This window comes from Lygodium microphyllum, chromosome 26, assembly GCF_053477565.2.
Source record: "Lygodium microphyllum isolate KBCC chromosome 26, Lygodium_microphyllum_v1.1.10, whole genome shotgun sequence".
NCBI lineage: Eukaryota > Viridiplantae > Streptophyta > Polypodiopsida > Schizaeales > Lygodiaceae > Lygodium > Lygodium microphyllum.
In genome coordinates this window covers 38,679,817-38,968,174 of record NC_141160.1, presented here as the reverse complement: position 1 = coordinate 38,968,174, position 288,358 = coordinate 38,679,817, and the positions used below count along the sequence as shown (strand labels likewise).

General features: G+C 43.7%; 1 protein-coding gene across 2 annotated transcripts; it reads right to left on the bottom strand.

The window, feature by feature from the left end:
• Nucleotides 1-65,647: 65,647 nt before the first annotated feature.
• LOC148013164 (uncharacterized) lies at nt 65,648-220,325 on the bottom strand. Of its 2 annotated transcripts, none has more exons than XM_087667761.1 (8): nt 220,154-220,325; nt 165,166-165,285; nt 110,904-110,970; nt 110,763-110,809; nt 78,511-78,598; nt 68,578-68,711; nt 66,197-66,299; nt 65,648-66,113 (listed from the first exon to the last, which is right to left on the bottom strand). In XM_087667761.1, the coding sequence occupies exons 1-8, from the start codon at nt 220,307-220,309 to the stop codon at nt 66,109-66,111; spliced, it is 720 nt and encodes a 239-aa protein (XP_087523887.1). In that variant the 5' UTR covers nt 220,310-220,325; the 3' UTR covers nt 65,648-66,108. The 2 variants fall into 2 exon arrangements, with proteins under 2 accessions (XP_087523887.1, XP_087523886.1); XM_087667760.1 differs by having other exon boundaries at nt 66,201-66,299; nt 220,154-220,324.
• Between the last annotated feature and the right edge of the window lie 68,033 nt (nt 220,326-288,358).

Sequence of the window (288,358 nt, the reverse complement as noted above, 5' to 3'; positions counted from 1 at the left end):
ATCAGTTTCTGCATAATGCATAGGCTGAACCCTCTTCTCTATCTGTGGAAAAACAGAAGCATTCTCAACCATAACCTCATCCTCATCCTCATCCATCTCCCCAATCAAAACTCCATGTGTATCAGTAATAGGCAGTGCATGTCTTTTCCTCTTCGAGACCTCTTAGAACTGATCTTGAAATTCTCTTTTCGAGATGCCCAAAACCTCAGAAATAGTAAAAGTCACCTCACTGCCAAGTATCTTATCATTAAAGATTTTCTTCATGTCTGTAGATGTCTCAATATCGGACATCAATCTAAACCCTGGCTGCTTTCTCTCTCTAGGCTCCTGCCTCTTTTCTTTCTTTTGAGCATCTTCCATCTGTCGTTCTGGCCCTAGTCTCAAAGACGGTCCTGCAGTAGGTGGAGTAACAAACTCACCCCCTCTAGTCTTTTTAGCTGCACTTGGATTTTCTTCATCCCTTCTTACGCTTCTCCTCAACAAGTACATCTGCTCCCTGAGACTTAGCCAAGTAGGCATAAATAGAGTACCTGTCAACAGGCGAATCCCAACCTGTCTCAGATCTGATGCTAGAGCCTGCACTAGTCAAAACAGTTTGCTGAATTTTTCCCTTGTTTGCCATCTCCATAGCATAAGTCCATAATACTAACTGATTCTCTGATCCTTTCTCAATCTGGACTCCATATGCAGAAGCATCTCCTCTAGTTGCCACATAAGAAGTACGCGCAGCCATGTCATCCACTAACTTCATTCTGTCTTTCCCAAAGTTGGTAGCAAGCGGAGCTCCTGTTTCAGTCAACCAAATCTTACCATCTTGTCCCCAAAATACCAAATTCTTCCTCCTTGCATCCTGAAAAGATTCACAATCCCTGCAATGCTGATGGTCCGTACTATCACACCAAATACATCTTCGATCTCTCCTAGGTGCACTAGGAGCACTCCTAGGTGCAGTAGGATCACTAGAAGAAATAGTAGGCGCAGTCGAAGCAAACTGCTCTTTCAATTTTCCCACCAATTCTGCTTTAACTGACTCTAGTGTCAAATCTGTTATACCTTTGATTATATCATCAAGAGAGGAAGGCACCGATGGAGCGGATGGTTTTGGAGCAGAAGGAGCCGGCATCGGTCTTGGAGCAGGAGGAATAGGAGGAGTAGAAAGAGTAGGCACTGGCATAGGCCAAGAAACTGGCTGAGGAAGAGAAGAAATAACAGGGATAGAAGTAGGCATAGGAGCAGAAGACGGTGTCGGTGTCATAGAACCATTCTGTAGGCGGGTTTTCCATATCCTCCTCTTCGTCAAAGTTGAGACTGCATCCTGGGCATCTTGCCAATCCATTTTAAGACCCATAGGCTTCGTGCGATCCTCAAGAAGCTCTCCTAATTCTTCTTGAAGCGCAGGATCTGCAGCTTGCAAGAAAAGCTCAACTTTCTCAACATCCAATGCTCTTTGTTCAATGGCATCCAGCTGACTATACCTCTCTTCAAATTCTCGTATCAACTCTGAAGCAGCTAGACCTTTGTTTGGCATGTAGACCCACTCTCAGAATGACCGCCGTGTAGCCATCCCAAAGACCTCAAGAAAATACTCTTCTTTCAGGGCCTTCTTAAAATCTTGCCAATGCGAATTTTGAATAAAAAGATCAGTCACTTTTGCCCTCAAGGCGGATGTGACAAGACGAAGGAAATACTTACTCATAAGTCCAGCTGGAACTCCAAAAAACCCCATCTTGATCTCATATGTCTTCAAATATGCTGAAACATTACGGACATCAAATAGCTTCTTCTCATTCTCAACTGCTTCAATCGCCTTAGTCGCGCTGATTGCATTTTCCTGCTCCGAATATAGTTGCCTTTGCTGAGACAACTATTGTTGATGCAATTGCTGCTGCTGCTGCATATACAATTGTGTCTGTTGATTTTGAAGCTACATATACATAGACATATTCTGCAAAATCTGCTTTACATCATCTGTTAAAGTACTTGAAGCAGCAGTCAATGATGGAGCTGCAGTAGAGGACGCAATAGCAATCGTAGAAGAGGCTGAAATAGATGCTGAAGTATCTCCCATCCTGAAATTTATGCGACACTTTCACGTCGGGTTCACCAAAGATGTCGAAGGGTTTTCGAAAGCAAAGTCGCGACCTCTGAGGTTCTTGAGAAATTCCAAGATAGAAGATCAATCAAGCAAATAAGTAAGATGAGAAAATGATGTCAAGTCTCTGTTTTTATTTCTGCCAATAATTGAAGACAAATAGAAAGCCAAATTAGCTTGTAGTGGCAACCTCCACAACACGTTCTCCACTCTCTAAAGTCCCCAGATTAAGCTGTACAATTGAACCTTGTATTGCATGAAATGGATCTACAGCCAAAGCTTAAGGCAAACTTTTCCTCAACAAAGCATCCAAGAGGATTAAATCTGACCTGCAAGCCCTGCTCAACCATTTGACCGACAGAAACCAGATTCTTGGTGATATTCGGGACATGAAATACATCGGACAGGTATTTCTTTTTCCCATCCTGCATAGACAAGGGAATTTTTCCAATCTGCACAATAGGATGTGCAGTATCATCACCAGTCTCCACAAATCCTGGTTTTTTCATTTTCCTTGCATCCTCCATCCATTCTGCATGACCTGTCATGTGGTTTGATGCACCTGAGTCAACATACCATACATCATTGCTTTCTTCTGCACTTGTCACAGAATTGTTCATGTGCTGTACCATGAACAAATGCTCATTTCTGTCATCACCCTGTCTGCTAGAAGATGCATAATTCCCTTGTTGCAGTTTTCCATTCATGATGTCATTCTGCTTTTTATAGCAGTCTTTAGCCATATGACCCATTTTACCACAGTAGTAGCATTCAACATTACTGTTTGCATTTTGACCTCTTTGCCATCCACCACGACCTCTTTGGCTCCCCCTGCCTCTAGAGTTACCACGTCCTCCTCCATAGGACTGGTTTTCTTGAGTTTGCTGCATATTCTGATTTCTACCACGGCCTCCAAATCGGCCTCCTCTACCTCTGCCTCTACCTCTTCCAGCATTTGAGTAGAAGACAGCTTCTTTTGAAGTTCCTCCTGAAGAAGATGCACCACCATTTCTCTGTTCCTCAGAAATTAGAAGAGCAATCAACTCCTCAAAATCAGGAAATCTTTCACGAACTGAAATGGATGTCCGAAACTGTGCATAATCCTTTCCTAGACTATTCAAGGTCACAGAAACTAAATCATCATCTTCCACTGGTGACCCAATGGAAGCAAGTGCATCTGCAATCTTCTTCACCTTCATATGGTAGTCGTTGATGCTCATATTTTCTCTTTGCACATTGTGCAACTCTTGCTTGAGCTGCATTTTCCTGGCTTGCGTATTTGTGCTATACATTTTTGACAAAGTATCCCATGCCTCCTTTGGCGTACTTGCATCCTGAATATGCACAATCATAGAGTCTGAAATGCTGATAGACAGCCAATACATAACTTTCCTGGCTCTCTCATGCCATGCTTTAAATGCCTGCATTTGCTGTTGATTGGGAACATCAGGAAGAACTGGTTCTTCTTCATTTCCTGCAACAAATTCCCAATATCCTTTTCCCATAAGGAAATTCGTCATTCTAAACTTCCATGCTTGGAAGTTGTTCTTGTCAAGCTTTTCAGTGACAATCTGTGAAAGAGAATCAGATGCTATTACAGAAGACTGCAAAAAATTCTATCACTGCAAAAACCACAGCTTCACCCTCACAAGGGAAAATCTGCAAAACTGGCGAAAGTGGTATTTGACCACACAGTCACTTCCTAGTGACGATCTTGCATCAACAGGCAACAGGGATGATTCTGTAACTCCCAATGTCTCTGCGCACAAGCATACAATGCAATTTTTACAGTAACTATTCACCGACCTGTAGAAAAGTGGCTGCACAGCATAAAACTGGGCCTTTTCCTGAGTGCGTGCAGAAAACTTCCGCCTTCAAAACAGGCCCCGAAATGGCCTCAAATCAAAAAAATAAGGTCGCCAAGGGCTAAAGCCTTCTCCCGCAGCATATATTGCCCTCTTGCTTCACCGCGAAGGGCATCTCAACCTGAGACAATGCACTCCTGTACTTTCCGGCTGTGCTACCTGCAGAGATCTGCTCCCAAAAACAGAAAATGAAAGCAACACTGCTCCTCTTACCAGAACACCGCGAGCTTGGCTTGCTTTCTTGAGCTCCTTACCACGAACAAGGCTCTGATACCATGTCAAGATTGTGGGAGAGAAGGAAGGAGTCTCACTTGTAGCTTTCTTGCTTGCACAATGGGGGAATACTCACAAGGGTGGAGGCTGAAAACAGTTTTCCTCTTCTTAGTTGTGGAAGCCAAAAGAACTCAAGTACAAGGAAAATAGAAGAACCCTAGATATGGGTCTCAAACCAAACTCAACTAACTAAGGTGGCATACTAACTGAGCCACGAACTAGAGTAGATAAGGATAGCTATCATGTAGCTATTATTCAGGGGCGGTGTACCAACCGCATCTGCAACTGACAAGTCGGTGACATAAATACACAACGGTCACCCTGGCGTATCACGAGTGGAGCTCGATATCTCAACAATAACCGGGCATCCACTTGGCAGCATTTCTACGAGGAGGGACTCATCACGGAGGAGCAATATAATTGTGCCATGAGGATTCCACAACCAGAACCCCATCATATACTATAACATCTCTTGGTTGGAAGGGGAAGACATGCTAAGCATTGAATGTGGAAGTTGTAGAAATGGATACTCAATCTAAATGATTGGAATGAGTTAAGGAGGAGCATCCTCTTTCTTGCTCACCCTCAATATCAATGGATTGAGGTGTTTTAATATCATAAGAATCAAGCTCATTCTCCCCCTTCTCAAACTCCATTTCTTGAGCTCAGACTAGTTGTTGTACTCTAAGTAGCTCCCTAAAATGAACGAATTTCTCTTTACCAAGTGATTTGGTAAAGATATCTGCTACCTGTTCTTCTGTCTTCACATGAAGTAGATCAATCTATCCTGCAAGTACCGTTTCCCTGATGAAATGGTAATGAATCTCTATATGTTTGGATCTAGCATAATAGGTGGGGTTGCTAGCCAACATCACATTACTGAGATTGTCACAATGCAATGTGACGTTTTTGTCCAACTGAATACCCAAATCATGTAGCAGTTTCACAAGCCAAACTGCTTCTCATGCCGCTATAAGACTGCACCCCTATATTCTGCCTCTGTATACTAGATAAGAATCATCTCTTTAGGGTCTCTTCTGGGCATATCTCAAGGACCTTAGGGTGTAGCCTCCTGTCATGAAAATCCCTAACATTGGTCACTCTGATGGTCAGCATTGAGGAAATTGTACCTTGATGTCTCAAGTTGATGCTAGGAGGCATATTCCACAGTGGATTCCGTGAGGTTTTTATTCCACGGTGGATTCCATAAAACTATATTTATTTGCCAGGGCTCGTACACAAGGTGGATTCCTTGTGTGAGAAGTTGACGAGATACCTGTCCTTTTTGGGCATCAGATTAATTTAATGTGCACATGGGTGATTCCACAGCCGCCGTTGATTCCGCAAAATACATATTTAAATTAATAAACGTTTATGATATTAGAGTGCACTCATATTAAATTAAGGTTAGGACAAAGTTTCAACCTATTTAATTATTTTGTAGGTGAAGACTGCTAGGTATTCACTTTTGTGGGTTTTATTTTATTATTTTCTAACAATTGTGAATGCTTCAGTTGATGTGTTGAGCAGGTAGCGATGCGTTGGGAAGCACCGAGTGATGGCGTGTATTCAGATTACTTAGAAAAAGTATTATTTTTTATGGACACGCGTCTTATCATTAAAGGTGTGGCATCAATATTGATTTAGGCATGCTTATTTATTAAAGCGCTTGACAAACATTTATTATTTTGTATGCGCATAGGCGCTTGGTTTAAACATTCCATTATTTGACATAAATCCTCAAAGTCACTTTACACCTCAAGTGTCGGGCCTTCGGCTTCTTCTGTGTTCGCCAGCGTCTGATTCGCCATCTCAAAATTTCTACATGACCGTCTTGCAGTTCTGAACTGCGTGGAACTCGTTCCACCATGATCTAACACCTAGAAAAATTATTAAAAAATATACAACCATTGTGAATTCTGTCGTTAGAAGTGATTTGAATTCCATCTTCCATGGCTGCTTAAAATTGTCAAATCCATGTCTGCCGCTTCCATCGAGCTTTAATTTTCCATCAAATTGACACAATTTGGCACATTTTTGGCATGCTTTGGGTCATAAAATCCGCTCTCATTGGTGACCGCAGGATAGAGTGACTCAACCCATTAAATCCACAAACTAATCTCAACATTAAGAAACCATAAAGAACATCAAGCTGCTACAAAGAGGAATACACAATGAAACACAAACATAGCTCTTACCCTACCCCTTGATAAAAGCAAGGCATGAAGATCCACAAGGGATAGGCAAACTATTATCTAACAGAGATCTAGAGCTAGTTGCTAACCAACTGCTCCAACATAGAGGCTGAAAAGAACTATCAAAGGAGCCATCCTAAGTGGTGGTTTGACCTACCTATTATACCTAGGACAACTGGACCAGGAACTTCTACTAGGCGAGGAATCCTCTAGCTTGGTCTTTTATTTTTAGATACTTTTGATTTAAATCTTTGTTATACTTCAAGACTTGATACTCAGGCATGTAAAAAGGAGGCAGATGAGCATATTGTGACCCAAGGAGAATAGGGCATAGGCCTCAAGTCTTGTCTTAGCACCCAAAAACCTACCAAGCTCTCGCAAAGGCGACATTAAATCCTTTTTCTTCTGCTCACTTTATTTTCACTCCAACCATCCTTATTTATTTTTTTGGCTAAATGTCATCCCCAGGAAGACAATGCATTAGTCTCGAATTTGTGGCCTTGCGTGACACATCCTTAGGAACCTACTAGGCCACCGCAAGGCAATGATCATCTGCTCCTAGAACTTTTCTTTATTTTTCTTATTTTAGGTGTTAGAACCCCTTCTTACACACCTCTGTATTTTACATAGGATTTTTCATATATATTAATTATTTTTTCTCTTTCTTTTACTTGGATAGGCTTTTCTATTTGCCTCACAACTAATAGAAACTCCTAGAAACAACTACCTAGTAGGCCAGCAAGATAGAGTCACTAAGGACTACTCTAAAAAACCACATCTTTTTAATGCTTGCCAATGCGTTTACAGGAGGTGGACAACAGACCTCCCCAGACACACATAACCTAAACTTTGGGACTTCATGCCTTGACTTGCCGGTCCCCAAAAGAAGAAAATTCCCCACAAACACATATACATATATAGCATAAAGTGAAAGAACTCATAAAGGAGGACATCACCTAGACTTGGCCACAAGAACCTCTTGCACAGTAAGAGGCTCGCTCGAGGTACTCCACCGAACTTGTTTAGTGCTGCACTAAGAGTACAAGAAACCATTAACTACACCTGCACCAAACAAATACATGGCCCACCTGGCCTTATGAAATTAACCAGTGTGTTGTAAAATGAATGGCCCTCTTGGCCTAATGAAAAGATAACTATAAAGCACAACATACAACATCTGATTGCTGAAAATAAAATTCTTGGTCCCCCATATAAATCATACTAAAATACAACACTAGACCAAGGGGTGGGCCGCTAAGGCCCTACCCTTAAATGCATCAAATTATTAGCTAAAACCCCCTGCATAAATAGCAAGGGGTGTCCCGGCAAATATGTCGTTGAACAATCCTATGCATCTATGAAAGAATAGGAAGATGGTCAATCACTACCTAGCTTATCACCCATACTAACCATCGGTGGCTATAACAAGACATGTTAATCAAGCAGTCCCCCATAGTAGTCGTGGGCTAATAAGATTAGGAAGTTCTCATAACCCCTGAGAACCATAGTTGAGAAATACATCCTCAACTAAGAACCAACTGACAAGTCACCGTCTCAAATATCTAAAGTATATCCAAAGGTGCACGATGATATATCTATAGAATGGAATCGCTCACACTATAAGTCCCATTCAATTGATTCTTCACTAAGTACGATTCTCCTTTCATCAATAAATGGAAGATACCATAACATCGGGCTATATTCACTCCCATGATTAAGACCTTATATTTTTCCATGTTATTAGTAAAAGTAGTGCCTAAATAAACTCATATTTTCATAACAACTCTATGCCACAGATACTTAATAACCATCCCAACACTCACATGCTTAGCAGGTCCTCAAGAAGCTCCATCAAAGTATAAAGTATAGACCCATGCTTCATTGATAGGCCACACCATATCGATCAGTCTACTCGTACATGTGGTAGGCAAAGTCAAGCTGAGAGAGAGTATGGACAACAGGTACAATCCTGCCTTCCTCACTAAACTTAATAGGGAAGCTAATAAGAACCCTATGATAATGGTGGCAGTAGAGCTTGATGTCCCAAGTAAAAGATTCCTCTTGCTACTCAATAGTAATATGATAACCCCTACTCCACTAGATTACTCAACCCTAGTGATAACACTGCTCTAAATATGGATGTTCAAGATAAGAAATGATTCTGCCCATCCAATTGCCTTGGCACCTACTGCAAGTTTAAGTCGAATCCTAGAATACCTGCATAGGTACCAAGTGTGACATCATCCCCTACACATAATAGGTCTCAACTTATTAAATTTTAATTTATTTTTAAACTCTGCCCCCTGCAAATCTACTAAAAGGGCTATAGAGCCATTCTTTCCTACGCGAACAATCTTATAAGGGCCATCCCATTTGGGTTCTAACTTGTCAAGAAATAACTCGCAATGGGCATCATAATATAAGACCAACTAACCCTTCACAATTTTATATTTTTTAGTACAAAGGTCATGAAATGCTTTCATCCTCTTCTTCCCTACCTCTTAATGTAACAAAACTTGCAATCGAATCTCATCAAGATGTGCCAAAGAGGTCAACCTTTCTTGCAATGATTCCTCTTCTCCTAGAGAATGATTCAATGCAAACCTCATAGTAGGTAACTCAATTTCCAAGGACAAGACACAATCTTCCCCATATACCAACTTAAATGGGGTATGTCATGTTGATCTCTTGAAAATAATATTATAAACCTGAATAGCCACATGAAGTTTCTTATCCCACTCGCGCTTACCCTCAGATACAGTTTTGGATAAAATCCCCACAAGATGCTTGTTGGTAATCTCTACTTGTCCATTCTCTTGCAGATTATATGGGATGGTTTTATTCTACTTAATTTTCAAAGCCTGAGTCAAGGATTCTATAACCTTATTCAGAAAACGTGTCCCATGGTCAAACAACAATTCCTTAGGTGGACCGAAATGGCAGATAACTTGTTCCATAATGAAACTAGTTATCTCCTTGGCGTTATCCTTCATTGTAGTTCAAGCTTCAAACCATTTTGTAAAAACATCCATCGCCACACTGATATAACGCTTCCACTTAGTAGATGAAGGATGCACAAGTCCAATGAAATTGATGCTCCACTTCTCACAGCACAAAGTGACAAGAATTAGATTAAGCAGTTGCTTACAATTTTCCTAGCATCGTGTCTCTAACAGTCATCACAATGCTTAGTATAAGCAAAAGCATCCTAAAAAACCGTTAGTCTCACCAATAGCCAGCACATAAAGCCCTCTGGGAAGTGATTCATCCAACAAAATGGCATCCACATGCTGAATCATGACATTCCTCTAGAGTAAAGGGTAGTTCATCAGGCACCACACAACGACAATAAATCTTATCCACACATTTCCTATATAAGACACCCACTATTATTGAAAAGTGAAGTGCTTGTTGTTTAATCTTCCTCTACTTTGATTTAGAAAGAGTTTTTGCCGTTGCCTCTATTGATATATAATGTGTGATAGATGCACACCATGATGGAATAGAGGCTGCATCAATTTTGCATAAGTCCTCACAGTACCTAATATCAACCCACTTTTCCTTAGGCTCACCAAAATCTACTAGACACTCTACGATACCCTGCAGCTTTGGTGGCTTCCTCCTAATCTCATAATAAAAATCCTACAAAGAGACCAACCACTTGGCTAGGCAATTAGGGGGCTGAAACTTGTTCATTAAAATAAGAACAATTCCTCTTCCTTGGTAAAGAACACCACTTTTCCATAAAGAATAATATGGTGTCTGAACTTTTTGGTAGTGAATACCATAGCCAAGCAAACCTTCTCCTAATAACTATAATGAAGCTTTGAAATCCCCAACTTCTAGTGCTTATAAATACAGTAGGATGATAAAGTTGTGCCTCCCAAATCTGGGATACACAAAGACTAATACTACACCTTGTCATCACTGTCAATGAGTAAATAGAAAACCTCACCCCATTTTGGAGCTTTTAACATAAGCGCTTTGCATAGTTCCATCCTAACATCTTTGAATGCCACTTTGCATGCTTCTATCCATTCAAAAACACGGCTATGAGATAGAAGATTCATCCAGGGTAAAAAAAGGTTCAACCAACACATTATAATGAATCAAGGATAGTATCCCACAGATGAAACAAAACTGTGAACTTTGCTTGGGCAAGTGGGTGGGCTTAGGGCTCTAATAATAACCACCTTTTTAGGGTCAGTGGAAATACTAGCCGCACTCACAACATGATCTAATAACAAACCATAAGACACCCCAAATACACACTTTCAAGAATTCAATGCTATGTAATACTCATGACATTTCTCAAAGCATGCATGTAGAATATTATTAGCCATTCTTTGCCAAGACCCACAAGCATTTCTGTGGGAGCTTTCGCTCAACCACCAAGACCCATGGACTGCTTATTGGTTCAAGCATTCCAAGCGAGCTCTCATGGCTATCTCCCACCTAGCCGGCGCATCGTCGATCCTCTTGGGGTGTAGTGAGCTTACCTTGATGCCAAAATGAGTTACCTCCTCCCTCACACAAGTCGATAGCTCCACGATCCTAGATGCTAGCTCAAGCATCCTCAAGCCTCCTCCATCTCCAAGCTCCATTCTCCATAGCCACATGCAAGGTAAGAGAAGGGAAGTGAAGAGAGAGGAAAAGAGAAGAGGAGATGGTGAAGAGCTTCACCCTCTTGATCCCTCACTTCCACACACTCACTCACTTCCTCACACTCTCACACTCCCTCCCTCAAGAGCACACACAAGCAAGAAGAAGAGAAGAAGAGAGGACTCTTGTTAGCCACACACCAAAGAATGAGCTTTCATTCACTTTTTGAACTTTATATATACAAACCCTAAAACCCCCATGGGTACCCATCCCTTGTTACATGACCGGCCATTGTGGCAAGGTCCCTTTTCCTAATTCCCTCTTCTTGCTTCATGCCCTAAGCCTATACCCATCTATTCTTTTACAAGTGGCACAGGAAGGAGCCTGGTGCTCTTGTACAAGAGTTTTTAGAGTTTTTGAGGCGCCTTTCCTTTAAATTTTCTCTTTTTGCCTTAGTTTAGTTTTTGAGGCCGCCTCTATGTCTTTGCTCTCTTTCTATTCTTTTTGCACTTTTTTCTTTATTTTTCCACCATTCCAATTTGAGGTTAACATTACTCCCCTCCAAGACGGGTGCCAGTCCCATGGCACATTGAGCTGTTTGTTGGGAAAGGGCACGCGGTTGGCAAGTTGTTGATCAGGCGATGGTAGGGCCATAGGTGGGTTGGGTTGCCGTGGGAGCATGGGCACTACTGTCAAGTGGGTGATGGGGCCTCCGAAGTTGATGGTTTAGCACATCTTGCAATGTCTGCGAGGAGAAAGTGCGGTGCTCTTACCTAAGGGGAGTTTCTTCTTTATTGTGGGGTGCCTTGTGCACGTGCTAGTGGAATGGGGAGCTGGGTCTAACCACAAGTAGGCCTAGGTGATGTCCCACACTTGAGGACCCCGTTCGTGCGATAGGGACGTGCGGTGACTATAGCGTAGGGTGACAAGTCTAACCATAGGCAAGTCTTACCTCCCTAGGTGTGTCTTGCCCTTGGTGTGCCCTAGGTGTGAAGTGGGGGCAAAAAAGGGCTAGGGGGTTAGGAGCGGGGCCCGGCGACCGCGGTCACCGGACGCGCCTAACTTAACGACCCCTAGGTGGAGGGATTGTGAGCGTTGTGCCGGGACCGGCGTGTGGATGGGGTTTTTTTTTTTGGATTGGGTTTAGTAGTAGGGACTTGTTAGTCCTCGTCCTCAGGGGGGTGGTGAAGGAGATTTAATGGAATGGCTCAAAAATCTTCGACTCTGCAGGAAATTCTTAAGGTTCAAACAAACCTGGAGGAGAGTGGTGGAGAGGAAAGAATGGCTGCAGTGAGTGAACCGGCTATCGCTCATGTCTTCAAGAATAGCGATGTAGAAAGAAGGGAGGAGGTTGGCCCGCATCATGAGACGAGTCATCGCGCAACTGTCGATTGCGTCAGGATAAAAAAAGAGCGGGGGAAGGTCACGTTCGGCCGGGGTGGGGTCTTGCCTAAGTAGGATTTTTAGGAGCCTAAGATAGTTACAAGTGGTGATGAAGGCGGGATCCGGGCAAGAGGAGAAATCGGTGATAAAGCATGTCATGGTGGCACCTAAGCTATCGGAGGTGAAGGTGAGGGCCTGAGCTAAAGTGGTGGTACATGGGTTGTATATTACAGGAAAGTTGTAACGGCGGTGGGCATTTGCATCAAAGTCTACTCCTATTCGTCGAGGGTATGCCATGTAGGCAGGGTCGTTCCTTTCTAAAGGGAGAGTGTTACAGAAGGCCATCCATGCGAAGGTGTTGTCGTCATAGATGCGCCTTTGCCAAAGTGGTTGGCACTCATATCCCGGCACGGATCGAGGCACTTCAAAAACTTTATTTTTCCAGTATTCCGCATCCTCGGTGCCCCAGAGGGTGGGATTCTTCTCTCTTTCCTGCAGCCACTATTGGCTCAGGCGGCTTCCGACGTTGATCACCTCATCCACTATTTTGGTGGGAAGAACTCTACGCAGGGCATTGGGGGTGAGGAAGGTGAAGGTGAAGGGTTTCTTCTCCTGTTCCTGTCTCTCCCAAAGTATGAGCGCCGCATGAAAACTGGGGGGCATGTCATTTGGGCATGGTAGGAGGGGTACAGAGGGCTGGGCCATAGGGTCAGCTCTTAATCTTTGTCTGGCTTCTTCCACTAGTTTCCTCCTCTTCTCTCTCAGGGTGGTTTTCCTGTCCGTGGATGCATATGTTGGCTATCCTTGCCCTTTGGGATGAGATGAAGGGGGTTGTGGAACCACTTCTTCTTCAAGTCTGCCTAGGTCGATGTGCAGTTCTGTCTCACTCCCTAGGCGCTCTTGCTATTGCATCCCTTCTACGAACCCTAAGGCATCAATTTCTTGGGGGTTTAGGCCATCCAATAGCAGATACCTACGGTGTTCCATTAAGCTTAGCCCCACTGCAATGGGTTGGGAGGGCATGTGTAGCCCTGCTCGTAGGGCTCTGCATGCTATGCTTAGTTCCTTTTTCACTACCTCCACGAATTCCCCTTCTTCCTCATGTGTGGCATCCATCAAGGTGTTTAGGAAGATTTGTTGCTGAGTGTGGAAGGTCACTTGGGTTGCCTCTACTCTCCCTTCTGCTAGGATTTTCTCTTTCTCCACCATAGCTAGGCAATGCGCCAAGGTCTTCACTCTTTGATCATTTAGGCCTGCCCACACCTCAGCCCTTTTCTTCATCTCTTCCATGCCTTCTCCCTGTCTTTGCACCAAGGCTGTGAGCCTCTGTTGTTGCTGATCTTCCAACTCTCTGCCCATTCACTCATGTTCTTCTTTTTCGAGGCTCAGCCTTTCAGTCATTGTTTCCATTTCTCGGTGGTGGTGCTCCTCTTCTTCTTTCCTCCCTTCCTCCCCTACAGTAAACTCCTTCATGCCCTACTCGATCCGCCCTATCTTCGCTGCTAGATCCTTGTATTGCATGATCAGTAGGTCATATTCTTTTGGTATCTTGATTTTCATCCATGAGCTGCCACCGCTAGCTTTGCTCATTTTCTTCTTTGGTCTTCAGTTTCCTCTTTAGGTTGAGAATTTCCTTTTGTTGCACAGAAATTTGCTTTTTTTTTTCGAGCTAGAAGGCCGCTATTGCTTCCCTTTTTGCCTCTAGCTCAGCCACCGTGATCCTCCTTTCCTCCCCTGCCCTTTCTAACTACGAGAGTGGTTCATCGATGTGTTCGTCATGATTTGCATGCAGCGTCATGTGGTGGGGATTGGGATGGTCGAGGCTTCCATTTTTAGGTGTTTTGGCTCTTGCGTGGATTTGGCATCCGTAGTTGGCCTTTTGTGCCCAGTGGTTGTGGCCTCCCCACTCCTTCCTTGTGCTAGTTCCTTATTGATAAAGTATTGCATCCACGCCACAAAGTTATTCATGTCGATGCTGGCCAGGATGCTAGGGATGGCAGTGGTGGCTTCGTTGTCGGGTACCAAGGAGGTCGGGATGAGTTGGAAGGGGGCCTTACCCTTGCCCTCGATGACCGTGGATGGCATGGCTTCAGGTACTTGTGTGCTTGTGGGTCTATCTTCCCTAGGCGGACTTAAGGTCCCTAGGCCATCAAGTTGGCTCTGTTGTTCTATCGACCGACGAATTGCTTCGGCCATGTCTTCTTCCTCTTGTCTTCTCAACTCTGCCTCCTCTTCCCTAGCTCTTCTTTCTCTCTCTTCTTCTATTTTCCTTGCCTCCTCGGCCAACCTTTTAGCTTCTTTCTTCTCCCTCTTTTTCCACTCTGTCGCCTCTCTCAGGGATTCCTTTTTTGCTCTTTCTAGATCTTCTTCTTCCTTTTTCCTGCCTGCCTTCTATTTCTTCTTCTGAGTTGCCTTCCTAGTGAAATCCTTTGTTTTTCTTCGTTCGGATTGAGCCTCGCGCTCCTCCTTCTCTATCTCAATTTCTGCCTGGTCACTCAATTGCTCCTTTTTTTGATGGGTCAACGACCTATTTGGGGTCTCATCTGCTCCTTTGCTTCCCTGTTAAGACTCTTTCACAGCCTCCTGGATGATGGCCGTCAGTATGCTTCCATACCCGATGAAGGAGGCTTTCGAGGAAGGTTTCTTCCTCTCCGTATTCTTAGACTAGGGGGATTCTCCACTTGGCCATTTGTTGCCCAAGGCTAGTGCTTTGGCCGCTTGGTCTACTGTTTTGTGCACATAGCCATTCCAATCTACCTGGTCCAAGGTGCGGGCTGCCACATTCTCCAGCACAAGTACACTGAACCGGTGCATCAGGGAATTGTAGCATTAGATGGAGAAAAGGGCATGCACCAACTTTGCATGTAGGTGAATCTCAACATCGGGGATGTCTTATAAGATGATGCCATCATTTGTCAAGATTTCTTCCCTATTCATCTTCAGCAGGGCATACACATCCCTTTTACGTTTTTTCTCCACCCTAGGTTCTAATCCCAATGCTTTCTCCGCCAAGGCTTGGGTTAGCGGTACCTTCACTTGCCGGGCATTGTCCCCCCTTCCGAGCATCACCATTGCACACTCTCGGTCAGGGTCGTACATTCTCAAGAACTCCACACACTTCATTGGTCAGGTTCTTGTGCAAACTTCTCTAGGTACTTGTGGAGGTGGCATTGTTCCACTATCCTCCTTGCGGCCTACTCGTTGGCTACCATCTTCTCAAGGTTGTGAATGCTGCGGAATTTTAGCTGACTGTAAGCTCGATTTTCCAAGCTGATGTCATACTACGCTCTCTCTTCTTCTATGAAGGGGAGTCGGTGGGCACGGTCCTGTTGCGACATCTCTTGTTCTTGTCATGAACCATACTTCCCATTAGTGCTATAATTAATATACATACAAGAATTTGCTGAAAAGAAAGATTTTATGTTTGTTGAATGACAGCATTAAACTCCATTTAATTTGATTCACCTTCACCTTATTCACCTTCACACTACCCTCGTACCCTCTCCCCTTCTAGATTGAGAAGAATCCTTCCTAGGATCGAAGGTTAGGAGATCCAGGGCATTCAACATTCGGGTATAAGGTTTACTTGTGCATGAGCCAAGTATAGAATTCTCGGTTGTATTCCAAATGAGCCTTGGGGTCCAGAGTGAAGGGTCGGGTACTTACATGTGTGATGTAAGTGAGGACATCGGTTAGGAAATCACCAAAATCGACGCGGCTAGCGATGTGGAGCTTTTCCTCGGTCAAGAGGCGATCAAGATATGGGTGTCCCTTGACGTGCTCTTCCATGGGTCGGCCACAAAGAGTGGTTAACACTCTATATGAGGTGGATGTAAGATACGTTGAGTCATACTCTGATGTCTTGATTATGCGGCGCTGCTCAACGTTGGTCACGATTTGGCATCCTTCGAGTTCCCACTGCAATCACAGAGTGTATCAAATTTGTAAAAATGGGGAGTCAGTATCAACTAACGCTTTCAGCTCCTTGACTTCTTTGTTAGTGATGGAGGAAGTTGCACGCTTATCGTAAGATGTAATGAGGCGTTGTTTGATGGCTTGGTCTCTTGATATCTCAGCGCGTAGCAACTCGGTGTGACTGAGTGGGGTGTTTTAACAAATGCGAATTCGAATGTTTCCCAGGAACAAGGCCTCATGCAAGCTTCCGTCACTAAGGGCTCTTGTAGCAGGCCTAAGTCCAAGCGGTCATAACCTAAAGCCAGTGACATGAATGTGGCATCCAAGCATCTAAGATAAGCAATAACATCATCCCCTATGTCTTTAGCTAGGTCTGCGGCTAGAGTTAAGAATGATTTCGGCTTGTAAGATGGTTTAAGGCCCGCGGGTGGCTAGGTTTTGATGGGGTTAGTAAGCGCGGCGGCAGATGGTGGTAGTTGCCCATGAAGTGGTGGTTGAGTCCTGTGGATAAGCGTCAAACGAGTGGCTACTACAGATGGGCTGCTACACTCGGATTGGGTTTGCCAAGTCTTATCATCATTAGCAGGGTTGAAGGGGGTAACGTTGTTTGGGGTTTGGACCGATAGTCTTGCTCAAGTCTTCGGAGCTCATGCTGGGTGAGCTCATAGGAGGCAAGCTCGGGAAACACTACAAATTCTGGTTTTGAGGTTCCATAGGGCTCGGGGTGATTAAACAAGAGGGTGGCATTTGAGTGATGCCGTGGGCGGCTCTAGCCTTAGGGATCCATAGCCAAGCATTCCCCTCATAGTATCCTTGAGCGTGCAAGAGGGTTTGATCATGCTTTGATTTCTGTAACTGCATCTCGGCCTCCTGGATTTAGAGTTTCTTGAGTTACGAAGACATGGGCGTCTACTCCTAGGTGGTGGTCGCAATTGTTTAGGCCTCCATTGAAACTCGGGTTGTTGGGCCTTAGCTTTTGCCTCTGTGAGGCAGCGGCCCGTGAGGCTTGGTGCATGGTGGTTGAGCCCTACCCCCCTCCGTAGACTTGGCTGCGAGTATTTCTATCAATGGCCTTGCGGACTTTAATGGGATCGCATAGCCCTTGCCGAAAGCTGTATCAATATGGACATTGCCTATGGCGAGGTGGATACACTACGACTCATAATCGACATTGCAGCGACTTTGCTTCTTGAAGGTTCACCCTAGAAGCGACTATGAGCCCGCATCTTTAGTGTTTGGCAAGACGTAAAAGATCGTTGGTACAGTCTCAGACTCAATAGCAATAGCGGTCCGACACTTGCCGAGGAGTGCATATGAGCGACCCCCATATGGGTTTAATTGGGCATTAGTGGGATGTAGTGGTGGTTTACCAAGTTGGGTCCAATGATCATGAGTTAAGACATTGAAGTCTGCTCCCTCGTCAATCAAGGCATTGAAAGTGCATGTTTGCTTGGTAGTGACCGTGATGTGGAGGTATGCAGATTCTATGGCTTCCTCATCCTCATCACCAATTTCTGTAATTGTGGCGACTCGTATCGTGACAGGGGGTTCCAACATTGGTGGCTCATGCAGTGGATGCGTGGGAGGGTAGTACTTCTTAATGCGACTACCATTAAAGAAGCCGATGGCTTTGTCGTCTAGAGTCTTGAGCTCAACCTTGAAAGGCCTAAGACCTCTAAACTTCATTTTTTTCTTGTGTCCTTTAATTGAGTACAGGAGCACTAAGTCGCCCTGTTTAAAGTCGCACTGTTTGACATGCTTGTAAAACCAGCTCTTGTGTCATGCTTTCTCACATATGAACGCATGAGTGACTAGAAGGCGTGTTTCTGAGAGGCGTTCAAGCTCAACCAGGCATTGCGTCCATGCTTCCTTCCCTTCCCACTGTTCTTAAAGTGTTATTCTTAGGCTAGGGACGAAGAACTCTACTGGTAGAATTGCCTCAATCCCATAGAAAGGGAGTCTGGTCGATAGCCGTTTTATAAGCTATACGATAAGCCCACAAGGCTTCCATCAGCTTGTTATCCCAATCGCTACGCGAAGCCGAGACTACGTTGGTTAGGATATTTACAAGGATCTTATTTGTGGATTCTGCCTGTCTGTTTGCCTGAGGGTAGTATGGAGAGGATTTTTTATGGATGATTAGAAAGGTGGATAGAAGATGCATTATCACTTCATTGATGAAGTGCGTGCCGTGGTCACTGACTAGTTCAATGGGGTAACCGAACCGTGAGATCACCTATTTCCATAAGAACTTGGCAGTCATTCTAGCGTCGTTTTTTTGTGTCGCTCTTGCTTCCACCCATTTCGTTAGGTAGTCCCCGGCCACAATGATATATTTGACCTACGAATACTGTGCTGCAAGACTAATGGGTCCTACAAAGTCGATTCCCTACTTTTCGAAGGGTTGTCATGCAATGATTGGGGTTAACTCCATTTTATCCTTGTGAATCAGTACCTTTGTTCGTTGACACTCATCACAATGCTTAACGAATCGTGTTGCGTCGCGAAAAAGTGTGGGCCACCACAGTTGATACTGCAGCACCTTGCAAGCTGTCGTGCCTCCGCTAAAGTTTCCTCCAACAATCCCGCTATGCGCCTCTGTGACCACATCGTGCATCTCATGCTCGCATATGTATCTACGCAGTAACCCGTTGTGCCCTAACCTTTATAGTTGGCCTGCTATCAACAACTGATAAGGTTGGTCGCCTAAGTCAGGCCTTTTCTATTGGCCACTCAAGTAGTCCGTGCTCCAGTACACTTGGACGATGTCATCTTCCCAGTATGGTGTTAGATCAGCCTTGAATAAATCTATTTCACTAGAAAGGTCAAACAGATGGGCATCTGGAAATTCATCGGCAATGCCTTGTCCAATAGCCTGTTGAGATTCAGCAATCACACTCACTAACAGCCTCTTTGTATGGAGCTTCAGGGCCAAGGACATGCAGGCTTACTTATCCCATATGCACAGTGGTGCCTGCTGCAGTTTCCTACTTTCCTATAAAGCATTGTACTTGCTTCCTTTTCTTAATGCAATGATAGTACTCTTTTCTTTTCAGTAAAGTGTCAATGTCATTGTCCACACACAAGATTTTGTTTATGAGTTCAAGTCTCAATCATGAAACCTAATTCACTTGTGTGACAGTCAGTGTCTGAGTCTATGTCTACATGAGTTTTCTTCCCATCTTTGAACCACCATAGCCATGCTCTAGATCCGTGTTTCTCAACATGGTATCAGAGCCCAGTCGGGCATGGCTCAGCTCGGCTTAGCTCTCCTCTGCTCTCTCTCAGCTCATATTAATCTCTGGTCATCTCAGTTTCATCCCATGACTTTATCTCCCAACTCTACCTTCACTTGAGCTTCCATGGCAGCCATAGCCAATAGCACCCTATCAGATTGAGTCGCTTATATCTCACTCCACAGGTCAAATCTCTTGGAGCTTCCTTCTAGAAAAGTGTTTTCAACTCACAAAGCTTCCCTGTATCACATCAATCCATGACAATTGGCTATCTGAAGCTCAGCATTGTGAAAATTCCCAGTCCACTGCCATAGTCTTCAACTGTGACCTGCAGGACATACCCTCCATGGAGCCTTCATATCTCTCTCTGTAGAGCATATCTTCATGAACTCTCTTCTAGAAATATCTTCCTCTACTTATGGCACTCCCTCCTGGCACAAAAATTGTCCAGATTGTTGATCAACCAGCACGGCATTGTCGAAATTCGTGGCTGCTGACGAAATCTGCACCTGATCTGTTCGTATGCTTTGCGTGCGCCGTACATGCTGCGATCTTGACGAGGAGGATAGGGCTTTTGAAGAGCTTGAAGTAAGCTTCATTTCTATAAAGCAAAATTTCAAAATGATCAACTACAGCTCCTGCAATCTACAAAAAACCATGCCCCTGTCTGAAACCCTAAACTGTCAGCCATAGCCAGTTTCATCAAAACTCAAAAATCTCATCATTTTCTCTCTCCTGCCACCTAGAACAACCCACTGCCACTCTGATCTACTGTCCCAACACCAAATCAAGGAGGGGAAGGACCTGAGAAGATTGAAGAAGGATCGACGACCCCGAGCAAGGAAGATTTAACCTCAACATCAAGTCTCTACATAGTGTGTTTTCACACTACCATTACTTGTGTCTCTTGACACATTGTAACTGCTCCTTCACCTGTAACATCTGAGAATCTTGGAGCTGATTTGCTGCTCCTTCAACCATCCAACATGGGAAAAGACTCTCCAAATGCTCGGTTCAAGGGAGTCGGGTTTCACACCTGGCAAACAAGCATCAAGCTCATTCTGATGAAGAAGGGTCTCTGGGCCATCACAAATGGCAAAGAGAAGAAACCTCGAGATGTGGACCTTGCAGTTACTTGGCAAAAGAATGATGACAAGGCACAAGCCATCATTAAACTGGAATTGGATGACAGATACATCCATCATGTGGATGCGTGTGACACGTCCCATGGCACTTGGGACAAATTGGATACCTTATTTGGTGCACAGTCAAAGTCTTCTAAGTATGGTCTATTAATTGAATTTTTCTGACTTGATATGAAGCCTCATACATCCCTGGCATCCCATCTGAACTACATGGAAAGCCTGCTTACTCAACTTGCAGGGATAAAGCTAAAAATGGATGAAGATGTTTGTATTGGTGTCTTGTTAAAAAGTCTGCCTCCTGCCTATGATAATGTATCAACCACTCTAACCAATATTCCTGATCCACAACTTGTTGATATTAAAGTCTCTCTGCTAGAGGAAGAAAAGAAACTTAAAAGCAAAGAAGAGCCTAGCACTTCAAAGGATGAACAAATGTTATATGTAAACAACAGATACAAATGTAAAAAGGAACCGCTCTTCTGTGACTTCTGCAAAAGGACCGGACACACTGAGAAGTTCTGTCATGCTAGAAAGAGGTCCCAAAAGGCCTATCTTGCAGCTGTGAAAGAAGAAGAATACCATGGAACAAAAGATGAAGATGAAGATGAAGATGAAGACCACCAGGAGGGATTGGAAGGACAAGTCTCATCAGTCCTTCTACACTCATTACTCTGATAGACTATTTTAAAAGCCTTGTATTTCCTTGCCCTAATGCTTCTTGTCATAAGCTTTGTAAACTCCTCATGTAACTTGGCATTACAGTCCCTGTACACTTTGTGAGACCTCTGTTACAGCCTCTAGATGTCCATCATGTTTTGGTGCCCACACTTAGCCTTTTCTGCGATAGCCTCTTGTGTCTACCATGTTTGTGGTGTGCCCACGCTTTGCAGGTGGTTCTCATTATAGCCTCTACACACTTTGTGCCTTTCTAGTTGTGATTGAGGAGGGGTGTTCAGATTCAGCAATCACACTCACTAACAGTCTCTTTGTATAGAGCTTCAGGGCCAAGGACATGCAGGCTTACTTATCCCATATGCACAGTGGTGCCTATTGTAGTTTCCTACTTTCCTATAAAGCATTGTACTTGCTTCCTTTTCTTAATGCAATGATAGTACTCTTTTCTTTTCAGTAAAGTGTCAATGTCATTGTCCACACACAAGATTGTGTTTATGAGTTCAAGTCTCAATCTTGAAACCTAATTCACTTGTGTGACAGTCAATGTCTGAGTTTATGTCTACATGAGTTTTCTTCTCGTCTTTGAACCACCATAGCCATGATCTAGATCCGTGTTTCTCAACACGGCCTCTCCCGTGGGAATGCGTGGCATGTGGTCAGCCATGTAGTGTTGTTTCCCTTTCGTACCACCATGGAGAAGTCGAATTCTAAAAGCAGAAGGAGCCATCGAGCTATGCGTCCTGTAGCACATGGTTTGTTCACTAAATATAGCAAGGGCCTGATGGTCCACGAAGAAAGTAAACGGCGTAGCCAAAAGATAATGCCGAAACTTTTTTATAGCAAATACCATGGCTAAGCCTTCTCTCTCAATCGTTGAATAGTTCATTTCAGTCTTAATGAGTTGTCTGCTTGCAAAGGTCACTGGATAGTCGAGGTTGTGTTCACCAGGTTGGCACATTACTGCCCCCATGGTGAATTTTGAAGCATCAATATGTACGTGAAAGGTAATGGTCCAATCTGGAGCTCGTAAGATTGGCGCAGTAATCAGAGCCTTTTTTAATTCCTCGTACGCTCATTGACATGCTTCAATCCATTCGAAAACGATCAATAGCTTGTACAAAGGTCTAGCAATCAATGCATAGTTCAACACAAACTGTTGATAGTACCCCGTATGGACTAAGAAGCATTGAACTCCCTTATAGTTGATTGGGGGCAGAAGATCAACAATGCCACTGACTTTCAAGAAGTCAGTAATGCCATTCTTTGACACCATGTGCCTCAGGATGCACCCATGTTTCACCTAGATTTGGCACTTTAAGGGGTTGAGGGAGAGACAATATAGGTGACACCGCTCAAAGACTACTCAAAGTTTGCCTAAGTGTTCTCGCCAAGTCGAGTGAACACACAAGTCATCCACGAAGACCTCCAATTCCTTGGGAAGCATGTCTTTGAACCCGCCACTCTTTCGAGCATGTGCTCGGTGTATGGCAATGGGTATTTGTCTCTCTTAATGGCAGCGTTCACCTTCTTATAATTGATGTACACTCTAATCTTTCCATTCTTCTTCATCACTATGACTATGGGCGACACCCATTCCGTGTGCTCGATTTTGTAAATGAATCCTACTTTCATCAGCTTGTAAATTTCCTCTTTGACTATATGAGCATGTTTTGGATTCATCGAGTATAGTTGTTGCTTGATCGGTGTTGCATCTGGTGTCATGGGTATGTTATGAGCCACTACACTCGGGTCCACCCCCTTAAGCTCCTCCAAGGACCAAGCGAACACATCTATATACTCTCGCAAGAGAGTAACAAGACTTGTCTCCTCTTCCTCAGTCAAGTCATTGGCAATTAAGACCGGTCGGGATGCCTCCCCTTTCTATGCTAGATTCACCTCCTTGACCTTGGCTGGTCCCTTGATGGGTTCACTCGTCTGCCCTTGGCGTTTGACACCCATCAGGATAACTACCCTATCACCCTTCTTGAACTTCGTAAATCTCCTCGGGAGATCCTGTGGCTTTCTTTGCTCCTCCATTTGTGCGTCCCTAGGATGTTTTGCCCTATCTTCCTTCAACCGTCTATGCCTCAGGTGGATGGGTAGGTCCCCCTTGGTGCGTCTAGTCTTGGATGGTGGAGGTATCTCCGCGTCGCTATCTGATCTCACTTCCGACTCAGAATCAAACTCATTATTTTCGCTAGAAGAGGTGGTTTCTTCTAGCAGTCGCAGCTCAGAGGCTGACTCTGTTCTAAGCACTTGTGTCGTATCGGGTTGGGTTAGGCCTACTCATTCAAAATATATGGCTCCTGTGTGTTCCAACCACGCACGGTCACATTCCATGCGCATGACCCCTCGTTCCATCCTAAAGACACCCTTTTTCTATGGCCGGGAGTCTGCTCATATCTGTTGTATTTCTCGTCCCTTAGTGTCGTATTCCATCGTGTCTATTTCACCCTTACTTTCACTGAAGGAATGACAGTCTTTGTACTTGTTCGTGGAATCATCTTCATCCGGCTGCTCATCATCCGCTAGGTTTTGGCACAAATCTTGTCTTTTGTCAGAGACTAGGCCCCAATTGTACATAAGGTTTAAATCATGCACCCTAGTCCATTGCCACCTAGGTTAATCTAGCAGATCTTGGAGTGGCTTGAAGTTTGCTGCTCAATTTCTAGCTAGCGTGCCAGTCAAATACTCCAGAATCTCTTGGAGTTCCTTCTTGTTAATTAGCACTTGGAATGTGACAGGCTTAGGTCGCCCACAAAGGGTTCCTGCCATCATGCAGACTGGTGTGGAGGGTGTGTCTGTTGCCCTACCAACTGTCTGAATGGCTTGTTTGTATTCCTCATGATCTGAGAATGGCATGTCGATCATAGCAAGGACATGCATCCAATCTTAATCATCCTCTGGGCATAGGATATACTTGGTCAAGGGCCCATAGGACTTCTTAACCTGAGTGTTACCCTTAAGCATCGCAGAGATAGCATTCAAGTTGGCTGGTGAGGTTTTTCGTGTGTCCATCTCTACCCTTACAGCTTCCGTTCTATTGCCCAAGAAGATTAAGTCGTTACCCCAATCCTCGATGACTCTGGCATTGCGCATCCAGGGTCAGTCTAATAGGATGTCATAGTCCACTCCCTTCATGACTATAAAGTCGACTGAGAACTGGACACCTCCGATCTTCACCAGCCAGTTTTTAAGCACCCTGAATGGTTTCACTTTCATATGAAAGGTGAGAAGGATCGAAGCTTGCACGCGAGCTATGGCGGGAGAGCAAGAGCAAGAAAGAGAGAGACAAGAAATGGGAACTCCAACAGTCACAATGTGTGACCGGGCCTTCCTTTATTCAAACTGTCACTAAAAGAATAAAGAATAAAGTGACGTGACGGGCGCCCGCCACCTGCAGTGTGCAGTGGCGGGTACTGTCAGTGTAGTAATACACGAGGCGGCATGGCGGAGGCGCCTTTACCCCCAACAACCTCCCACTTAAAGGCGAATCTGCCCTAGTGAGAGAGAAAAGAAAAAGAAAAGACAGTACAAATGTACATAGGTACAAGGGATGAGGAAAGGCGACATCTCATCCAACGCCCATCAACCTCCTGAGGAAGGCAAAGCGCTCAGTAGTGAGGCTCTTCATGAGCAGATCTGCAGGATTCTCGTCAGTGGAGATCTTGACAAGGTCAACAGACCTGTCCTCCACGACACCACGTATGAAGTGATACCTCACCTCAATGTGTTTCGTCTTTGCATGGAAGACCGGATTCTTAGCAAACTGAATGGCACTCATAGAATCTGAATGCAGTGTAGGTGTAGCATCAATCCCAAGGTCAGCAACTAGACGGCCTAACCATATGGCCTCCTTGCAAGCCTCAGTGGCTGCAACATACTCGGCCTCAGTGGTAGACAAAGCCATACACTTCTGAACCCTGGACATCCAAGAGACAGCCCCTCCAACATAGGTGAATACATAGCCAGAAGTGGACTTCCTACTATCTGCATGTCCTGCATAATCGGAGTCAGTGTACCCCACGACCCCTGTATTCTGGCTGCCATAGCAAATACACATATCTGCTGTGCCCTTCAGGTACCTCATGATACCCTTCACGGCATCCCAATGTCTGCTGCCAGGTGTAGCCATATAGCGTGCCACAACACCAACTGCATGCGCAATATCTGGACGAGTGGCTATCATGGCATACATCAAACTGCCCACGGCTGAAGCATAAGGGATCTTGGCCATCTCGGCCCTCTGCTCATCTGTCTGCGGACAATCGCCCTGTGATACCATCATGAGCTTTCCCTGCTATCAGCATATCATCAACATAGAGTACCAAGATAAGCAAACTGCCATCATGGGCTTTCTTCTTGTAAAGACACGGATCCATAGCACTCCTGCTGTAGCCCTGTGACTGCATAAAGGCATCAAACTTATGATACCATTCCCTAGGTGCCTGCTTCAAGCCATACAAGCTCTTCTTCAACTTGCACACTAAGTGCTCCCTGCCAGGTTCTGTAAAGCCCTTAGGCTGATCCATATAGATCTCATCATGCAAGTCCCCATGTAGAAAAGCCGTCTTGACATCCATCTGATATAGACCTAAGTCAAGCTGTGCAACCAAAGCCAAGACTAAGCGCAGGGTAGTCATCTTAACCACAGGAGAGAAGACCTCATCAAAGTCCACACCATGTTCCTGCTTAAAACCCTTTGCTACCAATCTAGCCTTGTATGCCGGCTTGGGGTGTCCAGGGGTACTTTTCAGCTTGTACACCCACTTGCATGGCAAAGCCTTCTTTCCCTTAGGCAAGGCAACCAAATCCCAAGTCTCATTCTTATGCAGGGAGTCTATCTCAGACTGCATAGCCCTCTCCCAGGAGTGACTGTCACCCCTGCGCATAGCCTCATCATAAGTGAAAGGCTCTCCTGCATCTGTAACCAAAACATAATGCATAGAGGGCTGAAATCTGTCAGGTGGACGTCTGTCTCTAGCAGACCGTCTCACCGCAGGATCTGCTGCTTGTCTAACTGCCTGTCCAACACCCTGGCCCTGTGGAGGAACTGCTGCAGGCTGTACTACTAGCTGTGCTAGAGCTCTAGGCTCCTCCTGAAAGATCACTTTGCGGATCTCAACCACCTTCTCAGGCTGCCTGTGCATCTTGTCTTCATGGAAGACGACATCATGGCTGCGTACTATTTTCCATGCCTGCGGATCCCATAGGTGATAGCCCATCTCTCCTGACTCACCATAGCCAAGGAATATGCATTTAATGCTCTTTGGATCCAATTTACTCCTCTTTTCCTTGGGCACATGGCAGAATGCCTCACATCCAAAGACACGAAGATGCGCATAAGAGGGTGGCTTACTAGCCCAAACTTCCTCTGCAACCTGGAAATCCAATCCACTGGAAGGCGATCGGTTTATGACATGCACTGCCGTACTAACTGCCTCAGCCCAAAAACTCTGGGGTAGGCCTGCATGGCTAAGCATAGAGCGCACACGCTCCTGAATAGTCCTGTTCATGCGCTCAGCCAAACCATTCTGGGGTGGGGTGTAAGGGGCGGTCAACTGACGCTTAATACCCCTGTCATCACAAAACTGCTCAAAAGCACGTGAGACATATTCTCCCCCATTGTCAATCCTAAGGCATTTCAGCCTATACCCAGTCTGGTTCTCAACAAGAGCAAGCAAACGCTGAAAGACTGCCAAGACATCGAACTTTTGCTTTATGGGATAAGCCCACACTTTCCTAGAAAAATCATCAATGAAGGTAACAAAGTACTTCGCGCCACCCATAGACATGCAAGGCATAGGCCCACAAACATCAGAATGCACCAATGCCAAGGGCTCACTCATGCGTGGCCTACCCGATTTCTTATGCGTAGACCTATTCTGCTTACCATAAAGACAATGATCACATGAGTCAAAACGTGCATAGTCCAAAGGCGGAAGATACTGCAAACCAGATAACATTTTCATTCCCTTCAAAGACATATGCCCCAAACGGGCATGCCAAAGTGATACATGTGGGATAGAGCCCACTGCCAAAACATGGTCTACAGAAGACCCAGATACAACAAGAGGATAGAGGCTGCCAGCCTTGGCATCTCTAGCAAGCACAAGTCTGCCTTTGGTAATTTTCCAGGCAGAATCCCCAAAACAGACATGAAACCCTGCATCATCCAACTGTCCTGCAGACATAAGACTGCGTGTAAGTGCAGGTACATGACGTACATCCCTGAGCAAAAAGGATCTGCCAGTGGAAAACTGCAAGTGAATATCTCCACAGCCCACAATATCAAGAGACCTGTCATCTCCAAGTCTGACTGATCCAGATACAGTACGGTAAGAGTGAAACCACTCACGGTAAGGCGTCACATGGAAGGACGCACCTGAATCCAATAACCAGCACTGTGCATACATACTAGATGTCTCAGTCAAGTGTGAAGCATCAGAAGAACTAGCTGCAAGTATAAACTCATCACCACCATCGGACTCCTCAGTCTGCGTGACATAAATTTCCTCAATCTTGACGCTGGACTTCGCAGGTACTATGCTGCGATCAGAGGACTTCTCCTGCACTTTATCTTTCCCCTTATCATTGCGCTTCTCATTGCGCAACTCATGACATTGTGGTCTAATATGGCCCTTTTTCCCACAATGATGACAAGTGACATTTGCATTGCGCCCACACGACTTACTACGCGACTTGCCACGAGATTTAGACCGACCCTTCTGCGAGTCACGGCCTCGGCCATTACCACGGTCATACCTGTCATTCGTGCCTCTAACTGTCAAAGCATGACTACCACGAGAGGCATCCAAGTTTTTGCGATTCACCTCCTCCTGAAGAAGAGCACTCTCAACATCTGCCAATTTTAGAGTAGCACTAGAGGCACATAGAGCAGTACGGAAAACATCCCATGACTCATTCAGAGTCCCAAGCAAGAAAAGAGGAGTTACTTCCTCTCCAAAGGTGATATCCTGTGAAGTCAGGTTCTTCAGTATAGCATGGAACTGGCTCAAGTGAGCAGACATAGTCGCATTATCCTTCATGCGCAGATCCATAAGCTGCTTCAACCAGTACATCTGACTCGCCGGACTTTTCTTATCATAAAGATTCTTGATCTTATTCCATAGATCCCATGCACTCTGTGCTTCCTCAAATACATTATAATGTACCTGTTTAGTGAGAGACAATACAATCGTGGACTTGCATAGCTCATCAAGTTCAAGCCAGTCGTCATTGTCCATAGTTTCAGGCTGCTCCCCACTCAACCGAAGTGGCTTAATCTGAGATTTTTACACCAAAACCTGCCATATTTGACTCTTTCAGTAAGAGTAGTTGGTACCATCCAACTTTGTAATGTTAAAGATGGCACTATCATGCGAAGATGACGCCATTATGCAGGCTGGAAATGCCCAAACAGTCCAAAAACTGCTTGCTGTTTTACTGCAGAAATTGCCCAAAAATGACCAAAACGGGGTCCAAAGGGCGAGCAGTGTGCCAAAAGTTGCTGTCCACTTAGTACTAGGTACGGTACACCAAATCAGGATATTTCAGCATGAAAAGTACACCTCAGTCCACCAATAACTGCTTGCTGTAATAAATTGCAGGTATGCAGTCTAGAGAGCAAACTGTCCCAAAATAGGATCCAATGTCAAGCAAACAATGCTAGGTCCAAAGTCGGCATGAAACGGACATAAGCAAGGCCAATGACAATGAAAAGAACATGAGCTCAACACCGAAGCATGTCAAAATAACATCTGCCAGTGAAAGGCACACCCCCAGACACTCTAGGCAAAGTGTTCCTGTAACTGCCAAAACCTGACACAAATAGGTGTCTGCTCAAAGAGAAAGATCCAAATATGAGACTCAGCTCATAAGCATCCTGTGAACCAAGAGTACATCAATGCATATCCATAAAGATCGGAGTATGATCCCAAAGTCTCAATGCGTATGTAGCTGCTCAAGACATAAACTGCTCCAAATACATGTAAGTGCTCCAATAGCATGCAACTGTCAAAGGTCAAGCAAGCATGTAAAATGCTCCCACTGGCACAAAAGGCGTACAAAGCGAGCTCAGAAGCTCAAACAACCCAAGAGAAAGCACCAGTGATAAGTGACCCTGTCAATGCATCAAGCGCATCCAAGAGAGCATGACATACATGAAGCACTGGTCGTATTAACCATGAAGCAATACATAAGCCCAAATAAGCTCTCGGTCAACTCAATGACATCCAAATAGCAACCAAGATCAGTGATCAAGTAAGCCGGGAATGCTCAAATACATCCAAATCCAAGCTCCAAATGTCGGTATGGCATACACGAACCAAATAGCATATGTCACGAACCAAAGCATGTAATGCAAAAGCCTAACTGTCAAGCAAAGACATGAGGCATAGGCGGTCCACGAGCATGCCAAGTCGGTCCAAATGCCAGTGAAGACGGAGCTAATGCGAAGCTCAAAAGCATCCCATAATCTCATACATATGCTGCAAGTCGTCCCCAAATGTCAGAGACATCATGCCAAAGCTCAAAGCATACATCCGGTATCGGTAGGTAAGTGCCAAAGCATGTAAAGTACCTTCAGCCCACTGTTATTCTAGCATGTATTTACTATTCTAAACAGTAGATTTCAGCCCCAAACTCAAGACAAAATCATGGTCAAACCAAATGCATACATCCCCAATACATCCGGGTAGGAAGTAGACCACATACGGGCATCAAATAGCTCCAATGGAATGAGGCATAAGCAACAAATGTCAGTGTTAGGGGTGCTACCCTGTTTCCAGCACTGTTATGCAGTGAATGATAGTTTCAAAACTGAGAATGATCAGCTCCCAACCTCAATGTCAAGCCAAAGCATCAAAATGACATCCAAAAATGGCTCAAATGCCCTCCAAATAGGCCAATGATGAGTGTTCCATGAGCAACAAAGCATTTAGCTGTAAAACGTGGAGGTTAAAGTCTGAAAACGGGCACCATATTCAGCGTGTTGAGGCCTGGAGTGCTGCTTTAATCACGTGGCTGAATGTTGAGTGTGGGGGGGGATCAATGATGGCCCAAGGTAGGCACGTACCAAGCCATGAAGGCCCAATGCAAAGGGGAGGGAAGATATGAGCTATGGAGCTCAAGAAGAGTGGCTGCCCTTTGTTCCTGCCCTGTTTCAAACTGAGAATACACTCAAATGCCTGCAAATGCTAAAGCAATACCTCAAGGGCAAGGCCCTGATGAAGCTCAAGAAGACCGGGATGGAGCTCGGGAAGCCGGGGAGAGTCGGGAGCTCAAGAGGTTGGCTATGGCTGCCGGGATGGAGACCCAATGCATGAAGCGAGTCGATGCGAAGGTCGGGAAGCACCGAGTCGAGCTCGAACAAGAGAATGCCAAGCTCTGATACCAGTTGAAAGGTGAGAAGGATCGAAGCTTGCACGTGAGCTATGGCGGGAGAGCAAGAGCAAGAAAGAGAGAGACAAGAAATGGGAACTCCAACAGTCACAATGTGTGACCGGGCCTTCCTTTATTCAAACTGTCACTAAAAGAATAAAGAATAAAGTGACGTGACGGGTGCCCGCCACCTGTAGTGTGCAGTGGCGGGTACTGTCAGTGTAGTAATGCATGAGGCGGCACGGCGGAGGCGCCTTTACCCCCAACATCATAATGTTTTCTAGTGTGACGTAGGGTGGAATGCTACCTAAGCAGGTCTCCTAGGCTCATTGTCATAGGGGTGGTCACCAGCATGGTAAGGAGGTCGTTGACTGCTTGTCTTTCTCCTATTCTGGCCGTGACTGATTTGCAGGCCTGTAGCGTCAAGGCTTTGCCTAGTTGCATCTCTTACTTTCGATCGAGGGGGTGAGACTGGCGTGCTTATGCTGGAGAGATCTTTGATCTCGTCCTCTAGGATGGGCTCCACATCTGTTAAGTGCTCTTGGGCCTCTCTTACTCATTCCTTCACTTTCTCGATAGCCTCTAGTTGGCGCTTAGGATGTGGGTACTCCCCTACCCTAGCACTTCCCTTTTCAGCCATCTTAGGGGCTAAGGTTTCTGCCTCCGCGTCAGTGACCTTCTTTCCAGCAGGCAGAGTGGTGACAGTTTCGGTTTTTAGCATGATCTTAGCTTCGGGTTTCTTCTTTCTCCGTTTATGTCTCTTCTTCCCGATCGAGGCTGCATGGAGGTTGCTTGGACCTGGCAACGATATGCCGGCTTGCTTTGTCTGTGCTCGAGTCATAACACGCAATGGGATAGGTGTGGCCTCCCCATCGAGATTCTCGACGCCGAATAGCCCCAATGGGACAAACGGCAAGTTGGTTGAACTTGAGGATGGTTTTTGCTTGGGACAATCAATGAAGAGGTGAGTGATTCCATACTCTGGGCACCTTAGGTTTGCCTTATCTCTATTTGGTTGTTCCCGTTCAGGGCAACGTGATGAGACGTGCCCTGGATGACCGCAAGTCCAACATATGATTGGATCCTATGTTTGCCCTCCTAGGCCTCTACCTCGGCCTCTTCCTAACACCATCACTGGCACTGGCCAATAGTCCATAAGGAGTGTGTTGCCCTCATCGTCGTGTGAGACGTATGGGTATACGTAAGTCTCTTCTTCATTTGGCTCCTCCACATAGTGAACTAGCGCGTCAGTTGGTGGATGAGTCACATAGGGACCAGGCAGTCTTAGTATACCTATAGGATTTATGTCCATTCTAGGAATAGCCGGTTTAACATCATTAGGCATGGGAAGGGCCAATGGGGCCCCCCTTCCAAAGAATTGTTGGGGTTTGCTTACTAGGTATGGCTAACTGTAGGGTTGTGAGTAAGGGAGTCTTCTTGATAATTTGCAATGCGCAACGTTGTGACCAAATCTACTGCAATTAGCGCAAGGTCGTGACCTAGGGTCTTGACACTCGACCGGCAAGTGGTTTCCGCCATAATACATGCATTATACGTGCGGCCGCGTAGGTCGTCTCAACATATCATGCAGTTTGGCTATCTCCATTTTCACCTCAGTCAAGTCTTGGTTTATCTCAAAGGCCTTCCCCTTGTCCTGGGCTATTGGACCTAATCGTTCACTAGAGGCTAATGCTCTCTCAGAACTTTGCGAGTTGGTTTCTTCTGAATTTGAGCTCCTGAAGCTCCACTCTTTTAGCTGGTCATCCACTCGAATGGCCTCTTCAAACACCCTAGCTATTGAGTCTCACTGCAAGCTCGAATTACCTGTGAAGGCCTTATACAGCTCCTCACTCCATATTCCACTAATAAATACTGTAGGCACTGCTCTCTTGGTAGGTCGTTCGCCCACGGGGATTCTCTTGAAGAGGCTCCTCACGTGGGTGACATAGTCGCGAATGTCCTCTTTCTCTTTCTGCTTGACATTCATCAGTCTCACTAGCAGATTGTCAGAGTATCCAGGCTCGGAGAATCTCTTGATGAAGAGGTTTTTGAGGCCATTAAAATCTGCTCGTTCTCCACCATCTAGACTCTTGTACCAAGTCCTACCCTTGTCGCCGGCTCCAGCTCGGCCATGGGCTAGGGCCTGGGGCTCCTTGGGTTGGGGCTGCTCTTGCAAAACTTTCTCAACAAGAATCTATGATTCACACCCTCTCTACAACCTTGTATTGAGAGGGTGGAATGCTTGATATGGCTCTATGTTGTGGCGCCCCCGATGGATAGGAGAGATCGCAAAAGGATGTCATGCATGTGAGGGTCATGGATGGGAGGAGGCTGTAGCAACTAATCATATCTATAGAAGAGCCTCATGTTAGTGTCAAAGTCTCTTGCTGATGGGACCTAAAATGCGTCGGCACTGGCTATAGCACTAGCCGGACCTCTAACATATACAAGACAACTCCACGGCCTTGCAGTCCTCAGGAGCGTCTACAGGACACATTGCCCTACCATCGTATGTACATTTTGCGTTTGTATCGTGTTTTGTAATCCAACCCTTAACCTTCTCAGACTCCTCAGAGAGGGACCCTATACATTTTGGTGAAATTCACCACGTAGAACAACATAGGAGGCACCCCTCGGCTGATTGCCACAGCCCCACTGTGACTCTCCTACACCTTGGGGATTGGCCCCTCAATACATCGCTAACACGTATAACACATAAAAAACAGACTCCGCTCTTGGTACCAATATTAGATTGTTCCAGGAATGTACCAGTCCTCACTTACTTGTCCCCTTGGACCCACCGTCTAGACCTATAGCTTGGGTGCCTTACTCTCTCCAGCGTGGGTCATTTGTAATACAACCAATTGCTATGCATGCCACGAATAGATACCATGTGTATGATTCATGCAATGGTGGATGCTTTATTGTGCATAAACAATTATGGTTTAAAATTAGCCTATGTGTCGTGCAAAAACAGCCCTTTTTAATGAATTTTCGCTAATATGCAATGCTTTGTTATAGAAACCTAGCACCAAGGCAAACCTCGTGCTGCTCCATTATTTTTAAAATAAATCGTATCCTAAATGTTATGCATAAAGAGAAAAATCAGAATTTTTATTATTTCAGTGCTTAAACTAATGTATAACATCATCCTCGCCCTCACTGTTTAAATTTTATTGTGGTGCATAGGTGTAGAGGGTTTTTATGTCATTTTTTTGCATGTAAAAGAAACAGATACACACTTTAACACAAAGAACAAGGGCCAAACTGAAGCTTAACCTCATGCTTCAGCCCCGTCAGACATTCACATACATAGATCTTATTTTTTAAACGTAAGAAACTCATTTTTTTTATTTTTCTCTATTTTTCCTATTTATTTATAATAGAAAATAGGTATTTTCTAGTTTTTTCTGACGACTGATCATTGAAACTAAATATCAGCATTTTTCCTTATTTCATTCCATGTCCACTCATTTTTTCCCACTCAAAATCAAAGAAACTATCAATTTCCATCAAAATTTGTGTTTTTTCGGGTTTTGAAAATTTATCATTGCTGTAAATCAATACAGGTTCTGTATAACAATGATTGCAGCCTTCAAACATAATGCAAGGAATATTCAAATAAAATTTCAGCCCATATGCACACCATTTAGGCCATGAACAATAAAAAACAATCAAAATTCTTTCATAAAATAGAGCATATCACCTTTTTGCGTGTTTCGAGTTTTTTGAATAATTAATTGGGACTATGTATCAACCCACCAGCCATGGATTTTAGCATAGATCTTCAGCCTTCAGCCTCCTCAACCTCTTGGAACAATCCGGTGCCTCCTGGACAAGCATCCATCACCCGATTCTCTTCTTGATTCTTGCCACATGAAGTGCCTCTTAAGGGGAGAGAGAGAGAGAGAGGAGAGAGAAAGACTAGTTTTTTATCTCCACAACCAAGCAGCCATTCCACGAGCAGAGATCGGCAATGAAGAGCACAGACAGAGTGTATCTTAGGCATAAGATTGGTTGGGGGGGTTTCTTTTAGCCCCCATAGCCCCTCCATCAAGCGTGAAGAAGAATGGTGCCTTCCTGATCATGGCATGAAAATAAATGCCTCCCTTCCCCCCACGATTTGATTTTTTTGGTTGGAGCCCAAAGGTCATGTCTTTTGGCTCCCTTGAAGTCCTTTCACACTTGGCCTTGGCCTTGGCCTCCCGGGCATCCCCATTTCATCATCCAATATGCGATTCACGGTTTGAAAAATCCTGGGTGTCCGTCTTGAAGTCCTCCACTACCAGGCATCTCCAAGGGTCTCATCTGATATGCTAAAAATTTATAAAATTTTACCAATTGTCATCGAGTGGGTCTTTTAAGCATTTTTGGGCATTGCCGCTTAAAATCGTACTAATTGCCATCGCCGCCTTTGATGAAGTCTATTTTTCCCCTTAAATTCAGAATTTTTGTCTATTTTTAAGCACTTCTCGGCATAAAAAATCATATGTCATTGGCGACCATGGGATAGGGCAACTCAACCCGTGGAATCCCACGAACAGATTTGCACATAAACACAACCACAAAGAGCATCAAGTTGATACAAAACAAATACACAACAAAACACATCGCAGCTCTCACCCTACCCCCTGTCAAAACCAAGGCATGAAATACACGAGAAGTAGGCCTAGCATAATCTGGCAGAAAACCCAAGCTAGTCGCTAACCAACTACTCCAACACAACCAAGCTAAAAAGAACTAGCAAAGAGGGCATCCTAAGTGGTCGTTTGAACTACCTACCTAACTAAGGACAACTCAACTAGGAGCTCCTACTAGGCGAGGACTTCTATAGCCTGATCAACAAATATTACCTTTTAGTACATTGATCCCTTAGCCTCTCATTTTCCATACTCGGGCGTGTAAAAAGGAGGGAGCTGAGCGTAGTGACCCAAGGAAAATAGGGCATCGGCCTCAGGTCCTATCTCGGTACCCAAGAACCTACCAAGCCCTCGCAAGGTGACACTGAATTCTTTTCTAACGCTCACTTTTATTTTCGCTCCAACATTCTTGTATTCTTTGTTGTTCAGCTAGATGCCACCCCTCGGAAGACAAGGCATCGGCCTTGGGTCTTGTCTTGTCCCCCCAGGAACCTACCATGCCTTCGCAAGGCAATAAACAACAGCTCAAGGATTTTTCTTTCTTTTCTTTTCTATTATAGGGGTTAGAACCCCTTTTTACACACCTCCATATATTCATATATTGTCATTCAGATATTTAGGGTTTTGCCTCTTTCCATCATTATTTTAGTAGGCTTCTCTAACTACCTCACAACTAACAAGAACTCCTAGAACGGCCACCTAGTAGGTCAGTAGAAGAGGGTCACTAGAATTGCCTTCTAAAATAGGTACTTGAATGCTTGACAATGCCTTTGTAGGAGGCAATGACTACTCAAACCTCTCCCAGACATACAGAGCCTAAACCAAAGGACTTCATGCCTCGAGTTCTGGTCCCCAACAAACAAAAGAAAGTAACCCTTACATGCACATATATCATTAATTGCTTAAGGGAAAAGACTTGGAAAGGGGACGAAACCACCTAGAATGGCCACAAGAAGCTCCATCGCGATTCACAGCAAAGGCTCCCTTCAGTGACTTCGTCAACCTGTATGATGCAATCACTACAACAAAAAACCATTAACTGTACCTGCACCAAACAGATATAGGGCCCTCTTGGCCTAAAGAAATAGCACATTTCACTGCAAACTAGCTGGCCCTCTTGGCCTAAAGAAACCAAACACGACACAACAAAACTAACTGTCCCTCTTGGCCTAAGGAAATAGATCATTAAAACCTTAAAACAACCGACCCTCTTGGCCTAAAGAAATCAAGCAAACTAGCTCATATAGATCCCTCCTTGGAAGAAGACAGATATACTAAAATATGCTCCATTCCAAGGGGAAAAATACGCTCCTTGGAAGAAGACAGATATACAAAAATACGCTCCATTCCAAGGGGAAAGATAGGGCTCTTAGCCCTAAACTAAATGCATCAAGTTGTGACACATACCTCCTGCATATATAGCAAGAGACATACGTATAACATGTCGTCTGATCAACCTATGGGTCTAGGATAATAGTGGTAGATGGGTCTCGGCCACTCTTCACATTACCCATATCAACCATCAAATGCCATATAACGTGTGGTCTGATAACATTCCCAATAAGCAACCAAGTCCCATCTTGTTATCAAGAGAGACATCCGGACTAGGACCACAGTTGAAGAAGAGGTCCTCTTCATAAGAAAAATTAGCTAAGGAATCCGCAAAATAATTCCAATAATGTGGAATGAGCTGAAGACATACGCTCTCAAATTCATCAAGTAGGGTTATAGTAGTGCAATGATACATACAAAGGATAGGATTCCGGAATGTATATGTCCCATTGAGTTGATTTAAGATCAGCTTGGAGTCCCCCTTTACCAACCACCGAATACCACCTTTCTTGGCAATATTCAATCCCATAATCAAGGCTTTATACTCTGCCATGTTGTTAGTGAATTCTACCCCAAGATAAACATCTAATTTCATTGCAACACTATGTCGGGGATCTCGGATAACTACTCCAACACTTCCTTTTTTATAAGGCCCTCAGGACGCTCCATCAATGCATAACGTGTACATCCATAATGGGTTTACACAGCCAGCCATCAAGAACTCCCATATTCGTAATTATGATAGTCAAAATTCAACATATTTAGAGGATAAACTGACGGCTCCATCCCACCTTCTTCATTAAACTCAACAAGGATGCTTGTCAAAATCTGTAAATAGTGATAGCAGAAAACTTTGATCTCCCACACAAAGGTACCATCCTCTTGCTCAATCACTTTGTATCCCTTGCTCCACTAGATAAGCTTCCCTTGATGATATCTTTGCTCAAGATATGGGTGCTCCAAATAAGGGATTAACCGCCCCATCAACTAGTTTGAGCTCTCTTGTAGGTCTCAAATCAACCCCAGCATAGACTAGCAATGCATTTAGCGCATTAGCATATTCAGAAATAATAAGGTTTAATCTTATTAAGATTGACCTTATTCTTAAATTCCACTCCCTATAGATCAGCTACCGTGAACTTATTTTTACCTAACCAAACTATCTTGCAAGGGCCATTCCATCTAGGTTCCAACTTTCCTAGAAATAGCTCCCTACGCGCATCGTAGTATAGAACTAACTGCCCTTTCTTAAGGGTATATTTCTTTGCTTTTAGATCATACAACCACTTCATCCGATGCTTAGCCACTTCCTGGTGCAACAGAATCTGGAATTTAAGTGCATCTAAGTGGGCTATAGTCGTAAACCACTCAAATAGGGCATCTTCATCACCCAAAAAATGATTGATTGTGAATCTTATGGTTGGCAACTCAATTTCTAAGAGCAAGACACACTCCTCCCCATAAACTAATTTGAATGGGGTGTGGCCAATGGCTTGCTTAAACATCATATTATACGCCCATACTGCCACATATAATTTTGTATCTCAGTCCCGCTTCTTTTCGGAGACTATTTTGGATAGGATACCCACAAGCTACTTGTTGGTACTTTCAACTTGTCCATTGGCTTGCGGATTATAGGGGGTCGTCTTCTTATGCTTAATTTTCAATGCTTCAGTCAGGCTTTTAATCACCTTGTTCAAAAAATGGGTTCCACGATCCAATACTATTTCCTTTGGTAGACCAAAACGGCACATGATATGCTCAAGTAGGAAACTAGCAGTCTCTTTTGCATTGTCCTACCTCGTCGCCCGTGCTTCTGACCACTTTGTAAAGTAATAAGTTGCTACTATAATGTATCTTTTCTAAGTAGTAGATGATGGGGTAATAGGACCCACAAAATCAATGCCCCACTTCTTAAATGTGGAAGGGTAGCCATAGTCGGCATAAGTGGACGCTTCCTATTCTCTCTACTACTGTCATGTCTTTGACATGTATCACATCTCTTGGAATAGTCAAATGAATCCTGGAAGATGGACAGCCACCAATACACATCTCTTAAATCCTTCTGTGCCGTTAAGCGCCCAGCAAAGTGCCCTCCACAAGCGGAGTCATGACACTCTTCCAATATAAATGGAACCTCTTCAGGCATTACACATTGGCAATAGATATCATCAACATCCTGCCGATATAGTGTTCCTAAGATCAAGGAAAATTTCAATCATGCTGTTTAATTTTCCTCTTCTCCGATTTTGATAAAGTATCTCTAGTCTCTCCCGTAAAAAGATAGTGCGTTATAACAGCATACTAGGAGGGAATAGACGTTGTATCAATGTTAAACAAAGTTTCCATATCACTTTCTTTAGCCAAGGCCTCTTTTGGCTCTCCAAAATCCACAAGACACTCTATAATGCCCTGAAGCTTCGGTGGCTTGCTCTTAATCTCGTAATCAAATTCCTGCAAAGTGATTAACCACTTTGCTAAATGTTCAAGCGGCTGTAACTTATTCAACAACAATCGAAGCCCTTCTGCCTTCGTATAAAAAACCATCTTCTCATAAAGAATGTAGTGCCTGAAATTTTTGGTCTCAAATACCATCGCAAGGCACAACTTCTCCATATAGATGTAGTTGATTTCTGATATACCCAACTTCCGACTAGCAAAAGCTATCGGATGGTACCACTTCTCCTCCAAATTTGGAATAAGCACCAGCTAATACTATACATGGTTGCTGCTGAAAATATATAGAACATTTCACCCCTTTTAGGTACTTTTAAAACAGGTGCTTTGGCAAGCTACTGCTTCACATCATCAAAAGATACTTTGCAAGCATCACTCCATGCAGACTGACAGTTAAAGGACAATAATTTTATCAATGGCAACGTTCTTTCTGCCGAGGCATTGATAAACCTCCGATAATACCCTACCAATGACAGAAAGCTTTGCACTTCCTTTGGAGTACGTGGCAGACTCATAGTGACTATGACCTTGATCTTTTCAGGGTCAATGGCAATCCCTACGGAATTGACCACATGGCCTAACAATAGCCCATAAGACACTCCAAAGACACACTTCCGCGGGTTGAGAGCTATGCAAAATTGTCTGCAACGCTCGAAACACTTCCGCAAAATGATCAATTGTCTATCCCTTACAGTGGCTGTCCCTAGATCATCAATGAATACTTTCAACTTCTCTTGGGAGATGTCACCAAAGGTCTTTTGTTGATTGTTCTTTGCCATGAACCAGGTACATTATATAAACCAAATTCCATCACATGGTACACAAAGGTACCGAAGATAGTGATAAATGTCATTTTCAGCTTGTATTGCTCAGCAATCACCATTTATTTATACCCTACAAAGCAATCCATGAAGAAATATATTTCCCTACCCGCCAATTGATTCAAATTTTGGTCAATAAATGGCAACAGGTAGTAATCTTCAACAATCTATTTATTTATCTCTCTAAAGTCTACACAAAGACGGATTTGATTCTTCTTCTTCTTCTAATCACAACTAGCGAACACCATTTAGTATGCTGAATTGGGAAGATCAAACCCGCGTTCCACAACTTCTGAAGCTCTTCAAATATCCCATCCCTTAGTTCAAAAGGCATACACCTTACTTTCTGATGTACAGGGCTGGTCCCTTCCTTTACAGGAATGGTAAGTTCGTCATAGCTCCAAGCAAAGATGTCACGGAACTCTTGAATCAGGGACACATAGTCCTCTCTCTCTTTCGAACTGAGCATGGAACCTAATTTGATTGGCCGCAAATCATTAGGCGTGTCAAGGTCCAACTCAATGACATCCGCATCTCTTATTCGATCTTGAGGCTCTATCGGCTCATTCAAGGTTATCTGATAAGTATCCTTTGTAGTGGACCCTTCTTTAGATCCATCGCTCCATGGCGTCTCACTACCAGATGGATCATCCACTATTTCTAGTTCAGTGGAGGATAATGCAGCTCTCTCACTCTGAGGAGACTCTAGGTAAGCATCCACTATTACACAATGGGCACCTTAACCTAGAATCACTCGACCAGCGGGTATATCGACTTAAGCAAAACTTGATAGCTAGGATGTCCTGCAAACCTTATCACCCTAAAGTCCAGGTAGCACTCCATGCTCGCAACTGTATTGTGGACTTTAGTGATGCAACCTTCCGATTGTCTTAGACTATCATCAGCCATCCTAAGAAGCGTGAAGCCATCTTTTTGGATATCTAGACCTAACCTCTCCATCAAATCTGAACTCATGATATTGACAGAGGATCCAATGTCCATGATAGCATGCTCCACTAATATTCTATCCACATACACTAGAACCCTAGGGCAATGCTTTTCAGCATGATCAAACTAATCTTCTCCCACTCTAGCTATGCCCAAAGGTTCTACAATATACCCTATACGCACGATTTTATTGAATTTCTTGTATACTATCGGAGAAAGTTTAATCAATTGTAGGAGATTTACGTCTGGTTTAACTTCGCAAAGAGAACTTGCTAAGTCAAAATCATGGTAGTTAGCCAAAGTTCTCTTCTCATGCCAAACCATTCTCTCCTTTGGTCTTTCAATCGGCTTTGGTGCCTCTTTTTTAGCCTTTACCTTCTTTCTTGGAAATCCTTTATCCTTCTTGGGATCAACTTTACTACCAATGGGTCTTAAAGGTCTACCTTCCATATCAGGATTTAGGACTCGCTTTTCCCTAGAATCTTGCTTAGGGCTTCCCTCGACAGGTTTTACAATTCCTTTGTCACCCTCTTTGATCTTTTGATCTCTTGTTACAGCTCATAGATTAGAAGTTTCAGCATCATTGACACATACGGCCTCAATAAGGCTGACGCCACTACCATGAGGCAACTCCTCTACATTAGCCTTTCCTCATTGCAGTATTTTTTTTCTTGGTCCCTCATCTTGCTGGAGATTATTCCCTTGTGCGCGATGGTTAACTAGACCTGGTGGTTTACTCCCTTATTGGAGAGAACTGATCTTATTCCAACAGGTAGCAGCTAAGTGGCCAAACTTTCCGCAAATATCACATTTGACATTCGAGAAATTCCTAGGGAAATGTTGGCCACCACACCACTTACAGTTGAATCTTGAGGGGCACCCTCTTCAGGGCGTTGACTCCTTATTAAATTCTATTGCTTCTTAAGAAAATTGACATACACAGCTATTTGTTTGTATTGTTTAGAAATCATATCGGTATAGTGCTTCATCATGTCCTTAACTTTGCCAAGGACTTTAGAGGCACTCAACTCACAGCCGCGATCATCTATATTTCGTCCCATCGGCCTAACTATTAGATTAGGAATTGGCTGTGCTGACCTACTGGGACAACATTAGGATTCATTGTTTGGCTTCCACCACTTAGTGGACCCGTCTGACTAGCCATAGCAATCATACTAGGAGGAGCGGGTAACATAGGTAAATTCAGCATGGTACTCCCTCTCCCATTCGCGTTTGACATGGGGTCCCCTTAATTCCCATTGGTCAAGGCCAAATTATTACCATTCCAATTAATCTTTGTTGTATAAGCCACTTGCAAGCCTCTACTCCTTGTGCTTGGGTAATACCAGTGTTAATGTCAGCCAAAGCGACTCTACTAAGTTGCACCTGGATATTAAAATCCAATCCATGTAGGAAATATTGCAATTGTGCAGTCGTCGCTGGAATGGGGATATAAGTATTAATTTTGGAAAGAACTTGCTTTAGTTTCTTGGCATATGCCTAGACATTCTCATTTAGTTCTTGACGTGTTACATTCAAGACACGCAACCAATACTGCCCACCCTTCTCAGGAGAAAACTCTCTACAAAAAACCATAAAGAATTGGACATTGCTAGTCATGATTCCATCTTCTAGACCGTGATACCACATTGCTGCCCTTCCTTTTAATGTCATGTTGAATAACATCATTAGGTGTCCTTCCTCTTAGATCCGATAGTTGAACATTAGTGTTTGAAACTCCTTAATATGGAGTTCTCCATCTTCTTCTGCTAGCCCATGAAAAATGGGCAATGATGCTCCTAATGCCGGTAAATCTGGTGTACCTACTAGAATTGTGATGGGTTGTGTCATGGCTACAATCGGATTGACAACAAGAGTTTGTGTAGGTACAACTACACCCCCACTTGAAGCGGATTGATTAACTGGAAGAAGGGAAGTACCAAGACTTCCACTTGAACTCAAGAGCTACTCGTAACACTTAGGTTACTAGAACCACTACCGTTTATGTGTAACGGGCTGCTCCTTTGAGGAGAGTAGCATCTTACAATCCCCAACTGCCGTCTAGCCCTTTCAACATGTTCTACTTTTTTTGTGTTTCGGCTTGACGGTACTTGTCAAAGGGCATAAACTGAATATTTGGTCCCTAAAAACCCTAGATTCAAGAACCACCACTTGTTGGTGTCTCCCGACACACGCACCACTAATGGGACCTATAATGGGCCAGCACTGGCTATAGTACTAGCTGGACCTCTAACATACACGAGACAACCCCACGGCCTAGTGGTTAGGAGTGTCTACAGGACACATTGCCCTACCATCATACATACATTTTGCGTTTGTATCGTGTTTTGTAGTCCAACCCTTAACCTTCTCAAACTCCTCAGAGGGAGACCCTACACATTTTGGTGTAATTCACCACGTAGAATAACATAGGAGGCACCCCTCGGCTGATTGCTACGGCTCCATTGCGACTCTCCTACACCTTGGGGATTGGCCCCTCGATGCATCACTAACATATATAACACATACGAAATAGACTCCGCTCTTGGTACCAATATTATATCATTCCAGGAATGTACCAGTCCTCACTTACTTGTCCCCTTGGACCCAATGTCTAGATCTACAGCTTGGGTGCCTTACTCTCTCCAGTGTGGGTCATTTGTAATACAACCAATTGATATGCATGCTAGGAATCGATACCATGTGTATGATTCATGCAATGGTGGATGCTTTATTGTGCACAAACAATTATGGTTTAAAATCATCCTATGTATCGTGCAAAAACAACCCTTTTTAATGAATTTTCGCTAATACGCAATGCTTCGTTGTAGGAACCTAGCACCAAGGCAAACCTTGTGCTGCTAGATCCATTATTTTTAAAATAAACCACATCCTAAATGCTATGCATAAAGCAAACAATCAAACTTTTTATTATTTCAGTGCTTAAACGTATAACATAATCCTCCCCCTCACTGTTTAAATTTTGTTGCAATGCATAGGTATAGAGGGTCTTTATGTCATTTTTTGTATGTAAAAAAAATAAATACACACTTTAACACAAAGGACAAGGACCAAACTGAAGCTTAACCTCATGCTTTAGCCCCGTCAAACATTCACATATATAGATCTTATTTTTTTATTTTTTTTAAATGCAAGAAATCTATTTTTTCTCATTTTTCTCTATTTTTCCTATTTATTTATAATAGAAAATAGGTAATTTTTGGTTTTTTTTTATGACTGATCATTGGAATTGAAACTCAGCATTTTCCCTTATTTTATCCCATGTCCACTCATTTTTTCCCACTCAAAATCAAAGAAACTATCAATTTCCATCAAAATTTGTGTTTTTTCGAGTTTTGAAAATTTATAATTGCTGTAAATCAATACGGGTTCTGTATAATAGTGATTGTAGCCCTCAAACATAATGCAAGGAACATTCAAATAAAATTTCAGCCCATATGCACACCATTTAGACCATGAACGATAAAAAACAAGCAAAATTCTTTCATAAAATAGAGCATACTGCCTTTTTTGCGTGTTTCAGGTTTCTTGAATAATTAATTGGGACTGTGTATCAATCCACCAGCCATGTATTTCAGCATAGATCTTCAGCCTTCAGTCTCCTTAGTCTCTTGGAACAATCCGGTGGACAAACATCCACACCCGATTCTCTTCTTGATTCTTGCCACATGAAGTGTCTCTTAAGGGGAGACAGAGGGAGGAGAGAGAAAGAATGGTTTTTGATCTCCACAACTAGGCAGCCATTCCAGGAGCGGAGACTGACAATGAAGAGTGAAGACAGAGTGTATCTCAGGCATAAGATCGGTTGGGGGGTTGCTTTTAGCCCCCATAGCCCCTCCATCAAGCGTAAAGAAGAATGGCGCCTTCCTGATCATGGCGTGAAAAAAAACGGTCCCCTCCCCCCCCCCCCACCCCACGATTTGATTTTTTTGGTTGGGGCTCTCAAAGGGAGTCCCCCAAAGGTCATGCCTTTTGGCTCCCTTAAAGTCCTTTCACACTTGGCCTTGGCCTTGGCCTCCCGAGCATCCCCATTTCATCGTCCAGTACCCGATTCACAGTCTAAAAAATCTTGGGCGTTCGTCTTGAAGTCCTCCACTACTAGGCATCTCCCAAGGTCTCGTCTAACATGCCAAAAAATTATGAAAATTCACCAACTGTCATCCAGTGGGTCTTTTAAGCATTTCCAGGCATTGTCGCTTAAAATCGTACTGATTGCCATCACTGCCTTCGACAAAGTCTATTTTTCCCCTGAAATTTGAAATTTTTGTCTATTTTTAAGCACTTCTCAGCATCAAAAATCATATGTCACTTGCCATCACAGTAACCTTGTGTGCATGTGTAGCAAGTGTGTAGGATTCCTCCATGAATTCAATCAAGAAATCTTCACAGATCTCTTGGAGGGAAAGGAGGAAAGAGGCGGTCCATCGCATCCCTATTCGATGACACTCGCAGATCTCTCTAACAACCCTTTGGAAAGGGAGTCTTGGGATTGCAGGCTGCATGTGGCGCGAAATGTGCCTAAGCTTGTCAAGAACTCTCCTATGCGCATTGTATCTTCATCTCTTGGACTGAACCTATCATCACCTTGGTCTACTAACACAAGGCTTTGTTGTGGTTGGCCTTTTCATTATGGCATTTGCAAGCATATGACAGTAAGTCCTTGGGCCTTCCATCAAACTAAGAAGGTTCTCGAGCCTTACATCAGACCGTGATGGCCCAAGAAGGGGAGGTTATCATGGGGCGAGGGGGGTGCAGTTGATGTATTGAGGGGCCTCTCTCGCACCATGATAGCCTAGGAGGGGAAGTCATCATGGGGCGAGGGGGGCGCGGTGGACGGATTGAGGGACCTCTCGCATTGTGATGGCCCAAGAAGGGAGGTCATCACGGGGTGAGGGGAGCATGGTCGACGGATTGAGGGGCCTCTCTCGCACCGTGATGGCCCAAGAAGGGAGGTCATCATGGGGCGAGGGGGATGTGGTCAATGGATTGAGGGGCCTCTCTCGCACCGTGATGGCCCAAGAGGGGAGGTCATCACGGGGCAGGGGATGCGGTTGACAGATTGAGGGGCCTCTCTCGCATTGTGATGGCCTAGGAGGGGAGGTCATCATGGACCAAGGGGGGCGTGGTCGATGGATTGAGGGGCCTCTCTCTCACAGTGATGGCCCAAGAAGGGAGGTCATCATGGGGCGAGGGGGGTGTGGTCGACGGATGGAGAGGCCTCTTTCACACCATGATGGACCAGGAAGGGAGGTCATCACGAGGCAAGGGGGCGAGGTCGACGGATTGAGGGGCCTCTCTGCACTGTGATGGCCCAAGAGGAGAGTAAGCAAGACAGAGAGTAATGGAACCCTACTGCAAAGAAGACAACCAGGCTTGGAAGATGAGAGACTTAACATACTTTGGTAGATGAGAAGCTTTGTGTTCTGATAGTGAGCTTAACAAACCTACTAAAAACAAAAAAAAAGTAATGAGTTGCCGCCTTCAACAAAAAAAAAACTTATGTAGCAATCTTGGTATAGACTCTGCCATCGCTAGGTTGAACCTCTGTGACATTAGGGTTCCTTGATTCTCTTTAGAAGGGGAAAGGGAAAGTTTGTTCATCATGACACATCCTCAGCTTCAAGCTGATTAGCAAATTCGGTGTCCATTTCTTGTGTTTTGTCTACAAACTCATCCTATTATGTGCTAGGTTCTGAGCCTATTATGTACATTCCATATCGGGTCTAATTTCTATTATGTGCTTGGTTCTGAGCCTACATGCATGGTTAGTATGTGTTGCTACTACTAAGAGTCTCGCCATGGACCTTCCTCATGGAACTTTGTAAATTCTTTTTTTCCTTTTAATCAAATTTTGTTTCTCTCTCAAAAAAAAAAGGAATGAGCTTCCATGAGGCCATGGCCCGTAACAAACTTAATGCGAGTCACTTCAAGTGGCATTAAATGCGAACAATACGAACACACTTCCCAGCAAATTAGTCTAGTGAGTCGTGTTCCTCCGTCCTCTCCACGTTGTCATCTGTGGTTGGCTTTGACGAACCTCGCATCTTCTTCCTGTGGTTGGCTTTGACGAACCTCGCGACTTCTCCCTGCTTTCTTTCCTCTTGCACCTCTTGTATTTTGCCTGCTTTCCTTTCCATCTCATACAAGGTATGCTTAACCTTCCCTTGCTGGTCACAACGGTGTACGACGATGGTCCATCTCACTACCTCTCATCTTCTCCTATCACAAACCAAAAGCAATACCTCTTGCACCTCTCATATTCTTCCCACTTTCCTCTGTCCATCTTTAGGTCATTTGGGGGATCTTTGCCTTTAGGTCAAAACATTTACATTGCTAGACTAGGAGAACTCTCTTGTGCAATAAGGGAACCAATTGGTAGTCCTTGGGCCTTGCGCTAGTTATTCCTTGGGCCTCACTCATGCCGTTCTGACCCATTGGCCTTCAACACACCCACCGTGATCAGCATGGGTACAATGATATGATAGAGGCCCCCGTAGGAAGGTCCTTGGGCCTCACTCATGCCAGTCTGGCCCATTGGCCTTCAATATGCCCATCGCAATTAGCATGGGTCACAACGGTGTGATAGGGGGCCCCCTAGGAAGGTCCTTGGGCCTCACTCGTGCCGTTCTAGCCCATTGGCCTTCAACACGCCTAGCGCAATTAGCATGGTTCACAATGGTGTGATAGAGACCCCCCTAGGAAGGTCCTTGGGCCTCACTCACATCGTTTTGGCCCATTGGCCTTTAACACACCCAACGCGATCAACATGGGTCACAATAGTGCAATAGAGGCCTCATACATAAAGGGCACCCCCAGCCAACTACTGTGGCCCCTACAATTCTCCTACACCCAATGGGATTGGCCCTAGGATGTGTTGTCCAAAACATATAAAAAATAGTAACATACTTCTCTCTTGATATTTATCATTCCAATAGACTTTTCATAACCTCACATAATCTTTTCCCCAAGAATAAATGCACTAACCTCTGACTAGGGATCCTCTTCCACTCCACGTGGGTCAACAAGCTTTTTTCCCAAGCAATTGCTACACATCTAGGAGATTTATTCTGATACCATGCTTTTATGCTTTTTCCATCCTAGGTGGAATGTTCTTAAGTGCATAAACAAAGGCAAAACAACGTCATGTTTCATGTGTACAATCATATATTTTCCTACTTTTTACTATACATGTTGCAACGATGTAAAAGATAGCACCAAGAAAACTCATACTACTATCTTTATTACATTAAAAATTTGACCTATATGCATATGAAAAATATAAAAAAATCAACACATTTAACCTTATTTTCCCCTTCTCATCACTCCTTATTGATAGATTTTGCACGCATTGTCATATTCTTAGGTATGTAGTAAAGTGAGAAAAATTATATATGAATGTACCTGAACACACAATATGAGGCCATGTTGAAGCAATCTCGATGTTATGAAATCCATAGAAACATTGCACAAATATATATTTATTATTCCACAACATCGAGATCTATCTAATCATTCAATCCCCCTCAAAACCCCATTTTTTGTAACATTTTACATATGAATGCCTTTTAAAAATTCAATTATTATTATAAAAAACATATTGATCAAGCATTTTGAAATATTTTTTCTTAGCAAGAATACTTTGTATGCACATCACCTAACAAAGTCTAGGGGACTGATTCCAATAGAAGCTTCTTCTTCTCATGGTTCGTGATACCAGGAGGATACTGTTTGGTTGCCAGGAGGTTGGCTATGTTTGCATACCATGGGGTAACAGTTTCAACTAGAAAAAAGGAAGCATTAGGAAGGTCTAGATCATCTTGCTCTTTGTCATTGTTCTAAGGGATCCATGACAGATGATCAACCATACATGAGAGCGACTAGGCTTGGTAACCACTTCAAAATCAAACTCCTGAAACAGAAGGATCCATCTCATCATTCTTTCCTTCACATCAACCTTATTCATTAGAGGAAGGACAGGGCTTCATGGTCCTTGTAGAATTTGAAGTGCATCAACAACAGATAGTGTCAAGGGAACTTCTCCAAGGAAAATACCATTGCTAGGCACTCAACCTTTGTCACTGTGTAGTTTCGCTCCCTGTTGCTTACTTTCTGGCTTGCATAATAGATAAGTTGATCTAACTTTGAGGGGACCTTTTGGCATAAGACTGCACCTAGGCCTTCAACTAATGCATCAATGTGCACATGGAACTCCTTTGCCCAATCAAGAGGCTGCAGAATGGGTGCTTCAATTAAACACTGCTTCAAGGTGTTGTGAACGCCTTGTCACAATCATTGGTCCATGTAAACTCTGCATCTTTTCTGAGGAGTTTATGCAAAGGCGATGCCTTTGTTGCAAAGTGCGCAATGAACCTTCTATAATAGGCCACATGGCCAAGGAATCCCCTCAAATTTTTAAGGTTAGTTGGGGCTGTTAAGGCAGAAATCTTCTCAATCTTGGCACAATCTGTTGCTATCCCTTGTGCAAAGACAATGTGGTCTAGAAGAACTCCTAACAAGATGCCAAAGACACATTTGTCGGGGTTGAGAGAAATCCCATACTCTCGACATCTGTCAAAAGCATTGCTCTAAGTGTCCCCAATGCTCACAGATTAGGCTATAGACACAGAAGTCATCGAGGTACACTTCAATGAGGTCATGCAAGCGGTTTTGAAATGTGGCCATCATCACTCATTGTAATGTAGTAGGGGCATTACAAAGCCCAAACGGCATCACTCTGTAAGCATAGGTTCCCCATTCTATTGTGAAAGTTATTTTGGATTAATTTTCTTTTGTAATTTAGACTTGGTTATATCCATTGAATCCATCCAAGAGGGAATAAAGCTCATGGCCTGCCACTGTGTCCCCAATAGTTGGTCTGTGAAAGGGATAGGGAAATAATATTTCTTGGTCTTAGAATTCAACTTTCGAAAGTCCACACATATTCGCAGCTTTCCATTCTTCTTGGGTACTACCACAATGGGTGAAACCCGTTCACTCTTGGCCACTGGATAGATGAACTCAGCTTCAAGGAGCTTCAATAATTCAACTTTCACTAGGCCAAAGTAATTCGGATTCATACGCCTCTGTCTCTGCCTCACATGTTTGGCATTAGGCTGTAGGTTGATGTGATGTTAGCATACTGTGGGATCAATCCCCTTCAGATCTTTGTGCGACCATGCAAACGCGTCCAAATTCTCCTTTAATAGGTTTTCCAGGACCAATAATTCTTTTTCACGAAGATTCATACCCACCTTCAGGTGACGTTCAATCCCTTCAGCATATTTAACAAATGTTCAATCCCTTCAGCATATTCAACAAACATTAGTTGCTTTTCAGGTGACGTTCAATCCCTTCAGCATATTCAACAAATGTATATATGTTTGATACCTTCTTCATCTCTTGATGTACCATCTATTACTTCATTGGAGGAGTCTGTTATAACTTTGATGGACATGTTCCATTGCCTTTTTCCAATCCATAAAACTTCAGTACCACCTTGTTGGGTCCTCTGCCTAGGGTTAGGGTTCCTTTGAACCAATTTATCATTGCTCTTGCTTCAAAGAGCCAAGGTCTTCCCAATAACAAAGGGTATGAGGTCCCGTAGGAATTTGGTTTGACCACCGGATATGTCAGCCAATAATATCTTCCTACAAGGGTTGTCTTTACATACAGGAGAATACCCAAAGGCTTGATTCTGCTTTGGTCCCCCAATCAGATAAGCCACTATGTAGGCTACATTCCTTGCAAGCCAAGATTCCTCATTGTCACATCCGTCATTATGTTTACTGATGAGGCACCATCAATCAATGTGTCTGCTATAAAGCATCATTAAATCCATATGCTAATCTCAAGGGTTCCAAGATCCAAGAAGGTGTTAACTACATCCACTTCTTTTATAGGCTTTGGGGCTTTATTAGACTTGGTTGCTGCGGAAGGAGCAATCTGTAAGCCTCATCTTCTTGTCAGTATACTTTTGAATTTCTTTCGACAATTAGAAGACATCATCAGCAACTATTGGAATGTTAGGTTAGGTTAGTGTTTAGGTCTTTGACCAAGTCATATTCTTTAATAGGATCCAGAAGCTTCTCCAATCGCCTAGGGAATGGGGACACGTCCACTTTTATCTTCTCTCTTTCTTCTAGGAGTGGCAACATCTATGCTTCTTCTCCTTCAGAAGGTACTTCAACATCCTCTATCTCCTAGACCTTTGGTCCTATCTTTGCAACTGTCTCTGTAGCTCTCTGTGCCTCTGTAGTGCTCTGTACTACATTGTGTTGTGCCTCTCTCCCACCTCCCACAGGAGTGGATATATTGGCAGTATTCACCTTCAACATCTGTAGCTGTTTTGTAATCACATCCATAAGCTCTTTCTTGATGCTTGCAATTGAATTGGATAAGTAGTCCTTCAAATTTCACCTCCTGGAATACTTGCAGTAGGGTTTTGGGAAGCTTCTATGATCATTGCATACACTGGTTGGGTTGATCTAGAGGGTCCTCTTTCTACTGGGGATATTATTTGAGGCCCCTGTTGTTGTGGTTGAACCATTATTTAAGGCACTATCGTCTGCCATTGTGGATTAGGTACATTATACTGCAGCATTGTTTGCATCTGGGAGTAGGGGTAGGGAACTGTCCTTGGGACTCCATTTGGTGGGTATGCCATTCCTAGCATGGGATGAGGTAGGACTCATCTTCCTGAGGTCATTGACAACCTTACTTCAACTTCATTATATAGTCTTGCACCTTCCACTACAGCTCGCAGATTGACTGGTCTTCTCAATTCCACAAACTTATGAGCTTCTAATTATAGGCCTCTAAGGAAAACTCCCTTCTGGATGCCTTTATCCAAATGATGGTTAGTCCATCTCTTCAATATGGATTTCCTTCGTGAAACACAGGCTTCTACTTGTTTTTCACCAGATGACTGACTTAGGTTCATGAACTCCTTTCGCATCCACTCTTCAAAACCTTCATGCTTGAATTTAGTGAGGAAGGCCAACTTCAAGTCGTCCCATGTGCCAAAAGTTACTATTGCTTGTCTCTCATGCTACTAAAATGCCACACCTTTGAAAGTGGTAGGGAATATTGCCAACCAATGCTCGAGGGTTTTGGCATTGTTAGCCACACATGCTACCATAAACTCTACTACATGAAGATCAAGGTCTTCATTGTACTCATCCTTAAAGATGGGCAATGAGACTACATTTGCTGGCATGTCATCAATATTTCTAGGACCGATCTGACTAGGAAGGGGACCTTGAATTGCCATGGGGACTTTTGTAAAGATTGTTGCTAGGGCATCAAAGGTGGCTTCCGTTTGCTAGCTTATTCTTGGCTTTGATTCTTGTCTTCTCTCTTCTCACATACCTCTCGAATCATTTTAGTGCTTGCCTCTTGATTGTGTCATTCATCAAGGAGTTAGCTCCACCCAATTGGTTTGTACTCAACTGAACAGAATTAGAGGGGGCTTCAGTCTCTAGAGGACTCTCTGGCCAAAATTTTTTCTACTTCCTTCTTTTATATATCTCTGAATTCAGCTTTCAGACCGTTATAGAGGGGGGGGTCTTCGGTTCTAAAGGTATCAAAACTCATTCTTCTGAGGATCATTGTGGTGCCATCATCATAGTAATGCCAACTTCTGATGGTTTCAATAGTGTATGTTGTGAAGAAAACTCTGTCTGCTAGCTTTCAATGGGTTGCTAATTGGACAAATAGGATATTATTAGTGCACCATGCATCCCACATGTCCTACTATTGAGAATACATGAACAAATTTCAACTCTTTTCTTTCTTTTTTTCGTGAACTTCCACTGACCACAACTCCTGAATCTTTTTCATGACCTCCCACTTGATGATGTCTACAATGAATACCAAATCTCCCATGGATGATCATTCTCTCTGTTTTTGCATTTCAGTTTGTTCCCAAATAGTTTGCTACCAAGAATGCAGGTCTCTGTTGCTTCAACAGGGAGAGGAAATAGTCCACCACATAGAGCCTGCATCATGATGGTAATATGTTTCCACCACTCTGGAATGAACTTCTTGTAGAAAGTGGCTTTGGCAATGGAAATCTCCAATCCTTCAGTGGTTGAAGGAACTTTGCAAGCTTCCATTGAATTCTTCTCTTCTTTTTCAGCCTCTTCTAATGCTTGTTGATGGCAGTTTTCCCTAGTTGCACACCAAAAACATGAATCCCCAAGAGAGACATCAAGAAAATGGGATTTCTACTGCAAGAAAATCTATCTTGTATCATCAACAACCATCTTTTTCATATTTTATGTGATCACAACAAGGAAAAGAATACCATGAACAAGAAATCTTTACATAACTTCATAAATCAATTCTCCCACGACTTTAACTTTAACAAAATCCATCATTCTCTTCATATTCTTTATAGAATTCTTAGATACACATTGAAAACAAAAAATAATACTCCACTTTGAATGGAAAAATATCGCATATGATTCATCTTCAAAGATTCCATAGCTTTCTCTCACAATCTCTCATATATAAATACATTGTTTAGCATAGAATTGGCTCTCTCTCTCTCTCTCTCTCTCTCTCTCTCTCTCTCTCTCTCTCTCTCTCTCTCTCTCTCTCTCTCTCTCTCTCTCTCTCTCTCTCTCTCTCTCTCTCTCTCTCTCTCTCTTTATAGTACATCATATCCTCACTAAAATACTTAATAATCACTCACAATAATCCTTCTTTGGTCATGGATACCCCTCCCAAGAGGTGTGTCTAATATGAAAGGTCACCAAAGCCACTACAACGACTCTTCATAGCTCATTACTGTCACCTCACTCCAATCTTTACTTGAGTATTGAGCAGCTACTTCTTTCACTTCCTTGAGCTCTTTTGAACTTGAATTTACCTCTTTACAAGGCTAGAAAAATTTTCCAAAGTCTCACATACATTCCACGGAACACTTACAAAGGCATACAGAACAGAACAGAATAGGAATAGAGGCTCTATAGAGGCTCAACAGAGGATTACAAAAGGTTAACAAAAAGCATCCAGCTCAACTTAAATCATTCATCAAAAACCATTCAATGAGCCCTCAAATTTCATCAGCCATTACTCATCCTTCCATAGAGAATAAAAAGAGAACAAAACAGAAGCTATGAGACCCAGACACTATTAGGACATCATCAGAACATAATAGAACATCATATCTCCACTATAAAACATCATGAGCTTCCAAAACATAACCAACCTCATCCAAAACACTCTCAAACACTTCTAAAATAACTAATCATCATTCAAAATCCATCAAGAATCAACCATTTAGGCCTCAAAAATAACAAAAATCAACCAAAAAATCAAGTCATTTCAGCATTCAACAGTTTTGAGATCCCTTAGGTAGCCTATTGATGCTCCACAAAACTACTAACAACCACCTTCACACTCATTCGCTCCATTGCTTGCATCATATTATAATCCAGCACCTATTTTCCCTCTTCCTCTTAGCCCGTATATGAACAGAGATTACGACAAAAGAGAAAAACGAGAGAGAGTCTCAAATCTAATATTTTGATAGAATATATCATTTTTCACAATTTCTGTGATGATTAAAGGCAAAGAATCGCAAAATCTCATAACCAAGAGTATTCCTTCTAAATTACACAGTAGAAAAACTAAATTTTTGTGCAATGAAAGGGTGTGCTGAAAAAATGCACCCCCTCCAAATCGTGAGTTTTTCTTATTTTTAAGCTCTCCTAAACTTAATTACAAAATATCCAATTTTGTCCTTTTGCATTTGCACTACCAACAAGTGGTTCAGCTAAAGTCAAAGGCCCAAACAAAATTGGATTCGAGATCTAAAAGCATAGCCACATTCTTAGCATTGTTTTCTACTAACTTGGCCACTTGGATACTATTTTCGGCTTTTGTATCAAGTAGCTATGCAAATTTATGCCTCTTTAAATGGATTGTCTAACAAACTTATGAACGGATGCTTGCAATGCATTCCAAGACACCTACTTTTGCTTCAAAAACTCCAACACCTCTTCATTTTTACTGCAAATGCATTATTTTTCACTTCAATTTTGATGCCTAGTTGCACCTCTCATTGGCAACCACAGGATAGGATGACTCAGGCCGTCAAACCCAAAGATTAATTTGCATATAAATAAGATATAGCAAGCATCAAGGTATTTCAAATAATACCCAACATAACACAGAACATAGCTCTTACCCTAGCCCTTGACAAAGATCAATGTATGAACTCCAGAAGGGATAGACCAAGCACTTACTATAGGTGACTCAATCACAAGGGGTAATACACACTCCTCTTCATATACTAACTTGAACAAGGTGTGGCCAGTAGCTCATTTAAAGATTGTATTGTATGCCCATATAGCACGTATAATTTCTTATCCCAATCTTATTTCTTTTCTAAAACAATCTTTGATAGGATTTTCACAAGTTGCTTATTGGTGCGTCAACTTGCTCATTTGCCTGTGGATTATAATGTGCCATTTTGTTATGCTTAATCTAATAGACCTCAATCAAGCTTTTGATAACCTTATTTAGGAAATAAGTTCTATGATCCAACACCAACTCTTTTGCCTAACCAAACCGACAGATTATCAGTTCAAGAAGGAAGCTAGCAGTCTCCTTTGCATCATCCTTCCTCGTGACTCGTGCTTCTAACCATTTCGTAAGATAGTCAGTCCTACTATGATATACCTCTTCTATGTAGAGGAAAAAGAGGTAATTGGACCTACAAAGTCAATGCTCCAATCATTAAATGGTAATAAATCCATAATAGGAGTCAGTGGTTGCTTCCGATTCTCTTTACTATCATGTCTTTGGCATATATCGCATCCCTATACATATGAAAATGCATCTTGAAATATGGAGGGCTACCAATATCCGACTTTTAAGGCCTTTTGCGTAGTCAACTGTTTAGCAAAGTGCCCTCCACAAGCGCAGTCATGACACTCTTCCAAGATGAATGAAACTTAATCATGCATAACACATTGACAATAAACATCATCTACCCCTTACCAATATAGGGTTCCTACAATTAAGGAAAACTTTAAGGCTTGCTATTTAATTTTTCTTTTCTCAACCTTAGACAAAGAGGGTCTAGTCTCTCCTATGGATAGATAATGTGTTATTAAAGCATACTAGGATGGAATGGAGGTTGTGTCTATTTAAAAGAGATCCTCAATCCTTAATTGTTTATTTATTGAGCTCTCTAAAATTAATGCAAAGTTGAATTTGATCATTCTTCTTCTTCATTATAACCACCGATAAACACCACTCTATGTGTTGCACAAAAATTATTATGCAAGCCTTACATAACTCTTCAAATAGCCCGTCCCTTAGCTTAAAAGGCATGCATCTCACTTTATACCGGGATAGAGCAACTTCCCTTTTTCAAGGGAATAGTATGCATTGCTAAATTGGGGGGAATACCCCTCAATTCATCAAAACTCGAGGCAAATATATGGAGGAATCTCTAGATTAAGGATATGTAGTTCTTCCTTTCTTCCATGCTAAGCATAAACCCTAACTTGATTGGTTGTGAATCATTCAACAAACCAAGGTCTATCTCTATCACATCCACATCTTTGATTCTAACTTGAGCTTCTATAGATTTGTTTAGAGTTACGTGGTAAATATCTTCTATAGTAGACTTCTCTCTCAATTCATCACTCTGATGAAGTCTCACTACTAGAAGGCCCTTTTAATTCATCGGATTCTATTGAGAGGATATGGGTGCTCTCTCACTTTGAGGTGATTCCGAGTAAGCATCAATTACAACTTGTGGGGCACCTCAATCAAAGATTAAACAACCAGTCGGTATGTCAATTTAATAGTCGGATTGCAAGATCCACAGCCTCCCTAATAGCACATGGTATCTTGACCACCCTGAAAAATTTATGACCCTAAAGTTCAAGATACATTTAACATTAGCAACGGTTACATGGTATTTAGTGATACAACCTTTCGATCACAAACTGTCATTATCCATCCTTAGAATTGTGGAGACATATTTTTGGATCTCTAATCCTAGCCTCTCCATCAATTCTGAGCTCATAAGGCTAATAGAGGATCCAGTATCCACAATGGCATGGTCCACCAATATACCATGGACATAAGCTAGCACACTTGGGTGATGTTTTTTGGCATGCTCAAACTAATCATCACAACAAGGGCCATACCCAAGGGTTTGACAATATATCCAGTGCAAAGGATCTCCTTGAACTCCTTATGCACTCCCCAGGATAGTCTAATTAGCTGCATTAGGTTAACATCAGGCTTATTTAACCCCACAAAGAGAGAACTTGCTTTAAAAAAACTCTTGAAAGTTTGCAATAGCTCTCTTCTTCCACCAAACCATCCACTCTCTTGGTCGCTTCATAGACTTAGGCACCTCTTTCTTGGCCTTCACTTTCTTCTTCATCTAGTATAAAGAGCCACCCCCACATTGGGTTTTACAATTTGTAAAGGAGTTGGTGGTTGCACAAACCCTTGGTTCATGGAGAAACCTTTCTTGTTGCTCATAAACATTGTGGGTCTTAGTTGGGCAACATTCGGCGGTCCTAAAGGTGCAAGTAATTGAGGCAACCATTAATTTAAAGTCCCTCAACTTTGACCCATAATATTATTGGGTGGTGTAGGTATTGAGTTATATCCTGTTAGTACCGCATTTGGCACCATCCATGTCATTTAGAGGGCTTGCCCTCTTGCTGCATAGGTATCTTGAATTCTTGGCTCGACTCCCTTTGATGTTGTATAGTTGCATCTAGATCATTTAGTGTAGTGTTACTCAAATGCAATTGGATCGTGAAATCCAACCCTCTTAAGAAGAATTGCAATTGAGCGGCAAGGGGTAATTGAATAGTATTACCCAAACATCAGAAGACTTTATGTAGCTTTTCAGCATATGCTTTTACACTCTCATTGAATTCCTATCGAGTCTCATTTAGGATATGTAGTCAATATTAGCTCCCATTTTTAGGGGAAAACTCCCTACGAAACATAGTGGCATCTTTATTTGACATCCACTAAAGATAGGTAATGGATACCCTAAAGTAGGTAGAGTTACCATACTCACTTAGATTTGTATTGCTTGAGGGGATATTAAGGGTGGTTATGCCATCCTGATAGATATAGAAATGGGCTCAGGAAGGGACAACTATAGTGGTACTATCAGCACCACTAGATGGTGGTGTTGATCCATCACTTTGGCTCATCCAAGAAGAAATCAACCACCCAACATTAGGTTTCAAGGATAAATTATCATTTTTGCATGTACTTGAACTGTTCTTACTGCGAGGGGTTGTAAGACCCCTAGCTTTAAAGAATAGTAGACTAGTATGATCCAAGAGTATTTGTGAAAAAGTTATTGTTTGGTTTCTTAGCCATTCTTCACGTTGCTCTTATTGAATTTGAGAGATCTCTAGTTTGTGCTCATGTTCTTTCCTTGATAGCTCTTTCTCTATCTTTGAGAGAAGAGTTATACACTCAAGATCAGAGTCTTAGGCCCTTACATGAACCCTAAAGACTCCCAACAAATGCACAACCTAAGACCTAAAATGGACTCGACATTGGCTCTAATGGCTCTATCTGGGCTCCAAGACACACCAAACAACCCCACACGGCCTCATGGCTAGGAGCATATGGATAGTATAAATGATTCTTCTAATTGTTACATTTGTAGATGCAATTTTGGATTGTATTCCAACTAATTACCCCTCTCGACCCCAATCAAAGGATTTTTCCACACGTAGATGGCTATATCATCTCACATCACATACATAAAGGGCATCCCCCAATGAATTTTGTGGCCACTATAGCTCTCCTACACCCTAGGAATTGGCCCGAGGATGCGTTGTCTGAAACATGCAAAACATCCTAACATACTCCTCTCTTGATATTTATCATTCTAGGAAGCTTTTTATAATCTCACATAATCTTTTCCCCAAGAATAAACACACTAACTTATGGCTATGGATCCTCTTCCACTTCACATGGATCAACGCGTTTTTTTTCCAATAAATTTCTATGCATCTATGAGATTTATTCCAATGTCAGAGGGGTTTTAGTCGAAAGGCCATATCCACTGAAGATCAGAGAGAGAAGGAAGTAGAGAATAGGAGATAGAAGAGAAGAAAAAGAATAGGCAGGAGATTCAAATGAATCCCAAGAATGCTCGAAATTCAATTCTCTTTAAGACATTTCCATACATCATGAATCAATCATAAAACCTTCTGCCAAGTCTGCAAAGCCTTTACACAATATAAAGACAAAGCTCAATGATTCAGACTCTTCATGTATTACATGTAAACTTTGTTGTACATCTAAGACAAAGAGTGTAAGCAATCCAACTGTCAATAGATTTAGATGATTTCTTGGTAAAAGAAGCCCAAGTACTTCTCTTAGAGGAGCACTATGTATTGATAGAACCTAAAAAGGTAAATACAATCCTTATATGGGACTCCAAAGACACTTAAGCCATGTGTAGTCATGGTTATTATAGTAGTCATAAGCTGATCATTTGATGGCTAAAATCCAAGTTAAATGGTTCTTGGATTATCTAGACAATGTATACTACTACTTGAAAGCAATCTCCAAGCATTAGATCTTATCGAGCTCTCTGTTATACCCAGAAACACACACCAAACACACTAGCTTCTACTCTACTACTCAAAAAAATACTAGCTTCTACTCTAATACTCAAACAGTAAATTTAATGGTTCCTTGCTCTGAAAGGGGGTAAAACCCTAGGACACCTAGTCAAAATTCTCTCAAATAGCTCCTTCTCCCCATCTAAAGTGTTCTTTGTTGCTTGAAAACTGCGATTGCGTGCCATGTAAATTCAGGATCCCTTCTTTTTCTTTGAGATTCCAAAATAGATTGAAAAGGCACTTGATTTCTACATATTATCCTACTCTAGAAGGTTTCTACACCTTCTTAGGATATTTACAAAAAATAATATCCAAAAATATCAAAAATAGGCTAAAATTATCCAAATATCATGTATTCTTGAACCATCCATACTATGGACACTAACACTAATGAGTAATATGATATTGACTCTCTAGATTATTAACAAAGCTAGATGATGACACACTCCAAGGTTTTTTACATTGTGTGCGCGTAGTGGCACAATATCCACCCCCTCTAAACCTACACATCCTTCAGTATGTGCCAAAGTCCTAGTTATCACCAGGTTCAAAGTCCTCCTCATCCTCTGCAACCATATCCTTTGCTTCTTCATCTTCCATATCTTCCTGGTGGCTAGCCCTTATATCATGGCCATTATTTTTATCCAATGCTAGTAATAGGTAGTAGATTCCCGTCTGTTGAATAATTTGATTATTTTCCCTACTATCGGAATTCTTATGGTTGTCCCATCGAGCTCATTTAATGAATAAGCAATATTATCAAACACATATCTTACCACATAGGGTCCAAACCATTGTTTGGATACTTTATAGCACTATGTTGGTTTTCCAAACTATTGTCATAAGCTAGCACCCAATCCCCATCTTGTATGGTTCTTGGCCTCAATTTGTCTTTTGTCAAACCGTTTCTTGTTATGTATCCTTACTACCCTTAATTTTGGAACTGCTACCTCTATGTCTTTTGACTTCCTTTCCAACTATCTGATATGTAAGGCCAATAACTCCTCTCGATTTAGCTCCTCTTTCCAAGGTAGCACACTCCATGTGACTGTTATCTTTTCTATCAACATGAACCTTTGATCATATATCAATTCAGGAGGCAAAAGAAACCCTTTGCACCAACTTCCAATTCATGTAATGTTTTAGTTGTGAACCGATGACCTATATCTTTAGGATCCCATAAGCATGGCTACCTTGATACTTTCTCATATAGATTCTCACTGTCTGGTGGAAGCGGAAAAACAATTGGTTTTACCTTTTTATGAACCATCTTATATTTTGTCTCCACAATTGCTTTAGCCCATTGTTATTATCCTTTATGCTGAGCAAACAATTCTATAGCATTATACATGTCTAAAGAACATACTAACAACACTCTATTTTCAGTCTTTTTTGCATATATGGTTGCTAACATTTTAGCCATGGTGTCAATAATATTTAGTCAAGAGGCTTGAAATGCCTTCATTTTTAGCTAATAACCCTGATGCTCTTAGTTCATTAACAGTCTGTTTCATAGATATGAGTGCAACCTTGCACATAGCTTCCATAGGCTTTAAACCAACATGAACTATTTGCTGTAAGCTGAGAATAACCAGCTATAAACACATACTTCATTCCATCAAGAGGCAAGTACATCCTTCGAATAGTACTACTATAGCTCCGCATTACAGTAGTGCTCAGTGGAAATCCGATTCTTTGAATTCCCTTGCATTTGGAGGCAAAGGAGACTCTCAAAGTGTATCCCTATTCTTAGGTTGATTAACACAAACGATAAGAAATTGGATTGATTTCCTCCCATCCTTGCTTTTGACTCTTGCATAAGCAGAACCATCATCAAGTACCTTTGTTTCCATATGTACTCCTATAATATAAGGTTATCTCAAAATCAATGCATATGAGGGACTATCTTGTATAAAGAAGTACTGCTCTTCTTGTACATCACCAATCATCCCTTTTACATTAGGACATGCAACATAGAGCTCTCTCAAAACATTATTTACAGCCCTTATACGCTAACCATGATCAATGTCCACATGCCATACACCATTCTTATACAATCCACACTCAATGACATTAATCTCGGACCTATGGTCAAGCAAAGCAACACAAGGAGTTTCAAGCTCCCCTATTTTCACTACCATTTTAGTGGTAACCCTTGCCAAGTGATTTCTCGTGTAATGACTCCGAGGAATAAATCCCGGAGTCTCTTTTCCATATTGTTGCATCTGCCTTACTCCACCATGCATATTGCTGCAAGACAATGCATTTTTAACCACTTTATTCTCTTTTCCACATGCTACCCACTGATTAGCAGTATCCTCCATTGATAAACCAACACTTACATCATGCTCATATTCAGCTTGAATGCCCAACAAACCAGTTTCCTCTTCAAATTATAGTAATGCACTAGTGGTATCACCAAGAAACTAATTCTTCCTCTTAATTATGTCAATGATTTCGTCATGAAATTCTCACTTAGTGATGCCAAACACCTGTTCCAAGGTGAATTCCACTAGATAGTTTAAAATCCATTCTTCAAGAATCTTCTTGAGATCCATGGTTGTCTCAATATCAAATTGCAGCTTATATCCCTACTGCTTGCCCTTCTTTTTGCCCTCTTGTTTGCTATCATGTTTTGACTAACTTGGCCTCTTGGATGCTATTTCCAGCTTCGGGTTCAAGTAGCTGCTTTATAACACAAAATTTGCGCCTCTTTAAATGGGCTGTCCAACTGACTTTGATTGACGAATAGAGGCTTCCAACACGTTTTGGGTCACCCGTTTTTTCTTAGAAATCTCTAGCACCTCTTCATTTTTACTGCAAATGTATCATTTTTCGCTTTAGTTTTGGCACCTAGTCGCACCTCTCATAGCAAATATCTATAGATGCTCTCTAGGTTTGAGACTTATCCTACCCATGTTGCCAATTGAAAATATAGATGCTCTTCATGATATTCTCCATTTGAATTGATTTCCTTCTCTTCATTTATCATAATTTTAGTCTCCCATATTTTTAATTATTATAACATTTGTTATATATGGGAGCTATAGAGGTTTCTACATCGATTCTCCAGTTTTGCATTTGATATGAAATTGGTGTTTGTAAAGAGTAAAGAGGTTTATCAATTGGATAGTAGACTACTTCATATTTCAAGGTTGCAAGAGAAAGAAAAGGTATTATCATTGGATTTTGTTGTATGTCTTCGTGATTTGGGGGTCTATCTTGATAGCTTTTCCTTTTCTCCTCACAAAGTCAATTTCAACATAATGGGTTTTCCACCTACCTTCACAGAAGAAAAGCTAGATGGTATAAGGTTCAAACTAACTCTACAGAACTTCAAAATGCAACTATATTTCATTCTTATGAGCTTCTAAAGACAAAGCTAGGGACTAACTCAAAACCATAACTCATGCAACCCATCAACTATGAGTATAATGATTCTAAAAAATGATCATTTATTGTAAGCTTGAAAATAAAGGAGTATATACACTATGTGGCACTTAGTTACAAGCACTTCTAACAATTTTTTTGACATTGATTCAACACAACAATGTATCAAATGCTTAGAACATACTAACGAGTCTACATAAAATGTAAAACCAAAAAATGATCCAAAACAAGGAAAATCCACTAGTAACTAAAATTTTTTATGAAAGAGAGAACATGTGTACCAGAGTTTAACAAATTTGTAATTGCTTTGGGTGAGACCTCAATATTTAACATTTGAGGATTTTTGTGCACTACTAATGGAGAGAGAATTATGGCTTAAAGCATGAGAAGGAGCTAGTAGTCAAGATGATATTGCATTTTTCAATGCAAAAGGCAAAGGTGGTTTCTCCACCAAAAGTCATAGTGATAGAAAGAAAAAGATGGAGGAAAGAAGTTTCGAGGAGAGTAACTCTACCATGAGAGTGATTCTACCATAAGAAGAAATGATATACAATTGCAAATTGCCTTGTCAAGAAGGTAGAGGAAAAGAAGGATACCTTGAAAATAAAAGATCAGAGAGAACCAATAAGATTAAAGCAATTCTAGATTTATTCATTGCTATGATTAAGGAAGTATGTTTCTTAGAGCAAGAAGCATCTACCACTCACACATGGATATTGATAGTGATGCCTTCTATCACATGATCAACAAGAAAGGTGTATCCAATTATATCCAACCTCTACAAGAACTCATTCCATATGATAGTTGACAACAATCCAAAATGCCCTGCTAAGGACACATATACTATTTCTTTGTTGTTATTGTGCAAATAGAAAAAAACATTTTCATGTGTTGTATATTCCAAAGATACAAAGAACTTAGATTCTTTCATAACTAATCTTGGCCATGAAGTGAGATTCACCAAGATAGGTGCAACCACTCGTGATAGTACTAGCAAGATTGTTGGCAAATGAGAAAGAAGAAACAAGTTACATGAGCTAGGTGCTCTTATAACCACTACTGGAGTGGATACAATCAAACATTGGTATGAAAGATTTGGTTACATTAGATATGCAATATAAAAGGAGACACATAAGCTAAGTATGATGCTTAACTACATGTAGGAACTAAAATGAGGAATAATATGAATCTTAAATGAGAACAAAGTTATGTCTCACCTATCACTTACAAGCATGGAGTATCCTCCATTGCAATATTTGATAAATATATGGGAGTTGCTTTAACATTATTGAGAAAGAGAGAATAATTTCAGCCCTTAAAGTTGCACATTTTGTGATGGGAATGACTACCTCTACAAAAGTGAATCAAGAAGGTATTCTTGATGATTACTTAATCAAGGTAGCATCTAAGGATATTGGTAAGAAGAGACATGACATTGACATACTCCAATGACCATAAACAAGAAACCTTTCTCACACCTTAAAGTCTTTGAAAGGCATTTTCCATAGTTGCTTGTCAAGTGTGTGTGTGTGTGTGTGTGTGTGTGTGTGAGAGAGAGAGAGAGAGAGAGAGAGAGAGAGTGTGTGTGTGTGTGTGTGTGTATAGAACCAAAAAAACACCATTTTTTATACAAGTGTTTATCTATGAAAACCATGTGGTGCACTAGGTGAGGGAGCATGTAAGTAGGCCTTAATATGGGCAGAGGTCCCAATAGCAAGAGCATTGTGCATTTGGCTTAAAAGAAATTCAAGAGCAGGGCTAGAAATTTTTTGGAGACTTCATGGGTTAACTTAGCCACAATAAAAGCAAAAACACCTATGTTGATGAAATGAGCCTCATAAGGGACCATTAAAGAGCTTTGTAATTATTGCCAATCTTTTTCATGTGTTTTCATGTTTCATGCACAAGCGCGAATATATTGATCGGAGCACAATCTGGATCCCAAGTATGAATCATGTAGCTATAAATCTCTTATTCTTTTCTTCATTCCTTAAAAGTAGAGAGAATTTGCTGAAATACAAACTTAAGATTTAGAAGAATGAAGGTCTGCCTAAAAAGCTAATCTTTGGATTCAACTTTTTATTTCCCAACAAATCACGTGCTGGCAGACCAAAATATTGCCTGAGTATGATTGGCCCAAAAGCTTAGACTTAAAAAGTATTAACAGAAAAAAAGCATCTATTTATTCAATCTTCTCTACCCAAAATTTCAAACCCAAAGGTTGCTAAGACATGATCATACGAGTCTCAAAATCATACGCACCTCCTGCATATAGTAAAACCAACCCACCCACCCCACCCCCGTCCCCCGCCAAACCAACAAAAAAAAATACAAATATACAAGCTGCTCACAAATTTATCTTGCTGACCTCTTGAATAAGCCACCCCATCTATGTAGATACTCTATGACCAGCCTACAATGCTTGAGGAGCTCCACACCTGTTACTGAAGACTGTTGATGGATCTAATTGAGTTTGTAAGCCTCATCACTGCAAATTATTTTTACACTAAATTACTATGAAAGCATTGCTATCACATGGATTTGACTATTACCACCACAGTGTTGTGTCAAGTCTGACAATAATACTCCGGCTACACTTCAGATTGAGGATTAAAAAGTGCAGAGACATTTCAGTTTGTGAACATGCTATATTAAATCGGATTCAATACTTGAATGTGTTATTTCAGAAAGTAGCCAGAGCCACTTGGATAACTATTTCACAGCTGTATAATACATAATAAGTCTGAGAGCTTGCATACTGCAGAGTGTGATTGGAGAACCTAGCTAAAATACAGAGCTACTGCTCTATTCTCAGTATGGTTTTACAAATGTATCGTAGCAGTTTCATGAATATCAAAGAACTGTCAGGTTAATCATTCTCCTGCACTCTCTGGATCTTTTGACAACATAAGTTCAGCCAAACTGTAGAGTTGGTGTGGATGATATGAGGGTAGATTAAATTCAGTGCTTACATATGGCACAGCTTCTAGAACCAAGAAGGTAAACTACCCTCTACTATTGATCAATTATTTCTTGGCTGAATAGTCTCGTGGACCAAATATGGTAGAGCCAATTCTAACATTAGTGCTGCCCATTTCAATCTGCAAACGAGATCCATGTTCACCAACATCAGTCCTTAGAATCATTTGATCCTCAGACATATGCTTTTGATAGTAGTACATACTCACAGCCTGCTCAAAATCTCCAGACATCCCCATAGAAAGTTCAAGCTCACTCTCTGGAATCTCAAGTTCCCTTGAAACACGTGATCTGCAATCAGCCAATGTCTGCAAACACAACCAGAAAGTTTTTGGTAAGCAATTGTTCATGTCAAATAAGAAGGCAAAACTTCTGAAGGTTTCCAGCATGCATATATCTCAACGAGGGAAGGTATCTCAACAAGGGAAGGTACCCTAGTTCTGCTATGGAACAATGGTATTACTGTGTTTTACTCAATTTAGCACGATGGAAGTTGATTCTGGTCTCCCATTCAGTCACTTGTCAAATGAAAAAATAACTGAAAACCTAGGCAAGGAGGCTTTAGGGAAAGCCACAATGCTAATCAACACCCTCAACTAGGGCCCTAAACCTGTAGGAAAAGCCACAAAGATGGACAGCTAAGCTCAGGATGTGTCTCCAATCAAGGCCCTTGTCTGGCACCACCATAATCTCTTTACTGGGACCATGTCATATAGAGAGAGAAGACTTTCGCAACAGAATCTTGGAGGGCCCACAGCAATACCCATTTGTCAAAGTCATTGTGTCCATAGAGTCCTTACATACCCTTCCCCACACGATCAGGATCCCCTCTATCCACACAGGTTACCTTTACCCACCTAGTCTCGTATATACAACTTCCTTGCCAGTGCTATGCTTGCAAGATGATTGGACATCTAGCAATAGAATGCCCTAGGACATGAAAGTGGCATGCCTCCTTTGGGACGGGAGGTGGTAGATCCAAGCATCAAGGAGTGAGGCAGAGTGCCAGAGATGGAGCAATGCCAGACAGAGGAGATGGCACCAGCGATAGGAAGAGCACATAGATGATGGACAAGGACAGAGGCACCGAGGCCCAAAGCTACAGAGAAAGGCAGAGGGACAATGGGGAGTGGTTAGAGACCTCCAACCAGCAGCCCATGTGGCAACACCTCAACCTTCTATGGCCTCTACAGACACTCTCGCCACCCAGGAGCCAAAGATTCCACAACCCCAGATAACAACAGCTTCTCATAGCAGTGATGCAAACCAAACAATTCAAAGGTGGTAACACTAGCATACCACAAGAGATGTGGCAGCCCTTGGATGCACTGCCATTCCTAGCACTCTGATCACTAAGCATGGTCCCCAAAGCAGATCCAATTGTAGGTCCTCGACACCCAACAAGTGGGGAAGGTTGAGGACCCAAAAGAGCAGGCAGAAGGGAGGACTCAAGATGCATATTCTAAGAACTTTTCCCTTTGCATGCAGCAACAGAGGTAATGCCATAACGGAGAGGAGACTTTGACGAGAGCCCACAACAGATCAGCTCCTCCTTTAGAAAGGAGGCCACCAAGAGGAGACACGGCTTTCAAGAGAGGAAGAGGACTACTAGAGCTTCAATGGATGCATAACATAGGGAGGAAGAGGGACACCCAGAGTGCACATGGGTGGCTAAGAGGATGCATATTGCCAAAGTAGGGATTGATGCCATGATGGGAGCTAGATCAAAGTATGGGTTTCATGCAAGAGCTTCACTTTGGACTTGGTCTCAAGAAGCAGGGTCAACAAATACTTATTTGCAGTACAGGGTCAAAACACCCTAGACAAAGGGTAAAGAGGTGGCCTAGCACCAAGAAGTTAAAGAAAAACCTTGTGTCCAAGCATTTCAATAGTGTTTGTTGTGAACTCATGCCAATGGTCGCCATTTGAACCACTTGCTCAATGATGGGCACAATCCAAAACAGGATGGAGGTGGTGGGCAAAAAGGCCATGTTTTTTCATACATATACGTACGTTACGGTACCATACAGGTCATACCATATGGATAGGTCTATACATGGTACAGACAACCATGCACGATGGCATGCAAGTCGAGCACCCACAGAGGAGTTCAGTCAAGTGTCACAATCATTCATACCAATACTTGAAAGAACTTATGGAAAAAGCTTCTTGTTTTGAGGGATGAGTAAATGCTGTATCAGGCTTTCTTCTTTTACTTCTCTCATCACCAGAAGTTCATGGTGTGATTTACTTTTTTTGGTTATATGTTGACTCTCCTATATCAACTTCAGTTGTGCTATGTTCAGGTCTCATGGGCCATTTTGGCCTTCTGCATGGATAAATAGACCTTTCTTTCTTTCTCTCTTGGCCTCCCCCCCTTCCCTTCCTCCCTAGCTCCCCACCCTGACTTTCATTCATCTTTTCTAGAAATAATACAGATTATATGAAATTTTGAAGAGCTTCCTTTTATATGATATCGACAAAAAAGTTATCAATATTTCTAAAATATCGACATATCATCACCATAAATGATCTGATATAAACAAGAACTTATCAATAACATCTGAAATATCAAATTCTCCTCACCATAAAATTCTCAGGTCTGGAGCTGTAATCCAGCATCCCTATTGTCATCAAACCTGAAAAATGGAGATTGGGACATTCAAACTTCACGTGCTTGACAAGGTCAATGCATTGTGATGGCTCTACTCCATACTTCGCTGTAAAGAGGGAAAAAAAAACAAAAAATCATCATATTTATGCACATGTATCAATGTTTCATGAACTTTAAGCTCTAGAAGAAAAGAATATCGGTAAGGTAGGAAAGAGACAAAGCATCACAAGACAATTCAAAAAGAAACAACATGCCAAGAAAAGATGTATGAGCCCATGATAAGGCAGAAGATGAAAATTGACACCATTCTTAAAGTACATTGCCAATCGATTTCTTTCACTCTAAGACACCTATTGTACTAAAGAGAGAAAAACAAATACCCTCCTTGAAAACCAAAGATATTGACAAGGTGAAAAGACACATCATATATAAATTGCAAAGTTAGTGAACTTAATAAAGCTTCCAAACACTACTCAAATCACTTTAACATGTTATGAGAAAGAACTTGGTAGAAGTAATTGTACAATAGCAAAAAAACAAAATACCCTCTTTAAAAACCAAAGATACTGACAAGCTAAAATATGCATCATATATAAATTGCAAAGTTAGTGAGCTTAATAAAGCTTTCAGGGACTACTCAAATAATTTTGAACATGTTATAAGAGAGAACTTGGTGCATGTAATAGTTCTCGAATTTATGATTTTGTTGATGTTTTATGGCTTTTGCTGTTGAACCAAATAGTGTCCTTTACCTTCAAGTCATTCCTCTACTATCATCCATGGTCAATAGTAAGCACTTGCACAATGACACATTCTCATCAACACTGAAACTGGTCATTAATAACTGAAGGGCAGTGAATTGTACACTAACAAGCACAATGAGACAAACTGAACATTCAGCAAGCTATAAACTCAACATCTGACCGCCGTGACCATGAAGATCACTGCAAATACCACCAAGATTGAGACGAAAGCCGTGACACGAATCAATAGGTGGGCCATGACCACGTTCTCTCTTGACCACCTTCATATCATTCTCTTCTTGCTCCCCCCTTCTCTAGTTTCAAGTCCAAATTGGCTATTATGAGACCACTAATTCAGCTGACTATCCTCACTTCCAAGAAACTGGACAAGACAACTATTTTCTCTGGTTGTCTAGGTCAAATGCATCCTCCACACTTTTGACCTATGGGAGTTCATCATAGTCCTACATCAACTATGGATCCCCATATTGAAGCAACTCAGGACTTGGCAACTTCATGGGATCGGCTCGACACCAGTGCCTTCTCATTTCACTTTTCGAGCTACAGATATTCTATGCTCCTGCATGTAAGATGTATCTACACCATCGCAAAGGTCTGGATCCAATTGGCATCCTTATATCAAGCTTGGATATTTGGGCATCAGATGACTGTCAACTTGAAGATACAATATCTCTTTGTTAATAGACAAGGCCATTGCACTTCACTGGGCATGATGATCTGGACCACGACACCCACTTATGAGGGGCCCATACTAGAATTAGGTCAAAGCCATCATTCTGAAGCATAATAGACTCACCCCTGGGCACATCAAACTATGAGCCCTCGACCACAATACACTCGGGATCATGTGTTTTGGCGATTTTGTATTCGATGCACAAAAATTCCACAGCTTTCAGCCAAAATTATGAGGCTTTTCATCTTCAGACCAAATTTTACCAAATTTCTACAAATAAATTTGGGGCTTTTGTGAAATTTGTCCAAATCCATCAACATTGTGGCCAATTACACCTACACCAACATTCATAGGCATTGGAGCCTTTTCAGCTGCAAATTTTTCTTTGCCATTATCAATTGTGTGAAAATTTCTATGTTTTTTGGCCTTTTCCTTGCCTTTTCATACTACACACCTACACTTACACATTTGGCAGCACAACTGTTGTGAAAAATCAATTGTACGCAGCAGGGAATGGCAGTACATAGTGATTTGCCCAACATATTTGGGAACTCTGATAAATTGAATGGCACTAATTATCCAATGTGTGCATACATGATGAAGCATGTCTAGTTGACGAGCAACTTTGGGGTTATTTATTACTCTAGGAGCTGGATAGATGGAGGTTGTGGATTCATATGTCTACTTAGGGATCACTTTCACTACACCTGCTGGGAAATTCACCATGGAACATTCAGCCACAAACTGACTCACACGAGGATATGCAGTATTGGCCATGATAGAGAGACAATTCCACCAAGCACACTTGTAGAAGCCTTGCATACAAAGATGGCTATTTGACACACTAGTCACACCAGCCATGATGTATGGGGCACCTATTTGGACCCCTATCTTGGCTACATACCTATGGACACGATCGAGCAACCACAGATCATTATGCTTTCATGGATGATCCGCAGCAAACCATCAATGCCACTTGAGATTATTAGAGCCGAGTTTGTTGCATGCCCCATGACAATGGAGGCCCTCTTTCAGACCATCAACTTCATACACCACTACATGACATGCATCCAGATAAACGACCTAGGAGGGCCTTCGAGGCCTCTAGGCAGTTAGCTCAACCAGGACATGAGACTTCATGCTATGCACAAATCAAGCAGTGGCTTACAAGATATGGGATCAACATGGACCATCTTCCCCCCTTTCAATATGATCCTGACTCCCCCTTCATACACCTCTCCCACACAGCGAGGAACTTGGTCATGCGATAGGATCTCTACCAATTGTACATACAACATACATGGCTATCACCCAAGCAGCCCCTTTCCCCAAATATGTCTTACTACAAAGACCACTTCATGAAGACTACCATGTATGGCTTCATTGAGAGACCTAGATACCTAGATGTATACATGGTACATGAGAGGTGAGTAGCAATTGCCTAGCTTAGGGTATCCTCTCACCAGCTCAATATCAAGACCAAGAGAGCAGCCCACATCCCTAGAGCTGGGCCAATTTGTAGATTATGCCAGGAGGAGGTAGAAAGTGAGGAACACTACGTCTATAGATGCAAAGTGTACAACATAGTCCGAGCTAGATACCACCCCACGCTATTTGGAGGAGACACCTCACTTAGACTAGTTATGGAGTCCCCACACCAATACCACCTAGGCTAGTTCCTAGTTGACATTCAGAGGCTCTGCACATCACTACTACAGGCTGGCACTACACAAAGAGGGGGATGCGAGTCATAGCTTAATGATTTCTTACATATAGTGACCACACACACAACACCGACACAATGAGGGGTGGCATTCCAAAAAGCAGAGGAGATAAGAGCAACACACTGCCCGCAAATACAAGGGTATCACAAATGCTATATCAAAGAGAGACGAGGGAGATCGGCCAGTGACACAAGCAGCAATTGACACAGCCAGATGCTACCCTCATAGTATTTCATCCACGATGTATGAGATACTCTACCCACCACCGATCCTGACTGGGTGCAACTATATATACGAGTATCTTTCAGCCACACAACTCCCTATACGAGCACTATTTTGTCTTTTATACCACCTTGGCTTCTTTTACAGTATATCACTGACCATACTCCAACACGTCACATTTGATGTCCAGTGACAATCAACATTGTACATGATTTTGTCTCTTGGGCTGATTTTGCCTCACAAGTCGTTAATCTCTCTCTCTCTCTCTCTCTCTCTCTCTCTCTCTCTCTCTCTCTCTCTCTTTGTGGATGTCAATATGGAACTGTAATGGAGCATGACGCCTAGATGATGGATATTTTGAGGATAGATTTCGAAATATGGATATAGTCATGTATACAGAAACACATCAATGTAAAGGGGGTCAATTGCCAGATGTCCATGGGTACAAATGAAAGAGTGCATTCCACCCACATGCTAGAAAGCCCGGTAGCACTAGGGGTTCTGGAGGCGTGGCCATACTCTTTCATGAAGACCTCAAAGATGTAGTGCAAGTGAGACAAAAAGACAAAGATGCATGATACATGTGGGTCAAGATACACACAGAAAGAACACATGATACTTTCATTACTATATGCTATTTTCCACCTACAAATTCAAGATATCCTCCACAAGATGGATCACCATTTGATGTATTGTACAAAGATATCATGAAATATGCCAACTTGGGAGATGTGCTATTACCCAAATACAAAAATGAACACCTATGGAACACACTTACTAGCTTTGGGCAATGCACATGGATTAGCCATTCTCAATGGCCTCTCATGCTTGCCAGGATCAAACGCTTTGGCATGTTGGAACCACAAGCAAGGAGCAAGTATAGAGGATTACTTGATGGGTTCACCAACGTTGATACTAGACATTAGAAACTTTGAGATCTCGGGGCGCCCCATTGGAATAGCAGCTAGCCATGCCATCTTAACCTTCTCAGTCTACTCTAGATGTATGAGAGATACATTATCATACCCCCTAGGAACCCCAGATACCACTTTGCAGAGAAGACCTCACATATATATAGTGGCTCTGTGCATGACAGGATACGAATGCTAGATTGTGACAAATCATTAGAAGAATGCACAAGAGACTTGGCAGAAGTTTTGCATACTTCAGCTATGTATGCATTCCCATACACCGTATCATCAGGCAAACCTCCACGCTCTACAATCCCCCCCAAAATGGTTGGTATGATGATGAATGCAAAGACATTCGCACACAACTACAAAAGGGGATTGCTTTAGGCATTCAAACACACCGTCAAGCAAGGACACTTTTCAAATGCCTTGTACAAAAGAAGAACATACTTACTTGGCAAAGCTTGAGACAAAAATATATCAGCTATCCTTGGGGCAGGACAGCAAAAGGACATGGAGAATGTTTCATGAAAGGAAACCCCCTATACAAATTACATTGCCTAATGCTTGGCTGCATTATGGAAGACAGCTGTATGATGTACAAGGACAAACACGCATACAGCCTCCACAAGCCTGCAGGCCAAAACAATGGGCATTTTTCACTAGTATGATGGTCAGAGAAGCAATTTACAGACTGCAAAATGGAAAGGCACAAGATGAGGATGGTGTAGTAGCAAAGCACTTCTCACATACATGTGAGATACTAGCACCCATACTGGCTAAAACCATACTATAGTTCCATTATTTAAATGCGGTGATCCTTTGATCCCTAGAGCTACAGGACCATCATGGTTGGCCACACATTGGCCAAGATATATGGCTCCATATTGGAACATGAGCTTAGTGCATGGGCAAAGAGGGAGGACAGAAGAGCACAAGGACAGGCTGGTTTCAGACGAGGATACACCACTTTGGATCACATCCTCACACCCAAAGCGATTATTGAGGAAGGATGGGGGCTCGAGGCAAGAAGATCTATTGTTGCTTTGTAGAATTTCGAAAGGCATTTGACACAGTACCTCGAGCACGTTTCATGCGAAGACTCCAGAACATTGGTATGCCAAAGATATGTAGTGGAGCATCTATGCACTATATGAGAAAGTGACAGGCCATATGCACACATCTAGAGGGATGTCTGAAAGAATTGACAGCGCCATAGGAGTAAAACAAGGATGTCTGCTCTGACCCACATTATTTGGATTATATATAGATGAGGTGTCTGAATATATTGATAGGGGAGGAGGGACTCGAGCTAACTTAGCTGGAGTATTGATACTGATACTATATGCAAATGATATTGTACTTATCTCTAATTCACCAGAGGGCTTGTAACAACACTTGGATACATTGCACACTTTTGGTAGGGATAAAGACCTCATAACAGTGAATCTTGGAAAAAACAAAGTGATGGTTTTTGATACCTCAGCAACATGGATGACCCGATCTATATATCAGTTCACATTTGGAGGGGATGTAGTGGAGCATGTAAGGGAATATGTATACTTGGGAGTCACCTTTTCTGGCCCGAGATTTTCACTGAGGGAGGGGACAGCTGAAGCCCGACTAGCAAGAGGTTATGCAGGACTTGGGGGCCTTGAGAGTCAGTGCACTCATGTATAATTTCAAGAGCCCCGTGCAAAATTATGGTTGTTTGACACCTCAGTCACTCCTATCCTCTTGTACAGAGCTGAAATATGGGGTCACAGCTTATACCATAGATGACTCACCCCGCTCACAGATCACACAGGGGCAGAGAGAACACTATGATGGCTGGGATCACATACAAAGACTACTGATAATGATGATATCACATATGATCAGGTGTAAGGCCTCTACACCACATCCTCTCATTAGAGCGGAGCTAGGGGCAACACCCATGGTTGTAGAGGCACTCTTCAGAGCAGTGACATTCATACACAGGATATGGGAGCTCCCACATCATAGATACTCTAGATTGGCATTGGCCTCTTCCAAAAAGTTAGCACATGAAGGGGAGAAAGATTGTTGGTACTCATAGATGACAACATGGATGAAGCCTACATGGGCTAGACATCAATCGGCTCCCCCCATATGACTATAGTTTGGATTGCCCTAAACTCCCCCTTACTCGATCTGAGCTGAATTCAATCATTAGAGCTGACATTTTGAGAGTGGAAACAAGGAGAACTTGGATCCAACGACCTATCCCTCTAGGATCTAGGATGGAGCATTACCAAGATCATTTTCTACACCTCTCAGAGGATGGATTCATTGTTTGACAAAGACAAGTAGATGGATGGATATTAAAGCAGAGGAGAGGATATGTCAACTCTATAGTCGAGAGGCAGAGACGAAGGAACACTACATATGTAGATACACAGTCTACTATGATATACGAGGGAGATACCACTGTTTCTTCTGTGATGGCTTCTGTCCTCTTCAACATGTCATGGAGTATGAGGACCAAAGATGCTTAGGGCTTTTCCTCCTAGAGCTCCAGAGGCACCGCACAACATTGTTACAAGATAGGAGACCACCCCACCTAGAAGGACCAGGTAGAGGCCACTAACAGACTTCTTTCATAGATGAGATTCCATAGGTAGCACTAGCTTAGCAAATCCAGCCCCATCTATTCAGACCATATCTACATCATGCTGTGGAGTCACATTAGACCGAGCCATTGCACTTTGCAGAGCACAACGACCCCGACCACCTGGCCAAAGACTAAGAGGCCATACCATAGTCAGATCAAAGCCGTTATTGCGAGACATAGGAGACTCACCCCTTGACACATTAGTAGAGTGGCCTTGGACCATTTCAAGATGGAGATTCTAAAAGATGGACCACTCTAGCTAGATATCATATGTGTGTGTGTGTGTGTGTGTGTGTGTGTGTGTACTTAACTGTGATGAGATGACATCAGATATAATTGTATTGGTTTTTGTCTCATAGGCCACATTAGCCTTTTGCAGACGTTAATATTTCTTTCATTCTTTCATTCTCAGTGTCTCTCTCTCGTGATGTCCCTCTGTTTTCACCTATTCTTACACAACTGTGAAGGAGCCCTACACAACACCTGCTGATGATGTCAAAAGGCCTCCACAACCCACACGTACCCTACATAGAGCTGCACAGTGGTCCATGGCCTATTCCTTCTGCATAGGTGTAGCATGCCAAGGCCCTAGTATTGATCACCCCCCCTCCCGGCTTCACTCTCCTACTATACCGTCTGCCAAGCCTTCTCCACCGCATGTTATCCTTCCCCCATCCCCTCATCCAACCAACAATACCCACGTAGTCTAACACCCACCCCCCATCTTCATGTGTAAGTACTAGCCCTACCCCTCCTTCATATGCAACAGCACAAGCACCCCTGCCCCCCCAAAACCCCCAATTTTTTTAAATGAATAACATGGTAAGTTATAACCCCTCCCATTTTAAACTCTGTGTGTGTGTGTGTGTGTGTGTGTGTGTAAATTCACCCCCTTTCTTCACTACATAAGGAGCTTCTATTAGAGATTTGGTCACCCCTAGAATGGGCACAAGGATGTACAGAGCAGTTTAGGGCAGTTTTTGCAGCATCGCATTGTACAGGAGCAGGTCAGGACAACAGTTTTTGGTAATCAGATTTGGCTCTCCGTGTTCACTTCTTTCTTTTAGTCTCACCATACATTTCTTCATTTCCTACACTCGGACATGGTATTAGAGCAACGTTGAAGGGCTGATTGATCATGGGCAGATCTAAAGAGCAGGTTTCAGCATGATACCAAGTCTATGGCTTCAGTGTTCAAGGGTGAGTGGGAGGGCTGTGCATCGATACAAGGCTGACACAAGCTGAGCTGCATGAAAAAGGAAGTGATTTTGTTGCTTTTGTGCAGGATTAGTTGTTCGTGAACGAGGAAAGGCTATGTTTTCAAGCTTTCACAATAGTTTTCCGATTTTAATCACCTTTGACAATTAGAGCAAGTTCAAGACGAGCAACAGAAGTCCTAGCAAGATGCCTTTAGGAGTCTAAGGGGGCTACCCATTTCCTTGTGCAAGTTATTCAAGTGACCATGTCTTCCGAAATCGTCATGGAGTTTCTGACAATCATGGACTATAAGGTCCTAGTGCTACTGGCTCTTCCATAGGATCAAAAGCTAGATGGGGAGAATTACCATATTTGGTGGGTGATAATGCTTGCCATCTTGGAGTCTTATGATTTGGTGGAGCTTGTGACTGAGGCCATTGACTGTCCGACTCTCAATGATGCTTCCAAACTTTTTCCCTCAAAGAAAGCGGAGTTAGCAAAGATACTGGCCAAGTAGGACAAGCTAAATGCCTGCATTCGCTCATTCTTTCTCACTTGCACACCAGTTGTGAGTGCTCATATCAAGCATTTGAGCAATGCCCAAGAGATACAACTGGAGTTAGATCAGCTCTATAACAGAATGACTATCATAAAGAGGGACTTTGGAGGTACAAATGGAGACTTCGAAGTTAGATCAGCTCTATAACAAGATGACTATTATAAAGAGGGCCTTTGGAGGTGTAAATGTAGACTTTGAGCCCAAGTAAGTCTGCATCCATGCGTGAGTATGTGAAAAAGCTTCGATGGTTATAAATGGAGGTTCAAAATGTAGGCAAGGCAATCACCTTCAAGGACATGGCCATTACTTTGTTGTCATAGTTGCACCCTGGATTCAGTGCATTCTATTCTGCCTTGATTGCTTCAAGACAAAGACCCTTAAGTGGGAGGAGCTAGTTCCTATGGTTTTTGACCAAGAGGAGCAATTGAAGGGTACCAATTCTCAAAGATCCAAGGCTCTTACTAGTCAAGCTTCCTAAAAAAAGAGGAAAAAGAAGATGAAACAAAAGGTGGAAGAGCCTCATGCTAGACAACAGTACAGAAAGAGCCTTGAATGATTTGTACTGCGTCGGCTCCATCCAACAATAAGAGGATTTGGCAGTTAAATTTGTCATTGAAGTCTTTGTATTTAATAATGATTTAACCTTTCTAGAGTCTGTAACCTTCCCACTGACTTGTTCATGCTTTAAGGCTTAAATTAGCTCCTCCAACATGGTCTTTGACCTGCCCAGTGACTTTCAATATGCCTGCGTCATATGGATTCATACAGAAACCTCATCTCAAGGCCAGAACAGGCCATGTAGCTTGCTAACTATCAAAGGGGTTGGTTGCATACTAAAATCGCCAAAGCACATTAAGGGATCAAAAACATTTACAGGTTTTGGTAAAGAGGAATACAGAAACTATCACAATAGTAGCCTAGTCAAAGACAGCCACAAACATCCATTTCCTATCAGCAATCCCACTTTCTCTTATATATTTAGTCTCAAACATATACGTGCCAAAATTCAGGAGTAAAAGCTTTGTGAAAAGCTCTGCTGGGTTGGAGAATTCTTGATACATCAAATTATGTTTAAAAACAGAATCCATCATACGTTCCATTCAATTTTCACCGACTGCTCTTCAAGTAATATATATCATAATTGCTCTGAGATTGACATTCCAAGGACTGGAACATGCAAAAGGAAACTGGATATGAGGAGAAATGAAATTCTAAGTACTCACACTCCTCTCCACTGGTGTTGACCTGTACCAGTACCTTTAAAGGCTGTCTCTGCAGGCCAGCTACTGCTTTTTCTAGATGGTTTGCCACCTACAAAAGGTTTGAAATGCAAGTCAGTGAGGTGAAATTCTCTGAAGGTCAACAACTCATGAAAAACAAAGGATCATTTAAGCCATCTCTGGAAAAAGGCAGAATAAAACAGACCTCGCAATTAACCCTAAGAATCTATGACATAGATGAACACATGAAATTCAGCTTAAATATAAACATTAGCCTTGGCATCCAGGAAAACATAAACATTAACATGAAGAGCATTGACTGGAGAAATGAAAGCATGAGTTCAGCAGCATTATTTCAGCCTCCTACACAAATTATTGCAGCAAACTTCCATTTCAGTAAATGTGTTCATGACTGGAAATTCAGTTGCTATGCAAGCAGTAATTAAATGGGAACATGGGATGACTAGGGACACCCAATATTTGAATAACCTACTTGATTGGAAGAGGAACACCCTTTCCTTCAGTATCAACATTATGTAACAATTAATCCACCTGAGATAGTCCTGTTGCATATAGCAACTACAAGTTGTATGGTTTAGGATTCCAGCTGCTGGTGACCGGTTTCTACCCCTCATGACAGCCACATTGACAGTTTGAGCAGGCCACCCTACTGTCCAGCCATTTCTAGTGCATGTTGTACCCTAGGTCCCATGTTTACTGCAGTGCAAGCCCAGCCAGCATTGTCTTCACCTTCCTCTGCTGTCATCCAACTTCCTACAACCTCCAGCAATCAGCTGCCATCATCTTCAGGCAGTTACATTGCTGCATTTACTAGTTGCTGCCGTAGAGACTGTTACGTTTTGATTTCCAGCCTCCTGCCCTTCCACTTTCAGCATCATCGCAGATCTAACTGGTGGTTACAGCACTTGGGATCCTCCCTCAGCCTGCTCCCATGAGAGCCACAGGCTGTTGGACAACACTCCCATTGAGCATCTTGTACACTCTTTCCTTCATTTACAGCATTTATTCATTTGCTTCATAATTGTATTTCTTCTTTATTTGTGTTTTACAGTTTTGCATTTGTGTTTTTGTGGTATTTTCTTTTACAAACCCTAGCATATCTCCACATGGTATCACAACCAATGTTCTTTTAAAGAGTTACCTAAGGCTATCGTGGATTGCTTATGATTAAGCAAATGTTGCACATGTATCGAACGGCTCCCTGCCAACACGTTGCTGCCCGCCATCGCACCTCCTCGTCCCCCCTTCCTATCATGCCATCGCCCTTTACCCTCCTAGCCGCCATCGTGTGCCCACCCCCCCCCCCCCCCCGCTTGCCGCCATCGCTTCTGCCCGCCTTCGTGCCTACTCTCCCCCTCGCCCGACACGCCATCACCATACCCCCTCCTGGCCGCCATAGCCTCCCCCGCACCCCCCCTCCTCCAACTTGCCTACCATCGCACTGCACCCCACCCTCTCCTAACGCGCTGTTCCACCTTCCCCCCCCCCCCCCCCCCTTCCCACCTGATATCTCTCTTCATGCCTCCTCCCCCCCCCACAACCTTGTCCCCGCCTGACAGGCCACCTGCTTGTCCCCGTAGGGAGCCGGCCATATGTGGACTCCAGCACCCCCTCGACCGCCCGGAAAACAGCACCCCCCGTGTTGCTCCCTCCATTTGTAGCAACTCCCCCCCCTCCAGCAGTACAGCAGTGTGTTTGGTAGGTTCTTAGTAGGGAAGCGCAATGTAAACCTTTCGTCAGACACCGGTGCATTCTGTGAGTGCCCCCCAATCAAATACCTTGCACGTTGTCCTCTCTGAGGAATAGCTTTTGGCCGTCCGTGCCACTGAGCTGGAGCTTAAAGAAACAGCGATTTTTGGCCAAGTAGTAGGTCACTCTCCAGCCACGGCCCAACTTCGGGATTGGCTCCACTCCACATTGCACATTGGCACAACGCAGATCATGGAGGCTGTCCTCATGGGCCGTGGGATCTTCATGGTTCGTCTCTCCTCCACGGACACAGCTCGAGAGTTAGTGGAGAGCTCGCCCTATGCCTCGACGAAGGGGGTCATTCACATGGTCCCCTGGTACAGCGGCTTTATAGTGGAGTCATTTGAGCTCCACAGCATTTTTCTCTGACACCCAGACACTTTACTTTTTCCCGAACTGACGGTAGAGTACCGCCACTTAATGGAGGACTTTGGTCGACTATTCGGCACAGTTCTCCTTGCCTCCTCCACGGATGTTGTGACAGCTGTAGGAGTCCCCAAGGTACGAGTGGCCGTGAAAGACACAAAGAGTATACCCAAGTTCTTGGAGATCGAGGCTGGAGGTCATTCTTTTAGGCAACAAGTCATTGTGACCGGGCAACCAGGGCAGTGTCTACGCTTACATGACTTTGGGCATCATGCAGTTGACTGTACGCGCTTCGGAGCCAAGGCGGCTCCGTCGACAGGCCCACAGGTGGATGCTGACGGCTTCACACGGGTCCAAAGACGACAGAGAGGGAGACGGTAGGGGGGGCCGCAACCAGCTCCGCAAACATAGCCTCATCAGCAGGAAGCAGGAGGGCGAGCGACGCCCCCTCGGCAAAGCACTCCGCAGCTCCCCCCTGCCTGCCCCACCCGGCAAGGCCGCAACACCCCACATCCACCACCCGTGCCACACACTACCGCACCGGAGAGCCCACACCCCCCACATCCACCCTCCCCCACCTCCCATGCCCACCCCATTGACTCGAGCCCACGCCCCCCCCCCCCCCCAACCCGCCATGCACCTCTGACCATCCCACCATCCCTTGATCTTCTTCCCCCCCATCACCTCCCCTGTTGAGCACCCCTCCCCCCCCCCCCCCCCCCCTCCCCAATCCACCCCCGGTTTTGGTGATCCCCCCCAGAACCACCCTCCCCCCCTCTCACAGGAGGTGATGAGCCCCACACGCCTACATCCTCCTCACACCAGCAGTCCTCCCCTTCCCATACAACCACCAGCTCATCTGCCCTTGCCGCCCGTCACACTTTCCCGAGACAGGCATAGCTCTTGCCACAGGAGTTCTGCAATGGCCCATGGTCCTACCTGAGAGTTGCGAAGCGCTGAGAGTTCCCATTACCTCTAGAGGTGGGGATCTTCGTGGTTTGCAAGTTAAGGAGGAGCAAGATCCATCTACTAGCACCACTGGATGGACCAAACTACACCTTCTTCTTTCAGTCCTCCCACTCAAGGGTTTGGACGACAACACAGATAGAGGAGTTAAAGAGTCAGGTGGAGGACCACATCTCCCACTGGATGGGAGATGAAGGACTAGCACTGCTCGTGCAACAGTGGCCTGGCTATATGATGGACATTAACTAGTGGGCTGGTACTGAGGTCTCGCACTTGAGCATCATTTTTCGAGCCCCTCCACAGTGGAAAGCTCCGCGGGATGTGATCGAGTGGCCCCTGGCACAGGCGGCCTGTTTTTACCAGTGCACAGAGTCACGACTCTCAGCATGGCTGATTGACGCATTGATAGTACCACCTGGAGCATCTATCACCCCTATGGTCCACCAAGGGCCACCATGGGGGATTGGAGTTCTCCATCCAGACAAGCGACAAAGCGCACTTGCATGCCTCACAGTTTCTCCTCCTCATCAGCAGCTTCCACACCGAATAGATACCTATTTGGTCAGTCACAGGTGTCCCCATGAGCTTACACCTTGCATCATGGAATGTGAACAATCTCCACTACAATGGGGCACATGGTTCTAGGAACCAGTTCATTGTTTGGCAAGAGCTGTAGGTTGCCCTTGCCAGACAGATCAACATCCTATTTCTACAAGAGCACAAGCTCACGCCCACCCAAGCCCCACGAGTAGGAAAGATACTCCCGAGCAGCTCCCGCGCCTACAGAGAGCATGCCATAGGTGCCCACGGCACGGGTGGAGGTGTATGCACCTCTATCGGCCCGAGTCTCACCGCCTGTGTACGAGACCACGCGACGGTAGTGGCAGGGAGGGTTTTATGGATCAAACTGGGCATTGGGCGCTCGTGCATAGGAGTCCTCAATGTCTATGCCCCTACAGAGGTTAGGGCATGTAGCAGGTTCTGGGTGAAGATCGCAGAGGGACTCCCAGAGGTGGACTCCTGGATCGTTGGAGGAGACTTCAACAACTTGGAGGCGTTGGAGGACCAACAGGGTAGAGGTAGAAACTACCAGGGCCTGGCCGGGGAGGAGCAGGAGGCATGGGAGGTATTTTTACTGGCAGTAGGTGCACGCGATATCTAGAGAGACCCTGCCTTCCACAGGAGGGAGAGGTCGATGGACTTCTCCTGGGGATACATGCGGTTAGGTGGAGTCCTGTTGGAGCGGTTGGACAGATTTTATGTGGGAGAGTGGGGAGGCTTTCGTGGAGGCCAGATAGGACAGTTGGCAGGCACCACATTGTCCAATCACTGCCCAGTTCTCCTAACACTAGACCCCCCAGCATCTGCCCTAGACACATGATCCTGTCGGATCCTTGACTCGATCTATAGGAGGGAGGAGGTGACGAAACATATAGAGCATCTTTGGACTAGGGAATGGGGCAGGACGGATCGGATTGCAAAGGAGGTTGCAAAGATCCTAGCTGAATCGAGCAAAATCTGACAAGAGGCAGCCATACAAGCAAAGCAACAGAGCTGGGAAGAGGAGAGAGCACTCTGACGGGACCTTGCAGCCATGCAGAGATTACTATAGGAGGCACCCGAGGATCCCACCCTCCACGCATAGGAGGTGTGAGCACGAGCAACCATTGCGGGCCTAGAGGACAGGCGCTCAGAGTTCTCTTTCCGCACCTCAAAAGCTTTCTGGGCGCGGAAGGAGGATACGATGTGCAGGGAGTTCTTTCAGGTGCACCAACCTCGCACCTTAGGAGAACAGATACGCACCCTCTAAGATCAGTATGGGAGGACTCGCTCTAGCCCAGATGAGGTGATGGAGATTGCCACTGACCACTACGGTCGCCTTTTCCAACAGGAGACAACCTCAGCTAGAGGACAGCGATGTAGGTATCACGTTTGGGATCACATCCCCTCCCTCGTCACAGAGGAGATGGGACGCTCCCTCCTAGTCCCCCTTCACAGAGAAGGAACTAGAAGAGGCTTTCCATACACAAGACGGGCAGAAATGCCTGGGAGAGGATGGCCTCGCCAAGGCCTTCTTTACTACCTACTGGGAAGTGGTGAAGGACCCTCTCCTAATGGCCTTTCAGGAGATTTTCACTTCACGACAGATGCCAGGGAGCCTTTCGACAGGCCTCATCAGTCTTCTCCCCAAAGGGGGAGATCTACTGGAGCTTTCCCAATGGAGACCGATCACCTTATTGTCAGTGGCCTATAAGGCATTGGCAAAGATGATTGGTAGGCGACTATGCCCCGTGCTGTCAGGCATCATCCATGACACACAGACAAGCTTTGTCCAGGATAGGAGCATCCAGGACAATGTATTTGCATTCTTTGAGGCGACAGAGTGGGCTCAGCACAGTGGGCAGAGACTAGCCGTACGTCTCTTGGATTTCGAGAAAGCTTATGACAGGGTGGATTGGGATTTCCTAGAGGGCACCATGGCGAGGTTGGGTTTCCCACAAGCTTGGATTCACGGGGTCTCTGCACTTCACAGATCCGCCACCAGCACGGTTCTCATAGGTGGTAGGCGTGGGGAGGAGTTTTGGCTGGAGAGATCGGACCGGCCAAGCTACCCCCTAGCCCCGTACCTATTCCTACTCTTTGCACAGGCGATGTCTCACTTCCTCAGGTCCCGTGTGAGCGGTTTACGCAGCCTCCGACTTCCAGTGGGAGAGGAGACGAAGTTGCTAGACTCAGAGTATGCAGATGATACAGCACTCTACAAAGAGGACGATGAGCTGATGCTGGAGAGAGTGAGGCTCGCCCTTGAGATGTTATGTTCAGCAGCGAGAGCGAAAATCAACTGGCGAAAGTCGGTTGGCTTTCTCACAGACCCGGACTCTAGCACAGAGTGGGGCGTCCACCTTGGATTTAGATGGATGAGCAGAGGGCAGACCGTCCGGTACCTAGGATTCCAGGTGGGACTCGACATCACTCCCACCGAGCAATTTCTTCCAGTCCTCGATTCTATTCAGAGGAAGCTGACCTACAATGCCATATGATGGTTGCCCACGCTACCTTGGCCCGGGAATCCCTGGAGCCGTCGGACCCGGACCAAAGGAAGTTTCACACAAGGCGGCAAAACTTCACTATGCAAGACGAGGAGAACACCAACACGAGGCAATATACCAGGCCGTCGCTAGGAGGACTTGGTTAACCACTAGGGCTCGGCCGGCTAGTGAGAGATGATCGGAATACTCACAGTTCAGTGACTCGCTATATGCCAGTTGAACTTATGCATGGACAACAACCAATTAGTCCAATTGCAAAATCTATTCTCATATGGAGTCTTCTACCTTGGGAGGAATGCATCAGTAGAGAAGAGTTGCTGACTTTGCGTATATGGCAGCTAGAAAGAAGGTTTGAAGATGTTCAAGCAGCTATCGAGAAGCTAAAGACAGCAAGACTAAAGAACAAAAGAAGATTTGATAAGCGACATCGACTTCGGCCAAGAGTAATTCAAGAAAATGACTGGGTGCTTATCTATGACAATAGCTTAGACAATCAATACAGTGCTTCTAGGAAAATGGTGAAGCATTAGTTTGGCCCATATGTGGTAAAGATCGTTCATGACAATGCTACATATTCATTGGCTGAATTGGATGGAACAAGCATGAAGATACCCATAACTGGAAAAAGAATCAAGCTCTTCAAACAAAGAGAAAGTTCAATATATGAGCTAGAAGACTTGAATATAATTCAAGAGCATGTAGACATAGAGGAAGAAGAAGAGGCAGAAGATGAAGACATTGACATGGTAGAAGATACTTCTTCTAACACTGCAAATCCGTAAGACTTTGGCACATGCCAGAGGATGTGCAGGTTAGGAGGGGGATCATAGACCCAGAGTTTCAAAGTATGGACCTCTTGGGCAAGCTAGTTGTACCCGGCCTCACACCGGGAGGGCAGACCTAGAAGGTCCTACTACAGGAGGGTCTTCAAGACTCTAGATCGAGGCTTGGCGGTGAGTGGAGGCCGTCCCTGAGATGGATCTTCACGTCAGCCTAGATCACCCCCCCTCCCAAGTCACCTTTCCTACACAGCTTACTCAACGTGTGGCAGGGCCTCAGTAAGGCCCTAATCTAGAGCCCCCCAGGTTGCCAGGAGGAGATAGACCGTCAGCCGATGATCTGGAACCCCCAGGTCAAAGATCGAGAAGGGGCACAGATTGGCGAGTGCCCCCACATCCAGTGGGCTAGTTGGGAGGCCGGGCCAGCTCGTACCATCAGGACATGGCAGGAGGTGTACAAGATGGCAGACGAGGAGATGTTGCAGCGAGTATCAGGCTGCCAGAGAGGAGTGGAGTTGAGCCAAAGGGAGATAGACATAGCAATACCTCTGGAGTGGCTTGCTTTCCCGAGACGAGTGTTGATAGAGCCCGACGAGGTATAGGTAGCTAGGTTCTCACCAGCAGGCATCCCCCTACAGGTGGCAGGTAGAGTGGGCAGCGTGCCACAAGGGACTAACTTCATTGTTCGGGAGGGGGAGCGTTTGGCCCTTGATAGAGGGCAACAAGATGAGGGATTAGTTGCCCTTTCGTGGAGGAGGATTCGGGTGGTGGGCCTTCAGAGGAAGACATGGCAACTGGACCCCTATGTTCTCTGGAAGGAGCTCAGGGAGTGGTGCCTTTGGATCTAGGAGGGCACACCACTTGATGAGCTGGAGTGGGATCCAGGAGAGTGGCTATGGCCAGCCACAGCAGCCGCCAAGAAGCAACGGAGGTTCCTGGAATACACTACCAGGATTGGCAAACACGTACTGATGCGGGAGGACATGGATTGGGCGCCATCACATAGCAAGTACTAGGCGGAGCACAGCATCACGGAGCCGTTCCGACGGACCTTTTGGAACCGCCAATGGGATAGCTAGAGACCAAGAAGGGTATCGTACTTCTTATGGCTGGTGGTACATGGAGGCTTGGCGGTGGAAAGTTGGCTTGCCCAAATGCAGAAGGAGGGAGGTTCTAAGCGCTGCACACAGCAACCTCTGGAAACCCCCAAGCACTACCTTTGGTCATGTGAGGAGGCACAGCTCGTGTGGAGAGGAGCACACCGCATCCTTCGCTGTATAGCACGTAGCCTTGGATATATTTCATGGGGAGCTTTCTGTTGGCAAGCAGACAACCAGGGCCGGCACCTGCTGTATGAGGCCGGTATGTAGGACACGATTTTCATCATCGAGGCAAGGTCCTGCGCAGTGGTCGGCTTGGAGGCGCTATCCATCCTTCAAGTACTGGAGCCTGCTCCGACGTATGGGAGATCATAGGGAGTCTTACTGGATGGCATATCTGGAAGGCGCGGTGTCAGGAGACTTTTGGCGGAGAGAGACTTTCAACACAAGCGACCTTAGCAGAACTCTGGACCTCCATCATCCATTCCCTCCGCAGCCGTTGGAATCAGGTGCAAGGCGAGTCCAAGGCTCGTCAGGAACTCCATAGTCATTTTATGCAAACCTCGGGTGGCCAAGACCTGTTTTTTGTGATACAAGCAGGCAGCCCCAAATGGCGATACATCCCCCCTACATGGCTTCTTGCCCCCATCCCCCCCAGACCGCCTTGAGAGGCTTGTATTCATGATGTATTTGTGACTTTGCATCAGCTCCAGCTAATCTGTTGAGCATGAGCACTCCGTTGTAATCAGTTTTTTTTTAGTAATATAATCAACCACATTTTATTTGCAAAAAAAAAAAAAAAATCATGGATTGCTTGGTTTTGTCCTTGATTACACTATACGTCACATGCTAATTCACAATGGCTCAAACCACTTCATCTTTAGATCCTCCGATGCTTTCTCAAGCTATTCCTTCAATAGAGGCTCTATTGAAGCATTATGATCTTGATTTGGAGGACAAGGCTCCATCTACTAACCTTTCTTTTAGGGATCGTTTGCCAAGGCCCAACTCTTCTTTGTCTCATATTCCTTTACAAGGTTCACCTCAATTGGAACACTCTATTAGTGAGCCTAATTACCTCTCAATTGAGGAAAGACTATCCACTCGAGACACAACCATAGTTTGAACTCTTCACAATCAAGCCCACTAGTAGGTTCATACAACCTGTTTTTGTGTGAGTCTAATTGTGTCTACATTACTCCTTCAAGCATTACATGCTAATTAGCCTCTTGAATAGCCCCAAAAAGCTTATTTAATGTAAAAACCCTAAAATGATGATCGATTCGAGAGAGTTAAAACAAGGAGAGACTCTACACTCTCAAGAGTTCGAAACTTTCTATAAAGAGGCATGCTGCCCTCTATTCAATCTCAATCTCGTTTTTGCAAGTTTCAGGTGATCTAGCTTTGTTGCCCACACCCCTTTCACAAAGAACATCTCGATAGAAGCTACCCAACATTGTCTCCATCCATCCAGAACATGTTTGGAGTCTTGCACAAATTCTGCTGCATTTATTAATCAGTCACATTGTCTACAAGTGGCCACCTGTTGAACTACTGTGTTTATGATCCACTGTTGTACAGACTGCCACTTCATCATACCTGCAGTTTTGCTGCCATCAGCTGCCCACATCATCAAACCTGCATTTTGCTGCCATCAATCTACCATGTCATCATCAGCGGCTACATTTGCTGGTTTTCTCTCTCCTCTCCCTATCTGACACTGACCTTGCATCATCCATTGTTGTGTTTGCTGTTGTCTGACATCTTGGAGACTGCCTTGCTGTGTTTCGAGATCTATCAGGAGTACGATACACACTCCAGCTCATTACCCCTACTTTGGTTATCCAGATAGAGATTTCGAGGTTCAGTACTCATTCCTTGCACGGTTTATTTGTTGCATGAGCATTGTATATTTAGTATTCATTCATGTTTTCATTTAGTGTCTTCATTGTCTCTGAGTTACCCTAACCCTAACTGTATTCTGTGTTGAGTTTATGCTTTGTCATATGCTTTTATTTGTGTTTCTGCGTTAGGATATTTCTTTACAAGGTATTAGAGCCAAGTACTCTCAAATAAGCATTGGCCTTGATCTGAAAGCTCCTCGCAAAAGCCAAAACCATACGAGAAGTTAACTTCAAACACATCTTCACCACATCATGATGCTCCCAAGCCGAATACATAGACATTCAAGCCAAAGTGGGTCACACAACCTGCTATGCAAAGATCTGACTTTGCCAAAGAGTCATCCGACTACCATGGAGTCCCTCAATTTTACGAGATTACACAAGTCAAGTATGATCTTATCTTGATGCATCGAGCTCAACAAAAGATTGAAGTAAATCTAAGTTTTCCCCTTAAAATTCGGTGCACCGGTCTAATGATTTTGTAAGGAGGATGAAAGCTTCACAAAAGACTAGCCATCCTAACATGGAAACTAGCATGGAATACAAACTTTTCGTGTTAGGTACGCAAAACAACACTTCTCAATCTTTTGAATTTACTTCCTCTTTTCCACAAGATATCAATGATGCTCAAAATGAAGGAACTCTTCAAACCAAGTATTGGTTCATAAGCCTTGAAGAAGATAGATTTCTCCATTTGAACTCAAGAAAAGGTAAGCAAAAGTTGCAAGATTCATTGGTGAGTGCTCCTTCTTCATCTTTTCCTTCCGCTTTTACATCTCATAATCAATTTGATTTTAGTGAATCATCATTTGCATTTAATGGTCAAAAGAAACTTAACTCGTTTTCCACTACTACATCAATTGCAAATCCATTTGATCTCCCACCCATCCCTCCCTCATCTACCTCTATATACTCCCTTAAGCCTCCATTAAGTGCACCTCATTACATTTCCCACAACACACTAGGGGGTTCCGCACAATTAGGCACAACCTTTAGGACCTCTCATTTCTCGTCCGGGTGGTGTATTTGTGATGGAAGCTTGTCCTCCCATACATATACTTTCATCCTATCCCCCCACAAGGATAGCCTCGAGTGTGGAGCATTTGGTATCACAGTTCACCTCTATGGCTTTACCTACTGGATCACTTGCTCATTCTGTAATGCCCCAACAGACATTTGAGCATGGCTTACATGTCCCAGTGTCTCCATCTCCGCCAATACCTTATGGAAACATTCATGTTCCAATGTCTCCGCATCAATTGGCACTCATTGATCACCCACAACCTATTTTTCCTACCCTCCTATTTCTTTACCTCCTCCATCTCCCCCACCTTATACACACTATTTATACCCATCTCAAACACTTCATGGTTCTTTGTCCTCATTAGCCAAGCATGCCTTCAACAATAAGACTTGTTTTAATAGGTCTAACTATGCTACTTGGTCAAATCTCATGAGACATTCTTGACTCACAAAACCTATCGAATATTATGCAAGGGTCGGAACCCCAACCTGATCCGCACTTGTTTCATGCAAGGTTGCCCGCTCATGAAAGGCTAGGAATTCCTTTGCTAATTGTCGAGCTAATGCAAGGCTTATTGCCTGAGCTTCATTCTCAGCTTCAGCACTTTGACTTAGGCTTCGTGCGTTGGGAATACTTGATCGATTGCCATGCCGCTCGGGATAGGACCCGTCGCATAAACTTAGACCATGAGCTTCAAAACTTCAAAATCACTATTGGGGATCACCTGAAGGTCAAGTCGACAGAGTATCGATGACTCCTACCAAAATTCTCCACTACAAGGGCTCCTAAGTCCCCGGATGACCAAGTCACACTGTTTCTAAACAAGCTACCAAGAAAGTAATTCAACTTTGTGCGGTAGGTGATCTCACAACCCACTATGCCCACGTTCTATGAATTTGAGTGCCAGCTACTAAGTTATGCTCAATTGTTCAATCAATTTCATGGGGCATCTCTTGTAGAGGGGGGCTCTTATTGCTTCTCCAAAGGGGCAGCAAGGGAAGACAAGAAAACTCAAAATTCCACTCAAACTCCATAGTTGCCTTCGTACGACATATGGACGGGTTCCTACCATACATACCCATATGGTACTGTACAAATTTGTACGATATTTTTGGTGCATTTCTGCCACACATCTTCAAACAAAAACCGGTTATGCAACACAATTTTGGCACATTTTTGCGGGGACCCAAGGAAACTTTGGCAAAAAGAGAGGTTGTGGACTTCGGGCTCATTTGCACACTGTAGTTTCTCTCAAGTCTCATTCTCTCCTCAAGCCTCATCCCCACCCTCTTGTCTTCAAGCATCAACATCCCATCTCCTCCCTCTCAAGCATCATCTCCTCTTCCCCTCATCCCCTCCCTCTTCATTGTCCTTTCAAGTTTCCCCCATCTCCTCCCTCTTAAAGCATCATCTTCCCACCCCATTCCTCTTGGGTCTTCGAGTCCCTAAAGTTCTCACTCTCTCCTCTTCCTCCCATCCCCTCCCTCTTCAGGTATCATCGTGATTGCCAATCGGAGTGACAAGTCTCGACTCTCTTCTCTCCATCAAGCCTTGCCTTGAGACGTTGGAAGTTGGCATCATGACACGCAAGAAGCATGAACTTGCACGCCATCCATATGGAGAAGGACACAAAGAAGTCCAACTCCCACCATTGGACATGCAAATATTACGAGAAGCACTACACAAGTGCAACGTGGCTTCTTCAACATCTTTCCAAGGCAGGAGGCCAAGTTGCCACATGGAAGGCGATCACTCAACACATTGCGGAGGAGATTCTTGCCAAGATGAGAGGAGGATTCACTAGAGGAGAAAGTGGTGCATCGGCGATGGCACCCACATCTATGTCTACTTGTGAAGAAGCCTCAAATGTAGGTATATCTTCAACCGATGCAGGTGAGGCCTCCACCATTGGTGGTGCCAACTCCACATCTGATTCTCGCTCCGGCATTGGCAAAAGGCAAAGATTTGAGGCTCATGTAGCACCGGAGAGGCAATCCTCTCTCTCTCAAGCTCCCGGTCATATGCTTGGATCAGTTTCCTTTCTTAAGAGAAAGGCAACGACAAGCGGACATTAAGATTGCACACAAAGTGATCAAGTGCAATCTTGCATTCAATGTTCTAAAGCATGAGCAATGGAGAAAGATGGTGAGAACCATCACCAATGTGGGACCATGTAAATGATCAAGCGGTGTTACATACAATGACATGAGGATGAAGAAGATTGATGAAGAGAAGGAGATAATTGATATGATCCGTCTTAGGGGTCCGAAACCCTCTCGAAACAGACAGTGGTATCTACCTCGTATGTCATAATATATAGTGCATCGGCAAATGTAGTGTTCCTCTGTCTCTGGCTCTCTATCGCATAGTGGGCATATGCGTTCTTCTGTCTGTATACCCTCCCATCTGCCTGTCTCAATCCTCAGGTGGTGGGATGAGGTGCGGATCTGTGTGCGTAGTCCATGAGGCAGCTGTGTGTCCATGTAATTGGGTCAAGTGATGAAACCATCCTCAGATACCTGAAGGGAGTGGGTCTGGTAATGTGCCATCCTCGTGCCATGGGGGGAGGGGGGTCGGATCCAGGTCTTCTCCGTATCTAACTTCAGTATGTCTGCTCTGATCACATGATTTAGCTCTGATTGACTTAGGTCAAGTGTAGGGCAATCCAGGCTATAGTCAAAGGGGGGTAGTCTGTCAATCTGCAGCCCATGTAGACTCATCCATGTACTCATCTGAGCATACCAACAATATCTGTCACCATCTGCTGCTAGTTGTCTAGAAGAGGCCAGGGCTAGCCGTGGGTATCTATCTTGGGGGAGCTCCCATAGTCTATGTATGAAAGTCACTGCCTGGACCAAGGCCTCAGCCACCATGGGTGATACTCCCAACTCAGCTCTGATAATCTCATGTGGGGTCGAGCTCTTCGCTCGTATCATACGTGAGATCATCATGACCAGTGGTCTTTCCATATGATCCCACCCGTCATAGTATTCCTTCTCTAGTCCATCCTGGTTTCCCAAAGGCTGTCTCCTCGTGTGAAAGAGACTTGGACCCCAAATAGCTACCCCATATAGGAGTGTGGATGTAACCAGGGTGTCAAAAAGGCACAGTTTGGTGCGCGGCTCATGAAATTGTATGTGAGCACATTGCCTCTCCAATGCACCTAAGGCTGCATATGCTTTTGCCAAACGAGCCTCTGATGTCCCTCTCCAAGAGAACTGTGGTCCCTTCAATGTGACCCCCAAATAGACATACTGTCTAACCATCTCCACTGGCTCTCCATCAAAAGTAAACTGGTGCTCAGCTCTTGTCACCCAAGCAGCTGAAGTGTTAAATACCATAACTTTAGTTTTCCCAAGGTTCACCTTAAGATCTCTATCTCTGCAAAAAGCTGATAATGCATCCAAGTGTCTATTTAGTCCCTCAGGTGAGTCAGATATAAGTACAATATCATCCCCATAAAGCAGTAATGGTATCAGCACTCCAGCTAGGCTAGCTCCGGCCCCACCAGTCCTATCCACATATTCGAAATTTCATCTATATACAGCCCAAATAGTGTCGGTGAAAGTGGACAGCCTTGTTTCACCCCAATGGTGCTATTGACTGTATCTGAGATGCCCTCAGGTGTTCGTACTCTGCCCGTCACTGTCTCATACAAGGCATAGATACTCCACTGTATCTCTACAGGCACATCAATGTTTTGCATTCTTCTCATGAGTCTAGCACGTGGCACTGTGTCAAAGGCCTTGCGAAAGTCCACAAAACAGCAGTAGATCTTTTTCTTGAATGCCTTGCCTTCTTCGATGATTGCCCTCAATGTAAAGATATAGTCTAGAGTTGTATATCCCCTCCTGAAACCAGCCTGGCCTTTTGATCTCAGGCCATGCATCTCGGCCCATTCACTCAAGGCTTGTTCCACGATAGAGCCATATATCTTGGCCAGCATGTGTCCAATCATGATAGTTCGGTAGTTACTAGGTAGCGCAGGGTCTCCACTCTTAAAGAGTGGCACAATAATATGGTCTGACCAACAGGTTGGAAATCCCTCACAAACTGCCCTATTAAAGATGTGAGCTAGCGTTGGTGCCAAAATATCACAGGCATGCGCGAAGTGTTCAGCCACTAAACCATCATGATCTTGGGCTTTTCCATTTTTCAGTTTCCATATGGCATTCCTCACTTTTTTTTCTGTGAAAAATCTGCAATTTGCTGGTCTTGAGGTTTTGAGGGGAGTGGCATAGGCTCTTGGCCAGGAACATCATAGAGTCCGCAAGCATATCCATGCCAATCATCCGGTCTAGTAATTTGTAGGGGTGGCTGGTTCTCATGCATCTTTTTCCATGCTCTCTTGCTGTCCTGCCCCAACAACATGGAATACATTTCTGTTTCTAGTCTGCTCAGGTATTCCCGCTTCTTTTTGCGTACCAACCGTCTGAAGAATGTTCGAGCATGCTTATGTGTACATCTGCCAAGTGCCATCTCTCGCTGAAAATGTGCTCGTGTCTCTCTGCACTCATCATCATATCAGCCATTCTGTGGGGCATTACCTCGTGGAGGTTTATCTGACGGTGTAGTGTGTGGGAAAGCATATGCTGCTGAAGTGTGTATTATCTCGGCCAACTGTCCTGTAAACTCATCCAAAGAGGCCTGTGTGTCTACCTCAATGCATCTCGCACAGTAGTGCTGTATATGTGTGAGGTCGCTTCCACAAAATCATAGCATGGTAATTTTGGTATGTGTGGCTGTGCTTCGTGTATATGCCCATATTGCATTGTGAAAGCTAGAATAGCATGGTCTGCTACTAATCCAATTGGTCTGTCTAAGATTTCAAAGCTTTTTATGTCAGGTAGCAAGTTGGGTGATCCAATCAAATAGTCCACTGTGCTTGACCCTTTCTTGTTATTCCAACATGTGAAACCATTAGATCTTGGCCACTGTGGCAACCCGTTAAGGATGGCCAAACCATGTGCACTTCCCAATGCCAGTAGGTGTGTTCCATATTCTGTTATCTCTCTATCTTGGGCTGATCTATCTAATCCCACTTCATCTAATGCAATATCTCTGAACATCTCATCACTAGTGTCAAAGAAAGCAGATTGGTTGTTTCCTGTGCCTGCATTAAAGTCTCCTGCTAGTAGAACATCCCCAATTCTCATGTATCTCATTATGTCCTCATATAGTGGTGTATACGGGGATGCCTCTTTAGGGGCAATGTGTCGAGTTCTGCTTGTACGTAACCTGATCCACATGTATCTTGCCTCTACATCTCTATGTACCACTTGGACTGTATCTCGGAGCTCTTCTCTAAATAGAATTGCCACACCTCCTGATCCCCTCATCCCTCCAGGCAGCCTAGGCTAAGGGCGATATACACTTTTCCATCTATATCCATATACATCAGGTAGACGGCTATATTTACATTGATGTGTCTCAGTATACATAGCAATGTCTATCCCTTTGAAAGTATCCTCAAAATAGCCTGCATCTGTCTTAAGGGAGCCATTGCAATTCCACAGTGTGAACTTCAGGGTCTCATAGGCCGCACACTATCATGCTGTCCTTTTCTCTGTGATGATGACTCTTCTATCTCTGTATACAGCCCATTTACCTGCTTTCCGTGCCTATAGAACACGTGGCATATTTTCCCTCCTATGGGCTAACTGGGCTGGGATGAGGTCTTCATCTAGGTAGATCTTTTCTCCTTTGAGAGCGATCCTCTTGGAGAGGAAGGCTCTCTTCTTTTCCAAGTCTCCAAACTTCAAGATGAGGACTTTTGTTTTTGTGTCAGCTTTCCCGACTCGCCAAGCCCCAATGATGGGTACATCTGTAGCCCCAATTTTGGTGGCAAGAGCTGTAGCATCTTCAATTGGGGAGCTTTTCTTATCTAGTCCAACCACTCTTACGTGGAGTGCGCGTGCACATCTTTTTGTCTCTTCTTCCAAGGTGGCATTCATAACTTCCACTTTGTTGCCATGCATTCCTTTGTTCTTTTTTGCCACATCTATCCATTCTGCATTTTCTTTGACGGTATTCTCAACATTCTCCATTTTCTTTTGGGTGCCTTTCACTACACTTGCATAGGTGTGCATATCCTTTTTTAAAACATCCATTTCTTTTTGTAGTTCCGGTATGATATGTGGTTCCTTTTGTGCGTCCAGTTTCTTTTTGCATTCCTCTAGTTCTTCTTGTAGATTAGAGATCATTGAGTCTTTCTCTGCCATGTGTGCATCCAATGTTTGTTGCATCTCCTTTTTTAGTTCTTCCATCATTTCAGCTCGAACCCACTCTTGTATATCCTTTTCCATTTCCTTCCTCATGGTACGCATTTCAGCACAGAGTATGGTCAACATCTCCTCATATAGTGTTTCATTAATTTTGCAGGATGTCTTCCCATATCTACTCGACCCTGGAGAGACGTTCCAGTCTCGGGTTTTACGACCATAGGTTTTGTATCTCGTGTTCTTTGGTGGTGTATAAAACATTGTCTCCATGGTTGGTTTTGTGATTCCTTCATTGTCAGTTTCTTCCATCATGATTATAGTATGTGCTATAGCATAAAACTGTTTACAGTCTGACTAGAGTAGTAAACAGATAACATAAACTATCACTATAGCATGAACTGTCAGTATATCATAAACTGTCAATGTGACTGCATCATAAGATATGGCTGTAGCATGAACTGTCAATGTAGCATAGAACTGTCAATCTCACATAAACTGTCACTGTAGCATGAAATGTTAATGTGCGTCAGTCTGAAATCACGCAGGTCTCCAGTCTACATAGCATGCCAGATTCACATCAGTCTGAGTACATCTGCAATCTCAGTACATTCACACAGGTCTGCATTCACATTAGTCTGAGAGAGTCTACAGATTTCTTATACAATCACAATCATGACCCAAAACTGTCCCATCAGTCATTGCGCATCTCTGCAGATACTGTTCACAAGTCCCACCACTGTTTACTGCAAGTACATCCTGTCACTATTCACTTAGTACTCATTCGTCACTACTGCCACAGTACATTCGTCACTGTTGCCACAGTACTCATTCGTCACTGCTGCCACAGTCCATTCGTCACAGTACATTCGTCAAACTACATTGCTCTGCCAAACACGTATACTAGTGTCACATCTGTCTTGTCTGCATCCGGCTCGTCACGCCTGTCGCATTAGCATCCGTGCGTCATGCTCATCACACCAGCGTCACGCCCGTCATGATCCCGTCACACCCATCTCGCCAGCGTCACGCCCGCCAGCGTCACACCCGCCAGCGTCACGCCCGTCACGTCACGCCAGCTTCCCGTCACGCTAGAGAGAGAGAGAGAGAGAAGAAGAGGGACGGTGAAGCGATGGCGGACCTGGCTCCCCCTTGACCTGGCGACGTACTTCCTGCCCTGTGCGCTGCGGGAGATCGCCCTCAGACCAGTGTAGGGTTCGTCCTCCTGACGTCAACGTCGAGCCCTGCCTTCGACTTTTCGTTTTGTTGACCTACCTATCGACTGTTTACGCCCCCGTCCCCGTTGACTCCTAGACCTGCGCTGCCGCTTGTTCGCTGCACCCCCGTCGCATGTTCGCCTGTTCGCTGCACCCCCGTTGACGACTGGTTCTGTGCCCAACTACTTTCGTCAGGCAGTCTCTTCTTCGCTACTCACGTGCTGCACACCTGGCCACTTCGACATGCTCCGCCAACTATCCAGTTAACCCGTATACCCCACCTGTTGCCCTGCCAGCCATCCGTACTGCATCTGCTGCCTGTGGGTACCTGCAAAGTGCATGTTGTTGTGCCGAGAGAGAGAGAGAGAGAGAGAGAGACATAATCGGGGAGCACGCGACTGCAACTCTGCACAGATCACAGAGCTGACCTGCCCCTGTACAGCGAGCGAAAGAGAGAGTGAGAGAGAGTAAGAGAGAGAGAGAGAGAAGAGAGAAGCATGGCTGGTCTGGATATGGCTTTTATCGACCAAACGGTGGCAGCCCTTGGTCCGGATTCTGATACAGAGGATCCAGAGGATATGGTTCCTTGCACAGAGGAGATGCCTCCTGGTCCTGACTTCCAGCCTGCGGGCAAACGCTCCAAGCATACTTTAGAAAAGACAATGGGTCATCAGGAACGTTCTTATGCTCAAGTTGCCTCTGATTCTGTGGATTCTCAGGATGTTGACTGGGAGCATTTGCTAGAGTTTGCCAACACTCTGCTTGGCGATTATGTCCAACATAATCATGAAGCTTTTTCTGACTTTGGAACTGAAGATGTTCTGGAAGCCACGGTCGAACCGAAAAATGTCTTGCGCTCATTTTCGGTGTTTTATGACCGTGCTGTTATACTCTTCTTCACTGGCAAGATCCCAGTGCTTTCCCATATTCGCCAGTGGCTGCACAATCTACTACAAGGGGAGTGTGTTGAGGAGATTTTTGTTGGGCCCCAAGGCTTCTATGAGGTGCTGTTGAAATCTGAGAAGCATCGTGCTGATCTCTTGTCTAAACTACCATTGTTCTTTGATCGCCGTTTGGTCCATGTTGTGCCATGGCGCCCTATGGCAGACTTTCAGCGCCTGCTTCAACATGAATACCCGGTGTGGGTTGAAGTGGAAAATTGCCCGGCTGTCTATTGGCCACTGTTAAAGGATGCCATGGCCATTGTAGGAACTGTTCTGGTCCCCCCGAGCCTAAGGGCCATGAATCGTAACCGTTTGTGTATGTTATGGGACACTACTAGGAAAAGGCCTGCGTGGCTACGTCTTAATTGCTCCGGCATGCATCCTTTGCACTTTTGTTTGAAATGGGGCAACTTTGCAGAGCATTGCTTTTTGTGTGGAAAATTGGGGCATTTTATGACCGAATGCCCAGAGAAGCAACCGTCTTCAGATGCTGAGCATGTTGTGCTGCCCATGGAAGATATGGTGCTTGATGCTCCGTCACAGGATGCAACCCAGCCACCTAAAGTTTTGAATAAAGGTAAACAACATGTTTCAGGTTTGGATTCCCGTGGCAATGACTGGGTAGTTGTACGTCCCAAAAAAGGTAAAAGGTTTGATGCTGGCCTGGCGGATACTGGGCCTAATGCTTCACAAGATTCCATGCGCACGTATATGCACAGGAAAGAAATGTTGTTTTCAGAGCACACTACTCATACTATGGTTTCTTCTGCTCCCCGTAATCAAACTACTAGGAAAGTATATACGGACGGTCCAAAGGGCCCACCTGCTAAGTTGGCTTTTGATACTAGAGGTAATGTGATTACCCCATGGGATCGTCGTTATCCCCGTTCCATCCCCAAGACAGTGGATATTCCATCTACCTCTAAAGCTGGCCGTCAGAACTCTTTTGCCGTGCTAGCTGATTTTTTGGATGAGGGTATCCTTGACATTCTAGCAGAAAAGGTTAAATCGAGGCAAGCTGTGCCTCGTTCCGGATTTTCTTTTTGAATACACACGAAGATAGCCACGTGGAATGTGCGAGGCATTTGTTCTCGCCATAAGCAACATGCCATGTGGACTATATTGAATGAGAATCAGTGGGATGTCTTGTGTGTTGTTGAGCACAAGAGTCACGGTAAAGCAGGAAAAGTTGTGGATTGCCATGGGTTTCGCTTGTTTTATGTAGGGACACATGACATGCATTATTCTGGTGTGCTTATGATTGTACATGAGAAATATCAGCCTGTTCTTATTAAAAATGATGTACATGGCCGTTTTGCGGTAATTGAAGTTTCATTTGAAGGAGAGATCTTATGGTTGCTGGGCCTCTATGCTCCGAATGACCCTTTATCCCGCCAGGATCTTGGGAATACTTTGCAGACCTCCTTGTCACTTGGCAGACGGGGTTTTTTTATGGGGAATTTTAATATGTGTGTTGATTCTTCACAGTCCACATCACAGAATTCGATGATGAACGCTCCGGAAAGTCGTGTGTGGAATGCGTTTGCTCTTGCTGTACTTAAGCAAGATCTCTGGTCTTGGCTACACCCTTCTTCTACAGGGTTTACTTTCCATTCGGCGCAGTATGCAACTACATGGTTGCGGTTGAACCGCATGTACATCATGCATGATGATGATTTTCTTCCTGAGATACTAAAAATGAAAGTGTTGTAGCAATATGCCTTGTCGGACCATTTCCCTCTACAGCCTGAGATACTTGCACAACCCATTGCACATTTTAAGCAATTGCTGGATAGACTCCCTTTGCGTTTCAACTCGTCTTATTTGAAGCATTCAATCTTTCAGGGCTATATGCAGCAATTGATTGATAGATTTTTATTGGACTTCGCCTCTGAGGGCAATGCTTCTTTTGAATGATTGCTCTCTAATGTGCAGCGGGTTGCTCGGAAGTATGGGATCCATCATGCCTCTCTTTGTCGGCGGCGTCGACAAGAAGCGAACTTACTGGCTTTGGTTCGTTCTCTGTTGATGGACACTCCAGATGATGTATTTCTGTTGTCACTGGCGATGCGTTTGGCTAATCTTATTAAAGAGTTTCAGTTGAAATCTTATCAGCAGGCCAAATTGCAAAATTTGACTAAGATTTGCAAGATATTGCTTGTCAAACTCATAAGTTATTTCACGCTCTATATGCATCTCCTGCTCAAGAAAATATGACTAGACTCCAAGATTCAGAAGGTCGAATGGTCATGATCCTCAGACTATTGTGAATATGTGCAGGAATTATTTTCTAGATCTTATTGGTTCTTCTCCTTCACCTTCTGACCAGGTTACGCATGCACGCTCAATCTTCTATGATCTAGTCCGCCATCAGGTTTCACTTGATATGCAAACTACTTTGGAGACAGATATTTGTGAGGCAGAGGTTATGGATGTTTTGTTACGTCTACCCAAGGATAAAAGTCCCGGTTGGGATGGTCTCACCAATGAATTCTTTGAGAGTTCTGCTACCCAACTGGTGAAACCATTGACGACTATGTTTCAACAGGTTTGGGATACAGGGTTCATGCCTTCCTCATGGAAAGAAGGTCTTATCAAACTGCTTCCAAAAGTTCCTTCGCCGTCAATGTTGCAACATTGGAGAACAATTTCTTTAACGGGTTCGATGTATAAAATCTTTTCCAAAGTGCTGGCGAATCGGCTCCACAAGCATCTTCCGGCCATTGTGCATCCTCTCCAATATGATTTCATTAAGGGCCGAAACATTCTGCATAATATCTTAAATGTGCAAATGGCTATTGACTATGCAAGGCACTCTAATCAGGAAGTGGTATTGATTCAATTGGATCTGGAAAAGGCTTTTGATTATTTAGACTAGTCTTTCATTGCAGAACTTATGTCTACTATGGGCTTTGGTACTCGAATGTCCCGCTTGATCTACACCATTAGTGTTGCGGCTTCTTCGCGAGTTATGCTAAATGGTGGTGTTACAAAGCCATTTGTCCTTGCACGCTCTGTGAGACAGGGTTGCCCTTTGAGTCCTCTCTTCTTTGCCCTTGCGACTCATCCGGTTCTTTCGATGTTATCTTCTATGGCAGCTTCTACTCAGTTGGCTGGATTGTCTCTTCCTTTTGGACAGCACTTCATTAGTCAATCTTTGGCTGATGACAGCTTTATGATTTTGCGTGCGAACAAGGACAATCTTCGCAAAGCATTAGATGTTTGGACGCTCTTTGGTCATGCTTCTGGTCTTCGTATCAATGCTTTCAAATCAGCCATTCTCAGTTGCACGGAGTCCGATTTACAGTCATTGGGCTGGCACGGACAGGTTGTTCCCCGTGGTTCCATTGTCAGGTATCTTGGGTACCCTTTGGGTGTTGATGTTCAGCCAAAGCAACTACTAGAGTGGATTTCACAGAAATTGGTAGCTAAGTTTCTGTATTGGAAGTCACAAGCTTGGCCCTTCCATGTTCGCCTCAAAGTGGCTCAGACAATTATGTTGCCAATGCTCACATATTTCTTGCCATTGCTGCCTTGGACTACTACTACTTTGAATGCTCTTACTCAACCCATTCGTTTCATGTTATGGAAGAAGGATTCCTTGCATGCATGCATTTCATGGATTTCTTGGTCGCATACATGTATCCCCAAACGCATGGGTGGTGGGGCTACTTTGGACGTCGAAACTCATATGCTGGCACTTCGTTGGTCTCTTTTTCATGCCATGTACGTGGATCATCACCTGTGGGCCGTTATAGCCCGTTATTTTCTTGAGGATCATGGGCTTCTGCATGGTAATACACAAATTCGGAGCTCCTGGTGGCATGTTCTTAATGCAGACTCTCGGTTTTCTAGCCCTTCCTCATCCCTGCTTGTTCATTTGGTCTGCTCCTGGAAATTGGTTCTCTAGAAGGCGCATTGGCATCCAGCGGAGGACCCCTTACATACTAACTCTTTTCAACTGGAATTGTTGGCAGCCTCGCAATTACTTTCGTAGAAAGGCAAATATGAGCTCAGACCAAAATTTAACCGCATGGCACGTTTGGGCTTGACTTCAGTTGTAGATGCCACCCTTGCCAGTCGTAATGTCTTGATATCGTTTCGTACAGCCAGGAGGCTTTTCAAAATCCCTCGTGGATACCGTGATTTATGGAAACAGCTTTTGTTAATGCTCCAGAGCAGGCAACACTTTCCTGCCCTTACTTTGGATCGTCCTTGGCAGGACTGGGACCTTGCAGGTCGGTTGAATTTGGAAAAGGCCTCAGCTAACCAGGTGTATCATCTTCTGATTAAAGATCATCAATGGCTGGTTACTAAAGCTAATACTGTATGGGGATTGCGAAAATCTCAGTCGTGGTGGAAGGCCACTATGATGGAGGGCCGGTTGAACAAGACACCTTTCAAATGCAAGGTCTTTCTTTGGAGGGTGATGATTGGTGGTCTTCCTCGTGCCTCGGCCCTTTCCAAGCGTCGAATCTCTAACGGCAATTGTTTCTTCTGCACCACTACTGTGGAATCGGCCGGTCATCGATTTATTTCTTGCCCTCTCGCTAAGAATATCCGGTCGCTCTTGTCAGCGGTTTGGCGAGCTGTGGTTGGTTTCTCGCTAAGCCCATTTGATTGGGTTTTTGTACGGCCAAAATACCCCACACCGGCACAATTACATATGAAGATCTTGTTCCACTTTCTTAGATACTGGGGATGCTGGCACAATTGGACCACTCGGAATGCCTTTCTTTTTTATTCAGCCTCTCATATTCCGGGACATATTGCGAAGCTTAAAGGTCTCTTGCATTGGCAGATAGATCTCATTCGGCACTCTCACTTGCTCCCTCAGGAGGACTTACTTCTCTGGCATATGGCAATTTCCTTTGCGTCTTTGCCATGACTTTTGTAACTCTTTTGTGGTTTCGTACTGAGATTTTACACACGATGGCTTAGAGCCATCGTGTATCTTGTAATCATGTAAACTTGTACCTTTTTTCGTAATTAATACAATTACCTTTTACGGAAAAAAAAAGAGAGAAAGAAAGAACGAAAGTTATATTAACGTCTACAAAAGGCCAAATTGGCCAATTGGATTAAGACGTTACATCTGAAAAGTCCTTGAATTTCCTAAGTCCCAAAATAGTTGTCATCTAATGCTATGACTAGCTAAATAGAAAATAGATAGTAAACAATAGATAACTAATGAGTAGAAAATGATGTCTAAGCTAGATACAATGTGAAACTACTCAAGAGGCCCTCTCATCCCAAGACATCCCAAGAAGTACTTGTCAAAGAGTTCACATAGTAAAGGCAAGTGTTGTACACAAAACAATGGCTAGAGAAAGAAAGGAATGCATACAAGAGACAAAGGCGCAGCCAACAAAGCATGAAACATATAGTGGACAGCCCACGAAGCAATTACACACAGCCTGATAGAATTGTCACCCAACTTATGAATGTGAGAGTACACAATAAAAAGAGAAAAGTAAACATAGAGAGAAGGAGATAGAGAGAGAAGTAGGAGAGAAAAGAATCAATAAGACTACAATGGTTGAAGGTACAAGGCTACAACAGTCAGCCCCAAGAAACAATCCTAGCCATCAATGTGGGCGCCAAATGGTAGCAAGGGGATAAGAGAATGAGAAGGGTTGGCTAATCACGAAAGATTAATGATGGATAATGAAAGTGGGAGGGCAAGCCACCTATATATAGACAAAAAGTGGAACGATCCTAAATATAGTCAAAATCCTAAGAATGTCCAAGTGCCCAAAAAGAAATGCACTAATTTTCCCTCTATCTAAAGTGTCTAAAACACATAAAATGACTAGAAAAATGCAATATCAAAGCTCCTAATGTCCTCATCTGACTCAGAATGAAGCTCATGAGTAAGACATGGCCACACAAGACACGCATGACTGCTAACACCCTCTCTCAGATCCTAAATGTGACAAAAGGCCAAAGGAGATGCAAATCCAAGGATGATAGGAGGAGTGGCAATGCTAATGAAGTCCGTCGATGAAGAAAGATAACCAAGGAGCAAAACCCCCTCTCCATAGAAAAATCTAATCAAATGGATGTCAAAAGATGACGTACCAGGGAGACAATAGGACTTGCAGGGAGGAACACAGAGTGAACTCGTCAAACATGGAGAAGAGAAGAGGAGAGAAGAAAATCTAATGAATGGAATGATGAAGTTCTGAATCATGGAGTGAAAGTGATACAAGGGAACAAGGGTGCCATAGCATAAGGAAGATGATGAAGATAGCCACGAACAACAAACCACAATGTCCTCTTGAAGCGGTGTGAGGACAGTGGAGAGGCTAGAGAGAAGAGGTGACGGACTGAATGAATCAGCCATGAGAAATGAATGAGAGAGTGGCCTATAAATAGGCACAGTCAGTCTAGGATGGTGTCCCTTTTTGGGGCTGCAAACACTAAACACAAAATGCAGAAACGCAAAAATACAAACTACGAGCGAAGGGTGAAGGGTTTCTCGACATCCCCTCTTAGGCCCAAAAAGGGAAACAAGAGAAGAGTGAGGTGGAGATACAATGCTACATGTTGAAGAATACTCATGCAATAGGTGCCACTTGAACAATGTTCCTCGTGGGGAAATTGTTCACTTGCCCAAGCGCCCTAGTACAAAGATGATAAAAACATGCAATGCATAGGAGGAATGTCAGACTTCGCGTAGTGCCAAGAACCATAAGGATATGCCCGTACTCAATCTCCAGAGTTGGCTCCATGTTGAAAAGTGGCCAAGGCAAGAAGAAGAGGAGGAAGAAGATGTAGAGGATCCCTAAGATCCAAGATTTCCACTTGAAAGGTAACCTCCAGTAAAGAACACTAGACGGAGTGAACTGAAGAACCTGAAACTCAACCTCGAGAGAGAAGCCACTAGCTCCGTGCATCCATGCGGGAAGGAATACAAAGATCTCGTCACCAAGTCACGGCTAAATCTCCAAGTCCCTAATCTAGGTAGATCCTCGAGATCCTGGGTATCAATAGGTGAGATGACCATTGGAAGGAAGCCACCCCATGCAAGGGTAGAAGAAGAAGGTAAAAGGCATCCGCCAAGGTGTGCAAAGGATTGAGCGGGGCATGGGGACCCCATTTGAAACTAGAGGGATAGGAGTCCCTTCTGAAGTCACAATAGATGTAGATGCCCCCTCAAAGGGCAAAGAAAGATCATCCCCCTCTGAGGTAGATAGGAAATCCAAAAACTCATGGATCACGGACTCCGAAGTGTCTGAGGATGAAGGAAGTGCCACTGATCGTGCCGAAGGAGATATCGAGGGTCGTGAAGAACACCCAAAGGTGGCCTCTCGAACCTGAGTAGGCGAGGGTGAAGTGTGGGGCTCAAATTGAGCAATGAGTGGGCAACAGTCGCTTCTGCTCAATGGAGCGGACCGGGAAGCCGAAGAAGAGGAAGAGTCGAGCAACGACTGTCTCTCAAAGGAGCGGACTGACAAGGAAACAGTATCAAACAATCACTGTCTCTCGATGGAGCGGATTGTAGAACTGCAACCGCGGTAGCCATTGTACCCGAAAATAGGTAGGGGAAGGCTGCCGCTGTCATTGCGACGATCTCCACAAGGTCGTAGTACCAATCGATCCTCCATGTGCTCGAAAGGACTTAGTACACATCGGATGCATCTTATTGCCTTGAGCATAGTATTCTAATAGCCACTACAGAACAATCTCTGTGGCCCAAAAAGGAGAGGTGGCACAAGAAGTGCCTGGTGAAAGACGCATATACTCTAGGGGATAGGGAGCAAAGGTCAAAATCGGCAATCTTCGGTGGGATGACCATTCCTACCGCAGTACGAGCACCTAGTAGTCTGGTCATCTGTTGGTCAAGAAGCCATGGATACCAGTGTGCCTTGAGAACTTAGCTCATACAGGTTGTTCCTAAAAGAGGTGGAAGAGGTCATCCACGAACCACAAACCGCAATGTCCACCTCAAGGGGTGTGAGGGCAGTGTGAAGCATGAACCACATTGTCCGCCGCAAGGGGTGGGAGGGCAATGGAAGGGCTGGAAGTGAGCTGCCAATGGGAGGAGAATGCGACCAGCAGCAAGAGGTTGCAACCAATGGAAAAACGCAAGTGAGGAGAGAGAAAGACTAAATATGCAGGTGAGGAGAGAGAAAGACTAAAAACGCAAGCTGTAGGAGAGAGAAAAGAGCTAACACAAGCTACAAAAGAGAGAGATTGAAAAACGCAGGAAAAACTAGCAATAGCAGTCAACATGCTAAAATCAGCTCCAAACAGTGTGTGATAGGCTGGAAACGAGCGCCAGACTGTTGTAGACAGCAATGGCCAGCTTTAATCGCGATGTCCTCCGCATCCGAGGTGTGGACAACAAGCTGAAATACCTGAAATCTGCAAAAACGAGATTGTTTTCTAAATGGAGAGTGATCAGCAATAGTCGCTCTGCTATCAACAGCTGCAAACTATGGGTGGAAGGCTGAAAACAAGCGCCAGACTGTAGATGACAACAAGGAATAGATGAGACTCTGCTGTCCTCCACGAAAGGGGTGTGGGCAGCAACAAGCTGAAAAGACCTGAAACCTGCAAAAACAAGATATTAATGCAGTGGAAGACAAAGAGAAGTGGATGCTCGAACCCGCCACCGGTCTTTGTTGTCACTAGAGTAGAGGAACTTTGCCACGGTTTGAGCAGAACCATCTCTAATACCATGTCAAAAGATGACTTACCAATGACACAGTAGGGTTTGGGGGGAGAACACGGAGTGAACTCGTCAAGCATGGAGAAGAGAAGAGAAGAGAAAAGAAACTCCGATGAATGGAATGATGAAGTTCTGAATCATGGAGTGAATGTGATACAAGGGAACAAGGGTGCCGTAGCATAAGGAAGATGATGAAGATAGCCACAAACCATGAACCACAATGTCCTCCTGAAGGGGTGTGAGGCAAGTGGAGAGGTTGGAGAGAAGAGGTGACAGACTAAATGAATCAGCCGTGAGGAATGAATGAGAGAGTGGCCTATAAATAGGCATAGTCAGTCTAGGATGGCGCCCCTTTTTGGGGCTGCAAACCCTAAACGCAAAGCGCAGAAACGCAAAAATGCAAACTGCAGATGAAGGGTGAAGGGTTTCTCAACAATGGAAGGCCACCAAACGGCAAGGAAAACAGAGAGGCCTCGAAGTGATCACTCCTAAAAACTCCAATCAAGAATGGGTGAGCCAAGCCTCAAAGCCAACTATGAGACGATAGTGAGAAACTATCGAAGGCACCATAAGCTGCATAGAAACAACAAGGACCAAGGGCCAAGCAACAGGGATTGGTGGCTCAATGATGAAGAATAGAAGTCGCCGCATAAAGAAAAGGCCCAAAGTAGAGTGGAAACCTTGAAGAAACTCCTCACGACCCTAGGAAGCCCCCTTTGAAACACAAAGGGCCAAGAAATCCACAGCCACATCACCAATATCATCCCCCTCTGAAAGGAATGAGAAATACGAGGGAACCACCAAAGAAGATGGTGGGGATGGGATGAAACATATGGGTGCATAATCGAGAACGGGCACGGCTGTAGAAAGCTGCCTCAAAGGGCCCTACACAATGGAAGGGGAATGGAGCATAGATAGTCCCCCTCTCCAACCAACCTGTCACAAAAGTGGCTCTTGTAGAAGAATCATCAACAAAAACAGTTGGCCCGGTGAAGACAACACGGGTCCCGAGTCTAAGAAGGCCAGAAATTGAGAGAAGAGGGAAGCCCAAATTTGGAACATATAGGGCCTCAAAAACAGAGCTTGATGCACTGTTAGAAACAAAGGCAAGGTGCCAACACCACTAATAGGCACTAAAGAAACGTCACTAGCAATGATGATACCCTCTGACGGACAGAGATCTGGCAATAAATCACCTCATGGAGTCATAGGACTCAATGCACCATTGTCAATGAGCCAAGGCTGCTCAGAAGACGACAAGACCTGCATGTAATGGAGTCTACAGAATGAATGACTGGAGGAGGGAGTCATCAGCCTATAAATAGGCCATCAGTATGATCAGGTTGGCCAGAAATCTGGCATCACAACAATAAAGTCAGCCAGCACAAAATATTGCAATTAGCCATAAACAGGCACCCCTAAATCAGGCAACCACATCACACCCTGGAAGAAAACTGCCCAACCCACTGGATCATGCACAGACTAAAGTCATAAACTGCCTAATCTGTTAACAGAGACAAAGTAAACAAAGTGTGAACGAGCGAACAAATCTGACTGCAACACAAAATACTAGGCTGCACCCTGTCCACCCCTTCATGCAGCTGAGACGCATGAGTAAGGGAAAGAGACAGAATGGCGACGATGATGATGAGGGAGGCTGGACTGTATGATGTGATGCTCAAAGTGGAGTGGGGGCTGGAAATAAATAGGTCAACGTAGAGAAGATGGCCAACCTGCATTCAATGCAGGTCTGACCACTCAAACTGCTGTTGCCAAGTCAAAATATGGCTACCGAGGTCTGTCCAACCACATAGATGATGTCCACCTAGCCCAACTGGCTAAAACACCTGCCAAGAAGAGGAAAAACAGGCTGGCCACACTTGCTGCCCATCATGGTCATGTAAGGGGAGTAAGCAAATGCCACAGGGGAGGAACGACCTTCACCTAAATCCTAAGAGAGATGAAAAGACTTGCTTGCTCCTTCCATTTCATGTGTTGTACTGTCTTGGACTAAATGCATGTCTGAACCATTCTCACTAACTCCAATGCCTATGAGAATGGAAAAATTAGAGAGATGGAAAAGAAAGAGTGGAGGGCGGCCATTATGGAAAACAGGAAGCATAAGAGCCTGTCCTTGCCAAGCTTGACAAAGGGGAGCTCCTGTGAAACAGAGTTGGGGCTCACCAGCAGCAGGCTCAGCAGATAGCTAGGAGGCGGAGCTAAGTGGCAGGATGGTGCTATGAGTCCACGCGGCAAAAAGGCAGTTCGGCAGCAAGAGAAGTTAGGCAAGGTGTCAAAGCATGGTGGTAGTGTAAGTGTTGGGCGATGGAAAAGAGGGCAGGAACAGCGCATGACGCTGTCTGGATTGGATCAGACACCAAGGCAGCAGGAAGAGAAAAGCAGGACAAAAGAGAAGGTAGTGAGGAGCAAGCAAGGCAGGAGTACAGCAAGGAAGGATGGCACTGCAGAGTCTCCAGGTGGTCATCAATGAGGCAGCTGTCAATCCTTGCACCATGTGGTTGTAAATCTCATAATTCATGCTTCCATTCTTCTCCAACCTACTGGAGGCTTTCATTCCTATTTGACATGGCAGCATTCTACCACCCTATTCTCTTTGTACCAAGTTGGAGTTAGCCCTCCATCAGCTGTATCAATTCTTTGGTCAAGCAGGGACCTTGTATATTATCTCTCTCTTCTTGTATAGACTCATGTGTGGCCCCTCAACGCATTCAGTTTCTTGTTCCTCAATATGTCACTGAGAATGGGTGTTGAGAGCATATCACAGCACTGAGTGTTTCAGATTTTTCTCCCACACTTTATACCTTAGTAGGCGGATCCATTTTAGGACCAGCCATTTCATGCATTTCAGCTCAACCAATTTATGATATTAAAGGTTGGAAAGCTTTCATCAGTTTGCTATTTATAGGCTCACTTGACACTTCATATTCATTCAATATTTTTGCATTCACCTTGGGGACCCTCGCTTAATCATTCTGTCCCTTGAATTTATCTAATTTCTTCAAGGATGAAACTTGAAAGTGATAATGAGAGAGAAAATTCCCCCAAGAGGAACCAGGGCCAATAGCAGCCCATGCACAAATGCACACACTTTCCTTTTTGTGAAACCACTCCTCATTTTATCATGCATGCACACATCATGTACAAGAAAGGAGAACATAGGGAGGCCCAAAATGCAAACAACCCAAAAAATGGCCCTTAACAGTGAAAACAGATCGAGTTCAAAATGTTTTCCACCCACAAAATGGTAGGGCTTACAATCAGAATATAATGGAATAAAATATTGAGTACTACACTGCTATGACCCAATGGCTTGAATCTGGAGCAGAAATTGTATGATAGTTTTTCTAAGTAAGAAAATGAAGTTCAAATGATAGAATGTCTGTGACAATATACTCCTCCAACTAATGCATTACAGGATCTTGTAAGGCCAATCCTCAAGCCCCAAGATACTGCAGGAGAATGAAGCTATCTTGCTCCTTGGAGGGGAGTCCAGTGGGATGCATTTATCCAATTGGGTGAATCCTCACTCATATTCAAGGAATTTTGTAGTAGTGCATTGCCCCATTGCAATTTCATGGGGAGCCATTGCCAATATATCTAGCAGCATTTATATTAGTGACCCTTGGTCAAAAGAATGAGTGACAAGAGCCTCCGAGTGCAATTTTATGCTCAATCTCGATAAGACCTATGGTTGCATACATTGTCCCAACAGGTAAGAAAGGGCGGTGTCATTACTTGGATGAAGAGATACTTTGGGTCATATGCTGGGATTGCTTGGAGGGATAGGGTACCTTATTCTTCTTGAGCTTAAGTTCTCTAGTTTTTGTGTATCGGTATTATGCTGGGATTTCTTCATGACTGCTTCTCAAATCAATGTCATTTCTGGGAGCCTTATTGTGTGGAATCATAGAGCTCTAGAAAGGTGGCCAATGGAGCTTCTATGAAGGAAGGTGGAGTACTTTTTGGAGATGGTGTGCAAAAAAGATTTCTATGTAACTTTTAAGATGTTCTCTTAATCTTCTATCTACCAAACAACTTAAACATTTATCCAAACAATTACGTGGATACATCTATGTCCCTCATTGCAGTCAGAAGCTTGCAGCTTAGAGACAAATCCTTGCCAACAACTAGTGATCTTGATCTTGCTTTCAGCATGACGGAGACCTCTCCGCACTCGAGTGCGATGTTGCTAATTAGAAGAAATAGATAGAAACTTTACCTTAACATTGTCAACTCCTTCAACCATGTAAAGATTTGGAACACCAGCTGCAAGTTTTAAAACATCCTTAGACTATCATTAGTGAAGCATATTGGGTAAGAGTGAACTCACAGTAAGCTTTAAAAGTGCTAACAAACTTACCTAAAAGTGCTCTTGCTTTGTTGCTTTGCAAATGGCCTATGAAGTGCCATTGAATATCATTGGGAAGCTGCAGTATACAAATAATTAATGACATGTCTCCAACCATTTGAGAGTTACTCTGCTATGTACATTGCAAGCCACTTACAAAACCATTGTTGAAAAAATATTAATGCCTATCCACCTATTGTTTCACAAAATCGTTATACAAACACCACAAAGAGCCCACAAAGACCTTAAACAGAAAGGTGTGGAGAAACCCTCCATCTTCACCTGCATTTTTGTCACATGCACCGCTTTTATATTTTGTTTCAGTCTAGATTATGTTAAAATCCACGGGGAAAGTCAAGAGGTTAAAGCCTTTACATTTCAACTTAAGGGGAGCTTCCGAAGGTAATAAATTTCCAGCACCCTAAAGCTTTTATTGATCTCTTATAATCTGATATTAGGCTAGTGATGCTTTGAAGATGTGGACAGCAGCAAAAATAAATAATATTGCCCAATAATCTGCTTGAAGTAAAGAAGTTGTCTTCAATATTGGGGGAATTCACCAAAGAAAGACCCAGAAATCACCTAGAGCAGTGGAATGATCTCATTGGAGGCAAAAGCTTCAAATTTTGGATGGAAAGGAAGCGGAAGGAGGTAAAGGCCCAAAATTGGCCAGGAAGTTGAGGAGAATTTGAAGCATTTTTGTGAACTTTTACCCAGTGGTCAATATCGCACAAATGCCAAACTGGGCCTTGATTTTAATGAATTTGGCCAAAATTTTCAAAAGCTCCAAAATTTCCCGGTGAGATTGAAGAAAAATTGGAGGTGTACCTTCAACCACTAATTCTAGCACATTGTTGTTTGTCATCTATTGTTGCAAGTAACATAATATTTGTTTTAATTTTCAATTTTGAGCATATTTTCCTCTCTCCACTGCTCCAAACCAGCAAGGGAAAATTTATTGTTTCTATATTTCCCAGCATCAATAAGCAGCCAACATCTCATCCTTTCAAGTGGTACGACATCTCTCTTTTCAGGGGTTTATTTCTCTCTCTTCATTCCATAAATATTATATGTCAATTTGCACTCATGGCAGGCAATAATAATTATCTATTGGGCATGCTTGGCATCAACGACAGCACCAATTACCTCATGTGGGCATACATGCTATGGCATGTTCTCATCACAAAGAATCTATGGAATATGGTATTTGGCACTAAGCAAAGGCAGGCTTCTCATACACAGGCACCACCTTCCGCCTTCATGTCAAGAGGTGCCTCTCACGATGTTGACTCGTCTACACCAGCTCCCACTCGAAGGCAAATTCAATGGGACAGATGCAATGCCCAAGCAATCCTTACTTGCCATATTAGTGAAGAAAGCCATCATTCCCCACGCCCGATCATGCAAGACAGCAAAGTAAGCATGGGAACAGCTTGCTTCCTTTTACCAAGCATGCAATGAAGTGCAAGTTGTTAGAGATCTAGGCACCTCCATTATGGATATGGGCAGTGTTAGGATAGATTAGGGCAGTTTTCATGCAGTTTGGAGCAGGTCGGGCAGGTTTCATGCAGTCGTCAGCATTCAAGATTCAGTTTTGGGCAATTGGGCAGGTTGCCACATGGCAGCCTGGCAGTCATCACAGCAGTTTTAATATTATTATTATTATATTCTTGCAGCAGACTGATCAGCAGTCAGTCGGCCACTAAAAACTAGCCGACCTGGTCATATTGTTGGCATTTTTTCTGGCTATTTATTGCCAACCTGCCCTTGGCCACATTCAGATTCAATGTCTGTAGATTAACAGTTCTGCAGCTGACATACTCTCATAGCCTTTGTACATGTCTATCCTCATTATTCAGCATTTATCTTTTGCAATCTTCAGCTTTCTTCTCTCCATGCTCATAACTTTCTTTCAGTCTTGTTATACGCTTCCACATTTGCTACACTCTAGCGCAAGTTGTGTGTTGAGCTAAAACACGCTTTACAGCTGATTAGCATCTTTAAACAACCCCAAAACACACTTAATTAATGAAAAACGCAAAATTGGTGCACTTTTGGGGCACCCTTCAACATCTATGAATAGTCAGGCTGACCACCATTCAGCCTCATTCCTTTCGTGCAAGTTCTCACTCCTTGTGCAGATTTCAACCAACAGTTTTCATCCACGTGGTGGTTCGACCCCACAACTCCTCCAGTGTTTGTCATCTTCATCCATTGCTTCTGCCCACTGTCTGGCACCCTCTCTCCAGCTGCAATCAACATCCCTGTCATCCCTAGCCCCTCCTGCTACTTGCATTTGGACTCTATAGTCCCAAGCATCGAGTGAAAGCCCTTCCTTTGCACTAGGCAACAATTTACAGTCTGTGTTTGGCCCTTCTCTCCTCCATGCGGCAAGTAGTGCTCGTCCTCCTCCTCTTGGCGGTTCTCTTACTATTGCATTTGCAACTTTTTGGTACTGCCCGCATCATCAGGCATCATCCACTACTGTCCCTTCAGTCTCCTAACTCTCTGGTGATCAATGTTCGCTATTTTCCTTGCCTTTTATCGATCCGACTAGTGGTCACAACACTTGGGATCCATCTCCAATGCACGTCACTCTCCGACACTCCATTGCTCTACCCTTGGACATTATGTACACTCTTACATTCACTTATAGCATTCATTCACTTTAGAGTTTCTTATCTCTATGTTTGTCTCTATGTTTGAGTTTTGAGTTTTGCATTTGCATTTTGCATTTAGGGTTTGAGTTTTGCTTGTTACTATATCTAAGTCTTTGTGTTTCAATTGTAGTCATACATGCTGCATTTCCTCGATCAAACCCTAGCATATCTTCACATTGTCTACTTGCATAAACAATTGGAAGATATTCACATGGACAAAGAAGGTAATATGAATAAGGGATGCTTATCTCACTCATGTATTGCCTTAAGCATAAAACTCTCATAACCAATGCAAAACGATCTGTCACCCAAAATGGTGAGGTGGCATAAGGAGTACTGGAAGGTAGATGCATATACTCCGATGGGGTAGGGAGCAAAGGTTGATGACAATCTTTGGTGATATAACCATTCTTGCCGCCACTGGAGGAGCACCTATTAGTTTGCCCTTCTATTTGTGGAGAAGTCGCATTCATGTGTCAAACCTATAAAGGGAGGGTGGGGGGGAGAAGAAGATGAGGGTACCTCCCGATGATGCAATGGAAATAGGGGGAATCTGAAAGTGTTGCCAATCTCTAACTAAGAGGATCTTTCTCTCTCTGAGCACCTCTACTCTGATATCATGTCAAAATACAAGATGGTATGTGTTGAGCTAATACACACTTTACATCTGATTAGCATTTTTAACCAGCCCCAAAACACGCTTATTTAATGAAAAACGCAAATTTGGTGCGCAGTTCGAGAAAGTTTCAATGGTCCCTCAAAACCCTAATTTATTGGGGCACCCTTCAACATCTATAAATAGACGCGCTGCCTAGAATTCAACCTTATCCTTTTGTGCAGGTTTCTCACTCTACCATGCAGATTTCAGCCATCAACCACCTACCGTCTGCTATCTAGCCATCACCGACTACAGCCCATCACTGTCTAGCCCTAGGCGGCCTGTTTTCAGCCATCACCTTGTTGTTTGGAGGTCTCTATCTACTGCATCATCATGGCACCTGATCAACATGCATTTCCAGCATCTAGTGCTAGGTGACAAGCTGTTGCCATCTCTCCGGCTGGGTCACTGCTGCAATACCTGCGTTTTTGCTGTCTAGCAAGCCATTTACATCAACAAACACCTCTCCTATAGTCGCCTCATTTCCCTGACACTCTGGTGATCAACCTTCGGTGTTTCCCACACTCCAACACTCCAATTGGTGGTGAAAGCACTTCGGATCCATCTCCATTGGATGTCACTCTCTGACCCTGCATTACTCTGCCCTTGGGCATTCTATACACTCTTACATTCACTTACAGCATTCATTCACTTCAAACTTTCTTCTCTCTGTGATTGCCTCTGTGTTTGAGTTTTGAGCTTTGCGTTTAGGGTTTGAGTTTTGCTTGTCTTTGTCTGAGTCTTTCTGTTTCAATCTTGGTGGTACATACTGTGTTTGCTCAGTGCAAACCCTACCATATCTTTACATAGTATCAGAGTCAGTGCACTTCTAAAGACTATCCCACGATGATTGTGGAGGCTAGTCTTTGTGCAAGACTCACACATGACTCGATTTTAACTCATAATGTCTCACGCACCTTCTTCAGATCCTATGACGCCCTATCAAGCTTCTCCATCGTTGGAGGCTTTGAGAAAGTATTATGGTCTCAAGGAGGAGGTAAACACACCTTCTGGAGTATGACAGCTGGAGAGGGTAGGAGAGTAGATTCAAGTACAATTTGATATGAGTTTACCAACGATGTGTTGGTACACAAAGAATAAAATGTATTTATACTTAAGGCACGTAAGGGTGCATTCATGTACAATGTCCGTGTACTATACACAGAGGTCAAATCGGGCCTTTATCCCAAATACCCCCCACCTAAAGGTCCGATGTGAACCTCTAACCAACTCCCACGAGTCGTATGCAATGCTCGTGCTGAGCTTTCCTTAGACTTTTAGTCAGAACATCTACAGGGTTGTCTTGTGTTTTGATCTTGGTCAATGTGATTTGACCATCTTCTAGAATCTCTCTGATGAAGTATATCGCACATCTATATACTTTATGTGTGAATGATACATGGCATTCTTAGCCAGATACACAGCACTCTAGCTATCACATCCCAAAACTACAATACCCATAAACATACCAAGATCCTCTGCAAGTCTGTTCCACCATATAGCATCCTTAGAAGCTTCAGTATAGCTGATATGTATTCAGCATCAATGGTACTAAGTGCAACAATATTTTGTAACCTGAAGCACCAAGACACAGCCCCACCAGCAACTCTGAAGACATACCCGTTGTTGGACCTACAAGTGTCAAAGTCACCTGCCATGTCTACATCACAATAACCCTGCAAACTAACTGCACCCTACCCATAGCAAATACACTTTCTTTGTGTACCCTTTAGGTATCGAAGAATACACTTGATAGCCTCCCAATGTGTTTTTCCAGGATTTGACATAAACCTACTAACTCCCACTGCATGAGCAATGTCTAGACTAGTAGCACCCATAGCATACATAAGAGAGCCACGACCTGATGCGTAAGGGACTCCTTTCATAGCATCTATTTTCAAGTCATCTTTTGGGCTGTTGGCAATGCTAAGCTTAAGGTAAGGAGGTAAGGGTACCCCAAAAGGCTTAGCTTCAGCCATGTTAAATCTGTCCAGTACCTTTCCAATGTACTTTTCTTGAGATATAAAACAACAATTTCTGCATTCTATCTCCGCGAATACTCATGCTCAAAATATGCTCTACATTCCCCAAATCTTTCATGGAGAAAGCTGATTTCAGCTTATTTTTTAGAGCATCCAAGCTAGTCTTTCTTTTCCTAGCTAGTAACATATCATCCACATACAAAGCAAGTATGATGGGGCTGCCATCTGTATCCCTTTTGCATGTACAAGCAATGATCTACATGGCTGCATGTAAACTCATGAGATAGCATAAAAGTGTCAAACTTTTTGTACCATTGCCGTGGTGCTTGTTTCTGCCCATACATGCTGCGTTTTAGCTTGCACACCATTTGCTCTTTCCCAGGAACTACAAAGCCCTCAGGCTGTTTCATGTAGATTTCCTCATCAATGTCACCATGCAAGAAAGTTGTTTTTACATCCATTTGATATAGCTCTAAATCCAAAACAGCAGTAAGAGCAAAAAGCACACGTTAAGTAGTCATCTTCACAACAGGTGAGAAGACCTCTTGGAAGTCAAACCCTTTCTTTTGTGCATAACCTTTGGCAACTAGCCTTGCCCTATACTTGGGTTTCCCATCAACTGTCTTTACTTTGTACACCCATTTGTTTGGAAGTGGCTTCCTTCCCTTCAGCAAAGACACAAGATCCCAAGTAACATTTGCATATAGAGATTTAATCTCTTCCTGCATAGCTAGCTCCCACTTATTGTTGAACTCACATGACTTGGCCTCTTTGTACGTAAGAGGCTCACCCTCATCTGTAAGCATAACAGAATGCAATGAGGGATCAAACCTATGTGGTTGCCTTCTTACGCGCGTAGACCTACGTACCCAATGATCAACATTTTCAGGAATTGGGTCTACATCTGGAGGTATATTATTTTCAGCATTTATTGGCTGCTGTAAGCCATTTTCAGCATGCTGTTCATGCTATATAGCACATTCATTTTCATTACCAGCATCTCCATTTTCGTAATCAGCAAGCCTATCTTGTTGTCCGTGACGTCCTTGTGCTCCTATTTGCTGTCCATCATCACCTGGCTCAAAAATAACCGGCTGATCATCAGTTTCAGCCTATGGTATAGCACCATGAGGCTCATTTTCTGAAGTAATAGGTGGCTTCAAACTCTGAAATTTGACCTTCTTCATATCTTCATTAGAGGCTAAAGTACCTTTCAGCAATATTGCCTCATTAAACACAGCATTATGGGTGCGAATAATTTTTTTGGACTGAGGTAACCACACTCTGTAGCCAAATTCACACTCATCACCATAGCTCATTAAAATGCCTTTGGTGGATTTTGGGTCAAGTTTATTCCTCAGCTCATCCCTAACATGCACAAAAGTATCACAGCCAAATATGAGTAAATGGTCATATGAGGCCGATTTGCCAGACCAAACCTCCTCAGGGATGCCATTATTTAAGGACCTGTTTGGAGAGCGGTTGCAAATGTGAACCGCAATTTTGAGTGCCTCTTCCCAAAATTCATGAGGGAGATTAGCAGTGGACAACATGCACCTCACCCTTTCACATAAAGTCCTTTATATCTTTCAGTCGCCCTTTTTAAAGAAGGGCCATAAGGGGCTGTAAGCTCCCTCTTAATTCCATGCAAGTCACAAAAGGACTACAAATGCATGAAAAGTTTTAAAAACAGCAAACACTTCACTTTTCTTTTTCAGCAAGTATACCCAAATCTTCTTGGAACAGTCATCAATAAAGGAGACAAAATATGCAACACCACCCAACGATTTCACAGGCATACTACATACATCAGAATGCACTAAGTCCCAGACATTGGACTTACGAGAGACAACAGAGTAAAATGAATTTTCTATTTGTTTTCCAAATTGACACTCATTACAAAAGTCAAGTTTAGAGCCTTTTCCATGAACCCTCTTTAGAGAGGTAAGAACATCAAGTCCTTTTTTGGCTCAAATGGCCTAATCTCTTAATGCCATTACTCCAAGTGGCTACAAATTTCAGCAACTGCAAGAAACTTGCCATTCAAGGCTTTACAGTGCAAACAATACAAAGTGCCCTTCTTGGTTCCTTTTGCAATCAGCATGGAACCCTTTTTCACTTTCCACAAACCACCACCAAATAGTGTGGTGTAGCCATGCAAGTCCAGCTAACCAACAGATAGTAAACTCTTTTTGATGCCAGGACATCTTTCAACACAAGCTCTTGCCCAATGTCTAAAGACAAGCGTACAGTGTCAATCCCATCAATGCTGCAAGCATGGTTATTTCCAAGATACACCTTTCCATAACTACCTGCATCGAACATAGCAAAAGACTCCAAGCAAGGAGTTACATGGAAAGAGGCACCAGAGTCTACAATCCAAGTTTGAGTGACACCATCATCAACTCACAAAAGTGTATCAATCACATTAGCCTTGGTAGTTTGCATATCCTGCATGTGATATAAAAGGGTATCATAATCAACTGCACATAATACATCAACCTCTATATCTGAAAGCTCCTCTATGACCATACTAGGGGGCACATTGGGTTTTTCTTTGCCTTTGGTTTCCTCAGATGCATCTATCTTATCTTCCTTCTTCTTTTTATCTCCTGCATTCTTCTCTCGCTTGTTCCTTCTTGTAATACTTGCAATCAGGTTTCTTGTGGCCCTTCCGACCACAGTGATAGCAAGTAATGTCACTCTTTTCCTTTCCTTTGCTCTTGCTCCTGTTTCTGTGTCCTGCATTTGCATTTTTCTTTACAGCCTTGCCTCTTACATTGTAAGCTGAGTTGCTACCTTCTCCCCTAGACGTACGTCTAATTTCTTCATTCAAGATAGAACCCCTCACCCCATCATATGAGAGATTGGAGTTATTCCTGAGTAAAACCACCAAGGTCTCCCAAGAGTCGAGCAGTGTCATGATCAAAAAGATTGCCCTCAACTTATCATCAAAGTCCAAATTTGCATCTTTGGGCTGATTTAGAATCCCTATAAATACACTCAAGTTCTCAGCTGCAGGCTTTGACTCATCCAGTCGCATATTCACCAACGTGCGCATTAAGTGCACCTGATTAACAGGTGGGGTGATCTCATAGGTAGTTTTCAGCTTTTCCCATATTGCATAACCTGTATCTAAACCCTTAATGTCTGTCAAGATGTCATCAGTGACACCCATCTTTATGTAAGCCCCAGCTTTTTTATTTACTTTGGCCCAATCTGCATCAGATATTAGTGCAGGTTTATCTTCCTGCAAAGCATCCTCACAATCTTTTAGGACAACATGCCGTGCATACGGTCTTTCCAAAGGTCAAAGCCATGACCATCAAACCGTTTGATTTCCATCAAACTCTTGATGTCTGAACTAGAAGAAGTTGCAGCCATTTTATCACGAACACACGAGTAAATGCACTAAACTACAAAAGCACAAGCTGAACCAACAAAAGTACACTGCTGTTATTTCTCAACCAACAATAAATCTCTGCTGTTTGTACATGAACCGGCCACCACACGAGCAAAAAAATATAGAAATTTACCAAATGCTACACAAATACCCAAAATTTCAAGTCCAAAATCGCATAAATGTCAGCCAATCTAACCGAACTGAGTAAAACTTTGCCAATACATGAAAAGCCCCAAATTTCTAGGATCCAATGTCAAGAAATTTTGCTCAAAAGAGCAAAATTCAGACTAATTTGACAAAATCCCCAAATATAATTGAGGTCACCACACGCCATGTCTACAATTTTTGACTTCAAAATCACTCACAGGCATAAACAATGTCAAATCTGGGAGAAGCCCCAAATTTTCGAGCTAGATTTACACAGATTTGTGACCTGACTCCGGCCAAGTATAAGTGGTGATTGAAAATTTTAGGGAAAATTTTTTTATTTTTAAAAAAACCTGACGTGGGGGTCCGTTGACCCGTCAGGCAGGTCGTATGGCCTGTCTACTGTCGACCCGCGGCCTTCACTACCCGTTGCCATGTTGATAACTGCCTGGTGCCCCTGCGTACGCCTACGTCACGACTACTGCGTTGTTAAAGCCCGCCAGTGCCTGTCAAACGTCGCGACCAGTCCGCCTGGTCCCCGCTGAACCTGCCCTACAAGCTACCTGTTTGTCGCCTAGGCTGTTCACCTGCGACTGTAAGCTGCGCGTCTTTTGTTAGCTATCAATCGTCTGCGCATCAAGAAACATACAGAACCTTGCTCTGATACCAGTTGTTGAGAAGCTTAGCTGCAGAGGGACAGAAGTTCGAGGAGAGGAGTGAGCGTGAGAGTGTGACGGCTAGAGAGAGTGAGAGAGCAAAGTCGAGTACGATTCGATATGAGTGTACCAACGATGTGTTGGTACACAAAGAATAAAATGTATTTATACTGAGGGCATGTAAGGGTACATTCATGTACAATGTGTGTGTACTATACACGGAGGTTAAACCGAGCCTTTTTCCCAACAACCTTTACCATCTTCTTTTTCTCGTTTTGGCCATCTTACAGATGAAGAGTTTGAGAAGTACTTGCGCATCATGTATAGTTCAGTTTACACTCCTCCAATGAGTGCTACTACTCCATCTAGACCGATTGGTGAGAGTGGCCATCTCTCTGATCTTGGAGGGGCCACAACATTCAGTAGATCTAACGATCCATCTCCTTTATCTCAACCAAGCCTTATGTCACTTTCATATAATCCTTTCAAGTCTCATGAGCTAAAACACTCTCTTGCTTCTCCTTTTGGTGTGCAGAAACCGCATGGTTTTCAATATGTTAACTTTAATAGAGGAGGCTCTCTCGAAGCAGATACCCTTTATCAGGTATGTCTCTACCATCTATTTCATTTGAGCAAGTAAACCACACTTCTCAACTCCCTTCCATCCCACCACTATCTTCTTCACATTCTGATCTACTCACATCTTCATTCCAACACCTTGGATTACATTCCACTTCCACTCAAAGCATACTAGGGATTGAATCTTCCATCTCCGCTCCTAACACTTTCTCTTTCTCTATCCCACCATCTACCTACCCTCCATTCACTCCACCTCTTGGTAAATCATTAGGGGAAGTGCCACCCTTTAACATTGTACCTTCCACCTACCCCACTTTACCACATCATTCCACTCTGGGATGGCTCTGATAGGCATCCCCCTCACTACCCTTGGACACTCACAAATCCCCCACATGAATGGACTATCGCCACACATCCCTCGGGTCACTCCTATGCAAGGATTTCCATCCACTGAACCTCCTGTCCCTATCTCTCCACCATGGACTCCACAGGCGGTTACCATGCCCATACCCAATTCGCCCTTGCCCACATTTGGATCTACTATGCACACTTCTCGTATGCATAGTGGACACTTTGGGATTACTTCCCAAGTGTACTTCACTCCATTTTTCCATCCTCCCTATCCCCCCCTACCCCCATTACAGGCCTTCTCCATCTCTTAGCACTACCACTCCTGTTGCAATGGCCAAGAATGCCTTCATGGATAAGACTTACTTTAACTGGTCAAATTTCACCACTTGATCGAACTTCATGCAACAAGTGCTCGAATCTCAGGAACTTTGGAAACTCATCATGTGTACTGAGCCTGTGCCAGACTCTCAATTAGCTCACCCTGATCACATCAGTCAATGGAGAGCCCGCAATGCCACAACCAATTTTGAGTTAATGCAAGGGTTGCTTCCTAAGTTTCACTCTCAATTACAGCATTTCTCCCTCGTATCTAAGCGTTGAAGTCATCTCATTGACCGCTATGCGGCTCGAGATTGCACTCAATGTATCAATCTCAATTTTGAGCTTCAGGAGTTTTCCATTAAGGAAGGGGATGATTTGAAAGTCAAGTTGGCTGAATATCAACGGTTACTCGCCAAGTTTGCTACTACTGGCTTCCCAAAGTTAGACGACAATCAAGTCACGCTCTACAAGTTGCCCAACAAATACTTCGATTTTATCTAACACATTATCTCACTACCTAGATTACCGACCTTCTACGAGTTTGAGTGTCAGTAATTGTATTATGCAAGGCTACATAATCCAGTCCACAAAAAGTCCACCACACACATCCATTCAAAGGGGCGAGGATTGGTTCTCTCTTCTTCGAGAGGGAAAACCAACAGTGGCAAGAACTCGTAAGATGCAGAGGCAAGCCAATGTGGACGAGGAGTGTCGTACCAAGGCACAAGGTCTTCCTCCTCAAAAACCATAGTAGACTGTTGCGATCTACTCCATCTGTGCTTACAAATCTACTCCATCTGCCATAGCGGTTACTAGGTATATAGCACACGGATAGCCTCAACAACCTATCTCCTTCACTACTCCTTAAGGATTGGCTAATTGGTCTGCTAGTAACTCACCAACTGCACTTTACGCATCCATTCCTAGAATATCCGCTGCATCTTCTAGGACCACTTCCCCACCTCAACCTATGCAATGGTGGCCACACACTTAGCCTTTCTCTTTTTAGACTCTCGCTATATAATAACATGCTCATTGCATTGCACTTAGCTTTGCTTTCTTTTATTTTACTTTCAATTTTGATTTTCGGAGTGTCTCACTACTTACATCTATGCTTGCAAGTTTTTATCTTTTTTGCAGGGTTTGTATTTCAGTGTAGGGCTAATATACAAGCTTGCACCAGTCCTTTCTGAGCTGGAGACAAGAGATGAGTGCCATTCCTTTCATGGTTCCATCAACTTGGAGTTTTGCTCTTCTACTAGCATGGAAGCTTCCCCTCCCACAACGGATCATGTAGTATCTCTCTTGATGCTATCATGGCAATGACTTCTATCCTCTCTTCTAGTAGCGATGCTTCATCATTTTCATCCACATGGTTCTCACCACCACATGAAGACCAACATCCTCAGGCTCCTCTTCCTTCTTTGGCATTGACATCCAAGTTGAGAGGGGATTCCTACCCTTCTTGGTATTCTACAGGTTTTGACACTTGTTTGCCAAGTGACACCTGTTGCATGAGCATTCTTCAGCATATAGCATATTATGCATCCCATTGTGCAGAGCACCACTGGACAAACCTCAGATGTTTCCACTAGCACATTACACCACCATTCTTCTTTATATGATACTTCATCATCTTTCCCTCGTCATCAACATCCTCGAGTGGTTGGGTAAGCTTGTATTGTTTTGTGATGTGTTGGGTGTACTATCCCTACCATAGTTTCCTGAAACGCCATTACGGTAGCTCTCAAACGGACCGCCGTTTCAGAACAGAACGGAAACGATAGACTGCCGTTTCGCGATCTCGCGGCCCGTTTCAGTGCTGGTTACCCAGCACACCGGATCCCAATTTCAATCATTTCCGAATTCCCGACTCGCACGGCACACTTCAGCTCTCGCCTCCTCCTCCAGCTCCCGCTTCAACTCCTCCCTCTTCTTCCTCTTCTTCTTCCTCTTCCTCTTCCTCTTCCTCCTTCTCCTTCTCCTTCTCCTTCTCCTTCTCCTTCTTTTTCTTCTTTTTTTTTTTTCTTCTTCTTCTTCTTTAATCCATTGCCTAGGTCCTAAAGGCTAATCATCAAATCATGGTGCGGATCCATATTGAAGGCACATCACTCCAATCAAGGGATATGAGAGCTCCGGCAGATCGAAGAAGTGGTAGTGCAACTATTGTGGATTGGAGAAATCGGGGAGCGTAATGCGCGTAAAAGACAACTTGGCATGCATTCCCAACAAAGACATCGGGCCTTGCGCAAATGTGCCAATAGAAGTAACAGTAAGTCTCCATCTTTGGTGCCGAAAGCGTATGGATATTGAGCTAGAACAGGATGAATTCTCTCATCCAACACCACATCAAGCTAATGAAGTACAAGTGGGGCAAAGAGAGACTAGTGAGCCTAGCGGCGCTAGCCAAATAGAAGGTGCCAAAGGCCCATCAAAAAGAAGTGCATCCATATCCGTATCGGGTCCAAGTGCAAAAAGAACCCCGTTGCCATCTTCTACTGGTGGTGGGCAAAAGGGCTCCTTACATGGTGCAAGTGTCCATGCAGGACTTCAGAGGCAAGCAATTGTAGAGGCAACTAGGGAACTCACTCTCTTATTTATTCTGTGTGCTATCCCTTTCAATGTGGCTACTACACATCAATGGAAGAAGAGAATCAGGACAGTAAGCCGCATACGGTGTGAGTGGAAAGGTCCATCTGCAGATGCATTACGCACACGGAAGCTTTGAAAGGAGAAAACATCCATAGAGGCTCAATTGGAGCCCTTGAAGGAGACATGGGTGAAATATGGATGCACAATATTATGCGATGGATGGTCAGATATGCGCCGAAGAAATGTTTACAATGTTTTGGTGTCTTCATGTAAAGGCACCATGTTAATTAAGGCCCATCGATGCCTTTGCCTTAGGCCTTACCATCACAGAAGCTTTCATTTGGGAGCACATGCTACGGGTCATCATGAACGTAGGAGTCCAAAATGTGGTGCAAGTGGTGACAGATAATGGAAGCAATTGTGTGTCTATGGAACGTATGCTTGAAGAGGAATTTCTTAGCATAGTATGGACTCCATGTGCATCCCATTGCCTTGACTTACTTATTGAATATATTGGGCAAATATCTTGGGTGGATGACATTTTCAAGACAGCAACAAGCACGGTAAGATTTATGAAGAAGAGGCCATCCGTCACAAGCATGTTTCGAGCCAATAGCACACTTGAGCTATTAAAGCCCTTCACCACTAGATTTGCTCATTTGTTTATTGTATTGGAGAGGTTGATACGGGTCCATTCAAATTTGATACAAACCATTGCATGCCAAGAATGGCTCACATAGAGTGAGAGAGAGTCTCCAAAGGCTCTTGCTTTTAGGTGCAATATTTTAAATGAGAGTTGGTGGATTGAGGCAGAGGCATTTGTGAAAAGTCTCACTCCTATTTACACTGTATTGCGCATCACTGATATGGAGGGGAGTACTTTGGGACTTCTATATGAGTATATAGATAAAATTGGCAAGGCCTTGCTTCGCCCCAAGACAAGTAAGTTTTTTTTTAACTTTTACACATGTAATTATTTGGTATTAACGACTCCTTGACGGTTGATCATTATTCTAACTTCTAAATTTTTAACTTGTTTTATCTATAGGGTCGATGAGATTCGTGCACTGAGGAATGCACTATGGGATTGGTTCCATAAACCAATCCATGCTGTCGCACATATCTTACACCCCCTTTGGCGTAGCGAGGAGCAGTACACTAGCGAGGAGTTAGAGGAGGGCTTCATGGAGTACATGAGGCACCTCATAGGGGGTGATCTAGATATGATGACAAGAGTAGAGGATGATTTGTTGGCATTCTCCAATCATTCTCTTCATTTTGGCCGACCCACAGCTAGGCTTCGAGAGAAATAGCTTCAGTCTGTCTCTTAGTGGAAGAAATACGGCAATTGTTCTCCTACTTTGGTATGTGACTGGTGACTTTTATATTTTGAATCTTGATTATCTAATGCATTATGCAACCTAGGTAACAAGTTCTATAATCTATTGCCCACTCAAATAATGATTTTACAGCTTGCATATTAGCAATTGCCAATTACTTAACCTCAATCTCTTAAATTTAAATAAAAAGGCATTGTCATTCGGGTCCCCTCGCAAGATTGTAGTTCAAGGCCTACTGAGAGCAACTAGAGCACATGGGCCCTCTTCCACACCAAAAAGAGAAACAAGCTCACAACTGCCCAGTTGGAGCGTTTAGTGTTTTGCCATTGCAATCTCCAACTTCTTGAGAGAACCGCTCTGTCCCATCAGCCTTCACAGGTAAATTGGTAATGATTAGTATTATGTATAATTAACTTTTTAACCTTGAGTCATTGACACTTGACATTGCTAATTTGCTTGGAAGTTGAATTGTAAATTGTGATATATATGAACATTGAATATATTCAATCTCCTCTCATATGATATATCTTTGTCTTATTCACCTTTACAGGTGAATGTTGACAAGATTGATATAGAGAAGGTGCGTGACATTCCACAAATACCACAATAGGAGCGGAATATCTACTCCATGCTCTATGAGGAGCTATCGTCACCGATGCATGAGACTCGTACACAGAGGAGGATTAGAGTGAGAGCCACACGTGGTCATGCATCATAGGCAGAGTCTGAGCCAGAGTCTGAGGATGAGGCTGAGGCTACTTCATCAACTTCTCGATCAGGGTCCTCAGAGTCGGACGAGGAGATGGTACATAGATCCTTAGAGTCTGAATGAGTCATGAGTCATGACTCGTGATATACAGGAGTCAGTTTAGCAGTGCATAGTCCAAACTAGAGTTACCAGTTGTTCATTGATGTTGATACTTATAGCCTCACTGGACTTTGGAGTTTTGACAGATTATTCACATGACATAGTTACATGTATCATTGTATCTTAATCCCACTTATTATGCATCTTGATTCTTGCTCCACTGTTCTTGATATCAATCTTCACTACTCTTTAGATCATAGATTATTCATGAGTCATAAATTCTAATTCATTTTGTTGCCTTAAGTTTTGAAAATTGAGTATTAATTGTGTTAAGCTGTCTTAAGTTTCCACCATTGAGTCAGTCTTGACTCCTCAATCTTAACTCGTGAGTCGTGAGTCATGAAATATATAATGAATCATGATTTCAATCATATGACATAAAGACCAAAGTTTTGTATGAAATTTGGGCACATGTTGTTGTAGGCATAGATATATTTGTATACCCATATAATACTGTATTTTTTTTAGTGTACAATCCAAAACGTTGTTTCCCCGTTTTCAAAATTTAGCCGAAACTCCGAAACTTCAGTTTTTTCCGTTTCCGAAACTCCCCCGTACTATGATCTCTACACCCGCCTTCTAGGTCACTATTACTTAATCAACCGCCACTCCTAAAATTCGCTTTCCACCAGAAAAGGAAAAAAAAAAACCTTCAACGCGGTTCCATCCGTCTTTGTAGGGCTTAGTAGGCCACTAGGCAACCGCGACGAGCATCCTTTGTCCGATGCCCTATCCTCTCTGGGGTGACTACTTTGACTCCCTCGGTAAGATAACCATTGCCTCTGTAGTCTTGGTAGGCCACTCGGCAACTAATGAGTACCCTTTGTCCAATGCCCTGGCTACTTTGGGGTGGGATGCCTTGGGATAAACATTGTATGCCTTCTTTTTTAAGCTCAGTTTTGGGCTTGAGAGGGGGTATTGAGCTAAAAGACACTTTACAGCTGATTTGCATTTTTAATCAGCCCCAAAACACGCTTAATTAATGAAAAATGCAAATTTTGTATGCGATTTAAGAGAGTTTCAGTGACCCCCCAAAACCCTAAATTTTTAAGGCACCCTTCAACATCTATAAATAGACGAGCTACCCACTATTCAACCTTATACTTTTGTGCAGGTTTCTCACTCTACCCTGCAGATTTCAATCGAGAGTCACCTACCATATGCTATCCAATCATCACGGACTGCAGCCCATCACTATCCAGCCCTAGGCAGCCTGTTTTCAGCCATTGACTTGCTGTTTGAATATTTCCATCTAATGCGTCCTCATAGCACTTGATCAGCCTGCGTTTTCAGCATCTAGTGCCAGGCGACAGGCTACTGCCATCTCTCCCACTAGGCCACAGCTGCAGTACCTGCGTTTTTGTTGTCTAGCAAGCCATCTACATTAGCAACCATCTCTCATGTTGTCGTATCAGTTCCCCGCTGTTGTCGCCTCAGTTCCCTAACACTCCAGTGATCAAAGTTTAGTGTTTCCCACACTCCGACACTCACAGCACTGGGAATCCGTCTCCAATGGACATCACTCTCCAACCCTACATTGCTCTGTCCTTGGGCATTCTGTACACTCTTACATTCATTAACAACATTCATTCACTTCAGAGTTTCTTCTCTCTGTGTCTGTCTCTGTGTTTAAGTTTTGAGTTTTGGCGTTTTGTGTTTAGAGTTTGAGTTTTACTTGTCTCTATCTGAGTCTTTGTGTTTTAGTCTTGGTCATACATGCTATGTTTCCTCAATGCAAACCCTAGTATATCTTCACAATATGCATCAATACCATGTCAAGAGACAGTAGATAATACAAAGTGTATGGCAAACACTAAGAATAGAAAACTTAGAAACTCAAAAGATGAGGATAAATGAAGAATGATGAACACTACATCATGTTGGTACAATGGCTTAATGACTAGGTTTTCTCAACAATTTCTATTACACTTAATGGTTTACTTCAAGCTTTTCAAGGTTTTGCAACTACTTTGTGGTTACTAGCTATGGGAAACCAAGTTACCTAAACTTTTCACCAACATGTGCCTCTTATGTTGCAAGAAGAACAAAGCAGCAAAACTCAAGCAAGAAACAAGCATACTAGTCACAAGCCAGCAAAGACACATGCTGATCATACCTCTTCTTCCACCCATTCTCCCTCAAAGACTCCTCTTCCCATGCTGGTCCATCCTCTTCTAACACCCAAAAAGGTACATCAAAGCCAAAGAGATGCCATTTAAGGAGTTTAATATGACAAATGTGGAGTACAAGACTTTGTGTTCCATAACTCAAGAGGTCGTTTGACTTTAGGAGATGCTCGCAAAGATTGGATTTGCTGAGTTGTGACCTACTCTTTTGAAGTGTGACAATCAGAGTGCTCTGGCCATAGCCAAAAACCCCGTGTTTCATGACCGTATGAAGCATGTCAAGATTCAACCAATCACAGTGCTTTGGCAATGGCCCAAACTCCATGTTTCATGATTGTATGAAGCATTTCAAGGTTCAACATCAATATGGTCAAGAGCATCTCTTGGATGATCTCTTGGATGGAAAGCTAGAGCTCAAGTATTGTCCTACAAAGGACAATGTTGCTAAGGCTCTTCCTTTCCCTTTGATGCTTCATCATCTGCATGTCAGAGTCTTCAGCCAGTCCCAAGATCTGAGAGCTGCATTCTCTTGAACAATGAGTTGAAACTCAAAAACTACCCTAAAAAGGATAATGTTGCTCATATCTGTTGGGTATTTCACTCACGCCTCACTTACGCCTATGCTCACATAGGAGTGTCGGTGATCAGTAGGACACTTGGGCACTTTTTACTCTCGGTAGGAGAGGTTTTTTCCCCCAGACTTATGGTATTATTTCGTATGTGCTTATGACACACTTACAGGCACTTACCTTGTTCGGGTCTGAACACTCCCTACAACCCTAAGGTTTAAGGGTTGTACCTTGTACTTTCAGCTTACACTCTCGGAGTCTATTGCATTGGGCGTCGTGCTTCACTCTCATACTATCTACTAGTTTTTTGTGCTGAGCTTCGATCCTGTCCTCTCTCACATTTGCAAGCACACATGACTGCTTCCATCCAAAAACTGTGAGGCAAGCTCTTTGCCTTCAACATACATCTAGCCATCTCCATGAGTGACCGATTCATAAACAGCTCATCTGAGTCTACCCTTTACGTATGTAAAGAGGGGATCATTTGTCTTTATGTTGATGATCTTTTGATTACAGGGACACTTGCTGATCAGATTTCAACATTTAAACAAAATTTGCAGCAAACTTTTGACATGTCAGACTAAGGGTCTTTGCATTAGTACTTGGGCATTCAGTTCATACATAATGCTAGAGGTATTGGGTTATCACAGTCAAGATACATTGGTAAACTTCTTGAGAAGTTTGGCTTACACTATTGCAAGCCAGTCTATATACCAATGGAACCTAGACTAAAGCTATCATTACATGACGATAGTGATTTGTTTGGTATACACACATATGCTCCAGCAGTTGGATGTCTTATTTACTTATGCAACACTAGGCCGGACATACAATTTGCAGTATCAGTCCTGAGCAGATATATGCATCAGCCATGCATGTCACATTGGCAAGCTGTTAAGCATGTCTTCCATTACTTGCAAGGTACTAGATCTCTTGGATTGTTTTACACCAAGGGGAGACCGCTACAGTTACATGCTTACAGTGATTCTGATTGGGCTCGTGATTATGATTCACGTCACTCCACTAGTGGCAATTGTTTCTTTCTTGGCTCGTCTTGCATATCTTGGCTAAGCAAGAAACAGTCCACTGTTACCACATCATCATGTGAAGCTGAATACAAGGCAGCTTTCACTACCATAGTTCAATGCATATGGATTATACGCTTGCTAGCTGATCTGGATGTATCTATTACGGGGCCTACTCCTTTGTTCACTGACAATCAGAGTGCCATTGTAGTGGCACGGAACCCTGTGTTTCATGCACGCACGAAACACATTGAGATACATTATCACTTTGTCAGAGAGAGACTACATGCAGGTGATATCAACCTTGTCTATTGTCCTACCACCAGTAATGTGGCAAACATCTTCACCAAAGCTCTTCCTCGTGAAAAATTGGAAGCATTTCGCAATGCTTTAAATTTGATCTCCTTTGGTGGCCGATGATCCTTGTACTCTTGATCACTCTTCACTCCAAAGGGGTTTGCCGAGTATTTCACTCACGCCTCACTTACGCCTATGCTCACATAGAAGTGTTGGTGATCAATAGGACACTTGGGCACTTTTTACTCTCGGTAGGAGAGGTTTTTCCCCCCAGACTTATGGTATTATTTCATATGTGCTTATGACACACACTTACGTGCACTCACCGTGTTTGGGTGTGAACACCCCCTACAACCCTAAGGTTTAAAGGTTGTACCTTATACTTTCAGCTTACACTCTCGAAGTCTATTGCATTGGGTGTCGTACTTCACTCTCATATTGTCTACTGGTTTTCTGTGTTGAGCTTCGATCCTGTCTTCTTTCACAATATCTTCACTGCAATTCTATCAAAAATAACAAGTATGCTCTAATACCATGTCAAAATAAGGGACAATGCATAGAGACGGTAGGGTTTGCTGGGAGTAACACAAAGTGTGTACGGCAAACACTGAGAGAGAAGACAAACTTAGAAACACAAGAAGAACACGGTGATGATGCATTGAATCATGTTATAAGAAAAAAAGCTGATATAACAGAGCCGAAGCTCAAAAGATAACTACATTGTCATGTCTCAATCAAGCGGCAACATCTGTGGGAATCTACATAGTGAAGGGAGCGAAACGCAGTCCTCCAAGCAACGGGTTATCAAAGTAATCATTGGAAGGTGAAAGACAACTATCGAGGGAGCGGACGGCAGTCCTTTGATACCGTCGGAGATGTGGAAGATGATCACCAACTGTCGAGGGAGCGAACCACAATGACCTCAAGACTAAAAACCACAAGTAAAGGTGGAGCCTAAAGGAGAAGGGTGCTAACTACAAGAAAATGATGGTGACGCCAAGTGAAAGATGTTCCAAACGCAAAGCCTAATGATGGAACAAGGCGCCTGAAGCAGAAGAGGAAGGGTGAAGGCAATCACGAGCCACAAATTGCAATGTCCTCCTAAAGGGGAGTGAGGGCAATGGAAGGGACTAGTGAGAGAAGGAAAGGGTGTTTAATGACAAAGGAAGAGAGGTGAAGAATGACTGAAGAGTAGTGGGGTGGTGAATGAATGGAGTGACTGTCTATTTATAGGCATAAGCTATCTAGGGTAGCGCAGCACTATGTGGGCGCCACCCTAGACAGCCTATTTATAGATAAGTTGTCTAGAGTGGCACACCACTCTGTGGGCGTCCACTAAAAAAGTGGCCAAAATGTGGACACCAACACTTTTTGGGGCTATCAGTATGAAACCCTAAATGAAATGTGTGAACTGAAGAATGGGTTTCTCAATACCCCCTCTCATGCCCAAAAAGGGATGAAGAAATAAGAGCAAAGAGAGATGCAAAGAAGATGTAGAGGATCCCGAAGATCCAAGATGTCCATCTAAAGGAAGAAACATTGTTTATTTAAAAAGAAATGCGTTCCTAGAGAGTGTCTATATCCCATAAGCACAAACCCACTTGGGAGGGCCCAAAATTTCTATAAATAGGTATGCCACCCTCCATTCAGCTCTAATCTCGTTTTTGCAGGTTTCAAGTGTTTTCAGCTTGCTACCCACACCCCGTTCGTGAAAACATTCACAGTCCAAGCTATCCATTGCAGTGTTCACTCATCTGGCACCTGTTTCCAACCCTCCATCATCATTTTGCTGCTGTTTCCAGCCAGGCGACTCCTGCTGTCTGTTATCCACCTGTAATACAACCTGCCACATCAGCATACTGCTGCATTTGCAGGCCCCAGCTGCCGCCCTGCGGATTTTCTCTCCTCAGCCTGTCGCTGCTGTTTTCTCTCTCCTACGGCACGCATTTGCTGTTTTCTCTCTCCTATAGTTTGTGTTTTCTGTTTTCTCTCTCCTCCCAATTGCGTTCATTGTTTTCTCTCTCCTCACCTGTGTTTTTAGTCTTTCTCTCTCTTGCACTGTCATCTGCATCAGATCCAACCTTCCTTGCCTCCATTTGCTGGTGTTCGACATCCATAGATTACCTTGCTGCGATTCGTGATCTATTCAAAGTACAACACACTCTCCAACTCATTACCCATACCTTGATCCTTGAGATACGGGAGTTCGAGGTACAGTATTCATTCACAACATACTGTGTTTGCTACATGAGCATTGAATATTCAATAGTCATATCATTTCATTCATTCAATGTGTTCATTGTCTTTGAGTTACCCTAACACCAACAGTGTTCTTCTATCAATCTATGCTTTGTCGTACGGTGTGTTTCTATGTTAGGGTATTTTCTTCACATGGTATTAGAGCCGAGTTCTCTAAGAGAAACCTAGGCCTTGATTTGAAGCTCTACACAAGAAGCAGGAACAACAAAAGGGCATATGACTTCGAACACTACTTCCGCACCACTTCTCACATCTCAACTAAATCCATGGAGGAACGAGTCAGCTTGCTTCACAAGCTCCTAACATGACCGGACAGACATTGGACTACCATGGAGTTCCACAGCCTTACGAGATTACTACAGCTGAATACGATCTCATTTTGATGCATAGAGCCCAACAACAGATAAAAGGTAAGTCTCTCACGAGTTTAGGTCAATTGGTGCCACAACTTTCCTCCATGGCATTACATAATGGACCCTCTCATCATTATGCTATGTCCCAGCCGACATTTGGACAGGGATTATGTGTCCTAGTTCCTCCACCTCCACTGGCACCTTATGGAAACATTCATGTTCCAGAGCCTTTGCATCAATCGCCACTCATTGGACACCCGCTGCCTATTTTTGCCTACCCACCTTTTTTCCCTTCTCCTCCTTATGAGACACCTCCACCACCACCATCTTATCCTCCAAATCCATCTTACCCCACATGGTTCTACCTCATCTTGCACCAAGCATGCATTCAATGACAAGACTCGTTTTAACAAGTCAAACTTTACAACTTGGTCGAACTTGATGACACATGTTCTTGACTCAAAGAACCCATCGGCTCTTGTGCAGGGGTTGTGGCTGAGTATCGGCGTCTCCTTGCCGTATTCTCCACTACAGGGACTCCTAAGTTCTCTAACAATCAGGTCACATTGTTTTTTAACAAGTTACCGCATAAATACTTCAATTTTATGCAGCAAGTGGTTTCTTTGCCCAATTTATACAAATTCTATGAATTTAAGTGTTAGCTATTGCGTTATGCACGGCTATTCGATCAGTTTCATATGAATAATCCCTTTGAGGGGGCTCTTGTTGCTCATTCTTACAAGGGGAAGCAAGGGAAGGGTAAACAAAATCAAACTTCATATCAAAATCAAAAACAAGCCGGGAAATCACAAGGAAACTCCTAGTCTCAACTCAAACCTGGGTGGCAGAAATGTACCTAAGAAAAATAGGTATTGTCAACATTGTCAAAAGGCTGGCCATTTTGACAACGAGTGTCAATCAAAGGCATGAGGCACAGCACCAAAATCCAAGTCACAGACCCCTGCCCCTCAATCGAGCAACCCCTCTCAGGGGAGATAAGGTGATGGCAAGGGGCAGTGGAAAGGTCAGACTCACACTGCCACTGGTCAGCCATCTAAGTCAACATCATTCTCAACTCTAGAGGGCTTGTCTGACTGGTCTGCAAAGGCCCACATGGTCTCCGTAGAGATATCCAATGCGAGTCTCATCCCACATCTGTGAGTTACCTCCCGATGAGGTTACCACAGAGGCCCACTTGTCACAGCCGAGCACATCAGCACCTGTTTGGATTATGGAAAATGGAGTTACACGTCACATGACTCTTATAGAGGACATCTTCCGTACTCGAGCCCGTACAGTCAGGTAGGTCTACATAGGAAACAACTTCTCACTCACAAGCTCAAGGTTGCGTTAGTTTTGCCACTGACAAGGGTCCAGATCTGGCTTCGCTAGACAATGTATACTATGTCCCTTAGCTTGGGGTGAACTTGTTATCTATTCAATAGCTTTGCCGGTTGGAGCGAGCAGTTTTCTTTACAGCGACCACAGTCGAGGTCCTTGACTCTCAAACTGGTTTAGTGATTGCTTGCAGTGAGGCACAACCTAATGGCCTATACCACATGACCCATTTTTTTACAGAGCCGAGAACTGAGGGCTCCGCGTTCCATAGCTTCTAGGCATTAGCCACATCTCAAGAGCCTATGAACAATGAGCGTCTTTGGCATTTCAGCCTAGAGCATCTTCGCTATGACTCTCTTTATGACTTGTCTCGCCATGAGATGGTGGAGGGCCTTTCTCGCCTGAAGCTAGCTCGAGATGTTTGTAAAGTATATCAACTCGGGAAGCAGCACGGTACCCTATTTCCTCAGCAGTCTACACATAGAGATGAAACATATCTTAGATTGATTTACGTTGATCTTTGTGGGCCAACATCCACTGCTTTCACATATTTCTCTGATTGGGTGTTGTAGGTTCATAACCAAACAGGTCCTCGTGTTGGTTGCATGAGGAGTGTAGGTCCTCATGTTGGTTGCATGAGAAGTGATAGCGGTAGTGAGTTAATCTCCCACAAGTTTACCGAGTTTCTACAGTAGCATGGCATCTCTCACCAGCTCATCTCTACCAACTCCCCCTCTTAGAATGGAGTCGTACAGCGTAGAAATCAGACAGTCACGGAAATGGCACGCTCTATGTTGTTCGCAACAGAGCTCCTTGAGTGTCTTTGGGTTGAGGCTGCTAACACGGCAATGTACGTCCTCAACCAGTGTCCAATTGCGGCTCTTCCTCAAAAGACCCCGTAGGAGACATTCTTTGGCTCTCGGCCTGTCATATCCCACTTCAGGGTCTTTGGGTGTCGTGCATATACACACATGCCTCATGATAAAATAGGAAAGCTCACTCATTGAGCTGATCTCCTTATCTTTGTCAAATATTCCTCCAAAGTGAAAGCCTACCATTTGTTCGATCCTCCGACAAACAAGGTGATTGTTAGAAGGGACTTCATCTTTAAGGAGAGGGATATCATGCAGTCCGCGCCAGATTCCGATCCAATTCCTCCTTCCACATCATTGGAGATCGTGCCTACTAAGCCTAGTCTACTACCCGCTCCTGCCCTACCTGCGGATTCTTCAGCTTCTAGACCTCCACGAGACCCGTTACCCCATTGGTACCAACAAACCATGCGGGATTCGGGGATCTTACCACCGGATTCCACTCTGGAAGGACCTAGAAGATTTCCCCGGCTTGCACTGCATCATTTGCCTCACTTTTTACAGCTGATTACATAGCGCATTCTAAGCCAACTACATGGCGAGAGACTCTTCAGTACCCTCAATGGCGAGAGGCCATGGAGAAGGAGCTAGAGAGTATTAACTGAAATGAGACTTGGACTTTGGTAGATCCTCCGAGCCATAAGAGAGTCATCCGAACGAATTGAATTTTTAGGATCAAGCTAAAGGCTAATGGGACTTTAGACAAGTACAAAGCTCGCCTTGTCATAGGGTTTCAACAAAAGCATGGTATTAATTATGAAGAGACCTTCGCACCTACCGCATGGTTGATATCTTTTCAGTTATTACTCGCGCTAGTTGCTCACAATGATTAGCCGATACATCAGATGGATGTCAAGGGTGCCTTCCTGAATGGTTATCTAGAGCAGGAAATCTATGTGGAGCAACCACCAAGATTTCCTTTTGCAAGCCCAAGGGATAAGATATTCCGTTGCTACAAAAAGCTCTTTATGGGCTGAAGCAAGTACCAGAGTCTTGGTTCTATAGGATGGACAAGTTCTTACAGACTCACGGATACCATTCTACCCCTTATGCCCCAAACTTATATGTTCAATCTACTACAGAGGGGTTCAGCTACATCCTCCTATACGTTGACGAATTACTCATCACAGGCTCAGATTCTACTGCCATGCAGAAATCAAGGCAAAGCTTAGGGCTACATTTGAGATAACAAACCTCGGTTTGTTGTCTTACTTCTTGGAGATGGAGGTAGTTCGATCTGGGGATTGTATTTTTGTGTCACAATAGAAGTACGCACTTCAGCTTGTGGAAGAGTTCACTACGGATCAGACATGACCAATGGCTAGACCTCTAAATCCTACTATCCACTTCTCAAAGGATACCCTAGGTCAGCCCTTCGATGTGCATACCTATAGGTTTGTTGTAGGAAAAGCTATTTGGTTAATTCATACTAGGCCAGACTTAGCTTATTGAGTCAGCATTCTCAATCAATATTTCACAGCACCTAGGATGTCACATTGGATTGCATATCTTGGTGTGTTGTATTATTTAAGGTCTACTTAATGGCCTCACTTATGGTTCTAGGTTATGTTTACAAGGGTACACTAGGGCAAGAGATCCTAACACCCATCGCTCCCATAGCAGCTACCTCTTCACCTTGGACATGGCTCCCATTTCTTGGTCTAGCCATAAGCAAGAAACGGTAGCAGCTTTCACAGCTAAGGGTGAGTATAGGGCTCTCTTCAATGGCACCACTGAGGCCATTTACCTGAGGAGCTTACTAGCAACGCTTCACTTCCTTTGTGACTCTCCTACCATTGTCTACTACAATAACCAAAGTGTCATTGCCATTACCCTTGCAGGCAATCCCATCATCACACCACAAACGCGGTATGTGGAAGTCCATTTCCACTTTTCCAGAGAGCAAGTTGAGCTACGCACTATCCACCTATAGTTTGTGCCTTCATTAGACAATTTTGCAAACATTTTGACCAAAGCGGTCAACCAGCCAGTTCTTCAGTACCTTCTACCCAGGATCACCTTGGATACACCCTCCCCTACTTCTTCAGATTGACGAGGAGAGGGTGGCTCCCTCTTGTTTTTCCTTCCAGTTTAAGAGAGGGCAACTATTTCTCTTAATAGTGACAGTGATTATGCTTACAATTTTTAGACATTCATTCATTCATTTATTCTTTTGTATCGTACTTATGGACATTTGTAACTTCATTCGTACTATCAGGATGACATGATTGTAAAAGGGCACTTGGACAAGTAAATAATTCCGCTACGAGAGCACTGTCCAAATGGCATCGTTGCATTGCATTTTGCATGAGGATGACATTTTGTATGAGCCTTTGCATTACCCCATGCATTGACATTCTGTTCATGTAAACATGCATCTGTGCGCATTTATCCCTTCTTAGTCTTTTGGAATAATCGACTCTGGATCCACCATATTCGTGGCATTGAACATGGCAATCTCCAAGGTAGTTTCTCCTAGCTTGCTTGTTTGCTTGCTTGCTTTGCTTGTCTAGCTTGCTTCACATCTTTGCTATATTTGTATCACCCACATCTTAGCCATTTTCATTTTTCACCAACACCAACTAATGGTAGGGATAGTTTGCTTGTTTTATGAAGGTCTCGGGTCTGACCATCCCTAATTACTCTACCTTTGGGACACGAATACTCAATAGGAAGAAAACAGATTGCACCCTTTGTCCAATGCCCTAGCCTTATTGGGGTGATCACTTGGTCTCCCTTGGTAAGACAACCATCGCCTCGGTAGTCTTAGTAGACCACTGGGCAGACAACGTGCACCCTTTGTCTAATACTCTAGCTACTTTCGAATGGGACGCCTTGGAGTAAAAGATTAAAAAAAAGGGGGGGCTGTTGAGCTAAAAATACATTAGCTTTACTTAAACAGTCCCAAAACTTGCTTAATTAATGAAGAAACCTAGTTTATTTAAAAGAAACGCGATCTTAGAGAGTTTCTAAGTCCGATAAGCACAAACCCACTTGGGAGGGCCCAAACTTTTTATAACTAAGTATCTTGCCCTCCATTCAATTCTTAATCTCGTTTTTGCAGATTTCAGATGTTTCAGCTTGCTGCCCACGCCCCGTTCGTGGAGGACATCTCAGCCGAAGCTGTCCATTGTTGTCTACATCAGTTGGCGCCTGACTTACAGCCTTCTTCGCACAATTTGGAGCTGATCCCAGCCAAGCAACTGCTGTTTCTGCACAGACCTGCTGTCGTACAGCCTGCCACGTCATCACAGCCCTACGTTTGCTTCCTGCAGGCTGTCGCCCAGCTGTCCTGGCTGCATTTCATAGTTTCTCTCTCCTCCAGCTACCGCCAGCTCCTACAAGCTGTCGCCAGGCTGTCCTGCCTGCATTTGACAGATTTTCTCTCTCCTCTACTGTCGCCCAGCATCTGCAGCCTGCGTTTGGCTGTTTTCTCTCTCATCAACCTGCGTTTACTGCACATTCTCTCTCCTCACTGTCGTCTGCATCAGATCCAGCTTCTCTCTGCTACGTTTGCTGGTGTTCGACATTCAGAGGCTGCCTTGCTACGATTTGGGATCCATTCGGAGTACGACACATCTCCAGCTCACTACGGTTCAGTATTCATTCACTGCATAGTATATTTACTACATGAGCATTGTATTTTCAGCAGTTATATCACTTCAATTATTTTCTGTGTTCGTTGTCTCTAAGTTACCCTAACCCTAACTGTGTTCTTTTATCAATCTGTGCTTTGTCATACTTCTTTACATGGTATCAAAGCTTGGTACTCTCTGAGAGACCTAGGCCTTTGATCTAAAAGCTCTCCGCAAGAAGCAAAAACAACCTTAGGTTCAAATGACTTCGAACACATCAACACCAATTTAGTCTCCAAAACAACCTATGCCGAGAACCAATCGAGAGTGGGCAAAACAGCTTGCTCCACACAGTTCGGACATGGTGGAAGACACTTTTAACAACACGCAAGAAAGGCTATACAAGCTTTCCACTCAAGAATATCATGTGATCATGGACTTTAGACAAAAGAAGATTGAGGAGCTCAATCGAAGGATTGCCCTTCAAGAGAAGCTACTCAATGAAGGTATGCATAAATTTCTCTCTTCAGATGTTGCACATAAATCTGATGATATTGCAGGGCCGTGGAGACCTCCCTCAGGGATGGGTCCCCCCTATTGGAGAAAGAGATCCGGAGTATGTTCCATTCTTTCATCCTCTTCCAACACTCCGGTGCAAGGTACTTTAGATTCGTTGTTTGTTCCTTGGTCTTTTAATTCTTCTGCTTTGCAATATACTAGTAGAAATCATAAGGAAGATAGAATACAATCCGTTGACTACGGAAAAGGTTCTCTTGAGGACCAATTCTTGTATATTAACACACGTCGTGGGGATTATAAGAAAAAGCAAGTATATCTTCTTCTACCCTTCCTTCTTTTAAGTTTACTTCTCAAAATCAGAATGAATTTGGTGTTCCCATTTCTACATTGCATGGTGCATCATCATCATCATCATTTCATTTTCAATCATTAAATGGTAAAAATGAACAAAATGCATCTGCACCTTTCACACCACAAATTCAAAACCCACCAATTTCACCACATTCTTCCGTTGCTTCTCCAGTTCCTTTTACACCATTTACATTTCCCTATCAAACACCTCATGTTGCACATCACACCGCACCAGGGGATTATGGAAACATAGGCACCACCTTTAGGGTCTCATCCTTTCCTCAGTCGAGTGGTGTTCCACCTTCTTCTCACACACTTTCGAGATCATTGCAGCTTGGGTATCCCCCCAGTCTCTCCCAAGTGTGGATTAGTTGGTACGACATCTTGCCTCTATAACATTACCTGGTGGACCTTCTGGTCATTCTGTTGTGCCCCAGCTAAGTTTTGGACAGGGCTTTCGTGAGCTGATGTAGACCTATTGCCTGAGTTTCATTATCACCTTCAGCATTTTAACTTGACCTCAAAACGATGGGCACACTTGACTGACCGTTATGTGGCTCGAGATAGGACCCGTCGTATAAATCTTAACCATGAGCTCCGACTCCTTAAAATCACTGACCGCAATGACTTGAAAGTCAAGTTGACTGAGTATAGGCAACTTCTTGCCGAATTCTCCACTATCGGGACTCCCAAGTCCTCTAGCCCATAGCAAATACTTTTTCTTTGTGTACCCTTAAGGTATTGAAGAATACACTTGATAGCCTCCCAATGTGCTTTGCCAGGATTTGACATAAACCTGCTAACAACTCCCACTATATGAGTAATGTCCAGACGAGTAGCAACCATAGCATATATAAGAGAGCCACAAACATTGCTTCCACGTCATCTTTCCGGCTGTTGGCTTTGCTAAGCTTGAGATAAGGAGGTAAGGGTACCCCAAAAGGCTTAGCTTCAGCCATGTTAAATCTGTCCAGTACCTTTCCAATGTACTTTTCTTGAGATAAAAACAGCAATTTCTGCATTCTATCTCTGCGAATACTCATGCCCAAAATATGCTCTGCATTCCCCAAATCTTTCATGGAGAAAGCTGATTTCAGCTTATTTTTTAGAGCATCCAAGCTAGTCTTTCTTTTCCTAGCTAGTAACATATCATCCACATACAAAGCAAGTATGATGGAGCTGCCATCTGTATCCCTTTTCATGTACAAGCAATGATCTACATGGCTGCATGTAAACTCATGAGATAGCATAAAAGTGTCAAACTCTTTGTACCACTGCCGTGGTGCTTGTTTCAGCCAATACATGCTGCGTTTTAGCTTACACACCGTTTGCTCTTTTCCAGGAACTACAAAGCCCTCGGGCTGTTTCATGTAGATTTCCTCATCAATGTCACCATGCGAGAAAGTTGTTTTTACATCCATTTGATATAGCTCTAAATCCAAAACAGCAGTAAGAGCAAAAAGCACACGTTAAGTAGTCATCTTCACAACAGGTGAGAAGACCTCTTGGAAGTCAAACCCTTCCTTTTGTGCATAACCTTTGGCAACTAGCCTTGCCCTGTACTTGTTGAGACTCAAGCTCATTTGTCTTCTGTCAGTTGTTTACCTCGGTGAATAAGGTTAAGTCACACTGACTTAACTATGATTAGATTTAGGTCAGTTTATCTTTGAGTGTGTGTTGTACATACAGTTGACTTGTGAGTGACTGTGTGTGGATATTGGAGAATGAACTGAAGGGAGCTGTCTGCTACCCTTGGGCCTGAGCCTTTGTCTCCATCTCTTCTTCTCAAAACTTTAATATGGTATCAGAGCAGGCTGTTGATGTTCAGAACCTGCTATGCTCCAAGAATTCAACGGCGTGCAATAGAGCTCAACAAATGAGCTGTGTGACCAGCATACTCTGAAGAGCAGCAAACATATCGAGATATTCCAAGTTCCTGGCGAGAGTGCTGAGTTTATCTGGAACTGCCTGATACGTTTGGGTCCGCGAGACTGAAACTGGACGAGATCCACGCCGCCATCCACAAGGCCTGCCTAGAGTGGGGGTTCTTCCAGGTCATCAACCATGTGTGGCTCCCTCTGTGATGGATGCCATGAAGCAGCGAGTGGAGGAGTTTCTCGCCCTTCCTGTCAGTGAGAGAGCTCCTGGTGGTGTCAAGAAAGGTGTTGCTAGCCAGGGATATGGCAGCGGGTATGTGAAGCCGGACACTGGAGCTCGTGATTGGAGAGACTATTTCCTTCTGTGATGAACCTTTCCCTTCATGTTCCTGGTCAAGAGCTCTTACAGCAAAGCGTGTGCAGAGAGAAGACCCCCTGTTGTTTTTCGAGATGTTGACATGGATGAAGTGTAATCTGCTGATGGGATGAGTTGTCCCAGGATCACAGTTTTTGAGAAACTGGATAGTTTAGAGTAGTCACCACATCACCAGTCAACGGGCGTGCTGTGGCATCGTCTTGCAAGCAGATGGCAGCTATAGCAATGGCTTGATAAAGCCACCGCATAGGATATCGACTCTGCACTAAGGGGTCTACCATCTGGTGAAACTTCTTTCAATCCTTGAATAAAGGACGAGCCCAAGAGACGAGATTATGCTCTGCACCAGATTGAGAACTGTCAATCATCTCTTCTTCCAGAGATCAATTCTAACAGAACCATCCCAAAGCTATAGACATCAAGCTTCACTGTCACATTGCCTTGATTCCTTCAGATTGTCCATTCAACAACTGTGAGCTATCCAAATCTGGTAGTTTGTCTACTTGAAGAAAAGTAGAAGAAGGCACTGATGTTGGAGGCAGTGTGTCTCCTACTGCTTCTACAGAGGTTCCGCTACAGCCAGTCGTTCTGCATCAACCATGTTTGCTATACATTCAGACTGTGATGTTGGATTGGAGAGTGAAAAATAAGGGGCTTCTCATTGAGGACTGCTGGAACATCTGAATTACCAGCTGCATTTCAAGGTTAAGCTTGTCTAGTGTGCAATACTCTGCTAATCAGCAAGAGTCGTATGCTTTACAGCTATTTAAGCATGTATGGGTGTGTACTTTGGAGAATAACCATCAGTATTCAATATGGACAGCAAGAAAGAAATGTTCCAGTTTTTTCCTGTGGACTATGAAAACAATTCAGCAAGTTATGTTTACCTTCTGCAGCAAGTCCTGAGCAGTAAATTCAAGGGTACAATTGGTATCAATATTTGAAGCTTGTATTTGGCTCATGTTTGCAGCTGCAGTCAGTTGAAGGAATACTGAGTATCTACTTCCTACATGTATTGGATCTTATGCAGTCATATAGGCTGAAATCTGTGCAGTTTTTTGGAATTGAATGTATTTGTGGAGTTCAAGGGTGCTCATCACAGATGTCGGTAGTGTGGCACTAAATGGTCGGTGATAGACGTGTGCATACTCAAGAGCATTGTATGCTCAAGCTTGACTTCTATGAGGCTGATTTGACAGACTACTGATTGCAGTAAAAACTGGTTGTACTACAGATCATGGAAGTGTATTGCCTACTGGCATTTTTGGAAAATTGACTGGTTTTGCAAAGCTTAAGGCTTTAAAATGGCAAACACAGGAGAGAAGAATACTATCACTCAGATAGTTGGTGAGAAGCTGGACTATAACAATTTCGTTCTATGGAAATTCAGGATGTCTAATTTTTTAATTGGAAGAGGCTATTGGGACCTAGTCACAGGTCTTGAAGATGAGCCCAAGCTACCGGAAGATAGACCTCCAACACAGGATCAGTTGAAGGCACACAGGACTTGGTTGGAAAAGGCCAGCAAGGTCTTGCATTGGTTGTCACTATGTGTGTCACACACAAAGGCTATGCAAATTGCAAATTGTACTTCCCCAAAAGCTGCTTGGGACTTATTGATGAAGAATTATGGGCATGTCACTCATGCAAGAAAGACACAACTGAAGCAAAAGTTCAGCCACATGTCCAGAAATGGAAGGTCTATTGAGGACTATGTCAGTGAGATCAGATCCATTGCAGAACAACTAGGATCAATTGGAGCTGAAGTTGAGGATGATGATTTGGTAGCTACTACCCTCCATGGACTTGGACAAGAATATAAGCAGTTTGATACTTCCATTTCAGTGCGTCAGGAGCAGCCTGACTTTGATGAACTTGTAGCACTTTTTTTGCATGAAGAAGTGAAACTTGGACTTAATACAAGTTCCAGTGGGTCTAAAAACAGTAGGGACAGTGTCTTCTACTCAAATCAAAGGGGTAGAGGTGGAAGAGGAAGATCAAATTTTCGAGGAAGAGGTGCTGAAAATGCATATGCAGCCCGTGGACAGCAAGCTACTGGATGGCAAAATAGGCAGCCTCAAGCAAATAGAGGTGCCTCAAATGCTCGTGGAAGAGGAGGTTATTCACCTAGAGGAAGAGGCACTTGGCAGCAGCCTCAAATGAGTCATGGACAACAATCAAATGCAAATAAGGATTGTCATTATTGTGGCAAATACGGGCATGTAGCTAAGGAGTGCTACAAAAAGCAGAATGATCAGAGAGCAAGAGGGAAGCAACATGGTAATTATGCTTCTTCTAGTGGTATGCAGGAGGATGACAGGTTGTTTGCAATGCAACATGTGAAGAAAGGGTTGCCTATACACGGCAAAGCAGATGATGTATGGTATATAGACTCAGGGGCATCTAACCACATGACTCCTCATGGAGAGTGGTTTGACACATTGGTAGAAGGTGCTCATGGATATGTTTGCACAGGGAATGATACGCAACATGACATTATACATACAGGTACTGTTCCCTTGATGATGCATGGTGACAGGAAAAAGAGTCTTTATGATGTATTGCATGTACCCTCCATAACCAAAAACTTGCTTTCTGTGGGACAAATGGCTGAACAAAATCTACAAGTTAGATTCAATAGAGATGGATGCTACATTGAAGAGTATGGTCAAGGATGCAAACTCATTGCTAAAGGCACAAGAAATGGCAGGATGTTTACATTGGATACGAAAATTCCAGCATTGAATGCTACTATGTACTCACATGAAAATGCTGCAATAAGGGACATTGAGATATGGCATAAAAGGATTGGACATGTAAATGTTCAAAAGTTGAAGAATATGCAGCATAAACAAGTTGTACTTGGACTTCCTAAGTTCAAGCATGCGGAATTGGGACATGTATGTCAGTCTTGTCAATTTGGAAAGCAATCAAGGCTTCCATTTATGAGGCATGTAAGCACTACTACTAGACCATTACAGCTTGTACATTCTGATGTATGGGGACCCTCACAGAATGCATCTCTTGGGGGATCACCTTACTATGTGTCATTCATAGATGACTATAGTAGGTACACATGGTTGTATGTGCTAAAGCACAAGAGTGATGTCATGGATGCTTTTCAGGATTTTAAGAGACATGTGGAGAAAGAATTGGCTTGCTGCATCTCATACTTGAGATCTGATAGTGGTGGAGACTATGTTTCTAAAGACTTTGATCACTTCTTGGCAGCTCATGGAATTAAAAGGCAATTGACATGCAGGTACACACCACAACAAAATGGTGTGGCAGAAAGGAAAAACAGGGTGATCATGGAATCGGCTAGAGCCATGTTGAATGAGAAAAGCCTACCAAATGCATATTGGGCAGAGGCTATAATGACTGCAGTGTATGTCATGAATCGTACACCAACAGCAGGTATACATGAGGTGACTCCTTATGAGAGGCTTTATGGGATAAAGCCAGACATCAGCCATCTTAAGGTTTTTGGATGCTTGGCATATGTACATGTTCCAGATGAAAAGAGAAAAAAGCTCGATCCAAAGGCAAAAAAGGCCATTTTTATTGGGTATGCACAAGATAGGAAAGCGTATAAATGCTACAATCCTTCTACTCATGAGACATTGATCTCAAGAGATGTGGTATTTGATGAGCTAAAATCATGGCATGAGAAGAAGATCACTGTGATGAATGATGAGGATGGCTATCACGAGCCTTATGTACATGCAGGTACAAATGAAAGTGCAGCAATTTCTGGGCTTTCTAAAGATGCTACTACGTCAGTTAGTCCTTGGACAGGTAGATTGAGGACTTCAGCATCTTTGTCCACTGACACGGGTATGTCAGTGAGGGGGAGAGATGTGGATAAAGGCAAAGGAAAACTTGATGATGTTACAGGGCCACTCACGTGTGGTTATGATTCACCTGGTACTGACAGCTTGGATAGTGAGTTTGGTATTCCATCAGTTGTGACTCCTGGTGTGAGACATAGATATATACCACCTCATGAGAGAGAAGAGTCTCATACTGCACCTCAGTTGAGGAGGTCAGAAAGAGTCAGGAAGCCTATGGATAGGCTTACATACAGTGGTTACACAGTGAGACACTATGTATATATGGCAAAAGTCACTAGCTTCAAGGAACCCACAAAGTTTTCTGAAGCTATTTTGGATGATCATTGGTGTAAGGCAATGGATGAGGAATATTCAGCATTGGCTGAAAATGACACTTGGGATTTGGTTGAATTGCCTGAAAGAAAAATGGCTATTGGTTGCAAATGGGTATACAAAGTGAAATGCAAATCAGATGGCACATTGGAAAGGTACAAGGCAAGACTTGTGGCAAAAGGGTATGCACAACAATATGGTCTTGATTATGAGGAAACATTCAGTCCTGTTGCTAAAATGGCAACCGTGAGGACAGTGATTGCTTTGGCAGCATCTAAAGGATGGAGTATGTATCAGATGGATGTGAAGAATGCTTTTCTCAATGGTGATTTGGTTGAGGAAGTATACATGGATCAGCCCGAGGGCTATGCACATCCAGATTTTCCTACATATGTGTGTAGATTGAAGAAAGCATTATATGGGCTGAAGCAAGCACCTAGAGCTTGGAATGCTAAGATAAGTGCATGCTTACAAAAACTTGGTTTTACTATGGGCAAGGCTGATCATAGCCTATTCACAAAGAAGACAAGAGCTGGTTATGTAGTATTAGTCATCTATGTGGATGACTTAATCATTACAGGTGATGATGTCACAGGAATTGGAGAGATCAAGGAAATGTTACATGCTGAATTTCAGGTCAAAGATTTGGGAGATCTGAAGTATTTCCTTGGGATTGAGGTTATCTCTACATCTCATGGTACTTGGTTGTTGCAGAAGCAGTATGCACAGGATATGTTAACCAAGTATGGTATGTTGGATTGCAAAGCATTGAGCACTCCATTGGAACAAAATGTTAAGCTACTTGCAAATGTTGGGCATGAGATTGAGAATGTCACTATGTATAGACAAATGGTGGGTAGCCTGATTTACCTTACCATTACTAGACCGGATCTTAGCTATTCAGTTGGACTGATTAGTCAGTTCATGCAGAAGCCTATGAAGCCACACTTGAATGCAGTGAGGAGGATCTTGAGATATGTAAAGGCTACATCAGATTATGGTCTATTCTATGAGCATGGTAAGCCTTTGGAGCTTACAGGATATACAGATGCTGACTAGGCAGGAAGTACCTATGACAGGAGATCTACTAGTGGGTATGCATTTTCCCTTGGTAGTAGTATGATCAGCTGGAGCAGTAAGAAGCAACCTACAGTTGCACTCTCTAGTACTGAGGCAGAGTATAGAGGTGCTGCACTAGCTGCATGTGAGGCAGCATGGCTCATGAAGCTTCTTGATGATTTAGGCATGCAGGAAGTCAGGCCTGTCACACTCTATTGTGACAACATGAGTAGTGTGCTCCTAGCCAGTAATCCTGTCTATCATGCTAGGACTAAGCACATTGAGGTACACTATCACTTCATCAGGGAAAAGTGATTGCAGGTGACATTGATTTGGTCCATGTGAGGACAGAAGACCAAGTTGCAGATATCTTTACCAAGTCATTGGGTAAAGATAAGTTTGTGCATTTCAGAGAGTTACTTGGAGTCAAGTATCCTACTTGAGCTTGAGGGGGAGTGTTGAGACTCAAGCTCATTTGTCTTGTGTCAGTTGTTTACCTCAGTGAATAAGGTTAAGTCACACCGACTTAACTATGATTAGATTTAGGTCAGTTTATCTTTGAGTGTGTGTTGTACATACAGTTGACTTGTGAGTGACTGTGTGTGGATAATGGAGAATGAACTGAAGGGAGCTGTCTGCTACCCTTGGGCCTGAGCCTTTGTCTCCATCTCTTTTTCTCAAAACTTTAATAGTACTTGGGTTTCCCATCAACTGTCTTTACTTTGTACACCCATTTGTTTGGAAGTGGCTTCCTTCCCTTCGGCAAAGGCACAAGATCCCAAGTAACATTTGCATATAGAGATTTAATCTCTTCCTGCATAGCTAGCTCCCACTTACTGTTGAACTCACGTGACTTGGCCTCTTTGTACGTAAGAGGCTCACCCTCATCTGTAAGCATCACAGAATGCAATGAGGGGTCAAACCTATGTGGTTGCCTTCTTACGCGCATAGACCTACGTACCCAATGATCAACATTTTCAGGAATTGGGTCTACATCTGGAGGTATATTATTTTCAGCATTTATTGGCTGCTGTAAGCCATTTTCAGCATGCTGTTCATGCTGTACAGCACCTTCATTTTCATTACCAGCATCTCCATTTTCGTAATCAGCAAGCCTATCTTGTTGCCGTGACGTCCTTGTGCTCCTATTTGCTGTCCATCATCATCTGGCTCAAAAATAACCGGCTGATCATCAGTTTCAGCCTATGGTATAGCACCATGAGGCTCATTTTCTGAAGTAATAGGTGGCTTCAAACTCTGAAATTTGACCTTTTTCATATCTTCATTAGAGGCCAAAGTACCTTTCAGCAATATTGCCTCATTAAACACAGCATTATGGCTGCGAATAATTTTTTTGGACTGAGGTAACCACACTCTGTAGCCAAATTCACCCTCATCACCATAGCCCATGAAGATGCCTTTGCTAGATTTTGGGTCAAGTTTATTCCTCAGCTCATCCCTCACATGCACAAAAGCATCACAGCCAAATATGTGTAAATGGTCATATGAGGCCGATTTGCCAGACCAAACCTTGTCAGGGATGCCATTGTTTAAGGACCAATTTGGAAAGCGGTTGCAAATGTGAACCACGGTTTTAAGTGCCTCCCCCCAAAATGCATGAGGGAGATTAGCAGTGGACAGTATGCACCGCACTCTTTCACATAAAGTCCTGTTATATCTTTCAGCCACCCCATTTGAAAAAGGATTATAAGGGGCTGTAAGCTCCCTCTTAATACCATGCAAGTCACAAAAGGACTTGAATTCATTCAATGTGAACTCAACCCCATTATGAGTTTTCAAGCATTTTAGCTTTCTACTTGTTTGAGTGGTCACAAATGCATGAAAAGTTTTAAAAATAGCAAACACTTGATTTTTCTTTTTCAGCAAATACACCCATATCTTCTTGGAACAATCATCAATAGAGGAGATAAAATATGCAACACCGCCCAACAATTTCACGGGCATACTACATGCATCAGAATGCACTAAGTCCAAGACACTGGACTTACATGAGACACCAGAGTAAAAAGAATTTTTTATTTGCTTTTCAAACTGATACTCATTACAAAAATCAAGTTTAGAGCCTTTTCCATCAACCCTCTTCAAAGAGGTAAGGACATCAAGCCCTTTTTGGCTCATATGGCCTAATCTCTTATGCCATAACTCCAAGTGGCTGCAAATTTCAGCAACTGCAAGAAACTTGCCATTCAAGGCTTTACAGTGCAAACAATACAAAGTGCCCTTCTTGGTTCCTTTTGCAATCAGCATGGAACCCTTCTTCACTTTCCACAAACCACCACCAAACAATGTGGTGTAGCCATGCAAGTCAAGATGGCCAACAAATAGTAAACTCTTTTTAATGCCAAGCACATATCTGACATCTTTTAACACAAGCTCTTGACCATTGTCTAAAGACAAGTGTACAGTGCCAATCCCATCAATGCTGCAAGCATGGTTATTTCCAAGATATACCTTTCCATAACTGCTTGCATTGAACATAGCAAAACACTCCAAGCAAGGAGTTACATGGAAAGAGGCACCATAGTCTACAATCCAAGTCTGAGTGACGCCATCATCAACTGACAAGCGTGCATCAATCACATCAGCCTTGGTAATCTGCATATCCTCCATGTGACATACAAGGGCATCATAATCAATTGCACATAATACATCAGCCTCTGTATCTGAAAGCCCTTCTATGACCATGCTAGAGGCCACATTGGCCTTCTCTTTGCCTTCAGTTGTCTCCGATACATCTGTCTTTTCTTCTTTCTTTTTATCTCTTGCATTTTTCTTTCTCTCTTGTTTCTTCTTGTAATACCTGCAATCACATCTCTTGTGGCCCTCCCGACCACAGTGATAACAAGTAATGTCACTCTTATCCTTTCCTTTGCTCTTGCTCCTGTTTCTATGTCCTGCATTTGCATTTTTCTTTTCAGCCCTGCCTCTTACATTATAAGCTGAGTTGTTGCCTTCTCCACTAGATATACGTCTAGTTTCTTCATTCAAGATATAACCCCTTACCCCATCATATGAGAGATTGGGGTTATTGCTCAGTGAAACCACCAAGGTCTCCCAAGAGTCAGGTAGTGTCATGATCAAAAAGATCGCCCTCAACTTACCATCAAAGTGCAAGTTTGCATCTTTGAGCTGATTTAGAATCCCTGTAAATGCACTCAAGTGCTCAGCTGCAGGCTTTGACTCATCCAGTCGCATATTCACCCGCTTGCGCATTAAATGCACCTGATTAACAAGTGTGGCGATCTCATAAGTAGTTTTCAACTTCTCCCATATTGCATAACCTGTGTCTAAACCCTTACTGTCTGTCAAAATGTCATCAGTGACACCCATCTTTATGTAAGCCACAGCCTTTTTATTCGCTCTGGCACAATCTGCATCAGACATTAGTGCGGGTTTATTTTCCTACAAAGCATCCTCGCAATCCTTCAGGAACAAAAAGCCCTGCATACGGTCTTTCCAAAGGTCAAATCCATGACCAACAAACTGTTTAATCTCCATCAAACTCTTGATGTCTGAACTAGAAGAAGTTGCAGCCATTTTATCACAAACACAAGAGTAAATGCACTAATCTGCCGAAGCACAAGCTGAACCAGCAAAATACCCTGCTGTTTTTTCCTCAACCAGAAATAAATCTCTCCTGTTTGTACATTAACCAGACACTGCACGGGCAAAAGATGCAGAAATTTACCAAATTCTGCACAAATCCCCAAAATTTCAAGTCCAAAATTGCATGAATGTCAGTCAATCTGACCCAACTGAGTAAAGCTTTGCCAATACATGAAAAGCCCCAAATTTCTAGGATCCAATGTCAGGAAATTTTGCCCAGAAGAGTGAAAAACCAACAAATTTGGTAAAATACCCAAATTAATTGAGGTCGCCACTCGCAATGTCAGTAATTTCTAACACGAATGTCACTGTCACGCCTAGATGAGATCAAATCTGGGAAAAGCCCCAAATTTTCTGACCCGAATCCTCACTGATCTGTGATCTATGCTTTTGGCGTGTGAACTCCCGTCAAAGCCAAGTGGTAATGAGGGGATTAGAGAAAATTTTGATTTTAAAAAAAACAAAGGAACTAACGAAGGGGGGGACCCCGTCACGTCACGTCACCCTCAGACATCGCCCGCCTGTCCAGTTGCGAACCGCCCCCAAAGGTCGCCTGCCTATCGCCTAGTTCCCAGTCGCACACCGCCCGGAGAAGTCACCTGACTGTCGCGCTGTCACCGCCTGTTTGCAGTTCGACGCCCGTCTGCAGTTCGCCCAACTGTCACACCTTTTGCTTACCGTCAACTACACACATGCCTTGTCACTTCGAGCAGTATTCGGCTCGTCTTCTACACAGCTGCTCAGCTGCTGGTCTTCTTCACAGGAAGCGTGCACAAAAGTCGGCTCTAATACCAGTTATTGGAAGCGATAAAGACGCAACTCGTACAGGAGTGAACGAGTGAGTGTGACGTCTTGAAAGAGTGTAAGTAGAGTGAAAGTACAAGACGATAAGAGTGTACTGACAATGTGTTGGTACACAAAGAATAAAATGTATTTATACTTAGGGTACGTAAAGGGTGCGTTCACATGTACAATGTGCGTGTACTATACATGGAGGTTACTAGGCCTTTATATCCCAACATGTGTAGGAAACAACTCCTAGGTCAAGATTCAGGCTCAAGGTAGCGTCAGTTTTGCCACTGACAAGGGTCCAGACTCCGGATCTAGCTTCGCTAGACAATGTATACCATGTCCCCCAGCTTGGGGTGAACTTGTTATCTATTCAATAGCTTTGCCGGTTGGGGTGAGTTGTTTTCTATACAGCGACCACAGTCAAGATCCTTGACTCTCAAATTGGTTTAGTGATTGCTCGTGATGAGGCACAGCCTAATGGCCTTTACCACAAGATACACTTTCTAATTGAGCCGACAACCGAGGGCTCCGTGTTCCATAGCCTCCAGGCATTAGCCATATCTCGAGAGCCTACGAATGAGCGTCTTTGGAACTTTCGCATAGGGCATATTGGTTATGAATCTCTTTATGAGTTATCCCGCCATTAGCTGATTCAGGCCCTTTGCCGCCTAAAACTCGCTCACAATGTCTGTAAAGCTTCTCAGCTCGGAAAGCAACACCGTATCCCATTCCCTCAATAGTCCACACATCGTGCTGAGGAGCCTCTTAGATTGATTCATGTTGATCTTTGTGGGCCGACATCCACTACCGCTTTGAATGGCACGTTGTACTTCTTTTTGATACTGGATGAAATCTCATCTAATTCCTCTACTTCAGGCTGTTTCTCTTGAATCATATCTTCTGGCACTTCACCAATAAAAGGCCTCAATAGGCTCACATGGAATGCATTATGAATTTTCCAATTCTATGGCAATTTCAGCCTATATGCCACATCATTGATCTTCTCAGAGACTTGAAAAGAGCCATAGTAACACATACTCAACTTTGGAAACAAACGTTCCTTGCCCTTCTGTTTTCTCAAACGTGCCTTTTCAAAACGCAATAAGACCCGATCATCCTTTTTGAACAAAAGTTCCCGACGATGATTATCAGCAGCTCTTTTCTGTTTAGCTTGTGATTTTTCTAAAGCATACTTGACCTTTTTATATGCTTCTTCCCAATCTTTTACATAATGATCTGCTTCAAAAATGTTATCTTTTGTCTGCAAAATGGGAGGTAGTTTCTTTCCACCTTCCACAATCTCAAAAGGTGCTTTGCCAGTAGATGAGTGCACTGTATTATTGTATGCATACTCAACCAATGGCAAGTAGTGTTCCCAAGAAGTCTTATGATCTGAAACATAACACTTCAGTAGATCTAAAGTAGTCGAATTTGCTTCTTCGTACTGTCCATCAGTTTGTGGATGAAAAGAAGATGAAAATTTTAGCGTAGAACCCACGTTTTCAAACAATGCTTTCCAAAACAAGCTAGTCATTCTTGGGTCTCTATCACTGACAATTGACCATGGCATTCCATGGTATTTGAAGATATTATGCATAAATATCTTTACCATGTGTTCTAACTTAACCCTTTTCCTTACATGAATGAAATGTGCCTGTTTGCTGAATCTGCAAATGATAATCCAAATTCCATCATTCCTTGAAGGAGTTCTTGGAAGATCAAAAATTAAATCCATGGCAATACTTTCCCATGGCCTTTCTGGAATAGGTAGTGGTTGCAATAACCCTGGTGCCTTCTGTCTATCAAATTTGACCTTTGGCATACAAGGCAAGATCTGACATATGCATCAACATTAGATCTCAAGGCTGGCCAATAGAAGAAAGTCTCTACTGCTTTGACTGTAGCATCAATACCACGATGTCCTGCATATGGTGGAGCATGGCTTTCTAATAAAACTTTTGGCCTTAGTTGTTTTGTAACGCATAGTCTTCCATGCATCATAATAAAGCCTTCTTTGAACACATCATGTTCATGATGTTGGCCATTGATCAACTGTTCATAGATTTCAGAGAAATCTTCGTCATCAACATAATGCTCTTTCATATCATCCAATTCATGATGATAAGAAATTGAAACAGCTGACACCTGTGGTTTGCGAGATAAAGCATCTGCAACTACATTCTTCTTGCCTTCCACATGCACTATCTGAAAATGAAACATAGAAAGGAAATTTGTCCAACGCATGTGTTTCTCTGACAATTTAGCCTGTGTGAGAAAGTATCTAAGTGTTTGATGATCCGTTTGCACTACAAAATCAACACCAAGCAAATAGTGCTTCCAACTAGAAAGTGCATGGATCATAGCCAATAACTCTTTCTCATAAATTTGGTAAGTCCTTTCAACGACAGAAAGTACTCTACTCTCGTATGCCGCAACTTGGCCGTTCTACATTAATACAACACCAATGCTATTTCCACATGCATCACACTACACTACGAATGGCTTAGACAAATCTGGCAAAATAAGTACTCAATCTGTAGTCGTTTTCCCCTTCAAACATCTAAATGTTGATTTCTCTTTATCAGTCCATTGCCATTTGGCATCCTTCTTTTCAAGTGCATGTAAAGGAGAAGCAATCTCTGCAAAGTGTCTTACAAATCTTCTGTAGTAAGAGCATAGGCCAAGGAAACTGTGGACATCATGAACGATTTTCAAGTCTGGCCAAGACACAATTGCTTCTATCTTTGCAGGATCCATCTTCACACCATCTTTAGAAACTATGTACCCAAGGAAGTGAATCTCTTCCAAAAAGAATTCACTCTTCTTGCCATTAATGAGCAATCTATTATGCTTAAGCTCATTAAAGACTATAGCTAAGTGTTTTCTATGCTCCTCTTCATTCTTTGAAAAGATAATCATATCATCAAAGAATGTGCCAACGAAACTTTGATAAGGGTGGAAAATTCTATCCATCATCTTGTTAAACATAGCAAGAGCATTGGTCAATCCAAACGGCATGACTAAAAATTCATAGAGACCAAATGTTGTTCTAAAAGCAGTCTTATGGATATCCTCTGGCCTGATTCGGATCTTATGGTACCCACTTTTCAAATCTATCCTGCTAAACATTCATGCTCCCTGTAATTGACCAACTCATCAATTGACAGCCGTTTCATTTTGCATGAAATTTTGGTCTTTTACGGTGGCCTTTTAGACTCTTTTCTACTTCAAAATATGGCTTCTAAAATCTGCTCTCAACAAAGATGATTGTTTAAATAAGCACAACACATATTCACTTTGATCAAGTGGCTTATCCCGTAATACAATAGCAAATTGAATGTATTCATTGCAAAAAGTATAAAAGACTTGGATGTGTATATCCCTCATATAATGTGAATAACACCTTATTACACCTTTCAAATTTTGATATGAAGTCCATGCAATCTATACATTAAATTCTATTCACAACTATAAGTATCATATCCAAATATTTATATGTAATGATATTGTTGTATACCTCGCGTAAGTTACTATATGTATATCCTCTACATCACGTGCATTCAAGGCCTATTTATAAATATCTTTATCTGTGAATTTTTCTTAAATTAAACATAACCATTTTCTATTCAATCTATAAATAACCATTTATATTACACCCTTTTATATGTAAACAAAGCCATCTATCCTCAAAATCGGAAACCTATTCTTGATCGTGTTCTTATTCAAGGCTCTATAGTCAATACACATTCACCAAGAGCCATCCTTTTTCTGAACTAGCAACACAGGTGAACAAAACAGAGAACTACTGGGCTGAATTAGTCCCTTCTCTAAAAGCTCATTAACCTGTGTCATAATCTCTTTCTGTTGTGCTACACTGACCCTGTACGGTGGCCTATTGGGTGGACTAGTCCCTAGAATAAGATCTATGGTATGATCTCCAGGCCTCTCAAGGGGTAACTCTCCTAGTAACGAATCTGAGAAACAATCATTGAATTTATCCAAGAAAACCCTTCTACTTTCATCTAGTACAAACACATTAGTGTCAACTTCATTAACTTGCTTTGCAAAAACCAAGTACACAAAAATATGATTTTTCATTACAAAAGTAATTGCAGAAGCAGAAACAACTAGGACAGACTCTCCTTTAAGCTTCACATCTAACACGAGTCTTGCCCCTATGTACAAGAGTAATCATTCTATTGTAAGTATCCAAGATAACATGCTTCCTGTGGCACCATGGAATACCCAACAGAACATCACAGCCCTCTTAAGGCATAATATGGAACTCTTCTTTGTCCACATAGCTTTGAATGTGCATACGGATTTGCCAAGAATGGGGGTGACAGGTTCAGTATATCCCGGGTATGCCAAATCAGCATGTCCAACTGGTCCCATTTCCTCAAGACGTATACCTAGCTTAGCTGCCAATGCCGGTGAGATAAAGTTTGCACAAGCTCCAGGATCAAAGAAAATAAGCACTGTGGAACCTCTAATCTTTCCCTAAGGTTTGCACAATTCTGTAGCATCATCAGCTAATTGATCTCCCACCATATCAAGCACTAAGCCAATGCTAGGCTTCATTTTACTTGGCGTATCTTTATTCTCCGCATCTTTAGAAGATTGCTGTGGGCACTTAGAAGCAATATGGCCTTTTTGTTCACATATAAAGCATTTCCCAGCCATCATTAAAGCCTTTCTTTCTTCAAATGATTTGCCAAAAAGTGGCCTCTTTTGTCCTTTTCCTTGTTTAAAAGAAATCTGCGGTTGCTGCTGAAATCTTTTCTCCCAAAAAGACTTCTTTGTAAAGCTGGTCTTTTCTGGAAATTGCTTCTTCTTGCCAAGATCCTACTTAAACTGAGAATCCTTCTTTTCAATGCCTTTAAAGCTGTCAGCTTTTCCTTTCAACAATGCATTTGCCACACAAACATTTTCAATTAACTATACATGCTTATTGATACAGACACTCTAGGAACACATTTCTTTTTGAATAAACAAGGTTTCTTCCTTAATTTAGCATGTTTTGGGGTTGTTTAAGTGAAGCTAATGTATTTTTAAAGCTCAACACCCCCTCTCAGGTCCAACAACGGTGCCATGAGAAGGAGGTCAGTCAAGCGTCTCCCCCCCTTGTAAAGAAATACTTTGACACAGAAACACAAATAACAATCATACGACAATGAGCTATGGACTTTTTTTTTTGAATTTGATAGGTTTAGCATTAAGTGTGGGGTTCAAATTTGTTTTCGTCCTATTGAGTATCCGTCCCACAAACGAGAGAATGATAAAGGATGGTCAGACCCAAGACCTTCACAAAACAAACACACTATCCCTACCATTACTGGGTGCCGACAAAGAAGAATAAGGCTAAGGTGGGGATATAGCAAATATGTGAAGCAAGTAAGCAAGCAAGCTAAGGAAAAATTGCCTCGGAGATTGCCATGGGCAATGCCACGAATATTGTGGATCCAATGTCGACCACTCCAAAAGACTGAAAAGTGATAAATACGCATAGATGCATGTTTACATGAACAGAATGCCTATGCATGGGGTAATGCAAAGGGTGATGCAAGATGTCATGCTGACGCAAGATGCAATGCAACAGTGCCACTTGGACAGTGCCCTGGTAGGGGAATTGTTCACTTGCCCAACCACCCTTTACTAGTCATATCATCCTGACAGTACGGATGAAGTTACAAATGTCCATAATATGATACAGAAGAATAAATGAATAAATGTCCAAAAAACTGTAAGCATCATCACTGTCACTATCAAGAGAAGAAGCCACCCCCTCTCAAATTGGAAGGGAAAGTAAGAGGGAAGCACTCTCTCCCCCTCAATCTGAAGAAGTAGGGGAGGGTGTATCCAAACCGATCCTGGGTAATAGATAATGAAGAACCGGCTTGTTGTGCCTATTGACCGCTTTGGCCAAAAATATCTGTAAAATTGTCGGATGTAGGCACAAACTCGAGTCGGATAGTGCCTAGTTCAACATGCTATCTGGAGAAATGGAAGTGGACTCCCACATGCCGCGTCCGTGGTGTAATGATTGGATTGCCCGCAAGGGCAATGGCACTCTGGTTGTCGTAGTAGACAATGGTGGGAGAGTCACATGGGAAATGAAGTACCGCCAGTAAACTCCTCAGGTAGATGGCCTCGGTGGTGCTATCGAAGAGAGCCCGATACTCAACCTTGGCCATGGAAGTCGCCACCGTCTCCTACTTACGGCTTGACCAAGAAATGGGAGCCGTGTCCAAGGTAAAGAGGTAGCCGCCATGGGAACGCCAGGTGTTGGGGTCTCCTGCCCAATCAGAATCAGTGTACCCCTGCAAACATAAACTAGAACCATATGTTAGGCCATAAGAATAAGTACATCATAAATAACGCAACACACGAAGACATGCAATCCAATGTGACATTCTAGGTGCTGTGAAATATTGACTGAGTAAGCTAAATCTGGCCTAGTATGAATTAACCAAAGAAGTTTTCCTACAACAGAGCGATAGGTACGTGCATCGAAGGGCTGTTCTAGGGTATTCTTTGACAAGTGGATAGTAGGATCAAGAGGCGTGGCCATAGGCCGTGTCTGATCCGAAGTGTGTTGTTCCACTAGCTGAAGTGCGTATTTCTGCTGTGACTCAAAAATGCATCCCCTAGAATGAATGACCTTCATCCCCAAAAAGTAAGACAACAAACCAAGGTCTGTTATTTGAAAGGTAGCACTAAGCTTTGCCTTGATGTTTTCTAGGGCAGCAGAAGCTGAGCCTGTGATGAGTCGTCAACGTATAATAGGATATAGTTGACCCCCTCTATAGTAGATCCAACATATAAGTTTGGGTCATAAGGGGTAGAATGGTATCCATATGTTCGTAAGAACTCATTCATCCTACGGAAGCAAGATCGCGGCGCTTGCTCCAATTCATAAAGAGCTTTCTGCAAGCGGAATGCCTTATTCCTCGGGTTGCCTGAAGGAAAGCTTGGTGGCTGCTCCACATAGACTTCCTCCTCCAAATAACCATTTAGGAAGGCACTCTTGACATTCATCTGATATATTGGCCAACCGTGGTGAGCGGCTAGCATGAGAAGCAATCGGAAAGATGTTAACCGTGCGTAGGAGCAAAGGTCTCTTCATAATCAATGCCATGCTTTTGTCGAGACTCGAAACCCTTGCACGACAAGGTGAGCCTTGTACTTATCTAGAGTCCCATTAGCTTTTAGCTTTGTCCTAAAAATCCACTTTGTCCCGATGACTTTCTTGTGACTTGGACGATCCACCAATGTCGAAGTCTCATTTTGGTCAATACTCTCGAGCTCCTTCTCCATGGCCTCTCGCCATTGAGGGTGCTGAAGAGCCTCCTGCCATATATCTGGCTCAGAATCCGCTATATAATCGGTTGTAAACAACGACGCAAATGAAGCTTGAGGAGCAAATCGGGTAGATCTTCTAGGTCCCTCTGAAGTGAAATTTGGTGGTAGGATCCTTGAATCCCGCATGGTCTGCTGGTACCAATGAGGTAACGAGTCTCGTGGAGGGGGCCTCTCACCACGTGGTGATACTTTTTGCAGTTGCTTTCCTTATTTACTTATAAATATTTTATTTTTCTTTTCTTTAGTTATTGTTGCTTTTTACCCCTAGAGTTATCTTTGATTAAGCCAGGATCTTTGCATGGCCAGAAGAGGCAGCCATTGGGACAAATTAGACTAATGGTTTGTCTGAGCCTTGGGACCGGATTGAGTGGGCACTGAAGAATAGAATGCCAGTGGTTTGTCACTGTGTGCTTAGCCACTGGAGATGGTGCAGGACAATGAGTCTGGCCAAGACAAAAGATGCACATGTGAGAATGCCCATGGAATAAAAGTCACTATAAATGAGTCACATTACACTTTTTGATGTGGTTGCAATGATGAAAGTTGCTCAGAACAACTTGAGGAATGCAGGGGTCACCATCCCTAAAATTTAGGGAGTTACTATTTTTGGACCCCAGAATCTGTTCGTGTCATTATCTTCGTTTTTGCACGAGGATTAGTTCTTTGGTCTGTGCCGAGGTCAAATTTTGCACTGATCATGGAGAATTTTAGACTGGAAGGTTTAAACGGGAAAATTGTTACATGTATGCCATGTGGCAATTCCCAAAAGAGAGTGAGAGCATTAGAAAAAAACGTAATAGGCATGAGGGGCAGATCTAAGAATGAAGTTTTGAGGAGCTGAGAGCAGATTGCTGCAAGTTCATCAGCCATGGAGAGTACTTCTTCGTCTTTGACTCATGTACCTAGGTAGAGATTGCTCCCTCTGGTTGACTCTCTCTCTATTCTTAGAGGACATGCTTTGCATGATGGGCTGATTCCATTGAACGTATAGTTCCGTGTTTTCTTTGCACTTCTGCTAAGGCAAGAGGCTCATTGTCAAGGTTCAGGAGCAGTGACAACTTCTCTGATGCAGGAACTAAAGAAAGTGATGATCATGCCATATAGGAACATGGTTTTTCAGCTCTGATTTAGTGCTGTTTGTGGGATTGTTTTACTGCTCGAATGATGCCAGGGTAAAAGGGATGTTGTTTTGGATATGCTGGACAGTAAAAGCAGTAAATACAGAGTTCTGCAGACTGCAATTCTTCACATGAATCATTGAGTTACGGTCACAGAAAACGCTTTTCTAAAAGGGATGTTGTTCTGGATATGTTGGACAGTAAAAACAGTAAATACAGAGTTTTGCAGATTGCAATTCTGCACATGAGTTATTGAGTTATGGTCACAGAAAATGCTTTTCTAAAAGGTATGTTGTTCTGGTCATGCTGTTCTGTCCTTATGCAGCTGGGATTTACTCAGAAAAGATGAAAACCAACTGTTCACAGGTTACGTATTTTGGAACATTTCATTTTTGTAACTTTTCATCTTTTAATTGGTAAAGAAATACCGAGAGGGGCGCTAGTCTTTGAGGCCAATTTGGTGTTGAGCGAGGGAGTGAGGTCTCTGTTTTTGTGTGTGTGAAAAGACTAGGGATTAATTGAAGGAACTACCGCTTTATGTGATTCATAGACCGGTTTCATGGTTCCATCCTCGGGATTTGAATTCTTTTCTGTAAGAATTTAAGCTCGGAGAGTTTTGGGTGAAAAGGCAATACACATAGGTTTTATAGAGATTACAGGACTAGAGAGATGGCAAACATGGACAAAGGCAAATGAAAACTCCCCCATGAAGAAGAGAGTTTTTCTTCTGCTCATAGACACGGAAGAGAGAGTATTGGTGCACAGGTGTCAACACCTTCTAGAACCGAGATTAAACCACAGGATGAGGAGCAAGAACAGGAGGACTTGTTTATGGCACAACTCCTCCGTATGGTTGGCTCTTTCAAATAGCTTGTAAAGAATCCTCGGATGCAAATTTTTTTGAAGTCACATAATGAGGATTCTCAGGCTGATTCATCACATCATACCATGGAGCGCTCAAAAAGGCAAACCACTAATGTGCCTGAGCATGTGGAAAAGACACCAAACATTGAGACAGGTCCAGTGCAACAAGAAGCACAAGCACAGGATCAGGGAGTGAATGGTCAAGGTAGTTATGCACAAGTGATACAACAGACTATTCCTCCTCAGTTTGCTACTTATCTCGGTTACTTTGGTGTTGGGAGGCCCAAACTTTCTACAAATGGGTGTGCTGCCCTCCATTCAGCCCTAATCTCATTTTTGCAAGCTTTAGGTGTTTTTTAGCTTACTGTCCACACCTCGTTCATGGAGGACATCGCAATCCACACTATCCATTGCAATCTTCACTCATTTGGCACCTATTTCTAGCCCTCCATCATCATTTTGCTACTGTTCCTAGCCAAGCGATTGCTGCTGTCCATTGTGCAGTTGTCGTATAGCCTGCCACATCAGCATATTGTTGTGTTTGCAGGCCTCAGCTGTGCTGCTGCCCTGCAAATTTCCTCTCTCCTCTAGCCATCGCCATCATCTCCTTAGTCTGTCAATGTTGTTTTCTCTCTCCTGCAACCTACGTTTGTTGTTTTCTCTCCTACAATCTATATTTGCTATTTTCTCTCTCCTACCAACTGCATTCACTGTTTTCTCTCTCCTCACCTGCGTTTTTAGTCTTTCTCTCTCCTCACCTGAGTTTTTAGTCTCTCTCTCCTGCACTGCCATCAGCATCAAATCTAGTCTTCCTTCGTTGCATTTGCTGGTGTTTGACATCCAGAGGTTGCCTTGCTGCGATTCGGGATCAGTTCGGAGTACGACACACTCCAACTCATTACCCCTATCCTAATCCTTGAGATATAGGAGTTTGAGATATAGTATTCATTCACTATATAGTGTGTTTGCTACATGAGCATTGTATATTCAATAGTTATATCATTTTATTCATTCTCTATGTTCATTGTCTCTGAGTTACCCTAACCCTAACTGTGTTCTTCTATCAGTCTCTGCTTTGTCATACGATGTTATTTGTGTTTCTGTGTTAGGATATTTTCTTCACAGAAACCACTAGCTCCGTAACTCCATGCTGGAAGGAATTCAAAGGTCTCATTACTAAGTCGTGGCTGAACCTCCAAGCCCCCGATCTAGACGAGCCTTGAAGATCTTGGATATCAATAGGAGAAATGGCTGCTTGAAGATGGCCATCCAAAAACAGTAAAGGGTAGGTGATGAATTTCAGGATCCGTAGGTGTCCCCCCCAGAGGGTGGAGATACATGGGCCCCTTCTGAAGGCGAAGAAGTAGAAACCCCCTCAAAAGGCAAAGAGAGTGCAGTTCCCTCTGAATCCCCCTCTGCAAGAGATCGAGAAGAAGAACACGGTAATGATGTACTCAGTCATGCTATGAGAAGAAAAGCTAATACAGCAAAGCCGAAGCTCAAAAGATAATTGCACTATCCTATCTAAATCAAGTGGCAACACCTATTGGAATCTACACAGCGAAGGGAGTAAAACGCAATCCTCCAAGTAATGGGCTATCGAAGTAATCACTTGAAGGTGAAAGACAACTATCCAAGGAGCCCGTTGATACCGTCACAGATGTGAAACATGATCACCAACGATCAAGGGAGCGAACCACAAGCCTGTGATGTTGGTGAGTGACTTGGGTAGCAAAATGCAAATCCCAGTGTGTCAGAGCTATCAAACGTAGGGAGAGCAGCCCAAATGTTAGCCCAGATGTTGACGCCAAATGGATAATGATGACCCCGAATGATGAAGGATGAGCCATGCTGCAAAAACGCAAGTCCCAACACCCTCTATGACAGACAAGTGACACCAGGTGATGGAGGAGAAGCCAAGTTGCAAAACGCAGGTCCCAACAGACCCTATGATAGGCAAATGATGAAATCACTAATGCTAGGTAGTGTAGACTACCGCCAAAGGCTAGGATGCTGACGCCAAGCAAGGCAAAGACCTCCAGACTGAGAAATACAAGTGAAGGTGGAGCTTGAAGGAGAAGGGTGCTAACACCAAGCAGATGATGGTGACGCCAAGTGGAAGATGCTCCAAACGCAAGGCCTGATGCTGGAATAGGGTGCTTGAAGTAGAAGAGAAAGGGTGAAGGCAGCCAGAAGCCACGAACTGCAATGTCCTCCTGAAGGGGTGTGAGGGCAATGGAAGGGGTTGGTGAGAGAAGAGAAGGGTGTCTGATGACGGAGGAAAAGGGGTGAAGAATGACTGAAGAGTAGCATACGGGTCTCCTGGTTATGCCCAAGAGCATGGTCGTAGGTGGAAGAGGCCACACCTTAGACATCCCAGTAGTAGGGTATAGATACCTGGTAGATGACAAGACCAGTGCTACCATCATGAATGATGAGGGGAGGGTGATGTCTCGCATGAGAGAGTTGTGCCAACAAGTATTTAGGCACAACATTCTGGACTGCCGCAAGCTTTGCTTGCCGCCTCTCTTCTTCTCCTCCCTTGGCCTCAAGCTTCTCCTTTAACTCCTTGAAATGGCCAAAATGTGGACACCAGCCTTTTTTGGGGCTATCAGTGTGAAACCCTAAATGAAGTGTGTGAACTGAAGAAGTGGTTTCTCAATAGGTTCTTCCTTTGCCTTCGATGCTTCATCATTTGCATGTTTTGGGTGTTCAGCCAGACCCAGGATCTGAGAGCGGCAGTCATATCTTATACAAGTTTTTTTTTTGTATCGATCTCCTGGTTGTGAGCCTCAATTTTATCCAGTATGGCTAACATCCATCTGAGAAACCCTCTTTGTCAAATCTTGAGGAGGCTACTTTTGCATCAGATTATTGGTTCTTTATTCTGCACTGTATTTCCTCTTTTTAATCATAAGTGCACCTCTTCATCAATAATGAGGAAGCTAGTTTGTAGTATGCAGTTATGATGTAAAAGAGACAATTCAGCATACCAGATCAGTAATTCGTCGACAATAAAGCCCAAAGCATAAGATAATCTTCAGTTCCACCTGGCTAAAACAGATCAGATGTGCTAGAGAACCTACTTTCTATGTAAGTTTCATAAACCTCCTTTCAGGCTAACTGCATTGTCCAAGAGGAGAATATGGTTTACTATAAGATCACTACTCCAGTCCTCAAGGTTGGCATCAGCTAGACCACTTCAACAAGCAAGAAGAGAATATAGATCACTACTCCCAGATTCATATCTTCAACAAGCAAGAGGAGAATATGGGTCACTACAAGATCACTACTCTGAGATTTGTATCAACTAGACCCCTTCCCCTTGTGTGCATGCATTCCCTATTCATCTTTCCATATTCAAGTGGAGAAACATGTGCAATAGGGACTTAGATAACGAAGCCAAAGCAGTCATCATAGAATTAGAAAGTGTAAACTTATGCATCAGTTGCCAAACACCTATCTTAGAAGCTAATCACGTGTATAGGCAGCTTGCTGATTTTGGGACTCGTATAAGTTATTAGAAACTGTCAGCCCATCACCAATTCACAAAATAACCTTCTTTACTATTGCATCTACACCCCTTAAGATAAATCTGAGTATACAAGCTAAATCATCCATTGTGGCTTCTCATATTGTTATTGATCCCACATAGTTACTCTATCACACATTAGCACAGCAGGCCGAAATTACAGCCCTCTGCTGCCATAAGGTGGAGATCATCACTAAAGGCAAAGGATTTTACTAAAGAGTGCCTTCCCAAAAAGAGTAGATACAAGCATTAGCACCTGAACTACACCACAAAATTGTTAACTTTCATGCTTGGTATTGCTACCTGTGCACATTGCAACTGATACTCTAAGCTATACCAGCCTTAGTACCTGGCGTAACACTACAAATCAGCTAAGTATCTTGTATACACCCATTGTGCAAGAGTTTGTTAGCAGGAATTCAATGGTTGTGCTATCTATGCGACTACACACAAGCCTTAGTCCTCCACTCCAAAAATGCGATAGAAATTGGAAAGGAAAGGTTGAGCTAGTCATGTGCAACATCCTATTTCAAGCATTCAGCAAGCCAAACAACAGTCTTAACATAAAACACAATAAAGTTGGAAGATTTCGCTCAAGTGCTTTTGACATCCTGAAAGCACAAAACTCTAGAATCATTTTCAAAAGGAAACATGTATCACCTCTGGAGCCTTGTCTAGCAGTTCTTGTACATAGTTCTCCCCAAAATGCCTGTGGCCTGCATCATATAATTCCTTTATCATTGATGTAGGTTTTGTTTTGCTCACTGCTACCACTCGTACCTGTCAGAAATGTCTGTTGTCAGGATATAGTGAAGTTATGAGCAATTGGTTTGCAATGATTTGGACATATGACAGCAATACTGGAAAAATGCAACCAATAATTTGGCAAGCCAATAGATGCAAAGATGCTGCACAAAATAATTCTAAGTAAGGCTTAGAATAATCTGAAGTAGTTGATCGTGTATTGTCTTATAAAGCAGATGGTTGACATTGCCTCTGCCGGAAGTTTTTGCTTGAACTTCGTCTGCCTGCAACTTTTTAATTGGATTTTTTTTGGGGGGAAGGGGTTTGTGTTCCTGCACAGATGCCCTTCCTTACCAGACATTTCCCTCATCTTAATAGAAAAAAGGATGGCCCTCCTGTGCAAAGAAAAGCCTCATTGCATTTCTTCCCTTTCTTCGAACCTTTCTACAGCTTCCCCTCCCTTATTACTTTCAAAGGAGTGGAAAGTGCCTAACTAAATGGTCGCCACTGTCTTTACTGCAAAGCCTTCTGCTGCTTGTTTATCTATGTGCATTTCACTCAGGACACTGCAAGCTTCTTCAAATCCCATGTTTTATAATGTGCCCACCTTCATGAGGTCTATGGAAAGTCTGGTTCGGGGATGAGTGTGGAGAATTTACTGACTCTTACAGCTAGCGAACCATATAGTCCAATGTTAGGCCCATAGAAACATGAAACGGGGAACGGGGAAGGTGACGGGGATGCCAAACCTAGGGAATGGGGACGTGGCAACAGGAACGGCATTTAAAAAATTAAAATTCATGAAAAAAAATTAATATTTCATTCATAATCCATGTGGACTTTGGAGTGTTAAAACCAAGGTATATAATCCACGAGGACAAATCATTTTAAGTTTTAACTTTAAGATATCATGCATCATTCTAAAACTACTCATTAGAAATTGAATTGCAACTTACAAGGCTCAAGAGGTAAGCTATTCAATTATAAAATGCATAATACATATGCCATAAATGATAAAACAATGAACGATGAGCTAAACTTTAAAGTCTAAGCTGAAAGAACATGCCTATGGTCCCATTGCCAAAAAACTTAAAAGATTACAAATATGAAGTCTAATCTTTAAAAGAACATGCTCATTGCCCCAAAAAAGACTACAAATATAAAGTCTAATCTCTAAACTGAAGCAAAATGTGGCATGCCAAAATAGCCCAAAGGGCAACTGCAAGACTGCAAGAACAAATACAATATCGGCATGGCACAACAGCCCAAGTGTCACACTGTCATCAATGATGATAATATCATATACAATACAATCTACATGTGTCATGTATCATGAGACTCATGATAAGTAAACTAAATCAAAGATCATCATCATGATCTGAGGCTACTCTAGCTACTCCTGAAGTGCTAGCCTCATCATCATGTGTACCATGAATTGCTGCATCTCCCTCAACATCAGCATGTGTCTCCTCTTCTTGCTGCATCTCCCACTCTGTGAATGGATCGGCTTTGTCGTCATACTATTGCATAACATCCTCAAATTAGCACTAACGAATACTAGATCGTTTGCCCTCTCCACACAAGATGGTTCCTCTTCTTTGAAGCAATGTAAGCGTACGTATTCCACAATTGCTCCAAACAAGAGGAGCTAACTGACTGACTCAAAATACGAATGGCTAGTTGTTGCAACTCAGGACCATATAAACCATAGTCCTCCCACCACAAAGCTGCTCCAATCTTACAATGATTCTCCTATGCATCCCCACAACCAAAAGAACCCAAAAAGGTCTATAACATGAAAGTTGATCTCTGATCTTTCGTCTAGTGCCATGATCAGGCACTAGACGAGACAATATAAGTCTCCATGCATCCACAACCTCAGTGTCATTCCCCTGACCCTTGCCCTAGAACTTAGGATCTACAACAAATGCAACTGCACGCATGGGTGAGCTATAGGAGTTCCACCTCATCACAACTAAATGGCGTATCTCCTTATACGCCTCATCATTTGGAGCCAACTCCTACAACTCTTCATTCAGCCTATCCATAGCCTCATATACCTTGCCAATGCAAGGTTGCATAGCATCCATAACCCTTAATAAATGCACAATAGGTGATACCATAGCATCTATCCGCTTTCCATCATCCCAAAAAGTGGAGTTATTTGCTTTCTCCGAGCATAAGATACCTATAGGAGTATCTGCCAATGTTGATGAGGTAAACTCATCACTAAGAAATAACTGCCTCAAGGCACCACTGCATTCTCAAACTTGCCTAGCATCTAGAAGTTAAAGGCAAATCTAGTATCTTAGTATTTTAAAAGTATCTTCTTCGACCGCAAAAAGAAGTGATGGCAAAGAAACTCGTGATTCAAAACAAAGCTAATAATTTGAGCTCCCTACTCTATGACAGGTGCAATCCATGACAAGTCACCAATATTCTTTAGTAGGTTGTTCAAGCAATGAGCCATACAATATGAAGCTGTGATATGCGGATAATATCCCAGGATAATAGCACGTACTGCCCTATTTGCGGGCTCTCTATCTACAACAAATCCCACAACATGCTCTGGGCCAATAAGCTCAATATCTGTAACCCACTCTGCTACAAGTACATCTGCTGAATTTCTTGTCCCCGATGCATCATGTGAAAATATGAAATACATTTCCCCACGAGAATAAGCAACCATACCATGAATGGATCGCTTGTGTGTATCACTCCAACCATCAACAATCAAGGAAACTCCATTTTTAGCCCACAAGCTCTTTCTAGTCACTGTTGCTTGCTCAACAAGGCGCTTTTCCTTATCGAGCAAAGTGGTGCGTAAGGTCTCTGATGATGGAGCTACATACGAGGGGCCATACTCACCCATCTTCTTGCACATCAATTAAAAATACTCTCACCTAGCTGCACGAAATTGAATGTGGTCATGATTAAAAAAAATGTTCCACTGATGTATCCACCTCTCCCTTTTTCTTGGGATCCCAACTAGTATTAAGTGTGTTCTGTCTACGCGCAACATGTGGCGTTGTTGATGCCATGGCCGATGCAATACCTGCAATAGATGTGGAGGTAGCACTTCCTCATACACCCTGCTCTAGACACATCTGATGGGAATGGTGTCACAAAATTTGCAGGGTTAACATCAACATGTCGTGGTCTAGATGCAAGATAAGCTTGTTGACCTGCTACACGAGCACGAAGTTCCCTTTGCTTCTCCAAGGTCACACTCGGACAAAACTGTACCTCTGAATTTGGCTCATGTAAGAGATGAGCTCGGACCTGATTATGCATAAAATGGAACAAGTGGCAATTGGTATTCCATATTCATATTCTAATATTTAAGTAACTTTAAAAATTTAAAATCGATAAAAATTTGAAATGCAAATGCTCGGCTCAATGGATTACCTTGTTTGCGCCACTAGTTTGCTTGTATGGGCAAAGCTTGCAAGTCCATGGTCGAGATCTTCCACCGCTCAATGGGCGATCAGCATTTACTTATTCCCACCATGACCAATCATCGGACCTTTTTCCTTGACTACCAGCCCAACGAGCGGGACAAGAAGATGAAGCCATTTCAGGCTGAAAATTGAAATAAAAATGGCTCGAGAGAAGTGAGAACTCGAGTCTTGAGAGAAGGGAGAAGGCCCAAGAGTCAAGAGAGAAGGGAAAAGCAGAGAAGGAAGAAGGAAGAAGAGAAGAGCCTAGAGGAAAAGAATGGAGAACTTGGAACTTGAAGAAGAAGGAAGACTCAAGAGAAGAGGAGAAGAAGGAAGAGAAGGGAGATAGTCCAAGGAAGAAGGAAGAAGAGAAGGGAGAAGTGAAGAGAAGGAAGAAGGAAGAAGAAAGAAGAGAAGGAAGAGAAAAAAGAAGAAATAAGAGAGGTTAGAGGCGAGGCGGGAGGAGACAGGGGCGGGGGGATTGACGCTTGGCCACTGACGGGAAAACAAGGACAGGCGCCGTGAGAACTCGTCACAGGGGGCGGACACGGGATCGCGCAGAAGCAGCAGGAAGGAAAAGTGCGGCAGACAATCGGATGTAGAGTCGCAGACTATCGCGGGCGGGAGCAGTGGCCGGCCAAAGGTAAGTGGGTGCCACGTGGCGTTCCCTATCCCGTTTTAGACAAGAAACGCGTTCCCTGTTGTGTTCCCTATCTAAAACGAGACAAGGAACGTTCCATTGACTTGCAAGGTGTCCCATGACGGCTTCGTGCCGGGGAAGGCGATTCCGCGTGCTGAGGGGCCGTTCCGGCCATTCCATGTTTCTATGGTTAGGCCTAAGGTAGTGGACTCGCTCATAGCTACACTCCTTTTGAAGTCTCAATACAATGGCTGTCAGAATGGCAGAGGAAGAAGGAAAACATGCAGTCAAAAGCTGAAGAAGCTCATAGATAGCAGAAGCAATGCACAAGATACAAGATGGCATCCCAAACGAGTGTGAGATGCACACGTGATGGCACTATTGAGAGAGAGAGAGAGAGGAGAAAAAAAAAATATATATATATATATATATATATATATATATATATATATATAAACGTCTACATATGGCCAATGTGGCCTATGAGACGAAATCCAAAGTACATCCATGTCTAATGTCATCTCATCAATAAGGGAAGATAACATTAAAATAAGTGGCCTATGAGACAAAGCTGAGAATGACTATACAATGGGACTATGCTAGAGTAGAACCATGTCTAGTGTTGTCTCATCAGTAGAAAGAAAAGAAAAAAAAGAACCTAATCTAATGCAACTATTCATAGAAATTGTGATGGAGACTATAGGCTATAGCTGATCTCAAGATCTGCACATGATCTCAACCATGATGTAGTCCCTGACTCTTCGGTATCTCGTGATAATGGCTCTGATCCGGCTATGGTGCGGCCTCCCGAGATGTGGTCTTGGTAGACAAGGTCGTCATGCTCGACAAAGTGAAATGGCTCTATCCAATATGACTCCATGGCATGGAATGGGGGGTGTCTGCTGGGGTAGCTTTGTCTCTAATAGGCTAGTAGTGTTAGTAGGGTCTGATCTGTGAAAAAAGTCTATCACTACTCTTTGTGTGGGTCCCTCTAGGTGAGCTGGCCTCCTATCTCCCAGTAGTGTTGTGCAACACCGCTAGATCTCCAAGAGGAAAATACCTAGGCATATCTAGTCCTCATACTCCATGACACAACGAAGAGGTCCAAAACCATCACGGAAGAGACAGTGGTACCGTCCTCATATGTCATAGTGCATTGTACATCTGCATATGTAGTGCTCCCTTGTCTCAGGCCCTCGGCCACAAAGCTAGCAAGCCATATCCTCTCCTGAAGTATCTATCCATCTGCCTATCTCCATCTATAGTCTATGAGAGGAGGTGCAAATCTGTTCAATAGTAGCCCATATGTTGTAGGAGAGATGGGTGTCCATGTATGCTAGCCAAATAGTGAATCCATCACCAATGAGACACAAGAAAAAGAGAGAGAGAGAGAGGTGTGTTAAATGAAGGAAATAGTGTAAAGAATACTCAAAGGCAAAGCAATGAATGTAGTCGAAGTGTGATGTTCACAATAGACAGATCTAGCTGTAACTATTACACTTATCGTGTTCCTCCTAAGTTCTGGTGTGAATGCTCCCTTATCCACAAGCACTTTTTACCTTCTAGCTAGAGAAGGGTATTTCCCCCGAGTGGACACCAGTCAATGGGTGTGGTACTTAGTACCTTGGGGATTGTACTTTCAAATCATTCTCACATACTGGATGTGACATTCTAGTACTCTCCTCTCTTCTTCACTTGTTCACTATGAGTGCATGTGTGTGCATGCGCTGAAAACAATGGTATCATGATTCACAGCCATACCTCTTCTCAGTAGTTGCCGCCACCAATGCCACCATTGAGCTTTGCACTCAACTCGTATATTGGTTGTTGTTTCAAACACCTGTCTGTTGACCCATGCTATGACCCGATAACACAACTTACCTCTACACACTGATGAAGGAGCCTGACATCGACTATCTACATTAAAAGTTACCGGCCTTGCGTGCGCCAGCACCGGCCCAACAAGCCTATCAACATCCAATGTGTCCCTCGCCATTGTCTCCTATCAAGTGTCTGCTATCCAACACTTGATTATTACAAATAGACTGCATATCCAACTCGACACTCATGTCACGCCGCGTCAAATCCAAGATGTCCCCCTGAAAGGGAATAGTAGACAAGATGAACTGTAGAACTGACTTCACCTCGGGACAAAAAATTGTTAAGCTAAAAAAATGCATTAGCTTCACTTAAACAGTACCAAAACATGCTTAATTAAAGAAGAAACCTTGTTTATTTAAAAAGAAATGCGTTCCTAGAGAGTGTTTGTATCCCATAAGCACAAACCCACTTGGGAGGGCCCAAACTTTCTATAAATAGGTATGCCACCTTTCATTCAGCCTTAATCTCGTTTTTGCGAATTTCAAGTATTTCATCTTAATTCCCACACCCCAGACGCAGAGGACATCATGGTCCAAGCTGGCCATTGCTTTCTACAACAATCTGGTGCCTATTTCTAGTCTACCACACACTGTTCAGAGCTGATTTCAGCATGCTAACTGCTGCTGCTCGTTTTCCTTGAGTTTTTAGTCTCTCTCTCTCCTGCAGCCTGCATTTACTGTTTTCTCTCTCCTACAACTTGCATTTTTAGTATTTCTCTATCCTCATTTGTGTTTTTAGTATTTCTCTCTCCTGAAGCCTGTGTTTTTAGTATTTCTCTCCTCACCTACGTTTTTAGTCTTTCTCTCTCCTGCATTGCCGTTTGCATCATATTCAACCTTCCTTGGCTGCGTTTACTAGTATTCGACATCCAAAGGCTGCCTTGCTACAGTTCGGGATCCATTCAGAGTACGACACACTCTCTAGCTCATTACCCCTGCCTTGATCCTTAAGATACAAGAGTTCGAGGTACAATATTCATTCATTACATAGTGTGTTTGCTACATGAGCACTGCGTATTCAATAGTCATATCACTTTATTCATTCTCTACGTTCATTATCGCAGTTACCCTAACCCTAACAATGTTTTTCTATCAATCTGAACTTTGTTGTACGATGCTATTTGTGTTTCTACGTTAGGGAATTTCTTCACATGGTATCAGAACCAAGTTCTCTAAGAGAAACCTAGGCCTTGATCTGAAAGCTCTACACAAGAAGTGGGAACAACAGAAGGGCAAATGACTTCGAACACTACTTCCACACCATTTCTCACATCCGAGCTCAATCCATCGATGAAAGAGTCAGAGTGGGCATCACAGCTTGCTTCACAAGCTCCCGACATGGCCGAACAAACATTGGACCACCATGGAGTTCCACGACCTTACAAGATCACAACAGCTGAGTATGATCTCATTTTGATTCATAGAGCCCAACTACAACATATACAAGGTAAGTCTGAATTTCACCCTTTAGATTCGATGCAGGAAGGGCAGAATCTCCACTTAGGACTGGCCATCCACAAGTGGAAATTGGTATAGAGTACACTCCATTGCCTTCATACTTATTCTCTCCATCTGTTAATGATGATTCCCCTTCTCCTATTGATATGGATGATTTTCATGATAAAGGATGTATGCAAAACAACTTTTGGTTTATGAGTAATGAGAAAGATAGATATTTCTTTATGAACTCAAGACTAGGCAAGCAATTGAAACAAGAAACTGTGAGTACTCCTTTCTCTTCTTTTCCTTCAAACAATTTTGTTTTCAAAGGTCAAAATGAAATAGGTGCATCTTCATCGTCATTATTCCAATTTAATGCATTTAATGCACAAAAGAAACCCACATTATTTCCCACATCTACATCTATCACAAATCCATTTAATCTTCCTTCCATCCCACCCTCTTATTCCGTTGCCACATCCTTTTAGCCTCCATTAAGTGCACTGCATGTTACCTCTCATATAGGATCACATGTATTTTCATTCATCACACTGGGGAGTTCTTCAAACTTAGGCACAATCATTAGGACCTCATCTCTTCCTCAGCGGGTGGTGTTCCACCTTTACCTCGCACACTTTCAGGATCATTGCAGCCTAGGTATTCCCCCCCCGTCGCTCTTGAGTGTGGATCAGTTGGTGCCACAACTTGCCTCCCTGGCATTACCTAGTGGACCCTCTAGTCATTATGATGTGTCCCAGTCGTCATTTGGACAGGGCTTACATGTCCGAATGTCTCCACCTCCACCGGCACCTTATGGAAACATTCATGTTCCAATGCATCCGCATCAATCATCACTCATTGGACACTCACAACCTATTTCTGCCTACCCACTTCTTTCTCCCCTCCGTCTTATCAGACACCTCCATCGCCACCATCTTATCATCCACATACATCTTACCCCACATTCCCAATACCTCATGGTTCTACCTTATCTTCCACCAAGCATGCATTCAATGGCAAAACTCGTTTTAACGACTTAAACTTTACATCTTGGTCGAACTTGATGAGACATGTCCTTGACTCACAAAACCTATGGGATCTTGCGCAGGGGTTGGAACCATAGTTGTCACGTACGAAAAGTACGGTATGGTACGGTATGATAAAATACGGTACTAAATGGTACCTTAAGATTTTATAAGGTACGGTACGATATTAGTACGAAAAAAAATTTAACTTCATTATTTTGAACTATAGATGATAGAACAGATATTAAGAGTCTAAATAGCAATGCTATTGAAGTATATAAGATGAATACTTGAGGGTAACACGCCAAAACCTCTATGGCATATGCCGCGTGCGCAACATGCGCTACAACTTACAAGTACATACATAGGAGTGGATACATCATACATGAATGATCATACAAATAAGAGGCATGTATGCTTGAGAGAGAGAGAGAGAGAGAGAGAGATGAAATGATATGAGATGCTTTATTAACGTCTACAAGAGGCCAAAATGACCTGTGAGACCAACAATTACCAAACAAACCACCAAAGGTTTTGGTAAAGGATTTATGAATTTTATTATGGTTTTGTTTGGCATTGCTAAGGCTAACGCAGCTACCGATGGTACATTCACTAATTTGTGTACTCTTAGAAGGTACATTGGGCCAAGCTATCCTCTGGCCTAGTTTTATTAGCAATGTGTACTAATGCTTTGGGTTGCGTGTTGCAAAATGAGCTGTGAACAAAGGTAAAATCAATAGGATTAAGCGACTTGATGATTCTCAAATGGTGCTGAATTTATTTATCGATGACACTAACATATTGTGAAAAATGATGGGACATCAATTAGAAACGTTTGGAACTGCTTGAATACCTTATGTATGGCCTTTGACTCTAGGATAAATCATAACAAAACATGTATGAGGAGTCTAATCAAGCTTCCACCCCCTTTCTTGGTTAATCGATCAAGGCTACAAAATCACCACCACCACCACAACAACAACAGTCAACAACCCAAACCACCACCAACAACAACAACCACGCCACCAAAAAAAAAAGTGCTTGTTTTTTTGTGCGAATTCGTACGGTACAGTACGGTATAAACTATATAGTACGAACCAATTCGTACTACGTACGAGTGCAACTATGGTTGGAACCCCAACCCAATCCCACACTTTCTCCATACGAGGTCGTCCACTCATATAAGGCTAGGAATGCCTCTACTATTATCAAGCTGATGCAGGACTTATTGCCTGAGTTTCATTCTCAACTTCAGCATTTTGACTTAGCGTCAGAGCGATAGGCAAACTTAGCTAACCGCTATGCAGCTCGGGATAGGACCCATCCAATAAATCTTCACCATGAGCTTCAGAACTTCAAAATATCTGACCGTGATGACTTGAAAGTCAAGTAGGCTGAGTATTGGCATCTCCTTGCCAAATTCTCTACTACAAGGACTCATAAGTCCTCTTGACGATTACATCACACTGTTCCTTAACAAGTTGCCATGTAAATACTTCAATTTTGTGCAGCAAATCGTTTCTCTACCCAATTTACCCACATTCTATGAATTTGAGTGTCAGCTATTGCATTATTTACGGCTGCTCAATCAATTTCATATCAATAATCCCTTAGAGGGGGCTCTTGTTACTCATTCTCACAAGGGGTAGCAAGGGAAGAGTGAACAAAATCAAACTTCAAATCAAATTTAAAAACAAAAAGGGAAATTAGAAGGAAAATTCCAATCTCAACTCAAACCTGGGTGGCAAAAATGTACCTAAGAAGAATAGGTATTGCCAACATTGTCAAAAGACTGGCCATTTTGACAACAAGTTTGGATCCAAGGCACGAGACACAGCACCAAAACCCAAGTTACACACCCCCGCCCCTCAGTCAAGCAACCCCCCTCAGGAAAGGCAGGGTGATAGCAAGCGGCAGTGGAAAGGTCAGACTCACACTACCACTGGTCAACCATCCACGTATCAACTCCAAAGGGCTTGTCTGACTGGTCTGTAGAGGCCCACATCGTCTCTGTAGAGATATCCGATGCGAGTCTCGTCTACATCTGTGAGTTGCCTCCTGACGAGATTACCGCAGAGGCCCACTCATCACAACCGAGCATATCAGCACCTGCTTGGATTATGGACAGTGGCGCTAGACATCACATGACTCCTATAGAGGATATATTTCGTACCCGAGCCCCTACAGCTAGGTGGGTCAGCATAGGAAACAACTTCTCGGTCAAGATCCAAGCTCAAGGTTGCATTAGTTTTGCCACTGACAAGGGTCCAAATCTGACTTCGCTAAACAATGTATACTATGTCCCTCAGCTTCAGGTGAACTTGTTATCTATTCAATAGCCTTGCTGGTTGGGGCAAGCAGTTTTCTTTACAACGACCACAATCGTGATGACTCTCAGACTAGTTTAGTGATTGCTCGCGGCGAGGCACAAGCTAATGGCCTATACCACATAACCCATTTTCTTACCAAGCCAACAACCGAGGGCTTTGTATTCCATAGCTTCCAGGCATTAGCCACATCTCGGGAGCCTACAAACAATGAGCCTCTTTGGCATTTCCGCCTAGGGCATCTTGGCTATGACTCACTTAATGAGTTGTCTTGCCGTGAGATGGTTGAGGGTTTCCCTTACCTAAAGCTAGCTCAAGAATGCCTATAGAGCATGTCAGCTCAAGAAGCACCACCATACCCCATTTCCTCAGCAATCTACACATAGAGCTGAGGTGCCTCTTAGATTGATTCACATTGATCTTGGTGGGCCCACATCCACTGCTGCCTTGAATGGCGCACTCTACTTCTTTTCAATAGTGGATGATCATTCAAGATACATATGGGTGTAGTGCTTCCACAAGCATAGGTTCGATGCTTTCACATATTTCTCTACTTGGGTGCTACTAGCTCATAACCAGATGGGTCATCGTGTCGATTGCATAAGGGGTGATAGCGGTGGTGAGTTCATCTCCCACAAGTTTTCCAAGTTTCTACAACAATATGGCATCTCTCACCAACTCACCTCTACCAACTCTTCCTCTCAGAATGGAGTCGTAGAGCAACCCGAAAGTCATGGAAATGACATGCTCTATGTTGTTCATAGCAGAGCCTAGTCTACAACCCGCTCCTGCCCTACCTGTAGATTCTTCAACTCCTAGGCCTCCTCCGCGAGACCCATTATTTCACTAGTGCCAACAGCCCATGCGGGATTCCAGGATCTTACCACCAGATTCCACTACAGAGGGACCTAGAAGATCTGCCTGGCTTGCACCTTAGGCATCATTTGCGTCGTTGTTTACAATTGATTGCATAGCGCATTCTAACCCAAATACATGGCACGAGGCTCTTCAGCACCCTCAATGGCAAGATGCCATGGAGACGGTTGACATCCTTTCAATTATTACTCATGCTAGCCGCTCACAATGGTTGGCCAATACATCATATGGATATCAAGAGTGCCTTCCTGAGTGGTTATCTGAAGTAGGAAGTCTATGTGAAGCAGTCACCAAGATTTCCTTCTGTGAACCCAAGGGATAAAGTATTCTGCTTGCAGAAAGCTCTTTATGGATTGAAGCAAGCACCGCGGTCTTGGTTTCATGGGATGGACGAGTTCTTACATACTCACGGATACTATTCTAACCCTTATGACCCCAACTTGTATGTTCGATCTACTGCAAAGGGGGTAACTACATCCTACTATACGTTGATGACTTACTCATCACAGGCTCAGATTTTGCTACCATAGCGGAAATCAAGGCAAAGCTTAGTGCTACATTTGAGATAAGAAACCTCAATTTGTTGTCTAACTTTTTGGAGATGAAGGTAGTTCGATCTAGGGAGTGTATTTTTGAGTCACAGCAAAAGTACGCACTTCAGCTACTCATGGAACAGTTCACTACGGATCTGACATGGCCAATGGCCAACCCCTTGATCCTATTGTCCACTTGTCAAAGAATACCCTAAGTCAACCCTTCGATGCGCATACCTATAGGTTTGTTGTAGGGAAACTTCTTTGGTTAATTTATACTAGGGCCAAACTTAGCTTACTCAGTTAGCATTCTCAATCAATATTTCACAACACCTAGGAACTCCCACTAGTCGAATGCAATGCTCATGCTCAGCCTTTGCAAGACTTTTAGTGAGAACATCTGCAGGGTTATCTTGGGTTTGACCTTAGTCAATGTGACAAGGCCATCATCCAAGACCTGTCGAATGAAATGATATCGAACATCTATGTGTTTGGTACGGGCATGAAACATGGCATTTTTAGCCAGATATACTGCACTCTGGCTATCACAACCAAGCATCGGAGTACGGGAAGAGGGAGTATGAGCATTGCATACAACTAGTGGGAGTTAGTTAGAGGCTCACTTCGGACCTTTAAGTGGGAGGTTGTTGGGATAAAGGCTCGTTTAACCTCCATGTATAGTACACACACACACATTATTTAGTTGTACATGTGTCCTAAGTATAAATACATTTTATTCTATGTGCACCAACAATGTCATATCGAATCATACTTTCACTCTTCTCTCTCTCTCACCAGCCGTCACACTCTCACGCTCACTCCTCGAACTTCTGCACATCCACAACTGAGCACCAATATGCAATTCTCCCTAGCTTGCTTGCTTGCTTTGCTTGTCTTGCTTACTTCATATATTTGCTATATTTGTATTACCCACACCTCAGCCATTTTCCTTTTTCACCAACACCCAGTAATGGTAGGGATAGTATATTTGTTTTGTGAAGGTCTTGGATCTAACCATCCCTTATCACTCTCCCGTTTGGGGCACGAATACTCAATAGAACAAAAACTAATTTGAAACCCTTACTTAATGTTAAATCTATCAAAACTACAAATCCCTCCAAAAAAAAAAACATCGCTGATTCCATTCACCTTTGTAGGACTTGCTAGGCCACTGGGCAACCGACATGCACCCTTCGTCTAATGCCCTAGCCTCTCTGAGGTGATCACTTGGGCTCCCTTGGTAAGATAACCATCACCTCTGTAGTCTTAGTAGATCACTAGGCAACCGACACACACCCTTTGTCGGATGCTCTAGCTGCTTTGGGGTGGGATGCCCTAGGATTTAAAAAAAAGGAAAAAAAAAAGGGTTTGGCTGGCCTACTTCTTGTGGTACCGTTGTTAGGCCTATAGGGGGTGTTGAGCTAAAAATTGATTAGCTTCACTTAAACAGCCCCAAAACATGCTTAATTAAGGAAGAAACCTTGTTTATTTAAAAAGAAATGCATTCCTAGAGAGTGTTTGTATCCCATAAGCACAAACCCACTTAGGAGGGCCCAAACTTTCTATAGATAGGTATGCCGCCCTTCATCCAGTCTTAATCTCGTTTTTGCAAATTTCAAGTATTTCATCTTAATTCCCACACCCCGGACGCGGAGGACATCACGGTCCAAGCTAGCCATTGCTGTCTACAATAGTTTGGTGTTTGTTTCTAGCCTACCACACACTGTTCGGAGCTGATTTCAGCATGCTGACTGTTGTTGCTGGTTTTTCCTACGTTTTTAGTATTTCTCTCTCCTACAGCCTGCATTTGTTGTTTTCTCTCTCCTATAGCCAGTGCTTTTAGTCTTTCTCTCTCCTCACCTACGTTTTTAGTCTTTCTCTCTCCTACAACCTGCGTTTGTTGTTTTCTCGCTCCTACAACCTTGCGTTTTTAGTATTTCTCTCTCCTCACCTACTTTCTCTCTCCTACACTATCATCTGCATCACATTCAACCTTCTTTGGCTATGTTTGCTGTTGTTCGACATCCAGAGGCTACCTTGATGTGATTCAGGATCCGTTCGAAGTACAACACACTCTCCAACTCATTACCCCTGCTCCGATCCTTGAGATACAGAAGTTCAAGGTATAGTATTCATTCACTACATAGTGTGTTTGCTGCATAAGCATTGTATATTCAATAGTCATATCACTTCATTCATTCTCTGTGTTCATTATCTCTGAGTTACCCTAACCCTAACTATGTTCTTCTATCAGTCTGTGCTTTGTCGTATAGTGTTATTTGTGTTTCTATATAGGGTATTTCTTCACACTAATCATCCCATGTAAACATACATGATGAAGCATGTTCTTGTCGCCAAGCAACTTTGGGATTATGTATGCGGTTCAGAAGTTAGGTCTGCAAGCCTGACTACATAGAATACTACAAGTTCTTCTAGCTCATCTACTATCACCAGTGGATCTTCCACTCCAACTCCTCCTGACCCTCCCACTACAAATCACTTGAGATAGGATGGGCGTGATGCCCAAGCTCATGCCTTGATTGCAGTCTCGTGCAAGAGACAGGTACCCCGCATATTTGGTCATACGCAATGGCTAATGATGCTTGCTTCATTGTACAAGGTACGCAATGAGACTCGTGTAGTCTATTTGCCCCGCATATTTGGCCGTGCACAACAACCAAGGATAAGCTTGCTTCATTTTATCAAGTGTGCAATGAGGCTCGTATAGCCTATTTGCATAAGCAACTTGAGATTATACTTTTGTGGTGTGTTGTTCATCTAATCCTTCTTTACATGAACATGGTCTTTCAGTGCCTGAAAATTGCAACACATGGTATTTTGACAGTGAAGCTTCCAAGCACATAACATCTTTTCGTGACTTGTTTGTATCATATGCAAATGTACAAAAGGGAGGATCCATTATACATGCAAACAATACTTTGTATGCAATCCAAGGCACTAGTCGAATTTCCATTATTGCAGTGTATGGAAAAACTATCATACTTCAAAAAGTCTTGTATGTGCCATACATAAAGAAAAATTTGCTTTCAATTTTAGTCATTGCATATGCTAGTTTGTGCTTAAATTCCACATGGATCAATACAGTGTCTATGATTGTAGTGATGGCGATGCCCTCATTGTCACTGGTACATTGTACAATGGACTCTGTCAGCTTAATTTATATGAGAGGACAGCATCAGAGGATGCATTACAGGTTGATGCCACCATTGTGGACGACACTGAGTTATGGCATGCTCGGTATGATCATCTTAATAATGGCAATTTGCTTTGTCTAAAAAGTAAAAACATGATACTTGATCTCCCTCTATTAAAAGCAACTACCCACAATGTACTTGAAAGTTATATACTTGGCAAAATGCATCATGCTTTGTTTCCCAAAGGTGGATCTATGCGTGTTGATCAGAAATTATAACTATTGCATAGTGATGTTTATGGGCCCATGCGTATCAAATCCATGAAAGGATACTTGTATTTTATTGCCTTCATTGATGACATGACTCATCATTGTTGGGTATATGCTTTGAGGCACAAATCAAAAGTGTTGCATACTTTAAAACCTTCTTAGCCTTGGCTGAAAATGACAGTGGATGCAAGTTGATTACACTATGTACCGACTGAGTGGAGGGAATACATGTCACGGGAGTTCAACTCCTTTTTGGCTGAAAGGGGCATTATACATCAATGTACTACACCTTACACACCTCAACAAAATGGTGTGGCTGAAAGAAAAAATCGCACTTCAATGGAAATGGCATGTTGTATACTATTACACAATAAGCTGCCCCCAAAGTTTTAACTTGATGCTATTATGTATGCAGTGTATGTGCTGAATCACAGCCCCACTAAAGCATTAGTTGAATGTACGCCTTATAAGGCTTAGAATGGCTGAAAACCAGCAGTGTCACATATTCGTGTCTTTGGTTGTTTGGCATATACTTTGGTGCCACAACCACAAAGACATAAACTACAATACAAGGCTGTCAAATGCATTCTTGTTGGTTACAGTGCAAAAAGTAAAGAGTATTGTTTATATCAATCCTCCACCAAGAAGATTTTTGTTAGTACAAATGTGGTATTCATTGGACATGCTGGTCGGCCCTTTATGGACTGCAATAATCAGCCCAATGTGGGACCTATGGACATATTTGATAGTTTGTTGCCATTGTTTCAGCAAAGTGCACCTGATTTTGGCCAATTTCAACAACCTATCGAGGGTTTACAGTAGCAAAATCTGCAGCAAACACATGCTGAACAGTAGCCTGATTTACAACCCATTGATCAAGGCATTGATGATGATGAAGAGGCCGATGAGAGGGCTGCTATTCAAGAAGCTAACAAAGTCCCCAGATGGCTGTTAGACACATTACAGGGCAGCAAACAGTCTATTCCACTTCCCGATAGAACCAAAGCAACCACTTGCCATGCACAAGGTAACTTGGCTGCATAGGTACTCACAGCTACTGCATACAATGAGAAACCTATTTCTTTACATGATACTTTAGAAAATGAACATTGGATGGCAACTATGCAATCAAAAATACTCTATTCATAAAATTGGCACATGGGAGCTATTCGACTTGCTTGTTGGCAAGTGTGCTACGGATACAAAGTGGGTTTACAAATTAAAACATAGATTTGATGGTAGCATTGATCGCTGTAAGGCACATCTTGTTGCCAAAGGGTATGCCCACCAGCATGGGATTGACTAAGATGAGATGTTTGCACCCACTTCATATATGACCACCATTCACAATGTCATCACTTTGGCTACTCATTATGATTGGCATGTGCATTAGTTGGATGGGAAGACTGCTTTTTTGAATGGTGATCTTCATGAGGAGGTTTATGTCACACAACCTCGTGGCTTTTTTCAAAAAGGATCAAAAAGCAGGGTGTGCCGTTTGCATAAGGCTCTCCATGGTTGAAGCACACACCTAAGATACATGTATACTTGATTGCTCTTGTTTTTAATAATTCACACACTAAAAGCACACTTTTATGTCTACAAAAATGGGGATAATCTCTTGATTCTCATTCTTTGTGGATGACATGTTGTTGATTGGGACTCATGAGACACAAATTTCAACCTTAAAAGCTGGATTGTAGCATGCTTTTAATGTGACAGATCTTGGCCACTTGCACTACTATCTTGGTATACAATTTACTGTAGTTGACGGGGGAATTATTTTGCGACACTCTAAGTACATTGGGTAGCTTCTTGAGCATTTTCAAATGCAAGACTACAAGGCTATCTCTACTCCCGTTGAGACAAGCCATAGGTTTACACTTGAGGATGCAAAACCATTTGATACTTCTCTTTATCAAGAGTTGTTAATTGTTTATTGTAATTGTGTAATATACGGACGAACATTCATTTGGCACGCTTTATGCACAGCCCTCGTACTACACATTGGCAAGCAGTTAAACATATCTTTCGTTATCTCAAAGGCACTCAAACATTAGGCCTTTTTTTCCCCTAATGCTTGCATGCGTTCACAGACAATGATTGGGCTGGTTGTTTTGCACAAGGGTGTCCACTAGTGGTAATTGTTTCATAATTGGTGATTCATTTATTTCTTGGTTGAGCAAGAAGTAGTCTACAGTGGCCACATCTAGCTATGAAGCTGAATATAAGGCAGCATTTACAGCTACATTGGAATGTGTATGGCTCAGACGCCTTTTGGTCAATCTTAGTGTGGGACAGCAGTCACCCACTCCTATCTATATTAAAAATTTGAGTGCCATGGCAATTGCAAGGAATTGAGTTTTTCATGCTTGCAATAAGCACATTGAGGTGCATTATCATTATGTCAAAGAGAGACTCCACACAGGAGAGATTGACTTGGTTCATGTCCCAATACATGACAACTTGGCAAATGTGTTTACGAAAGCTCTCTCTAGAGAGAAGTTTAAAGCCTTTCACAAGGCTCTAGGCTTGACACCATTTGGAGATTGATCTATCTATTCCTTGTATATGTTCACATCATTCACTGGAGGGGAGTTTATTACACTTATTGTGTTCCTCTTGAGTTCTAGTGTGAATGCTCCCTTATCCACAAGCACTTTTACCTTTTGTGGTAATTATTACCTTAGGGATTGTACTTTGAAATCATTCTCACATAGTGGATATGACATTCTAGCACTTTTCTCTCTTCATGTTCACTTGTTCCTTGCGTGTGTGCTACTAAACCCTAACCTAATAGTAACCACCAATAAGAGTTGAAAGAGTGCTAAATGCAAAACCACAGCAGGCTGGTCACCAGACACAGAAGTCCGAAGGCTGAAAAATGGTGAACGCAGCAATGTACTGTGTTAGCCTACACATAGTGAAGGTTTGAAGTTCAACAGTGGCAATGGCGGAGAGACCACGATAGAGAGTGAGAGAGAGTGAGATGCACGACGTGTGGGTACAAAGAGTTGTACCTCTCTTAGGTTTTTGTGATAGTTATCTATAAAGAACAACTACCAAGGGTGTGTTCACACCTAAGCATGTATAAAAGGCATGGTGGCCCTTTATTCCCAACAACCTCCCACCTAAAGGCAACGTGCCTTAAGGTTGAGAAAAGAATTAGCTAAAGTCCAAGTATGTACAAAGTTGAAGTACATATACTATCCAACTCCTATCATTTATCGGCAATGAGCAAACTGCTCTGCTGGAAGACCCTTCGTGAGAAGATCTACAAGATTATCATCTGTATGTACCTTGACAAGCTCAATGCTTTTATTGTCAAGTAAATCCCTGATAAAGTGATACTTCACCTATATGTGCTTCCTCTTTGCATGAAAGACAAGATTCCGTGCTAGCATGATAGCACTCTAGCTATCGCAATGGAGGACAAGTGTCTCAGCAATACCAAGCTCTCCCAACACGTAAAAGCTATAAAGCCTCCTTGCATGCCTCAATGGCAACCACATACTCTTACCTCTGCAATCGACAATGCAATAGACTTCTACAGCCTACAGATCCAGGAAACTACTCCCCCTGTGAAGGTGAATACATACCCTAAAGTAGACTTCCTACAGTCAATATGACTAGCATAATCTACATCTGTAAAGCCAACGACAGATGCCTTTTGCTTTCCAAAGCAAATGCACAAATCCTTTGTGCCCTTAATATATCTCATGATACCTTTCACTGCTTCCCAATGATTTCTACCAGGATGTGCCATATACCTGCTAACCACTCCCACCGCAAATGCTATGTCAAGACATGTAGCAACCATAGTACACATCAAGCTAACCACAGCTGAAGTATACGGGATCTTAGCCATTTCAGCCTTTTCATCATCAAATGTAGGGCTATCCTCAGCATTGAGTTTCACATATAGAGGCAATGGTACACCAATTGCTTTTCCCCCCTCCATATTGAAATGATGCAAAATCTTGGATACATACTCCTACTATGACAGATAAAGAAGACCTTTCAATCTGTCCCTAAGTATATGCATGCCAAGAATATGATTTGCTTTACCAAGATTCTTCATATCAAAGCTGCTATGTAGACTCTACTTCAATGTGTCTAACGCATAAACATACCTACCACCAATCAACATGTCATCTACATACAAAATCAGTATGATAAGGCTACCATCTGCTGCCTTCTTGGTATACAAGCAGCTATCCACTTGACTTCTTTTAAATCCTTGAGATTGCATGAATCCATCAAACTTATGATACCATTCATGCGGTGTTTGTTTCAGCCCATATAAGCTTTTGTTGAGTTTACATACCATCTTTTCTTGCCCCTTAGCCACAAAACCTTCTAGTTGTTGCATATATATGTCCTCATGCAGATCACCATGTAAGAAAGTAATCTTTACATCCATCTGTACGAGTTTCATATCCTCATAGGCAACCAAGCCCAATATGGTTCGCAAAGTAGTCATTTTGACTACAAGAGAAAAGATCTCATCAAAGTCAATCCCATGTTTCATATCCTCATAGGCAACCAAGCCCAATATGGTTCGCAAAGTAATCTTTACATCCATCTGTACGAGTTTCATATCCTCATAGGCAACCAAGCCCAATATGGTTCGCAAAGTAGTCATTTTGACTACAAGAGAAAAGATCTCATCAAAGTCAATCCCATGTTCCTACTTGTACCCTTTAGCAACAAGCTGTGCTTTGTACTTTGGCAAGAAACCAAAAGTGACCTCCATCTTGTAAACCCATTTGCATGGTAGAATTTTTTGTGACTTGTCCCTTAGGCAAATGCACCAAATCCTAAATATCATTTTTCTTTAGAGGTTTCATCTCTGACAACATAGCTTTGTGTCATTTCTTGTTGTCGTCTTTGTCCATTGCTTCCTTGAAGTATGACGGTTCACCACAATCTGTTAACATGACATAATTTACACCAAAAATAAACCTATCTGGCTCTTTGGAATTTTTGGTCGAACTACAAACCCAATGATCAATGTTTCCTGGCTATTGTCCTCTTAGTTACAACAGTAACATTTACTACAAAACTAAGAAATGCAAAATAACTTACAATCTTGGACAATGGACACCCTATTGGCCCCAAAACTAGCGCCCCTTTCGGCATTTATTTAACTTAATTGAAGAAGTTGATATACAATGGAATTCTCCCAATCCCTTTCGGTATTCCAACTTCCCTTGCTGTCCAAAATAATCAGCAAGTCTTCAATCTGATTTGCCCCTTGATTCAAGCAGTCAATTGGCCTTCACCTACTTTGATGGAGATGGAAAATGCCCCAAATTCATTGATTTGTTGGTCCCCCTACTTGAATTTGACTAAAAACGCCTTCAACCTTATTGAATCCAAGTCTTGGAGCTTCCAATTTCTAGCACACTCCCAAGAATGCTGCTAGACCCTAATTTCTGCTCTGCACACATTAGGGTTAACAATAGAGAAATTTGGATTTTCTCAGCCTTTCGTAATCTCAATGCTGTAATCTTCGGAGCAAGGCTATAGAAAGGCTGGGAGATGAGAGAGAATGCTGAGGAGAGAGAAAATTCAGACTTTCTTTGCGAAGAACTGATATTATGTAACCCATACGAGGAGCCTCTCCAAGAGAATCCCAATGGGCGAGAGACCAACCAAAAGAGCTTGTAGATGCTATCACCTGCTGTTGATTGGTCTTCTCCTGCCCCTGGCTACCTTGGAAGGTCCTCCAATGGCTGCAAATCAGACCAGCAACATCTCCTCCCTCTCTCTTGCAGAGCTGAATACACTAGAATACCTCTCTCCAATCTCTAAATGCATTTTTCAAACTTGCATGGGCATTTTTGACAAATGGCAACCATCCCAAATGATTTTTCCAACATTATCCATAATTAAATATTAATTTTCAATCTTTAAATACTGAAAATCAATCTAATAATTATTTCAGTGCCTTGAAAAATAATTTGACTCGCTATTAAATTGGCCAGGCAACTTCCATTCTCGAGTATCTCTAGGTCATCTTTGACCATCAAATTGGCGTTAGGTGCCATTAAACGCCACTTCTCTAGTGTCATCAACTAACACTTATGGCCAAATGAATAACTTGGGCCAACAACTAGCACCAAATACCACCAAGTACCTGTACGGCATAACTTATAGCAACTTTTGTCTTTGACATTCCATGATTTTCTTGGGTCCTGGGCTCGTAAATTTACTCTAACCCCAATTACACCTCACATGTGCAACATTTACTTAACCATGTGATTAAAAATTAATACACATATTAAGTAAGGTTTCAAAAACACATGTCCTCAAGACAGCCTTGTTCCAATTGTTCCAATGGCACATTTTCTTGTTGAAACTATGGTATATCATGGGTAACTCCTTGTTGATCAATTTCAACATCATTCCCTACATTTATAGAGTCATTTACAACAAATATTTGCTATTGTACAGTAAGCACTCTTTGTTGTCCTACAGGTATTTTCTCTCAGAACACAACCCTTCTCACTTCCTCTATCTTTTTGGGTTTTTTATGCATGCGATTTTCCCAGAAGATTACATCATTATTGCATACAATTTATTTTTTTTCGGAATCCCATAACTTATGCCCCATTCCTTCCTCGCCACTATATCCTAGAAAAATGCATTCACAGCACTTTAGCTCTAATTTGCTGTGTTGTTCCTTACGTATCTGCACAAAAACCTCACTGCCAAACACTCTTAAGTGTGCATACAAAGGTGGCTTGCCCGACCACACTTCTTGAGGGACTCTCCTCCCCCAAAGACTTGTTTGGTGATCAATTTATCAAGTGTACAACTGTCATAACAGTCTCTATCCAAAATCCATGAGGTAATGCAGTATGAGACAACATGGTATGGACCTTCTACTGAATAGTTATCATAAGGACATGTATTTTTGAAACCTTACTTAACATATGGATTATTTTTTAATCACATGATTAAGTAAATGTTACAAATGTGAGATGCAACTGGGGTTAGCGTAAATTTACGAGCCCGAAATCCGAGAAAATCACGAGATGTCAAAGGCAAAAGTTGCTATAGGTTATGTTGCACAGGTACTTGGAGGCATCTAGTGTCAATTGTTGGCCTAGAACATTCATTTAGCCACGTACCTAACGCTAATCTAATGGTCAAAGATGGCACAAAGAAACTCAGGAGTGGAAGATGCCTAGCCAATTTAATTATTGGCCAATCAGATTATTTTTTCGAGCACCGAAATAATTACTAGATTAATTTTCAATAAATAAATACTAAAAATTAATATTTAATGATGGATAATGTTGAATAGGACCATTTGAAAAGGCTTCCACTTGGCAAACTTGCCTATACAAGCTGGTAAAAGGTTGAAGAAGAGAAAAAACGAGATGATTCTTGCTATAGCAAATGTGGGAGAGCTGTGAGCAGCCATAGCCAGCCTATTTTCAGCCGTTGCAGCCAGTCACGAGTGAGTTTTGAGGAGGCAATTGCAGTTTCAAAACCTCCACAACTAGGCGATTGAATCCAGGTACAAGGTAATAGCTGATTTGAATGTCTCAGCTGAAAGCGACAGCATTTAATGCTATTGTGGCAGGGCAGCAGCTGCATTTGACTAATTTTTCAGTCATTCTTCACGACAAAACTCTAAATTTTCTCTCTCTACAGTTTTCTCTCTCATCTCCGAGTCATTTCACAACCTTACTTTGAAGATCTCCCCATTTGGACCCTTGGAGACTGAGAAATTGTAAATTTCTCTACTGTAAACCCTAATTTACAGTAGAAATTATGGTTTAGCAGCAGCCTCGGGAGGCGTGCCAAAAACTGAAAGCTCCAAGACTTGGAATTTTCAGGGATGAAGGTGAATTTCAGCTAAATTCAGGTGGAGGACTAGCCAGCCATTGAATTTGGGGCATTTCCATCGTCTATGAAGTGGGTGAAGGCCAATTAAGTGCCCGAATCAAGGGGCATCAGATTGAAGACTTGCTGGTCACTTTGGACAACAAGGGGAGTTTGGATTGCGAGGGGATCAGAAGAATTCCATTGTAAATCAACTTCTTTTTTAATAAAGCTGAAGAAATACCGAAAGGGGAGCCGATTTTGGGGCCAATCGGATGTGCATTGTCCAAGATCATGAGGTAAATTTGTATTTTCAGATTTGCATTTATTGTTCGCTGCTGTAATTAAGTTGTAATCAGGGATCAGCCACCCATCCACAGAAGGAAGGCTAGTTTCAATAGCCCTATTCATACATTCTACGACACCATTTAGGGGCAGATTATAAGGAATAGTGAGCTCCCTTTTTATCCCTTTCCTATCACAAAAGGCCTCAAAGGCTTTGGACACATATTCCCCACCATTGTCAGAGCGAAGACACTTTAATGTCTTGCTGGTCATATTTTCAATAAGTTCCATGAATTTTTTAAACTTATCCAAAACCTCATCTTTACGACGACAGATTGGATAAACCTATACTTTGCGTGTGGCATCATCATTTCTTCCCCCGTAAAGACAACCCTCGCATCTCACATATATATGAATGTACCAACTCTAAGGGTGAAGATTTTAATAAAAGAGACTTTTTATGTGATATTTGAGCATGCTTGCCAAAATACAATGATCACAATGGTCAAAATCAACATACCTCAAACATGGCAAATAACTCAAATGAGAAAGCGCTTTCATTCCAATTTGACTCGTGTGTCCCAACCGACTATACCACAAAGACACACTTGGCTGCTCAATTATAGCGACAACATGATCACACACATTAGATACATGTGTAATGGATACAGAGTAACACTTTTAGAGCCTTTAGCAACAATTCTAGAGCCCTTACATATCTTCCATTTGCTATCCCCAAAAGTGGTATAATAGCCTTCATCATCTAGTTGCCCTGTGCTTATCAAGCTCTTCTTGAGCTCGGATACATGACTCACATTATGCAAAGTGAACATTGAACCATGCTGAAATGCCAACCGCACACTACCAATCCCTGCAATGTCACATACATAATTATCTCCCAAGTGGATAACACCATGTCTACTACCATTATACTCAGAGAACCACTCACGGTGTGGTGTTACATGGAATGAGACACCTAAATCAAGAATCCAAGTATACATATCATCATTAGAATCTGCAATCGAAGACTGTGCACTAAAAGAAGAAGCAAAGAGTACATCACTGCCACTCTCACTCTCGTGACTGACTACATTGACTTCCTCTATCTTCACCCTGCTCTTCTTTGCATATTGGCTATCCTTTTTCTCATGTTTGTTATCATCTATGTTTTTGCCTTTGCCCTTTCTTTCTTCCACTTAAAACAATCCTGCTTGAAGTGTCCTTTCTTGCCACAATGATGGCACTCCACATTTTTACCACTAGACTTGCTACGTGCTTTGTTGTCAGAGTTGCCCTTCTACTAGGAACTATCTCTAGTATGCAATACATTGGAAGACTTGTTTGCTGAAATATTTAGCCTATTGAGCTCCTCCATAAGTAAAGAGCTCTTCACATCTAAATATAACAGCATAGCATTAGAATTACTCATTGCTATCCTAAAAATATCCCAACTTTCAAGCAAAGTGCATAGCAAAAATCTTGCCTTGAACTCCTCATCAATGTAAAAATCCAAAGCAATCAGCTGGCTGAAAACAGAGTTAAACTCATTCAAATGTATAGACATGGATGTACCTTCTTTCATACGAAGGTCCATCAATTTTTTCAATCAATAAACCTTGCTGGCTGCACTTTTCTGAGCATATAACTCCTCAAGTCGTTGCCACATATCATAAGCAAATTTTAGTTTCTCTATGTTAAAGAGTAAAGTGTGTGACACGGAAAGCTCTATGGTAGAGCGTGCAAGCTCATCTAGCTAATTCCACTCATCTAGATCCATGGTTGTTGGTTTTACCCCTTTTGTCTTTATAGGCTTCACCTATTTCTTCTGCACCAAGACATTATAGCATTGCTTCTGCCATATAGCAAAGTTTTGTGCACCCTCAAGCTTCTTAATGCACAAAAGATTGCTACTATCACTGGTGTCAGCCATGATTTACAGCTCAAAAGTGACTCAAAAGTCAACAAATGTGAGCCCAGCTATCACACAAATGACCAAGGTACGAAGCAAGTATCAACCAGCAATGAAAATTCAAGTAATTGCAGAAATTTCAGATCTGCATATTAATTTTCAGATGTATGAAATGTGTGCTACAACACACCATAAGCAATTACAGCCATATCATGGGCTAATACATCAATTGCATGAGAAAGCCCCAAATTTTAGCTGTGATTTCTACTCCAAATGCATCCATGGGCACAAATTTGACTCTCACGGTTAAAAGCCCCAAAATTTCTCTGCTCAAACTACTCAAATGACATCAAATATAACTCTCAAGTCGATTGTAGAAGCCAACTTTGCCAAAATTTCACAAATTTTGCAAAAGAGAGGTGGCATTCCTAAAACAAGAAGTAGCAGCAACCTCCATAGCACGTGGCCGTGGTCGCAAGGAGACCGTGGCACCAATCGATCCTCATGTGGCTCAAAAGGACTTAGTGCGCAACCGATGTGTCTTATTGCCTTGAGCATAAAAATCTGAAAGCCGGTGCAGAATAAACTCCATGGCCCAAAAGGAAGACATGGCACAACGAGTGCCTAGGGGTAGACGTATATACTTCGATGGGGTAGGGAGCAAAAATCCATGGCGGCAAGCATGGTGATGCCAAAAGAGGAGCACCCAATGGTCTATACATCAGCCTATGGAGAAGTCATAGCACCGGAGTGTCAACCTCTAAAAGGGAGGGAGGGTGGGAGAGGAAGAGAGTGTTGGCGATTGTCATCCCCTGGACACGCATTTTCCTCAGTTAGGCTATGTACATATGCATTTTTCCAGCTGGGCAGTCATTTTGAGAGTGTTTCGGTGTGAGGAGCAGATTTATTATCTGACAGCGCCACATCAGCAGCCAGATCAGCAGGTTGCAGTCGGACTGCCATGAGGCAGTCCAGCCGGACTGCAGTACAGTCGGCCAGTTTTGCAGTACAATCAGCTGCATCTAATGCAGCCGACCTGACAGTTTTCTTTTTCTTTTTCTTCGGGCTATAAATAGCCTGACACTAGCACACATTCTTGTAGTTGCAGATTTCAGGGCACAGATCGGACAAATTGCTTTATACAGAAAATCTTCTTGTTCTGCTGTCTCTTTCTCCCTCTCTCTTCTCTTTGCATTCACCCTACTCTCTCAGTCTTGGTCCCACGCTTCCGCACTGCTCCAATCTGACATGGTATCAGAGCAGTGAAGATGGACTAACTAAGTGAAGAACCCATTTAAAGAGGAGATTTCAGTGCGACACAAGGCTGCGTTTCCAGCATTCGAGGGCGAGCGGGAGGCCTGCGCATCCGAACAAGGCTGAAGCGAGCGTGGACATGTGGGAAAGGAGCAAAGTTGGTGAAGTTGCTGCTGTTTGTTGCTGTTCCAAGAGGAAGGCTGAGTTTTTGGCCTTCAAGTGCAGATTTTACCTTTTCATCACCTCCAGCGGGTGGAGCAGGATGAGCGAACCATAGTCCTAGCAAGTTGTATTTTCACAATCAGAAGGGGTTGTTTTGTGTGTTTTGTGCAGGTATTGTACATGAAGATGTCTTTTGAGGCCGACATAAAGTTTCAGGCGATCATGGACTGGAAGGTGCCCGTCCTACCAGCTCTTCCATCAGATCAAAAGCTCGATGGCGAGAACTACCGCATATGGTGGGTCATGATGCTTGCCATTGTGGAGTCCTATGATTTGGTGGAGCTTGTTATGGAGGCTATCCATCATTCTTCTTCGCAAGACAAGTCTCGACTCTCTTCCAGTGATAAGGTGGAGTTAACAAAGGCTCATGCACATCCCAAACTTGGGAGGAGATCAAAGAAGTTGTGAAAGGACGTTATCTTCCCCTATCTTTTGAATCAATCAAGATAAATGAATTCTACAACTTATGACAATTAAGCCTAACATTGGAAGGATACTATTCCAAGTTTGTAATTTTGTACAAATATGCACTCCCATTGACAACGTCTCAACAAATTGCAAAGTTCTGCCAGGACTAAATCCACCTTTGGACACTTGCCTTGAATAAATGAACCAATGACTCTCGAAGATGCTCTTATGCGAGTAAAACCTATGGCCAAGGAAATCGCTCGAAATGGCCAAAGAAACCATCCAATAAACAACTATGGAAGGGGCTACCCAAACCGTGGTATCAACATTACCAATGCCAGAGTAAATGGTAGAGCTAATGCAATCACCCACGGACCAAATGGGATAGGAATCAAGCAATGCTACCAGTGCAGAAGAACTGGACACTTGAGAGTAAATTGTCCTAACCATCCTTAAAATCCTAGCCCAAACCCAGTTGGTGGAAGAGGCCAAGGGAACGACAACAATAACCCATACCATAGACATGGAACAATAGCTGATGCCCGGGTAAATACCATGATTGGACAGCCCGAGGAATGTACATTAGGTGAAGAATTTGAAAGAGGATCCATTCATGCTACCATAGAAAAGAAAGGAGCGGACCACCAATGTTTAGTAATTCAATCTCCATCTACTTACAAGGGTATGTCATTTATGATCTTAATTGATTATGATAGCACGCATTCCTTTCTTGCACCCAAGTCAGTTAAAAGATTGCATCTAGAATCCAAAGGGACAAGGAAAATGATAGTAGAATTGGCTAGTGGTAAGAAAATCGCCTCAACCCAAACTGTAGGGAAACTTCAATTTGAGTTAGACAACCATATAACTCAAGCAGAATTTCGAATCCTACCACTAGGATGCTACGATTGCATGGCTCAAGAAGAACAAGGCCCAGATTCTATGTGCCGAAGAGAAAATAATCTTTCAAAACTTAGGAAGAGAACCGTGAAGGCATATGGAAAAGCTGGAACAACTAGAGTCCAACAAGCCAAGGCAAGTCGACTCAGGAAGGGATTGAAGAAAGGTCAACCAATCTACATGATCCCGTTAAATAAGGTCGAAAAGACCAATGAAGGCACTCTACCTTCCTGGATCAACGACTTCGAGGATGTCTTTCCAAAAGAACTGACTCAACTGCCTCCAACGGACTGACTAAGTGAAAAACCCATTTGAAGAGGAGATTTCAGCGCAACACAAAGTTGTGTTTCCAGCAATCGAGGGCGAGCAGGAGGGCTGCGCATCTGAACAAGGCTAAAGCGAGCATAGGCGTGTGGGAAAGGCGCAAAGTTGGTGAAGTTGCTGCTGTTTGTTGCTGTTCCAAGGGGAGAAAGGCTGAGTTTATGGCCTTCAAGTGCAGATTTTACCTTTTCATCGCCTCCGGTGAGTGGAGCGGGATGAGCAAACCATAGTCCTAGCAAGCTGTATTCTCACAATCAGAAGGGGATGTTTTGTGTGTTTTGTGCAAGCATTGTAGGTGAAGATGTCTTTTGAGGCCGAGACAGAGTTTCAAGCGATCATGGACCGGAAGGTGCCCGTCCTACCAACTCTGTCATCTGAAGTCGTCTTCCATGCGGCAACTTCAAATGCAGGTTCAAAATGCAGGGAAGGTGATCACTTCTGAAGACATGGCGATAACTCTCCTTTCACACTCACCGCCCCGCTTCAGTGGCTTTTATTCCACCTTGATTGCTTCAGGGTGGTCTGAGACTCTTCTGTTGGGTATCTCACACGCCTTACTTACGCCTACGCTCATATGGGAGTGTGCGGGTGATCACTAGGACACTGGGGCACTTTTTACTCTCGGTAGGAGAGGTTTTTTCCCCCAGATTATGTGTACTATTTTGTATGTGCTTGTGGTGCACACTTACGGGCACTTACTGTGTTCGGGTGTGAACAGCCCCTTATAACTCTAAGGTATAAGGGTTATCATTTGTACTTTCATCTTACACTCTATTCAGTACTATTGCATTGGGTGTCGTGCTCAACTCTGTCTCTCACTCTCACACTGTCTACTGCACTTCAGCTGCACCTCGATCCTCTCCCATCTGACATTTGGTATCAGAGCTCAGCTCAGAGCAGTCTTCAGTCTGCAGTCTGCAGCCCCCGCCAGTTCTGCCCCAGCCGCCTGTTCCTGCCCAGTCCTGCCTGCGCCTGTCAGTCCGTCAGCGCGCAGCACCAGACGACTCCTCTGCCCAGCGTGCAGCTCCAACAATCAGCGCGCAGCACCGCCCTGCCCAGCGCGCCACCTGTACCTGCGTGCTGCCACCTCTGCCCAGCGAGTCCTCTGCCCTGTGTCTGCCCAGCGTGCCCCTTCGCCTGTCAGTCTGCCTGCGCAGCCTCCCTGCGCTGAGCTAGCCTGTGCCGTCAGCTCCAGCTGCCAGCGCGCCACCTGTCTCCACCAGCCAGTCCTGGGTGCCGCCTCCTCTGCCCAGCGCGCGCCCAGTCCTGCCTGCGCGTGTCACTGGACCTGCACGCCTGTACCTGTGCGTCAGTCCGACTGTACCCAGCAGTCATTACCTCGGGAATCGTGCCCGTCGTCAACACGCAGAGGTAACATTCTGCACTTTTCTTTTACACAGGAGTTCGTGCAACAGGTTCAGGTTCAGCATTGGGAAACGTGCTGAACAGCAGGTTCAGTTTTCAGCATTGGGAAACGTGCTGTGTCTGTCTGTGACACATTGAATGCACATTTTGGGGCTTTTGTAACAGACATTTGTGACAGAAATTTTGGGCAGAAAATTTTGGGGCTTTTGATGTTTTAGTGCTGCTGAGCACTAATTGCACCTTGGGAAGCGTGCATCAGTGACAGTTTTTTTTTTTGACAGAGTACCCTTTGCACATTAATTGCAGACTTGTGTTTGCTGCAATTTCTGGAAATTTGCAGATTTCCAGCCCGTACTGCATTGACATTGCTCTATTGCCTTTTGGGAAATAATGGCAAATCAGGGAGGAGATGTATTCACCTATGTGTCCAAGGAAGACCGATTGGATGGGAACAATTATTCCCTTTGGTCTTTCATGATGAAGAATGTATTAGTGGCAAAAAATTTGTGGGATTATGTCAGTGGAGAGGAAGCACGACCGGGAGTTGTGGCTCCCGCTACTCCTCCTCCAGGAGGACGTGCAAGAGGGCAACCTCAGCCCCCTCCACCTCACCCCGCTCAGCCACTTCCCCCAAGAACTGCAGCTCAGAAAACTTGGGATACACGGGATGCACAGGCTATGTCGCTGATTGCATTGGCAGTTCAGCGTTCTATCATTCCTCATATTCGTTCAGCAGCTTCTTCACAAGAAGCTTGGTTGATATTGGAGCAGATGTTTGCAGGAAAGAATGAGACTCGCATCTCTTTCTTGAAGAAAGAGCTAGAGACTCTAAAGATGAATGAGGGTGATTCTATGCAGGATCATCTCAACAAAATTCAGGACTTGCGGGAGCAACTCATGAATGTGGATGAGTACTACTCAGATGCGCAGCTGATTTCTACGACATTGAATTCACTGCCTCCCTCTTACTTGGCTTTTCATACTGCCTTGAACCTCACTATGAGGATTTCGAAAGAGCCCATCACTTTCATTCAGCTTGTCAGTTTGCTTCTAGAGGAGGAACAAACTAGACGGAACAGTGGTGTGGATGGTATAGCCTCTGAGCAGGCTTTTATGTCAAGGCAGAAGGGTAAAAACAGCCAAGGGAAAAATGCTTCGCAGAGTTCTGGTAGTAGTAACACTTCACAGACAAGTCAGAAACAGGGGGGCACGCAAGCCAAGAAAGGAAAATGCCATTACTGCAAGAAGCCTGGCCACTACATCACTGAGTGCAGGAAGCGCATCGCCAAAGAGAAGAAGAAGGAGTCAGGGATGTCTGTTTCTACAGCTCCTTCCACTGCTAGTGAGTCCGCGTCCTTTGTTGCAGACAGGGACTATTGTTTTTACACTTGCAGTTATGATGTCTCTTGGGCTGATAGAGCATTTAGCTTTACAGAAGATGCTGACACTTGGTTCTTTGACAGTGGTGCTTCACGGCATATCACATCTCGTAGAGATTTGTTTGCTTCTCTTGGTGCACCTCCCGTTGGGAAGTCTGTTCAGTGTGCTAATAATGCATCATACCCTGTTCGTGGTATTGGGGAGATTCAGCTTACAGCCATTGATGGCTCTATTCTCCGCCTACAGGATGCTTTGTATGTGCCTGGCATTAAGAAGAATCTGCTTTCCATTTCTTCTATGGCACGTTGTGGTTTGCAGGTCACCTTTGATGATGACCGTTGCATGGTCCGTGACAAGGAACACATGACATTGGTCTTGACAGGTTCTCTGTGTCATGGGTTATATGAGTTGGATGCTCTTTCGGTAGATCAGTCTGCATATTTGACATCCACTCTTACTCCTGCTATGTTAGAGGCAGAGTTATGGCATGCTCGTTTGGGGCATGTAAACTATGGCAGCTTGATGCTATTACAGCGTACTCAGATGTTGGAAGGATTACCTCTCTTGGAGAGACCTCCTGAGCATTTATGCGAGGGTTGCATTCTGGGGAAAATGCATCGTTTCTCTTTTCCCCGTGATGTTGCTTTTAGAGCAACAGCCAGATTGCAGCTTGTGCATTCGGATGTTTGTGGGCCCATGCAGACACAGTCATTGGGTGGTTGTTACTATTTTGTAACATTTATTGATGACTTTACACGTTTTTGCTGGGTCTACTGCTTGAAAAAGAAGTCAGAAGTGTATGATGCATTTTTGGCTTTCAGTGCACTTGTGGAAACTCAGTCTGGTTGCAAGATTAAGACTCTCCGTTCGGACCGAGGGGGGGAATACATGTCCTCTATGCTGAATTCTTATTTGCAGCAGAAGGGCATTATCCATCAGTACACTACTGCATATACTCCACAGCAGAATGGGGTAGCAGAGAGGAAAAATCGGTCACTCATGGAGATGGCCAGATGTATGCTGAAGGCAAAGAGTTTGCCTCATAGTTTTTGGATGGAAGCCGTCATGTGCGCTTGCCACATTTTGAACAGATGCCCTACCAAGGCCTTGAAAACCGTCACACCTTTTGAGGCTTGGCACAGCCGCAAACCTTCTGTTGGCCACTTCCGTACTTTTGGGTGTCTTGCATATGCCCATATTCCACAGGTACTTCGAAAGAAGTTGGACAACAAGGCTGTAAAATGCATCTTTATGGGATATAGCAGCGAAAGCAAAGGCTACAGGCTCTATGATCCCGTGACCAAGAAGGTTTTTGTCAGCAGGGATGTTGTATTTGATGAAAAATCAGAATTATCCTTGGCTGGTTTTGATACATATCAGGCTGCCCGTGATGTCTTTGAAGGGCTGCTGCCCATCACATTTGGTGATTCAGCTGGTACTTCAGCAAATGAACCTAATGTTCAGCCAGCTGCTCCTATGGAACATGCAGTAAATCAGCACATTGGTGAAACTGAAATTCAGCAGGAACTTGTACACAGTCAGGAAGCAAGACAGGTGCCTAGATGGTACACGCAGACTATGAGAGATAGTCATTTGGAAACACCCTTGGCTGGTCGTACTCGAAGGCAAACTCGACTGCATGATTCAGCACATTCCATGGAGTTTGTTATGGCAGCATGTACTCATGATAATGAGGAGCCTGAATGTTTTGAGGATGCACGACATAGTGTGCATTGGATGGCAGCCATGCAAGCTGAATTGGATTCTATTCATAAGAATCATACTTGGGATTTGGTGTCTTTGCCAGTTGGCAAGCGTGCCATTGGTACGAAATGGGTCTACAAATTGAAAAGGAATGCAGATGGATCCATAGATAAGTACAAGGCACGGCTGGTAGCTAAAGGCTACGCACAGAAAAAGGGCATTGACTATGAGGAGACCTTTGCTCCTACCTCCCGTATGACGACCATTCGGTCTATGATTGCCTTGGCTGCACATTTTGGTTGGAAAGTGCATCAGCTGGATATAAAGACTGCATTCTTACATGGGGAACTTCAAGAAGAAGTGTATGTACAGCAGCCCATTGGTTTTGCAGTTGAAGGCTCAGAAAATTTAGTATGCAAGCTGAAAAAAGCTCTGTATGGTTTGAAACAAGCTCCACGAGCTTGGTACGCAAAGATAGATGCCTTCTTGCTTAGTCAGGGGTTTGTAAACAGCCCATCTGAGTCTACCCTTTATGTACATAAAGAGGGGGGATCCATGCTGATTTTGTGTCTATATGTAGACGACCTTTTGCTCACTGGAACACGTGCTGATCAGATTTCAGCATTCAAAAATAATTTACAGCAAACTTTTGACATGTCTGACTTGGGTATTTTGCACTATTACTTGGGCATCCAGTTTGTACATGATGCTAGAGGCATTGGATTATGTCAGTCAAGGTACATTGGGCAACTTCTTGAGAAGTTTGGCTTACAGGATTGCAAGCCAGTTTGTACACCCATGGAACCTGGGCTCAAACTGTCATTACATGATGACAGTGATTTGTTTGATATCCATACTTATGCTCCAGCAGTGGGATGTCTCATCTATCTATGCCACACTCGGCCAGACATACAGTTTGCCGTTTCAGTTTTGAGCAGGTACATGCATCAGCCTCGTATGTCGCATTGGCAAGCTGTGAAGCGTGTGTTTCGTTACTTGCAGGGTACTAGAGCTCTTGGATTGCTTTATGCCAAGGAGGGACCACTGCAGTTACATGCTTACAGTGACTCTGATTGGGCTGGTGATTTTGATACTCGTCACTCCACTAGTGGCAATTGTTTCTTTCTTGGCTCGTCATGCATTTCTTGGCTTAGCAAGAAACAATCCACTGTTGCCACGTCGTCATGTGAAGCTGAGTACAAGGTAGCCTTCACTACTGCAGTTGAGTGCGTATGGCTTAGACGCTTACTTGCTGATTTGGATGTATCTGTTACGGAGCCTACTCCTTTATATACTGACAGTCAGAGTGCCATTGCAGTGGCACGGAACCCTGTGTTTCATGCTCGCACGAAACACATAGAGATTCACTACCACTTTGTCAGAGAGAGGCTACATGCAGGTGATATCAGCCTTGTCTACTGTCCTACCACCAGCAATGTGGCAGACATCTTCACCAAAGCTCTTCCACGAGACAAATTTGAAGCATTTCGCGATGCTTTGAATTTGACGCCCTTTGGTGGCGGATGATCCTTGTACACTTGATCACTCTTCACTCCAGGGGGGTTTGTTGGGTATCTCACACGCCTTACTTACGCCTACGCTCATATGGGAGTGTGCGGGTGATCACTAGGACACTGGGGCACTTTTTACTCTCGGTAGGAGAGGTTTTTTCCCCCAGATTATGTGTACTATTTTGTATGTGCTTGTGGTGCACACTTACGGGCACTTACTGTGTTCGGGTGTGAACAGCCCCTTATAACTCTAAGGTATAAGGGTTATCATTTGTACTTTCATCTTACACTCTATTCAGTACTATTGCATTGGGTGTCGTGCTCAACTCTGTCTCTCACTCTCACACTGTCTACTGCACTTCAGCTGCACCTCGATCCTCTCCCATCTGACATCTTCGGTGGGAAGAGTTGGTTTCTATGGTCTTGGACCAAGAGGAGCAATTGAAAGAAACCAATGCTTCAAAATCTGAGGCCTTGGTTGGTCAATCCTCTCAGAAGAAGGGGAAGGACCAAAAGAAGGAGGAGGACAAATCTAAGAAGGACAAAGATAAGGAGTCTACTTGTCACATTTGTGGCAAAACAGGTCACTGGAAGAAGGATTGCCCCAACAAGGAGAAGAAGGAGAAATCTTCAAAGGATTCCAGAGCGGTGGCTGCTTCTTTATCAGCTGCTTTCCTCCATTTGGAGGTGGTTGAGGATTCGCCCCTAACGGCTTCTAATGCTACGTTGACGGCCCCATACACACGAGAGTGGATTGTTGACAGCTGTGCCTCCCAGCACATGACTCCTTCAACAGGTGTTGCTCATTTGTGGCCTTCACATGGCCTGATTCTCATTGGTGACAATTCGTCTATTCCTATGCAGGGACAGGGCAACATGCATCTTATTCCAGATGGACATGGTGGTGCCTATACGTCCGAGATACTTTATGTGCCAGCTTTGGGGTATCATCTTCTTTCGATGCACAAGCTTTGTGCCCTCGACCTTTTGGTCGAATTTGATATGGATTCTTTTCGAATTCTTAATCGAAGATTGAGACAAGTTCATTCTTCAAGTTATAAGAAGAATGGAGTCTTCAAGTTGCGGTCTTCTTTTGCCTTGACTTCTCTTCTTCTTACCTCACAAACTCAGTCCGAGCTTTGGCATGCTCGGTTTGGCCACCTCAATTATAATTACCTTTAGAAGACATCAAAGGGATAGCTTGTTCGAGGTTTGCTAGATATTGTGGTGAGCCAGCAGCCTTATGTATCCTGCATCCGTGGGAAGCAAACTCGTGATGTTGTTCCTAGCAAGGCTTCGAGGCGGTCTTCAACACCCTTGGAGCTTGTTTCTACCGATCTTTGTGGACCAATGAGGACAAAGCCCCTTCGAGGGAGCTTGTATTTCATACTCATTGTCAATGATTACAGTAGGATGACATGGGCCTATTTCTTGAAGTTGAAATCAGAGGTTTTCTCCAACTTTAAGGATTGATTGCTCTTTGAGGAGAACCGATCGGGCTGGAAGCTAAAGACCTTACAATCGGATAAGGGCAGAGAATTTGTTTTTGATGAGTTTGCTCATTTTTGTGCAGATCCTGGTATTCACCAAGAGTTTGCCAATACAAACATCCCTCAAGAGAATGGCATCTTGGAGCGGAAGAATGGCAAAGTGATCGAGATGGCCCATACTGTCAGAGTGCAGCGGTGCGGAAGCGTGGAACCAAGACTGAGAGAGAGAGAACGCAGAGAGAAGAGAGAGAAAGAGACAGTGGAAGATGAAGATCTGCTGTATAGAGTGTGCTATATACAAAGATATGCAGATATGTACACCGGCGCAGTGCGTGGGACTGCGTGTCTCCACCTCGACGATGCAACCTGCTGTTCACCTCGAAGTCCTGCTGCAGTCTGCACGATCTCCTGTCTGAAATCTGCGAACAGAGATGTAATCTGCACGTATCTCCAACCTGGAACCTGTGAACAGAAGTGGGAGAAGATTGCTGAAATATCGGCTATAAATAGCCAAAAACTGGGCGCCAAAATATGCAGGTCGGCTGAATTAAATGCAGCCAACTGTCCAGAATCAGGTCGGACTGCCACATGGCAGTCCGACTGTGCAATCCGACTGTCCCCCAGTCTCTAAATCGCTAACACCCCCTCTCAGAGCCTGGGCGGGGCAGAAGCCTGAGGGATCTGGTATGTCTCCGAAGTAGAGACTGGGGAAGCGCCTTCGTAAACAAATCTGCAAGATTGTCCTCCGTCTTGCAGTACTCCACAGCTATGGTCTCATCCAGAAGCTTCTCTCTGATGAAGTGGTAGTCGATTTCTATGTGCTTCGTCCGGGCATGGAAAACAAGATTCTGTGCCAAGGCAATGCAACTCTCATTGTCGCATTGCAGCAAAGTAGGACGAGTCTAGGGGCAGCCAAGCTCCTCCAACAATCTCCGAAGCCACACAGCCTCACATGTGGTGGAAGACGTGGCCTGATACTCCGCCTCAGTAGGACGAAAGGGCTACCGTGGGCTGCTTCTTGCTACTCCATGAGATAACACCCGCACCCAAGGTAAAATAGTAACCTGTTGTAGACCGCCTGTGGTCCACATCACCAGCCCCAATCCGAGTCGCTCCAACCTGCAAATACAAGATCTGAACCACCTGTGCCTGCGGGATAGTGAATCCCTAAATCAGATGTCCCCCTCAAATACCGAAGTATCCTCTAGGCAGCCTGCCAATGCACCGTCTAAGGTTCACTCATGAACCCCACCAAGAGACCAACAGCAAAACAAAGATCAACACGAGTGTTGAGGAGCCAAATCAATGATCCAATCAACTGACAATAGCGGGAAGCATCCGCCATGGGAGAAGCTGAATGTGAAGTGGCCTTCCAGTTCGGATCCATAGGAGTAGAAATGGTCCGACAATCCTCCATCGAAAAAGAAACCAAGAGCTCCTGTACATATCTCTGCTGAGAGATGAAAATCCCCCTCTGAGACTGATAAATCTCATGGCCCAAGAAGAAATGGAGTAGACCTAAGTCCGTCATCTCGAACATCTGATGTAAAGCTGCCTTCGTCTCTTTGACCTTCTGTACATGATCACCTGTGACAATCAAATCGTCAACATACAACACAAAAAGCACACAACCAGCCTCGGAAGTGTGTACATAAAGCTGCAGATCGGCCTTGGAACGCCGATATCCCAACTGTGACTGAAGGAACGAATCAATCTTCTCGTTCCATGCACGCGGAGCCTGCTTGAGGCCATACAAGGCCTTCTTCAACCTATAGACTTTCCCATCTGAAAATCCAAAGCCAGGAGGCTGCTCTACATAGATCTCCTCCTTCAAATCACCATTGAGGAAGGCCGACTTCACATCCAACTGGTAGACAGGCCATCTCCTATGGCCAGTCAAGGCAAGAACAGCTCGAATAGTCGCCATACGAGCAGTGGGGGCAAAAGTGTCATGACAATCAATCCCTGGGCGCTGTGCAAAACCTTTAGCAACAAGGCGAGCCTTGTGCTTGTCCAAAGAACCATCGCTAAGGTACTTGGTCTTGAAGACCCATTTGACGCCAATCACCTTTTTATTCGGGGGACGAGGCACGAGATACCAAGTGCCATTCCTCTCAATAGCCTCCAACTCGGCTTCCATAGCTTTCTTCCATGGTGCCGACTGTAAAGCCTCCTTCACGGAGATGGGCTCTCGATCCTGCATAACACGGGTCATCAAACAATAGTTAGAGCAAACAAGCTCCGTATAATGTGCTTGGTGCCTCCGTGACCGCCGCGGACCATCCTGCAGTCCCCACTCCTCAGGGACCCCCTCGATCCCTGAATCACGGAGTGTGTCACGGGCCCAACGAGGAGGAGGCCGGACCTCTCCTCGGACCTCTCCATCAGCTGAAGACTCTAGGATATCCACTGGTGGTAACTCCTCGGGGGTGACCGGTGGAAGAGTAGATTCTATCTCGGAAACAGAATCGGAATCATAAGGCGCGGGCTCCAAAGAAACTGTCTCAGGAGCCCAACTCTCCCCTGGATCTCCAAGAACGGGATGCTCCTCACCCGTTGCTATGGCCGGAACCTCCACAAACCGCACATCTCAACTAGTGTACACATCCCGCCTGACGGGATCATACAAGCAATAGCCTTGGGACTGAGAGCTGTAGCCAACAAACACCTGTCTTCGAGAAGCTGTTTCAAATTTATCATGATGAGCCTTGGGAATGTGAACATAGGCATCACACCCAAAAACCCTAAAATAAGAAATATCGGGCTTAGTCCCAAAGTAAGCCTCAAAAGATGTCATCCCATCAATGGCCGAAGTGGGGGATCGGTTAAGGATGTGGACTACAGTAGCCACAGCCTCGGCCCACAGAAACTGAGGTGTCTATCGGTGCTCCATCATGGTGCGCGCCATCTCGATCACACTTCGGTTCTTCCATTCAAGAATGTCATTTTCTTGAGGAGTGTTAGTGTTAGCAAACTCCTGGTGAATACCTTAATCTACACAAAAACGAGCAAACTCATTAGAAACAAATTCACCACCCTTATCGGATCGCAAGGTCTTCAATCGCCGGCCCGATCGGTTCTCCTCAAAGAGAAGCCAATCCTTGAAGTGGGAGAAAGCCACCGACTTCAACGCCAAGAAGTAGACCCAAGTCATCCTGTTGTAGTCATCTACGATCAACATGAAGTACGAGCTTCCTCTCAAGAACTCGTTCCTCATAGGGCCACAAAGATCCGTAGATACAAGCTCCATCGGGGAAGAAGACCGCCGCGAAGCTTTGTTGGGAATCGCATCCCTATGTTGTTTCCCACGAATGCACGAGACGCATGGCTGTTGGCTCACCACTATGTCCGGCAACCCTCGAACAAGCTATCCACGTGACGCCCTCCGAAGATAATCATAGTTGAGGTGACTAAACCGAGCATGCCATAGCTCTGACTGTGTCTGAGAGGTAAGAAGAAGAGTAGGGAGGGCAGTAGAAGACGTCAATTTGTAGATGTCGTTCTCCTCATATCCGGATGAGAGAACCTTCCTTGACCCACGATCAAGGACTCGCACCCAATCACTGTCAAACTCCACCAAAAGTCCAAGTGAACAAATCTTATGAGCCAAAAGTAGATGATACCCTAAACCTGGCACATGCAACACCTCTGAGGTATGGGTACCACCAAGTCCATCTAGAATAAGCTGCATCTCACCCCAACCTGCAATAGACACCAAAGAGCTATCTCCAATGAGAATCTGCCTACGCGAAGGTCGCAAACTGGGCAACACCATCTGATGAAGGAGTCATGTGCCGGGAGGCACCACTATCTACGATCCACTCTCGAGCCTGGGGAGCTGTCATCGCAACATCAGAAACATTTGGTGAAGAGTCCTCAATGACCGCTAAATGAAGAAACGCAGCTGATGAGGGTGCAGCCACCGCTCCAGAATCCTTCGTGTCCTTCTTGTTGGTGTCCTTCTTGTCTTTGTCGGGGCAATCCTTCTTCCAATGGCCAGTCTTTCCACAAATATGGCATGTGGATTCTTTGTCCTTGTCCTTCTTTGACTTGTTGTCCCCCTTCTTCTTCTTTTGGTCCTTCCCCTTCTTCTGAGAGGCTTGACCTATCAATGCCTCCGACTTGGAAGCATTCTGTCCCTTCAGTTGTTCCGCTTGGTCCAAGACCATAGGAACCAACTCTTTCCACCGAAGAGTGGACTCACGCCCCGAAGCAATAAGGGCGGAGTAGAAAGCACTGAATCGTGGCGGCAACTGGGACAAGAGTGTGATCGCCATGTCTTCGGAGGAAATCGGCTTCCCCGCATTTTGAACCTGCATCTGAAGCTGTCTAAGCTTGTTGATGTGCTCCCGCAACGAAGAAGACTTGTTCACGGACAAGGTCCGCATCTGCACCTCCAAAGAAACCCGCTTCATAAGGGTCATCCGGTTATACATCTGATCAAGCTCCAGCCATATCTCCCGAGCCACCGTCAAGTGCTCGATGTGGGCTATCACGGCTGTAGTACAAGACAGAAAAAGAAAGGAACGAATCCTGGCATTCAGTTTGTCCCAGTGAGACTGTGCCTTGGCCAACTCCGCACGAGCATCGGAAGAGAGTTTGGACTCATCTCTCACCGAGGGCCGGTCGATCTCCTCCTATACAAGCTCCGCCAAATCGTAGGACTCAAGGATGGCCAACATCATCACGCGCCAAATGCGGTAATTGTCGCCATCGATCTTTTGATCTGCGGGAAGAGCCGGTAGGACAGGCACCTTCCGGTCCATGATCGTCTGGAACTCCAAGTCAATCTCTGTAGACATCTTCACCTGTAATGCCTGCGCAAACGCAAAAGCAGCCCCCTCTGACTGTGAAATCGCAGCTTGCTAGGACTCTTTCTTCTACGTCCCGAACCTTCTTCACCTGCCGGAGGCGATGAAAAAGCAAAACTTGCACTTGAAAGCTGAAAACTCAAACTTCCTCCTCTTCAAACAATAGTAAACAGCAGCAAATCCACCAACTGGACTCCTTTCCTGCACGCCCACGCTCGCTTCAGCCTTGTTCCGAGGCTCAGCCCTCTCGCTTGCCCTCAAACGCTGGAAACGCAGCCTTGTGTCGCGATGGAAACTCTTCTTCAGGTTGGTTCTTCACTCAGCCGGCCCTTCTACACTGCTCTGATACCATGTCAGAGTGCAGCGGTGCGGAAGCGTGGGACCAAGACTGAGAGAGAGAGAACGCAGAGAGAAGAGAGAGAAAGAGACAGTGGAAGATGAAGATCTGTTGTATAAAGTGTGCTGTATACAAAGATATGCAGATATGTACACGGGCGCAGTGCGCGGGACTGCGTGTCTCCACCTCGATGATGCAACCTGCTGTTCACCTCGAAGTCCTGCTGCAGTCTGCACGATCTCCTGTCTGAAATCTGCAAACACAGATGTAATCTGCACGTATCTCCAGCATGGAACCTGTGAACAGAAGTGGGAGAAGACTGCTGAAATATCGGCTATAAATAGCCAGAAACTGGGCGCCCAAAATATGCAGGTCGGCTGCATTAAATGCAGCCGACTGTCCAGAATCAGGTCGGACCGCCACGTGGCAGTCCGACCGCCAGTCTCTGAATCACTAACACATACCATGCTGGAGCATCACCAAACCCCTCAATGTCTATGGGCTGAGGCTGTAGCTACTGTTGTTTACATCCTTTATCGTTTGCCTACTTCTGCTATTGTTGGTATTACTCCATATGAGGCGTACTTTGGGCCCAAGCTAGATGTTTCTTATTTCAGGATTTCTATGTGTGATGCCTATGTTTACATCCTAAAGACCTAGCATGAAAAATTTGAAGCGGCTTCCAACAGACAGGTGTTTATGGGCTATAGCTCATAGTCTCAAGGCTACCAATTGTATGATCCTGTTAAGCAGGATGTCTACACGAGCCGTGACGAGGTTCGTGGAAGTTCCATCCCCAGAGGAGAGTGAGGACCACCCTATTCTTGGAGGTCCCAGTGATAGCTGGGCCCAAACAACTGTTCCTCTGGAGCCTGTTCCTCTTGAGGACACTTCTTCGGATAAGGAGCTTCGTTCCCAGCCACAGAACTCACCAATTGCTCCTCTGCCGTCGGTGGACCTTCCAAACACTTCAACAGATGGAAAGCGCCGAGGAGAGATCCAGTCTCCTCCTCGTTGGGCCCATGACATGCTCCGAGATTCAAGGATCGAGGGGGTCCCTAAGGAGTGGAAACCGCAAGATGGACCATAGAGGTCACAGCGGCACCAAGCACATTCTACGGAGCTTGTTTGCTCTAACTACTATTTGATGTCCCGTGTTATGCAAGATAAAGAGCCTACCTCCATGAAGGAGACTTTACAATCTGATCATTGGCAGAAAGCGATGGAAGCTGAGTTGGAAGCTATTAAGAGGAATGGCACTTGGTACCTTGTGCCTCGTCCCTCTCATAAGATGGTGATTGGTGTCAAATGGGTCTTCAAGACCAAGTACCATGGTGATGGCTCTTTGGACAAGCACAAGGCCCACCTTGTTGCTAAAGGTTTTGCTCACTGCCCAGGCATTGATTTCCATGATACTTTTGCCCCCAATGCTCGTATAGCGATGATTCGTGTTGTTTTTGCCTTGGCTGGCCATAGGAGATGGCCCGTCTTTCAGTTGGATGTGAAGTCGGCCTTCTTGAAAGGCGACTTGAAGGAGATCTATGTAGAGCAGCCTCCTGGCTTTGGATCCTCAGTTGGAAAGGTTTACAGGTTGAAGAAGGCCTTGTATAGCCTAAAGTAGGCTACACGTGCTTGGAACGAGAAGATTGACTCATTCCTACAAGAAAGTTGGGATATTGGCGCTCCAAGGCCAATCCGCAGCTTTATGTGCACACTTCCAAGGGTGGTTCTGTGTTGTTTGTTTTGTATGTTAATGACTTGATTGTTACAGGTGACCATGCACAAAAGGTCGAAGAGATGAAGGCAGCCTTACATGCGAAGTTCAAGATGACGGATTTAGGACTTCTCCATTTCTTTTTGGGCCCAAGATTATCAGACTCAGAGGGGGATTTTCATCTCTCAACAGAGATACGTACAGGAGCTCTTGGTGACTTTTGAGATGGAGGATTGCAGGTCCATTTCTACTCCTATGGATCCAAACTGGAAGGCCACTTCACACTCAGATTCTCCTTTGGCGAATGCTATCCGCTACCGTCAATTGATTGAATCATTGATTTGGCTCCTCAACACTCAGGTTGATCTATGTTTTTTTGTAGCTCTCTTGGCTAGGTTCTTGAGTGAACCTCAACAGGTGCATTGGCAGCCTGCTCAGAGGATACTACGGTTTCTGAGGGGGACCTCTGACCTAGGGATTTACTATCCCACAAGTACAGGTGGTTCAATCTTGTCCTTGCAAGTTGGAGTGATTGGGATTAGGCTGGTGATGTGGACCACAGGCGGTCTACTATAGGCTATTGTTTTACCTTGGGTGCAGGGGTTATCTCTTGGAGTAGCAAGAAGCATCCCATGGTAGCCCTATCTTCGACTGAGGCAGAGTATCAAGCCGCATCTTCTACCACATGTGAGACTCTGTGGCTTCAGAGATTGTTGGAGAAGCTTGGCTGCCCCCAGACTTGTCCTACTATTTTGCGGTGTAACAATGAGAGTTGCATTGCCTTGGCCCGGAATCCTGTCTTCTATGCCCGGACAAAGTATATAGAGATCCAGTACCACTTCATCACGGAGAAGCTTTTGGATGAGACCATAGATGTGGAGTACTGCAAGATGGAGGACAATCTTGCATATCTGTTTACGAAGGAGCTTTCCCAGGCTCTACTTCAATGACATTCCAGATCCCTTCGCCTTATGCCTCGCTCGTCCAGGATCTGAGGGGGGGTGTTAGAGATTCTCATCCCCTAGATAGGCATTTTCCTCAGTAAGGATGTATACACATGCATTTTTCCAGCTGGGCAATCATTTGAGAGTGTTTCGGTGTGTGGAGCAAATTTATTATATGTCAATACCATGTCAACAGTGCCACATCAGCAGCCAGGTCAGCAAGCTGCAGTCGGACTGCCATGAGGCAATCCAGTCGGACTACAATACAGTTGGCCAGTTTTGCAGTACAGTCAGCTGCCGCCCTGACAGTTTTATTTGTTTTTTCTTTAGGCTATGAATAGCCCGACACCAGCACACTCTCTCATTCTTGCAGTTGCATATTTCAGGGCAGAGATCAGACAGATTGCAGCAGACTTCGAGGTGTCCAGCAGGGAGACATTATCGAGGTCAAGATACACAGACATACAGACTGCGACCGTGTACATATCTGCATTCCTTTGTATTCAGCATACTTTATACAACAGATCTTCTTGTTCTTATGTCTCTTTCTCTCTCTCTTCTCTCTTTGTTCATCCTACTCTCTCAATCTTGGTCCCACGCTTCCACATCGCTGCACTCTGACAGAGAAGGTTATCTCTGTCTCCTAGTGATGCAACGGAAGTGAAGGGGGAAATCAGTAGATGATGCTACACCCGCAACCTGTCTTTGCCTTCTCTGATGAACAGAGTCTTCAGCTCTTTGAGCTCCTGCACTTTGATACCATGTCAAAATGTGTGACGGTGCAGAGAGACAATAGAGTTGGCGGGGAAAAATATAGTGTGTCTACAGCAAACACTGAAAGAGAAGAGAAACTCAGAAACACAAGAAGAACATGGTAATGATACACTAAATCATGCTATGACAAGAAAAGCTGATACAACAGAGCCAAAGCTCAGAAGATAACTGCATTGTCCTATCTAGATCAAGCTGCAACACCTATGGAAATTTGCACAATGAAGGGAGCCAAAAGCAATCCTTTGGGCAGTGGACTATCGAAGTAATCACTAGAAGGTGAAGGAAAACTGTTGAGGGAGTGAATTGCAGTCCTCTGATGCCATTGGAGATGAAGATGGATTATCACCAATTATCAAGGGAGTAAACCGCAGTCCTTAGATGCTAGGGAGATGAGCTAGGGCAGCAAAATGCCAAATGAATGATGACACCTGAGACCTGGGAGTTGCAAACACAAGTGTCTAGAGTGATGGGCTGCAAAATGCAAATTAGGAACAACCCAAAAGCTGACGACTATTGCCATGGAAGGTCATCAAGTGGTAGAAAGCTGTCACCAGGTGGTGGATACTATCGCCATACAAAAGATACTGTCGCTGAGTGATGTGGACTAAAGCTAGGCATAAAGAGGCTATCGCCAAGTGATGTGGACTAACGCCAAGTTTAGAAGTGAAGTTGCTGGTAGTCTGATGATGACGCCACTAGGGTGGAGCCTCCAACGTGATGGGAACACGACACCTAAAGGAGAAGAAGGATGGCCACGAACTTCAATGTCCTACAGTAGGGGTATCTGCAGCAATGGAGTGGAGAGGGAAGTGTATCAGAGTGGCAGAGGAAGAGGAGTCAAGAATGACTGAAGTGGTGTAGAATGAATGAAGTGACTGCCTATTTATAGGCATAAGCTGTCTAGGGTGGCACAGCAATGTGTGGGTGCCCATTGAAAAAGTGGCCAAAATGTGGACACCAGCCCTTTTTGGGGCTGTCAATGCGAAACCCTAAATGAAGTGTGTAAACTGAAGAAGTGGTTTATCAATAGCACTGTCCTACAAATCAAGACCATAATGACTCCTCAAGGCTTTTCAATAAACCTAGAACTTGATTCCATTTGTTCCATGATCTATCATACTCTGTACTATCATAGATTGCTATATCCATTTGGATGAACTTGTGCAATCCTGACATTATATCTTCTTTTATTTTCTAGGATTTTGTCATTGTTCCTAGATCAGTCAAGTGCATGGAGCTTTGTAGGCCATCTCATAGGTTACCCATTGATGCCCTTTGATCCATGATTCGAGCTCCCTAGGCATTTAAACTCTCATTAAATGAAGTTGTTGCCCCTAGTGTCCTAGACACTAAGTGATACTAGGGTTAGGGTTTCCTATGATAGTTAAGCCATTTAGGGTTTCATTCTATAAAGAGACACTTCGTGCGTCATTAGCACATAAGTGTGGCATTATTCATTTTGGTTGCCCTGAGCATTATAGTCTATCTTAGTCATTAATTAATATATCGTTTCTCACTTGTAATCAAGTATTGTTGTGCAACAATTAATTCTTTCATTCTCTATTAATTAATTGCATAATTACTTCACATCAGAGCCAACGTCCAAGGCTTGAAACCAATTGGCATTTGTAAAGAAAATACCCTGACACAGAAGCATAAACAGAAACCGTACAACAAAGCACAAACTGATAAAAGAACACAGTTAGGGTTAGGGTTAGGGTAACTCAAAGACAATGAACACAGTGGATAAATGAAATGATATGACTACTAATAATACGATGCTCAAGCAGCAAACACACTATGCAGTGAATGAATACTGAACCTCGAACTCCTGTATCTCAAGGATCAGGGCAGGGGTAATGAGCAGGAGAGTGTGTCGTACTCCGAACGGATCCCAAATCGCAGCAAGGTAGCCTCCGGATGTCGAACACCAGCAAACGCAGCAGTGAGAAGCTGGATCTGATGCAGATAGCAGTAAGGAGAGAGAAAGACTAAAAACGCAGGCAACAATTGAGAGAAAGACTAAAAACGCAAGTAGGACAGCCTATAGGAGTGAGAAAGACTAAAAACGCAGGTAGGACAGCCTGCACGAGAGAGAAAACTTTCAGGGCGGCAGCTGGGGCCTGCAAACGCAGCAGTTTGCTGATGTGGCAGGCTGTACGACAGTAGTGCAGCAGCAATCAGCATGTGGAGGGCTAGAAACAAGCGCCAAACTATAGGGAACAATGATGGACAGCAAGGGCTGAGATGTCCTCCGCGAACGGGGTGTGGGCAGCAAGTTGATAACACCTGAAACCTGCAAAAACGAGATTGAGGAAGAGTGGAGGGCTGGCTGCCAATTTATAGAAAATTAGGGTTCTAGATCCTCTCCCACTTAACTCTCTCGATCTGCTCCCCGTTTTAGGGTTTTGGCTAGAATAAGCCTAAAATAAGCATGGTTTGGGGCTGTTTAAGTGGCTAAGAGCAATTTTTAGCACAACAACATCCTACATCACGTTCGAACATTCAAGCATCCAATGACCCTCGAGTTGAAGCTACAACATTTCTCTAAATTCTCCTACGATGAAGGACTACATCAACCAAATGGAGAAGATTCGAGGTGAGCTTGCATCCCTAGCAAATATTGTGGATTCAAAAGACCTTGTTGTGACGCTTCTATCACATCTCCCATCACCAAAGTATAATGTCTTCTACACAAGACCTCTCACCTCTCATACATGGGAAGTGGAAGCTAGTTCCTATGGTGCTTGGACAAGATCCACATCACAAGGAGACAAATTCTTGCGAAGCTAGTGCACAAAGCCATGCTTTTGCAGCATAATCTTTGATAAAGGATAGTCCAAACAAAAGAAAGGGAAGAAGTCAAAGAAACCAAGGTTGGTTTTCAACATTCAAGGGCGAGCAAGAGGGCTGCACATCGACACAAGGATGAAATGAGTAAAGACATGTGGAAAAGGAAGGAAGTTTGCTGTCTTTTGAGGTTTTGATGCCAAAGATAGTAAAAAGGTTGCATTTTCACTATTTTACAGCAAGGTTTGTTTTTTAATTGCCTCTGGTGGTTAAGGTGTGTGAAGGAGTGGAAGAAACCCTGGTAGGCTGCCTTTTCATAATCAAAGGGAGCTGTCCTTATTGTGTGCAAGTTATTTAGGAGCCATGTCATCTGCAATCAATGTGGGGTTCCAAGCGATCATGGACTGGAAGGTCCCCGTTTCACCAACTCTTCCACACGATCAAAAGCTAGATGGGGAGAGCTACCACATTTGACATGTGAATAATACTTCTTGGAGTCTTATGATTTGGCAAAGCTCGTGATGGAGACTACTGATGGTCCATCGGCTCTGGATCTTTCCAAACTTTCTTCTTCAGAGAAAGAAGATTTGATGAAGGTATAGGCACACTGGGACAAGTTAAATGCTCGTATCTGTTTTCTTATTCCTTTCATGTACTCCGGCCATGATAGCCCATATTGAGCATCTTACCGATGCTTGAGAAATATGGCTCGAACTAGATCAGCTCTATAACAAGATGACTATCATGAAGAGGGTTTCTTTGGAGGTACAAATGTGAAATTTGAATCCCAACAAGTATGCTTCCATGTGGGAGCATGTGAACAAGCCTCAACAATTGCAAATGCAGGTTCAAAATGCTAGCAAGCCCATCTCCTCCAAGGATATGGTGATTACTTTGTTATCGCAATTTCCCCCTAGGTTCAATGCATTCTACTCCACTTTGACGAGAGGACCTTGACCTTACAACACTCAGTGGCTACTCCAGGCAGAGAATCAGAGTAGTGGCACACTTTCAAAGAAAATGGCACATAGACCAAGACCCAACCACTTGTCTTATAGATGGATGGAGATATTGGGCATACCAAAGGAGGCCTCTATAGAGACTTCAGTGGGATCCAGGAGTGGGTGTGGAGGGATCCCTTACTTGATAGGCCATCCGACATCCCCTTCTTTGGCTACGCTACTAGATTGGGACGGAGGATATAGATGAGCAAGATTAGAGCACAGCCTGCAGCCATCCCTCATTGGCATAGAGAGGGAGTCTTAGATGAGTTCCTATATAACTTTTGGAGGCGGCTACATGACAGCTTCAGGCCCAAGAAGATATCTCTCTTTCTATGGCTTTTAGCCCATAGGAGTTTAGCAGTTGGCACTTGGCTTGGAAATGGCAAGGACCCAGTGGCTTGCGCGCGACGTGGTGAGCCAAAGGAGACACAGAGACATTGCCTCTGGGACTGTCCTAGAGCCCAAGAGATGTGGAGGATAGCTCTTAGGATAGTATTCCATGGTACAACAGAGTCCATGGTGCCGACATGGGGGACTGCAGCTTGGATCACAGACAGAGGTCCAACTTGCAGCTATGAGGACACTCAGGGGAGCATTTCTTTTCTCATCATTGGACAACATCTGAGCAGGATCCCTACCCCAGACTACTCACAGACACAGTGGACTCAGGGACATTGTCACAGATGGGAGCTGATTTCCAGCATTATAGCTTGGTACATATGGACTGCGAGATGTAGCCAGGTCATTGATCTTCAAGATATACCCACTGGGGAGTCTTTATCGAGGATTTGGACAGAGATAGTCCATTCTCTCCGTGGGAGATGGGAGAGGTTACAGGGCAGCTCAGAGAGGATGAGGAAGAAAAGAGAGGCTTTCCTAAGGATTTGGGATTTAGACACCTTCTTTCACACTACCCCTCAAATGGTCTGGCACTTTAACCCACCAGATTGGTTGTTTACACAACCATTGTATCTTTGATGTACTTAGTTACTCTTCACAGAGTTTCTTGTACTTTGTATTTACCTTAGGGGGAATTTCTCCGAGGTGATATTAATAGAGTTCTCTTTTCTTGGAAAAAAAAAAAAGAACACTCCTCAAGAGAGTGGTATTTTGGAGCGAAAAAAGAGGAGTGTGATCGAGATGGCTCAAACTATGATGGAGCACGGGCAGACATCTCAATGTCTTTGGGCCAAAGCAATGGCCCTACAATTCATATTCTAAATCAGTCATCTACATCTGCCATTACAGGTATGACTCCATTTGAGGCGTACTTTGGGCTAAAGTCAAATGTTTCCTATGTGAAGGTGTTTGGATGTGATGCCTATGCTCACATTCCAAAGAAATAGAATGATAAGTTTGAGCCAACATCCAAGAAACAAGTGTTAGTTGGCTACGAGAAACAAGATATATGATCCTATTTCACGAGATGTCTATACAAGCAGTGATGTGCCATTCATGGAGTTTCCACTTTAAGAGAGAAGTGAGGAGCACCCTATTCTTGGAGATCCAAGTGATAGTTCAATTCCAATGGAGCCTATGCCTCTTGAGGCTCCATCTACAGATGAGGAGATTTCTTCTCCACCGGCTTCCCCGCTAGTGGATCTTCCAAAAACTTCAACAAAGACAGAGTGGCGAAGGGAGTATCGGCCTCCTCCTGGTTGGCCTCGTGATACATTCCATGATGCAAGGATTGAGGGACTTCCCAAGGAGTGGCAGCCATAGGATGGTATGCAGCGATCTCGAAGAAACCAACCACATTTAACCTAGCTTGTTTGTACTAACTATGGTTTGACAACCCACGCCATGCAAGATAGGGATCCGACATCAGTAAAGGAAGCAATACAATCAAATCATTGGTAGAAAGCCATGGAGCAAGAGTCAAAGTCTATTGAATGGAATAGCACTTGGTATCTTGTGCCTCGACCCACTCATCACCAGGTGATTGGAGTCAAGTGGGTCTTTAAGACCAAGTATCTTAGTAATGGCACACTCGACAAGCATAAGGCACAATTGATTACCAAGGGTTATTCACAAAGGCCAAGTGTTGATTTCCATGATGTTTGCATCCACTGCTCATATGGCCATCATTTGGACAGTTTCAATTCTTGCCAACCATAGGAGATGGCCCGTTTACCAATTGCAAGTCAAATCTGCGTTCTTGAATGCTGACTTAAAGGAGGAGATCTACTTAGAGCAATCTCCTAGCTTTTCTTCCTCGAACGGTAAGGTATACAAGTTAAAGAAGGCCCTTTATGGCCTCAAACAGGGTCCTAAAACAGGTTGTAAGGGTATCAAAGATCTGCCTCCAATCCAAATTTGTACATCTACATATCAACTAGAGAACATGCAATATTTGTGCCTTATGTGGGCAATCTCATCTTGACAATTGACCATACCCAAATGGTCAAGTAGAATAAGAAAGCATTGCATGAGAAGTTTGAGATGACGGATTTGGGGCTTCTTCACTTCTTCCTAGTTCATGAGATATGGCAAACTAAGACAGAAATCTCTCTTCGAACAACGGTATGTGCAAGAGCTCTTGACTAGTCTTGAGATGCAAGAGTGTCAGACCATTACTACTCCATGGATCCAAATTGGAAGGCTATGGCTCCTTGTTGGTGGATGCTTCCCGCTATACAGTTGATTGGGTCATTGATATGGCTTTTGAATGCTTGGATTGATTTGTGCTTCCCAATTGGTTTGCTTGCAGGCTTTATGGGTGAATCTAAGCAGGTCCTTTGGCACGCTGCATTGAGGACATTGCTATTCCTAAGGGGAACTCCCAACCTTGGCCTATTTTATCCAACAAGTAGATGGTTTGGCTTTGGTGTTGCAAGGTTGGACGAACTCAAACTAGGCTGGAGATGTTGACCACATGAGGTCAAGGACAGGTTATTGCTTCATTTTGGGTACAAGTGCTATACATGGAGTGGCAACAAGAAGCAGCCAACAATTGCCCTCATATCCACAAAAGCTTAGTATCGAGCAGCTTGTACTACTACTTGTGAGATTGTTTAGCTTCGAAGGTTGTTGGAGGAGCTTGGTTGTCCATAGCCAGGAGCTACCACACTTCTATGCAACAATGAGAGTTGCATAGCTTTGGCATGGGATCCCGTTTTCCATCCTAGGACGAGGCATATAAAGATCCAATATCACTACATTCGTGAGAATCTCTTGGACGGAACTATAGATGTGGAGTATTGTAAGACAGAGGATAATGTGGAAAATTTGTTTACCAAAGCACTTCCTCAGGCCGTTCTTTGTCAGCATTCCATATCCCTTAGCCTTATACCACATCCAAGATTTGAGAGGGAGTGCTGGAGATTTGGTCATTCCCAGGACCGGCACAAGCTGTGTCAAGACAGTTTAGGGCAGATTTTCCCAATTGGGAGCAGGTTGGACAGTTTCAGTGCAGCCACCAGCATATATTGTGCAATGAGGGCAGACTGGGCAGGGTGGACTGGTGCACGCTGCAGCTAGGGGGTTGATCCCGGCACATTTTGATTATTTTATCATTTCAGTTCGTTATTTTGCTGCAGTTGGCCAGTTTTTCAGCCGGGCCAACCTGCTGCATTTTATGTTATTTTATTGGCTATTTATAGCCAGCCAGCCCAAGGGTCATACACGTACAGTTTTCTGCAGGTGAGAGAAAGAGAGCTCCAGCTGGTGATACTCCAACAGCCCATTGCATAGATTTTTCTTCAATCTTCAGCATTCATACTCTACAATCTTCAGTGTTCTACTCTGTGTGTGTGTCTGTGTGTGTGTGTGTGTGTGTGTGTGTGTGTGTGTGTGTGTGTAGATACAAAGGACGCTACACTGTCGTCGGGGGACCATGCCTCACTGCTTTAGCCTCTCTATACTAGATAGACCCATAAGAGATCTTGGGATGAGTATGCCTCCTTAGCAATTCCACATTGTATCTAGCTTAGACATCATTTTGTACTAATCAGCTATGTATTGTTTATTGTTTAGTTTCCATTTATTTCGTCATAGCATTATAGGCTGATTTGGCCTTTTGTAGACATTAATACGACTCTGTGTGTGTGTGTGTGTGTGTGTGTGTGTGTGTGTGTTCACGTCTTATTCTTTTTAGTCTGGTCATACAATTCTGCATTCGCTGCACTCTTATACAACCACCATCTCTAGTGGTTTCCTCATACCCCCATCCCTTTTAGAGGGGGATGATCTTAGCAATGCAACTGTGGATTTCCTCGCCCTTGTTGTTTCATAAATGTATGAAGCACCTATTTTAGCCTTTCAAAAAAGTCATACCATGAAAAATATGCCAGAAATTTTATAATTAATGTTTACCATGGATTCTTTCTCCACGATGTAATGGATATTTGCATTGATTGCACAAATTTTTTTAGTTGAGTTGTTTGAGTTGTTGTGGAGGGGGGGGGGGGGGGGTCTCAATCCTTGGCTATAATTCTCCATCGACCAACTTTATCTGCTATGGCACTCTTCCTGCCACCCTTAGATCCATTCCATCTCCTTTGACCTTCGTCCACATCCAAGAATTAAGGGGGAGTGTTAGCAATCATGTCATGTATGTTCATCTCCTACCTTTGGACCTTAGTCTAAGTTAACGAAGACATTAGGATCTTAGCATAACCATCACTTTAGGTGGACATCCTTCTTGCATTTCTCACCGAGTAGCTTGTTTTCCCTCATTCCAAGCAAGTGTTTATTGCCACGTCCATGTTCATTGTTCCTTTTCCCCATGAGTTGTCACAAAATCTTCCTGAAAGATCAGCAAGCTGTTGAGCTAAAATATGCATTACTTGCTGATTAGCCTCTTAAACAGTCCCAAAACACACTTAAAATGCTCTTTTAGAGTAAAACTCTAAAACGGGGAGCAGTTCGAGAGAGTTCAGTGGAAACCCTAATTTTTGGGGCGCCCTTCCACATCTATAAATAGACAGGCTGCCCCCATTCAGCGATCATCCTTGTTTGCAAGTTACACCAGCCCACACACCCTCTGCTGCTGTTGGCGCCCAGTTTCCAGCCTACAGCCCACCTCCATCTGTTGTCCAGCCATCATCAACTGCAGCCACATAATCTTCAACCTGTCCATTGCTGTAGGTGACAGCTCTCAGCTGCTGGCGACTGCTCCAAACTGTCCCAGGCTGCTGTTCAGTCTGCTGTCCATCATCTCTAGGGTCAGCCAGCCTACGTTTTCAGCATTGCAGGCCCTGACACTCTCAAACACTATTTCAGCCTGCTGTTTACAGCAAACTGTGCACAGTTTCCAGCCTCCGATCGGTGGTACACTGCTGCATTTACTAGTTTCCAGCCTCCAGACTGCTGCGTTTTGGTGACCAGCCTGCTGCCATTCACCTTCTTCATTGGCGTCTTTGGCAAAGAGATTCTTTCCACTTTTGAGAAGCTTGTCACTAGTGCTATTGGAGGAAGGAGAGTCCTCTACTCACAATAAGGGAACCTCAAAATTGTCAAATGCACAAACACTGAGGAGGTTCTTCCATTAAAGGTAGAGGTGATTATTCAACTTTCTAATATTCTAAAGATTAGACTAGTAAACATGTGGTAAGAAAGTGCATTTTGAATTCTAAAGATTAGACTAGTAAACAATGTGGTAAGAAAGTGCATTTTGAAGGATTGTTTTCCCCTGGTTAATGAAGGTGAGACCCATCCAATTATAGATGTTCTTACACAGTTAGGAGGCTACCTTACAGCACGCCCAAAGGGCAAGGCTACCATTAATAATCGGACTATAGTCCAATGTGGACCTAGGTTCCACTTAAGTTTTTTGAGATAGCTTGTGCTAAGAAACTCCCCCTCCGCCTTCTCATGATTGGGTGGTTGATAGCAGAGCTGATCTCTAATGAACATCTTCCATTTGGGCGTTATTCTAATTGGTTTGTTTTATCTAATTTTTGAGAGAGCTTGTGCTAGGAATCTCGCTTTGCACCATCTCGTGATTGGGTTGTTAATAGGAGAACTGGTCTGCAAAGAACATCTACTGTTTGAGCCTTATTCTGTATGGTTTCATATTTCTAAACCTAAGGTGCTAATGACAAAAAGCATGCTGTTCGTCTGAGGAGTCTTGGATGATCGTGAAGGTATTGAATATGAGCTCCGATTCGATCGCGGGCCTCTTTAATCTAATGCGGCAACGTGGCATGTTTAAGCATCGATCAGCCACAGGGACTCTCTCTCTCTCTCTCTCTCTCTCTCTCTCTCTCTCTCTCTCTCTCTCTATGATGAAATTCAGCAGGCGATAGGTAGCATGGCATGCGATGAAAGATGTTCACAGAGGGGCGAATGGCATGCGATGTAAGCAAAGATGTTCAAAGGTAGGTAGGTAGGCAGGTAGCGAGGAGCATTGTGCACCTGAGAAGTGGAGCGGCCGCAGCGCTCGGCTGCCTGGCTGACGCGATGGAGAACGTTACGAAGCGCCTGAGCAGTGGCGCTCTCCGCTGCCGCAGCCATCTTTGCGTCGTCACTAGCTTGTTGAACACCACACGTATGGCTCATTACGTTGCTCATCTCTCTCTCTCTCTTTCTGTCTCTGTCTCTCTCTATTCGTGGGACCTTGTTGTCATTACCCAGCCTTCCCTTTTCCCTTCTTCATAGTCTAAAACCTTAGAAAGAGTGACATTTCAATACCACATCTATTATCTACTATTATTATTAGCATAAGGTTTTTTTTTTCTACTCTTTAGTTATTAGCAACATATATGTCGATTAATAAAACGAGTGTGTAAGTTGGATACGATTTTGGTCTTAAGATTAAGCCCTAGATGGTAGCTCAAAGTTGGCATACCTTTATGGCATTGTTGTTCTTTTGATCACATGAAAATGCATTATAAAATAAATTTATATATATGATTAGCTTGCATGAAATACCAAACTTACATAATGATATTTAATGCCTTTCAATGATATCTATCGATAAGCAAGAGGGCCTTCACACATCACGGTTGATTTGTGCCTCTGTCAATCTAGAAACGTAATCCAATGAAGTGTAACTATGCCTCAACAACAAAAGCTTGCTAATTGTGCTACGGGAAGGTCTTCACACATCATGGTTGATTTGTGCAAATATTGTTGGGTATGAGGTCCATCACACATCATGGTTGATCTGTGCCTCTGTCAAGCTAAAAACATAACCCCTCTAATACCAACCTTTCACCCCAAAATATAGCACTATGGTGCCACCCAATTCTAGGGTGACCCCTAAAAACACTAAGGCCATGGTTCCACATAATGAAACTTGAGGGTTGCAACATATATCATTGTCCAAAAAGTAATTGAAGCTTCTCAATTCTCATGACAACACATAAGATATAATACAACCCTGAACAAAATATTTGATTTTTTTTTCAATTTGCATACCACCACGTGTAAGACATAATACACTCCCACATACACACACATGCATTCTTTCTTTCTCTTGCTATGCAATGTGATCATGCACAACTACATGTGCATGAAGTCGCACTAAAAGAGCACATACACACACACTTCATTCTTCTCTCCCTCTTTCCATTTCTCTCCTATGTCTCTCTCTCTAATATTTTCCTCTTTATTTCTCTCTCTTCATTCTCTCTAAAAACTTTTCTCTTCTCTCTCTCTCTCTCTCTCTCTCTCTCTCTCAATTTTCTCTCCTCTCTTTAATTTTTTCCTCTCTTTCTCTCTCTTTAAAATTTCTTCCTCGTATCCTCTCTCTCCCCCCTCTCTCTCTCTCCCTCCCTCTCTCTTTCTCTATATATATATCTCTCAAAGTTATTTATTCTCTCTCTAAATTTTTATTATATCCCCTCTCTCTCATATTTCAGTCTCTAGATTGTGTGTGTGTGTGTGCATGCATCATTTCCCGCCTGCTTGCAAGCTGCCACTATGACCATTGCCGCCATTAGCACATCGTGCTACAGCTGTGGCCCCACCAACTACTACCACTACTACTTTTACATGACATTTTTTGCTCCCACTATAACTATTGTGTGAAGGGGGATGTGTGTGTGTGTGTGTGTGTGTGTGTGTGTGTGTGGGGCATGTCAAAGCACACGTGTGAGAGAGAGAGAGAGAGAGAGAGGAGGGAAAAGTTTAATTTTAATTTTAATTCAAATTTGAAGGAGGTATGGGATATTATTTAGTTTAATAGGCCCTTTGGAGGTAGTCAAGATAACATTGTATTATAGATTCATAGAGCAGGTTAAGTCTTGCAACCATACTTAGCCTAATCTATTTGTATCCTATCAATGTGAGACTATTGAATTATAGGTTCAAAATAAGTTAGCAAGGCATAAAAACATTAACTATATCCTTAAAAGCTAATCTCAATAAACAAGTAAAGCAACACTATGTGATTACCATTGGGTAGATGCTTTACAATCCTTGCAAAAAGCATTCTTCCATTGATATCATGTTTATTGATAAAATGTGATGTATATTGGAATTTTGTATTGCTCTCTGAAAAACTCCTCCCACCAAGTCACATCCTACACTACAAGGATTTGGGCCATTAGCGACGCCGATTAGCGATGGCGAATAGCGGCGTCGCTATTGGCGTCGCTATTTGCGTCGCTATTTAAAATAGCGTCGCATTTGCGACGCAAATAGCAACAAGCCGCAAGGAAAAAACATGGCCGAAACCCGAGCGCGGTTTTCATTTCTTTTGCTTCATTGAGAGTTTTGAGAGCGAGAGCGAGGGAGAGAGCGACCGTCGTGAGAGAAGAAGAGGAAGAAGACTCGCCGCCGCCGCCGCCGCCGTTGTTCGCGAAGGAGAGGAGGAGCCTTCATCGCAAAGAGAAGCCGCCCCACACTCGCCATATCTCATTGGTGAGTCTCCCTCTCTCTTTCTTTTGCTTGTTCAAGGTTTAAATCACTCTCTTTTGCTTGTTTAGGAGAGGAAATGAAAGAGAAAGAGAGGGAGAGGAAGAGAGAGGGAGAGAAAGAGAGGGAGAGGGAGAGAAAGAGAGGGAGAGTGCATTCTCTCTCTCCCTCTCCCTTTTGCTTGTTCAATGTTTAAATCACTTTCTTTTTTGCTTGTTTAGGAGAGGAAACGAGAGAGTAAGAGAGTAAGAGAGAAAGAGAGGGAGAGGGAGAGGGAGGGGGAGGAAATGAGAGAGGGAGAGAAAGAGAAAGAGAGGGAGAGGGAGGGAGAGTGCATTCTCTCTCTCCCTCTCCCTTTTGCTTGTTTAATGTTTAAATCACTTTCTTTTTTGCTTGTTTAGGAGAGGAAATGAGAGAGAAAGAGAGGGAGAGAAAGAGAGGGAGAGGGAGAGGGAGGGGAAGGAAATGAGAGAGGGAGAGAAAGAAAAAGAGAGGGAGAGTGCATTGTCTCTCTCCCTCTCTCTTTTGTTTGTTTAATGTTTAAATCACTTTATTTTTTGCTTGTTTAGGAAATGAGAGAGAAAGAGAGATAGAGAGGGAGAGAAAGAGAAAGAGAGGGAGAGGGAGAGGGAGGGGAAGGAAATGAGAGAGGGAGAGAAAGAGAAAGAGAGGGAGAGGGAGAGAAAGAGAAAGAGAGGGAGAGTGCATTCTCTCTCTCCCTCTCCCTTTTGCTTATTTAATGTTTAAATCACTTTCTTTTTTGCTTGTTTAGGAGAGGAAACGAGAGAGTAAGAGAGAAAGAGAGGGAGAGGGAGAGGGAGAGAAAGAGAAAGAGAAAGAGAGGGAGAAGGAGGGAGAGTGCATTCTCTCTCTCCCTCTCCCTTTTGCTTGTTTAATGTTTAAATCACTTTATTTTTTGCTTGTTTAGGAGAGGAAATGAGAGAGAAAGAGAGGGAGAGGAAGAGGGAGGGGAAGGAAATGAGAGAGGGAGAGAAAGAGAAAGAGAGGGAGAGTGCATTGTCTCTCTCCCTCTCCCTTTTGCTTGGAGGATGTTTAAATCACTTTATTTTTTGCTTGTTTAGAAAATGAGAGAGATAGAGAGAGAGAGAAAGAGAAAGACAGGGAGAGGGAGAGGGAGAGGGAGAGAAAGAGAAAGAGAAAGAGAGGGAGAGGGAGAGGGAGAGGAAGGAAATGAGAGAGGGAGATAAAGAGAACGAGAGGGAGAGGGAGATGGTGAGAGAGAGAGAGTGCATTCTCTCTCTTACGACGGGTTTGGTTGTTTGTTGTTTGAATCACTTTCTTTTTTGCTTGTTTAGGAGAGAAAATGAGAGAGAAAGAGAGAAAGAGAGAAAGAGAGGGAGAGGGAGAGAGAGGGAGAGGGAGGGGAAGGAAATTTAAGATAATAGACTTATCGATAATGGTATGCAATGTACTTTGCCATGGGCCACGTACATTGGTGACTCTTTAAGATGGCTTAAAAATGGTCAATTCCTTCATAATGTCCAAGTAGCACTACAAGATATAGACCTTATAGCGACGTTTAAAGCGACGAAAATATAAATAACAAAATTTGCTCCCGTCGTCGCAAAAAGCGTCGTTATTGACGACGCCATAGAATCGTCGCTATATGCGTCGCTATCTGCGTCGCATATAGCGACGCATATAGTGACGGTTACAGAGAATTTGCGACGCTCATAGTGACGCCAACAGCGACGCGAGCAGTAAATTTGCGACACAAATAGCGACGGTAACAGAGAAAAAAAATTTTGTGGCCCTGCCACATATAGCACTGTGTGCTGTATGAGAGCCATACAAAATAGTTTCTGCACTGCTGCATACAAAGCGCTTGCAAACAAAAAGAATGTATACTGAAATCATAAAACTGATACATGAAATAAATACATGATCGCATAGAATGCGATTGGTACAATCATGAAAGGATATCACTAATACATAGAAAATGTCTACATAGATCAGGCGACTAAAAACTAAAGGTGTGTGAGCTCTAAGGATCCAAGGGCGAGCTAGAAATCCTCGTCCCCCGAAAGCTCGTCTCGCCGCAAAGGAGCATCAAACGGATTCTACAGAAAAAGAAACAACATATCAATCCACCATATAATAATGCATTCAAATATCTCATGGTAACTACGGACAAGAAAGATGAGTGACTTACAAGGCCGCCGCGTCTATACAATCGGTCGATCAATGCCCTGAGACCGTGCCTCTCTGCATATCGAGTCTCAAGGCCTTGCGGATCGCGATTTGTAATGGAGTGCTGCAAAGAAAACAAAATGCTAACTGTTAGAAACATGATTGTCAGTACAAAGAATATCTCAAAAAAACAAATAAGCAAAACAAAAGAGAAACTTACAAAGTCCTCCAAATATGTCCTGTGGCCGCCACTCCCAAGATGATACACCGATCCGGCCTCGATTCGTGCCCTCGCCGCCTCCCGCTGATGACTCCAACATCCTGGCGAATCTGTAGCCTCCTCCCTCAGTCGGCGCCAGTCGTCTGCATCTAACCACTCGGGCTTTGGAGCCCCACTCTTGATTGCCTTACGTGCGTCGGATCGTCTATGTGACATGTATGCACGCATGCAATCCATCATCCAGCCCGTAGAGAATCTATCTACTGCGGCTGGCACCAGGAACTCCTCATGCAAGGATACTACTATGTAGTCCTTGCTCCCCTCCAGTATGTTCCTCCAATGATCCAGGACGTTGTGCCGAAAAACTTGTTGGCACAACTCCCTCATGCGAGCCATCCTCCTCCTCCCCTCATTATTCATGATGATGGCTCCTGACCTACTATCCACTAGGTATCCATAACCCCTAGAAGTATGCCTAAGATGGGCCCTCTTCCATCTCCGTCCACGCTCCTGGGCATATCCAGGAGACCCCTGTACATCCGGTGTACCGACGGGGGTACCCTCTTCCGGAGTGCCACTCAAAGGGGTGCCACCAAAGGGGGTGCCACCAAAAGAAGTGCCACCAAAAGGTGTGCCATCTGCCGACAGCTGCGTAAAAGCCGGAGTAACTGGAGTGGACATCCCCACAGGTGTGACAAATCCTGGAGGTGACGCAGCTCCAGCTGAACGACGAGACGGAGACACCACGTCCGTGTCTCCACAGCAGCACCCCCCTGATCCTCCTGCAGTTGCAGTCCCTCCCTCTGGCCCAAGTCGCGAGCGTCGAGATCGTCTGCTCGAAGCTGAAGCATCTGATCGCGCTGAAGCAGATCTAGCAGAGCGCCCTGACGAAGAACGAGACAGCTCCTGGTCTGCCATCTCTCTGAATCTCGCGAGCTGATCTGGAGACATGCGTGCCATCATGTCCTGAAACTCCTCATCGCTCATCCCTCGACTTATCCTGAAAATGTCGATACCTGCACAGATAAAAAATGATGTTAGAATAATCAATTCAAACTATACAAAGCACATTAATATAAATCATTTTTGAAAAATCCCTCTTAAAATGCATATCTTATCTACCTTTATGGAAGATCTAAACAACGAATTGAGTAATACAATTCTCCAAGAATGAAGTATTCTATGGTCCCATGTTAATCTCCTGACACAACTCTGCATACACTAGAAGGTCGATAGACATGTCACCACAAAAGAACGAGTCTGCCTCGTTCTCCAAAAATTCTACGACTTCTGTATTTTCATCATTGTTAGCCGATGCGGGCTCCAAGCTTGCGGTGGCCTCCACCCCTTGTAATATCGACCCCTCTATTTGCATATTTTCTTCATCTATGCTTGGAACATCGCTTTGATCATATACTCTCGCACCTCGAGGAGTTGAAGGTATAACATACCACCATCGAGGTTGTCGGGGGTTTGGATAGAAGATTACTTGTTCACAAACACTTACAAAGCGAGTTCAAACCATTGTGACATAAACCATGTCGTATTACAATTAGCAAGCAAATGACTATTTGCACCTGTTCACAATGGGTCGGCAACACAAAGGTGTCGCGCAAATCCGTCCATTTTTTTTCGGAATCTATTTCGAGAAATCCAGATAGACCTCGTCGAACTGTTGCTCCAGCTCCTCCAAGTACCACTTTGAAGCACTGCACATCGAATAGTATCATGGAGAAGCTACGGTAATCCACCGTAATAATACTTTGCAAGTTTCCAAAATACTCCATCTCATCCACAACCGTGTTCGGATCCATTGCTCGTCGCCGGCTCTCTTGCTCAAACCTTGCCATGACACCACAGTCCATTGTGGAGCGCATTTTGTCAATACGCTCCACCCGAAAATGCCGTCCGCGCGACCACGCTGCACTATATATTTTGTACTGCACATTGAAACACTCAAATTAGATGTAGCAAGCAAATTTAGATACGACACATTCTAAACCCCTCATTACCTTTGGACTACATCCCCTCGAGAACTCCCACTCCTCCACTGAGACCTCTGTCCCCTCGCTGGATGTTGCGGTCAAGGCTCCATGCAACCATCATGTTGACATAAACCACGGCATCTCCTCCATGCCTTCAGGATATCGAATCGGTCGGTGACGCGTACTGCGTCGGAATTCAGCTCGCGCTTCCTCTCGATCTTGCCTTGCAATCTGGTACTTGGCGAGCCATGTCTCCATGGAGTCATGGTGCAATATACAAAATCGATTCACCTTCTCTTCCATTGAGGCATCCATTCTTTTTTCTACCCCATTTCCAACCACCACATCTCCAGTCAGCCTATCATCGTCCTTCAGTGTCCATAGCATTTCATTGTCTGGTTCCACCGTTGGTAGCCATTGTGAGATATGCACTAACGCCTCTGACACCAACCAACCTTCCGCCATGCTACCTTCTGGACGAGCTCGTTGTCGCACAAAGCCTTTCAGGGTTTTCATAAAGCGCTCCAGGAAGAACATCCATCGCATATGGACAGGTCCAGCAATCTCCACTTCGTCCACAAGATGCACAAGAAGGTGAACTTGTATCGTGAGTATGCTAGTGGGCAGGTATTTCTCAAAGAGATAGACCGTCTCAACTGCTCCCCGCCTTGCGGATTCAATAGAGGACGTCTTAATCTCTTTCTGTGAGATCCATTGCACCAAAGTCGACAACTTGTAAATGGCCCCGCGAATTTCTGGAGTAAGGCATCCCGCGATCGCGATCGGTAGGACAAACTGCCACAAATGAGAAAGCATTATGAATAATGGTCACTTTTCAAATTTCAAAATGTCCACGCTAATTAAAATCCATTCTGTTCACAAACTTGACATATCTTATGCCAATCATGGGATTTTAGCCCAGACATTTGGTCATCTTTAGAAAATGCGGACCTGAGAGAACGCATCATACCCGTCGGAGTGCGGATAGACTTGATTACTTGCTTCACAATGCGCTCTTCTTTGGTAGACAAAACCCAGGGAGCGCGAGGAAGCTGCACTCCCCCTTCAGCACTCGACTGCGGCCAAAGTGCCTTCATCTTACCTACCTCCTTTAAATCCATTCGTGACCCTATAGTGTCTCTCTTTCCTGTGATGTGGTCCCATAGCAAGCTGCCCACATTCTTGAAAATATGCATGGGATCCAACAAGTGGTTGACCTGTAAGTGGGTCCAATATGGCAACTCGTAGAAAACTGAGAACCGTCGCATTCCATTTGGATGTGATTTCGGGTTTACCATTTTCAGCTCATACCAGCTTGCAGCGTTCATACGTGTTGGAGGTCGTCCAAGAAAACCTTCCCTGAGTTCATGATCCTCCGGCAAGAAAGCGGCGTGTCCTTGATATACCATCTTCTTCATGGTTCGTGACCTTCGGGAGTCTAACTGTGGCCCACACAATGGACATGCATGATAACCTGAGGTAACCAGACCTGTAAGGCGAGCCACGACCTAGTGAATACTTGATTGAATGAAATAAAATATAGATATTACCAGCGAGAACAAAGGTCTGCTCACCTGAGCACTCTCCCAATCCCGGAAAGTCATGCATCGTCCACATGAGAATGGCTCGAATGTTGGCTGACCGTCGACCATCGCGCCTGCTCATATCTTGCACCGTGACCCCCTCCTCCCACATCCAATGAGATATGGTGAGCGTGGGGCGGCTTCTCTTTGCAATGAGGGCTCCTCCTCTCCTTTGCAAACAACGGCAGCGGCGGCGGCGGCGGCAAGTCTTCTTCCTCTTCTTCTCTCACAAAGCCTTCGCTCTCTCCCTCGCTCTCGCTCTCAAAAGTCGAAGTAAAAGAAATGAAAACCGCGCTCGGGTTTCGGCCGCATTTTTTTCCGTGTGGCGTCGCTATTGGCGACGCCAATAGCGACGTCGATATCCGCCGTCGCTAATTGCTCAATTCCTTGTAGTGTAGGGGATCTAATTGTGATATGCATAATTCATTGCTTTTGTATTAACTTTATAGGCATAACAAATTAGAAATCATGCCAACTAGTCAACGGAAGGACTAAAAGAAAATGATACCCTAGCTAATGGTCATTATGGTACTTCATCAAAATGAACCCAAAAGTATTGTTATAGAAGAAGAAACCCTTAAATTGAGTATAGGATATTTTCTCTCAGGTCTTATGACTATGAGTAGAATTGATTGAAATAAATTTTATTACTATAGTTATTAAATTTCATAGATGGCGCGCATTAATTTTAATACACGATCCTAGGACAAAAAAACCACATGTCTAAGATACTTTTTGTTGAGACTGATTTATTATTAGACTAAGAGATCCTCAATGATGCTCAAAATGGATTACTTATACTCAAAGCCGAGATATAACAAATAATTATCTACCAGGACAAACAAATCCTTGAGCATGATACAAGGTCGAGATATAACATCGGAAAATCTCTCAACTACTATATACAATGCAAGATTTATGGTCAACTTGCAACTTGATGTACATCTCCATAAAGCTATCCATTTAAGCCTCGTTTGCTGTAATGTAGATAAGATGGAAAACGAAGAAGGTCTTATTGTTCAAGACCGCGAGACGTATCTTAATCAGCGTGTCCCATGTCCTTGCTCTCAATGCAAGTTGGCAATTAGACGAAAACGCTGATTGTCTATAGAACATGTACGACGATTTGGCGAGTTTGAATCTGAGATCATTGATCAGGCGATTGCGGATTTTCAGCAAACGGTAATTTGAAGTTAATATTAATCATGCATTGTACTCTCAAGCTAATTGAAAACCATACATAATAAGATTGGGTCTTGTTGGCAAATTTTCTATCCAGGGAGGTGATGTCTCGACCCAAGGGAGAGTGCACCCTTTGCGGCCAATTAGAAGAGTTCGTGGACGTGCGATGGATGGATTGCAGGAGCCAATCCACCACTCGCAAGGCCCATCTATACCGTCAATGCCAGAGGAGACAGACAACCTTCCCGACCTACCTACAATCTTGGAGCCTGAGATGGAGGCAATGATCGATGCATTGATTCCCATGGATGTTGAGACATCTGACCCGCTTAGAGAGGAAGCATCCATACCATTATATGATGGGTGCCGAGTATCTCGGTTGAAGACATTGCTTGCACTCTTAAGTGTGCAAGCAAAATACGGTTGGAGCGATACGAGTGTGACTGAGTTATTCAGGTACCTTGCACATAGGCTTCATTGATTTTTTTTTAACAGTATTATTGCAAACATTTGTGTTTTTTCAAGGTGTTTTATGATTTTTTTCAGGTTATTGAAATATCATATATTACCACCTGCAAATACCATACCTGAGTCTCGTGATGATGCACGACATGTTTTACGGAAGCTTGGCATGGACTACAATAACATCCATGCATGTATCAACGACTATATATTGTTTCGAGATGAATACGAGACTATGGAGACATGTCCAAAGTGTGGTGCTCACAGGTATCAACAGGACTTGCAAGGGCAAACCATCCCTCAAAAAGTTCTCAGACACTTTCCGCTCATCCCCCGCATAAACCACATGTTTCGCACGTCTGCCATGGCAAGCTTGACAACGTGGCATGTGCAGAATAGGTCCACGGATGGAGTTCAACGAATATCAGCGGATTCGCGTGCATGGAGCCACATTGACTCTACCTTCGCAGGCTTTGCGCGAGAGCCAAGGAATCTTCGGCTCGGTCTCGCCATGGATGGTGTGAACCCATTCGGTCTGCGCTCGACTTCTTACAGTGTGTGGCCTATAGTGCTTGTCAACTACAACATCCCTCCATGGCTTTCTACGAAGAAAGGACATCTCATCCTTAGCTTGCTCCTCCCGGGCCGCTACAAAGTAAAAAATATGGACGTGTATCTTCGTCCATTAGTCGATGAGCTTAAGATTTTGTGGGAGGAGGGGGTCACTGTGCAAGATATGAGCAGGCGCGATGGTCGGCGGTCAGCCAACATTCGAGCCATTCTCATGTGGACGATGCATGACTTTTCGGGATTGGGAGAGTGCTCAGGTGAGCAGACCTTTGTTCTCGCTGGTAATATCTATATTTTATTTCATTCAATCAAGTATTCACTAGGTCGTGGCTTGCCTTACAGGTCTGGTTACCTCAGGTTATCATGCATGTCCATTGTGTGGGCCATAGTTAGACTCCCGAAGGTCACGAACCATGAAGAAGATGGTATATCAAGGACACGCCGCTTTCTTGCCGGAGGATCATGAACTCAGGGAAGGTTTTCTTGGACGACCTCTAGCACGTATGAACGCTGCAAGCTGGTATGAGCTGAAAATGGTAAACCCGGAATCACATCCAAATGGAATGCGACGGTTCTCAGTTTTCTACGAGTTGCCATATTGGACCCACTTACAGGTCAACCACTTGTTGGATCCTATGTATATTTTCAAGAATGTGGGCAGCTTGCTATGGGACCACATCACAGGAAAGAGAGACACTATAGGGTCACGAATGGATTTAAAGGAGGTAGGTAAGATGGAGGCGCTTTGGCCGCAGTCGAGTGCTGAAGGGGGAGTGCAGCTTCCTCGCGCTCCCTGGGTTTTGTCTACCAAAGAAGAGCGCATTGTGAAGCAAGTAATCAAGTCTATCCGCACTCCGACGGGTATGATGCGTTCTCTCAGGTCCGCATTTTCTAAAGATGACCAAATGTCTGGGCTAAAATCCCATGATTGGCATAAGATATGTCAGGCTTGTGAACAGATTGGATTTTAATTAGCGTGGACATTTTGCAATTTGAAAAGTGGCCATTATTCATAATGCTTTCTCATTTGTGGCAGTTTGTCCTACCGATCGCGATCGCAGGATGCCTTACTCCAGAAATTCGCGGGGCCATTTATAAGTTGTCGACTTTGGCGCAATGGATCTCACAGAAAGAGATTAAGACGTCATCTATTGAATCCCCAAGGCGGGGAGCAGTTGAGACGGTCTGTCTCTTTGAGAAATACCTGCCCACTAGCATGCTCACGATACAAGTTCACCTTCTTATGCATCTTGTGGACGAAGTGGAGATTGCTGGACCTGTCCATATGCGATGGATGTTCTTCCTGGAGCGCTTCATGAAAACCCTGAAAGGCTTTGTGCGACAACGAGCTCGTCCAGAAGGTAGCATGGCGGAAGGTTGGTTGGTGTCAGAGGCGTTAGTGCATATCTCACAATGGCTACCAACGGTGAAACTAGACAATGAAATGCTATGGACGCTGAAGGACGATGATAGGCTGACTGGAGATGTGGTGGTTGGAAATGGGGTAGAAAAAAGAATGGATGCCTCAATGGAAGAGAAGGTGAATCGCTTTTGTATGTTGCACCATGCCTCCATGGAGACGTGGCTCGCCAAGTACTAGATTGCAAGGCAAGATCGTGAGGAAGCGAGCTGAATTCCGACGCAGTACACGTCACCGACCGATTCGATATCCCGAAGGCATGGAGGAGATGCCGCGGTTTATGTCAACACGATGGTTGCATGGAGCCTTAACCGCAGCATCCAGCGAAGGGACAGAGGTCTCAATGGAGGAGTGGGAGTTCTCGAGGGGATGTAGTCCAAAGGTAATGAGGGGTTTAGAATATGTCGTATTTAAATTTGCTTGCTACATCTAATTTGCGTGTTTCAATATACAGTACAAAATATATAGTGCAGCGTGGTCGCGCAGACGGCGTGCAGCGTGGTCGCGCGGACAATCATGTTTCTAACAGTTAGCATTTTGTTTTCTTTGCAGCACTCCATTACAAATCGCGATCCGCAAGGCCTTGAGACTCGATATGCAGAGAGGCACGGTCTGAGGGCATTGATCGACCGATTGTATAGACGCAGCGGCCCTGTAAGTCACTCATCTTTTTTGTCCGTAGTTACCATGAGATATTTGAATGCATTATTGTATGGTGGATTGATATGTTGTTTCTTTTTCTGCAGAATCCGTTTGATGCTCCTTTGCGGGCGGGACGAGATTTCGGGGGACGAGGATTTCTAGCTCGCCCTTGGATCCTTAGAGCTCACACACCTTTAGTTTTTAGTCGCCTGATCTATGTAGACATTTTCTATGTATTAGTGATATCCTTTCATGATTGTACCAATCACATTTTATGCGATCATGTATTTATTTCATGTATCAGTTTTATGATTTCAGTATACATTCTTTTTGTTTGCAAGCGCTTTGTATGCAGCAGTGCAGAAACTATTTTGTATGGCTCTCATACAGCACACAGTGCTATATGTGGCAGGGCAGCTTGCTGTCCTGCCACAAAAATTTTTCCCCCCTGTTACTGTCGCTATTTGCGTCGTAAATTTACTGCTCGCGTCGCTATTGGCCTCGCTATGAGCGTCGCAACTTTATTGGTTGCGTTGCTATATGCGTCGCTATTTGCATCGCTATCTGCGTCGCATTTATAGCGATGCAAATAGCGACGCATATAGCGACGTTTCTATGGCGTCGTCAATAACAACGCTTTTTGCGACGACGGGGGCAAATTTTGTTGTTTGTATTTTCGTCGCTTTAAACGTCGGTATAAGGTCTATATCTTATAGTACTAGGTGCCTATATATATATATATATATATATATATATATATATATGTACATATTTTTGTGTTTTTTCTCCTCTTTCCTTATCCATTCATGATTAATGCTTGTCCCTTCCTAGCCACTTTTTTGCTTTCTTTAATGGAATTAAGATACTTTTGTTTTGCTACAAACATCATAGCATCTAGGATGTATCTCAAGAATTAAAGCCCACTATGTTTGTCATTTCATGGTTTTTGATAGTCTTTATGCTATTGTTTCCAAAGGTTATATGGTCACAACCTTTTTTAAGTATTTGAGCTTGGTGGGCACAACGAAGATTGGTGGAACTCTCTAGAGAACTAGTGATCTAAATGCAATCTAATGGGACATGTGCTGCATTAACTATCTGATGTGTCAGTTGATAGTTAATGCAACACATGCCAAGATTAGCAGTTTTAGTTGGTGAGAGTCAATGGACCCCTGAACCGGGGTACTAGGTGTCTACCCATGCTCTATCCCTTGGGCAGAGTCTTCCAAGGATCTTAATCCTAAAGGAAGTAGCAAAATCATAAGCTAGCGGCATGGGATTTTGCCTTTGAGCTTGATTAGGCGCCCGCCTAATTTTTTTTTAAAAAAATCAATCGATAGTTAATGCCCTTCATGGTATTTACTCCCCACTAAGGTTACTAGCCACGTTGTCAAGCGTTTTTGTGAAAACTGAAAACCCCTAGTCAAATCATAGTTAGGTTTGGTTTTTGTTAGCTTAGTTGTTTGTGTGAAAATTTGTGTCGTCGTTTCGTAATTGGATTTCTTGTGTTTGTCTAGCTTAGGATTTGTTTCTGTCATTCTGTTTGGTTTGTTAAGTGTGAAACTTGATAGCCTTGGTCAAGCTTGGTATTTTTTTGGACAGGTTGAAGTTGGAGCTTGTTAGTAGCTTCCAAACATTGTCGAACAAAGTTTGTTTTCTTACAACTGAGACTCTTGCACATTACGGGGACTATGGGTTCACGAGCACTTCACATTGCATTTGTTGATGCACTACACTCGGGGGTCGTCTCATGTTCTTATTAAATATTTCCATGCCATGGGTTGGATTTAAGCACATTCTGCACTATTGTTGAGCACTTCATGGCGTGAGGCCTACTACAGCTATATGCAGTAAATCCTAGTGGCACGCGTACATGAGAGAGTACCTGTCATTGAGCGTGCACATTTCTTGCATGCATAATATTTGGGATGTTCATCACAAAGTTAGGAACCTATGGATGAGTGTATAAGGTGGTTGGGTGAGTCAAAGGGTTGTGAAGAATGCTTCCAATTGTGAGATGGATTGTTCTTATTTAGTCAACATCTTGAGAACCATCATTTCCAGAGCGACGATGAGATTATGGGTGGGTAGAGCAGAGATTGATATTTCTTTGATGAGCATTGAGAGGTGAGGATAAGGAAATTTAAAGTTAACAAGAAAGTCTGTTTGCACTTTGCATGACGACGCACCAACACATCTAGTTAGGCTAGGCATAATTCTTCAAATGCATACATTATTTTTATGTGTAGCATCGATTGATTGATTGCATACCACAATCCAACATCACATATTTTTTCAAATCATAAATGATTGGGCACGGAGTTCATCTCAAAGAGCATATTATCTAGGTCACAATGCATAGCACGAAAACAACTGGAAATTATTTTCAAAAGAAGTCAAAACACGGTGCATGCAGAATGGCGGAGATGGCTACTATTGAAGGTATATGGGGGGCGCATTTTTTAAACACGTGAAGTAACGGAGACTCATGTTAATGGTCATGATGGCAACTATTGTTGACGAGGCAGTGAAGGCGGCATTGTGATGCTAGCCATCATTGATCATGGTCTGATCGACGGCTGCTATTGATCACGGGCTAGATGATGGCCTATAGAGACAAATAGCAGGGAGAGATTCGGAATGAAGATTCGAAGGTCGTTATTAATGATGTAAAGATGGCGTGCTCGATGATGACGGACAGGTGGCGTTCTGATAACACGGATCATTACGACATATCTGGATCACAAGCGTTTGGACGACAGTCTATCGATGTAGGGCACCATATCAACGCCTTTTAGCCTTTAAAGGCTATTCATAAGGCTGAAGCTTTTAAAGTTTTGCCTTTAAATGACTAGGCTTTTAGCCTTAGGGAAAGCAAAAGCATGAAAGGCTTTATGCTTTTGAAAAGCAAGACCCTCATACAAAGAAGAAAAAATTCCCAACTTGATGTTTCTCTTTTAATGTTTTTTGAATATTGAAATACTTTAGGCTTTGATACTTAGTATTTATAAGAAACTTATCGCTAAATGCTTACATTTTGGTATTTTTAAAGCATAAATCATAGCCAAAATCTCATAAATTTAATATCTTTTTAACACATAAATGTAAGTTCAAAGTTTATACCTTGATCAAGTTTTGTGTCTCTTTGCATATTTGGTTATTGATGAAAGAATCAACCGATTGTCCTTAGGGTGCATCCTTGTTTTGTGTCGTGCATATGGAGGTTCATGACTCTCTTTAAGCAAGTAGTCCATGTTAGAATATCAAGCTCATTTAGTGTGTGTTGACCGACATGAGCTGGACACAGCTAGTCTAGCCATAGTAGTTAGATACATTAAATAAGTCGGTGCCTTTGGTGTGAATGGTCTTATGACCGTAGGTTGTATCTTTCACTATTGAGTGTGGTATAAATAATAGAGTGTGAGAGAGGAAGCGGGTTGCTTCACTCTGTCTGTCATCTATCTGCCTCTTTGAATCTGAACATGGTATCAGAGCTTCATCCATGAGGCTGTGGGAGAATGGGCATGACAACTTGCAGTGCAAAGGAGATGGAAGTAAGGAATCAGGAAAAATCGTGGACTGCCTCCTGAAACCTGTGTTTGAAAATCGTGGACTGCCTCCTGAAATCTGTGTCCTGAAATCGTGGACTGCAACCTGTGTCTAAAAATCGTGGACTGCCTCCTGAAACCTGTGTTTGAAAATCGTGGACTGCCTCCTGAAATCTGTGTCCTGAAATCGTGGACTGCAACCTGTGTCTGAAAATCGTGGACTGCCTCCTGAATGGACAGCAACCTGTATCTAAAAATCTGCGCCTGCTGATCTGAATGGATAGCAACCTGTATCTGAAAATCTGCGCTTGCTGATCTGAGCGAATAGCAACCTGTCAATCTTCAGTGGGGCACCTGGACAAGGTTCATAGAGCATGTATGCTCACTATTGAAGGTATTTGAAGTGTGCAAGGAGTAAATGCTTGTGTGGGAGCTCTGTTATGAGCTGGAGTGACAGACACAGACCTATAATCATTTCTGAACTGCTATAAACATGAATGGACAGCATGCATTCAGTCATTACTGACACACAGGAGCCTTGTACTACACTCAGAAAGCATCTTTGGAGCACAAGAATGTGTCAAAGCATGTATACATTGGATCAAATGTCTTGGAGCTGAGATCTCTTGCTCAGAATACTCAGATCTGAAAATCTGAAAACTGTCATACACAGTCAATGACAGAATACTCAGATCTGAAAATCTGAAAACTGTCATACACAGTCAATGACAGAATACTCAGATCTGAAAATCTGAAAACTGTCATACACAGTCAATGACAGAATACTCAGATCTGAAAATCTGAAAACTGTCATACACAGTCAATGACAGAATACTCAGATCTGAAAATCAATGATAGGCTGAAAACTGTCATACACAGCCAATGACAGAATACTCAGATCTGAAAATCAATGACAAGCTGAAAACTGTCATACACAGTCAATGACAAGTATTGTGCATTACTGAAGCAATACAGGTCATCTTGGGGGTTCCATCATCTATATGAACTGGCCTATACATGCTAATGCATGGAGAATTGAAGCAAGCAGTGAGCATCATTGAAAACTGAATTTTGAAGCTGAAGTAAATGCAGTTACACTGTCCTGGCTAATTACAATTTTGGAGCTGCTTGGAGCTTGGTATGCTGAATTCTGGTTGACTGCAACCTGAAACTGAATTTGTTGACACACTCAGTTTTGGACTTGAAATTGCTGCTGGTTACTCACAGTTTACAGTTTTCAGACTGCATATATGTACCCTGGCAGTGAGGTTACATAAGCTTAAGCTGAAGCAAACACATAGCTTATGTATTGACAGTTATATCTACAGTTGAGACCACTTGTTTGTGGGTTGTTTTGGGGTGTCAATGGGCTGAAATACTCTGGTTTTTTTACTGCAATTAATTGCAGAAAACTGTCATAAACAGTTTCGGGCTGAAGTTGAACTGTTAAGAAAATCTTGGTTTGCAGGTAGTCAGGCAAGGTCTGCAACATGGCAAATGCTGATAGAACTGATAATGTAACCCAGATTGTGGGAGAAAAGCTTGATAGCAATAACTACGCAATATGGAAGTTCCGCATGGAGAACTTTCTGATAGGCAAAGGATACTGGGACTTAGTGACAGGTGTTGAGGCTGAACCTGAAGTTCCAGATAGGAATCCTACAGCTGATCAAAGACGAGCACATCGAGCTTGGACGGAAAGAGCTCGCAGAGTTTTACATTGGCTGTCATTATGTATATCGGATGCTATGGTGATGCAGATCATGAACTGTAAATCCCCAGCAGATGCATGGAACATATTGGTCAGATACTATGGCACAACTACAAGTGCCAGGAAGATACAACTGAAGCAAAAATTCAACAACATAGAGAGGAAGAACAGATCCATACAGGACTATGTCACGGAGATTAAAACCTTAGCAGATCAGCTCGCATCTGTTGGCTCACAGGTAGAAGATGAGGATATGGTTGCAGTGACCTTAAATGGCTTGGGTCCGGAGTATAAGTCTTTTGACACTTCAGTATCTGTGCGGGCTGAGATGCCTGATTTTAATGAGCTGGTTGCATTATTGATTCATGAAGAGGTGAAGCTTGGCTTAGCTACAGGGTCAAGCAGCTCTAAGAATAAGGATGCAGTTTTTTATTCGAATCAGCGTGGTCGTGGTAGCCGTGGTAGAGGCTATGGATCTGGCAGAGGAGGCCAGCAGAATGCATCCTATAGTAATAGCAATCAGCAGTCATCAAATGCAAGAGGTAGTGGCAGCTTTCGAGGTAGGGGGAGATCGAACTCCCGTGGCAGAGGCTCATGGCAGCAGCAGCGTCAGTCAGACAATCCAAATAAGGACAAGGATTGTCACTACTGCGGAAAGTATGGGCATATTGCAAAGGATTGCTGGAAGAAGCAGGGAAATCAGAAGGGCAAGCAGCATGGACATTATGCTACGTCCAGTCAGGCAGATGACTCTGGTGATAGACTGTTTGCCATGCAATATGTCAAAGATAAGGCTGCTCAAAAATCATCTGATGATGTAGTGTGGTACATTGACTCGGGGGCGTCGAATCACATGACCCCTCATGGTGATTGGTTCACGGATATGGTGGCTGAAAAGCATGGCTATGTATGCACAGGTGATGACACGCAACATAGCATTGAGCATAAAGGCAAAGTGCCTCTGGTTGTACATGATGGCAGGAAGAAGAATCTTCATGATGTTTTGCATGTTCCTTCGATTACGAAGAACCTATTGTCTGTGGGTCAAATGACAGAGCAGAACTTGCAGGTTCGCTTCAATAAGCATGGCTGCTTTATTGAAGAGTTTGGCAATGGATGCAAGTTGATCGCGAAAGGCCACAGAAATGGAAGAATGTTCACTCTTGATGCTACACTGCCAGAGCTGAATTCCGCTATGTTTGCTCAGGGTTCTGGCACTATCAGGGACTTAGAGATTTGGCACAAGAGAGTGGGGCATGTCAATTTGCAGAGGCTGCAGACCATGCAGAAGAAGCAGCTGGTAACAGGGCTACCTAGATTCCAATATTCAGATATTGGTCATGTCTGCGAGGCTTGCCAGTTTGGTAAGCAGTCACGATTGCCGTTTGTCAGGCATGTAAGACAGAGTACACGACCACTGCAGTTAGTGCACTCTGATGTTTGGGGACCAGCTCATAATGCATCTATGGGGGGTTCCAGATACTATGTATCCTTCATTGATGACTACAGTCGATATACCTGGCTTTACATATTGAAAACAAAAGATGAGGTCTTTGCTGTTTTTCAGAAATTTAAGGCACAGGTTGAGAAGGAATTTGAGTGTTACATCTCTTGCTTGAGATCTGATAGCGGTGGGGAGTATGTCTCCAATGAATTTGCTGATTTTTTGGCTGAAAATGGCATTCGTAGGCAGCTAACCTACAGCTACACTCCGCAGCAAAACGGAGTAGCTGAAAGGAAGAACAGGGTGCTAATGGAAGCTGCCAGGGCCATGATGAATGAGAAGCATATGCCGCTTTACTATTGGGCAGAGGCTGTTGTGACAGCCGCATATATTCTGAACAGGACTCCCACTGCAGGCATTCATGACATGACACCGTTTGAGAGGCTCTATGGCTATAAGCCGGATGTAAGACACATGAAGGTCTTTGGCTGTCTTGCTTATGTGCACATTCCAGATGAGAAGAGGAAAAAGCTGGATCCCAAAGCGCATAAGAGTGTGTTCATTGGATACTCGCAGGAGAAGAAGGCATACAAATGTTATGATCCCTCTACCAGGGAGACTTTGGTAAGCAGGGATGTCATCTTTGATGAGCTGGGCTCTTGGTATGTCTCACCAGTTGCAGTGCTATCCGATCTGTCTTCCACTCATGTCTCTACAGTTGATATGCAGCAGAGCACTGCTATGACAGGCCCTATTAGTCAGACAGTATCCCCATGGACAGGGAGATTGAGGAGCTCACCGTCCACTGACACGGGTATGTCAGTGAGGGGGAGACATGATGTCTTGGACAGCAAAGGAAAAGAGAAAGTTAGTGAGGATGGTATGATGACACCTGGCAGAATGACTTCGGGCTATGAGTCTAGTGATACTTTAGACAGCGAACTTGGTATTCCGACTGTCTATACGCCTGGCACGAGGCAGAACAGGTACATTCCGCCTCATGAGAGAGGTGAATCGAGTAGTGCACCACAGCCTAGACGATCGCAGAGGGTCAGATACCCTGTTGACAGGTTGACGTACTCTGGTTATTCTGCAAAGCATTATGCATACATGACAAAAGTGATGGAGATCAAAGAACCAGGTACTTATGCTGAAGCTGCAAAGGATGAAAACTGGTGCATGGCTATGGACGAAGAGATGAAAGCCTTGGCTGAAAATCAGACTTGGGATTTTGTACCACTGCCTGAAGGGAAAAAGCCTGTTGGCTGCAAATGGGTGTATAAAATCAAATGTAAGTCTGATGGCAGTGTAGAAAGGTACAAAGCAAGGCTGGTCGCTAAAGGATATGCTCAGCAGTATGGCTTGGATTATGATGAAACATTCAGCCCGGTTGCAAAAATGGCAACCATACGAACTGTTATTGCCTTGGCTGCTGCAAAAGGCTGGAAATTGCAGCAGATGGATGTTAAGAATGCATTCCTCAATGGTGATTTAACAGAATATGTATACATGGTTCAGCCGGAAGGGTATGAGCACCCTGATTTTCAGCATTATGTGTGCAGGCTGAAAAAGGCACTGTATGGGCTGAAGCAGGCTCCGAGAGCCTGGCATGCTAGGATCAGCAGTTACTTGCAGAGTCTTGGATTTGTTGTTGGCAGGGCTGATCACAGCCTGTTTACAAAGAAGACTGACAGTGGCTTGGTAGTGCTGGTCATATATGTTGATGACTTGATAATCACTGGAAATGATGACATGGGAATTCAGCATGCTATGAAGATGCTGAAATCTGAATTTGACATGAAAGATCTGGGAGATCTGAAGTATTTCTTGGGTATTGAGGTCGTACCAGCTGAAAATGGCTTATGGCTGATGCAGAAGCACTATGCCATGGAAATGCTTAAGAAGTATGGCATGGCTGAATGCAAACCACTGGATACACCTCTGGACCAGAATGTAAAGCTAGACATGAACACTGGGGCTGAAGTAGAAGATGTGACTATGTACAGGCAGATGGTCGGCAGTCTGATTTACTTGACCATCACTAGGCCTGACTTGAGCTATGCAGTAGGGCTTATAAGCCAGTTTATGCAAAAGCCGAGAAAGCCGCACTTGGATGCAGTTAGACGCATCATGAGGTATGTTAAGTCCACTGTAGACTATGGGCTGTTCTATGTCAGAGATAAGCCCTTGATACTGATTGGATACACAGATGCAGATTGGGCAGGATGCTCAACTGACAGACGATCTACGAGTGGCTATGCCTTTGGCTTTGGTAGCGGCATGATCAGTTGGAGCAGCAAGAAGCAGCCTACGGTTGCTTTATCTAGTACTGAGGCAGAGTACAGGGGGGCTGCATGGGCAGCATGTGAGATTGCTTGGCTGCTCAAGCTTATGGCTGACTTGGATATTCAGGTTGATGCTCCAGTGAAACTGTTATGTGATAATCTGAGTAGTGTACTCCTGGCCATGAATCCAGTTTACCATGCTAGGACAAAACACATAGAGGTACACTACCACTTTATTCGTGAGATGGTCCTTGTAGGAAAGGTTGATCTTATGCATGTGAGGACTGATGAGCAGGTAGCAGATATCTTTACCAAGTCTCTGGGTAAAGATAAGTTCTGTGGTTTTAGATAGCTACTTGGAGTACATATGCTGTCTTGAGCTTGAGGGGGAGTGTTAGAATATCAAGCTCATTTAGTGTGTGTTGACCGACATGAGCTGGACACAGCTAGTCTAGCCATAGTAGTTAGATACATTAAATAAGTCGGTGCCTTTGGTGTGAATGGTCTTATGACCGTAGGTTGTATCTTTCACTATTGAGTGTGGTATAAATAATAGAGTGTGAGAGAGGAAGCGGGTTGCTTCACTCTGTCTGTCATCTATCTGCCTCTTTGAATCTGAACAGTCCATCAAGTCATTACAAATTCTTTGGTGGGGGGGGGAGGGAGGCATCGGAGATTCTTCCTCAATGGCATTACTAGAACACCGCGAACTTGGTTTGCTTTCTTAAGCTCCTTACCACGAACCAGGCTTTGATACCATGTCAAGATTGTGGGAGAGAATGAAGGAGTCTCACTTGTAGCTTTCTTACTTGCACAATGGGGGAATACACACACAGGTGGAGGCAAAAAATAGTTTTCATCTTCTTAATTGTGTGTAAGCAAAAAAGAACTCAAGTATAGAGAAATAGAAGAACCCTATATATGGGTCTTAAACCAAATTCAACTAACTAAGGTGGCATACTAACTGAGCCACGAACTAGAGTAGATAATGATAGCTGTCATCTAGCTATTATTCATGGGCGGTGTACCAACCGCATCTACAACTAACAAGTCGATGACATAAATGCACAACGGTCACCCTGGCATATCACGAGTGGAGCTTGTTATCTCAACAGGGCAGCATATCAAAGCCTTTTAGCCTTTAAAGACTATTCATAAGATTGAAACTTTTAAAGTTTTTCCTATAAACGACTAGGCTTTTAGCCTTAGAAAAGCAGAAGCATGAAAGGCTTTATACTTTTGAAAAGCAAGACCCAACGTGTGTATGTAAAAACTATATAAGGAGGTATGAGAGGAGGCTTAAGGGCCTTCCCCCTCATATACAATTATATCATGTGAGAGAAGAGTGGAGGGTCACATGCGGGAGTGTGAACTCTCTTCATGCTAGTTATGAAGTCAGAGAATTTGGATGTCAAACCGCTGAGTGACGACCCAAGGCTATCAAGGTATGAAATTTCCATGATGTTGGATTTGTCTTCAAAGTTTGTTTTGAACTTTGTGTAAAGTGTTGGTGTTTTCGAAATTTGAGTTGGTTTTGAGTGATGCTCTACCCGAATTTGGGTTTTAGTTGTTTGAGCTACAAGAGGCATTGTGTGTTGTTTTGTTCTCGTGTGTGGTGGTTGTCGAAACATTGAAATTTTTTCGTGTTGTGTTGTGCATCCGACAAAGTCAATTCCCCCAACCAGCACTCCTTAATGTCTTGTTATCGAGTTGTGAGTGAGGCTTTCTCTCGATCACCGCTCGCGTAACAACGTGTTAGGAGCCAGCATGCAAGAGGGCAATGGGGAGATAACATTCTCTAGGGGCTAATGAATGAAGGAGTTGGGTTGAAATACGATATGTACTCAATTCACTCACAATGCTAAAGGACTAGCCATGACACAATGGAAGTCAAGTACCTTGTAATAGTTTGAAGCCAAAATGTTGGCATGGAAAAAGGTGGAGTCAAAGCTACACTAGGATCTCAAAGCTTCAATGACAAGAGCCACACTATGCTTGAGGGTGAAGATAAAATCATTGTCAAGGTCCATGGTACTCCTCTCTAGGTCACCTATGCTTCTTAAATCAAAAGCTAAAATGAAGCTTTTATTGCATTAGCATCCTTGCTTACCAAGATGAGTTGATATACTCCATCCTTGGTGTGCATCATTTGACCTTGAGGAAATGCTCAAGCATGAGTGCCTTGTGTAGGTATCATTTATGGGGCTACCAAACTTGTTGGAAGGAGAATTGGTAGCAATTGCTAAAGCACTTGGGAAGGTTCTCTTTGTTCCAAAGGTGAGTCCAAGTGTAACATGCCCGCCCCTCAAATTGCGGGACACGTCTCAATAAGCCATCGAGAGATCAATCTAGAAGACGCCGCCCGGCACTCCCAAGGAATAACACGGGGTTTGCCAACTAGGGTCTCTCGAGTTTGCCTCACAACGGAACTTATTCGGCCATTGTTTACCGCAGCACAGAGGATCAGAAAATGGAGCAGAGGAGGGGGAAAATGGAAGAAAGAGATAACTGAAAGGGCACATGACAAAGGAAGGAAAAGGCGCCCCGAACGGAGGTCAGACCTTGAAAAATTTGAATGATGACCTCTCCAGAAGGCCTCAATGTCGCCTCGAGAACAGGAAAGAGTAAAAGTGCACCATTAATTGTGAAAGCGCTCCCGAATCCTTGTAAAAGAGTGCCAGGCTCACTTCTGTGCAAATTGTATGCATTAGTTGGGAATGGGATAAGTTAGAACGGTGGGAAATAGGAAAAGAGGGCCTAGGCTAATGGCTGGCCATGTAAAAAGTGGGGATGATCGCCCAAAAAGTAGGGCATGTATATAAAGTTCAAAAGTGAATGAGAAGCTCATTCTTGTGTGTGGCCAAAGCTTCTTTTTCTTCTTCTCTTGTTTCTTGCTTTCTTGCTTGTGCTTGAGTGAGGGATTGAGGGAGCGTGAGGGAGTGAGTGTGTGAGAGTGAGGGATCGTGGATAAGAAGCTCCCCATCTTCTCTCTTTGTCTTCTCTTCTTCTCTTCTCTTCTCTTCTCTCACGTGGCTATAGAGGATGGAGCTTGACGGAGAGGACTTCAGGTTGCTTGAGCTTGCCACAAGGATCGTGAAACTACCGGAGTGCAAGAGAGAGGAGGGAACTCGATCGAGAATCAAGGTAAGCTCACTACACCCGTAAGGTAGGTATTGCGCATTGGCTATGTGAGAGGTAGCCATGGCCACTCGGCTTGAAACGCTTGATCAATAAGCGGTCTGTAGGTCTCGGGGTAGAGCTTCGTAGCTTCCCTCCATTTTGGTTCCATTGTCGGGACCGATAGAATCGAGTCTTGAGCGCCGTGCGCATTGAATCGAGTATAAAAGTAGGGTTTGTAGCCCGAACTGGTGCTCGAGATAGTTAGGAGATTTAGGAGGTTTTAATCCTTGGAGCAAGTAAGTATTTTGATTTGTTGTTGAATATTAGAGTAGGACCATCCATCTCCATCTCTGGTTTTGATTTTTGTTGCATTAGGTTAAGATTATGATAGGAAAAGAAGGAAAACAGAAGGGTTCTGCTGCTACTGGAAACAGGGAAATAGGGGCACATATTCAGATTTCTGGCTGGAAGAGTATGAGGGATTAGCTTCTGAGGTTGTAGCAGGCTGGGGTGGGGCAATAAGAGGCCCAGGGAACCAAGAAAGACCACATTTGACATTCTACCTTGTGAGAAGAGAGTGAGCTTGAGAGCTAGGGGGAGAGAGAGAGAGAGCTGCGGGGAGATCGTTGAAGTGCTGATCGATTCGAGCACTACATTGATTCCAGATATGCCTAGTAGTTCCTTGTATTGTTTTGCACCTATTTGGAAGGCATATAACGATTCCATGGAGTAGGCGTTCACCTTGAGGCATCGCGCGCAACCTGCGGGCCGTCGTTCGCGCCGTCGGACCAATCCGTCTTATTCCCAAAATTGGACCATTTAATATCGGGAGTCGGACCGTCCGACTACGAGAATCGAACCACCCTGTCCGATCCGATTCCCAGAATCGGACCACTGCGAGAATCGGACCCAGTCTCAAAATCGGACCACGTGTCCTAGCGCCACAATCGGGCCACTCGACCCATTGCAGTAGTCGGACCCCCTATCCGACTAGGGAACTCGGACCAGAGTAGAAATCGGACTGTCCGATTTTCAAAATCAGACCACCCTGTCCGAGTCTCAAAATCGGACCATTCAACTCCGATAATCATACCACTTTTCCTAGTGTGAAAATCGGACACACCCGTCCGATTCCCAAAATCGAACCACTTCATTAGAACTTAAAATAAAGGGTTTTTAAACCTTCCCTACAGTCTTGGCCACCCTGTTCACATCTCTGACATCCCTGGAAACCCAATTTAGCCCCTAGAAGCTAGAGACCAGACAGGATAACAAAGGATTCACCCCGAACAACTAGACACTGAGCAGACCGAATTTAGAAGTTGACTTGACTTTCGGTGACCAACCAACCAACCCTGAAGCAGAATAGAGAACGCAGCATGGACTTTCAGTAAGACCTTAGATCAGCCAGAACCTACGCTTAGAGCCATATCAGGCTACAAATGTGAGGGGAAGAGTGGAATTTGCATTGAGCATTTCTTACATCTGCACCTCACTTTTGATTTTATTACCAAAGGTGCACTACAAAAAAAGAAAAAGCATGTTTTCGCATTGAGCACTAGAAAGCACGAAGCACAACTTGTGAATAAGATTGACAACTGCTTTCAATAACAAGGAACTCATCAGGAGACATAATAACATCAAGGAATTCACTATTAGGAGAAGATCCCAAAACATAGTTGGGTGCCTAAAAGCCCCATCAGTAGGACCCTAAGAGGACATGAAGATCCAGAAGGCGACAACATAAAGGATCGGACGCTGCTGGAGCTACTCAAATTGATCGACGACCTTGTGGAGCTGGAAGTGGGAGCAATGTCAGGATCACGAGGCGGACAAGGAGAGGACCGACTGGACTTGGGAGAATTCCCAGTCTTAGTACAGGAGTTAGTCAATAAGTACGACTTGTTGACTAGGATGGTAGTTCAGGGCAGACCAGTAGAGGAAGTGGTAGCAAACCTAGAAAAGGAAAGAAAGGCGATTAGAAAGGCGCTAGAGAGCATAATTGCCTATAACCACGAGCAAAAGGCTAGAAAACTCCAATAAGATGTAGACATGTACGAGGCCCTTGCTAGCCTTGGCTGGTGCAGCCAAAGCAGGACCAAATGTAGAGAGAGAGTGAGCAGCAGAGGCTGACTTATCGTTGAGTGAACTCGTAGCCAAGCGGCTCATGGACAATACATCCGTTGAGCAGAGCGCAACAGCTTTAGCCACAGCATTACTCTCGGGATTAGGGGTCACGCAGGGGGCAAAGGGGCAATCTAAAATCCCTATTGTGGCAAAGCAGCTAGACAAGTATGAACCTAGCAATGACCCATATAGCTTTATTGAGCAATTTGAACAAGTGTGCAAAGCAAAAGCTCTCACGGACCTTGCACAACGCTCTCAAGCTTTCGGTCTGTGCTTAGGTGATAAGGGGAGAATTTGGTACACTAGTCTAGATGCAGCTAAGCGCACGAACTTTGCCCATCTTAAGGACCTCTTTATCAAGAGATTCTTTGAGGCAGGGTACTATGACAATCTCATTGTCCGATTGATGAATGTCAGTCAGAGGGAAAAGGAAGACGTAAGGGACTATGTTACTCATGTGCGTAGACTCTTCAAGAGGATCCCTGCAAATGAGTGACCTAACGAGAAAGCTGTGCCTACCGTATTTACAAATGGAATTCAAAGTGAGGAGCTCTACAAGGCTTTGGCTAGTAACTCCACTCTACACAGAGACATGTTAGCTAGAGTCTTTGAAGAGGCAATAAGGGTGGACGATTAGCTTAGGGAGCGAAGCATAAGGAACACCAGTTGGGACAGTACAAGTCAAAGAGCTCCAAAGCAGACAATAGCTTCAAGAGAGAGAGAGAACTCTAGCATACGGGATAAGGGAAATAGTGTTGACCAAGGGCAGGAGCTGGTTGAGGTAAGAATGGAGCTTGCACGATTGCAAGAACAAATGAGGAAGCCTGTACGGTCGCATGTGTAGTGTATACACTGTGGTGGTAACCACCTCCCAATTGAGTGCCAAGATCCTAGATCTAGGCCGTGCTCAAACTGCGGTAGATTCGGTCATGACGCATTACATTGCAGATTGCCAAGGAGATTCCCATATGCGCAGCAATACAACCCTCCATACTTAGGCAACATGCCACCTAACCTCTTTGGCAGGGGAGCCCAGTTGGCGCTTCCAACACCAAATGACGCAAGACCGGTCATTCCTAGGCTAGAGATGAACCCAATAGGCATACCCAGACCACCAGGGCCCTATGTAACCCATCCAACTGAGTGACGCTCCTGTTCACTATGTGGAAGAACCTAGTGAAGAGGAGACCTATGTGAACCCTTACATATCCTATGATGAGGAAGGCAATCCAGTCCTGATGGACTATTGACCAATACCGGTAACGGCGCTAGGTAGAGGAAGAGGCAGAGGCTTTGGAGGACCAAGCCAAGATCCAATCTCATGCTAGACTTGTGGTCATCCAGGCCATGTTTCATCACGCTGCTCGGAAAGGGAATAGGCAAACAAGGACAAAGCTGACCTTCGATGCGCTGAGTGTGGAATCACACACCTATTTCCTGACTGTCCTAGACAGAAGCCATTAACTAGTTCTGCCAACGTGCCCTCAGTACCCTTCAGGCTGTTCGGTGTGGAGACCTTTGGTAGTGAGGATACGTCCATCCCACTATATATCATGATGCGAGCATAGACAAAACAAACAGGCATCTCATTGCCTGGGCCAAGTACCTGGATGTAGCCTTGTTGGGAAAGAAAAGCCGGAGGAGAAGGAGAAAGAGAATAGATGCAAAGATTACCCTTAAGATTGAGGAAGCTACAACGCTAGTGACGGGAAAGAGGGTCACTGATGCAGAGGTAGAGACCTCAGCTCCTAAGACGGCAGAACTAGGGAGTGCCAAGGTAGGGAAATACCCCATCCCAGACGGCAACTCGAGCCTATAGCCAAAGTCAAAGAGTGGGTCAAGGATGCCTAGGAACACCTTAAGGACGTAGAGCCCATACTGGAAGACCAAATTGAAGACTTCTCTAGCACGAGTACACCCGTTTCACCATCGTGACCCCAATCGGGGAACACACCCACACCACATGAAATGCCACAGAGGCAAGACCATGAAGAAGCATGTCAGCAAGCTAACCAAGATTATGGCCAAAGAATGCTGACCAAGGAGGAAGGTAACCACCCAGCAACCTCCTCATCACTTTAATGACCACTCTAGTAACCGTGAGCCTAGGAGATCTGCTTCGGCAGCATCCTTCCTTATGGCAAGAATTAAAGTATTGGGTGGAGGGAAAAGAGGAGCATACTGCCGCTGACTTGTAAGAGCAGGACACATTCATGTTAATTCCAAGCCTAACGCTACACTCAGTACCAATGTCACTGCATGTCAATGCTTTCTGGGAAGGCACTGAGATGCATGCAGTCTTATTTATCTTAGCCTTGGGGGATGTAACACGAAAAGGAATCGTAGACATAGGCGTTGGTGTCAGTGTCTTGAGCCACACAGTTCTACAGGCATGGAGAAACCCACCCGTGGAAACGCCTAGGTTCAATGTCACATTGGCCAACGGAATGAAGGTCAGACCATTCGGGGTCCTAAAGAACTGGCCAGTGAAGGTCGCAGGGGTGCAGTTTTACGTGAACTTCATTGTCACGAAGGGAGTGGACTATGACATACTGCTAGGCCGACCCTAGATGAGGAACGCACGAGTTATTGAAGATTGGGATAACAATCTCATCTTCTTGGGTAATAGAACAGAAGCTGTAAGGGTTGAGATGGATACCTGGAAGACTGCCCCAGCCAACCTTGATGCTATCTCAACCATGCTAAAAGGTGATGCATAGGCAAGCAAACCCTATGGATCATTGACCAAGTACATCCCTTGCCCTGAGGATGAGCGGGATTGGATGCATGTCTTGGCAACCGTTGACCTACCATTCTCAGATGAAGAAGAGCTATATAGGCAAGCTGCTAAATCCCCAAGCATGCCAGCAAGGGAGCCCATTGTGCCACTCTGCATGATGGCAGGAAGTTCAGATAACCCAGGGAACCGGTCTCGTTCCATATCCCCACCAATAAGCTCGAGCTTTAGGGAATCATAGAGTACTTGACCGATAAATTGAAGGGCAACATGGTTGCCAATCTAAAACACCTAAGTGATCTCTTGGTTAAGCCTGAGTGGAAATGGACCAAAATTCACGATCTTAACCTATTATACAATTGGGCTTTAGTCACTGACGAAAAGGAGATTGGAGAGGAAAACCTGGGGGATGACGAGCAATCAGAGGGGGAAGACTCTCATGATGAGGAGTATGAGGACTGCCGCTCTATTGGAGACAAGAGTGAAGAAGAGTTAGACATGATAGAATATGACACTGAAGGGAGAGTGATCGAACAGATTAAGGCAGACTCTAGGCCTAGAAGGAAAAGGGCAGTCTGGAATGAAAGAGGAGTCATGTGGATAGAGTGCGATAGATCCTAGTTGGAGCACATAGGAGCCATGGATTACGAGTAGGCAGGAGTGGCACAACCATTGGTAGTTCCAATTCTTAAGACGGATACACCTACTGAATTACGACCCCCTGGCGAAACTCCTTCCTCAAGCGACGGATGTGAGTTTAACTCGGAGTCAGAAGTCAGTATGAAGAGTGATCCCGAAATACCCCAACTCTCTAAGATCAGACACACCAAAGGAGACTTGCCAGTCCACTAAGGTGCAGGCAGCTAAAGGAGGAGGCCAGGAAGCGAACTAAGGACTCAGAAGCAGAGAGGCAAAAGAAGCCGCAGGATCTCCCCAAACGCTTCACGAAGTTTAAGAAGGCCGATAGAGTGGTGATTCTGCTAGGAGCAAAGAGACAAGGGCAAACCAGTGAGCCAATTGAGGGACCCGCAAAGGTCAAGGAAATCAACTTGGCAGGGGAAGGCGAGAAGCCTCGACCTACGTTCATTGCTGACGACTTGACAAAGGATGAGGAGGCTAAACTTGTTGCTCTCCTATGAGAGTATGTCGACGTGTTTGCCTGGTCCTTGGAGGAACTTAAAGGAGTCGATCCTAGGGTTGTGACCCATAATGTCCCAATGGTTCTAGATGCGGTGCCAACAAAGCAACGACCTTATCCTATGAATCCCAAACATGCCCATGCAGTGAAGGAGGAAACCGATAAGCTCATGGAGGCAGGATTTATATATGAGATTGATTGAGCACACGGATTGGGTATCACCTATAGTGATCATTATGAAAAAGAATGGTAAAATTCAAATTACAAGAAAGTTAATGCCGCTACGAAGAGGGACAACTACCCCTTACCGTATACCGAGCACATGTTGGAGAGGGTAGCAAGCAAAGAAGCCTACAGCTTCTTGGATGGCTTCTTTGGCTATAATCAGTGCAAGTGCACCCTGATGACATGCACAAGACTGCCTTAGTGGGGTGTATTCACCTACATCGTTATGCCCTTTGGGCTAATGAATGCGCCTGCGACCTTCCAACGATTAATGTGCACCATCTTCAAGGATATGCTTAGACACGAGCTAGAGGTATTTGTAGACGACTTATGCGTACACTCTAGTTGGGCCGAACACTTAGAAAAGCTGAGAGCTGTCTTTTAATGGTGTCGGTTATACAACCTCTCGTTGAACCCCTTAAAGTGCCAGTTCTGGGTGAAGCTCGGATGTATCCTCGGGCATGTAGTGTCAAGGAATGGCATTGCCACCGACTTCTCAAAAGTCAGAGTCATTGTCGACCTACCACCACCCATTAACTACAAGGGCGTTCAATGTTTCTTAGGCCACACAGGATACTATCGACGCTTTGTATTGAATTATGCAGTGATTGCTAGACCATTATACAAGCTGCTGATCATATTTGAGTGGACTGAGGAATGCCAACATGCATATGAAGAGTTGAAGAAGGCTCTCACCACTGCACCAATCTTACGAGCCCCAGATTAGAGCATAACATTCCATGTACACATAGATGCCTCTAAGTTTGCTATTGGAGCTATTCTATGCCAGCCTGGTGAGCATAACCTCGATTACCCCATGAGTTTTGCTAGCAGGCAGCTCACTGAAATGGAGATGAACTATTCCACTACAGAAAGGGAAGGGTTAGCCATAGTGTTTGTTGTAAAGAAATTTAGGCATTATCTGTTGGCCACACCCTTCGTCTTTTTCGTTGACCATCAAGCATTGCTTTATCTTGTGAACAAGCCATGCGCTATAGGTCGCATAGCTAGATGGTTACTTCTCCTGTTGGAATTTGATTTTTTTGTGGTTGTACGTAAGGGGAAGCAACACTACATGGCTGATCACATGTCCCGCATACCCACAGGAGAAGCTGCTGGACAAGGCATACCTGAGGACCTACCAGACGCTCATCTCTTTGGCCTGTCTAGCGAAAGAGACTTGTTTAGTGCCGATCTGACGCCATATTGGGCCGATGACATAGTTCAAGTGCTAGAGAACGGTCTACCTGAGAGACCTATTGAGAAAGCCAGGCTAAGGAGACTTATCTTAAAGATCCAGCCATACCAACTGATCGTCGGCCAACTCTATAGGCTAGGACAAGAGAGTTTATTGCGTAGATGTGTGTGTGAGCACAAGATGCACGACGTATTGAGAAAAACACACGGTGGAATAGCTGGAGGACACTTTAGTGGGGATACAACAGTCCGTAAGGTGCTATAATTCCAACTATGGTAGCCCACCCTATTCTGTGATGTTGTTAAATTTGTAAAACATTGTGATGAGTGCCAGAGGACTAAGGTGCCCGTGCGCAAGGATAAGATGGAGTTGACCCCCTATAATAGCATGACAACCCTTCGAAAAATGGGGCATTGAATTCATAGACCTATCAGTCATGCAGCACAGTACTCCCAGGCACGCTACATCATCGTGGCAACTAATTACCTGACAAAGTGGGCAGAGGCAATAGCCACTAGGAAGAACCACTGCGAAGTTCTTGTGAGCCACCTCTGATCCTTCAGCTTCCCTCAGCCTCTTTACACATCTAAGCGCACAAGAAGAATTCTTGCCATCTCAGCTACCTTCCTTTCCACCATAGCCAGCCAGACCCCCTGACCTTGGAGGAGTTAGTGCATGCAATAGAAGTAGTTTCAGCTCCTGATTTCTTCTAGAGATCTTCTCCTTAGCTCACTGCAATTCAGGATGGCCCATCAAAGGCTAGGATTAGGCGACATGGTGGGCAACATTGTCAAAAACTCAGAAACAGGTGCAGATTTGCAAGCATGACATTACGAGTTGTTGTGCATGCTAAAGAGGGCGCAATCACTGGGGCCACCATAGGGTTTTCATAGCCCCCCTAGTGGGCCATCTCTCCCTAAGAGGGTTTGGAGAAATTCCATCTCTGTTAGCTGCTATAAGACAAACCCTAACTATGGGTCTTTGGCAGCCATAGCCCTAGCTGCATTAAGGGGCACTTGCACCCTTCTTTCCTAGTCACCAATTCTTACTGTGATCGTGCCACAGCTCCTACCTTCATCAAAGCTCCTTAAAAAGTCAGCGCACATGCTGTTATCTACAGCCTGTTCGACCTTTTCCACGTACTTTTGAAGGTTGCATTTTTCCACCAACTCCTTCACTGCCGGTTCTTCCAAGATGGCTTCATCTAAATTAATGGTATGTTTTAACGTGAACTGGCTAAATCCACGTGTCTCAACACTGATTCCATACTTTGTCAGCTCCTCTTCAGTGAATGGAAGTTTACCCTGTCCTGCCATGGTAGGTATCTGTCATTACACCATGCCAGCATTAGCGTTATGAATTGACTCATCGCTAACAAAAACCCAAGAAAGAATGCGTGTGACAATTTGCCGTGCTGATTTAGAGGCATGAAACTTGGAAATAATTCAAAAACAACATCTATTTCCTCCTTGCATTCTTCCCTATCTGAATTCAGTTGATCATTTTCATCCATTATACATCTTGCTACATCACTTGGCTCTCACTTTGCTCCCCTTTGCTCCCCCCCCCCCCCCCCCCCCCTTTCCTTAAGTTATAAAGGAATCCTTCCTAGGATTAGTAAGGGAAGAAAGAGGACTCACATGGACTTTGTGGGGTGAGTTACTTGGCCAATAGCCAAGTATAGAGGTTAGGGTTATATTCAAGTTGGGCATGACGATCAAGTTCACATGGTCGTATGGAATCTTGGGTGATATAGGTCAAGACATCATGAAAGATGTCCCCGGAGTTGAGGCGACTAGCAACATGCAACTCCTCTTCCGTAAGGAATTGGTCAATGTAAGGGTGGGCCAACACATGGTCATCTAAGTGTATGTTGCGTGTAATGGCCAAAACCCTAAACGAAAGAGGTGCCACATAAGTAGGGTCGTGTTCAATTGTTTTGATTGCCCTTCTTTGCTTGGCATTGGTCATGATACGCCAGCCTTTTTTCTCCCATTGGAGTCACAAGGCATACCACAGTTATAAGAATGAAGAAGTAGAGCTGGCAAGCTGTGTGAGCTCCTCCAGTTCTTATTCAAGTGTAGAGCGATCAGGCTTACGGTACGAGGTAATTAGTCTTCTGAGAATGGCTTGCTCCTTTGAGATTTCTCCATTAGCGATCAATTCGGTGGTAATTTTGGGAAATTTGACGATCATAAACTGCAAGGGGTTCATTAAGAAGTCCTAGGTCAAGCCTCTCATAGCTCCTAGCGAATGTGGTGAAGGTGTTATCTAACTCCTTGATGCATGTCACTAGGTCATCTCCTGAGGTCTCAGCAAGATCCTTGGCCACTGAAAGGAAAGATCATCTTTCATACGAAGGCCTAAGACCTACTGGTGGTGATGGTGCAATTGGGTTGGACAATGGTGACTCCGTTGATGGCGTCACATATGGGACTTTGCTCTCGAGAGCACTTTGAGATGTTGCTGGGGGCTCCAGTGGCATAGGAGGTGTGCTGCATTCTATCTGAGCTGACATGGGGGTGCACAACTCCCCTGACTTGGATAATGCTGGGGCATCTAGCTTTGGATGATAAATGTGTTGGGATTCATTAATGACAACCGGTGCTGGTCCAGCTTGCTTTGCAGCTTGTGCTCCATATGTGCAAGCCTCTCTAGCTGGAGTGGGGTTGCTTAGAGTTGAGCCTCTTGAATGGCCACTCTTAGGCACCCATATCCAAGGGTTACCCTCATAGTATCCTTGTGCTCGCAAGAGATCTTTGGGGATCCATCGCGGCATGGTAGTGCGTCTATGTTGATAGCGTCTAAGCTGCCTCTTAGGCTATGACTGATAGTTTTTGCGTTTAGAAGCACGTTTCTGCGGTTTACCAGGAGGTGGCCCTTGTCGTTTTGGCACCCATATGAGCATGGACTCTTTAGCCTTGTGAATGGCCTTGGTGGGCTTGGTTCTAGTAGTTTGAGCGTGGGGTGAGATATCACAGCCCTTCTCCCTAGGCTTGGCCATGGGCATGGTCGTAGAGGTCTCTATCGATGGCTTTGCAATTGTAGAAGGATCAAGATAACCCTTGCTGAAAGTAGTCACTATGTGCACATTGCCAATAGCAAGATGGATGCGATCTAGGTTATAGTCCACATTATAGTTCGTCTGCTTTTTAAAACTGCGACCTAGGAGTGACTTATTACCGGCCCCTTTAGTGTTTGGCAACACATAAAAGAAGACTGGTATACTTTCAGACTCGATAGAGACGGCCACTTTGCATTTTCCTAAGAGTGAGTAAGTGTTGCCCCAAAATGGGCTGAGTTAGGTTGACCAATGCATGTCCAATGGTCATGCATCAAGATGTTATAGTCGGAACCTTCGTCGATCAAGGCATCAAAAGAATACGTCCGTTCTGCAGTAATCATGATTCGTAGGTAGGCGGGTGCCACTGTTTCTTCATCTTGATCTGTCAGTTCAGTAATAGTAGCCATGCAGACGTTGACAGGTGCTTTAAGCATAGGTGGCTCGTGCAATGGATGGGAAGGAGGATAGTACTTTTTCATGCGACTGCCATTGAAGAAGCCTTTGAGCGTCTCCAACTCAACACTGCCTGTTCTACTGATTGTACGTACTCGGAAAGGTCCTAGTCCTCAAAATTTCATTTTCTATTTGTGACCCTTCACAGAGTATAGTAGAATGAGGTCCTCCTGATCAAAGTTGCAATGTTTGACATGCTTGTCAAACCACATCTTTCTTCATGCCTCCTCACAAATCAGAGCGTGGGTGGCTAAGAGTCGAGTCTCCGTGAGACGCTCTAACTCCACTAAGCGGTTGGTCCAAGCCTCTCTTCCCTCCCAACTGGGGCTTGTGTCCAAGAAGGAGAGGCGTCCAAAAAGAGATGTATATACCATGATAGGAGTCAAAAAAGAGGACGTGCACACAGTGGATGGAATCAGTTTGGCTGACATTCTAGACCCTGCGACAAGGATGCAAGCTAAAATGGTCCATGCACTTTTCTCAAGACATAGATACAACGTGCTAATGAAAAGAATCGGGGTGCCATTGCTGGAAAGCATCACTGCAGGAGTTCCAGAGGAGGTGGATTGGAACGGCTTTGTCCAGAAAACTATCAAGAGTTCAGCCACGCTCCTGGCTCCACCGGTAGCACCAACTGGTGGGGAATCTCCGACCTCCACTACACGATCCGCAAGAAAAAAGCCTGCCACAAAAGCCTCTACAATCAGATATGGAGGTGTCCTGACATCAATCATCGATGAGGCTATCAAGGATGCCGGTGTAGAGGAAGAGCAAGCTGTGCACCAAAGCTCACCTCACCACGAGGAAGAAGGCTCGAGTGAAAAGACAGTAAGCAACAAAGGAGAGCCGGAAATACCACCCACTCAAGCGACTAAACAACGGAAGCAATAGAAGACTGACAAGAGCCAGAAGAAGAAGGAAGACAGTCTGAGCAAAGAAGAGCGAGCTGAGATGAAGCGGGCTCAAAGAGAGTCAAGGAGGGTGGAGGAGAAACGAAGGAAAAAGGAAGAGGAAGAACTCGAAAGAATTAGAGAAGAATCAAAGAGGGCAGAAGAAGAGAGGCAAAGAAGGGCAGAGGAGGAAGCCGACGAGCTAAGGATGAAAGAACTTGCTGAATTGGCAGAGGCCACTTGCGCAGATCTATCAAAGAAACCCATGGGGGAGGAGAGATCTACCCTTTGAGTCCCTGCCATGAGGCTGAAGCAAGTGGCAGTGTGGAAGCGGCCCCAATGGTTGTAGGCAAGGGCAAGTCCTTGCTGCACCCCCTACCTTCCTCCTTCGTGCTAGTGCCAATCGACACCACAACCACCCCGCAACCCACGCCCTCTCTAGACACGGCCCAATTGATGAGCATGATGCATATGCTTGTTAATAAAGTGGCTGAGATTGTACCGGAAGCCAGAGCAAAAAGGCCCGTTGTCGTAGATGTCGAGTTCACCAAAACGACAAAAGCTAGAGGCATCAACCACTACAGCCCCTACTCCCATGCCACCTAGTGCAGACTATGATGCTTATGTGATTGAGCTTCTAACACAATTGGACAAGGGGAAAGAAGAAAAGAAGGTGGCCCTCGTGGAGCTAGAGAAAGAAAAGGAAACTTTGGCAACCTTAAGACTAGAAGTTTCAAAGCAAGCAGCCAACCTAAAAAGGGAGGTGAAAGTGCTACAAGATCAGTTGGAAGCAAAAACGAAGGAAACCCAGGACAATGAGAGCCGCCTAAGACAAAGGATGGAAGATGAAGAGCAAAACTTCATGGCAGAGCAGCGGAGCTTAAAGTTACTAGTGCAACAGTATGCTGACCTGGAACAGAGAACTACCAAACTGGAAAGGTATGGACAGATAGCAGCTCAGGAGGGTGAGCCAAGTGAGCGACAAGAGGATGCCATAGCTTTTCGACTATAGTATGGACTTGAAGAACAAGACATGTTGGAGAGAGATAGAGTTCCTAGAATAGGAAAGGCCGGTAGTCCCCGCAGCAGAAGCACAAAGGCTGCAAAATGAGGCACAACGACTGCAAGGTGCATTGGAGATTGCCAAGGGAGACATAGAGGCCCTCATGGCCATGGCCTTCACACAAAGAAGATTGCACCTTGCAGAGATCCAAAGCCACGAGCAGCTTGTGCAAGAAAAGTCAGAACTAATTGCTGAGGCGGAAAAAAGGTTCAGCATTGCAAATCAGGCAAAAGAAATTACTGAAGAACAACTGGCTCGAAAATCTAGGGAAAGGAACCAACTCTGGTTCTTAACAAATGAGTAGCAGCAGGTTGTGATGACCTTGGCAAGTGAGTTGGAGGAGGGAAGAAAGAAGACGGACGAGAGAGCCAACGAGTGGGAAAGAAACAACTTTGAAAGAGTTAGGAACTCAATGAAACGCTTGGCGGTGGCTGAGTGCAAGAGAGTGCTTGCCGAGTCTAGGGTAGAAGCTGCTGATGTATGTGCCAATGCACAAAGGCAAGCCTTCCTCAGCACAATATTGCATGTCACCCAGGCGGAGGGCAATGAGTTGGTGGAGAAGGTAAGAAGGAAGCTAGAACTGACCACCCGAGCACTAAGGTATGGCCTTCAAGAACGGGAGCTTCCAATAGGCACAGGAATCACAAAGGAGCAGCAAATTCACTACCTACGCTATGCCGGCCTCTCCATTGATGAGCTTAAGAAAGTTGGGTTCGAAGAGTGTGAGCAGCCATCCACCACCACAAGTGGCCCTAGAAGTTGTCACGCAGAATGTCGAAGAGGGTCCGGACTTTGAGCAAGATGCTGAAGAAGAGCAACAAAGAATGCCCAGTCCGCCTCTACCAGACCTCCCGCCTGAAGAGCCTAAAGATGTCCACATGTCCGAGTGCATTGTGGCAGCCAGAAGAAGAATACATGAACTAGTAGAGGAAGCCCAATGTAGAGCATGATCACTACCAAGACAATTCCTTGAAGAGCCAGTGCCACTGCGGGGGGATCCCCATCCTATCAATTGGCCTCAGGAATTGGTCATATGGCATGAACGGGAGTTCCAAACGAGGCCATTTGAGCTTTCATTTGCTTATCCATGCTCTCTGAACCATGCGTTGCCTCTAGGCATTCTAGTCAAGATCAAAGATTTAGCTAATGATCTTGCAAACAGGTGGATAGAGGAAAGAAGCCTCATAATAACCAGATGGAGGCAAGAGCCTGCAGACTATTGGCAAGACAAGGTAAACAGGGTTCAATCGTCCAAGGCTACGAGGCATAGCTGAAGTGGCGGAGGAAGATATGGGATACCAATTTTGACGCCTGGACCGCCTTCTGTAGCTCACTCCCTGAAGAACACAATGACCTCATCTACATGTTCTACCCCCATAGGCATGGAGTTGACTATGATCGAAACATTCATGGGGATTTTGACTTTCCTAAGATATGTAACGTTAATGCCCGGAGCCCTGAGGAATGCCTAGTCTTTAGGTTAGAGGATCTTCTTCCATCTATCAACTGCTTCCTTGTGGATTTTTCTTCTTGCCCGGATCCAGCCTTCTTAACCACCTGTAATTATCTTAGTCTTATCAAGTTCCTACTAATGCAGAGACCCACAGCTGAGGAAGCCCACCTTCCTCCACTCTTTTTTGACATCAACCTAGGGATAGATAGTAGAGCCATGACTAGATTAATAATGAGGGCAACCCTGCTTCCCTCCTTTTGCCTACAAATCTTAGAGGATATGAATGATACCCGCTTCACGAGGTGCAATCATCCTTGTCATCCACACCTCTGAAGGCCTAGACTGCTATTAAAGAATATTTACAAAGTCGTGCATTCCTATCCCAATGCTTGCAACCACCTCGTAATCCGGCTGAAGGTGATAGGTATTAGCCAGGACATCTCCCCTGTATGCAATTCTTTCAAAAAAAAAGCACGAGGGCTCACTTCACTCATGACACCTAGGGTTCACACCTAGCCCCTCCCCCACTTCACGCTTAGGGCACATCAAGGGCATGACTTCCAGACCTGTCACCCTAAGTTTTGCACTGCACCTTTAACAACACACAAACTAGGTCCTCAAGTGTGGGACATTACCAAGGGCTTACCCAAGGTTAGACCCATCTCCTAGTTCCACTACACATGCACTTACACCACACCGTGAGACAGACACCCTCCTTAGGGAGTGCACAACTTTCTCTTACAGGCTATGATCATGACTCAGTGAATGGCTACCCAGCTAAGAAGATCATCCACAACATCCGCTACTGGCCAGGAGTTTTTCCCTCAGTCGAACAGAACACCACTACAACAGGTTCAGGAAAAACTTCTGCATATTCCGACGGTTGGATGGACCAACATGCTTGATGTAGCCGACCATCTGCTTGTTGATGTGGCTACCATGAATGAACCAAATCAAGCAAAAGGAAAACTCAGTGATGGACCCACCATTGGCATAGTTCTTGTAACCTCATATTCTCCAAATGATTAGAGATCCCCAGGTTTAACAACCATCGCAGAATGGGAGCTACAACTATGTGACAAATGCCGAGCATCTTCATGAAGTCTAAAGCACGCCAAAATCTCTCCCGGTCATCGTTAATCAAACCCCATCACCTCTCATTCACAACAGCACCTTTTGATTGTGGTCATCTACCCACTAGTTCCACTTAGCAACAACCCCAACTACCCCACTACTCCCCACCACAGTGCCATGGGACTGGCACTCAGCCTAGGAGGGGGGTAATGTTTACTGCAGCACAGAGGATCGGAAAATGGAGTAGAGGAGCAGAAAAATGGAAGAAGGAGATAACCGAAAGGGCACATGACAAAGGAAGGAAAAGGCGCCCCGGATGGAGGTCAGACCCTGAAAAATTTGAATGATGACCTCTCTAGAAGGCCTCAATGTCGCCTCGAGAACAGGAAAGAGTAAAAGCGCACCATTAATTGTGAAAGCACTCCCGTATCCTTGTAAAATAGTGTCAGGCTCACTCTTGTGTAAATTGTATGCATTAGTTGGGAATGGGATAAGTTAGAACGGTGGGAAATAGGAAAAGAGGGCCTAGGCTAATGGCCGGCCATGTAAAAAGTGGGGATGGCCGCCCAAAAAGTAGGGCATGTATATAAAGTTCAAAAGTGAATGAGAAGCTCATTCTTGTGTGTGGCCAAATCTTCTTCTTCTTATTTTCTTGTTTCTTGCCTTCTTGCTTGTGCTTGAGTGAGGGATTGAGGGAGTGTGAGGGAGTGAGGGAATGAGTGTGTGAGAGTGAGGGATCGTGGAGAAGAAGCTCCCCATCTTCTCTCTTCGTCTTCTCTTCTTCTCTTCTCTTCTCTTCTCTCGCGCGGCTATGGAGGATAGAGCTTGATGGAGAGGGCTTGAGGTTGCTTGAGCTTGCCACAAGGATCATGGAACTACCAGAGTGCAAGAGAGAGGAGGGAACTCGATCGAGCATCAAGGTAAGCTCACTACACTCGTAAGGTAGGTATTACGTGTCGGCTATATGAGAGGTAGCCATGGCCGCTCGGCTTGAAACGCTTGATCAATAAGCGGTCCATAGGTCTCGGGGTAGAGCTTTGTAGCTCCCCTCCAGCCGTTCCCACTAGGATCGACCTAAAGTCCAGGTTCCTAGCAATTGAGGCTTCCTAATAGCCTTCTAGCATCGGTCGATAGCCGCTCCACTATGCATAGATACAACTAGACCCAAGTAGACTCATGCCGCACTTGGTTCAAAGAGAATGGGAAACGAGAGGGAGGCATCGCTCGACCTCTCTGCTCATAGGGCATAGTCCCATTCCGGTCCCCTAAAACAGTATGAATCAGGGTTTCAACTTACAAGTTCTAAGGTCCTTGTCTAACGATCGCATCAAATAAATTCCATTGAGGAAAGCTTTCGGCTAACTGGGACCACCTTGCCGTAGGATGGACCAATTGGTCACATCCACCATGCTTCCCCCCTCGGGGGTTGTTTTAGTTAACTAATTACCAACCACATTATGTTTGACACATAAAAGCAGCTTCCTTAATTAACCCATTAATCACAGGTTCCTTTACATAATTTAGGGCAATGACACGAAAACAAGATAAAACAAGATCAAACACTTCCTTAACTTATCTTCAGATTAATGTTTGTTTCCTGCCCATACAGGAGAATTAAGTATTCCTTTTTGCCTCCACAGAAAAATCCTTTCGTCTCCCGGCATTAGAACCCAAAGGTTTATCCTACCAAGATTCTGCCTTGTAACTAGTATCAAGGCCTCGAGATCCCATCTTGAGTCACGTAGAACACTTGTGTAGGGTCCAGAGGCATTGGGATTTACGGCCATAGCCCCCACTGGCACCCAAGCATCCTCCTACGCCAAGTAATTTCCATGGAGAGACCTCTCGCGGTGGGTTTGGTTCACATTCCCGACGTGGATTCATAACCCCCTTGGTTAGGGTTTGGCGGTTCGCGGGGGGTAGCTAGCGCCATCCTTCCTTAATTATCCCTTTAGGAAATCAACCACAGCTGAAGCAACCAGCTTAATAACATTTACTAGGGAAATCATCCCTTTTGTTCCCATGGCAATTAGTCATCTCAGACCCGGCCATGCAATCATCAATCACAAACAACTTGGATTAGCATACAAAACCACATCAAGCAATCACCTTGCTTATGATCCACCTATCCTGAGTAAGATTCTCTCCTCTTACCAACACAACTAGTCGACATTCACTTGGAGTTACCCTTTTCAAACAACCAAGCATAACTTGGGTCAACAACCCATCTTTAACAAGATCAACCTTCGTTAAAACCATTTCAACAGTTCCAAGCAACATGCTTAGCATAAATCTACTCCCATAAAGTCTAATCTCCCCCTTGGGTTAGGGCTTCGCAAGGTCAATTTAACAAATTTCTTCTAGATCCTTTAAATGATCTAAGTGGTCTTCCCCTTGATCCTCATTTGATCAAGGCTAACATTGTCCTATTGTTTCAAACATAAACAAGTTTGGTGGTTTGTACAACATTCCTGTTAAGGTAAAGTTCCTTTCCTGAATAACCTCGGCATTCTTCCTTAGGTCGATTGCAACCTGCAAGATCTGATACCTTAGGAATTGGGGTTTTCCCTAAGTTCATCTTTGCTTGTAAGGAACAAGAATCTACATAGTCGAATGCCAATTCAACTTGTGCTTTTCGAGTTATGGACTGGTGTTCCGCCCTTTCCAACGACCTTAGCATCGACTAGGTCTTCATAGGAATTTTCCCCTAGATAGTTTACCTATCTAACTCCTAAATGTTGTTGTGCATTGAGCCCACTAGGACGTCCTTGCCCTAGTATGTAAGTCTCCCCTTCTTGGAAGAATAGGAGAACTTTTCCCTCCCAAGTTCTAGTGCATTTAAACTATCTTTTCAAACTTATAACTTACCATAAATCCCGGGTCTTAGAAAAACCTGATTTTGATCCATAGGAGTTGAGACATTAACAGTTCCACTTGATTCGGTCGGTCTCTTTTCTCCTTTCGCAGCTCCCACTTTCGTACTTCGATCGCGTCGAACGAGCTCTCGTCCTCCTTCCTCAAAGAGCGAACCTTGCAAGGAACTCCATAGCTTTGCTAGGAATTCGGCAGTCCTCAATTTGAAGGGAATAGTGGCAATGATCCCGCGGTTTAAGTGAGGGGGAAGGATGAGTAGGAACAAGGTTTAAGGAGGGGGACCTTAGAAGGTTCTAGAACCTTCTCTTTCTCTCTCATTCTCTCTCTTCTTCTCCTTCTTCTTCTCCTACTCTCTCCCTCTTCTTCTCCTTCTTTCTCTCCCTTCCTCTTCTTCTCCTTCTCCTTCTCCTCTCTCTCCCTCTTCTTCTCCTTCTTTCTCTCCCTTCTTCTCTTCTTCTCTCTCTCTCTTCTTCTCCTTCCCTCTCTCCCTTCTTCTCTTCTTCTCCTTCTTTCTCTCCCTTCTTCTCTTCTCTCTTCTCTCTCTCTCTCTCTCTTCTTCTTCTTCCCTCTCCCTTCTTCTCTTCTCTCTCTCTCTCTCTTCTTCTCCCGCCCTCTCTCCCTTCTTCTTCCCCTTCTTCTTCTTCTCCTTCTTTCTCTCCCTTCTTCTCTTCTTCTCTCTCTCTCTTCCTCTCCTTCTCCCTTCTTCCTCTTCCTCTTCTTCTTCTCACTTCTCCTTCTCCTATTCTCTCTCTCTCTCTTCTTCCTCTCCTTCCCTCTCTCCCTCCTTCTTCATGGTGATCACACCGGGGGGGGGGGGGGGGGACTGCTGATCAGGACGTAAAAAGGGGGGGGGTTTCAGATGACTAAGAGGGGGGGTTCCTCTATCGAAAGCCCAGGAGGGGTATTGTTGCAGTTCACAACGAAGGGGGGGTGCTGTGATGCCGTCAGAGGAGGGAAGGGTTTGCTGCCTGGCACGGAGGGGGAGGGAGGAGGCTTGCTACCGTCTAACGATGATGGAGGGGGCAGCTATGCCCAGGCGGAGGGGACAAGGTTCTGCGCTCGAGCTGGAGGAGGGGGGACTTATTGCTGACAAGGGAGAGCTATGGGATGACACGGAGGGGGCACCTGTAGTCGAGGGAGGGGGGAAGGCTCCCCTTTATAGGGGAGGGAGGATGGCGCCACCCGCCACCTAGGGGGGCTGCATGCCCCCCCAGGTGGCGGGTGTAGTCGAGGGAGGGGGGAAGGCTCCCCTTTATAGGGGAGGGAGGATGGCACCACTCGCCACCTGGGGGGGCTGCATGCCCCCCTTCTCTCACTTCACTCCCTCTCTCTCTCTCTCTCTCCGCCATGCACATGGCAGGGGGAGAAAGAGGGAGAGATAAAAAAATTTCAAAAAAATTAAAGGGGGGTTTCTCATGGGGGAGGCACTGGGGGGGGGGGGGACATTACACCAAGTTCCTACAAGTCTTTAGATGCTTGAGTTATTTGGGGGATTTTATTTTTGCGGGCTTTCATTTTCGTTCTTTTCTAATCAATCTCTTTTTTTCGAGCTTTTTCGTGCAATATATCCATTCTGCATATAAATATCTCTTTGCAGCATCAAGAAAACAAAACCAACGGAAAACTAGTAAAATATACGTGTCAAATAGTCGCAAGATACACTCTCCTAAAAACAAATCAAAGATCCCAATGCATGTAATCTCTTAGACAAAATCGGGCATAGTCACATGACGAAGTGTATAATAAACATATAAAAGTAGTAACAAAATGAAATGTCTAGAGTCTCTCGAAAAAAAAACACACACTCTCTCTCAGCATGGTATTGGTCCACACACTATGGTGGACAAACACTCCCCATAGAGCACATCATCTATTTCTAAACACATGCAATGTCTCTTTTCCTCTGCACTGGCCCGCGCCAAACCACCACACCCCGCAAACACATCCAAAACATAGTCGTAGTGCTTCGTAAATGTAGCCAGTAACCACCTAACCATATCACCAATCAAGATATAGAATCTTTGCGGCCATGCAAGTAGAAACAATGAAAATACCATACAAGGTAACCTGAGAGCAAAAACATGCAAGACTACTTACCGATAGAAAAGATGAGACCTCTTTGCTCCGCCTCTGACAATGACACCATCAACGTCCATGGGAAAGACACAATCATCCATCATGTAGCTACGATACACTGGAAACAATCTCTCTGAAATCTTCTCCCCAGCACCTCTGTCGTAGCAAGGCACAACATGACCAGCACGATGCCAAAGACACACAATAAGATCAAGTACCTATTCATGAGTGGAAATAGAATAAGTGATCCATGTTTTTATTTAAAGCATGTAACACAAACTTTATTTAGAACATACAACCATACGTTCAACGTATCCAACTTTGTTATCTTACCGCCTCTCTAGTAACGGGATGTCGATAAGCCTTGGAGTCACACATGAGTGTCCAAGTGCGGTGAAGCACAAGCCCCACTCTTGCCGCATCCGTAATAAACTCACCTATATGCTTTGCTAAGCACATAGTGACTAAGAATCCCTGGTCGGCCAAATACTCGCGAGCAAGGTCCATACAACCCATAACTAGACCCTTTGAGAATGTGTTCCACTTGGGAATAGTCATGCCCTCTAAAAACAACATTGGCGTTATGATATATGAGAAGTGAGTTTGATGTAAACCTTGTGTGATAGAAAGCATAACTTACCCAATGGGATGGGACCTAGAGCATCCACAAGCAAGCTCGTAGGAAAATCCGGAAATATCAATCAAGCCACCTCTTGACATGGAACTCCATCTTTGCTATAAAAATGCATCTTTTGTGTTGCAAAAAACTTGTTGATGCTATACATAAAACAACATAGTCATTAATGCAAAGTAAATGATGATGCAATGCTATATGCAACATGTAAATTGATGTTCTTGCAATATGTAGTTGTCATGTCTACCTATCAAGGGCAAATCTATCAATTTGGGTCACATCCACTAATAGAGCATCGACATATGTTTGATACTGGAACCTTGCAACAATTATTTCAAAGTAATTTATTTTTAATAATCATACACGACTATCTTCATGGGCGACCAATAAAGCACATGAATTTCAAGTTAATATAAGACTTCTCACCTACTAAACGGGTCATAGGTCGCCTCTCCCAATTCTCTCGACCAAGAGATGACTCTGCAACAAAGGAGGTGGTGGGCGCCATAGAGGACTTTGGCACATTTTTCTTCCCTAGATCTGTAGAGGTGTCTAGTTCTCCCATAAGCCCTTTGCCTCTCTTGTCAACAGTGATAGCAAGGGGAGTAGTAGTGGCTTTGGTAGTAGCTTCAATAGCATGTGCATTACCTTGAGTACCTTGGGTGGCATGTGTAGCATCCTTGCTAGTTTCACTATCCTGAGTACTTCCTTCTGCACCTTTGGTATCCTTGGTTGCTTGCTCCTCTACAGTGGTGGGTGCGGTAAGTGGTTCATGAGTATCAACTTCCTCCTTGAATCCTACATAGTATCATTCACCCTTAGATTTCCATGCATGAGCACACAAACTATTGCTACAAAAGCGACGAGATGTTTACATAGATTGAAGTACTTACTCTCATGCAGATCTTTCTCTTGCTTAGGGATAACCCCCACAGGGTAATCCAGCCACCAAGGGCAAACACTTGCCTCCCATGCCGTCAATTTTCTCTCGCGTAATGATGGAGAATACATAGTGTTCTGGTCACGAACATCAATCCACTCTCTTGTGAATTGCGGAGATGCATCCAGCCTCTTCTCTTCTACACATTGTAGTATCCACCTGCAATATTCTTGCCAATTACGCAAGCAAATGCATGCAATCTAATATGAAAATTAGACACACAATCTCCTTTATATAAGACAAGAGTTTTATAATAATAAACCAACCACCCAACCTCGAGCTTTCATGTGGATCTTAGAATAGAAAAATCAATAACATAAATAGGCTTTCAAGTGCCATTATATCTACTAAATTTAAGATGAAGAGTTTGCAGAAAAATAGTTTTGATGCTAACCTATAAATCACACGTTTGGCTGAAAATGTAAGCTCTGGCATCTTCTTTGCAACATCTGAAGATTTCACTCCATCCAGGTGGTGTACAAAAGCCTACACAAGTTTCGCAAGTGCTTAACATTAGCACATATACATTTTAAGAAAGAACTTAAGAAAGCAATATGAATGCACTGCATTGAGTCAACCTGCATGACATGATTCTTCATGTTAAGCTTAAAGAACTCCTCAAATGAATCTGGTAGCTGTGGACCTTCTACTTGTATCTTTCAATCTGAAGCAGTGCCTCTGAATGCAAGTGAGTCCAATATGTCTCTTTCTTCATGTAAACCCGAAAGAGCTTATAATCACCAAAATGCGGGTATTGGGGGTCTTTGGCCTTTGTGAGACTCATAAGATGCAACAATATTTTTTTCCTATGATGCACAACAATATACGCAAATAGAAAGCATTGAAGAAAAAAGCATCTGCCTAGGAACACGTCCTGAACGTAGCTTCATACAGACTTCACGGCTACTATGAGGTGACACACATTTCTTTCTCTTTCTAAGCACTCTTTTAGGTGCCATAACTTTCTCTGCACTTGCAAATAGATACACAATCAACCTCTTTAAGCTTAATAACCCTGTTTTTTGTTATCTCATGATACACAATGAACCTCTTAAAGTTAGAAAATTCATGAATGGTGCTTGTTCATAAGCCCACCCATCGTTTGCGCGGACGCGGATGATTGGGGGGCTTCAATGTCAATGAACTGATGGGACACGGACGACGCCACGCAGACGACGCGGATGAGCTGCACGATGTCACGCTGATGAGCCAACCTCGAGCTGCACGACGCCACACTAACGACCCAACCTCGAGCTGCACGACAAACTGATGGGGCGAGACAATATATACATAGATAAAACAATATATAATGGGTAAAAAATACATAGATTAAATGAATGCATAAGCCCACCCATCGTCCGCGCGGACGCAGACGATTGGGGGGCTTCAATGTCAACGATTGGGACGTGGACGACGCGGATGAGCTGCATGACGCCACGTTGATGACCCAAGCTTGAGCTGCATGACGAACTGATGGGGCGAGAGCTGTGAGCATTTTGCTTTAGAGAGGCTTACCTCAACAAGGGTGAGCTGATGGTGCGAGAGCTGCGAGCTGATGGGGCGGGAGCTGATGGGGCGAGCTGATGGGGCAAGAGTTGCGGGGCGTTCCTCAAGGGCGGAGCCGTGGTCCATTTGCAAATGCATGATCTATTATGTGTTGCCACTGGATCCTACAATGACAGGTTTGGTGATCCATGTTGGGGAGCATGCTCACAGTGTTCAACAAGGCACAAAGAGGGCAACCCTTGACAAGGTGCGGAGGCTTGTGAGCACGGTCCTAAAGATCGAAAAGGGAGGCCCATGGAAAATACAGATGCTAGTCGCTCGGCAGATGTTGTTTGAATCTTTAACAAAAGAAGACGAGTTGAAGGTGATTGAGGTGGACCTTAATCATTTTCTAGAAGAAATGATGCCACTTGCAGAATAAAGGGTAAGCTTGTGCATTATTATTTTCTGCTTACAATGTATGTCCTACATTTGAAATAACCATCTAATAAATACATAAGTTCAAAGGCACTATTTCACAAGAGAGAGCCAAACAAGGTCAGGTGGTTGGTGATGGGTATGATAACATACTTCTTTTGCAAAAACGTTGTGTGTTCCCATTTTTCCATGGAAGTAGATTTCCGGGACAAGGTGATGCCAAGGAGAAGTGCTACTTGTTTAAAATGTCCACCAAGGGACTAGCATCAGGGGTGGACTTAGTGAATCGTATGAGGCGAATAGGGATTGGAGATTATGACGTGCATGGGTGCACTTTGATCATACCCATAGGATTGATGGGTGGGCAAGTATGTCTTGTTCAGTTTATGATCACGGGTATGTGGCAACATAATTAAAGCTTGTATTGAAATTAAATTGTTGTTAATGAACACTATACTAATGTATCAATCATGAACTAGCATGAGAGCATTACAGGTAATTGCAATATGTGAATTTAAAGAGGAGGACGAAGAGTCTCAAATCCTGTTTTGGAGAAATTTGAATTCTGTCATGGTTCAATGTGGCCATGATCCACCTGACTTTGTTGGATTTATGTCCGATGAGGCAAGTGCGAATTGGATGGCAATAAGGGCTGTGTACAATGGAGGACCTCATAACATAATGGAAGGGAGGGAGCGCTCTTGTCTTTTTCATTGGGAGCAAAGTTTGCAAAAGCATACCAAGAAATTAGTCACTGTGGATAAATAAATGCATCACATTGAATTGTGTGAAGCATGGAGGCTAGCAACGACAACTCAACTAGACTCACTTCAGGCCTCTACTATGCAAGATTGGTGGGCACGAAATGTAAACAAGGAACACATCAAGGCTTTGGATATGTGGTTGAAATGGTGGGAGCAAAGAATTGCCCACTGGGGAGGAATTCAATCTCATGTAAGTGTGTCATTTTTTCTAGCTCATTAAGATTTGTTGCACAATGTAGCAATGGGGAGAGCTACTAATTCTATTTTTGGATTTGACTCTGCAGGCCAACAAAAGTCCTTGGGAACATGGTCAAATTCCAAGCATAAACTTATCAGAAAGTGTCCATGCTAGTTGGTTAGCAGGTGAGGCTGGAAAACGAAAGATATCACTTTATGATGCATGTGTTAGTGATGTTTTGAATGCATATATTCAATGTGCAAAGAGGTTGGCCTATACCACAGGGACGTTTATTGGATCTGGGCCTTCTATGGAGTCTTTGTTGGCTAGTGCCAGGAAAAGGGAATCCCCAAATCCCACCTCTGTTGCACGTGCATTGCAAGGTGTTGTAGCTGGAAGTCCTTTGTACGAGGAGCCTATAATGCAAGGTGATAGGGAGACTGTGCAAAGAAAAAAGAAGGGAGGTGGAGCAACTATAAGTTCTCGTAGACCGGAGTATGTGATGGAGTCAAGGCAAAGGAAAATCAAGGGCAGGCCGCGGAGTATACAGTTTGACGATGGAAAGATGGAAGAGATATGTATCAAAGAGGATGAGGAGATACCAATCAAGCCCTTTGCAAGTGGAATAAGTGCACCAGATGCGGGAACATCAACCCACGTAGAAGAGGTAGAAGTGGCACAGGAGGAGTGGGCTTTACGAATGACACCACCTAACTGTGTGAGAAAGTGTTTTGGTATGGAGGGTAGAAAGAATTGCAGCAGCAAATTACAGAGTCGACAAGTGGGGTTAGTCGCGCCATGCTTTTGGTCTGAGAGAGCCTATAAGAACAAGGCCATTGCACAATGGATATGGTTCTGTAATCATGATGTCAAGCATACAAACGCTGTGCAGAAACAAGTGATAGCATCACCAATTGTTCCATCTTTGTGGCCAGTTGATATAGGAACAAATATATCGAAGGAAGAGTGTAGCAGCCTAAGACAGGCTAGTTTCAAGTTTGCCTGCTTTACAACACCACCAAGGAACGAGAAGAGCAAACCTCCTATTTCTACAGAATGTGGTTCAAGTGGGAGAAGATGCAAGTGGAGACATGGAATTCCAAAGATGCACATAAGAGAATAGAGGCAGCTTGTTGCATGGTTGTGACATTCTTGGAGGAGGTAGTGCAACTTGAGAGACAACATTCAGTATTTCGAGTCTTGACAGAGAGTTGTTATGATGTGCACATCAAAGAAGAGCCTAGGTTCACTTGTCTTGATTTTCAAAAAAGAGAATCTACCCAAAATGCATTTCTTGCTTGCAAACATATGTATTATGTGTACATGCACATACTTGGCCTTCAACCCAAGGAGCACATGGTCACACATCAGCCTGCACTAACTCCCACTGACCTTGCCTTTGTGTTAGGGCAAACACGTAAGATATTCCCTATTATGTAGGAAGCCCAAAGTAAGCATGGCTCATTCATTGTTCTGGCCAACTCATCATCATGCACTTCATTAGGGTGTGACATGTCCTTTTATTACATGAAGATCGATCAAGGCATAGCAATCTTGGAACCTTTCTAGATATTGTACTCCTTTTGGGTAATGCAAAACTTTGGAATGTTATTATTTGTTGTGATTATTCAGCACCATTGCTCCCTTTATTGTGAATGGTTTAGTATTCTCCTTGGGAACTCCCAAATGATGATGCATGCATGATGCACAATATATGTTTATGTTAAAGAAGAGCAGTAGTGCGTGACATGTCGTTTGTAGAAAGCATCCAAGGTTGTTTCAAAAAGCTCTAAAAATCAATTTCAATTGCAAAAGCATGAAATCAAAAGCTCACAAAAATAACACACCCAGTTATTTGATGCCAACGAGGTCAAGATCATCACAGGGGTGCTTTGCAACCTCCCTCTTGATAGTTGCTTCTTGTGTAAAGACTTGGGTCATTTTTCTTATGGTTGCTTCCACAAACAACAAGGTGAAGCCAAGGCCTTATAGGATGATCAAAGCCTTAAGGTGGTGCCCCAAGACCAACCTCAAGTACAAACCAAGGCACAAGCAACACAAGTGCTTGCATGTTCTTTGGTGTCCAAAGAACACGCAAGAACTTGCTAATGAAAAGCTATCAAAGCAACCTAGAAGGAGTTTAGTTGCAACTTAACAATGCGAATTGGTGCTGGGGAATTAGAATGTGACTATTTGGAGTGAAGATCAATCTCATGGCCACTTGCTAATGATTAAAGTGAAAGGTATGCATGGTGCAAGTTGGTTTTTGTCCACGAGTTAGTCAATAGGGTTGATCTTAAGATTAAGGCTAAGCCAAGTTTCACTTAGCATAATTGCCACAAGTTAGCCACCTGGAGAGGATCCCACCTTGATAGAGCACCACCAAAGTGTAAATAGAGAGAGAGAGAGAGAGAGAGAGAGAGAGAGAGAGAGAGAGAGAGAGAGAGAGAGAGAGAGAGAGAGAGAGAGAGAGAGAGAGAGAGAGAGAGAGAGAGAGAGAGAGAGAGAGAGAGAGAGAGAGAGAGAGAGAGAGAGAGAGAGAGAGAGAGAGAGAGAGAGAGAGAGAGAGAGAGAGAGAGAGAGAGAGAGAGAGCAACACAAACAATGGAGACTTGAGGAAATAAAGTAGTAGGGCTGAAATCATCACCTTCTTCTTCCATTCAAAAAAACTTAGTCTACAACATGATAAAAGACTAATATGAAACTAGTAGAGCATATATACATGTGGTTAGTAAGCGTGAGAAATTTAGACCATCCCAATCTTATGTGAAAACAATCTAGACTGTCCAATCAGATCAAGTGGCACAGAAAATGTGCCAACAACCAAGAGTGGACTATGTGGGTGTAGCCTACTTGTAGAATCATTGGCATATCCTCCATGTTGGCCACCTGACATGCTAGTGAGTAAAGTACTACCACATCATCAACATGCTGCAACTGTAGTAGCATCTGTGCACTCTACCTCAATGCTAGATAGTGCAACTATAAGCTATTTCTTACTACTCTAAGAAATAGCACCACTCTCAAAAGAAAACATAAATCCATTGGTAGACCTTCTATTTGAAACAATACCAACCCAATATGCATCTGTGTAACCATGCAAGTTCAATGCTAGACCTATTATATAGAACAAGGCATAGTCAAGTGTAGATTTGACATAGCACAATGTGTGACACACTACATCCAAATATAGCTTCCATGGAAGCTACATGAATTGGCTCTCTAAACCAATTTGTGTAGCTTAGATCTCACAAGTGATCATAAAATAAATAAGGTTATCCATAATCTTTCAATACATAGTAACATCCTTAATCACATCGCCCTCATGTGCATTAAGTTTATGATTGATATCCAAATGTATGGAGATTATTTACATTTAGCCATACCATATTTTTTTGTTATATCCAAAACATATTATCTTTATGACAACCATATATCCTTTGGAGTTCTGATTATCTCTATACCAATAAAATAACATAACTCTCCCAAATCCTTCATTTTAGACTCAACCTTGAGAAGACTCTTTACATGGTCAATCTCTATCTCCATGTCACCCATAATAATCAAATCATCTATATATATAGTAATGATCACAATAGTCTCACATACATAAAGCGAGTGATCAATTGAAGGTGGGAGCTCATGCTCAACCACCAAAACCCACGGACCGCTTATTGCTTCAAGCATTTCAAGCAAGCACTAATGGCTACCTCTCACCTAGCCGATGTGCCCTCAATCCCACGTGGGTGTAGTAAGCTTACCTTGATACCTGGATGAGTAGCCTTCTTCCTCAAGCAAACCAGGAGCTCCACAATTTGAGATGCGAGCTCAAGCAACCTCAAGCCTCCACCTCCAAGCTCCATTCTCCATAGCCAAGTGCAAGACAAAAAAAGAGAAGAGAAGAGAAGAAGAAGAGAGGAGATGATGGAGAGCTTATTCTCCAAGATCCCTTGCCCTCACACTCTCACACTCCCTTTCTCAAACACACACAAGCAAGCAAGAAGGAGAGAAGGAGAGAAGAAGAAGATACCACTTTAGTTATACACCAAAGAATGAGCTTCTCATTCACTTTTTGAGTTTATATACAAGCCCTAAATCTATTGGGCACCCATCCCCTTTTTTACATGACCGGGTATCTTGCCAAGGTCCTCTTTCCCTATTCCCTTCTAGTTACCTTATCCCTTCACCTATGCTCGTCTAGATTTTATAATTTGCACAGGAGGAAGCTTGGCACTCTCTTACAAATTTTAGTGGCACCTTTGCATTTTAAGATGCACCTTTGTCTTCGATTTGGCTATTGAGGTTGCCCTTGCACTTTTGGCTTTTCTTCTCTTATTCCTTTGCTTGACTGCTTTTTTTCACATTATTCCATATTTTTGAATTTTCTTTTTCCTTTCTTGCATCGGGGTTAACATTACCCCCTCCTAGATGAGTGCCAGTCCCATAGCACTTGTAGGTCTATGTTGATGAGGGTTCGATAATCTATAGGATGGTCATGTGAGTCGATGATGATGGGGTCTCATGGGGATTGGTCTTGGGGAGGGTCTAACCATAGGCGAGGGTGACCTCCCTAGGTATGTCATGCCCTTGATGTGCCTTAATTGTGATGTGGGGAATCAAAATGGGCTAGGGGGTTAGGGACGGAGCTAGCCAATCGAAGCCACCGGATGCACCTGGCTTGAGGACCCCTAGGTGCAGTTACTGTGGCCTACATGTAGTGAGATGATTTGTTTGCTTTCTCTTGTGATTTTCTTCTAGCAATCTCTTATTCTTTTCTTTTCTTTTCTTTCTTTATTTTTGTCTTTCTTTCTCCTTTTTTTTTGGAATAAACAAAAATATAATCTTCATCATCATCAGAGTCATGGGAGGGAAGAGTTGGGGGTTTAAGAGATTTGTTAAGGAATTTTCAGCCTTGCATGTATCCTTTGAGGTTCATTCATGCCTCGAGAGGAGTAGTGGAAAGAAATGGATGATTACATTGAGTGAAGTGGCTAACATTCATATATTCTAAGAGAGCTCAAAAATAGGGAAGGAGGGTAACCCACATCATTAATCTAGTCATAGCACAGTTGTCTATGCCATTTGGATAGAAAAAGAGTGGCAGTAGGTGGTACTCTTGTGATGTAGGATCTTTTTTTAATAGTACTCTAAGAAATCAAAGATAATTACATGTAGTTAGGAAGGCTGGGTTTGGGCATGAAGTGAATTCATTAAGAAAGTGGGCTATTGAGTCGTATAGGTCTTGTAGCGTGAAAGTGAGGGCTCCCTCAGGCTTGGTGGTGTTGACATTATATATCCTTGGGAAGTCATATCGACCGTGGATGTCTGGATTGTAATCCACTCCTAACATTCTTGGATATGGCATGAAATTAGGGTTATTTCTTTGGTTGATAAGACTCTACTCATTGCGGTGGGGAATTGGAAATCAAAGTCGAACGGTTCACGGTTATTCTCTCCCTGCTCCCATAATATGAGTTTAGCATTATAATTTAATGGGAAGCAGTCTTCCCTCAGTGGGATGGGCGCTATTGGCACCACTGCCAATTGAGCATTCAACCTTCTTCATGCTTGCTCTAGCATCCAATTTCTCTTCTTTTTGAGATTGGCTTTCCTTTCAGCAGAGATGTCTGCCTGCTGCACTTCAAGTCGTGGGGAAGGAGGTTGTGGGACTAGCTCCTCCTCTTGTTGTCCCATCTCAAAGTGTTTTGCCTCTTCCTCCTCCTTGTGTTCATGTGGTGCTCCTTCAATGAATCCCAAGGCATTCACTTCTTGCATCGTCAAGCCCGCCCTTAGCAAATAGTTCCTCTAATCATGTAGGCTTAGGCTAACTCCTATTGCTTGTGGTGGCATATGCAACCCTTGTCTCAAGGCCCTGTGGGCAATCTCCCTAGCTTTCTTTTCAATGAATCAACGGCCTCCCCTTCTTCCGTTTGGGTGATATTCATGACAGTGTTGAGGAGGCAGAAGAATGGACAACCATAAGTGAAAGAAGAGTAAAAGACTTAGCATCAAGTCGGCATCCATTCATAGCATATCATACACATCTCTTCTCAGCCATCTCTTGACCTTATTGGGTAGGCCCAATGCTCTCTCCACCAACTCACTTAGCCGGTTTCCCTTTCTTTATGCATATTTATTATGGTGCTACGGTTCCTATTGAAGGTTCGGATGAATTCTACACACTTTTCATAATCCATGGCTTGCTCAACTTTCTCCAGGTACTTTTGTAGATTGCGTTGCTTCTCAATCTATTTTACAGCTTGTTCTTCCATGGCCACATCCTTCAAGTTGAGGACATGTCTGAACTTGAACTAGTTGAAGGCCCTTTTCTCCAGTAACAGGCCGTACTTAGCTTGTTCCCCTTTCGAGATGAAAGTTTGCTCCTCTTCTCCTAACCTGCCATTGTGGATCCCTATCATAACACCATAACACACCATTAGTTTTCTTAAGATAATGAGTAGAGAGTGATTTTGCGCTTATAGAAAAATGAAAAGATTAAGTAAAGAAAGTGAATTTTTCTTCACAATTCGCACAATCCAACATGAGAATTTTCTTAAAGTATGTTTTTCAACCTTACCTCCTCCCCCTTTAGAAATGAGAAAAATCCTTCCTAGGATTAGGGGTTGAAGGGTTAAGGTCATTTAGCACATGCTCATGGTGTTTCATTTTTGGATGAGCCAAGCGTAGAAGTTTGGGTTGTACTCCATGTTAGCATTGTGGTCCATGAGCCGACAGTTCGGATGCTTACATGAGTGATATAGGTGAGGACATCCATTAGGAAATCAATAGAGTCTATTCTACTATGGCAATGTGTAACTCCTCCTCTATCAAAATGAGATCTAGGGAGGGGTGAGTCATGATGTGCTCTTCGAGGGGTCAGTTGCGAATGGTGGTCAATACTCTATAATAGGAGGTTGGGGCTACGTAAGTTGGGTCGTATTCCAAGGTCTTGAATGCACGCCTCTACTGAGCCTTGGTCATGATTTGGTAGGCCTCTTGCTCCCATTGAAGTCAAAGAGCATACCATTGTCACAAGAAAGAGGAGTCATTGTCAGCCAGCTATTTCAACTTCTCAATTTCCTAATCAGTGGCAAGTATTATGCCCTTGTCATAAGGCGTAATGAGGTGTTGCTTGTGTGCTTGTTCACAGGAAATGTAGGTGGAAATGAGCTCCTCAACTGCCTAGGGAGCCTTAACAAGAATACAAATTTCGATTCTTCCCATGAGCAAGGCAGTGTGTGTACCTCTGTTGCTAAAGGCTCATCTAAAAGACCTAGGTCTAACAGGTCATAGCTTTTAGGCAAGTGTGGGAAATGTGGCATCCAAGCACCGAAGGCAAACAACCAAGTCATCCCTCATATTTTTAGCTAAATCTAAGGCCAAGGTAAGAATTGATCGTTGTTCATAATAGGATTTAAGACTTATCAGAGGCTGGGGTTTGATTGGACTCAATAGCTTAGCATGACTAGCATCTGCAGTTGCAGCTGCTCTTGAGTGTGTGGTGTAGCCTCTTGTGTGCTAAGTGCAGTTTGTGATTTTGACGTTGTGCTGCTAGATGCTTGTGGGGATTTAGGGGCACTAGCAGGGTTAGATTGAGTCAGTTTGGAGTTAGCGAGCTGTGGTTTTGGTCCAGAGACTCATTGAGGCTTTACAGGCTTAAGGATGTTGGGCTCTATGGGCTTCACAGAGCTTGAGTCTTTTGTGGTTTTAGTGCCTGATCTATCGTGGGGCTTTGTGTAGTCAAGTTTGAGGGTGGAGTTTGAATAGTGCCGTTGGTCCTCTTGGTTTTAGGTACCCATATCTAGGCATTGCCTTCGTAATAGCCTTGTGCTTGCAATAAGGTCTTGGAGACCCATTGCGGCTTGATTGTTCATCGGTGCCTATAGTTTCTTTGTTGCCTCCTAGGTTTCGAGTATGAGTTCCTAGGCTTGTGAGGTCGTGGGTGTATGCTCCTAGGCGGCAGTCCTTGATGTTTAGGCACCCAATTGAATTGTGGTTCTTCACATGTTTTAGCTTTGATCTCAATGGTTTGCTTGTGATGTGGCTTGGCAGGTTGTGACAAGTGTCAACCCGCCTCCTTAGGCTTGGTGGTTGGTTTCTCTATTGATAGCCTCACAGGGCTTGATGGCGCCATGTTGCCCTTGATTGAAAACCGTGACTATTCATACATTATCGATAGCAAGGTGAATACACTAAAACTCGTAGTCGACATTACAATGTGCTTGCTTTTTAATTCCTTACTAGTATCTTTTGTATTTGGCAACACATAAAAAAGTACGGGTATGCTTTCAGACTCGATAGAGACTGTGACTTTGCACTTACTTGAAAGGGCATTCGATCAGCCCCCAAATAGGCTAAGTTTGGCATTGGTAGGTTGTAGTTGTGGGCGGCCAATTTGAGTCCAATGATCGTGATTTAAGATGTTAAAATTTGCTCCCTCATCAATCAATGCTTCGAAGGTATGTGTTTATTGGGGCGATGATCATTATGTGCAAGTAAACAGGGGCTACTGCCTCTTCCTCCTCCTCATCAATTTCCATTATTGCGAAAACTCAAACCTTCACTGGGGACTCTAGCATGGGAGGCTCGTGCAGTGGATGTGTGGGAGGGTAGTACTTCTTTATGTGGCTATTGTTGAAGAAGCCTATGCCCTCTCCATCTAGGGTCTCAAGCTCTACATTGCCAGTTCAACTGATAGTGCGGAATAAAAAATGCCCTAATCCCCAAAACTTCATCTTCTGTTTATGGCCTTTTATTGAGTACAACAACACTAAGTCACCTTGCTTGAATTCTCACTGCTTGACATGCTTGTCAAACCAACTCTTGCATCATGCCTTTTCCCAAATCTGTACATGGGTGGCTAGAAGTCTAGTCTTTGATAAGCATTCTAGATCAGTTAGGCACTCCATCCATGCCTCCTTTCCATCCCATCTCTCTTGGATGGCTATTCTCAGGCTCGAAACAGATAACTCTACAGGTGGAATGGCTTTAGTCCCATAGGTTAACTTAAAGGGACATTCTACCATAGTTTTATAGGCTGTTTGATAGGCGCAGATACTACTTTGGTTAGGACATTCACTAAGATCTTATTAGTGGATTAAGCCTGGCCATTCACTTTAGGGTATTAGGGTGAGGATTTTCAATGGATGATCAAAAAGGTCGATAGGAGGTGAGCAATCACTTCATTAATGAAGTGTGTGCCTTGATCACTAAGTAGTTCAATCGGGAAGACGAATCATGAGATCACCTGCTCCCAAAGGAACTTAGAAATGGTTCTAGCATCAATTTTCCTCATGACTCATACTTAGCCCACTTTATGAGATAGTTTGTAGTAACGATGATGTACTTGGCCTGTGAGTACTATGCTGTAGGGCTAATCGGCATAATGAAGTCAATTCCCCATTTCTTGAATGGTTGTCTTGCAATGATTGGACTTAGCTCCATTTTGCCCTTACGAACACGTACCTTGGTCCATTGGCAGTTGTCACATTGCTTTACAAATCATGTTGCATCTCAAAAAAGAGTAGGCCACCAGAGTTGAGACTACAACACCTTGCGGGCCATCATGTCTCCACTGAAGTGCCCTCTTGTGATTCCGCCATGTGCTTCTGCTAGTACGTCATGCATCTCATGTTCACACATGCATCTATGCAACAAGCCGTCTTGCTCTAGCCTATAGAGTTGTCCTGCTATCAACTGATATGGTTGTATTTTAAGCATGAGTTGCCTAAGTCAGCCTTCTCGATGGGTCTTTCAGGTATTTCGTGCTCAAGCATTTGGATGATGTCATCTCCCCAGTATGGCATCAAGTTGGCTCTAAACAAGTCCCTTTCGCTACACAGTGTTTAGGGCATACATCACAAGAAAACAGAAAATACAACAACACATTATTACCCTGAAAATTGAGAGCATAAACACAAATATACTGTCTGCACAGACTTCAACTACCATAACCAAGAATTTTAGTGGTTCCATAATGCAAATGAGAGACTCGAACACTTAAAGATCATGACACAATCATCAAGAACAACCTGCAGCACCCATAAGAGCATGGCGCTGCCTCTCTCTGTATTGCAGAATCACACGACTAACATCAAGAAAAGTAGCTCCGTGAATACGAGAATCAGCGCCCTGACATACAAGTAGTCAGCCGCATGACATTTTAAGACACAATTACATAGGATGATTCACACATGAAAGTAAAAGACTAATGTTACTAATGGAATTCATGGCCTAAGGATTTGTGCCCCTAACACCTGGCACAACCCGGTGGATGACTGGCACAGGCATGACCCTAAACCACAAGCAAAAAGTAAGAAATTGTATGACATAAAGAACATACTTATACCTTGCCAGAGGCTTACACCCCTTGACAAGCCACACTGAGTAGCAGTGAGTAGAGCCCCTCTAGGATACTCAAAGCCCTCTGATGCAGTTGCATAAGCACTTCTAAAGCCAGTGAACAAAATGGCTAAAATACAAAGATAAAAAAGACATAACAACATGATATTAGAACAACTAGAAAGTAATAGGAACATAGATAGTAATGTCTCTGCAGGATGACATCTGCATTCAGAAGATTGACCCTCATGACCAAGAGATACATCAACTCTCATCTCCTGGAATTCCTCATGCACCTCATGCATAACCTCTTGCACAACATCACTGGCATCATCGGCATAAAAATGCTTTTCATGCAATAAAGTAGCCACATAATCCTCATTGTTTCTTTTAGCCTCCAAATCCTCTTGCAATTTGATCTCCGATTCATGGCATTTACTCTCAAGCAAAGATATCTTCATATGCAACTCTTCACTTCCATGCATATCAACCTGCTAATATACCACAAACACATCCTTGAACATACCAAATGGTCGGGACACTAAAACATCCAAAGCTTGAACAACCTTTTGCCAAGACTGTTTTACTTCCAAAAGCAAAGCACTATGAAGTTCATCAAACTCTAATTTAAGTACTACAGACCCATCCACATCTACATCTAGATTTTGTAGAATTTGCTGCTCAACCATTTACAAAGGCTCAAACCTATTCATCAAAAATTTATGCTCAGCCTGCAATTGTGCATACATATCCATAAAATTTTGCATACTACCAAACATTAAGATTTCAATTCTTCATTCCATCTTTCCAAAACACTAATCTTTAAATACCACAAATGGGCCTGCATAATGGAGTTTCAATCTACCTGGAAACTTACCAAGTCAGGAATTATACGCCACAACCCAATCACCTTCCTGAAAAATTTTCTTTTTGATATGCCTATTGACCCAAGCTTGCCTCCTCTGATGAGTAATTCTTGAAATGTAGGTAGCAAGAACCTTGTCCTCCTCTAACTTCAGGAGTTGTCCTAACCTATGGTTCACTTATTCCTGAGGATCCAATTTATGTGTGACTGTTATCCTCAGGCTTGGTACCACAAACTTCATGGGCACCACAGCCTCCAACCCATACAAAAGTCTGAAATGTGTCAGCCCTGTTGTAACCTTGTATGTAGTCCTAAATGCCCATAATGCTAAATCAAGTTTAATATCCCAATATTCCCTATTATCCTCAACAATTTTCTTTAAAACGCAGAGTAAAATCTTGTTGGAACTTTCAGCTTGACCATTAGCTTGAGGGTGATATGGAGTAGATTTCTTGTGCAAAATCATATGCCTGATAGTCAGTTCTATGATCACTTGATTCAATAAATGCTTTCCTTGATCACTAATCAGCTCAATAGGATAACCAAATCTAGTCATAATGTTAGAGTATAAAAACTTGGCCACACTTGTTTCTTTATTATCTTTTAATGCTTGAGCATCTACCCACTTTGTAGCATAGTTACTGCAAACCAAAAGTTATCTGTTACATGTCCTTTTAGCTGCTGGTTTGATGGGCCCAACAAAATCAATTCCACATTTTTGAAATTGCTCAAGTGGTAATACAAGATGATCTTGCATCCTATCCTTGTCAAGTGGTTGACCTTCCTTCGGACATTGCAAACACTCTTTGGCATATTAATGAGCATCTTTCAATACAGTAGGTCACCAAAGACCTTCTTGCAATATTTTCTTGCCTGTAATCTCTCCTAAAAATGACCTCCTGATAGTCCAGAATGAGCTTCATGCAACATTGTTGGTTGCTCGAATTCAGGAACACACCTTCTCAATACATTATCAAGTCCCCTTCTATACATTGTGTTCAAAATGACCTGAAATAATCTACTCTTTAATGCCAACCTTCTTCTCTGATCTGCTGAAAGGTGTGTAGGCATAATTCCTAACTTCAGGAAATGCAACATTTGGTCATAATATGAATCAGGGTAAGCACATGAGCCTCAAAAAGTACAGCGTCAGGTAACTGATCATGAATTCCTGCTTCAGACTCATCAGTTTGCAATCTACTGAGATAATCAACAATGGCATGCTCTTTCCCAAGGGTATCAATAACCTTAAAATGAAAGACTTGCAGCAGCAGCATCCATCTAGCCAATCTACCTGTCAACTGGGGCTTATTAATAAAAAACAACAATGCTTGATGATCCACATGGAAAACAACCTGATTTCCCAATAAATAATGTTTGAATTTCTTCACTGACAAGACCATTCCAAGTGCTTCTCTTTCTGTTATTGAATAGTTCTTCTCCGCAACACTCAATCTCCTGCTTGCATAATAAATTAGTATGTACCAACCTGGCACTTTATTCGGCATGAGAATAGCTCCCACAGCCAAATCAAATGCATCCATAAAACATGAAAATAGAATTCCCATGCTGGAGGTTGTAAAATTAGAGACACCACCAACAGCTTTTTCAAAACACTAAAAGCTCTCTCCTGATCTTCCCTCTAGACAAACTGCATCCCCTTCTTTGTGAGAGTTGTAAGAGGAGAACAAATATGTCATAAGTACCTTAAGTATTTGCTATGCCACTTTCTTGCACATTACTCGGAGCCTTAGCCTTCTGCATAACTGCAATCTTCCTAGGGTCTATATTCATACCCTCTTCAGACAGGATATGACCCAACAACACACCTCTTCTGGCTACAAACACTGAATTGAAAGAATTTAATGACATAGCAAACATTTTGCATCTTTGAAAGCATAGTTTGAGGTGTTTTAAGTGTTCCCTTTTGCTACCAAAAACACAAAAGTCATCAATGAATACTCTCATAAAAGTTGTTAAATATGATTCAAATGTTTTGTGAGCAGCTCCTTGAAACTCAGGTAGTCCATTCTTCAACCTAAAGTTCATAATAGTGCTAACATAAGCTCCCCACTTTGTAATGAAAGCTATCTTATCCATATCTTTTGGATGCATCCTACTCTGATTATATCCTAAAAAACCATCCAGGAAATTGTGCATCTCATGACCTACTACATCATCCAGAAGAGAATCAGTAAAAGGAATGGAAAAGGAATCAGTGATAGTAATTGCATTCAATTTTTTGTAATCCACACAAACTCTGACCTTCCCATTCTTCTTTGGCACTACAACAATAGGAGATAACCAAATAACCTCATTAACCGGTTTGATAAACCCAATGCTCAAGAGCTTGTCAATTTCTTCCTTGACCTGTTTGGCACAGTTAGGATTCATTTTATACCTCTTCTGGACAATCGGCTTAGCATCTTTCTTTAAATTTATCTTGTGCTGACACACAACTGGATCAAATCCTTTCATATCTGTATAATCCCAAGCAAAAATGTCTTGTGCTGACACACAACTGGATCAACTAAATTTATCTTGTGTTGACACACAACTGGATCAAATCCTTTTATATCTGTATAATCCCAAGCAAAAATGTCTTGAAACTCTCTCCACAACTGAAGTAAATCATGCTTGAAATCAAATTCCACAAAAATATTAACCTTGATGGGTTTAGGCTCTCCTTCTATATTCAGGTTAACCTCCTGAACCTTGTCTTCAACGACTCTTGCTGATCTTCTCATTGTATGCTCATATCTTAGTTCAACTTGAACAATAGCTTTCTGGCCTTCTTCATCCAATGCACCAGAACTGTCCATAAAACTATCCATATCAGTTTGTTGTTTTTTAGGTATTTTCTATAGAGAAACTTCAGGATAAGTTGTAATTTGGTCCCGAATTAATTTATTCTTCTCATTCCCAGACTTGTGCTGAAATACACGCTGCTCCTAATCTTTAGGAAGACCTTCCAAATTCTACCCTGACTAATTTTGTACTGCAGTTGGAACTCTTTGCTATTGTTTGACTACATTTCTAGCCATATTAGGCTGCTTCTGATACTCTTGTATAATACCATCAACATCTATTTCAAAAACTGGAACCACAGAAGGATTTTCTTGAAGAAATAATTCCTCCTCCTCATCTTCTACCTCATCTGCAAGATTAATAGTTTGAGCTACTACAGGTCTAGCTAAACTTTTCAAAATAACCTTATTTAATGTAGATAACCTGATTTCCTTCAATCCTCTTGGGATGCACACATAGTCATTGCCCCAATCCTGCTTAAGTTTAGCCCAGTCTGAACCACGATCTTCCCAAAAGCATTGTATAAGAGTCTCCAATTTCTGACATTCTCAAGACCACAAAACTGTTCCTAAATTTCAAGCTAGCTACTTGAATTTGTTGATTTCTAAGAATACCGAAAGGATGTAACCTCCTTTGGTCTGCCATCTGGACCCGAAATGGGGCTCACAATAACTCTTCTTGCTTAGTTTCCAAATATATATGTTCAGGAATTATATTAACTCCTGAACCTCAGTCCAATAAGATATCATCATGTTTTCTTTCTGCATACTCAACTTGAATGGTGGGTACTTGATAACCCACAGCTTCATGTTGAGTTGGTATGACTACCTAACAATCAGAAATTACCTGATCTTGGTATACTTTCAAGAACTTCTTGTTGCTTTTCCCCGATCTTCAGGAGTAATTTCTCCTTAAATCTCGGTATTAGATGCAAAATTTTCTCCAAGGTCAAAATGCAAAGAACACTTTGCTAAAGCTTGAAATAGCTCCTCAAAGCCTCCTTGATGTAATTTTCGAGCATTTATGCTATCAATAACCTGCTCTTGATCATCAGGAGATCGAGTCCGCTATTCATCAGGAACATAGTCCTGATATTCAAGAAATTGCTACTGTAGTTTAGGTTTTTGTACACCTTAATCCCCTACATCAACTTGATTAGATTCAAATTCTTCAGCCATTTTTTTGCATTTTTCTAACTTATTTTGTTGCCTTTTTCCTTGTCTTCTCTTGTTCCTGCCAATAAAGCTTCATACCAGCTTGGCTCCTAGTTACTACTAAAACCATTGGTTTCTCTTGACATTCCACAACTTCAATACAATTAGAACAATCACAATGAACATACATACTTGCAATGTTAATATTACTGGACACCTCCTTTGCCTCTTCTTAAACCTTCTCTTGCTGAATTTTCTTACAGCCAGCAGTGTTTGCACCATCAGGAGATTGCCTTTTCTCATCTTGATCAGGTAACTTTGTAAGGATAGCTACAACTAGGGTAGGTGGATGCTGTTGATGGGATGCTCCTGCAAGTCTTTCGTCATTGTGGGACCTTGCTACTAGCATTCCTCTCTCAGTCCTATGTCTTGCCCAAAGTCCACAGTTTGGTCCAACAAAGTGTCCTTGACCTCCACAATAATGGCATGCTCCCGTTTGGGTAGTTTGTTGCTGTGCATGAAAATTTTCCTAAGTCTCTCTTGCATGCATTCTTCTAGGTCCTCTGAAGGGTCTCTATGGTATGGTGTCAAGAATAATCAGATTTACTACAACTGGTTGAATAGGTCTTGGCCTAGCCTGCATCGCTGGCATCTGCTGTGCCATCCTGACATTAGGGTTATACCAATAAGTCCTAGTTTCATGGCCCTTTCTCTGACATATCTCACAAATCTTTGTCCTTTGCTTTCTTCTTTTTGGTCTTGGTTGATCCTGATTTCTTCTTCTTCTTCTTATGTCTCCTCTTACTAGAGTTATCCTCATTAGTATCACTTGAATCATCATCTGAATCTGAGTTGTAATCACTATCCTCAGCATCACTATCTGTGTCTGAATCTGATTCTAAATCTGCATCAGAATTTCAGTCCGAAGAATCTTCATCTTTACTATTCTTAGATCTAGAGATACCAAGTCTTTTTTCCACAATCGTAGCTGACTACCCTAATCAATGTGTCTAATGTATCATTTTGACCCATCTCAACATTGGCAATGGGATTCCGAATCTTACCTCTCAAACCCTTCATAAAGTAGGTGATCTGCATTTTGCATTGAAGGTGTATCATCAGCATCCAGCCTATTCAATAGGTTTCTAAATTTCTGGGCATAGTCCTCCACCAACATAGTATTTTGTTTGATCTTCTTGATCTTCCTTAAAATATCTCTTGGAGTTTTGTCCTTACGGAACCTGCCTAAAAATGTTGTTTTTAAAGCATCATATGAATTGAAGGCTACCATACCATAACTGGCAAACCAATCCATAGCCTTTCCCTGGAAGGTGGCAACAAACTGTTGCTTTTTGACATGGTCCCCATAGATTTGGTTAAAGCCACTGGTTGTCCATCTTGTCTCAAATTGTGCCACATGGCAATCAAGGTTTTCTTTCTTCTTTCTTGAAAATTTGGATGCTCAAACCTTTGGATTAACTAGCTGATTCTGATTCATTATGATTTTCTTCTTGGGCTTCCTTTGAGGTGGTAATGGATCAAAATTTAGAACCCTCTGAGATGGAGTTCTAACCCTTCTTAACAAAAATGTTCTTCCCAACATTGCATATTGTAGCCTCTCAAATGCCTGCCTAGGAGGGGTATCCTGCTGTTCAAGAGGTAATATACCCTCATCATCAGATAAATTTGGAGAGTCTGTTGAAGTGGCAGGAGAATGATTGGCTGTTGAGGTACTTGCAAAGGTACCCCCTTCCAAAGAAATCTTCCTAGCATCAATACACTGCTCCTCATCCAGCCTGTCCAAGCCTTGTGATTTGCTCATGTCATCCAGCCCTACAACCTATCGTTGTTGTCTTGCTAAAGCCTCTCTGATTTCCCTGGATCTGCTCTTGGTAAGGATAGGGTTGGATATATAAGGATAATTGTCTGACATAAATACTGCCCATAGAAGGCACCTTATCAAATCTCAATGCCATTAGCATTCCTACTGCCTGATCAAATAATTGTTTTATTCCAGATCTACACCTTAATCAAGAAATGACTTCCCTAAAACCAGTAGGATCCCCAAAGTTTTAGGGCATATATCACAAGAAAATAGAAAATACAACAACACATTGTTGCCCTAAAAATAGAGAACATAAACACAAATATACTATCTGCGCAGACTTTAACTACCATAACTGAGAATTTTAGTGGTTCCATAATGCAAATCAGAGACTCAAACACTTAAAGATCATGAGACAATCATCAAGAATAGCTTGTAGTAGCCATAGAGCATGGCATTGCCTCTCTTTGTATTGCAGAATCACACGACTGAAATCAAGAAAAGTAACTCCCTGAATACAAGAACCAGTGCCCTGAAATACATATAGTAGACACAATTACATAGGATGATTCATATATGAAAGTAGTAGACTAGGGTTACTAATGGAATTTGTGGTCTAAGGATTTGTGCCCCTAACACACAAGTTGAACAAATGCGCATCAGGCAAGTCATTTGTGATGCCCTGTCCAACCGCTTCTCCTGTGGGTACGCGAGACATATGGTTGGCCATGTAGTGGTGCTTCCCTTTGCATACAACCGAGAAGTCAAACTCTAGAAGCAAAAGTAACCATCGAGCAATGTGTCTCGTAGCACAGGGTTTGTTAACAAGATAAAGCAAGGCTTGATGGCCAACAAAGAAGATAAAAGGTGTAGCCAAAAGGTAATGCCAAAATTTCCTTATAGTAAACAACATGGCTAACCCTTCCCTCTCCATAGTGAAGTAGTTAATTTTAGTATTTGTGAGTTATATGCTAGCAAAGCTCACTTGATAGTCTAAATTGCGCTCACAAGGCTGGCACAATACAGCTTGCACAACAAACTTCGAGGCATCAATGTGGACGTGGAAGGTTATGGTCTAGATTTTGGGGCTCTTAGGATTGGTGCTATGGTTAAAGCCTTCTTCAACTCTTCGTATGCGCATTGGCATTCCTCGGTCCATTCAAATATTATCAGCAATTTGTATAGAGCTCTAGCAATTAATGCGTAGTTCAACACAAGTCGTCGATAGTACCTTGTATGGCCTAGGCAACAGTGATCTCCCTTGTAATTGATTGGTGGGGGAAGATTGACGATAACCTTAATTTTCGAGAAGTTGGTGGCAATGCCATTCCTTGACACCAGTTGCCCTAGGATGCATCCATGCTTTACCTAGAACTGGCACTACAAGGGGTTCAACGAGAGACAATATAGTCTACATCTTTCAAAGACTACTAAGAGCTTGTCTAGGTGTTCCTTCCAATTAGAGTGAACATATAAATTTTCAACAAATACTTCTAACTCTTGCGTAAGCATGTCTTTGAAAATGGCACACATGAGCCTTTGGAATGTGGCTGGTGCATTTGTCAACCCAAAGGGCATGACTATGTAGGCAAAGATGCCCCACTCAGTAGCGAATACAGTCTTGTGCCTATCA

What these genes read in the sequence shown, in the direction of transcription:
- LOC148013164 (XM_087667760.1), bottom strand. Translation starts at nt 220,309, where the DNA reads ATGAGCAACGTAATGAGCCATACGTGTGGTGTTCAACAAGCTAGTGAC. An exon ending in GCGGCCGCTCCACTTCTCAG is followed by an intron (nt 165,286 to 220,153) that starts GTGCACAATGCT and finishes CATTTCTGACAG; the next exon opens with GTACGAGTGGTAGCAGTGAG. An exon ending in AAGGAGTTGACAATGTTAAG is followed by an intron (nt 78,599 to 110,762) that starts GTAAAGTTTCTA and finishes AACCTTTTGTAG; the next exon opens with GTGGCAAACCATCTAGAAAA.